This window comes from Aythya marila (assembly GCF_965140915.1).
Source record: "Aythya marila genome assembly, chromosome: 2".
NCBI lineage: Eukaryota > Metazoa > Chordata > Aves > Anseriformes > Anatidae > Aythya > Aythya marila.
Genome location: NC_139043.1, coordinates 30,575,074 through 30,820,857, shown reverse-complemented (window position 1 = coordinate 30,820,857; position 245,784 = coordinate 30,575,074). Strand labels below are relative to the sequence as shown.

The following is a 245,784-nucleotide window of genomic DNA, read 5'->3' as shown; positions in this document are numbered from 1 at the left end:
GCAGGTTGAAAGAGCAAGAAAGAAATGTGCATGTCATTGTGAGCATTCACTGAAGATCTGCAATGAGGAGCAATAGGACATCATAAAAGTTAAACATGATCAGGAGCTCTGAGTCTGTTCTCCAAATCCTTTCTACTGTAGGCTTGATCTTCCTTGCACATTAGCTGTTGTCATGATCATTTTAGTTTAAAATATTCAAGCAATGGGTAATTCATTTCTTTAAAGACTTCAGAGCATTTTATTGAATCCAGCAGTTACAGAATTTTGCTTTTGTTTTTCCGTTCTTTTTCAAATGTCTTTCTCATACAAAATTGCTTAGAATGTGAGCAGGATAGAGAAATAAGCCAATTGCTTGTGAATATTTGGTATTTTTAATTTGATGGCTGGATGGGAAAGTTTTTTTGAGTGGTGCTGGTGATTATCAAAGTTGAAAAAAAAAAAAAAGTGATCCACACTAAAAGTTTTTATTCTTGACTAGTTTTTCTCACTGCTAAGTGAAACATGGCTAAATTTCAAAATGAAAAAAAAATATATATATATAACAAAAAGTTGAAAAAAATCATCTTGAATTTTGAAATACTACCCATTTTGACAACAGAGACTTAGTCAAATTCTGTGTGACTCATTTAGCTAGTAAAGAGGTAAAAGAATATTATTAGCTTTCATATACTGTAGTTGCCAAAAGTACCTTTTCAGGCTTACAGAATCAATTGCAGTTGTCTTTCATATGCAGTTTAAGACTGAACCTGAAAAGTGTTTGGGCAAGTTTGAGGTGACGTTTCACAGAACAAATGGACGTGCTTTATTTACATTACCTAAAATGTCTTCCTAGCCTAAGGTGTGAGTGGCATCATGATTTGATCAGGATACTCACAATGGATAGGCAGCCAATATGTGTGATGAGGGCAAACATGAAATATAATAATCTCATTACCAGGAAGAAGTTTTTCCATTTGAGAAGTATGGATTTTTTTTTTCCCCCCATTTTCTTAGATTAGATGAATATGTTAGGATTTAAAAAACTGAGAGAAGGGAAAGAAATATGCAAATGAATTTAAAGTGTGAGGAGAATTTTTGATTAGATTTTTTTTTAGATAAATCTCAAACAGAACACTAATATTATGTGACATTATATTTTGGGGTGGAGGGGTGGAGGGAGTGGGGGGAAAAGGAGACTAACAAAACTGATCATGTTCCATGTTCTAAAAGCAGTTAAGACTTTGAATGTGGCTGTAAGGCGCTAACTGGATGTAGATTATTTAAAGACCTCCAGTGGCTTTAAACAACTGTTTTGTGGGCACACCATTGCAAAGTGCAATATGGTGTAGAGATTGCACACTGACAGAGCTTGAAGCTATAAAATCTAAGCACAGTGAGCTTTCTACCATGGTCTTGGAGGAATTTACTTACAAGCACAGCCTCACAGAAGTCCAGACATGCTTCTTCCAGATTTCAGCTAGCTCATGTTCAAGCCACACAGAGCAGCAATGAACCCTCTGCTCTTTAACACTGGTTTGTGGGTAGCAGGTCTGCTCAGGACTCATCAGTGCAGATGATCGGGCTTGTTCTGAACACTCCAATTACTCAAAAACTAGCTTATGGAAGCCTCTGGGATCAACCAGATGTTGCAACATATGATTTTGTATCAAAATTTTAGCATAATTTTATTGTTGAGAAAAATTATGGATAAAGACAAAACTTGAAGTTTTGTTTTATATTTAATGTTTTTTGTCTGCCTACGGACTAACTGAGGGTTCTTCTACCAATCTAGTCATACAGTATGGCTAAGAGTATACCATTTAACAGATGGACACAGTCAAACACTAAGATTGTGATTTCCCCAAGGTTGTGCAGGCACTTGGTGGCAGAACTAAGTGGTATGAAACCTAATTTGTTTTATATCTTTTCCTGATAACATAGATATAGATATATATTTATATATTTTTCTGATAATACAGATATATATATATATATTCCTGATAATATACATGTTTCTGATAGTACAGAGTGGCTAATCACATTTGTGTCTTATCCTTCATGAACTTCGTTATTTTGTCTACCGGAGCCCACTGCTCTTTGATGTTTTATTGTCAGCATATCACCAAGCCAGAGATAGACTATATACAAACACAGAAAATCTGACTGCAAAAAGAGAGTAATGTTTAACAGTTTAATTTTCAACATGTTCGATGATTGGAATTCTTTTTTTTTTTTTTTTTTTTTTTTCTCCCGCCTTGGAGATACAAGTCTATACAGTATTTGTAGGGTTTCCTTCTCTTCCTTTATGTCTGTTGACTTTTCATTTTGTCTTATTGTTTACTATGGCTTCATTGTTCTCAGGTTTATTTTGGCAATAGCTCTTCAAGAGGTGTGGTTAAAATAACACCATTGTGAGCTAGTATGATTTATTTAATCACATAATGGAAGTAGTTTGGGATTTCCGTTAAATACTTAATTAAATTTTAATTAAATACTTTTTCATTAAATACTTTTCCTAAACCTTTATTTATTTATTTATTTATTTATTTATTTATTTATTTATTTATTTTCATCAGATCCAAAATAGTCAAAAGCTTAAAGAGTGAATCTATACTTATGTCCTTCCACCACAGACCACATTTCAAGGTAGTTTATTTATCTGGCTTTCTTAAATGAAGACTCTGACAGTTGCAATAATATTATTTATACAAATAAAGAAAGAAACAAGGTTAGGACATGCACTCTTAATAGCTATGAGGAAACAGTTATATAAGGTAGGGACAAAAAGTCATCTTAAGCCTTCGCTTAGAATTTTCTGGCTTTAGTCAGTTTATGTCTCTTGTATTCAAGTCTATGTCACTTGTATTTAATAGCTTACATGCAGTATTTAGGATCAGCTGCAAGACTCGAGAAATTTGAAAGATTAATATTTAATCAATGGTGTACTGTAATTTAATATTATTATGCAACATTTTTGGATTGAAAGGAAGAATTCTGTACACAAACTGATGTTTATATTGACTCAAAAAAGATAATGTACCTGATAGCCTGTAATAACTGGTGGCATAGGGCTGATGAACATGATTGCCTCAGATTAATAAGAATTTACTAGAGCTCATTTGCTTTTATGTATTTCTATCAATTTTTATTTAAAACCCATAGATTTTTATGTACGTTACAGCTGAAAGCTTCGGTATAGGAGTCAATTTCAATGTAATTTAAGGCCTCTGGCAGTTAGTCAGGGCCTCCATACGGTATAATCTGACATATTATCACAGACACATTATATGCATTATCGCAGTCATCTGTACAAACTCCAAATGTATTAGAAGTTTCTGAATTCACAGTTATTCGTTATTTCTGCCCAAACTTTGCATGCAAGACATGTCCAATGCATGTTAGACATTGTCGTTTTCCTGGCATCTGAACTGTCACTAGTCCTATCTGTGGAAATCTAATGAAACATTGCTTCCATTCAGTTGGAAAAAAATCATCTGGGCATTAAACTTGGTTAGTATCAACAACTATAGAAGACCCTGCGAAGTGTTGGAAATGAAGAACTCATTAAATAATAGTCATAGTTGGAAGTAATAATAGTTCCTTTAGTTTTCAGTGCTTTTCTGTAGACAGACTCTCCAAAGAGAGTGTCTCCAAGGAGTCTGTCTACAGAAGAAGGGTAAATTTCAAAATATTTTTACTGGGAAAATTATAAGAGACTTAAATGATTTGTACTGGTCACCTTATGTCTCAACAAGCCTTTTGGGATTAGTTTCAGTGTCCTACAAATTGTGCTCTGAGAACTTCATAATTCTTCTCTCTCTGTCTGTCTCTGTCTCTCTCTTTTTTTGCCTGGCTTATTTGGTCCTTGACGGATTTCTGTGATGACTCCTGAGACCATGAATCCTTTTGTTGACAGACAATTCACACAAAAGAGCAAATACGCAGTTCTTCAAACCACACATGAAAAATATAGTTGAAATAAGATAGAAAAACATGATCCAGGACATTAAATAATAATAAAGACAGAATTAGTTCTGTTCAGAAGACTTGTTGCCTGGAGTAAAGCACACCCCTGTTCTTTCTATAAATGGTTTTGTATGTTTTTTTTTTTTTTTTTTTTTGTGCAGAAATATCATTACTATACACATTTTTTACCTACTAAGTTTAAATCTATTAAGGTTATGTACTTGAATTTAAATATTAAGTTGTGATGTCTAACAAAATGTAATTTTTAGTCTACACTCAAGAGAGAGACAAAATGTGACCATAAATACTTTCTGCTGTTTGTATTGTGTTTATAGATTTTGCAAATTTAATATCCATTATGAGGAACCTTGGAAAAAGTTATTTTACATTCATGAGCAACAAATTTCAGATACACCCATCCATCAAGTAAACTTCACAACAACTGATTTCATTAGGAATTTTCTTGTCTTATAATCACATGAAAATATTATATCTTTCATGTTGTAAGAGTGTGCGTGTTTGACCTATCTCAACTGCAAAACCATATGAAGCAACAAACATTGCCAATATCAATGAAAGCGGTTTAGTATTTAGAGACATATTCTTATCTGTAGTATCACTATATTGAATATAGAGACATTGTATATGCTACTTATTTTTGCTTATGGACTGAAGTTTTTTTAGAAATATGCTTATTCTGAATGCTTACTGCATTATTTGGCAAGAAAGTCACATGCACAGCTGAAAAAATACTGAAATGGGCATTTTCTCAAATTAAAAAATTGTCTTGAAAAGTGACCTTAGAAAATTTTTATGCAACCATCACAGAAATGCATTTAAGAGAGTAAAAACTAACAGGAGAGAAAAAAAATGTAATTAAGACCTATTGTAAATAATTTTGAATATGTATTTCTATGATTCTCATGCATATACCTATTTGGAATTGCAGAGAAATTCACAGGTTTTAAATTTATAACTGATAATAAATGCAGCATAGATTTGTTACTTTTCTAAGACTAGTATAAGGTATTTGATTCTGAAGACTGAATATTATGAAGAGTTCTCGGGATTCTTTTTATATAGAATATTTTTGCAAGAAAGAAGTAAAAACTCTTCCAATAAAGCAAAGGACCTCATCTAAAGCCTATAGATGGCAATGGAAAGATTACGATGGATTTCACAGGAATTTGGATTTAACCCAAAGTATACACAAAAGTTCATACAAATCAGTGGGCAGTCCAGGATTAAGACATTAGCCAATAATTTCCAAAGTGACTGTTGACTTTGTGCCTCCGTTATGACACACAGTATCCGGATTTCAATGAAGTTTTGAGTACACATTGGAAATTAGGACCACTTTATGGAAATGTGAGTTGAGGACCCCATATTACTAGCCAGTTAAGAAAATTTTGTTCTTGATTCTGACAAGAGTCATATAATGCTGGATTTCTATAGCTGGCAAGTCATCACATTATGTTATTAAATCATCGGTTTCATAACCAATATAGAAGAAACTTGCTATGCTGCTTTCCTTCTGCTATAATTTGTAGCATTAGTAGATAAGAAAAATAAAGCACATTATACGGAGGTAGGTTTGAACAGATGTTCTTGAATGTTGGAGGGGGGTGTGTGTGTAGGGGTGTTGAGGAAGGTAAAACTTTCCTTTCACTCAGATGTCTGTCTTGAATTTCTCACAGTTTTTGCAGACAGTTTGGCTTACTTCCAACATACATCGTTGCCTGTCTGGTATGAAAAATGCCATCTGTGCTGTATGGAAGTTCTTTCTTTAAAAGTGGCCTGCTAATTATTCTTCAGGCAGGTGTTACTAAAGTGAAGTCAGGTGTCAAGCATAGTATAACCTTTGAATTGCCTAAAATTGCCCAGTTGTCATGCTCTGTTCTTTCCCAAAAGAATAGAATATTGCAGAGAATTGAAATGTTGGTTGATACAGGACTGAGATGACTCATGCAGCAGTATATATTGTGGTGACACTCAAAAACTTAAAGGATGTGGGTTGAATGAAGCATATAAATTTTCCAAAACAAATATTCTTCTGATTCTTATAAGTTTATTTTCTGTTCCTTAACAGTTCCTATACTGCAGTCTTGAAAAATATTAAAAAGCCTGATACTCTCAGAAATTTCAGACAGGGTAAATGGTGGTAGAAAGTTTCCTTCTGTTTTTTAATAGACCGAGAGAACTGTTTTTTGAAAATACAGGGGAAGATGCCTGTACTATGTGAATGACACCCGCAAATTCTCACCTATATTCACTCTCCCAAATACTCACACTTTAAAGATTTTTGAAGACTAATAGGATGGTTAATGGGCCAGAATCAACACATGGGGGCTGCAGGCAGTCATTCAACTGATCCACAAGTCCCAGCTCCCAGGATAAGTACCGCTGCTGCCTCTCATTTACAATAGTTAGTCTGCTCCCCTGACTTCCTTACATGACATCAGCCCTCCCAACAGAAGATGAAAACTTACCACACTGAACCAGATGTTATAACACTTCTCTCTCTCCAGCAGATGAGTGTTGTTAGGAGGTAAGGGATTACGAGTATAAATGCAAGGCTTCCTCTTTTTCTATGAAGTTTTCAGAAGGTCTTTTGAATAAATGGTATTTTTACTCTTTCTGATCTGAGTGTTCAGAATGAATGACAGTGTTAGCAGTTTAAAAAATGAAGATGAGGAAAACACAAGTATATGTACTCTTTTTGACAGTAAGGCTTTGAATTGTTTGCTCTAACAGTGATGAAAGTAATCCCAATCCCACTTTTTCCCCAATTTTATGCAGAACTTTTGATAAAATATTTAGAATAAATCAATATTACATTGAGATAAAGAGCAGTCCCATAAGTAACTGCATATCTAGTGCTGTAGTATTTTTGATCAACCCTCAGACATCTGGAGGATTTTGAACTACCAGTCTTCTACTACGAAGAACAGTTTTACTTTCATAAGGACTTCCTCTTGTGTTTTCAATATCATGCATAGCCTCTGACTGACTTAGCATATTGTGATAATGAGATGTACACAAAGCACTGGCATGCAGCATTATTGAGATGATTTCCTTTTTGGCTCAGCCAGATTCCTGTTAAAAGTTATACAGACTCTTAAGAGACTAACAAAAGAAGAATTAAAGATCCAGCAATAGCACGAAGATAAGACTGATGAAGCTGGAGTTAGGATCTCCTGAAACTAAAAGCAGATTTCGTACAAATACATTTATTGAAATATACCAATGACATTTCATTAAACAACAAACCAAAGGAGGAAAATAACTAACTAACTAACTAAATAAATAAATAGATCTCTACTTGGCCCATGTTGCATACCATCAGAATCCCAGAATTTACACATTAGAATAAATTCTTCACCAAATTTGTAGAACAGAGGCTTAACTAAACACATTTTGGTTAGGGAAAAAAATAAATAAAGGGAAAACAAAGCTGAAAACTACACTGAAATTTCTCCTCCATTTTAACATGTTAATGGCTAAAATCCATTCAATACCTGTCCACATAATGGATTAAATGAGGATGAAGCCATGAGTTTATTATGAGTTTATGGTTGAGTCCATCCTACACTGGTCTTTTGAATGACTTTGTGAAAACAGCATTCAATATACTATTGAGATTATTATCTCAACATGCTATGCAGATATTGAGATATACTGAGATTTCTTTCCATTCTATCTAGAGACTATTGTCTCCTAACAAAGACATACAAGCACCTTCCAAGCACCACCAGTATAACAAAAATTTTGCACATTGAACAGTCCTTTGGGAATGTTTTGATGAGTCTGACAGAGTTCTGAGGGCCAAGGTGGAAGTAGTTTTTTCACAAATTTTGATGTGTAAAGGTTATGGTATCATCTAGACATTTAATTCAGCTTCTTAATCATGCTGAAAATTATAAGCAGCTTTACACAACCCATAAAAACCCATTGTCTCTACTTTTTCCCTATCACTGCTGTGCTGCTCTCTCTGAGGTGAAAATTTACAGCTGTTTAACAATTCAGAGAATGACAACAGAAGAAGAGAAGAAGTGGACATGAATAATGATGAATCTAGGCACAACTATAATTTTCTTACCGCTTTTATTACTGCAGTTACACAAACAGAATTTTAATCAGGATACTGGATTTCACTCCAGTTTTTTAGTTTCTCCTATATTGAAAGAAATCTATGTTGTAGACCTCTTTTTAAAAGTCAAAATATTTGGGAAAGCCAAATATGATTGCATTAATTACTTGTATGAAATACTTGTGTAATTTTTGTTAACAATAAATATTATGTGATATATTTTAAACATTATTTTTCATATATCAACAGAGCAATGGCAAACTAACCAGAGTATCATCAATAAAATCATGCTTGTGTATTATAACTATCTTGAATTAAAAGAAAGGATGACAATGAAAAAAAAAAAAAATCACCTCAGTTGCCACCTTGATCTTCTCCAGTTCATGTACAAGTCCTAATCTGGCATAAAAAATGGTATTTCATTTTACAAGTGAGGTTGCGATGCTCAAGACAATATGGCATTCTTGTTTTTAAGGAAATTACAGATTATTTTGTGTGTGTGTTTGTGAGTTACAAAGATCAGGTGAAGGCTTAGTGATATATCTGAGATAAATCGAATTGTTCTTCTGAATTTAATGAATCGGATTTACCAAAACTCTTCATAGCTCATATCTATTTCAACTATGACATACATAAGCAAAATTGAAATGTATGAACCAATATTAAGAGTGTTTTAAATTAGGATGCCACTTTCACATTTTGTTTCTTATTTAAATGAAGAAATTGATAAAATTTGGTGTTGCTTTCACTCTGTTGCAGTAGCTTTGGTATCTCACATAGGTGTGATTCAGAAAAACAAAACTAGGTCAATTACTTACATGAGCAATGGAACAATTCAGAGAATTGTTGCCCAAAATAGCCAAGGAAAATAATGTAGTGAGTGCTCCCCTCTTCATCTGGGAAAACAAAATGTTAGCTTCTCTAATGCCAGTTGGCATAAGGTCCAAGACATTTTTAGTAGGATAATGTCAGCACCACAAGATGTCTGTGGAGGGAATTAATGTAGGAATGTGCTTCACTGGAGCAGAACTATTGGATATGACAGATATCAACATTTTACACCCTATTTGCACACCTACTAGTTCAGAACTACAGACCAAATATCTCAGTCCAGATTCTAATTTCAGTTACAGTAATGTAGCACTGAAGTAAATACAGATCTGTATGCAATCACTACACCTAGTTTCTAGCAGAGGAAAAAAAAAAAAAAAAAAAAGAAAGAATCTGAATCCTCTAAGAAGCATTTCATTTACAATTTTCCAATTTTCCTTCCTCACTACTTTATGGTAAGAGTCTGTGTTTGCTCAGTTTGAAAGGTAAAAAAGCTTAAAAAATACTGAGATCTGAACTGAGACACAGAGCAACACATTGCATATTCCTTCAGCTTTGTGACAACACCTGGACTCCAAAGATGTACAATATTCTGTGAAATAGAGATTCTGGTTTTAATATTAACATTCTTCTCTAAATTCTGAAAAGTTGGTAGAGGAAAGTTGGTGTTTATTCTTGGTTTACCCACTTCCCATCCCATCTCTTCCTGTCACTGTTTTCCAAATCCAAAGTTTTGCCTCTCTCTGGTCCATAACAAAAGGCTAGTCACAGAAATGGCTCAAACAAGTCAACAGCAGTTTTACTGATTGAGAACCATGGTCTAAAAACTTTACAACTCAATACAGAGAGCTGTGAAGTCAGTGCATTTTTTTTTTTAAATTGATAAATACAAAATGATGCATTTTATAACTTATATTCCTGTATTCAGATGATCTATGCAGATTGTGCTAGATTTTGTAATCTTTTAAGAATGAGCATGCATTCCCCAGGTAGCTCATCAGTCTCTTAAAAACTAGAGATGATTCATGTCAAAATTATTGTGTTGATTCATTGCAAACCTATTCTAAGTAGACAGAACTGACCCAGATAGTTGCATCTGGAGTCTTGCAAATCTTTTTTTAATTTTCCACTATTTTGTCTCCCAGAATCTTGAAAAATTGCCACAAAACCCCCACAAGACACTCATTACCCCCCCAGACACTACACATACAAATCTTACTATTTTGATTGTTTTTTGGCTCAGATGTTAAACCAGTAAGAGATTCTGAACAGGTAAACAGCACAGAAAAGGAAAATTTACAGACATCTTGATCACAGCTGCTGTGTAAGTTACTTTGTAACACTGGAAGGATTCCCCACAACTAAATATCAGGGAATACATTCCATACTTATGACATACAAATTTGAAGCCTATTTCATTCCCTGAACATAAAAAGAGATTAGAAACATTCATGAATATATGGCGACCTAAATTTTGGAACTAGTATGAAGGAGAAAAAAATAGGTATTTCATAAGTGAATATTGTAGTGAATAGTCTTTTTTTCCCCTAAAGTGTATGAATAAATTAAATTTCTATTTATATTTACATTTGTATTCATGATATTAAAAGAGGACAAAAAAAGAAAAAAAAAAAAAAGCTTCTTTCCTATGGTAAAATGTGTCATATATTATTTGTAACTTGATTGATCATGCTCCAATATTTTATCAAATGACTTTTAGAGTTATTGTTGCATTTCATAACATATTAGAAATTCTAGGGCATGAAATGAGCTTCAAGCTTGCAAAATGAAAAACATTAAGAGATTAAAAACTTTAACAGACAGTACCAGTGCTTATCCATTACAGTAGTATTTAATTAACCTTATCATATGCTATTTTGTCTGGAGAATTTTATCTAAATTTCTGCTTTAAATACCCAATTGTCTAGAGAAGTGGGGATTCTATAGAGTTCTGCTTGGTTGGTCTATTTATTTATTTATTTTGGTGGCACTATTTTCCCTCTGCATTTTTTGCAGGTATTTTTTATTATTATTATTATTATTTATTGTCTCAATTTTAATACTTCTTCAGTCCAAATTTCAGTTTTTACTGTTAGATTGGTTATGAAGAGCACATTGGAAATGTTCCAGGTATTACACAACTAGTACTGCACAGCATTGCAATGACCTAGCATTGTAGGGCTAGGTCCCCGGTGCATGACAGATAAATTACCGGCAGTGCACTGGAGCAGATGAACAATGTTCACGTTTGGTTGGGCTGTGGGGAATATTTGGTGCTTCTTTCTGGGGGTGGCCTCATCCTCAGAGGTGATCTTTGGCAGAGGCACCTCGGCACTTGGTAAAGGAGCAGTGGGAGGAACAGTATGACTGTGTAGCATCAAAGATGACAAGAGGTGATGGACAGGGACCCTGGAGCATTTTCAGAAACAGCTGTGTTCTCTATGTAAAGAAGGAGTGTGAGTGAGTGGCTGGATGGGTGGTGGATTCCATGGATGGAGTCTGGAAGTTTGTGTTTTTGGGCAATAGGAAAAAGGCCACCAGATCTAAATTTATTGTATTTATGCAGTTTCTCAAAGTCAAGGCAAGGGAAAAACCTCTGCCATGGGAGAACATGAAGGAAGGTGAGCCAGAGCTGAGCATAGTGTGGTAGGAGACAGTGGCTGCACATTCCTTTCTGTGGGGGGCACCAGGGTGCCCATCTCCCACCAGGCTTGCTGTCGCTGGAAGCTTCTTGCAAGAGGCAACTTTACTAGAAGAAAATAAAAAGGGATTTCCATCTTTCTAAAGGTATTCTACTCCATTTCATAGCTAAGCACTTTATTATTTACTTTGTTGAAGCTCTTTAATTGCACTCAGCATTTATAACTCACTGTAGCTTATTTAAATAATTCATACACAGAAAAGAATCTCTCCCTCCAGAACTAGATATTTTTAGGGTAGAAATGAACAGAAACTATGTGATCATCCTCAGGAAAAGAAATTATACCATTTCTTACAATAAAGAAAAAAATGTTAAGGCCAAACAGTACTTGAACATCTCAAACTTTAGAATTTTACCCAGTGATTTTCTTATTAAGTACATCTTCTGTTGGTACTATAACGTATATAATGTGAAAAGTTGTCCAGTGTCATTTAAGATAATAATCCTTCTGCTGAAGTTTGAAGATTATATGTGCATAATCTTTGTAATTCTCTAGGACTGTTCCTTATGCTAAAAACATCAGTGTTTTGGCTAGTCTTTTTTGAATGGTGGCATTTTGCATGCTTTCACTTGAGAATGACCAAAATGATTTCTGCCTGCACACAAGCAGCAAAGTGTTAGTGTGTGCTATAATTCATGTGTTGAGATGTTTCATAATTTCAGATCCACCTGGTGTGGATACTCATACACTTCTAATTTAAAAACATGAAAGAGACTATTCTGGTTATAAAAAATAATCATATAATCATTTATAATCACTGGTCACATAATGTAAAGACCTACTAAATAAGTTGCAACATATCTGATCAAATGATCTTGATGTTCAAGATATCTACCCAGAATCTGAGTTTGTGTTCTATATAAGCTGATGTACTGTGTAGCAACTTGAATCTTGGTGTTCCTAATAAACTAAACTAGAATAAGATTTTCAGTAATAAAAGTGCAAGAAGTTGCATAGCAAAGCATGCCAAATAAAATTTGGAAACACCCACAACAGGTGGGTAGGCTGTTCTAAAGTTACTTGATAGGCGCCTTGAAGATGGAATTTATTTTTCCAGTAACTCCCATCCCATCCTCTCTCCCACCAAAAAAAAACAAAACACATTTCTCCTCAGAGGGAACAAAAGGTTAAAGTATTTCAAGACAAGAAAATGCCAGGGGAGAATAAAAAAAAAAAAAAAAAAAACTTTAAAATAAACTCCTGCCTTGTTTTTCAGACTGAGTACCCTGATGACTGCTTTCTGACTCACTAGGCAGCTGTGTCTGCATCAGAACTGGGCATAGGCAAGTCAGATGATGTGGGACTTAAAAGCAGTATTATGACTTAAAGCAACTTGTTGGAGCTACTTTAGTTTGCACAGAGATAAGCAGTCAAAGAAGTCAGTTTTGCGGAATGCCAATTACTGACCTAATTAAGAGTTCACCAGTTATGCAGATTGGTAGCTGATGGATGGGGCAGCCTAGGAGCACACCCATGGACAGATGTGCAGCCCAACAGCTCAGAAATTAAGGCTTGTGGACAGGATGAACAATCATTTAGGCCACATGCCTGTTTATTGAAATACCTTTCTAGAGAATTTAGACATGAGACACCAAGATCAGCTTGATTCTCGGAAGTTCCCAAGCTTTCCTAATCAGCCTTGACTGCCATGTTTTCCTGATCATCCTTTCCATGTGAATGTCTCTTGACTTCAGTCCAGAACAACTTAGGCCATTTTTAGCTTTTTGTTTTGCTGGGCTCACTTTTCTGCTGATGGAGCTTGTTAAAATGACTTGGTTCAGTTCTAGTGACCACCCCAGCTTACACAAGGAAAGCAGTGAGGATGCACAGTGTGCAGCTGGAAGTGGGGGAGGGCTGAAACCACTGCTTAGGCTCTCTTGGGAACTTCTTGCCATTACAGCACTGTTCAAGAAGGCTAACATGCAAACATATTAGAGGGTTTTCTGCTTGTGGTTGGCTCCCAAAAATCAGTCAGAATTTCAGGCTGAACCTCCCTCCCCATCTTCCTTGCAGTCAGCATGGCAACCACACCAGAGTTTTCTCTCTATATATTTTATTTTATTTTATTTTATTTTATTTTATTTTATTTTATTTTATTTTATTTTATTTTATTTTATTTTATTTTATTTTATTTTATTTTATTTTATTTTATTTTTATTTATTTATTTATTTATTTTTAGAGTAGAAACTAAAACAAACCAACTTTTAAAATACTTCTGTATTTCTGAAAAACTGAAAACTGAGTTTTTTCTTTGGTGATTGAAGACTAATAGAAATTCAGAGCACAAATGCCAAATCTCCTGCTGCTCACATTGTCCTAATAGGGTGGGCCACTACCTTCAGATCCTGTATTTCTCATCTTTCAGCCTCAGCTCTCTTTCTGTGTTGCAACAAATTCTGAAAAACTCTGGTCTGCAGGAGAGCCTTCCTCCTGCAATCACATCTTTCTCTCCTTCCCTACGGATGCTCCATACCCTAGTCACATGCGGAGCTAGAATATGGGGTATACCAGGGAATATTCTTCTTTCCTATCCAGCCAAAACCCATCCATAAACCACAGCATATAACATATATAGCAAATAAGTAAATAACAGAAAAAGCTTCCATCCTGCTAGAGACTGGCTTTCCAGAAAAAAAAAAAAAAAAGAAAAAAGAAAAAAGAAAAAAAAAAAAAAAAGAAAAAAGAAAAAAAAAAAAAAGGCAGTTACTGAAGTGGTGATATAAAGGAGGTGTCAACTGTTTGGATGTAGTTGCATGCTGACATATGATAGCCTGCTGAAGCCATATTTTTGGCAAATGCACAGGAGGCAGTGACTCCATGAGCTGTTCATCTGATCTAACAATTTGCTGCTGCTGAAATGAAGAAGTCCTGTTTCCACCTCATCCTCCCATTTCTGGTTTGTAACTGTGTGGTCCTGTCCTTTGTCTTCTGGGCTTTCATGCCAATTTCTGCATTCCCTGGACTCTCTCATGAGCCATTTATCTCACTAGAGCAGTAGTAAAGTATAACAAGTGTATGTATATATATATATATATATATATATATTTTTTTTTTTTTTTCTGGCTTCATTTCTTGCAATGTGAGTTTGTGAGGTAAATCAACTCATGTGAAATCCTGTCATTCTTGGTGCCAGGCAAAGGTAAGGAGTTGAGGAGTCCTGTTAGAAGCAGGGAGGGAAAAGGTAGTGCTGTCCATTTTCTAACAGAAAGTCAGCAGTTGGCAGTGGGGAACCACAGTCTAAGGTGCAAATTATTTCAATTATTATTATACTAGGGAACAGAGAAAGGAAAATAAGAAATTTTAAGAATGATAACAAAAATATTTTTTTATTCCAGAAGAGAAAATATTTTTTTATTCCAGATGAGATTTTTTTTTTCTCCAGAAGAGAAAGATAAAAGATATCAGGCACACCACTGTTTAAAATAAAATAAAAATTAGTAATAATAAAAAATCCTCAAGAATAGATGTTAATAACAAAGAAACACATAGGATGCAGTTGTAAGAATAGTATCACAGAAAGTTTCTCTGGCAGATCACCTGAAGGGTATATTACTTTCTCTGGCAACCTTTGAATAAATTGATTTTGCTAACAAATCACTGTGAATTGAGCAAATAATTATTATGCTCTTTGGTTAGCAGTCCTGTATAGAAGAAATCAAAACAACCTTGAAGTTTGTAGTGAGTAGTTAATTGTATGTTTTGGTGTTGATTAATATAGCACATCTCTGTCTTCAGGCTTTTGGAGTCAGTTATGCCGCTATTAAGACCTGCATATTAATATATATAGTTTATTTAATGTGAAGAAACAAAAACTGGAATAATTGTTTAAAAAAAAAACACTATCAAAACAGGTGTTATACAATACAAGGTTCATCACCGGCAAACATATTTGAAATATTTCATAATACCAGTTTTATAATAATTATGCTATTGCATCTTGGCATCCATTGCCAAGCTTGAATAAAGGTTCTGAATACTTAGATACATGAAAACAAACAAACAAACAAACAAACAAAAACCCTATTTAATCTACACAATATACTTACATAAAATGTTTCTATATTCAAAGTTATCACTACATAAATAGAGGTCTCTAAGCCCAGCTCAGTTCTGGATGTGATTCAGGTTGCTGTGAATGATTGCCAAGGCAGACTATATCGCCCATCCCAATTTCAACCTGCCCTAATTCCCTTTATGAGTTTATTATTTAGTGCTGGCTTAGTGCTCAGAGAGACACAAACAGGAAGTGTCTGGGCGTTCTCTGTTCATGAAGTGGGTGGGATGGAGTTCTTTAGAGAAAACAAAATACGATCCACCTACAGATCATGTTAGGCCAGCTCCCCAATTTCCTCTAAGTAGAACAGAGGCTTTTGTTGCCTTAGTTTCTGGAATGATCTACTAGTCAACAGCAGAATCCTAGTCTCCAGAGAGAACATCATCTCTGCATTTCTGGTGGCAGCACAAGATGGGAAATAAATGCTTTATTTATTTATTTATTTTCTGTTAAATATATTTATATATTTAAATGAAATATTTAAATGAAAAAAATGGTCTTTTGCTAAAAAGAGATTATGCAAGGTCACTGAACAGACGTTGTTTGTTAGAGGGTTAGGACTTCCACTCAGGCAACATTCCTGGATGTTTAATTTTCCATTCCTTTCTTAACAAAAAGAAGAGTGAGTACTGGAAACTGCATGCTAAATTTCAAAGCTTAAATAGAGAACATCAGCTACATTTGTACAGCCAGATTACTGACGTCTGTCTAAAACTCAGGCGTTCCAGATAGAATTTAAAATTTTTCTTCTCCTCACTAGAGGTGTAGCTATTGTAGTGCTATCTATTTTTCCTTGGACACAGAAGCTGGAAAGCACAACCCATCTGCTTCCTCTGTAAAGTATAATCAAATCCAAATAGCTTATTTTAGTTTTGAATATGTGAATTTCAGTGTGGTGATACTTGAGTGACAATTTACACTGAAATGGGGATCCAAAATAATTTTTAAGAAAGTGTTGAGTCCCAGAAAACTGTTGGATTATCTTTTTTTTCCTGGAAGGGTATAATATGAAACAGCAGTTCCATCTTACTTGAAATGTCTCACCTTTTGTAGCTGTGGACTCCCTGCCCTAGCAATTGTTCTTCACATCCCAGATAGTGATAACTGTTTTTTGTTTGTTTGCTTGTTTGTTTTGTTTTGCTTTGTTTCATTTTTGTTTGTTTGTTTGTTTGTTTGTTTGTTTTGGGGGGGGGGGGGGGCGGAGAGAGAGAGGGAGGAGGGGAGAGGAGGAAGTAACCGATTTTGGTCACTTTAGCTCTGTGGGCTGACAGGGGACCAAGACGAACATGAACACCAGAGCAAAGAGTGGCTCAACATGCTGCTGGGATGGTGCAAATGAGCATCTTGGTTCTGGGGAGGCCAAGCAGCCTGACTATGAGATTAATGTTGTAAAATTACCTAGGCTAACCTAAATGAAAGGAGTGAAGAGTTTTAGAACCCTGAAAATCTAAATAGAATGCTGTAGATCTGTGTGATGGTGGGTGAATTTAAAATTTTCATGTCAACGTACTGAGGTTTTAGATGTTAATAGCTAGAGTTCTACAAGAACCACAAATCACCATTAATCAACGTTGGAGTTGAGACCACTAAGCTGTACTTTAAAAAATTTTAATAAGTTTGTTAATCAATTTTACCTGTATTACAGTACTAGCATAAACAATACACATTAAGAGAATGCCAAAATACAGTTTATATTTCGTTTTCAAATACTCATGCTCTGTTCAGCTTAACATAAAATATTTCCAGTAAATTTATTTGTGTACTATTGTATTATGTTCTTCAAACTGCAGAATATTGTTTAAAACTAAACCTCAACTGTTCAAATTGCAACATGATTACAAACAGCAAATGTGCTTTACTTTAATTATTTTAATGCCAATTTCCACATATGTTTCTTCTCCTAAACAAAAATTTCAGCTCACATTACCTGTCATAGTTCCTTTCCAAAAATAAGGGTTGTTTCAAGGTATACATTTTTTCTTAGTTTAATAACTAGAAGGATTTTAAATGTGGCAAAATCTTTTACAACAGGATTTACAGTCCATTTCTTCTGCAAAGGTTTTAAGTGGAACTGAACATTTGAGAGGAAGGGGTCATTGGGACATCATGTTATTTTATTTCTGGCTCATCTATTTTATCAAAAAGCTTATTATTTGTCATAATGCCAATAATATCAAGGGTGATTGACAAACATTTGACAGGGAAATGCATTCTCCTGAGTTTTGGATCGATGGACTGAATGTACAAAGCCTCTTCTTATTTCTGTTTCTCTAAGTCATTTTCTACAGGACACTAACACACATTTGTTTTCACTGTTTGTTTATATTTCCCTAGTTTTTACTCCTTTCTAAAAGCAAACCTGATAGAGTCTGCCTTCAGCATAGTTATATTAATCTGAGCTATATAAAATTGAACTACAATAAACACTTCTTAAAGCTAAAAAATAAAAACATTGAACAGAAGGAGTGCTTGGCTGCCCCATGCAGCTGAACAAAGGAGCTGACGAGCACACCTCGCCTTGTTTCTCAAAAATATAAACATATTGATTTAAAATAAATAAATAAAACTGCATTTATGCAGGACTCAAAAACTGAACGATATTTTGTGGTGGAAAAGTTGAAAGGGGTATCTTGAGCTCTGCTGTTCAGGGATTTTGGAGGGTGAGAGGGAAAATGCAGTAGGTCGGTATGTGAAAAGTTGGCCATCCACTGAAACAATGATGAAAACGAACAATATTAGCGATAATTTAAAGATCTGCATAGCAGCACGGTCAAAGGACAAACGAGAAGCTTTTCCCGAAAGCAGGCTGCGAGACCCCCACCGCCAAGGGGAAGCGAAAATAGGGCTAAGGGCCAGAGCAGGCGCGGGCGCGGTGGCTCCGCGCTGCGGGCGCCGCTCCCAGCGCACCTGCGGAGGCCGCGCAGAGCCCAGCGGGCGGCCGGGGCGGGCGCAACGCGGCGCAGAGCAGCGGGGCCATGGGCAGCGCAGCGGGCGGCCCGCGGGCCACCACGCCGGGACAGCAGCTCCGCGCTCTTTTCTACGTGCTGCCACCCGGGGAGAGCTCCTTCCGAACGCTGGAGGAGGTGCCCGACTACGTAGAGAAGGTGAGAGCCCATTCCTCTCCTCTCTCCCCGCAACATCCATCCCTCCCCTCTGCTCACCCTGCGTGCAGCCACTGCCTGCCTCTCTTCAAAGGCTTGGGGAAGCGATGACTGCAGGAGAGCACCTCAAATAAGATTAAGTACTTTGTCATTCTGTCTCCCTTCACTCCTGGGCTTGCTGGCAGTGTAGCCAAGTATTCTATTAATGTATTCTAAGTGAAGGCTTGGATGCTTTCTCCTAATATCAGTTTTCAGAGGAGCACCTTACATCTGAAGGTTGGTGCTAACATTGTTCACATTGGCAGAGCTGAGTGATATAATGACAGCAAACTTAACTGAGTAAACCAGAAAGCATGATGCTGTGTTGGGCTATTCAGGCTAGGCTTCTACCTTGCAGATCTTCAAACAAGCAAGCAAGCAAGCTAAAAAAAAATAAAACACTAATAATTATATATATATATACACACACACACATATATTTAGAATCACTATTTAAAATAAATAAAAAAAAAATACACAAAGATTGTTTAAGATAATTAGAACAAATATTTGTTTTGGGACAGTGCAGACTCCTAAAGTTTCAAGGCAAGAGTACAGAGGTCAGGCATGAGAACTCCCTTGGCAGCAGCATATCTCTCCCTCCCCTCCTGCCCTACTGGCTTGTCCGCTTTCCAGGAGATACCTTTGCACCCTTCTGTCCTACCTATTGCACATATCTTGGTACATATCTCAAACTGCTGTGCAGTAGCTGCTATTGGGCTGTAATGGGGGTGTCATGGACTGTGCAGAGTGGTACAGCAGTGTCAGCAGCTTTCTGGGAATGTCAGTGTTCAGCAACCCATTAGTGATGGTGGTTATCAGCAAACACGGCCCTTTTGGATAGGGTAAGCAGACAGCTGCTGCAAATCCAACCTGTGTACACAAAATTTGGTCGATGGACTGGTCTCAGAGGCATTTTGCAACAAAGCTATAGCACAATGGTCAGGCAAGTCTGCCTAGAGCTTGGCAGTTTTGCCTAGTCAACTGATTGCTTCCTCCAGCTCTGTCTAGTGCTTATCCCAATCCCTTTTACTGTTCCCACATTTTCAGCTGAGTATCATTCAATTTCTTGCCAGCGCTGTTCCTTAACATCCCTGAACTTCCTTCTCCCATGCAGACCAGTGCAATATTCAGCTCAGACCTTGGCCTAACCTGTGACTGTTGATACAGGGCAGACAGCTATGAAAGTTTGCAGAAGGATTCCTGATACTTCTTTGCATTATAGAAGTGTCTGCAGGCTTCTGCCTTGTACAACTCCCTTGTGATAAGTTTGTAAGGGAATATGTACCTAGCAAAAGTTACGCTAAAAAAGTTTTTCAGGTATAATTGCTGTCTGATAGGTTAGCCTATTATCTTAGGCTTATAGCTTAGTCTAATTTGTGCACGGTATTCTTTGGTTGTAGTTATATTACTTCATTTTTTTTAGAAGCAGGGCAGTTCCTGGTCTCTGCACTCTGCTCTGTTGGCATAGCTGTATGTTAAGGCCCAAAGTCCTGTTCAAAACATGGTCTGATTGGTTACCAACGACCAGTAAGCAATGTTCTGCAGTGGGGCCCAGGGGGAAATCACCCTTCCAGCTAGACTCCAAAACTCTGGGAAAAGGGGTTCAAATCCTGGACCACAATCGTGGAATTCATTTTTATGCGAGCTTTTGTCAGGTAGACTTTGAAAACCTTTATTTTCCCTCAGTTGTAGAAAGAGAAGAGAAAGTACAAGTCATTTTTTTTTTTTTTCCTCCAGTTTAGAACCCAACTCTTATAATGCATACCAATGCTTACCTTGTCCTTTCACAAGGACTCAAAGTATATAAGAATATACTTTGCTTGCTCTGTTTCTTGGATTCTCTCGATGTTCTGCAGATGGGCAGAGGGAGTCCTTCTCTTTCTTTTTTTTTTTTTTTTGTGTGTGTGTGTGTGTGAACATAATTTCACTTCTTGTTACCTTCTGGAATTATCATTTATGTGCAGAAGAGACTTTAGTCTACTTTAGTAGACTGAAGTAGACTTTTAATCTACTGACTGTAGTCACTGTAGTCAGTCCCAGGAAGAGAGTACGCTGTTCCTTCCTCTGAAAGCCCCAAAATGGAAGCACTAAATTTAATAATTACTGTTTTTCTTTTCTGTTTACTCTCTGTTTTTTAGAGCCTAAAGATTAAGTTCACATTTACACTCAATCCACACTTCTAGGCTTTGCTTCTAAATAATGAGGCACAGAACTTGCTTATTTAATTCTATGTGAAAGCTGAGAATCTTATATTATGAGGACCTGGGACTTTAAGAAAACAAACTGTTTCAAGGCTTGTAATAAAATCATGAATTTATGCTGACTTTCAACTTAGTATTATTTTTTGCAACTGTATGAAATAGAAATTGATTTAAAATGGTCCTTTGCATTGTGTAAGAATTGGTTACTTGTAAGGGAAACCCTTTATTCAGCATTCAGAGTAAGACTTCCAAGTTATGGATCAGTTATTCACATAAACCACAAAAACTAGTGCAAATCCCCATTAGGCATTTCTGGTGATGGGTGAAAAGAAAGCAGCTGGTAACAGAGTAAAGCATTTGTAGATCAGAGGATATCAAAAGGGGCCAGCTTCCATCTCTGACCAGTGAGGTCAACAGTGACTATTGCTTAATTTTGTGGCACTTTGTTTGCAGGGACAATACTTGAAAACTTTTCCTGGATATGTAGGAGTTACCTATCCTCCTCATGTTCATTAAACATCTTAATTGTCATTTTAACTACTACCCCGCACACTTGTACCCGTCCGCCCTCCCTTACCCCCCCCCAAAAAAAAAACAAAAGAGACTAAAAACCAACTAACCATCCAAAAACCTAATGATTAGGCTACTTGAAACTTGTCTGCCTTACTGACTGCCTCATTTTTTCCTGTATTATTTCTGTTATCCTTCTGCTGTCTTACACTTCATCCCAAGATGATAAGTTGTTAGGGACAAGGAGTGCCTTTTCCTTCTGTTTTTATGGCATCTAACTCGATAATATCCTGATCTATGACAATAACTATTAGGTATTATGTTCACAGAAATAACATATACAAGTTCTGAGGCAGTTGATTTCTTTGATCTATTTTGGACACAGCATAATGTGGGTGCATGGAAGAGAGGTAGTAATATCTTAGGTACCAAGAGGTATGTCATAACACTTTCCTTTCTCAAACTCTTTGATAGGCAGGAGGTTAAGACTGTCTGAATGTTTCTGTATCCTCCTTGCTGTGACACTCCCTATTTGTGAGTCAAAAAGTGGTGTCAAATATTTGGCTGTCTCACAGCTTCACAGTGGGAAGAAAATATTTAATGAAGTCAATGGGAAAGAAGTTGTATTAGTATAAAGCCAAGTATTTTAACTATTTCAGAAGTTGCTAGGTAAAGTGAATCACCATGCAGTATACAGGAATTGTATATTTCCTGTATGTTATTTTCATTTCTTGAATAAAAGATCCCAGTTATTCTGCCCTGAGCCCTTTCAATTTGCAGTGCAGCTTCTGCTATTGCATGACTTTGAAATTTTCTATAGTCTGTGCTAGAGTTGGCTCTTAATTTTCTGGTAAAATCTTTCTTAGTGGTTCTCAATAAGACCATTTTTATCTCTGATGGATGTACAGGCATGGTTATATGGCTTGTTTAGTAATTTAGGAATCTTTTTAAATTATATCAACAAGAAAAAAAAAAAAAACAAACATCTTATCTACTTAGAAATTATTCAGTTAAAGCAAAACAAGGAACATTTATATTTTTTCTAGGATGCTTCAATGACCTCTAAGACAGTGCATTTTTTTTTTTATTGATTTCAAGTGTACAAAGATTTACCACACTGGTTTTGCTGGGTACTGTTTAGGATTTATCCATAAGCTTTCCTTTGTTTTTGAAACTTTTCTATCATCGGCTAATGTGTATCCCAAACAGGCCTTTACATACCTAAAGCACTGTTAAAGTTCAAGCTAGGCATCTAAATTAAAAAGTGCCATGTTGATATTAATCTCTGTTCATCTGTTATTGTAACCTAACCCTGAGCTGTTGCAGTTTATGAACTTTCATATTTCCTAGACACTATAAATCTCTCTCTGCTTGCATGGTTTGAATCATCCCATTCTTCTTCGACTGAGAAATCTGGTCTATATCCATCTTAGTCTCTTTGGTGTCCTAGCTTGGTAGGAATTCCCGGATCACATCTCACTTGGCAACAAAAATGAGCACCCTCCAAAATGCAATGGCATTTGCAGAAGCAACATGCTTCTTCCATTAAAAAAATGTGTAGGCAGGAGCAACCTCTCTCATACAGTGCAGTGTGGAAGGTTTCAGTATATGGATCTATATTTTTGCAGTGACCTGAATGGGACAGTGAAAAAAGTCTAAGGGGTACAGGGACCAGTCTAGCAGTGTGATGTCTCCCATATTGGTGAGTGGATAGTCTCACAGGTCTTGTACTTCTCTATCCCTTAAAAAACGCAGTGTGAATTTTATGCCTTAGTACCAGCAAAAAGGAGTTGTCTGAATGTCTCCAAGGTTACCTAAGCTTTTTCTGCAGAGCAAGGGAGGTGGTTTAAGGAATGTTCAAGTTCACAAAGATCTGAGGCAAATAAAATAGCTACTTCTTATATTCCTTGCTGCAGGCCTTCTGGTGGTGGTCTTGGTGTCTGATGTTCTGTCACTGTCTCATCAGTTTTTCCTCCCATAAACTGCAGGCACTATTAAACATAAATAAATAAATAAATAAATAAACGCTCTGCCAACTACTACTGTTCAATCTTACCCCCTCCACCTCCCTCCCCTCCCCCCTGCTGATGCTGATGAAAATTTGAGAACAGCTGTAGCAATCAGTCTGCACTGATGAAACATGGTGTTTTCACAATAATTTTTGCCAGTTCTACCCCACTAGTCACATCCATACCATTCTCTAATGGGTGCTGTTCTTGGGCATTTTCATCTTGTCCATTGATCTGGGACTCAGAATATACAGTGTGAGCTGAATCGTAGACTGGAACAGTGTTGTGGGTGAAAAATGTTTGTCTTGCGCAGTATTATAGTTTTCTTCAGAAAGGCAGTAAATGATTTGACAGCTAGTACAACCCAAAAGAAAAAAAAGGGAGCACCATTTCTACTTGATCTGGAAAGAATACAGGCCCACATTGGACTTTGTTTCATAGTTATTTCACATAATTCATGGGTTCTCTAGTTAAAATGCATATGGAAGAGATGTTGCTATCAGCAGCAAAAAGCATGGCAACAGATGTGTTAAGCAGAAAGTAACTCTAATGTATCTTTCAGATAATATTGTTGGATGCCAAATTCAGTGGCTGAACACTTTCAAACACTGCTTACATATTAAATTGAAAGCAGATTCTATTTTACCTTGGAGTTAGAGGAGTCCACAAATGTTGATGCCTTAACTGATTTATTTGAAAATAAGAAATGAGTTTGGAAAGGCTTTTGTGTTTTGTTTTGATGCCATTTAATAATTTATGTGCAGACAATAGAAAGTAATATGGGATGAAGTTAGTGCATTGTATTTATTCTGGTGGCATCTATGCCTTGGCGGCCTTGGTCGTTCTTGTTTATAGTGTCCATGAGGAGCTTTACTTTATTTATCAGGGTGCAATAGTAGGTAGAAAGATGCAAGTCAACCTGAGAAGTATCTGTCTGCATAAGCTGCTCTTTGAATCATGTTTGGAAGAACCTTAAAGATTATCTAGGTTCAATCTCCCTGCCAGGGTCAGTGACACATTACACTAGATCACTAAATCAGGTTTCCTAAAGCCCCATCCAACCTGGACTTGAACATTTGCAGGGATGGGGAATCCACACCTTCTCTGGGCAAACTGTTCCAGTGCCTCACCAGCCTCACAGTAAAGAATTTCTTCCTAAAGGAAACTGAAAAGGCAGATCTGATCCTACTTGTGTTGTGACTGCTTTTCTCCCATTTCTTTTTCAGAGTATTCCTTTCTTCATTGCTTTTATTGTGTTGGAGTTTGCCGTCAGCTGGGTTCAGAAGCATAAGCTGTCAGGTCGAATCAATGATGGCATAAGTTCTCTTTCTTTAGGTATCCTGTCTCGACTGCCAGAGTAAGTATATGTGTTATATTAGCTTAAGGTTGTTTGCTAGCCACTGAGAAGGAAGAAGAGAGAATTTAATGTATTTAAATTGTTAAATTATTGAAATTGTTATTGCTAACCCAAAGTGTTAGCAACAAAGCATCTAGATTTTACTTTGATAAATTAAGTTGCATAAATGTCTTTCTAATCTGTAAAACTAAATATGATACTTGCAGGATATTTTCCTGTTCCAATTATATTCATCCATATTTGATCTTGGCTGTCACCTTTAGTTGTTTCTGGGACTTCAGTTAACTGGTGTCTTAGATTATGTTAAAATCTGAGTTTTTTTATTAACCTGCAGAAAGGAGAGAAAAAGAAGTCCTTTATATTCATTAGCCTTTAAAGAAAAATTGCATGCATATAACCAAATAGAAATGTGAATAAACATGTGATTCAAAGCTCTTTGAACTCAGTCATGATCTTGCTTGAGTTCAGTGGACTTCTCAGAGGTTTTAATGCTCAAGAGAAATGTTGCAAACGTGATCATCTGTTTTTTTCTCTCCTGTATAGAGGTCATAAGATTAACCTGAATTACTTCATGGTGGATGGAGTTGTGTTTTAAAGAAATATAAATTATAGATTAATAAATATTTAATAGTAGGGAATCCAGCAAATTCTTTATATAAAAAGATCTAAGTGATTTTCAGAAGCTCTAAATGCTTCTAAGGAGTATTGTGTCTTAGATCTGCCTTTTCATAAGATGAGCTTCCAGATGATAGATTTTATCACATCTTTTCTGTTAAAAAGGGATTCAGTTTCTATTCCCAATGTATGAATTTACAGATTACCATTGTTGCATATAATCTATTCATTACATGAAGAAAAGTTTCAATTATTTGAATTTGACTATACAGTATATTTTCAAGTCTTTCAGTTATTCCCACAGTTCTTTTCTGAATCCTCTACAGTTTTTCAGCCTTCTTAATGTTGATGTCTCAAGTGCACTCCATATTTCAGAATTTGCTACATAAGTGCCAAGTAATGAAGTCATTTGTTCTCTATTTCTACTTGTTCCTCCGTTTATATATCCCAGGTCCATGTTAGTCCTTTGAGCCATCTTTCATCCCCAAATATGAATTTAAAATATAAATTATTTTTTTAATATAAAAAATAATTTTTAGATTGTGGCTTGCATTCCTCATTCATAGACAATATGTTCTTACATTTGGCCACACAGAAATATATGGGTAATGCATTTGATCATCCTGAATATTTTGAATCAGTGCAATGATGTCTTTCCTACTTACAGATCCCTAGTTTTTGTCATTGCAAATTTTACAAAGGTATTGCTAAAATACATTAAAAGAGCACAGAAACAAAAAATTATCCATACTGTCAAGTAGCGACCATTTTTTTCACACTTAAATTTTGAAATACATAAATCACCCAATTTGTAGTCTATTGATGTTTGAATTTGCACATTTAAAAAAAAAAATGTAATAAAGGAAAGTTTTGATAAGATCTATATACCTTTAATTTAGGTACAAAAAAAACTTGTGATTGGTCATCTTAGTTTTAACTAGTAACTGTCTTGAATGAAGTCATTTAGGGAGTTTGGCAGATAAATAATGTCACTTAGAGACACTCTCCCAAACCTCTGTATCTTGAAATAAGAGACAATAACTTTCAGAAATTATCTCGAACTTTTGAGAAATATTCAAAGTAACGTCTAAATGGAGAGTTGCATGAAGCTAGTTTTTGCAACTAGCGAGCAATCTATACTCAAACTATTTTGTACACATTTAATAAGATCCGTGAACATGATGTTGAAGGAGAAACATGCAATTTTGTGTTATATTTTAAGCCATAATAAATTATATAAAGTATTAGACTTGTATGCACTGAAACACACCACTAAAGAAAGTTTACTCTAGTTTTCACACAGCTAAAACTGAAATTATTCAAATATAATTTCTTCAAATTACAGAATTTTTCTAGACAGTCATATACTTCAGATTTACCATGCTGAATGCTTATTTTTCTTATCTCAAATATTCAGGACTGATGAAGTTAGGGGGACTGAGATATGTGTGATGGAAATTTGAATGGTTTTGTGAGGTCTTTTGGCTGTATTTTAAGAATACTAAAATGCTTCAGGGGCACTCATTCCTGGAACGAATGCTTGTTAAGAAAACTAATGTTGCATGTGTAGAACACAGCTTAGCAAGGTGCTGAGTACTTTTATTATTTTGGCACTCAGTACTCTGCTGCAGAATTTGGCTTGTAGGCTAAGCAGTTTTCTTTTGGATAAGAATTATTTTGTGAAGTTATCTTGAGTGAGTGAGCTAAATGATCCTTAAGGACATAAACTTTGTAGGATCAGGCAAATCGGCAGTACACTTACTCATTGATACACCAGCACAAGAAGTCTCTTCCAAGTCACTTGTACTGCTTTCCTGGCTGGAAACACAAGACCTTTCTCAGCAGTTCTATCCAAAAAAAAAACCAAAAAACAAACAAACAAACAAAAACAAACAAACAAAAAACAAAAAACAAAAAACAAAAAACTTTTACAAAGCTTTGAAATTTCTTACTGAATGTGAAAGAAACAGTTTACCCTTCTGTCTTCTGCTTCCATGGTGTGGTCAGAAAAAAAAGGGAGGGGGGAAACTGCACACACAATCCATTGCTAAGACTTTCACTTCAGTCTTTCCCTTTCAGGCAGAAAAAAAGGTAGGGAAAGCTGACAGAAACTGCTAAAACAATATTTCAGCAGAACCCACAGCATCAGGGGAAATAGTAGTGCAAATCATTAACAGCTGAAGGTTAGATTAACACACCATTGATTGTATCCTCTCCCAGGGACTAATTTTCATTTTCTCAACTAGCAGGAATGGTTTGCCACTTCCTTAAAAAATCTGTGGTTAAATCTAAAATGGTGGGCTTCAGTCTATTAGTTAGAATGAAGCTTCAGATGCATCATTGCAATGAGGTCTTTACATTGTATGGAAAAATTATTCTGCCTCTCAGTATGTTTTTCCATTTCACAGTCTGTATAACAAGTGCTGCATCTCTTGAGGGAAAACAATATTTATTCAGTGTTTCTTACTTCATTGTTGGAGAAAATGCAAATCATAAATTGTTGATATTCCTATGCCAAATATTAAAAATGTAGGTGCAAGAAGAAAAGTCTAATCAGAAAAGGCAATGTGGTTTGTTTTTAGGCTTATTAGACTCAACAGCATATAGAAAGTAGAATTGTTTTGTGTGTACATGTTACTTCTTGTAAAATAGCACATACATTTCTTAAATATATATATTTTTTTCCTTAACACATACTGTGCATTCCTTTGCATGTATGAATGCTAAATGTTATATGCAATGAAAAGCAGTTTGGGGGAAAGGGACACATTTGAATTACTAACCTTACTCCCTGCATCTTCAATGTTGGTGTTTAAAAAATTTCTGAGAACTTTTATTCTAAATAAATAACAAACTTCTCTAACAAACCATTGCCAGGAGACTTGAAATGCTGCTTTAAAAATATTCTCCCAAGAGAAAGTTTATTTTGGGTATAAATATCCACTATACAAGTATGTGCATTATTTCATATTGGCCCATTTCTTCTTTTAAAGCAGCAGAACATAAATCAAATCAAAAAGTGTTTGGGGGATAACTGAGGTAGGTACATTTTCAAACTAGTTGGGAAAGTCTCCATTCTTTATGGTCATGCTCAATTGCCAGTTTTTAGTGTTCAGCTCTGCAACACAGTCACACAGTGTGTGTGAGTTTATAAAGTGTATATATATATGTCTAACAGTTTTGTCAACAAATCTGCAATGAACTTTCCCATTTCTAAAGTGAACATTAATTTTTTTTCTGTATTAAATGTTTAGCTTTGTGAAACACAGGAGGCTGAATTTCTCCAAAGTGGTGTTGAGCATCAGAAAGGAATGAGAAAATGTTTTTTGGATAGTTCATGCTATTATGCACTTCAAAATTGCTCATCAGCAATAACTGAATCAAAGGAGGATAGAGTTTGTTTCTCCTGTAAACCAGTATGGTTCAATTCTGTATGTGACCTGGATTTTAAATAATTTTTCCGCAGAAGAAATACTGAAGAAGCAGTTTCACGTACATATTAGGCCAACACTGTGGCCAAATGAAGGACCCTTGCCTGATTTGTACTTCTGTTTGAATATTCTTGCCTCTGATCTTTCTCTCCCCTTTTGCTGGCATCAGCATTTGTGTTACCCTGTGCTGAAGTGGCCCAGGAAATACATCCAGCACCACCACGCCCTCCCCCCTCCCCCCATCATACTAACCTGGATCAGCTCTTACCATGGTTCACAAAATCTTGTACCAGAACAAAAAAATGAGCATGGAAAAAAAGCAGTCAGAGGTGCAGGATAACACTCAGTTCTTTTGTAATATTACAGAGTTATCCACATAAAATGTATGTAAAATTGCAGTCTGAAAACAGAAGCTTTCAGTCCTTAATAGTAGTAGTGTGCAGAACTGATTAAAATGCATTTGTTTCAAATTAGTGCAAGCAGTTCACAACCCCATAGAGCTGGCATTGTCTTTGACAAAACAAAATACTCACCTTCATGGATGCATCCATTTAAAGTATGTCCTGGCTTCCTGATAAATCTGCTAGTACTTCAGTACACTTATGAATGCAGAAAATTATAAGCTCGTAAATTAGTGACTGCATCTCTTAAAAGAAAATTTGATACTTGCAGTGTCTTGTAAATCATATTTCCACTTCAAGACTTATTAGCTAAATTTTTCTCTCCACATCTGCTTGAGTAAATCTTTGGACAGATGTTTACTTAGAGAATGGTCAGATGTGTTGCTTCTGATCCAGCTGCCCCCTCAGATCTGCCAACATAACTGCACATTTAATTGCTCCCTAACCTGGTCCTGACAAAGTGATCCAGCTAAAAGCAGAAACAAAAGCCCCCCAAGAACTATAAAAGAGGTGTTTAAGCTCAGCTGCATTCATTTTGACAGAGCAGGGTCAGGGAGCAGCTATGCATGCAATTATGCTGGCAGGTCTGATGGTTGGTAACCACCAGACTTTGGGCAGTGATGAGCAGATGGGGCCAAACTGGAAAGGTAATCACTTAACCTGGTTAAATTGCAAGTAAGGCTGCTGTGCCCCTACACCAACTGAACTTCTAGCTACTGCACTTCTGTCCTTTCTATGCTCATTTACATAGTCGTTCCTTTATCTTGTACTGGTTCATGTGTTTATCCGATCCTGTGCTAAGGTTCAGTTCAGTAATGTGCTATTTCAGTTCAGTAAGGTGCTATTTCATTTCAGTATAGAAGCAATAAGGTTTTTGCTTAAAGCAGAAACAGGCAGGCAAATGTGACTGGCAGCCAGCAGCTAGGCTGGCTTAGGCTCCACTGAAACTGCAGACACCAGCATGCCTGTAGCAGCTAGTTATGGCAATTTAGACACTACCTGTCATTAGATGTTTCCGTAAAATAGTATTTTAATAGGTGACAAGTGTGAAGAGATAGAATCAACTCATCACCCCATTCCTCCCACTCTTCAAATAGTGTTTTGTAGTTATATGTTTCATAAGAATATACTCCTGACTGCACTGTCCAATATACTCTGCTAATTGTTTCCATATTTTGCCAAAGGTCACAGCCCTCACAGCTCTGTCAGAAGAACAGGTTTAGCAATAAGTCACTAATTCTCCATAGGTAAAGCAGTCAGAGTAGGATAAACAGCTTCAGAAAGTGGGTAGTGCTGTGCACTGGAGCTGGCAATGCTTTCAGCAGGCAAACCTGACTCTGGAAGGGAATTCTCTAACTTAATTTAGTCAAGCTCGTGACAGGGACTGTCTGCATGAATGATCTTTGGTCTAATTCCCTTTTTTGTTGAGCTGTTCCATCATCAACGAATTGAGTGGGATCAAATCAGTAAAGGCTAGGTTAATTAATCCATGTAAGGGTTACTATCATCTTAGTGAATCAATTTAACACAGCTTTATAAAATCAGTATAAGCTACACTGTGCTTTGGACAAATTCAAATCTAGCTGTGCCCATAAAAGATGTTAAAGCTTCCTGCCTGCTCACTGACACCTCCCTGCTCCCCTGTTACTATCTCTCACCTTCTGTCAGTGGTGAGTCCTCCCCTGGCCATATCAGCAGCATTACCTTCAGGGCATTAAAATGCATAACTTTGCAGCCCTGGTTCATTTTGTTTGAAACGTGCTGGAAAGCACCTATGTGAGCAGCGCTGCTGGCACAACACAGGAGTACCAACTAGCAGCTGTGGACAGCCTGGCGTGTGTAGTGTGCTACTTTTTGGTGATGACTAAAGCAAGCTCTGAGCCAAAATTTAGAACTCTGGAGTTTCTAATGAAATGATGTAAAAGCTACCAAACATTAAAGAGCAGAATTTAGGAGACAGACTTGGGAGAGTCAGGATATTCTCAAACTAATTGACTGAAACAACTGGTAGTCCCTACTATAATGTTCAAGAGCTTGCCATGTTTCACACAAGCCTGTCAGAAAGCCAATTACTCTTTTAGGTTCTAACCTCTTACATTGAGACAGCTGTTTGCAGAATTCATATTTGTCTACATCTTCAGTGTTGCATTGTTACTTATTTTCTAGACGCTGGACCCAGTAAATGTCTCAGCGATTTTGTGAATCTTAGAGCCCAGTTTCACACCTGCTATGTCTCTAGAAACAGAAACAAGCTGTTAACATTTGTTCTCAGATACATTTGTGCTCTTATATGAAAGTACAGACTGTTAACTGAATTTACCCTTATTAAAAATATGTTATTTATTAAGTTCCATAATCAGAGGCTCACAAAATATACCAATTTCCAAAGCCCATTAAATGTTGCATATATTTTATTCTGTATTTCTGTATTATTCACTAAGATAAATGCATGAAAACTGATGAAATTTATTTTTTTTTTAAGCCCTCTAATTCTAAATTGTCTAGAGTATTCTTCTTACTAAAGTACTTATCTGCTAAAAGATATATTAAGTTTAAATCAGGATTCCACTAGATGGAGCACAGGGGTAGCATTTTTAAAGCTGGCCAATGTAGTTTGGTGGGATGATAGTTATGGAAATCAGGGAAAAATCTCTCTTTATGATTCTGTAAATCAGTGTTACAGAACAGAAGATAACAGACTTGTACCACTGCATATAAAATGGACAAAGGCAAACTATGTCTATAGAAGTTCAGAAGTATTACAGAAGTTGATCACTAGAAAATCTTACACAAATATTTCTTCTGATTCCATCATTTAATGTGCTATGATGTGTCACTGAAGCTATTTCACTATATTTTTACAGACTATTGGAACAGTCATCTGTTATCACTTTCTTTGTTCTAGATAATTTTAGAACAAAACAGGGTTGAATTGACCTCATAACTTCTGCTTATACATGACCTTTGAGAATATAATATGCTTTCTGCTAATCTAACTCAAACCTTAATGCAAATTTGCTGACTTCAGTGGAACAGTCACTATTCTGCAAGTAAGAGAGATCAAAATCAGATTCTTTATTGAAAAAATGCACTAAGTAAGCATTTGTATTACACTTGTATGTTGTTATTTATACAAATATTAAAAAGTCAGGTCTGTTCCCTCACAGAATGTTCTAGAATCTCCCAAGATTGTATATCCTGAATTTACTAGAACACAGTTTGCTGTTCAGTGTGCTGGGAAGGTATAAATATGTCTAAAGAAATGACACTTCCATTCTTATAAAGGTAGAAAAGTAAGCTACAATGACAGAAACTCAGCTGTACTGAAGGATTTAAACTAGTATTTGAAACCTTTTAAAGATAATTTGTAATTAAATTTACCATAGGAGTGCATATAAACTTAGGGCAAGAGGTATTACTACCATGGGTTTTATTACTAAAGGGAGTGGAACTTTTCATGAAAATATTTAAGGATTTAATCTCAGATTTTTGATTGATTGCTTCTTTATGTCTGAAAGAGCAAAGCTAAATGATGTGACATAATTGATATAGGCATGACTTTTTAAGAAGCATGACAATGACATTTATTCTTTTGCTTTCAAAGCCCGTTGTTTCATGTTTAATTCCACCCACTAACAGAAATTAATACTAGTCTCAAGTTGGAGGATAAAAAGTGAAGTGCAGCAGGAACAGGGCTGGTGAAGAAAAGGTCAGCTCTGTCAGATGAAATCTTATGTAATACTGCACCTAATACAGCTAGGGATACCAAACTCACCTCTATTTTATTTCTTTTTGCATTTATAGTTTTCTGTTTTTTTTTTTTTTTTTTTCTTCTTGAGGAAAAGTGGAAACTGCATTATTTAGACTAAAATACCAGAGAAGAAAGCCATACTGAGGAAGAGGAGAGGCTTTGATTCAGCTTTTGTGTCTGGTGGGAACATTTTCTCAAAATGTAGGTGCTATTTCCTGTAATCAAGGGCTTTCCAGAGTTTGATAATCATTTCCCAGCTGTATCATTTTGGTGAATTATTTTTTAGCCTTGGGTTATTTCATGACTGGTTTTGCATATTAAGAATAGGAGAGGATCGTATTCATCTTGATGATAGAAAGCAGGGAATAGAACTCCCACAGCTCTTTCTCCCCTTCCCTCTACCTTGTGGAAAGTTTGGCTTTGAGCTAAAGCGTGAAAAAAGCCTTGACTGCAGTATGTCAGGCGTATTTCAGCTCGATTTGTGTCAACCCTAATAAGTCAGCTGACAAGGTAATAAATTGGGTGTCTGTTCAAGACCTGGCACCTGTACAGGAAATAAAAAGGGATTTCAGTTGCAGGAAGGTTTGCTTTGTTTTGCAAATGGACATTTTCTCAAGGCTCCTCTACCTCCTTCCCCCTTCTTCTCTTTACTGAATTCTTGTTATCAAAATGTTTATTTCAATTGTGACTGGAGCTAGTTTTTCATCCTGAAAAGAAAGCTTTCTGAGTGTCATTGGAAATGGAAATCCTTATACTTTCCACTCTGAAACAAAGGCTTACAGAGCATTTAATTATTCATGTATCCTTCTGTTACGTATATGGCCTGAATAGTTTCCAATTACAGAGTAGAAACTGCCATTGTTCAACATTTTGAAACTTTACATTGATGTAGTATGCATCAGGCTGGGAAAAATGACTTTGTTTAACCCAGGGAAACAATGTATATGTAATATCTCACTATTTTTAATGATAATATAACCTTGTGACCGGGGTGTCTCAACGTGTTTCCTCCTGTGTCTGACCTCCAAGGATGCAAGTCTGTTACAGCTCCTGAGAGCTGACCTTTTGTAGGTCCAGCTGTAGAGTTGTGTTTTTAGCTCAGGGGACCCAGGATGAGTCCCAGTGTGATGCGAGGGAGTGTCTGCAGCAGTGACGAGCCTGAGTTGTTTCCCTGGGGTCTTCGCTTTCAACACACAACTCTTCCTCCATGCTCAGAGGAGAGACAGCACCTATTGTTCCCTGATCCTTTTCACTTTTGGAGACTGTCCTGGGGACCATGGAAGAGTTCCCCTGAAAATTAATTTCAGGTTCTAAGGTTGATCTGTGAGGTGGAGGAAGCAAAACAGGATCTGACATTCTTTGCAAGGGGTCAACTGTGTGTTCATCTAGTTGAGTTTTCTTCACCTTTTCCATCTTTCATTATTCCATTGGGATCTACTGTAAGTAGATCTTCATGTCCACATGGAGAGTTCATCTCCCAGAATTTCCTTCTTGGACTTTTTTAATTAGAGGAAGTGATAATCTGACCCGGTGGAAGGAGAAGGGGGAAATGGTTTATTTTAAATAGTATATCATATATAAATATATATCATATATAAATAATAAATCACCTTTAAGTAAAACATGTACAATTTTTAGACACAGCAAGATGAAAAGCCTCTCTCAGTCAAAACAGTTGCAAAAGTGCATTCTTTGCACATAGTAAGATTTTTTTTTTTTCAGCAGAAATATTCAAAATCCAAGATAAATCTATGTAATGTGTATAATAAGGCTTTCTATGCAGTATATGTGTTCTAGGATTCATTACTCCTTATGCAGAAGATTGGGCTAGATGACAAAAGTCCTACCTATCTGCTTCTGTCATATTTATGGTTAAAAACTTACTTTTAAATGAGGAAAAAGTTTTCTTAAGTTCTCTTCAGTGTTTTCAAGAAGTGAAAATGTAGCTTGAGGGAGAAAAAAGGGGCAATATAAACCTTTAAAACTCCAAGTGAACTTTCAGAATCTAATTGAATGCAAGCTCTGGACTTTCCTATCTATCACACTGTAAATTTTTTTAAAATACTTACCTAAGCAACTCTTCTTTCTCCAGCATTGCATAGTGATATGATGGATTACTCCAAATTAATTACAGTAATCAGCTAACATTATGTTCTGTAGAATTATGATTCAAGCATGAAGGAAAAAATAAGCAAATTCTGACTTCTACAGCAAATTATACATATAAAAATGTGTTGTGAGGTTAGCTCAAGTTTTACACTTTGGCCTTAGCTTGTGGAAAAAAAAATGAAAAGACTCTAGGGTGAAATACAAAAAGCTGATCAAAAATGGAGGAAATGTACCCGTTCACATATCTTTGGATGTACTGCAAAGGCATTATATGTTAATAAAAGCAAAAGAATAAAGTAAGAAAACAGTACCTAATAATAACTGATACTATATGTTGCAAAAGGTGTTTTAAATTTCCTGGTCATTGAAAAGATGTCAAGAAATGCCCATTTCTTTGTGTTTGAATAATATCAGCTCCCTTCTGACCTGTTGTGAAAGTGCTTGAGAATTTATACCAAACTTTACAGATGCCTCATGAGGTGAATTGCAAAAATCTGGTTGGACACATATAATCTTCTTTAAAAATATTTACAGAAAACAGCTCTTATGAAAATTAAACATGTTCCAGGTGTGTATGGCCCAACTTCTGGGCATAGCTCAGTTGTTTTTGAAGTGGCAGATACACCTGCCTTTGCAACTCAAGAGAAATTCTTCATCTGCCAGCTAACAAAATGAAACTGTGTTGGTTTTGTTGTGTTTTGTTTTTGTTGTCTGAGATAAACTGAGATGTTTGTAGTACATGTAGGAATGAGCTAGTTGCAGGTACGATGTGGTAGCTGTCTGTGGGGAAAACATTAGTTCTTGTCTTCCCAAGCAACAACTCCTTGTAAGGTTTCAGCTTCTTAAAATAATATGGTGGGTGTGGTAATGTTTTGCTTGTTGCCTAGTATTGGGAACTTGGAATTTTCAACTGACTTTGTTCCCCATTAATAGATAAACTATCATCACAGTCTCAAAATGTTTCCTTCTAATATCATTCAAAATACCATTATGGGAAAAAGTGCTAATGCTGGGATCATAAAAGTACTGAATGGATGTTTCTGCAAAAATATGGAGGTGACCAAAAAGTGAAGTGAGAGCATTGGGGATGGTTCATAAGCTGAAGCAGTGACATTTTCTGAGGTTCCTTCATGTTTCAGTGCAGCTACCCAAAAAAAGACAGTGCATGGCCAGATTATTTTCAGGGACATACAACACAATTCTCACAATTCTGCGTTACTAGTAGGTGTATCTGAATTTTTTCATGTGCGTGAAACAAGTTTTTGAAGGAGAAGGAGTATAATATCTCCTCCTTTAGTCTTGCAGGTTCAAGTATTTTGGGGGCTTTGCAGTAAACTAAATCACTGAAATCATCCGTATCAAAAATAATCAAGCTGAAAAAGGAGGTGGCAGGGGGGAAGGGCGTGGTGGTGAAACAAGAATTGGGAAGAAGCGTCACTGAATTAGAAATGAGCAGACATGGACAGACACATGGCATCCTGAATATGGGCTCCCATGCCTTCATTGTGACAGTCCTGGTATTAAATCCCACTGGATGCTGAACTCAGCTGACTAACCAGAGAAGAAACTATCCCTAAGAAATTGGAGAGGAGGAAGTCTCTCCCTTCAAGTGACACTGAGCTTAAACTGTAACAAATAACTTCTCGTACTCATCCTCAGTCCCATATCAAACTTCATCATATTTACAATATTATTTAAAAAGTATTTTACCTTACTTATTTTACACTACATTACGGTTAGTTTTTGAGAATGATTGCCACTAAACTTCACTTCTAACTTGCAAGTTAGTAAGGATGGGTTTTCTCTAGACCTGTGAGAACGGGAACACTGCACAGCACAGACTGTATAAGGGTTTCAGCATACGTAATGCAAAAATGCAGGTGGTGAGTGGCTGATCTTAAAATCTTCACTGCCCTGAAGCAATGGTACTACTGAAGTTAACAGTGAAGTTAACTTGACAAAGATTGTGGAACTTGGGCAGTGTTTATATGCTTTACAAAAAGACTCCCAATAGTAAATATACAGTAAAACAGTTCTGTAATTGCAGTTGACAAAATTATTGATAACACTCTTTGTCTCTCTATTTCAGTGTTTTATTCAGAAGTGTCGACTTAATTAGTTATATTTATGTATGGAATAACTACCGACTCTTTGAACTGCCCTGGGACTCACCATGGACATGGTATTTGACATTCCTGGGAGTGGACTTCGCATACTACTGGTTTCACCGCATAAGTCATGGTAAGAGTTAGAGTTTTTCCTGTATTAAAATACAAATGGTGTTAATTATTATTATTTATTATAATAATTATAATTGTTATTTATTTATGAATAAAGTGAGGTATTTATTTTCATTTCTATACTTAATCAACTTTAGGTGCTCTCTTTCCAAAGTTTAGCAGAGATTTACTTGTACTTTGAGTATGGAAAACAGTCTGTACATCGCACTTTTATGCAATAGATATAGTTTTGTGAAAAATAAAAAAATAATAATAATAAAAAGGAGTATCTCTTGGCTAGTAGCACCACAAAAGAAAAACAAGATGTATCACAGAAAAAAATTATAAATAAATGAAATTTATGATAAATAAATAAAATTTGTATGGCATAGTATCCTTTTGTGCCTGTATGGAAAATACAGCTTCATACAAAATGGAGGGGAATCAAAAGCAAGGTAGCCAAAATAATGACAGGACATCTGGCTAACTTCCTCTGCTTCTCTGTATATATATTTAACATTCAATTATTGTTTAACTGACAAATGAATGAAAGTGGTTCTGCACTTTATATATATAGATATAAACATACATACATTTTATACACACACATATATATGCACATATATTTATAAGTTTTTTAGCAATTCTGTCTGCAATTAATACTTGACTTAAAGGTGATCAGTCTTTCTTTTTTTTTTTTTTTTAAAGAAGTACATTACTTGCTCTTATATATGAAAATATAGATTTTAGAAAGGATTCAACTGTTACTTATTGTAAATGGATGTAAATTGTAAATGTAAATCGTGTGCCAGTTACTTCTGTTCATGTGTATTCTGAAGATGTAATAATATTGATCTGTCTGTTTATCCATTATATATTCCTCTTACTGACAACACATTTTTGCTATAGCCATTTGTATTCAGTGCACAGATGAAATAATGCTTTGTATCACTCCTAATTTTGGATCTGATCTAAAGTCTGTAGCAATGAAATAAGTATCTCTTTATTGTTTAAGAGACTTTGGATGGGGCTTCTCAAGGCAGCATGCCCATAGCCCACAGAAGCTGTGAAGTCTAGTAACAAAAGTTAATGTAATGCACTTTCAAAAAGGGAAAACATTTTGATGCCAGTAGGTCAGTGGTAAATGTGGAAGTGGGTGAGAAATGAGTGTGAGCTTCTGGGGGGAGGTAGGAAGGGTCCCTTCCGGGTGGGGAGAACAATACAGGGTGGGTACAGGGGGACAACAATGGTGTGAGGGGACGGGTCTCACAAGGGGACATGGTGGGAGGTGAGGAAGTTGGGGGGAGCTGGAACAATGTGCCGGGGGGACATCACAGCCGGGAGCTGGGAGCCCTGCGTGGGCGTGCGCGAGACTGGGAATATGCTTCAAGAACAATGACATTAACAGTGCTGGCAAGGCTGCAACTTTGGGCTGAGAACTGGACCAAGGTGGGAGGATATTCCTGTATTTTTAAGAAATAAATAAATAAATAAATACCTGAGAGTGTTAGAAAATCAGTAGCCTGGCTCTACTTTCACCAGATTCAGTGGTAAAATTCCCACTGCAAGAGAAAGGAGCAGGATCAGCAATTCTGAATTCACTCTCATCTGCTTTTCTATATTTTGAGAGGAACATTGGGACTGTGCGCTTTGAAATGAATCACTCTGGCCATTTTAGAATTAAAATCCAAAACAAGTCTCTTAGTATGTAGTGAAGTCGTGGAAACCACAAAACAAAATGTTGTCCATGTCTTAAAAAGGTCAGCACTGAACTGTTCTGTAAATGTTAATTTAGTCTTCTGGAGGTTGCAGAAATGTTTCTTGCTGTCAGGTCTGTGCTGCTCAGCAGGGAACTGATGCAACATTATAGAATAGCGCATAAAATGAAGGTTTTAGCTTAACTGACAGCCTTATTTCTGATCAAGCGATGAAATCTGTAACAGGGTAACACAGCTGCAAAAGTCAACTGCTTCAGAAGTTGGAAAGGAGAATTTGAATGGAGGAGATGCTTTTAAAATGCAAAGTGTAGTTTACTGGAAAATACCTCTGTGATTTGAGAAGTGGAGGCACTAGAACAATCTCTACTACAACTGGACAAACGAGAAAATAACAGGGCCTGGTGATTCAGGCTTGGATCCCAGAGCTAAGTTAAAAATTAATAGCATATGTATATCCCAGGAAATTCAAGCTGTGTGGACTTATGTGTGGGGATGTAAATAATAACACTAATTGTTTCAAACTGAAGAACTTAAATTCAGATGCATTTTCAGGCTGTTTATTAGTACTCAAAATAATTTTGTTACAAAGCATCGTCATTGTATAGCTTTTCCTATCTCTAAGCAATTATTGGATAACACAAACTCCTGTCTACTTACTATCTTATTTTTATGTTGTCCATCCAACAATTGGATTGTTTGTTCTTCTATTTGAAAGAATAGTCTGAAAGTATAAACTTCTTTCTGTAGTACTTCTTTCTACTGTAGTAGAAACCCTAATATACAGATTCAAGCTTTTACCCTGTGCTTGGGAATCTATCTTTTCCTCTTTGCTTCTATGTGTGTAATAGCTATTATCATAAACTGAAGTTATACAGCAACAAGAGGAAGTATTTTCAGGTGTGATCTCATTTTTTTAAAGGATAGAGTTATTCTAAGTATGTGCTTGTATTTTCCATTGTTTGCAGTAGCCACTAAAAAGTTAGAAAATAAAATGTTTCACCACTTATTCCAGCATTCTTCTGGGCCTGATCCAAAAGCCATGGCAGTCAATGGGAATGCTTAGTTAGACACTGTTTTTTTTCTTGGTGTTTTAATGAATTTATATATCACTGTAACTTTTCCTTTTGTTTCAATAAAAAAACACTGCTTACAGTGATACTACTGAAGAAAGTAAGCTGTAAAATATCAGGTCTTTTCTTTTCTTTTCTTTCTTTTCTTTTCTTTTCTTTTCTTTTCTTTTCTTTTCTTTTCTTTTCTTTTCTTTTCTTTTCTTTTCTTTTCTTTTTTCTTTTTTTCTTCTCTTCTCTTCTCTTCTCGGGGGGCGGGGGAGGGAGAAGGGGGCGAAGAGGATATGCGTGGGTTTAGGGAATTTTTAACAGATATTTTAATCTAGCATATATGGATCACTCCTCAAGCTTCCTCTCCAGGTGCAGAGTCCTTGCAGAGTTATTCCTGCTAAAAAGCAGGATTCTCTGGTCCCAGGGCAGTGCAGAGCCCTGGCTGTGGTGGAGCACACCCCTTCCCGAGCTCTGGCTTTGCCGGTACTCCTGTTGCAGACATATGACAGCGGCAGTAAGGAATTTAGAGGCTCTGTAAACTAATTTCTTCAGCAGCCACACCTTTTAATCAGGGAAGGAAATCTAGAGACTTCCAGATCCATGCAAAAAACAAGGGAGCTGTCACTAATGGATACGCTGCTGCTGAGCAGTGGATTTTGTGGTCAGTTTGGGGACCCTTCAGTTTTCAGGCCCTGGGAGAAGTTCTCTGGGTTTGGCAGGCAGCAGGTTCAGAGAGCCTGTCTCTTTTTAACAGCAAATTCCAACACCTCTTCTTTTGTTCTCCTTTACTGCTGGGGAATTTCCATTGCTTAAGTGTCCCTCCCCTCAGACAACCTGGGAGAAGTGAGTTTCCTTCAGCTGGGCCAACCTCAGCAGCAGCTGCATTGTTCTGCCAGGCCCTAGGCGGCCCGTGTCAGCCGTGCGCGCCCATTGTCCGCTGGCGGCTTCCAGCCGCCGTGAGGGATACGTGACAGGGTCCCTGTCAGCAACAGGCTGAGCCAATATCAGTTGATGCTTTGAGTTATGTGCAGAGCGTGTAAAATAGACCTCGGCTGATAAGTATATCCTAGCTGGATTCCCCAGCTGCTACATACAGTTTTGAGTTAACGGCCCGTCTCTTAATATTTCTCTGTTTATTTATGGTGGGTGAGAAATAAATTGGGCATATTCTGGAGAAACAGTCTTTGAGCTCTTCAGATTCCTCCAACCCACAGGACTGACCATTTGGCCAGCACTAGGTTCTGAAGGATCAGCAGACACAGGAGAAACTCTAAACGTTCATTTTGATTTTGCCCCTCAAAAGGCTGTGCCTGGGATCTGTAGCAAAATGTCTCAACTGAGGATGCTGAGGAGGATTTCTTTTTAAGATTTCCAAGAATCGGAAGCTTTAACTTTCAAAAATTCAGCAAGGCAGGAGATGAGAATGTGGATTTCCCTTAGCTTTATTTACACATGACTTACATAGCTTCTACCTCTCCCAGTAAACATCTTTACTTAGAGCCTCATAGAGAATTTTTTTTTCAGCAGCAGAACTGCCTGCAGAAGTTTCTGGCTATTCTTCCCTACACTACCCAGCCAGTTCTGAAAAACTTTCTGTAAGATACATGTACAATCACTGAAAAAATAGTTCATTAAAAAAAAAAAGGGGGGGGGGGGGGGGAGGAGGTGGGATATATTGGGTTTTTCTTTTAAACAATGAGAAGCAACAACTTGGTTCAGTCATCATGGGGTCAACTTAGCTATGGGGCAGGAACTGCCCAGTGGTCAAGGACAGACAGCATAAACCAGATTTGCTGGTGCAGAATCTGTGGGATAACTGGAGACTTTGGGAAGAGCAGAGAAGTATTTTCTGTGTCAGTAGTACAGAGACAGGTACCTCATCTCATCAGGAACCAGAGTGATCCACTTGTGGATAAATAAGAGCAGGCAACGTTCATGATTCATGCTGTCAAAATGATGGGAAGAGGTGAGAATAGAACCCATTCCTATTCTTTCAGTTAGTTATACACATAGCCTTCAGAAATAATACTAATATGTTAGCACATTGGACACTAGTGCAATGGTATGTTTGCTATTAAGTAAGAAGATGAGTTTGAACTTTCAAGCTTGTTAAAGGAAAAGACAGCAGGGCTTAAAATCTTTTCAGCATTTACATTTACCACTCATTTTTGGAGGGTATATTGGAATCATATGATCACACTATCTTTATTTATCGGATCCATTCCTGCCTTTGAAGTGCTCTTTTCCATCTGCATTTTATAATGTGCTTGTCTGAAGTCAGTATATCAGAATGGACTTGTTAAGTAGATTTTATATTAAGAATTGATAGTATATTGAAATAATTTTGGATTTAAAGAACTTTAGTTTTATGGCAAATTCATTATAGTAAAATGATGTCTGACTTTTGTTACTGGGAACATGGTCAGAAACACAAGGTTTTCTTTTCAGAAAAACCTGTATTCCCCTAGAAATGCAGTAAATGAGCATGTTCTTTTACATGTCAAAGGCTTCATTAGGGGGGACAAGGGAAAGGCTGGTTAGTGTTTTTTTAAGCTTGTTCTTGCATGTGGCAAAATGTCACTGTTTACCTGACTAGCAATTCAGAGTTACATTGATTACCCAGAATGAAACAAATTTAATTCCACCCCAATGAAAGATGAAAACAAAACAAAAACAAACAAACAAACAAAACATACAACAACCAAAAAAACACTTTGGGGAACTGTCAAGTGACTGAATGAAGTTCTGCTCTTTTTCTTGTCACAGCTTGTGCTGATTGCAAGGGGAATTGATACCCAGTGATTAAGATAAAAATATTCTCTTCTTGTGAATTTTAGAGAAAACACTTTTGGCCATTTTGGTAGTTGTTTTTTTTGGATTATTTAGACAGGCTTAGGAAAGAAAGATATTAAATTGCTGACTCTGCAAGCCTCACAGAAATAGCAAAAGCAATAGCTGGTTTTCATATTTTTTGTTGTCTTCTGATTGTTGCTAGTCTAATACCTGCAGACTGGATAACATGAATTAAAAATATAGAGTTCATGTGATTATGATTCATCCCCTGCCTTCCTACTCCACCGTAAATAAACTACATCATTTGTTATTTCTATATGCTTATTTTTGCAACCACATTTTTTACATTTCTTTTACTTCTCAGAAATAAGAGGTACTCCTTTACATAGCATTTTCAGAGTGAGTAATACATTTGTAGAAGACAGAGTCAATCAAACCAAATGATAACACTTCTTCTGCCAATTAAGTGTATATTTGGTTTAAGAAGGGTTCACCTGAAAAACCTTCAGCTGCAATCAAGCTTCCTGACATGTCGTGGTCTAAGGTCCTGTAAAATTACAGGAGCTTGCTTGTATTGTTTTCAGGTTGTTATTGTTCATAATAAGTTCCTGTTGTTTGAAAGACTGATTTCTCGTATATTGGCAAGAATAATGTCCTGATCTGGGGTGAAGTTAAATTTGTTGTGGCACATGCAGATATCAAAAGCTCCCTCCTGTTCTACTTTAAAAGTTGAGATAATAAGAGAAAAATTTCCATAATCTCTGTGAAATTTAGAAGATGGGAATGAGAGGAAATCTACTGGATTATTTTTGCTTAATTTTCATTTCTGAATATCCAGAAGAAGTTTACAGGTGAATAGATTTTCTAAGCATGCTATATGCCAGAGGTTATTAAGAGTGATGGTAATAACAAATACACTGACAGGTTGGACTGCAGAAGAAGTGATTGACTGCTGATTTTTGGCTCTTTAGAATATTGGCTGTGCTCCAGGGTGGAAGGTAGGACATGGATCATTGCTATAGATGAGGCATTAAATTTGTTTATCTGGGTTCAACATCTAATCCAAGAAGACATAAGCTGTTTGCTCTTGGATGATGAAAAGGTATCACTGAGAAAAGTTACAACACACTTGCCATGATTCTTGCATGTTTTCTGTAAACACATGGTAATTGCCTTTTTTTTTTTTTTTTTAATTTTTTGGCCACAGGATACTGGGAGAAATGGATCTCTATGGCTGTTATGAATTAGTCCTTGATCTGAAAATAAAAACAGGCTTTTTTGTTTTGTTTTGATGATATCAGACCATGTATCTTTTAATTTTAAATATAATGAAATATTTATTCATGAAAGTGTGAGCTGACTCTGTTATGACATAATTTTTATAGCAAAAATTCAGGTGGTAATTCCAGCTTCTCTCAGCATTGTTTATCTTTTCTCAAGCTTCCACCATCAAGAGATCTGGCAAGCTCCCCGGTACCAAATGAAAAAGAAACCATATTCCTCAATTTTCCTTGTTAGCCGTCTTTTCTTATGGCTGGGAAAGGGTCCAGCACAAAGTTAATACTGCTCTTAAGTATCACTGAAATCCTGCTTTGGGGATTTAGATAATACGTCAGCCTTGTCAAGGCTCTCTATATGGACATACATTAACAAGAAGTACCTATGGGTGTCTGGGGGGGGTGCAATCTCATTTTTTTCCTGTACTCAGAGCCTGGAGTTGTCCCTCAGTGCATAGATTTGTGAAAAAGCTCTGGATCTGCTTGCACAAAAGCAAGTTGGTAACATGCTTTTACAATAAAACACTAGAAAACGTAAAATAAATATCCTTAAATATTTAAACCACAGGGAAAGTCTCTGTGCTTTCTCACCTAAACTTTTCTTTAAGGTGGTAAAACCTAAAGTTTCTGAAGCTTGAAATGAATTCCAAGTCGTTTCACAAATGACTGTCTTCTGAGATCCTCAAGGAAATATGTACAATGTGTGGATTAAATGAGCAGTTGTAATGAAGAAACTGATATGTTGCACACATGGCTGTTGCGATTATGGTCATGCTCCTGACTATTAAATTAACCAGACAGAAGTGTCATTGAGCATGAATCCCTTAAAACAGTATATTTTAGGGTGAAGTGGGAGAAGAAAATTTACTATAAACTAGCACTGGTCGACCATTCAGAAAGACAGCTGAATTCACACATTCATAAACTTGGCTAGTGCTGCCCTCTAGTCTGTGCATGTACATTTGGAAAGGTGAAAAAAATCCCTTTCTGTTCTCAGAGTGGAGACACGAGGATGAAAGTATCTAACACTGTGTGGAGAAACAGCTTGTTTGACATAGTTTTCCAAGTGTGCTGCTGAAAACCAATGAAATGGTGCATAACGCTTTATGGTTCTGTAGTACCTTAAGAAATACAAATGTGAATTATCAAAGCTTTGAATCGAACCTTTTTGCAAGTAGTGATTGTGGGAAAAAAGAAAGTACTTCTGCAATAGTTTGTAGATTTTAATTTTGGGGTGTTTCACCTGGAAAAAAGTTTGAAATAGCTCTCTATACACTATTTGACCTCTCTGTTGTTACAGAACCACATGCAAGCAGGTAACTTCATTAGCTGAGGAGAGAAACTGTAAAAGAAGAGTGAATATAATTGTGAAATAAGTGTGAAATTGTGAAAATAAGTGAAATAAGTGAACCTGCTTTCCCCAAACTTCCAAACATACAGTTTTGCTTGCCTTAAACATTCAATATGTATTTTACATTAAAAACATATATTTAGAGTAAGTGAAAATGCACCAGATAAATATATTATTGTTTCCCTATATCTAATTTTAAGTCATGTTACTTATTTCAGTTAAAGACTTCTTACTAACCTAGACATAAACAAGTATGTACTTCCTATATTAGTTGCACACAAATCATTTTGCTTAGGCTCATCCAAACACCCTTTTTTTTCTTGTTGTTGTTGTTGTTGTTACCCTAAACCAGTTGCAATGACTGTGGAGAATTATCACAGAATTATCTAGGTTGGAAGAAACCTCACGATCATCGAGTCCAACCTCTGACCTAACACTAACAAGTCCTCCACTAAACCAGATCGCTAAGTTCAACATCTAAACATCTTTTAAAGACCTCCGGGGATGGTGACTCCACCACTTCTCTGTGCAGCCCATTCCAATACCTCACAACACTCCCAGTAAAGAAGTTCTTCCTAATATCCAACCTAAAACACCCCTGGTGCAACTTTAGCCCGTTCCCCCTCATCCTGTCACCAGGCACATGGGACAATAGACCAACCCACACCTCACTACAGCCTCCATTAATGTACTTGATAATTTCTGATACAGCGTCTTGCTGTATCACACTATATCACACTGTATCTTCTAGCACACTTGCTAGAAGGCTTTGTCCTGGATAGTCTAGGAGTGGCAAGGTTCATTTTTATGTCCCTTCTACGTTTTACTAATCTGCTGAAATCAGCAGATCGGCAATAAGAGGTATCAAATGTAAAAACATTTATTTTAATTTGTTATATGAAAATTTGATTGTAAGGAATTAGGTTTAGAGTAAAAGTACACATCATGTAATTATCAAACAGCATCAATGGTAAGTTTTTTTTTCAGTTAGATTTAAGGCAGAAGCATAATTCTAGAGAAATAAAAGGCATTGTTAGAACAGATGGCCCATTTTGATGCTTGTATTTTTCCTGTTACCAAAAAAAAAAAAAAATGTTTCTCCTGCTGTGCTTGTAAAAATGTTTGTCAGTCTGTATAGTTTTAGAATGGAGAAAGAAACATGTAGAATACTAACTCTCAGCATCCCCATTCTGAAGCTGCATTTTAGCTAATGGGTACTGTGAAGACCTGTAGTACTTTGCAATTTCAAATGGCTCTTTTGAAATGTCTTTAAAAACACTTTTCAAACTGTGCAGAACTTTGCTTTGGAGCATCCCTGTGTCGCTCTTCACCGTCTACCTGTGGGAGAAAGTAACTGGGGTGTGTAGGTGATTCTGTAGTTCATAGCTCAGAAACAGACCCTGCTTTCCTCTTGGTGCAATGAGCCACTCTGAAGGCTCTATCTGCTCCTTAGTGGGACATTGCTAAAAACATCCAGTATTAAGACCAGGGATATTCCAGAAATACCAGTATTTCCACTTGTTTCAAGAACATACGTTCTTTATGCAAAATTTTCTGTAGCTTAAGTAGTATGAATAGATATACATTGGAAAACATTTTACGCCTGTATATAGAGAGAAGTTTTTGATTATATATTGTCATGGCTGATGTGACTGACAAATATTTCCCAGCATGTGCAATCTGTTCTAGATCTTTTCAGAATTAACTACCAATAATAATAATAATAATAATAAAATTAAAAATTGGAATAATAATAAAAAAATTAAAAAATTGGACTTTCTATTGCTAATCAACAACCTTAGTTCTTGTTGACTGATGTGCACTCCTTACAAAGAATAAATGCTTGATTATTTGTAAATTTGTAAAGGGTGTCATTTTTTTTTCTTTTCTTTCTTCTTATTTATTTTACTATATGTAAAAATTCTGAAATGACTTTTTAAGCAGACTAAAACTGCATTACACCCTAACCCCCAAAAGGTAAGATGTTCTTTTCAGGAGCATCAATTACTCAGATTTCTAGAAGCTTGATGTGTGTAATAGTTCTTGCTTGATAAAAATCTGGTGAGGCCTTTACCATTTAAAATACTTTATCATACATTTCAGGATTTGCAGTTAAAATATGAAGTGTGTTTAGAACAGACAAACCATTAGTGTATTTGGACAATATCCTTTGGATGTATGTTTCCTTGGTTGTATCTTTATTGCCTTAATTAAAGTATTTAAACTTCCCAAAATGGTTTTTGAGTACAGAGGTAGCAATCTTTTCCACATCAAACACTATCTGAATTGATAGCACACTGGTGGATAACAACAACAACAACAAAAAAGGTAAATATAATTTTGCTTTTTTCTATTTTTAATAGCTAAAATTATCATTAAATCCTTTTTTTTTTTTCCTTGTTTCCTAACCAAAGATATTTAAACAACCTATACTACTGCTTAATTAGGTTCTCTCAAGAATCACCAATTCTTGGATAATCTAAACAAATTCATCAAGGTTAAATATGTTATAAGTAAAATTACCTGTTTTATCCTAAAATATAGATAAATAAAACAAAACAAAATGAAATAAAACAATACAAAATAAAATAAAATAATAATTAAAAACATTAATAATTATTAATATTAAATTATATATTAATAAATTATTATTATTATTATTATTAAAAACAAATCAAAACAAAAACTAGCCATACCCTAGATAGAACGCAAACATCCCATTGCAAGAAAGATTTCTACAATGTTCTCATATGAAAAACTGTATGAAAGACAGATACCCCAAATAAGTATCACTCAACTATGATATTCATAGTTGAGTTTTGCAAAGCACTTGGATTTTAATACTGAATGTTGGCCTCTGCTTTATTGTTGCTGGCAAACAAACGTTTTGAATAATCAAATTGTATTGTTCTGTTTGTGTGAGGAAATGTAAGTTTTTGCAGGGTCCTGAAGTGGACTAAGGTCTTGCTCTCTTGGTTCCATCACTGTTTTAACTTTATAGAATCTCTTAAGAAGCTTTTCTTCTGATATAGCACCATCATGCTCAGCCTTACTGACAAGGACATGTAAATGGCAGTCACTACATAGACTATCAGTAAATCTGGCTGGGGGTATTCTTTGCTTGAAACAATGCAGAACAACTAAGGCACTGGATCTTGTAAAAAATGTATGAGATTTTTTCCTTGTTACTTTTAGCTTTAATAAAATAAGGAGAATTCCTTAAAGTGAATGTATATCACAAGCATCACTGTCATTCTGATCATACCTCTCCATTTTATAGTTCTAAATTCAACAGTGTCAAAGGTATTGCTAAAATAAGACTCTTATGTTGTAATAACACTATTGCATGTGACAAGCTTTCATAAGGAATCATTTCAGAAATTAATGACATTTTTTTGGTGTTCTTCTTCAACTCTAAATATGTCTATTAAACTGTGACAATTATTTATTTATTTATTTATTTATTTTACAGCAGTATTGTGAGGAACGTATATGCTTTATATGCGCATCCTATATTTTACATGCTTTTATATTTTCCTTTAAATTATAGTCACTGTAATACATCCTTCTTATGGTGTTGGTTTGTTTTACTCTACTCTTTGGACAGTAAAGTGATCTATGGTGTTACAATTTTATTTATTTATTTATTTTTAAAGAACTGTATATGAGTAGTTTATTAACTAGGAGTGATATGAGGCTAGAATAAGAGACCTGTTAAAGCCGGCTCCCAAGTCTTCCCCACTTTTCAAATCTTCTGGTCTCTTATCAACACATTCTGAAGTGAAATTATTTTAATTTTTTATTACTGTTATAAATGTTGTTTTGTTACTTAATTATGTATTTTGTTTGTTGATTTAAAGTTGAAAAATGAATCTAAATGTATTAAGGAGAATACACAGTTAAGTATGTAAGCTTGTTATGTCATTAACAGTTTCCCTTGGCCATATGGGTAAAACAAATTCCAATCAGGCATATTTTCAACATTCTTATGGGGCTATTGGTAGTGTGCAACATGTATGCAATACATGTTAAATAAACTCATATGAAATGGTATAATTTTAAGAAGATATAATTTTTATGTTAACCACTACTTTAAAAGCACTTCAATTTCACTAAGCAGAGTTAAATTGGAAAGCAAGAAGCTGGTTCAAAGAAATAACAAAGGAAAAGTGAGTGAAACCTCAGGTAAAGAACAAACTTCAAAAAACTCACTGCCTAGTCCGAATTCTTTATTTTTTGTCCAAAAAATTTTACAAAGTAATTTCAGTCTGGACACTAGGATGATGATATGGAAAACTGGAAGTCAGATATAGATTTAAATTACTGAGTAGTAAGAAAAACTACAATTATTTAGGAAAGATAGCCTCTGAAATGATTGATCAACATTTTGTTATGTTAAATATGTGTGTTTGGTAATAGCATTTAAATGTCTTACAGTGGCTTTTTCATAGTTAAACTGCAAAGTGTTTTGCAAAGGAGATGACTTTCATTCTACCTCTGTAAGATGGGAGAAGGATGGAACAGGAAGACAATTTTCATAAAACAGCTTTTCTTTTTTTAGAAAATTGATATTCACATTTCCTGTTTTGTGACTATCCCAAACGTGAAAGGTTGATTGGAATAATATTTGCTATATAGTTTATTCACAAATTAATTCCTACCTGTCCCTTGAGTAGTTTCTTCTGGATTTTACTCTCTTCATTCTTTGTAAAATATAGAACACTTTTAAAGTCTGTTTTAAGATGTAGGAGATTTTGCATACATTGCAAATATGACTATGTAATAAATACAATTGCATATGTATGCTCCCTGTGGCTATAGACGTACATATACACAGAATAAAAGCTACAGTCAAAAGAATCCAGACTGCTTATTTTTATACTTACTGATATCCCAGGGAAAAAGGTAAAAAGCAGTTTATAAAACCTGGACAAAAGAAGGATGTAACTTTTTTTTGTACTCCCCTGGGTTGAATCTCAGCTGAAATAACTGACAGTTTTTGGACTTACCGAAGGAAATGATGAGTGAAGATAAATATCCAGATGTTTGCTGACCAGATGTATAAGATTACATTTTGGAAGGCATGAATACTCTACCTGTGTCTTCTGAGAAAGAGGTTGTAAACAGTAAACATTCTAAATTGTCTCTACAATCTGTGAAAAAAGGGATTAAAACTAAAACTTTTTTGTTCTGCTTTCAATGTAATTTCTTAAGAACAGATGCAGGTTGCACATGCAAATTTACATAGCAGACAAGTGGAATTTTTTCAAGAGTCATTATGTCTTCATGGCTAACTTAACACCCTTTGTGCATTGTTTTTAATTTAGGGGAGATGCAGCTTATGGAACTGTCTTAATTTTCCAGCAGTAGGAAATAGGTGTGTCCAGTCTTTGAAAGTTTCCTATTTTCTGTTCCCATGTTTCAAGCTGCCTATTTACGACTACAAAAATTTAAACCTTGACTTTTTCCCCTCTTTCCCCCACCTACGCTAAGTCTCTCCCTTTCCCACCTAACATACAGATCTGCTTCTTTTCAAATAAATTGTTGGAAGCGGCTGCCTGCTCATACAGCAGCACAGCTCATCTCAGCTTGTGCTTGCTCTCAAACTTGGGAAGAGGAAAGAAAAGTCTTGTTAAAGTCAAGTAAATAACTTAGCTGCTAGGCAGTAGGAAAAATATTGGATTTGATTGTGTATTATTCCCATATGGGTGAGATATATTTAAAATTGAAAAGGAAACCAGCTCCCTTAAAACTTAAAGGGACAGATTTTCAAAAATTGGCAGCCAATTTTCGCCTGTAATTGTACTTAATGTGAAAGGGATTTTCCTCTGCTGATGAGGGATAAGAGGGTCTTGCCACCGGACCAGCAGTAAAGCAGTGGAGGCCCCTTCCTCCAGAACGTTAGTGTTGTTACTGGCCATGTCTCTCCTTCTTAGGGCTAAAGACCTCCTATGGCCTGCAGGACTCTGGGGAAGTGGGTGAGGGCTGGAGCCTGTGTAGCAAGATGTGGTGCATGTGAATGAACTCATATCAGCTCCCCCCTCCTTTAGGAGTGCCAAAACAACCATGTAGAGAGTATAAAATCACCATGATTCTTCTCCAGGACAGGCAGTGTTGCAGCATGGTTCAACACCGCAAATTCCCTTAATTGGTATAGCTTGTAATTTTAAATGGAAACAGCCTTAAAGTTTTGTTTGATTATTCTGTTTATGTAGATTTGTTTGTGTTCTCATCCTGTCGGTGTGTAAACATTAGAAAACATAAAAACCATATAATTACAGAAGTCCAATATCTCTTTAGATAGAAACAAAAGACTTACAGAAATCCCTATCTCAAAGGCTGTCAAACTCCTTCTTTGCCAACTTGCTGATTTCTTCCCAGTTGTGTATACGAACAAAAAGGCTCTAGAGGATGACCTGAAGGTTGGCCTTTGGAAGCAAGTAGAAATAGACTGTTTCAATTTCAGTGTAATCCTCCTGATGCTGCTTTGAAATGTTGTGTACTCAGGTCAAGATGCTAAAAGACAGAACAATCTGTATGTATCACCAGACACAAAGCTCGGTGTCACAAGTCTTTACCTATAGAGAAGAAAGAAGCATGGTTGAGAAGAAAATGCAAGATAGTTACCACAAGGAAAAATTAATTGTAGAATTGGTATTATCCTGCTCCTATGAAGGTCTGGGGATCCTGGTCCTGGGAGCTCAACCCTGCTCCTGGGGCAGCTTCTTTTCTCCAGCAAGACAGAATAAAGTGCCAGGGAATAACCTCTTCAGCTACAGGTTGAGTAATGCACTTGGAAGTTGTCCCCACCTGGTGCTGTGGTCATGGCAGCATAGCATCTCCTGGGTGGGCAGGAGGCTGGACCCTTGTCACTTGCAGCTGTGGTTTCTTCATGCTGGTGGGGAGATGGGACAATAGAGAGAAAAAATACCTATTTCAGATTTGCTTATTAAACTATTTCTCAAACACATCTCAAGCCACGTGGTGGCTTATCGATCCATGTCTGTTGCCAGATGTTGCTATGTTACTGTGTCTCAACAACTTTATTGGCAGTACAGGCTTTGAAATAATTCTGAAATTATTTTTCCTTTGGCTTTGATTTCTGTGCCTGTAGGACACATTTACTTTTTTTTTTTCTTCTTTTTTTTTTTTTTTTTCCTGTGTCTAACAGGACTGAAGTAATTTTTGTCATAGTGAACAGGCTCACAGGTGAAGCACTAATGGAAATTTCACATATCACAAGAATAACTAAAGGGAGAAGTCAAATGGGCAGGCAAATATTCAGATAGGAAAATGTTATTGATCTGAGTGTGCAAGTGGGATATGGAAACACCACTGGGTGTGGGGGAGAACGAGAAGAGCATGAGGAGAACGAGATGGAGCAGAGGAATGTGACAGAAGACAGTAGGTGTTGGGGTGGTGCAGAGTCAGGACAAAATGAGGAGGACTGGTCTGAGGTTAATGTGAAATGAGAAAATTTATGATGGATTCATTAATGGCTACTGCATGGTATAGTGGAGAGATAAAGCCCTGTCCCATAAAGCCTGCAGAAATTTTGCTGTTAATTACAAAGTGAGAGTTTGCACCAGAAGTGAACGAAAATCCTCTTTTCATATCAGGCAAAAAGAAATACTGTTTTGTTTTTGTTTTTGTTTTTTGCATACTGCTAAAATGAAATTTTGCAATATGGTTTGGGCAGTCCTCTCGTGTGCTGAAAGCACTCTAGCCACTTGCTAACTTATGCTTCAAAATCTTATGATTGTCAAAAGAATCTAAGGGTTTTTCAATACATAGAACATAGAATAGTAGCTTTTATCAGAAGAGTTGGGTAAAATTGTCCTCTACTCTCTGTTATGAGGGAGAAGACAATGGCAAGTGGTGGAGGAACACATTTTTATGTAAGATTGTCACAAGAACACCTCTTTAGAAATATTTAAATTTTTTTCATTTGCTTACATTCAACAAATAGATGTATAAATATTTGTTAGTTACATCTTGATTTATATCTATTAGTCAAGTGATGGAAGCATCCCTTGAGAGGTGCGCTACTGAGTGTTAATATAATTGCTAAAAAGTTTCACGCATTTTTTAGGTGGGAATAATATCCAGTATGTAACGCATTTTCTGTGAGGTGATAGCACAACATTTTACACATTAATCAAAATAATTCACAGAGCTTACTTCATCTTCCACTCTAGAAGGATATAGTTACTACACAAATAACTTTAGGACAGGAAGTAAGAATAATACTGTAATTAACTGAAATTGCAGGGGAACTTAGGTAGTCAGAATGTAATTATGCAAGGCACAACTCAGTCAGGAAACAGGATTAACTTTCCTGTTCTTTTGAAAAATGCCAGATGATTGCTAATATTTATAAAAGGTTTTTACACATCAACTGAATGATGATGCCTGTGACAGAGAAGCTGCCTTTAAAATTATGCTAAACAGTTGGTTCCTCTCTGACTCAGTGATAAAGATGCTTCCTCCAGAAGCAGCTGTTAAATTTCCTTCTTGAAAGCTATATTTCCTTAAAGGTGACACATGCAAACATTGACTCAATCTTTATTAGTTTGTCAGGATTAATTTGATCACAGTTTATCCAAAGTAAAGTTAAATTGAAAATGACTTAATTAAAATAGTTTGTTTTAGAGGGGGAAAAAAAGTGCATATTCTATGTTATGTCAGACACAGGAAAGCTCAGCATGACAGATATTGCCTCAACAGTGAAATGGACACTTTCTCTAACTTCCAAAGTATTACAAGACCACTGCTAACTTTAGCAGATATTGTTTCTATAACCTATATCATTGCTGAAAACGTTTACTATGTGGCTCAGAAGTAACGTATTAAAGTCAGAACTAAACTGTGCCAGAAGAAAGAGAAAATAGGAGTAGCTACTAAGTATTGTTGATTTAAATCCATAGGCAGGGAATGATATTTAGTTCTGGGAGAAATTTGCCATATCTGTGATTTGCTCTAAAAAAAAAATAAATTTGGATTACTAATTAAAAACAAAGTATGGCAGTCCACAAGTCTGACACAAGTGAATGCTGTATTGACAACTGCTTTGAATGCTAAATATCAACAAGGTAAAAATAAGCCTCAGTATAGACCTAATGTACACTTCTGATTCCCATACACTATACACAGTAACTTCATTGCAAATCTGCCTGGTGTTATTTTTAGGCAAGTCATGAGTTTAACCTTAGATTATTTTATTTATTTATTATCTACTTTTGAACTTGTGTTTGCAATGCTTTTAAGTATTTTAAAATTAAGTTTCTGACTACTATTTTTTAAGTCAAAATTAACTTTTTCTTTTTTTCTTTTAAATTTCATGGCTATTATCCATAATGGTGAATAAGTCTATAAGTTCTTTGTTACCTGCTAGTTTGATTAACTACATTTATAATATGATGGCTATTAAAGGTCACTTTATAAAAAAGCACATAATGGGCTACTGATTACAGTTTAGTGTATGATATTATATATATATATATATATAAAAAGTATTTTGATCTGATACTTCAGGAATATTATTCTTAATACAAATTAAAATTGTTAATTTCGCATCTAATTTTCCTGCATTGGCTGAGTCTACAGGGTAAAATTACAAAAATCATATCCCCACTTTTGAGAGATTTTGAGAGATTTGTTCTGCTTTTGATATGTGTGTTTATATGGAAATAAGATTTCTGTAAGCAATGCTGTTTATATTAGATGTCTAACTGACATATTTTTATCTTTTTGATCAAATAGCATCCTGCACGTAAGAGCTGAAATGTGACAGTTCCATGCATTGCTTTAAGGAAAGCTAGCAGAAAGCTAACATCTGCCTTTTTGACTTCCCATAGCAGGGAGCGGATCAGTGAAGAGATAGAAAACTTTAATCCTTTGTACTCACTAAAGTATGTCTGACATCATGAACACAATTCTGTGGTATTTCTTATGGAAGACTTGCCAAGACTGTAAAGAAAATGTTTTTGCAGGGAGTCTTACTTTGTCTTGACATTTACGTGAGGACACAATTCTCCGTGAACCTTTCAGTCTTCCTCTGTCAGAGAATAATGAAAGGAACCTATTCATTGCAGTCTCTTGGTGTTTTTGTGGAAAAATAATAGTACAGTTGCACAGACCCACTCCTCTTCTGAAATATGAGTAAGACCTCGAACTAGAGCAATCTGTGCCCACTGCATATTTCTACCAGGATGCTGGACTGTTGCCATTGTTAATAATATTGAACCTAAAACCAGCAAATACAAATGAAAGAAACAGATAAAAATACTTATAAAAACCAATGCCAATAGTATAAATATACCAAAGATCATATTAGAAAAAAATATGTAGGATTTCTATTTATTATTACATTACGTTTTAAAATATTTACACTCAGAAATGGCCTTCTCTCATTTTGTAATTGTGGAATATTCCTTTGGGAGCAATGGCAGGATGTTTTCTGTTAACCTCATTTTTATTATTATTTTTTTTTTTGACTAGAAAAGGAAGGCCATTTCTAGCCATTTTTTTTTTTCCCTCTTGTAACTAGGTAATAAACTTGTATCTAAAAAAACACTTGCTAGAAAGTGCTGTTATCTGTTTAAAATTTACGGAAACACTGTATTTTAATGGTACAATAACTAATGCTCAATTATAGAGGAATTCCTCCGGAAGAACAAGTCATGACAGCAAGTGCCAAATAAATCTGCTGGTGTGACACGGATAGTAAAATTTCATAACAATAGTAATCTGAGGATTATATTTTCAAAGCAGATCATGTTGATAGTACTACAGCTGACCTGGCTACGTTTGATTTGGTGTGCATGTGAGGTATAACGCTACCAAACTACTCAGGATTGAACAGGGTGACTCTTGTTCATAAGGTGAAAAGTCATGAAGTTATAACCCAGATGAAATACATTTTCAATAAAGTAAATTGGACCAAGGTCACAAGAGTTCTCAGAAGCATGAGCCTTTCCAGAGTTTGGTTAAATTGTCACAACTTGAATGTCTCATAACAGGGGCACAACTGTCAAAATAAAAGAAAATACTTTTGTAAGGTCCTATAAAAATGCAAAATAATCAAAAAAAAAAAAGGAAGAGAGATAAAAAAGAAGAGAACCTTTTTCAAAACTAGAGTATTACCATATAGAATTAATATAAAAACTGAAACACCACAAGGAGTTTCCATGTAGGCATAAATTCTGTATAGAAGGGGAGTTGCAATTTCACACTGAACAAGATTTTTACCATGACTAGTGCTGGAGTTGACAAGGAAAGAGTAACATTTTTAGATTAAAAAATAAGCTCAGCTTCCATGTCCTTGTGGCATTCTGTTCAGTAACAATACTTTTTTTTTTTTTCCCCCCCAAATGATTCTTCAATCTTTTTTTTAAAAAAATGAATGTGTTCTCAGGTAAAATGCCAATGTTTATGCACTTATTTTTTGCCAATTCATTAAACAGAATAAGATATTATTCATAAGATGAAATATTTTTATTTTTACAGACATAATAAATTGTTATTATGTATTCTTTTATATAATTTTAAAATAACTTCTGTTGTTGAAAGTACAAAATCAAAACTAGCAACAATGTTTAATTCTCATGTTTTATTACCTGTTAGTATACTTGCTCTTATGATTTGAAAAAAATATATATTTTAAAACACTGTTGTGATTTAAGTCAATTTTTTTCAGATCACAAACATCCTGGTCAAAATATACAGCTGTCTTCTTTGAGTTGTATATTCTTCATTTATTCTGGAAATATATTAAAGAACTTAAATTTTCTTACAATTTGAGGCTTCCAATTAAATGAGACAGTCCTGTCAATTCAAAACATTTTAAAAGAAAGTTTAATTGTTTTTAGAACTAGAAGATTTACTTTTGGTTTATTTTTCATATTTATTTTTATTTATATATTTATTTGCAAAGAGGGTTTGCATTGTTTTTATTTAATGAGTGAATCAGAAATGTTAATGATCTAGTTGAAGCAACATGCTAAGATTTTGATATAATCATGATTTCAGCCATATAAATGTGCAGCATGCACAAAATAAGATTATTTTTCATTTTCAAGAAGCAGAAGAAATGAAGGAATAAGGACTTAGCACTTATTATTGAATATAAGTGACAATAAGAATCTTAAATAACAATAATACCTCAGAATTCACATATCATTTGCTTGCTGGAAGCATTAATTTTACTGTGCAGCACAGGGAGTAATTACTAAAGTAAATGGTTATTTTGCAGTGCCTTGAAAATTTTGATGAGATTGATTCTTTAAAAAATATGTAGAATATTTTTTTAATATAAAATTTAGATAAAGTTTAATCACATGTTCATTCTAAATACATAATCACTCTACAACAACACAGCAGCAAGTACCTAAACCTAGTTCTTAAAATTGTAGGTATCAAAATTAGTTTTCAATTATTTCATTATCTCATTTCAATTTCAAATGGATGTAAGTCTATCGAAACACCATCATTTAGAGAGGCAATCTCACAGAGCAGATATTTAAATATTTCTTCATTGGAAAGGATTGAAAATAGTGTCTACTGAAGAGTCTGTGGCATTAGTGGAGTAGGCTCCCTGACAGCATTAGGGATAAAGTGAAAAAAAAAAAAAATCCATCATTCAGAGTTCTCATCACTTTAGAAGATTAGGTGACCTAAGGAAAAGGTACAAACGTATCTGCAGTTGTCGTGGAGGAAGAAATAGGTATGGTAATGTATGAGTTGTGTATCTTAAGAAAAAGGTTCTACAATTTGACTTACTACTTTGGGCAGGAGACTGTGAACTGTTGCAAGGTAAGGACTGAGAATAGTTGCTGCTGTTGCTTGGTAAATTAGGGGGTCATTTATGTTGAAGCCTCCCATGGAAAAGGTCAGCGGAAATATTACTAGGGACGTGTTGAGGCTCTAGCACTTCCCTGATGGCTTAGAAGGGAGGGCCTTTCCCTTACTGCACTGTGACTTGTAATGTACTTTACATCCAGCCGTAATGGAGGAAGTATGGAAAAGTCATCTTTGCAGGAAAAAAAAAGTTTTTGAACCTGTGCACGTTTAATGGATGGCTATTTTTATATGTTTATAACATTACAAATATATGGAGTATTTTCTATTTTAGAATATTTACTTGAGACAAAAGAAACTACGAGGGGTGAGGCTGCTCAGGTAACAAAAGATATTGCTTCTTCTAAATGCATCTTTTAAATTGAGTCATACAACCACTGGATGGCAAACAACTTCTGATAGTCAATGTCCTGTTTGTATTGAAAACTTCAGAACGGCTTTGTGATTTTCAGTGTAGGTATAAACTTTTTCACCTGCTACTAAATTGTAACTATTAAGTTGTACATATAAAAATAAGTGTGGCTGAGGATCTTATTAGACAATATTCTTACAATTTGTATGCCATGTTCAATATATGTTTAATTGTATTTAATTATAAAATATAGAATATTTTTTAAAATTATGTTGATGATCCCCTCATCATGGAGACATTGGGTTGTCACTAGTTCTAGAACCAGCATCAGAGATTTCCATTTGCCAGCCCAAAGAGAATTATTAGCCACATTTTCAGGTCATACCTTAAACAGTCACGGACTTCTGAACCACTAGATTGCATACTTTTTAGCATGATAACCTGTGAGGGAGGCAGATCAGTTCATTGACCCAAAGAATAATCAATATAATTTTCCAACTTGTTGTGTGATCCTGAATCAATATGAGAATAAAACATAAAAGGAAAATGTATAGACTTGAGCATCATTTTCTGATATGTTTTTAAAAAGTTTGAATTTAAGGGGTGACAGTGTATTATTTTTCACGTCTGAATGGAAAAACATGAGGAATACTTTTTCCTCTGAGAGGACAAAGAACATTATCTCTTCCAGAATATCTGTGTTCTGTAGTAATTGCTCTTGTGAAATTAATTATCCGCTACTCAAGGGAACATACTTAATCGAGCTGGTTTATTTCTGATAGCCATGGAAACACAGAACTTATTGCCAACTCTAAGACCCTAACAAAAGAGAATCACTTTTTATTATTTTTTTCTGCCTTGGTTTGCAGTACCCCAAATAACTAGTTTCAAGATAGATTAGGTAATTCTACCCAGTCTGTAGTAACCAGCCACTTCAGAAAGGCTTCATGCTTGGTGGGTTTTATCTCATTTTCCTTTGAGTAGGAGTTAGTCAATCCATGCTATAATTGCTAATAATCTTTTTGTAAAGGTAAGCATGTTTCAAAAGGTATTCATTTTATGAATACCTTTTTCTATGTGTGAAATGCCTTAAAAGAGACAAAAATATCATTTTGTACAATATGAGTGTTATTTTACTACTGCCAGGTTCTGATTCAACAGCAACATATGTATATACTTTTGAATGAAAGATTTTTCCAGTTACTTAGTGTTCAAGATGGATTTATTATGAAACATTCAAGTGCCATTAATGTTTCTTGTTCTGTTTGAGCAAAATAATAGCTTTTGTGTAAACAATGTTCATTTAATTCATTTCATCACTCTTAAAATTGTGATGCTAATGGTTTATTTCATTGATCTACTCTCTCACTGGAAAAAAAAAAAAGCAAAAAAAAAAAAGACAAAAATTCTAATTTAAGACAGGTTAACCTCCACTCCTATATAAAGTAAATGGACATGGCAGTGACAAAACTGTCAGTCCTTCTACCTGTCTTATTAGACTTTAGAAGCAGTAGTCTTTAGTTTAATAAAGGCCCTGTCTTCCAGCTGGATTTGTGAAGGGAAATGCTCCCACACAGAGCTCATTGTAACTAATGCTACTTTTATGTGTGAATGCTATAACTATGCTTATGGCATTTGATACAGTGAATGAAATCTAATAGTTAAACTAGCCATCAGTATTTTATAAAAGTGAACAATTTAGCATACGATATCTCAATACCCTTCATATTATAAGCTTCTATTTATCATTTAAGTAATTTTCATTGTCTATCGCTTATGTTTTTTTTTAATGCTGTTGCTTTCCATATTCACTTTAAACCTTGATTTAAATTCCTTATGCCTTTTTGCAGTACATTACCAATAAATGCTTCTTGCACATTGTTCATTTTATAGCAGAGAATATTACTTTTTTATTGGTAATTGCACAGCAGATTACTATGTGGTGAAAAAAAATAAATCCATTCTTTTCCTAAGGCACAAAACCAAGTTCCTGTCTGTTTTGCGGATGTTAAAAATCCCATGACACTCAAAGAAGAAGAGTGGGAGTATTAACTCTCAGAAACCCTTGGCTGAGTATCCATGAAAAGAGTCTTTCTCCTCCCAGCACAGGGGACTAAGCTTGTTAGGAATGCTTACTGTGAAAGAAACACTTTATGTAATCTTAATAAATAAAACAAATTTAAGAGCATTTTCTTAAACGGGAGGGAAGGAATGGGACCTAGTTCAACTTTTTATGTTATTAAGAAATATACAGAGTAGGACAGATTATCTGATGATTTGTCCAAGCTTCTAAGCATGAACTGCTTTGGGGAAAATGACTGTAAAAATAATTTTCCCTACCTACTTTTAATATTTAATAACTGTGGGGGGAAAAAGTCATTTTTCTCTCTCTTCCAACAGATATATAGAATAAATAGACAAACCACCTGCACTGTAAAGGTCATAAGGGCCTTGAAAGTAACTTAACATGATGTAGAAGAATTATTTGAAATGACGAGAGATTGTCAGTCAGGGTGACCGCCCTAAGTAGTAGAGTAATATTAGTGACTGCCACATAAAAATAAAGGGTCTTCCACAATAATTTAGTATATTCAAAGTCTCTAGAGGGTCTCTTACATATTACAGACTTCACAGATTTCCAAACTTTTGCAAACATATAAGGTTATAAACCCTCTGGCTACAAAAAAAAAACAAGCCTTTAGAAACTCAGAGATTCTTTGAGTTGTGGGCTATCTCAGCCAACACCAGGCTGGCAGATAGCAGCATATAGGGCTACTGTGCCTAGCGGAACTGCTGGCTGCCCGTGCTAGAACCCAGGGCTTTGTGTTAAGACAAACAGGGAGAGCGGGTGCCAAGAGAGACAGCCCCGCAGAGCTGTGGATAGATGTTATTATTTTTAAGAAGAAGCTGTCTGGTGATATAACAGGGCTGACCTTGTTAGTGGAGGCTTCATAAATCTTTCTCAAGTGAAAGTTCTGGCCGCGCAGGTTGGAGGGCAGACAAAAGAATCAAAAGAGCCAGGATGTGAAGTCTCTGTACTGTACATGTGAGGGCTGCCTATGGGACTCTGCAATAATACAACAATAGCCAAGATTGCAAGGCACAGCTTCAGTTCACTGCCTGCTTTCAACTGCTTCTAATAACAGTTTTAATTTTAGATTCCTTATGGCCTTCTCCATAAATTCTTAAAGCCATAGAAATTTGCTAAAAATAAATACATTAATTAATTAAATGCTATTGAAAACACTTTTGAAAAAACTCTCTTAGTAGTATAGTAACTGTTCAAGATGATGATTAGAATAGAAAACAAAAAGATAGAGTGGCTAGAATATAAATGTTTGTTTTGTTTTGACTTTCCACATATTTGCTGTGCTGTGATGAAAAGAGCTTTATATAATATAATATTGGTCAAGCTACAGGAGACCATTTTCTGTTGTTATCATCTGGTAATTGTTTGAGTTGGATACTTTGCCGTACAGAACCTTCCCAAAGCTGGCTGAAGAAGCTTGCTGAAGAAGCTGACTCCTTACAGATGGGATGCTGCCAGTCTCGCGGTCCAGAATGAAACTGAAAAACCTTCTTTGTGGTTAATGTTTGCACCTGTTCAAACATGACATATATGTATGTGGGATATACATAGCCTGTCTTACTCCATCAGAGCTGAAGCCATGAGCATTGCTGTTTGCCAGATGTGTACTGTTGACACTACATATAGGATAGGCACTTTTCAAGTCCAAAAATCACAAGACTTATCTAGTTGAGCTAACTGGGTTTACAGTGTAATTTAGTTTTTCTTTGTGTTGTAGCAGTATCAGAGATCACGTAATCCCTAACTTGGGGTTGTACCTGAAACTTTTCTCTTATAGCTCTGTGCAGTTGTGTATAAACAGGTGGAAATTACATTTGTTACACTGGAATCCATATTTATTGTGTAAGAAGGAATTGAAGGACTAGGAAATGAAAGTATAATGTTTAGATAAGTATTCAGGACCAGCTTTAAGGCCATCTGAATTGAGTAGGGAGACTTTTTTTTTTTTTCCCTTGGAGCTGGGACAGGAGCAGGATGTATGTTGGTAGAGTTTATGTGCTGTAGTATTTCTAGGGCAAGTTTTCCTTTCTTTATTTGCTATTCTAACATTTCAGCATACCATCATTTCCCCAAGTGGAAAATTTACACGAGGTGAAACATAATGAAAACAAATGAGCAAGGCTTGATTGGCTTTGCAATTTACATGAAATGTTGGCAAGAGCTGTGATTAAGAGTTTAAATTCACACAGGCTTAATCAAAAAGAAATTAAAATCCTGTAAAAATTTTGCTCAAGATTCCCTTACAGAAACCAGAATTGTCAGCAAGAGCTAATTCTGTGTGTTTCTATCAAGACTGGGAGAAAGAAATAGAGCATAATGAGCAGTCAAAATGTAATTAATACATGTACATCAGTATACAACCAGAAAATGTGATAAACTATACTCGGTGTATAGCTGTGAGCTTGGGACAATGTTATCCAGTGGAAGACACAGGCTGATCTGGTTGGCAGGAAAAGATACCATCTTGTGGGTGCTGCTTTATCATTCATGTTAGAAATGAATGAGCACAAAACTAACAGTAGATAACGGGCAGTCTTAATGTCCCTCCAAGTAAATCTGTCCTGACATCTCCTCATATTATACCCCATGTTTTTTTTTTTTTGTTCAATAGTTCAGGAAATTCTTACTGGACGTGTTGGAAATTTTTAGGCAATATGTTATAATTAAACAAAATCAGAGTAGGTTATTCTCTGTATGACCAAATTATCATTCACATTATCCATCATCAGGTACACAAGTCCTGCATTGCAGTACAATTTAATGACATGCCAGGGAAGAAATTGAAAGGAAATCTAACAGGTTTTAAATGGAAGAAAAGAAATAGAATAGGAAGAATTTGAAAAGAGCTAATGCTTATTTGACAGAAAGATTATAAGTATTAAAGATTTAGCCAGTATCATTCTTTTACACAATCATTTGAAGCTTAAGAGATGGGAGAAATGTGGTTTTTAAAATGAAAGATAGCATATCAGGAAAAGGACTTCATTATTTCAGAAGTGAAGATTGAATTATTTATGCTAACTGTTAGTATTTTATTACTGTGGCCTGCACCACATATTTTATAGCAAATTTCATAAAGGTGTAGATAGGAAAAGAATTTGGCCCAATAATTCTCACTGTAGATGTAGTAGACACAGTGTAGACACAGTGTAGACACTCCTATTCTTTCCAGTCTTCACCAAAAGGAAAAAAAAAATCAATTGTTTCCAGTGTATGGATTTATATAGGTCAGTAAGAATCAAAATGTGCAAGGTCTGTATTCTTGTTAACTAAAGTTCACCATAACTTTTGAACCTGAGTGGAGATTTATTTTTTTTTAAGTGGAAAATAAAATCTAATAATTTCACTAGGAACATGTTCTGGGACAACTAATCATTTCCTTTCTGTGGGTGTGAGCCTTTAATGTGTTTGAAGCTATTTTGTATTTTGGCAAGTATTTCACAACTGTTATAAAATTTGAAATTTGCCAAACATATGATCCTGATGCACTCTGGGCAGACAACAGTTTATAACAAGTACGAGAAAATCACGGTGCTACAATTTGTTATGTGTATTGCTGCCATACTAGGAGATCCTTGTTTTAGCCAGCTACAGATCTTTTATATTATGGGGAGTGCAATCAATAAATTGTGTGCTAGTAACAACTGTATGTATCACATCATATTTCTGTATTTAGGGGCCCAGATCAGGGTAGAGGGTCCCCACATTTTATTATACTAAGCTGTACCTGTTCAGGTCTCAAAGACAGGTTAAGAAGAGTTGTTTTCCAGTTCATAGTAATTGCAACAACAACAACAAAAAATCACTTCCTTTTGCCAAAGGGAAACAAAGCAAGGCATTGAACAGAAAACTCCATTTACTAAACATTCCATCTTGCTCAGTGTCTGCGGCCTTACTAAGGAATTGCAAATAGTGCAGAATAAACAAACTACATTCTTTGTAAGAAATCTTCATGGGTAACTACTCAGATGATAGTTTGCAATAGTCCTTTAAAAGTAGCCAAAGATGCTTTTGACATAACGTCTTATACGCTTTAAGACGGAGCCTCAACTATCCAGATTTATTTAGCGGGAAAACATATTTACATTAAGTTCTGCTTTTTTTATATATATTTTTATTAACAAGAGATTCAGTGGACACCCCACTCCAGTTTTTATTGTGGGCTGTAGATATTGGAAATGAATGTGTATACTTTATATTTGGTTCTGTAAAATACATTGATACTGTAAATCCTGCAAAAATATTAGCATGGCCCACAGACAGCTTTCAAAACCACATTCATTCAGTAAATGTTCAGAGTACACCAGGTATGTCAAGTTGCACTTTGGCAACAAGTTTCTTGGAGATGCCCAATACTTTGTGATTTAAGTGATGAGATTGGAAGGAGGAACCATGACAAATGCAAAATAAAATGGCTTGTGATATATTTTTTTATCTGTTAGGTAGTCTGTATAAACTGTTGAATGAAGAAAGAGACCATCTTTACTTAATCAGAAATTGCTGGAGATTTAAATACTGTTGCACACAAGTAATTTTTTATGAAAACTGATTTGAGGGAGCCTGCATTTAATATAAAAAGCAGACTTATTTTCTGGTATCAGAGTGAGAACAGCACTATGATCTGTGATGACAACACGTGACATGTCCAGTGTCCTAGGATCCAGTAGTTGTTTTGCTTGGCCAGCGTCACACAGCAAATTCCACAGGATTTTGTCCCCCATTGACTGTGCTGGTGACAAGATCTGAAGTCAGTCAGCAGACAGAAAATCAACAGCTATTCAGCATATTGCTTGCATGTGCTTGACTCCACTGTTTTCTGTAAGGTTTATTAGCTGCTTTCATTATTTTTTGCAGTAAGCATTGCACTTTCTGATCCAGAACAAGTTTAGAAAGCTATAAAAGCTGATTTTGTGCTGCTTTTTTACAGTTTTCACTGTGTTTAAAAGTAGAAGCACATGACAGTTTATTGAGTTGCATTGATTTTAATGAGTTTTCAACAGCTCATCTCGCATTTATTTATTTATTTATTTATTTATTTATTACAAAAAGGTTGCAATTGCAATGTGAAATTTCCTCCCTAAAGCATCTCAGTTCAGATTACATCATAAAATGAGAGATTTTGTATTTCTTCTTTACTGACAAAAGTTGGCATACTCTGTTTTCCAGCATTTGAAAAAAGTGCTCTAACAAATACCCTTGTTTCTTGAAAAGAATTTCCAGTTACATGTACTAGAGCTTCTACATGCATACTTGTGAAAAGGATACAGAGAAATAGAGTTGAATGTTCACTCATAAGTAAAGCCTATTTCTATATGAGTTGTACAGTGGTACATATGCTAATGCATTTGTATGGTCCTCACAACATTGCCTCACAAGTGGCAATCCCCTTCCAAGATCCCCTTCCAAGAGTATATATTTTTTTCAAAGTACCTTTTTCAAACATGAGTAGAAGTATATATATATATATATGCATATATTTATAACTATATATGTGTATGTTTAAAATTTATATATTTAAAGATATCTTTCTTTTTTTATTATTATTTTTAAGGGAATTTCTTTATCTATTCTGTCCTTCTTATCAAATATGCTATTAGAAATTATATAATATTATATATAATATATATATATATATATTATATATATATTATATATATATTATATATATATATATTATATATTATATATATTATATATTATATATATTATATATTATATATAATATATAATATATATAATAATAAAATTATAATAATGATATAATTATATAATAATAAATTATATAATAATATATTTAATGGTTTAAATTTTAAACCATTTAATAGATGACTTTTTCTCCTATCACACTGATCCTTATTTTCATACATGTGTAAAAAGATGCTGTCAAAAGGGGCATATATGAGTGAATTACATCTAAGTTGTTTTCTCAGGAAACAGTGATTCATGAATGCCATTTGAAGATGACCTGACTTTTCAAAGGTGAAAAATGTCAAGACTTTTCTCACAGTTGAAGGCCCAAATGTTGGTTTTGTGCTGCATGTTTTCATACTATATGTATATCAGTAGCACAACGGTCTTTCAAAACCTACTTTTCCATGCAGGAATGGAAGAAGCCTTTTCCCTTAAGTACGTAGTGTACTTGGTGGGAAGCAGCAAATAAGCGCTGGGAGCTAACCCACTCCTCCCATTCACCTCCCCCCTCCCATCAAAAACAAAACTACATTTCTTTTTATTCCCTCTGCCATTGACTTAACATAAGAGCATTTTGTAAGAACACTTTTAGTTGATTTCTTCATATTTGGCTATAAGCAAGCCATAGGCCATTCAAGGGGAAAAGTGTGTATCTGCATGCAGAATTTTATGTGGGTAGGTTACCTTCTGACACTTTGTGCAGATGACAAATGAGCCAAGCTGTCATCAAAGGACAGACACATGCATGAATATATACACAAGGAATTAAAAATAAATACATAAATAAAATCAAAAATGAAGATAAAAATAAAACATATGAGAAAGCAGAGAGTGTTTTTAATATTCATATATTTACATGTCCCCCAAAATATATTTTTCATATTTTTCAGTCAAATTATGTATTGTGTAATCTGTCTTCCTCTCTTCTTTGTACCGGATCTTCAGAGGTGGTTCTAGTATTTTTTTGTTGGTCTTTAAGTGTGTGTAAGCAAAATGCTGATGTTTTGAGCAGTTTTTCAATGACAGTAAATTAAAAACCTGGTATGCTCTGGGAGGAAGTCTGGCTTCATGGTCCTACTCCTGACTGGACAGGACTCAGTGCAAAAGTCCCTGCACCTGCACAGCTGTTACTGCTTGTACTGCAACATCGCTTGCCATCATACCAAAGAGAACAGTTATCTATATCCAATGGGATGACTTAAGTGCTTCAAGCAGTAGCCTTTCAGATGATGAATAGTACTTTTCCATACAAAGTACAGATTTAGGACTGCAGGGAAATGTTAAAGCTTGAGAATGGCAGAATTTGACTATAGCTTGTTTGAAGATTACTTTTGCTTGTCTCCATTTCAGAACAGTGCCTGCCATTTTGGACATCAATACCTTTCCCTATACACTCAATGAGGGATAGAAGCACTCTCTGAACTTCATGTCTGACTTTTAGGTGTTTCTCACTGCGGTTCTGACTACATTTGTAAAACCGGGTCCAAATGACATGCTGGGAAAAACTGGGATTAAAAGGAAAACTAAACAGCTGACACAGCCAAGGATTACAGTCCCACTTCTTCTTTTACAGTGACAGACCAAAATTTATTTACTGAGTTGAGTTATCCTACTAGTGTAATTTACAAAACAAAGTTTTGGTGAGTGCCAGAGGGAGCAGTAGTGAGTGGTGGCTAGAGATACAGGAGGGAAAAGGGGAAGACCAGTTGAAAACTATAACCACAGTGGTTATAGTAAACGAGATGGGCTTTGCCATGGAGTCTGACTTCTTCCTTCCGCTCTGTTCCTCTTCCCACAGTGAGCAATTCCTCTCCATATCCCCAGGTGGAAACTGAAGCAGGATGAGTCCAGTGCAGCCAGGATAAGAGAAGGGGATTTCTGTAAATCCCCATACTTCCATCCATTGTGGCAGACGTTATTCAGCCCTGCCAAGGAAATCACTGAGTCTGCAGAGAGAGCCATAAGCTTTTCATAGCTGTGACAGTCAAGTACTGATGCTGGGTAGCTCTAGAAGAGGTGACATATCACTGCCTCCTTTCAGGTTGCAGTTTCACTGATTGCTGTGATTACTAAACATTTTTCACACAGTCACATTTGCTTTCTTATTATTTATTTATTTGAGTGAGAAAGAAGGAAGTTTTTGTTTGTTTGTTTGTTTTCTTTTCCACCAGAAAAAAATAAATAAATAAACACAGTAATGGTCCTGTTTTTCCATTAGAAACTTGCCACTGGGACTTAAATTCCCTAGCATCCTACCAGAGGGAAACAGAGAGAAGTCTGGAATAACAGCTCCATTGATAAATGGCAATTCTGATAGCATGTTGCTGTTTTTTCTTATCCTCAGTATGTTGCTACAAAGGTGTGATGATGTTTGACTATTTAAATTTCATGTGAAACTTCTGGATGAAGTGATTTTTAATACATCAGCTACATAAAAATGTGATAAACTCAAATTTCTCACCAGTCTTAAAATCCCTTTTAAATTAAAACTACTCTGAGCTAGAGTAGTCCACTACTTTTTTTAGGAGTTCATGTGAATCTATAATAAAATAACAGAGCATGATATCTGAGATAACAATTTGCACTAGATTACAAACACATAATTTTAATTCTGTAAGAGGCAGACTGAATCACAGAATCATCTAGGTTGGAAGAGACCTCCAAGATCACCTAGTCCAACCTCTGACCTAACACTAACAAGTCCCCCACTAAACCATATCACTAAGCTCTACATCTAAACATCTTTTAAAGACCTCCAGGGATGGTGACTCCACCACTTCCCTGGGCAGCCTATTCCAATGCCTCACAACCCTTTTGGTAAAGAAATTCTTCCTAATATCCAACCAAAACCTCCCCTGGTGCAACTTTAGCTTATTCCCCCTTGTCCTGACTGTTGAATTTTCATTTTGTCTAAACTAAAATTTTAAAAGTGGAAGTAATAGCCTCTGGTCATGCCCAGAAAACATTAACACATACTGGTAACTAGATACATTGTAAATGTTTAATTGTGTAAGATTATTTTGTACTTTACCTTTCAAAGTAACAGAAGTGTTTATTACGTTTGCTAGATATCTAAACTATTTGATGTAAAATTTAGCGTAACAGAATGTAGCAAATGAACTCATATAGGACCCAAGTGATGTGTAAGCAGCTGGAATTATTTCACATTTCCAATATATCATTAAAAATTAAAGGAACTCTGAAATTAATCTTGCTTTTAGCAGATCTTCCCCCCCCCAACCCCCCCCCACAGGTTGTGGTTAAAAAAAAAAAAAAAAAAAAAAGCTCTGATCAGTTAAACACAAGAAGTGTTTGTCCTTAAATTTCCAATATGTATTGTTAGTACATTCCTTCCCTTAGCATACGAGAAAAGCCTCCTCATAAACTTATAACATATACTTCTAGTGGCCCAGCGGGATAGAATAAATATATCTGCTTTTTGTTAGCAATGTATCTTCTGGCAGCTTGAAAAAATTAATAATATAAAGACACTCAGAAGGGAAATGAATATTTTATTTTATCTATTTGTTTCTAATTTAAAGTTGAAAAGGAAAGTGAAGATTTTTCTGTCTGTAATAAATTCAGATTTCCTAGAAGGACACATGGATTTTTTGCAGTTATCTTTCAATTTCGTATTCAATAACTTCCAAAACACAGTACATCATAAAATACTCTTTATATAAAACATAATAAAAATCTTTCCTTTACAACTAGGCATTTGTTATTTCTGAGTAGTCCAAAAGCAAAGACTCTCAAGTCTCAAGTCTCAAGAATATCTTTCTTCCTAGGAATATAGGAATATAGGGTGTCTGGTATAGCCATATGCAAACATTGGAAATTATTCTATTTCAAGCCTCTGCTTTTAAAACACTTTACTGTCTGCTCCTCAAGTCACAAAAGTAATGAATGTTGTTGGTGCTGACTGGTGGATTTTGGAGCCAGCCTATAATGACCTAGAAGACATAACTAGGGGTCAGACTAGAGAAATATTTCAAAAAGCTTTTTGAGCTATCCAGATTTGTGAAGAAGCTGACATTGTGTTTTCATATGTAAGTTAACTGAACTGGCCTTCACCAACTCCAGAACTGTGTCCATTTACCTTTCTTAGAGAGTGTCATCTGCTCAAAGCAAAATGAAATTTCAGTCCGTGTTCCCAGCAAGATGGCTATGTATAAAATTGTCGATCTGGGCTGATTTTACCAATCTGTGCTAGAAATCCAGAGAAATTTTTTGTCAGCCTCTTACATGCTTTTGTACTTCAGAATCTGCTGAGCTGGGGAGCTAAAAAAAAAAAAAATCCAGTTCTTTTAATTTTCTTGGGAGTCTGTATGCATCCTTGCAGAAGGGTTGGAGGACTTGACAATGAAATCCAACTACTCTGGAAGGGCATTTGAGGAACAGGCTACGAGGACAAGGCAGGCCTCCTTGGAACAGCAGGCCCAGGCATTGGAGCTCTTCCCTGCTCTTTCCATTGCCAACAGTATCTGTTTGGAGGAACCTGTGTTTCCAGAGTTTCTCCCCACTTGACCCCAGGTATAAACTCTTTTCCTGTTGCCTGATTAGCGGAAAGGCTGTAGCAGGAGGAAGAAAAAAAAAAAGATTCAAGCTTCATTCAACATGCAGTGAATTATCTGTGTCTTTGGGGAGGACAATGCATGCCCAACCCTATTTCCAGGGTGTTTCCAGCCACACCAAATACTTTCTAGAGAAGCCCCAGGAGCACATTACTTTGCAGGAACAGGATGTTATTATTTGCCAATGTGTGGATTTAGAGACTGATCACATCTGAAAATCTTGAGCTTGACCTTAGGTTACGTACGCACAATTCATATATGTAGCCACACAATATATACAAGTTCACGTTATCTATGTACATTTTGTTTGGTTTGCATTTAGCTATTTCAGGATAAGATAAGAAAGACAGCAATCTGCCATTGTAGCTATTTTTCTCTTACATGAAACTTAAAATTCTGGTAGTACTTTTTGATTAATTCTAGCTAAAGCAAATTTGGCAAATAAACTATTTTATTATTATTATTATTATTATTTTTAAAAGCAAACCCATAGAAACGTATTGAGAAAGGAAATTGTATCTGGCAAGTAAAAGCAGCCTGGATCACCATTCTTTACTTCACCACAACATACACCCACACAAACATTGAACTTAATTCCTAAGTTCCTGCTGGCTGCATTTCCAAAGATTCAAAATTATTCTAATAAAAGAAGTCATTGGCCAGCTTTTTCCTCTGAGTTCTGAACTAAATGGTGTGACCTATAGTTGCCAGCTTCCAAAATTAATGTGTGAATCATAATAAAAGACACTTTATTCTTGTTTATAATTTAAAAATATTGGTCTCTATATTTAGTTTGTTGTTGTTGTTTGATTGTTTGTTTTACATTATTCACAATTTCATTATTAAATGTGGGAAAAGTTCTTAGTGGGAAAAGGACACTGCAGGCCCATATGCAGATCCCCAATCCAGACTCCATATTGTTATTCTCCTATTGCCTCACATCTGGAATGTGTAACTTGTAAATTCAACCATTACAAGAATTATGGTTGAGCAAGTTTAAAAGTTTGCATTTGCTGAGTACAGGAGTAAGGTTGACCTTGATAAGTCTGCCTTTTCCTTGCCTTGCCTTGCCTTGCCTTGCCTTGCCTTGTCTTGCCTTCCCTTCCCTTTGAGGTCATAATGACCAAGTTATGCAAGATTATGGTTCTATTTTCAAGGCTGTTACTGTCAAGTACAGAATTGAGTATAGCCTGCTGTGTACTCCATCCTGTATGAGAAAAGAAATTGAAGACATGTAGGCTGACAGAATTCAAGCAGAAAAAAAAAAAAAAAAGAGTATGATCCCCTAACAAATATGAATAGGAACCGAGGAAGTATAAACTGAAAAGGTTTGATTCCATAACTATAACAATGGTGTTTATAAACAAGAAATATAATCAAGAAAAGTGAAAAGGAGAGGTAGATCTTTAAAGCTTTATGGCCTCCCTAATGCAAGAAGGTGAATAAATTATTACAGCTAGGATCTCCACAGCTACAGACTAATCTTTCTGTTAGCTGATGATGAATTTACATGAGTTATTGGGTTAAAAAAAATTGCAAGATTCCTGACTACTGCAGCTAGACTTATAACATGTGTTATGCACACTTCTTTCAGATGTGTGCAATGAAAGCATCATTCATGGAATGACTCCTAGACAGGAGTAAGCTATCCTGAAAGCTTAAGTCCTCCCACTCCCAAAATGATCAGATCAGTATGAGCAATGATTGAACCATCCTTTCTATTTGCTCCCATTACTGATCTGTAAGAGAACACTGTAAAATATGGGTGAACATAAGATTAGCATATGCTCATAATCTGAAAACATTGGATATTCAGGATAAAGATGTTCATAGTAAACAACGGCCTTTACTCGCGAACACTGTATCTTTTTCAAAATAATTTCAGCTTAATAACTATTCACTAAAGAAATGTGATATATTCCATTAACCTGGCTTTCACTTCCTTTCAATAGCTCAGTTTCCAATTTTTTCTTATCTTGCAAATTTGCTGATTTTCATACCTAATATAGGGTATCTTTATTATTCATATTCTTATTCTTATTCTTATTCTTATTATTATTATTATTACTATATATATAGAGAGAGAGATATTACTATATAGAGAGAGAGAGGCACAGAGAGAGATAGATGATTTAATGAGGACAGTATTAGCTGCGCAAAAAACTTGGCCAAAATGAAAGTCATTGCTCCTCTGGATGGTAAATGATTAAAAGTAAAGCAGGCACATATGCTTGGTGCAAGTTTGAAGTAATTTTATTTCCAGGTACTGAATCTGATACTTGGCATCTAAAGTAATTTGTAGTAATGGTAGGAAAGATAGTGAAATGAAAACATTTCCATTTTTACTAGGTTTCTTCTTCAGTACTTCCAGGCAGGCTGTTATCTTAGAAATCTAACACTGGTTTGTGCTCATAGAGAGATTGAATGCCATTAATATTATTGGTTATGCTTATCTAAATAACCAGTAAGTTGAAAAATAAATAAATAATAATAATCCTAAAAGACTTGGTACTTTTTATGTATTTAACAACACTTTCCTGATGCCAGAAATTAATTGCCTTACAGAACAAACAAAAATAACTAGAATTTATTGGATTAACTAGAATTTAAATTTTTTAAAAATATATATTTTATTTATAAATAAAATAACTAGATATAATAAAATAAAAATAAATATTAAATAATTAATAATATTAATAAAAATAAATAAAAATAAATATTTTATTTATAAATAAAATAACTAGAATTTAATGGATTGTTTTCCATTTCACAAATCTAGATCTGATAATACACTACCAATACACCAGTAATTTTCTATATCTATATATATAGACATGGATAAAGTGTTAAAGGTGACACACGGTGATATTTGAATATAAACTGTTTATTGTCAAGTATAAAACTTTATGACATAAAAGCAAAGACAATTTCAAAAATATAACAAAATTAATGAGAATTTTTGCTTTCTGTGCTCATTTTTCATGTTATGCTTGACAAAGTAGAAAAACACATTTCCAGAAACTGATTATATTAGGCTCTTCACTCATTGTGTCTACTTGTCTGTCCATCAAATGTCTTGTAAGTTCTAGCATTGGCTTGTGAGCAGTTTCACAGGTAGATGGAAATAACATTTACTTTTTCAGCACTTAGACTGATGATTTGAACCTGAGGGATGCACAGGGATCACAGCCCCATTCATAAGGAGGTGCTATACACATTTATAAGAGTGACAGCTAACACATACAACTACTTACTCAGTTCTTACTTCTTATTCCTTCTTTTTTATCAAAGAAAAATCTTCAGTCTCATTAGAAATAGCTTTAAACAATAAATTTCTGAACTTGTGATTTTGGGAAAAAAAATGCAAAAATCTAGCAAATATGACCCAGGTTCATTATATGTATTCTAAAATCATTAGGAAAAAAAATGTAGTTGCTTTTTACTCTTATTCATTTAACATAATGCCTTCCCTAACTTCTTAGGGACTGTTCTCCAAGGATGGATTAAAATGTCTAGAGGTGATGGATAAAAATCGGATATTGAATGATTTGATTTTTTTCTTTATTAATCATTTTCTCTTTAATTTTACTCTTATTTTAGTCTAATTTTGTTATAGTCACAATTTAAAATTAACAAATTCCAAGTCACTGCAACTAAATTGTCATTATTTTTCATCATTTAGAGAGAGACATGTAAAATTTTGCAGGGAAAACTGCCTCTCTTAAGTGTAATTCCTTTGTGGGAGTTATTTTGAAACTAAAATCCTAGTCAAGAGACCCATGTACATCAAAAAACAAACAAACAAAAAATATCTGGTCATTTTTTCTGCAACACTGACAGTTTTGGCTGACATTAAAATTATAAAAATACATTTAAAACCACAGCCCAAGATCTACCACTGGATTTTACTTGAAAATATAGCTTGAATAGATATTTCGTTTTTATTCATTTTATTCATTTTTTATTTAATACTTGAGTATCATCATCTATTGCTATAATTTAAAATGTTTATTATTATTATTATTGCAACTAAAAACAATAAGTGTTTCCTCATTTATGGTTAAGCTTGGTTTTGAGTTCAGGATACAAAATGGAAATGTCATGCTGAGGCTATTTCAGAGCTTTTGGGCCAATTTCTGTGTTGAGGAAAGAGTGTGGAAATATTTAACATAGGGTTTTAACTTTTTACAGCAAATTTTGCTTGTACAAAGCTTAATAAATACTAAACTTCATGAAATCAGTGGAACTGTGATACCATGATTTTCTCTGCGTTTTGGATTAATAAACAGTTGGGATAGCTATGTTTTATTTTATGAAGTGTCAGAATAATGTGAAACTCAAAAGATTGTCCTTTTCTTTGTTATCAGCAAATTTGTTATTAGCATTACTGGCTTACAACAGTTGTTTATGTGGTTAACAATAAATTGAATTTATTGGGCACAGGAAAATTTGAAATTTGAAGGATATATTTGTTATTTACTTTTACTATTAATTTTGCTGAGGTCATTGGCTTATGGAAAAGTGAATTCAGAATTTTAACTGTAAACAGTAATCTTTCCTTCCAATTTTTCTCCTTAAAACAAGAAAAAACCTTCCACTTTCTAATCCTAGTAAGAAATACTAAATATATACTAAATACTTAATGCTAAACAACTTTAAATGACAGTTTTTCTACAAACGAATTCCAATTCCAATCTGTTTTGTTTGTTTGTTTGTTTGTTTGTTTGTTTTCACAGAAAATATGTTTTAGAGGTTTTTTTGAAATTAAGAATTGAAATTAGCTTTTAGAATTACACTGATGAAATTCTTGGAAGCTGTGAGAACTGTCTATCAGTTAGGAGGACCTGTGTAGGGTTTAATTTATGGTTGTCAATCTCACAGGAAAAGAAATTGAAGTGGAAGACAGAGAACAAAATCCCATTGTTTTTTTTCCATGGATCTTTAAATACATCACTAGCATCTAGCAATCATTTTTTTCTCTAAAACTGAAATTGTATTCAGTAGAATATGATTAGGTGAAATTTTCAGAGTAGCAATAAAAGCAGCTGTTGGATCTCCAGCATAAGAAATATGATGCCTCTTATATATGTTAAGTCTGATTGAAGAACAGAGCTTTGGAAAGAGCTTAACAAAAATATTCAATAAAGTAAGTTAAGTAACGTTCAGGTAAGAGAAGAGTGAATTATTTTAAAAGTAATTATTGAAACCATCTTTGTTGTATGTGAGGAACACTTGTAAAGTCAATCACCTTTACATAAGTAGCTGTTATGTGTGCTGTCATCTTTGATACCTGACTCATTAAAAGATCCTTCTGAACCCACTATGGATCTTTCTTATGTACTTTCCAGAGAAAATCATATGTATAGGGTTGTGCCTTAATGTGCAGTATGGCCATGTCTGTGCAGATGCACAAAAACATCAGCCCAATATTTAGATTAATAAGTTAGGCTAACAGAATAAGTTTGCTTGTATGTTTGTATGGGAAACATCGTTTCATAAATTCTTTATTTCTTTGTCTGCCTTACCTTTTCAAACTTAGATGCTGCCATTTCTCTTTCAATGCCAAAAATGTTTGCATGTTGTGAAATCAGGTGATCATATTTAGTTGCCATAAAACAGGAACTGCCTCTTGAGTTTTGTTTTTAGTTGTCTAATCACTTAAAGCTCCACTGACTGCAATCGGCTTCTGAAGGGACCACCACTGATCCCCGCACTCCAGATCATCTCAATCCACCATCAAGCAGGTTGCTGGGAAATTATACAAATCCACAAACTTGTGGATTTGTGAGAATGACACACTGTCATTCTCCTTTGTTCACACCGTTACCTGACATTTTATTCTCCTTTGAGTCCAGCTGCCACCTCTCCCATCCCTGACTGCTTTGTTATCTTGATGTTCATCAGCTTTTTTCTTGAGATAATTCAATTTACTAATCCAGCATACTCCAAGAACAGGCATATTTATTGTTTTCATGGGTTTCAGATTCAGAGCTGTAAGAAATGTATTCTGAAACTACAGATAATATAGTTACCACCTCTGAGTCATCTCATCTAGTTAAAATGGTATATGTGTCAACTTTCACCACTTTTGTAGGAAGTTAAAGATTTTTTACCTCGACTTTGACATCCAGTGCCTTTTAATGTCTTTCATATGAAATGAGCAAAGAACAAGATTTCTATTGACAATTACTAAGTAGGACAAACTCACAACATATTACATTCTTGAGTTATTACATTTTTACTCAAGAAGCACTAATACTTAATTTTGTGATAAAGAATCATTTCATCTCTATAAATATGCACACAGTTTTTAAAATCATGATTTTTAAGTACGCTTTAGTACAACTTTTATTATAAGTCTGCACAGTTTGGCAGAATGATACCCATTGGTAGCTGGCTGCAGTGATTTATGTTAGCAAGATAATTTATACTTTGTATTTAATTATTAACAGCACTGTTAGTGCTTTTGACAGCTAGTCTTATTATAATCTCTGTTTTTTGATTATTATTATTATGATTTCTGTTTTTAACTCAAATTTTCACTGAAAGAAATGTGCTTATTTTAAACTAGCACTTTTTTTTTTAAATATATTGATATATTAAAATTGGTCATGATCTATTTTAGAAGTTAAGAGTACTTTTCACGAAAACTATAATTTGTCTATAACATTAAGTTAATTCTATCCCCTAACTACTAAACCAAGTCATTTAGTACTTTCCTTCCTAAAGAAACAAAGATATTTTGGACTTAGTAAGTAAATAGTTAAAGTGCATACTTTATGGAGTTATAAAATACAAGTTCTTAATATTAAAACTGTTAAAGTCTCCTTGGAATTTTAGTATTAACGATTTCTTTGTTCTTAAATTACATCCCCTAGCCTCTCTTCTTGGAGGATTTTCTTCATAGCTCCCTCAGCAGTACTGAGGCCACACATAGCAAATACATATTTGATGCTTATTTATAAAGGATTTGACCTATCCCTTCTGTTTTCCCCTTGCAACTTCTCCCTTATGACCTCATCATTTCATTCAGTCAAGCCCTGTAAAATTCTACTTGTTTGTGGAAAGTACTTTTAATGAGAGAATATGGTATAATTTCCTTCTTTTGTTTTTGGTCATTGTCCTCCCAGTTGATATGATAGGGTTGGTTGCACAGATGTATTTTGAACTGAAAATTTTTCATGACACTTGTGTAAGGCTGCCTTAATCATAATGGGCTTTCTCAGCCGTCCCTTGGCTATGATCTTTGACATCTTCACTCCCCTACTTCTAAAACCATTTCCTAATATAGAACCCAGCATATCTCATCCATGATAAATTGTAATTCTGGGTTGCAGCTGGAGATCTCATCAGATGTACAGTGTGTTCTGGGGCTCATTCATTAATCCAAAATAGTGACCACAGGCAAATCCCTATATGCATTTTCAAACTTCAAAAGTTTTGTTGTCCTGAAAACTGGCCTAGTAAAATAGGCTATGGGTAGGATCCATGTCTGTAGCCAGTCACTACTCCAGCTGAAATTAGATGTCAGAAATCAAGGAATGTAACCTTTACCTGTTTACCAATGTGTGACTCTACTGCAGAAGGGTTATCATTAGATAACACATAGCAACATACTTATTTAGAAATATAGAGTACAACATTTTTATGGACTCAAAATCTTATGTACATGTTGCTGTGCTCTGTTGGTTTTATATCTGTAAAACTTTATCTTCTAAAGAGCCATCCTGTTAAGAGCTTAAAATTCATGCTTTATGTCCTTGTGTATTGTCCTTAGTCTGTGTTTCTTATATTTTATGTGGTTTTGTACTGACTTGCTAGGTTAAAGAAACAATTTTGACAAGCAAAATGACAGTGAAAGGGCAGAGAAGTGGTCTTGTGCTTTGTCAAGATCGTTATTAGTCAGTAGAGGATGGTCAAGGATATAAAATAATACTTTTGACCATGCTTTGGCTACCATAATCATCACTTTGGGTCATAGCAAATTAATTCTAGATTCTAAATCTGATTCTAGACCAGAGTTTCCCTTGAGGATGTTGTTGAGGTAGGACAAGGCCATATCCAGGAAAATCAGCAGCACTGTTTGAACTGGAGCTGGCAGATTCCTCTTATAGTCCTGGAACAGTAGCTTGGCTATTTTAGAGATTAGGTTGAGGTCCAAGAATAAAACATTGGGCTTCACACTCAAAAAATTATGTTGTATAGATCTGGGGTAAATGACTGGGGAAAAAAAAAAAAAAAGGGAAAATTCAAGGTAGAGTAGCTATATCAGTATCTCAATAACAATTTCATTGATTTTTTCTGATATAACCTGATATTTTTCAGTAGGTTAGTTTTTCCTTTTGAACCATCAGCACTTTTTTTATTTCCTATCTAAAAAAAAAAAAAAAAATGTAGTATGCTTCTACGGGTAACATTTGTAATGCAAAAACTAGGAAAAATCTTCTGGATCTCTATGGTTGATGATCATCTTGATTCATCTGAAAATATAATGCAGATGATTATCATTCATGGTTCATTCTTTAAAATGCAAGAAGACCACCCCACCTGTAAGTTTCCCTGATGACCTGCTGCATGAGGTCAGAAACCTCATGAGGTTGGCATGTAAGCTCCCAAAACCTATCAGACACAAAAATCATGATATTCTTATAGAGTTCAAGTCCAAGAAAATTTATTAATGATTTCCAAAGAGTCCCATTGTTTCACAGACTTTATTATCTCCTATTGCTGTAGTCTGGCACTGCAGCTCAAGAGAAGACTGACAGGCTACTGTACGTACACAGTTGAGGCTGCAGCACTTGGCAGACTTAAGCCTTATCTGAAAAGCTGTTTGCAAAAGGGACTTTTTTCCTGATCGCAATTTGTATGTCCTTTTTGTCTGTTCTAGTTTGATAAAAACAGGTAGTGGTTTTAATGCTTAATTTATCAATCCTTAATTAAATGCTAAATTAACAATGTTTAATCTGTGTGAGTGTATAAGGCAAAATGCAGAAATAACATAATAAAGATCACTTTTCTGAGTTAGCATTTATATTTTTATTTTTATAATTAGCTGATAATTGTACAAATAGAAGGAATTATAGATAGATTTTTTTCTCTCTAAAATGGATTAAAATGAAGGCTGCAAAGCAATTAAAAAAAAAAAAAATAAAGAGAGAGAGAGACTGTTCATGAGAGACCAAATATCTTTAAAGAGTTAAAAAGAGTTTGCCTATGTTCCTATGTTCACAGCAAACCCACTCATAGATTTTGTTTAAACAGATTTTTCCCTTGGTTTGGAAGTGGAAAATCATGAGGTCTGAATACAATTTTATTTCTTCACTTGATTTCTCTACTGGAAGAGGAGAGATGAATTAATTGTGAACAGAGTGTTGTGGCCATGTTATTCATTTAGAGTTTTTGAGAATCCTGAAAAATGTGTTTGCTATGTACTTCCCATTTTGTGCATATTCATCTGTTGATCTAAAAGCTAATAGAATATTGATGCCTTTGCAAATATGTTAGAAGAGGTATAGAATAGACTGGAGTGGCTGATGGATGAAGTACTGTTTGTGCCTTTTTGATTCTTTTCACTTTTCAAGTGTCTCTTCCTTTCAAAATTCAGAATGATTTTAGATGAACATTTTGCTCTGCTGCATAAAAACATGGGGGGTATGGGGTGAGGTTTGTTAGTCCAGAATAAATATCTTAATTAAAATGTGCAAAGGCAGAATCAAATTTATATTAATGAACATCTGTTCAAATGTACATACATTACACTAACATAATATTTAGTCAAATGATCACATACTGATTATAGCTGTGGCTTTCAAGAAAAAATCACCCAAACTACCTCTCCATGTATTTTGCTGCATAATAATTTATTGCAACTGAATTTCTTTCATTTAATGTTTATTTTGTCATGCTGAAGTACTGAGATTGGATTAATTGATGTAATACATGGAAAAATATTAACGTGTTTCAGTTTTTCAGTGGTTTATACAAGTTCTACTGAGGCTGTACAATGTGTAAAATAAGAGAAATATTTATTAATCCCCATGATCCTGATTGAAAAAAACACTTGAATGCACAAATAATCACATCTTCATATGTGTCCCAAATTAACAAGACCCTTGAGATATAACTGCCCATCTGACTTTACTTGAAATGTGAGAATGGCAGAATACAGGGAAGGCTTCCAGTCTCCAAAGCTATGCCTCACCAGAACAGCAGATACATGTATAAACTAGAACCAGAAAACTCTCCTAATACAGATACTCAAAAACATTGAAAAGAAGCGGTTTGGAAAAAGATGTGAAAACTCATGTAGCCTGCCCACTGTGTTATACCAGGGTGGGGTGGTGTAGCCCAAGGAAATTTATAGTGACATCCCTGTGCAATTTTTTTTCTGTGTTTGTAGGAAGGTCTCCTTCTTTCCATCATCTCAGAGGCTTGGCTTTGACTATGTTCATTTATCCTGTCACTCCACTGCCTAGCCAGCTATGCTTAAATAAAATGTGCTATATACTGTCACGATAAATGTCAGAAACCAGCCCACCATCTATACCAGATGTCAGTGAAAATGCTTGCATCTCCTGCAGAACCAGGATCAAGAAAATGTGTGAAGTGCATTGTTAAAACTATTGCTGAAATATGATCTATACTGGGAGCTGTAGCTATTTTCAAACTTTTCCTCTGGTATTCCTCTGGAAGATTTGCAAGAAAATCAAGCAGCTATCAGTAAGTATGGATATTGCTACCTGAAGGAAGCTAACCTACCTGCTTTAATAAGCAAAGAATAAATATAGATAGTTTATACACTTTCATAGTTCCCTCAAAGACTCTCAACAGACATAAATCAGAATTTAGCGGTTTAACACGTGGCACCTGGAACGTCTGCAGAACTGAATCAAAGCTCAGACTAATCCACAAAGATGACATTTTAAATGTAAATATAAAGAAATGCAGAATAATTTATAAAGTTTTATAGGCATATGATAGGCACAGTTTACTCTGTTTTAAATTTTATGAACTATGACATCAAATTACAGTGAAGAGAGTTATTTTGGAAAGTAAAGATATGTGTGGATTGCTCTTGCATCCAGTCATAGTAATGTAAACCTTGTCACCCTGTACTATTTTAAAACATTTTCAGGGGATTATTAGATTTTTTACAGTATCAGAATATGCCTCACAACTAGCAAGGTTTGCTTTCTTTACAGTAACTTAGATACAATTTCATGCAAAAGCCATTCTCACCTTTGTTTTAAAATAATCTTTATTTTATATCTGGAAAATACTTGTACAGTTTTGAAATAAATTAATGCAAATCAGGAGTTTAGATGTTAAATTTATTCTCGCACCTGTGAAATGCCTTCCTGAAGTTAAATTTACAGACTCTGAACTGTGACCCATGTTAGATGAAGGAAAGATTTAGACATGGTTGGTGCAGTTGTCGATTAATGTGTCATGCAATCTGTCTGACTACAGGTTAGTCATGCACGTTATTTTTCCTTCAAAATTTCATCTTTTTTTTTTTTTTTTCAGAAAATATGGTTCAACTTTAGACTTTGATTTTATCTAGAATTTAGTCCTCTAGATTAAGTTTTTTGTTGTTCTTTGGTTTTGTTTGTTTGTTCGAGGGAGTGTGTGTGTGTGGGGGGGGGGGGGGGGGGTTAATTTAATTTTTATACGGTTTGCTACATAATTAGCGTTGTAAAAGACAAGATCTTATACCTCTTACACCTACCAATTTCTCCTCTGGGCAGGCAGCATTGTAAATTATTAAATAAAACTACAGACAGTGTCATGATAACTTTTAATGTGATGGTGAAGTGAGAGCATTGATCTTAGGTAATTTGAGTCAGAAAAATCTGAACAGGTAAACTATTTGTAACTTCTTTCAGCTGAATAGGAACATAAGTAATATTAGTAACAGAAAAAAAGGCCATCTGGTCCAGCTTGCCTGAGTTTGCTTGACTGGCTGATTATAATCTTAACCACCTGCTTTTCCATTGAGCCAGTCCTATCCTATTCCAGAAACAAATGTATCTGTCTTTTGTACACCTTTATAAATCTTTCCTTATAACTTTGATTATTCAGACCTTATGTGATCTTATAGCACAGGAGGTCCCAAAGTCTCAGAAGAGGCTGGGACTTTTATATCCTGGATGCTCAACAAATACACAGAAATAAATGTTCTGGTGAGGCCGCACCTCGAGTACTGTGTTCGGTTTTGGGCCCCTCGCTACAAGAAGGACATCGAGGTGCTTGAGCGGGTGCAGAGAAGGGCAACGAAGCTGGTGAGGGGCCTGGAGAACAAGTCCTACGAGGAGCGGCTGAGGGAGCTGGGCTTGTTCAGCCTGGAGAAGAGGAGGCTCAGGGGTGACCTTATCGCTCTCTATAGGTACCTCAAGGGAGGCTGTAGCGAGGTGGGGGTTGGTTTGTTCTTCCACGTGCCTGGTGACAGGACGAGGGGGAATGGGCTTAAGTTGCGCCAGGGAAGTTTTAGGTTGGATCTTAGGAAGAACTTCTTTACCGAAAGGGTTGTTAGACATTGGAACAGGCTGCCCAGGGAAGTGGTGGAGTCACCATCCCTGGAAGTCTTTAAAAGACGTTTAGATGTAGAGCTTAGGGATATGGTTTAGTGGGGACTGTTAGCGTTAGGTCAGAGGTTGGACTCGATGATCTTGAGGTCTCTTCCAACCTAGAAATTCTGTGATTCTGTGATTCTGTGATGTATGGGTTTGTAATCTACTTTCAGAGAAAGTATGTGGATGATTAGAAGAGGGATGTGATAAAATTAGGTGAATGTTTATGTGACAGTATGATTGGCTTGACGATTTACAAAATGCAAGTGTTTATTTTGCATTTAGGTTGAACAGGCACAAATACTATATATAATCTGTACCAATATCCTGCTAAGATATTTATTCTTTTATCCATTCTTTTTTCTGTGGTAGTAGAATGTTTCTTGTAATTTTCCTTGGGAACAAAGAGAGTTTTTAGGACTCTTCAGGTCTTTTTAGCAGTAGCAGAGGGAAGTTAACAGCAGCCTCATGAAGCTGCTGAGCCTCATATTTTCATCCTATAAACTAAGGAACAGAGATTACAGAATATTTACACAGATATTTATTGGTCTGCCCCTGTCTCTTAATTCTCCTGTCTTTTTACTGGATGTAACCGCTACCAAGGCAGAGGTTAAATAATTAGAAATATGATTTAAATGAGTTCAAATTAATTTGAACTAGGTTCTCCAAATTATAACACTTTGATTATCTGGGTCTCAATTTTCTGGTATAAACGCCTAGGAATTCCTCTGATGTTTTGGCAAGGGCTACTCTTAGCCTGGACTGACACAGTTGTGCTGTGTCTCCCTCTGGCCACTGGTTACTGTTCAGCTGCTCCTCTTGGCTGAGCAACTGAAAGAAAGACTTCATCTATTGCTGAGGCCTTCCACTTCAGAATGTAAGTTAGCACTGGGATGAATATGGGGTAATCATTTAATTTACAGGCTTTGAGAGCTCCCATGCTGGGTGTAGAGATAATGGGTACTGGCATACATATAAAATATCTTATGAAATTATACATAAATACTTGCTGTTTGATATGTCTTAACACACTGTAAAAATTTGTACTTACAAGTATGTTTTCCATAAAAAAATCAACACATTGCAGATAAAGAGAAAGATTCTCTGTTTCCCTTTCCTCCCCCGCTAACTGTGGGAGGAGATTGGCTGTGGAATAACAGAAGTTTTTTGGTAGACTAGAGTTACGTTTGGCACAATCTGCCTAAAGAGGCCAACAACACTCTTGTTTTGGGTCAGCTCGTTTGACTAGCTATGGATTTTAACCAGAGATCTCCAAACCACAAAGAACCTTCTATTTTTATATTTAAAATAAAATACCCTACATTTGCCAGATAATAATGACACTTTATAAAACAGAAGAGGCTATTTTTCTTAGGCAGGTCTGTTTCCTATATACAATTTTAGTAGTTGAGGTAAGTCTGCAATCTTGTGTCTTGCACTTCATAGCTATAATGCTTATTTTTGTGTGTTTGGAAAGAGTAAAGTACCTAAGATTCATCTTATGTTGAAGTTTTAATCTCAGGTTGTTTTATAGCTTAGAGCAAACACGTAAATGATAAAAAAATAATTACCTTACAGTGAGATACATTAAAATGTCATAATTAATCAGTTAAAAATCATTCTTTTCCATACTTGGTGTTTTCTGTCTCTGAAATCCCTTCCTTTCTGTTAGCTCTGCTACTAATTATCCAGACACTAGCTATAGGTCTTTGAAGTCAGAAAGCACAACATCGGTCAGAAGACATGTGGCTGCAAAAACCAGTGAGCGTGTAGAAAGAGTGCCTTTACAGGTCAAGTGCTATAGCTGTTCTTTGACAAATCAGTCTGAATTAGCATCAGAGGAGCCTGTTGGTATTCCTACTCCCCCACACCTCCATCTTCATCTGTTAGCTGCTGTTGTTGCCAACCCTCATGTTAAACTCTTAGGCCTGGAATCTGTGTCTGCATGCAATGTTGAAGCAGGTTTGGCCCCACAAACATTGCTACCAAAGCTTACAGCAAACACTGATATGCAATTAATAATTACTAGATGAAGTCTGGCAGAGGAGCTTCTCTTGCAAATTTTATTTCCTCTTTCCCCAAAATATTTATATAAAGAAATCCCTCTGACTCATGGTCAATGTCCAAAAGACAGCATCAGAAAGCATCAATTAAAAGACTTTCTTGAAGGCCAGTTTATGCCTTTTGCTAAATGTGTTTGATCATATTGCTGTTGCCCCAGGGATGGCTTCAACATAAATATAAATCTACATTTGTGTAGAACTAATCTAAGCATGTCTTAGTTCCCTGCTGAAAGGACAGGGCAAGGAGTGGTGGGAGAGAGAACCTTGAAGACTGCAGTCTGTTGTTAGAGGTGTCCTCTATATAGTCCTAGCTGGTAGATCTAGGGATGGGATGTAGAATATGAGCTATCACCTGGCTGGGTAGAATACTGAGTCAAGCTTGCGTGCCCCCTTTCTTTTTCACTTTTAAATTAAGGCTGTGTGCTTTAAGTTGCCTCTTTATGTAATCTGTCCCTTTATGTAATCTGTCTACATGGCTTCCATATCCTTCTTGTTCAAATGATAAATGGAAAAGTTTATTATTTATTAAAGTTTTATTATTTAAAATAAAAGTTTATTTTAAAACATAAAAGTTTATTGAAAAGTTTCAGCATGTTCAATAGTGCTCAGAACCAATCTGTTGTATGACAGATAACAATAAGTAGTTACTTGATGCACATAGAATATCTATGGTTAGTGATACACTTTTAGAAATGTGAGTGTAATGTAAGTATTGACAATGGTGATGCAAATGCAAATTTATTTTTGCACGTATCATATACACTGTAAATACGCAATGGATCTATCACTGTAAAATAAGCTCACAGTATTACAGAACTATATTAGTTCTTTTTATTTCAAAGAAAAAGAATGTGAGACACTCGTAAAACAATGTATAAGTATGGGTGGCCTAGATGCCTGAAATAGAGTATGAAGTGTCTCCAGTGGTCTTTTGTTTTGAACTGTATATTTGAACTTGCGTCAAAATCTGTTAAAGGTAATGAATGGTTTTAAACCAAAATCAGTAAGCTATGGATCGCACCAATAGAGAGAGCACAAAACATATAAGTATTGCCTGAAATGTATGTCTATTTTTTTCTATGGATTGTAAATTTGCAAACTGATGGGACCAAAGTTGAACATATATATATTTTTCCTAGTATATTTTAAAAGTTGATTTAAGGGATGTGGTGTGTCCTGGATGTTCCCCAGGCTTTCCTGATAGTCTTAGAAAACTTCAGTGGAATCCTTTGCAAATCTAATCTGCATTTCCACATATCTGTCATTCAGGATCTTGGTTAATAAATCATATGAAGTCTGCAGGAGAAAACTCGATAGAACTAATTCCTCGTTTACACGAGATAACTCCACTAATTTATCAGTGTTAATTCTTTCTGTATGTGACTTGGAAAAATGAAGAACAAAATAAATAAATACAGGAATCCAGCTACAAAGTGGAACTTACATGAAGGGCTCATGGATATTTCTTTTGAAAACTCTGTGCCTTTCAGTTTCGGGACTTTAATTCCTTCCAGTTCATCTTTTATTTTTCCCCCTTTTTTCCTCCCTTCCCCCCTCCTCCTCCCTTCCTATTTTTATACATTTCCCTAGCATTTTTGATTGTATTGTTCTGAGGGTCAAAAAGTGCTGAGTTAGTATCATTTATTGTTTTCTTCCTAATATTCTGCAGCTTTATGTTTCTTTAACGTATGCAAGCTCAGTTTTGAACATTGTGGGAAAAGGTTTCATTGGCATCCATTCTTGCCATTAAAGTGCTTCCCATCTGAATATTGCCTGCCAAAGTATGTGGTATCCTGCAGAGCAAGAGGATGAGGACATAGATTGCAATGAAGCTGAACAGTTTGCACTTCCTAACAGTGACACCAGACATCAATCTTGTGTAGAGACAGCCTAGAATACAGAAAAATAAGAACTCTTTTTAAAAAAAAAACTCTACCAAAAAAAAAGAGAATTAAATTATTTTCTTTTCTTTTGTTTTGTTTTTGTTTTTTTTTTTTTTCCATTTAATTCCAAAAGTTTTCTTCTAAGATTCTTCAAGATGAATATGTTTTCAAATTGCACAAGCTGACATTTCAGTGGCAGAGGCTTTTGGGGAAAAAAATAATATATATTATTTTTTTATATCCACACACATAAAGGATTTGGAGAAGGAAATTTATATATTGATAGGCTCTTTGAAGTAACTTTTTATTATTTACAGATTTTATTTAATTTAGTCTAATTTAGTTCTCTTTATCATCAAGCTAAGGAGCAGAGTGTTAATTTGGCCACAGCTAATGTGTTTCACACATTTATACTACAGTTTGACATCAGTATTCAGTAACACCAAGTTATATTATACAGTCTGGAAAGATTGCCAGTGCTGCAATCAGCCATATTTGGAGAAGACTGACTCAAGTCTGCAGCTTGTATGAAGTGGCATAGCTCTATGAAGTCTATTTGCACCAGCTGCTGAGGATCTTCTCCTTTACACAGGAAGTTGTTGCAGGTTTTTATTTTAATATATAAATCTAGTTTTACCAACAGAATGATTTATAGTTGGGCAATTAATGAGCCATATACTCCTCTTTGTAGTAAAAAAGGTGTGGAAAGAGCTAAGTGCTGCAAAAAGTTGCTACAGCAATGAACTGCAAAAGTTAATATATACCATGTCACTTAATCAGGAGGCTGTAGGGGTGTCAGGTGGGTAAATTTTGCTATAACCAGTAGGAATCCTCACTGAAGAAAAGGGTAACTGAAAAAATTGGGCTAACTAATAGACTTATGCTGGAAAATACATCATATGACTTAGGACTGTGTTCACAAACAGGATTTTTCGCTATGATTTAGGTATTCTTGAAGCTGCCATGGCACCATTTTTTTATTACTTCATATATTTTTTTCTAATTTGGAGCTGTTTTCAGACTATTACATCTAAAGAATCTCTTATGAAAGCCAGGACAGCCAGAAATCCAAACCTTTTACACCCAGGAACGCCTTGAAAGCAGCCCTGAGGAGAAGGACCTGAGGGTTCTTGATGAGAAGCTCAACTTGAGCTAGCAATGTGCACTTGCAGTTCAGAAAGCCAACTGTACCCTGGGCTGCATGAAAAGCAGTGTCGCCAACTGGCTGAGGGAGGTGATTCTCCCCCTCTGCTCTGTTCTCATGAGACCCCAGTTGGACAAGTGTGTTCAGCTCTGAGGCCCCCAGCACAAGAAGGACATGGTAGTATTAGAATGAGCCCAAAGGAGGGCCACAAAGTTGATCAAGGGGCTAAAGCATCTCTCCTACGAAGACAAACTGAGGGAGCTGGGGTGGTTCAGCCTGAAGAAAAGGCTCCAGGGAGACACTTTAGCGATTTTCCAAGAACTAAAGGGGGTCTATGGGAAATCTGGGGAGGGACTCTTTGTCAGGAAGTGTAGTGATAAGACAAGGGAGAATGGCTTTACACTAATAAAGCATAGATTTAGATTAGACATTAGGTAGGAAGAAGTTATTTATTCAGAAGGTGGTGAGGCACTGGAACAGGCTGCCCAAAGAAGCTGTGGATGCCTCATCCCTGGAAGTGTTCAAGGCCAGGTTGGATGGTGCTTTGAGCAACCCGGTGTCATGGTTCCACTTGAGTGGGCAGCCGAGCTCCACCGCAGCCGCTCTCTCACTTCCCCTCCTCAAAGAGGAACTGGGAGAAAATACAATGAAAAGGGCTCAAAGGTTGAGATAAGGACAAGAAGATCACACAGTAATTATTGTAATGGGCAAAACAGACTCAGCATAGGAAGATAGTAAGATTTATTGCTTATTACTAACAAGCTAGAGAAGTGAGAAACAAAAGAAACCAAAAGCACCTTCCCCCCATCCACCCTCTTCCACCTCCTCCCCCCGAACAGCGTGGGGGAATGGGGGTTATGGTCAGTCTACAGCGCTTCTTCTCTGCCGCTCCTTCTCGGCAACTCTCGTCCCCTGTGCTGTGGGGTCCCACCCACAGAATACAGTCCTTGATGAACTGATCTGACGTGGGCATCCTACAAGCAGCAGCTCTTCCAGAGCTGCTCCAGATACGGGTCCGTACCACGGGGTCCATCCCTCAGGAGCAAACTGCTCCAACTTGGGTCCCCCACAGGCAGCAGCTCCTGCCAGGTCACCTGCTCCTGCGTGGGCTCCTCTCCACAGGCTACAGGTCCGGCCCAGAATCTGCTCCAGCAGGGGTCTTCCACAGGCGGCAGCCTCCGTCAGTGCAGGGCCACCTGCTCCACCATGGTCTCCTCCATGGGCTGCAGCGTGGAACCCTGCTCCACCGTGGTACTCCATGGGCTGCAGGGGGACATCCTGCTTCACCATGGTCCTCACAACAGGCCGCAGGGGACTTCTGCTCCAGCACCTGGAGCACCTCTCCCCCTCCTTCTTCACTGACCTTGGCACCTGCAAGGCTGTTCTTCACTCCTCTCACTCTCCCAGCTGCTGTGTGGCGCAGCATTTTTTTTCCCTGCCTTAAATATGCTCTCACAGAGGCACAAAACAACACTGCTTATTGGCTCAGCTCTGGTCAGCAGTGGGGCCCTTACCAAACATGGGGCAGCTTCTAGATCCTTCTCACAGAAACCACCTCTATGGCCCCCTGCTACCAAAACCTTGCCACATAAACCCACTACACCCGGTCTGGTGGAAGGTGCCCCTGCCCATGCTAGGGGTTTGGAAATGGATGATCTTTAACGTCCCTTCCAACCCAAACCATTCTATGATTCTGTGATTCTATGAGAGATGAGTAATTGTGTAACAGCTGCTGCCATCAAGGTTTCTCATGGTCCAAATATACAGATCTTGAAACAGAGATTATCCAAAACACAGACAAACAAAACTTTGACTAGCCACAGAGCTCCTGCAAGCAAATAGAGAATTTGAACAATTGGCTCCAGAAAGGTGTGAGAAACAGGTTGTTCAGGCAAGTTGGTATAGAAGAACGTGTGTGAGACATAGCAGCATACTAAAAAATACTTGCCAAATGCTCAGTTATTTTCAAAGATTACACGTGCACACGTTGCTAAAGCTTCATTCATTCTTTGTATTTCTTAATTTTCTGAAAAATTTCTATTTGTCTTTGTGGTAGTGTCCAAATACAACATTAGCATGATAAAATTTCTTTGGGTCGTTTATCTTCTCCATATCTTTCCTCATGAAAGAATACACATTCATTTGTTATTAAAACTATGAGTGAAATCAGAGATGGAGTCAGTGTGAATTAACTTCTGAATTCTTACCTAATAAACTTTATTCTCTTGTGTTTTACCATGGCATGCATGGAGAGAAACTGTTCAGTTTCTAGAAACTATATGAAGAGCTTCTCACAGGCAATAGGTTAGGACTGACCTATTGCAATGAACTTATACATTAATGCAAACTAGAGTAAGAATATTACTTTGCAGGCAGCGTGATTCACACAGCTTAGCTTCTGATGGAATTATTCCTACTATAAGAGACAATGAGTCTGAGGAACTCTGTGGCTTTTTCTAGCCTTCCCAATGATATTCTATGCTTGTGAGCATGCCAAGAAATAGCACAGGGCACCTATGGGTTGGAAAGACCATTATTTTTGACCCAGCCAAGCTCGGCTTTTCTAACCATGTAGTACCTTTACAAATTCAGAAGTGTATGACAGTATAGTTCGCAATCCTCTTAGATTATTGCTATGAGGGTATATGATCTGGTCCATTGTTTGTTCTGGGTAGCATATGTAATACTTTGGCTTGTCTTGAGTCTTCCCACGTTTCCCTAGACCATTCTGCATCTTAAGTTTTTCAGATCTTATTGTGGATTTTTTGTGTGGGAGCAGTTTTGTGTTTTCAACTGGTATGGCAGCAGATCAAGCGGGAGGTTTTGGCTTGTGCACAGATTCTGGAGGCAGGTTTTGTAGAAGGTTGCTCCAGTTTTTGGCTTGTAAGCCATGGGAGCATATACCATGTATTACTCGATTGTAAGTTAGCCCACTCACTAAATATTTTGCTGACCACATACAGTAATTCAAGAGGGCTGAAAAACAGAGATAGTACTGAATAAAGCACAGAAAAAACAAACAAACAAACAAACAACAACAAAAAAAAACACCACCACACATCTTACATCACAGAAGAATCAGATGCTGAATTTCTATTGAAAATTCTTAATTACATTGGTGGATTGCAACTATGTATGTAGCGTGTCACATCGTAACATTACTTTCTGTTTGAGACTGCTTATTTGGTATTCCAAATGATTATCTATGCTGGAATTACCTGTGTAATAAAATATATTTCATTATAAAATGACCAAAGATGGTGCTGAGGCTGAAAAGGTGCTTCTGACTTGTTCCACTTATCCTCTTGAAACACAAACTCTGGTAGCAAAGGCTAACATAGTCTATTTTTCCTTTTATGCTAACTAGCAGCAGAACTCCTATTTTCTAATTGCTGAAAACTGGTCTGTGTCAGGCATACACACAGGTAGTGCTTTCCAATAAGAATGTGAAAAAGATTAAAGTCCAGAAAATTGTTTGAAGCTATACTGTGAATGATATCTAATTCATGACTCAATCCCAATTCTCCTTACAGGTAGTTTTTTGATTTCTGTGTGTGACTATCCCGAGAATGCAAATTACTAACATTTACTGTAGCCAAGGCCACAATGTAAGAAAAAGATCTTATTTAAAAAAAAAAAAAAAAAAAGGAAAAAAGAATTAGAAAGAAAGAAAGATGTGTGTTTCCCTGTATGTGCTCTTCTTTGTGTGTGGCATATATGTCTTCCAGATATTTCCTTGGATCTTATCCTGTTTTCTTTAAACCCATGCAGCTCTTTGCTTACATTAACATAACGGAGGGAATAATTTGTTCCTATAAGAATTAAATTTGTAATACAAAGGAAGTGGAGGCTTTTGGCAAATAACCTATCTTGCAACACTTACTGAACACTTAAATGAAAAACATCAAGCAAAGTTGGATCAGAAGAGCAAGAAAAGAAGGTCTACAGAATAAGCGTATAAAGATTTCTGTTTTCATGTGAGATAGAATGAATTTGAAGGTGACTTCTCAATTTTAATAAAGGCATTCACTCTGTGTCCCAGGACACAGTTCTTTAGCCAGCTTTTACAAAAAACAAACAAGCATTAATTGTATTTCCCAGTGACAAACCACTGGCTGTCTCAGTGTTTTTTCATCCAATGGAAATATAGAATCCAGCTGGGAAGGTGAATCTTTTAAAAAAAACACCTCCCTCTATGAGAATGGATTCTTTCAAAGGTTTCAGAAGCATCAATGGAACAAATCAATTAGAGCGGGGCAGGAAGGTAGTGAGTAATCACGCAGTTGTTTTTTGAGTAAGTGAAGCTAGAGTTCAGTGAAGAAATTAAGTAGCATTCCTTCCTCTCTATTTTACCTTTATTGGGAGAGTAAAAGGCATATAGAAGGACTGGAAGTTTCACTTTCTAGGCCAATATCCTCCACTTTCTGGAGAATAGACTCATGATATGACCCCTTAACTACCACTTGTAGGTGAATGCAAGACCGAGTACCTGCATTTGAGTATCAGCAGGTCACAGCTGCTCTAAGAAGCAGCAGTTGTCATGCTGGGGTTAGCAGGGGCCACACTGGGTGAGGGGTTTCTTGCCATTTGCTTGTTTTTGTGAAGTTCATCACAAAGTGTTAACCTGTGGCATAGGACAAGTAATATTCCTGTCTTAGTTTATACCCAGTTCAATTCAACACTGAATCTTGTAAGAGGTGTCAAGCATAGTCAAACTGAATGTTTTGTTTAATTTTAACTGGATGCTAAGGGGAAACTTTGCCCTGTTTGCTTAGCTACAATCAGTGTTGACTTAAAGAGAACAGAGACTATACGAGACTATATGGAAACATTCCTAAACTATCTGTTTGTTGGTAGGTGTTTCGTTTGTTTGTTTTTCTTCCCAGTTTATCTTATGTCCAGAATTTCAGATGTAAATAGGTTACAAAGAAATTACCAACCATCAGATCTTTACCATGTCAATTATTTTGAGGATTGTGAAAAATGGCTGTTTTCAATGACATGGCTCCTTGAAATTACAATGGGGTATTTTGGCAAATATATTTTCTCCAGTTGTTAATCAAAATGTAGTGGGATGTGGAAATCACTGAAAGCTGTGGAAATGAACAACAACAAAGGCTCATTTTGAACTTCCCACGTCATGTATTCTTAAAGAGAAATCTTATGTGTATGGTGACCAGTTTCTGTCACCACAAGGGAAATACTTCAGTGGTGAAATATGGCCCAGGTGTTGGATCTATCTTTTAGTCCCATTGAAAGGGATTTGATTAATGCCAAAACAGAAAATCTGAAGTAGAAAAAAAAAAATAAATAAATAAAGCTAAGTGGAATCATTCATACCACTGTGATACGGTTGTGATGGTGTGTGAAACTGAATTTTTATGTATTACTTGTAATGAGGAGGGAAGAAGGGGGGTGGAGGAAATGATAACATCTTCTCTTCAGCTTTTCCAAAAGGAAGAAAGATTAAAGTGGGACGGAAATTTAGTAGTCTCCTTCTGCATAATGAAGACCTATGTCTAATAGAAGATAAAGATGGCATTTTCATTTCAGGTAGTTCTGTGAAAAGTTATACAAATTATAACCTAGCACAGCAAGGGTCTCCTTTGATGGTATGGATTTTCTTGTGTTTTGTTGGATGGAAACCTGATGTGCTGTTTGGATACAGGGAAGAACAGAACAACATCTTACTACTGGAGTTAATTATTGCTTAATACATTGCTGTTATCATTGTGCAGAATCAGTGAATTTTTTCACTTGCTAGACAATATAAATCCTGAAATAATCAGCCTGTAATTTTACAAGAGAATGAATGGTACCATCTAAATAGAAGGAAAGAAAATTGATGCTAGAATGTTCTGGATGATGGACTGGTTATCATCTGGCCCTCAGTTTTTCTCTCTAGCTCTTCAAGTCTACACAGACTCATACATGCAATTACTAAAATCAGAGGGCTGAGAGTAGTTTGGAGATTTGTATCGTAACCATAAAGGAAAATAAAAAATTGTCTTTTGTACTATTATCATTAGTCTGATATATGAATTCTATTGATAAAAGAAAGAAAATGAGAGGCTGAGGGAACTGGATCAGAGAGTAGGAGGGGACCTAAAAGTAGCTTTGCAGCATAGATGAAACATCTTTTGTCAAGAAGATAGAGCCAGGCTTTTTGCAGAAGTGCATGGTGGGAAGACAAGAGACGATGGAGAAGAAAACAGGTTCTGGCTGTATGTAAGAAAAAAACTTTTCCTCAGTGAGGACAATCAGGAACAGGTTATGGAGAGAGTTTGTATGGTTTCTGTCTTCAGAGGTTTCCAAGACCCAGCTAACCCTCAGAAACCTCATAGTTGTTCTTGTTGTGAACAGGAGGTTAGACTAGATATCTCTTCTAGTCCTTTACAGCATGAATTCTATGATGTTAATTCTCCTGAATCAAAAATAGAGGTTTTGTGCTTATTTTTTTTTTTTATAATTTTGTATACTAATTATATTGACTTAGAAAACAGTCAAAATTTCATTAGAGCATTGTCTACATGACAATTCCATTGCCTACTTTTACTCCCGTGTCTTCACTTATGAATTTAAACTGGAGAGATATAAAAAAAACCTACTATAATACTTCCTGGTTTGTATGTGGATTTCTTAAAAAAAAAAAAAAAGTTTCAAAATTAGCTGTATCTCACTCTTGCTCTCCTTTTTGGTCATTATATAGTAACAAACATGAGAAAATGCACAAGACGGTCTTTTATAATTTCATTCTAATTCAAATAATGTTTTTCTTTTTATTTCAAGTAATCATTATTACATATGAATGAAAAAGTGAAAGCACAACCCTATTATAGACCCAAACTTTTCTGTTTCTGTTTTGGATAGTTAGTAAGCAATCAGATGTATTCTTTGATGAGTGCTTCGTCTGTTTCTTACATTTGTAGGAAGTAATGGCTATAATTATTTTTAATGTCCTAATGGTTACAGACTGAGTTTTGGGGTGATCCATTTCACGCTTATTTATTATGTTATTTTTCTGCTCAAATAAAAGTTATAGATAATCAGTTTCTTCCCATTAATACTGAGGACAAAAAGTATTTCTGATCATCAGCGCTGTTAGGTCAAGGAATTTAACATAGACTGTGCAACTGGTGTCAGCAAAAAGAGGATTAAGGAGAAGAATTTAATTCATTTAACTGTAGCAGAAGAAGTCAGAAATGGCCTAAGCAGTTAATTGCTTGTGACATAATTGTTTGTTTATGTCTCTAATATTCCTGTGGTACATTTTTGAATGATAGATCATTTAAGTTGACTGGCACATCTGAAAGATTAACATTATACCAATATTCAGTTACCTTGTTCCGTAACTTAGCTAGTGTAAGAGGCAGTTTAACTGAAAAATGAATGCTAATAAAGTGCCTGTTTAGTAATTCATTTTGAAAACCGTTTGACCTTAACTAGAATGAAAGTAGACTGTAAAAATCATCATAGATTCCCTTCCTTGAACTTTTCACAATGCTGAAAAATGACTGAGGGAAAGAAGCAAGATCCAGTTACTGTACCCTGTTTGTACAGCTGTACTTCATTGAGTGGAGGCTTGTGTTACACACAGTTTGTGATAGGAAGTAAATGCTTTTAAAACAACTAAGGAGACAGGTCTTTAACCTCCACCTTTTCAGATGCTTTATTCACTCATTTAGCTTCTGTCGAGGTCTTGGGAAACGTTTCAAATACAAATTATTATTGAGTACTGAAGCTCACCTGAATAATTCATCTCCTAGTGAGCTCATTAGAGAGAGAAGTTAAGATTTTTATATATATATATATATTATTTATTTATTTATTATTATAATTATTATTAGAGATAGAGATTACTAATTATTGATACAGAGAACATTTGCTGTTTCAGGGACAAATACGTTTAAAGGAAGAATTCTCAGACTGAATATTAAATGAGGTTTATGATAGATGAAGGTAGAGTTTTAATTCAGCAATGGTAATGATTTTCAAGGACTTAGAGGACATTCAGAAATGATGTTGTCATGTAGTCTGTAAAAAATCCATCAAAATTCATTGTATTTTAAAATTTTAATTTCTAACATAAGGCTTTTAACTCCTGTTACAAGACTGTTCAGTCATATTAAATGGTGAAGACATTTTAAGATTCTTTAAGGGGATTTTTTGGCAGTGCTTCAAATTACAAGAACATGTTAATCACCAGACCTAAACTGTTTGATGTAAGCTTGGCACTAGATAATTTCAGGCATTTACACACTATAAGGTCATTCTGTGAATTAATTTCAAATATCTGCCAAGGGCACTTCTCTAATTGCTCTGGTGTAAGAAGTCAGTGGCAATGGCAGCATGCAGTTGATGGTCAGCTAGATAACTTTTAATTTCTGTAATCAGCTGAGGCTGTGTACATTTCATCCTTTGAAATACCTTGAATTTAGTTTCATTATACCTTGAATTGACCTTGAATTTAGTTTCATTATAAATATATATTATATAAATATATATATACTGCTATATAATGCCAAAAAAACCCACATTATTTTGTCTTCATTAACCACCCATTTTCACATTTTGCTATAATTAACGTCTTCTTCATAGCTTGTAGCACTATATCTGATGGCCGTGAACATTCCTGGCTTTCATTTCTGTTGATAACCTCCCACTTAAGACTGGTCAGATATAATTATTTACTGCAATGAGGCCACTCCAATGAGGCACTTAAAGGGAAAATGCCTTCATTTAATTTAATCCAAAATTAGGATTTTGAAATATTCTTCTTCATTTTAGTACATCAGAGGTCTCATGACTTCATAACACAACTGAAATTAGTTTTACCCTTATTCCAGCAACTTTTTAGAACCACAACACAATAGAGTAACTGCTCTCCTTTAGCTGAATCTGGAGTTTCCAGCAGTTTTGAGCAAACAACCATTTGTTTTTCCATTTGTGGAAAAGCAGTGGGCAGGCAATAGTTGCGTTTCATGGTCTGGGGTACAAGTGGACTTGAAGATTTATGTGATTTTATGTGAAAACCATAAGCATAACAGCAGATATCAGTTAAGTTGTTTAAACAGTCAGCTGACATTTAACCCAGTCTAACCAAACTCATCACTGGACATTAGTTTTTACTTCCTGCTATACTATGTTATATTATGGTAAATTGTAAATTGGCATTGTATTATGGCAAAGAGTAAATTGGGGATTTAGTTCCTTTTAGCTTAAGGAAAAAAAAAAAAAAAGCCATAGGAAACAAATGTTGCTTTGTTCTCTGGTATATGCCTCATTAGAAATTATGTGTTTTGCAGAGGTTAACATACTGTGGGCAGCACACCAGGTACATCATAGTTCTGAAGATTACAATTTATTCACGGCTTTGAGACAATCTGTACTGCAGAAATACACCTCCTGGGTAAGTTGCACAAGATTTGAAAAACAACTTAATATCACCAAGATTTAGTAAAAGTGAAAATATTTCCCTTCAAATAAAAACATGTAAATTATTTTATACTTTAAACACTGAAAAGCACAGATGACTTTCAGATTCTTCAGTTTCATAAGCTTTAAAAGTACATTCATTAATGATTTTATAGCAAACTTGAAAAGTGATACACTGATTAATTTTAAGAAGGGTAATTTTAACTCTTTCATAAATTCATAACTTTCCAGGAAAAATGTGACTTTTTAAAAACATTATTTAGTTATTCATGCATCAGTGCAGGAGAAGATCAGAATATAGTATAACTACTCTAGAATATGTCCATGTAGCTGAAAGGAGCAGAGAAATAAGAAAAGATTGCTTTGGACGTGCAAACAGATTTATTTTTGTATCTGCTCATGTCATACATCAGCACTCCAGTAAGTCAAAGAAATATGCCGCCACTTTTATCTAGCTTTATTTCAGACAAAATGTATTGTAAATAATGATCTGTGTATGCATCAAATAGAAATTAAGATAAGTACTCATTTAAAGATTTAATTGAGAATACTATCCAGTTTTGGGCACAAGGTAACTGCTGCTTTTTATCAGCTGCTCTCTCATATTCTCTTATGACTGCTTTTTTAAACTCATTGTGGTTTCTTAGTGTTTTTTTTTTTTTTCATTTTTTTGGTTGTTTTTGAAGTATAAAAACTTCAAAATTCGAACTCTTAGGATTAAATTTCAGAAGTAATTTTAAATATATTTTTATAGATAGAAGATATATAAAAGCTGTCCTGCAGTGAGATATAATGGTGGAATAAACATACAGTCCTCTGTGAATCTCTATGACTAGCCTATGAGCAAATGACTCAAACCCAAGCGTGTGCACTCACAAAAATCCAAATCCAGTGTAGCTCCATTAACTTCAATGAAGTTTGGATTTATGTTCACATAACTGAGAATGGGTTTAGCCTGTTGTTCTTAGTTGTTTCAAGCATATAACATTAGATAAGTTTAAGCAGTAGGTTCCAAAAAAGAATTGAGCTTTTCTAGAACTTGTGAAAACTCTCTCTTAGTTTTGCTTCTTAAAATATTCTCTGTAAATTATTATTTTTATTCATAAAATAGTCATCTGATTTTAGTACCAGTGCTGCAGATTTAAATGGCCATTATGAACAATAGTCAAAGTATCTCTGTCACAGCCCCACTTTCTGTGTAAATACTGCCATGTTAAAGATTTAACTTTGAACATTTTACCCATTGGGACCATATGTACAAACGCTTAACAAAAACAATAATTCAAAAAAGACAGAAAGCCTGTGTGTGTACATATGGGTATGTTTATGAGTATTTTGTCTGCCTGAGTGGTTTTGAGGGTGATACCTCAGAGAGTACAAAATATTGAGGAAGGCCAAGGCATCTGGCCATCTTAGGTTCTAGAGACCATCCTCAGGACCACACTAGTACCACTTGTCAAATAATATATGTGTATTTAAAATTGATTGGTTTTGAACAAAGGGAAAACAACATAGAATCTATAATACTTTTGTGTGCAGTTTTTTTCTGCCAATATTTTATATTAACCAACACATTTTGTTAGTATAAATATGGGGATTTTCCTCTCCCCATAACTTTTGGAGAAAGAAAACTACTACACCTTTCAAAGCCTAAATGTGCACAAGCACTATTCCTGCTAATTCTTGCACTTTTTTTTTTTTTTTTTTGGACTGCCAGACTTGTCCAGAACCACATAGATGCTTCAAAGCTGAAACCCAGTGAAATCTTTAGTTATTCTCTGGGAATGATCTATGTCACTGAATCTGTACTGTTGAATGCAGCTTCAGATCCAGTTTTGTGGACGCTGTGAGAAAGTTGTGGTGGATGATGTGGGATTTTAAGACTGTTCTGTTGCCAGCTATGTATGTGTTTTAAGTTAAGGAGTATAAGATAAATAAATTAGAATATCAGTCTCTATGGGTTGTGCTTGTGCTGACTGAAAAGATTTGAAATGAAAAAGAGAAAAGTGTTCTTTAACTACAATCAGTGGTGTGAAATGTACTCTTGAAATTGGAACCAAATGTCTATTACTTCATGTCATTTGCACACAAAACATTTCCCTTTGTCCAGTAGAGGAGAGATGATGCAGACCTAGTGTTAGACCAAGAGATGGTTTTGAAGCCCATTTGGGGAGGAAGTAGATGGAAAGAATGTATATTCATTTTTAAGAGAACATCAGGATGCTAAGGTTGTATGCCTTTTTGCTATTGATGAAGCACCTAGTTGAAGTGTAATTGTGATAATAACTTGATAGTTTTAAACTGTACTAAGGTTTCAATTATGCTCTGTTGATTTTAATTCAGTGGAAATGTTTGTATATAAATTTCAAAAAGGTAATGGGTAACACTTTTTTCCAGCACAGAATCACAAATTTGACTTCTTTTCTATTGAGGAGTCTGACAGGTCTTGGATCTGTAAAGGATGCTTTTATTATATTTACCTTTATTTCCTGAAATAGGAAATAGTATACAAGGAAAAGTATACCCCAATGTGAGCTGCCATGGAGGCAGTTTTCCTGTGGATCCTCACTGTGCCCCACAACCCCTTTGCTTTGTGCTGATGGTGAGCCTGAAAGATCAACAGGTAGCCCCAGAGACACATCCTGGAGAGAGGTGGGCTCAGCACTGGATCTGTGCAGGAAACAGCCCTTCTGCTAAACCTCAGGATCTTCAGACTTTTCCCTTTCTTTCTTTGTGGAAGCATTCATAAGCTTTTGCTTACAAAAGAGAGACAGAAAAATAGGTCATGACCAATTCAGAGAGCATGTAATAATGTGGTGGACACACATCCTTCCAAAAGGGCCGATGCTTTAATTCTTGAGGCATAGTTGTGATGCAGCAGCCCCAGATATAAATTCCTCTCCACCCCGTCAGTAAGTGTCTTTCCCATCAGGTTATCAGTTACTGTGGCTGTGCCTCAATCTCTGTTGCTGAACCCACAAGTGCGAAAAGATCTATGAGTGTGATAAATATTTTTTCTTGAGTTTTGACCAGAAATTCCATCTTTGAGCCAGGAAATATTTTCTCCTACAGATTAGTGAAAGCTGGTATGTTCCCATGAAATGTTTTGATTTGGTGAATTGGCATTTCCAGTGAAAAAGTACTTAGGGATTTTTTTTTTTTTAACTGACATTGATCTTGTTGCAGTGGAACCATAAGTAGGAGACTTATTTTTTTATTTTTAATTTTTTAAGAGTAGTTTTCATTTCTCCCTACGGGTTCTGATTTTGTGAATGACCTTTCAAATCCTTTCTGTCCTTTTTTACGTTTCTATAAATACATCAACACAAAAAGGAGGACTAAGGAGAATCTCCATCCTTTGCTGGATGCGGGGGGAAACTTAGTTACAAGAGATGAGGAACAGGCGGAGGTGCTCAATGCCTTCTTTGCCTCAGTCTTTAGCGGCAATACCGGTTGTTCTCTGGATACTCAGTACCCTGAGCTGGTGGAAGGGGATGGGGAGCAGGATGTGGCCCTCACTATCCATGAAGAACTGGTTGGTGACCTGCAACGGCACTTGGATGTGCACAAGTCGATGGGGCCGGATGGGATCCACCCAAGGGTACTGAGAGAACTGGCAGAGGAGCTGGCCAAGCCACTGTCCATCATTTATCAGCAGTCCTGGCGATCGGGGGAGGTCCCAGTTGACTGGTGGCTAGCAAATGTGACACCCATCTACAAGAAGGGCCGGAGGGCAGACCCGGGAAACTATGGGCCTGTCAGTTTGACCTCAGTGCCAGGGAAGCTCATGGAGCAGATCCTCCTAAGAGTCATCACGCAGCACTTGCAGGGCAAGCAGGCGATCAGGCCCAGTCAGCATGGGTTTATGAAAGGCAGATCCTGCTCGACGAACCTGATCTCCTTCTATGACAAAGTGACATGCTGGGTGGACGAGGGAAAGGCTGTGGATGTGGTCTACCTTGACTTCAGCAAGGCTTTTGACACCGTCTCCCACAGCATTCTCCTCAAGAAACTGGCTGCTCTTGACTTGGACTGGCGCACGCTTCATTGGGTTAGAAACTGGCTGGATAGCCAGGCCCAAAGAGTCGTGGTGAATGGAGTCAAGTCCAGTTGGAGGCCAGTCACTAGTGGCATCCCCCAGGGCTCGGTGCTGGGGCCGGTCCTCTTTAATATCTTCATCGATGATCTGGACGAGGGCATTGAGTGCACCCTCAGTAAGTTCGCAGATGACACCAAGTTAGGTGCGTGTGTCAATCTGCTTAAGGGTAGGAAAGCTCTGCAGGAGGATCTGGATAGGCTGCACCGATGGGCTGAGGTCAACTGCATGAAGTTCAACAAGGCCAAGTGCCGGGTCCTGCACCTGGGGCACAATAACCCCAAGCAGAGCTACAGGCTGGGAGAGGAATGGTTGGAAAGCTGCCAGGCAGAGAAGGACCTGGGAGTGATGGTTTATAGTCGGCTGAATATGAGCCAGCAGTGTGCTCAGGTGGCCAAGAAGGCCAACGGCATCCTGGCTTGTATCAGAAACAGTGTGACCAGCAGGGCTAGGGAGGTGATCGTCCCCCTGTACTCAGCTCTGGTGAGGCCGCACCTCGAGTACTGTGTTCAGTTTTGGGCCCCTCGCTACAAGAAGGACATCGAGGTGCTTGAGCGGGTGCAGAGAAGGGCAACGAAGCTGGTGAGGGGCCTGGAGAACAAGTCCTACGAGGAGTGGCTGAGGGAGCTGGGCTTGTTCAGCCTGGAGAAGAGGAGGCTCAGGGGCGACCTTATCGCTCTTGGTAAGTACCTTAAAGGAGGCTGTAGTGAGGTGGGGGTTGGTCTGTTCTCCCACGTGCCTGGTGACAGGACGAGGGGGAATGGGCTTAAGTTGCACCAGGGGAGTTTTAGGTTAGATGTTAGGAAGAACTTCTTTACTGAAAGGGTTGTGAGGCATTGGAACAGGCTGCCCAGGGAAGTGGTGGAGTCACCATCCCTGGAAGTCTTCAAAAGACGTTTAGATGTAGAGCTTAGGGATATGGTTTAGTGGGGACTGTTAGCGTTAGGTCAGAGGTTGGACTCGATGATCTTGAGGTCTCTTCCAACCTAGAAATTCTGTGATTCTGTGATTCTGTGATTCTGTCCAAAATTAAGCTTACATTGCAAGGAAACATGAGGCAGTTAGGAAAGCATTCTCCCTTGTCAATCTGAAATTTACCTATACATTTATATAAAATTTTCCTCATCTCACAACTTAGGAGGTGGTAGCAGTACTTAGAAGTACTTTTAAGTAGTACTTCTAGTACTTATTGAATATGAACCTTCCTTTGCCTGAGTCACCTGTAAATACGGTCAAATTGCATATGTTAATTTTAGGGAAAAAGCATATAATTTTTAACTCTATTTTAAATCCAGCAACCAATTCCATGCATGATCTGAACACAATTTTGTTTTGTTTTGTTTTTTATTTTATTATTTTTATTTTTTATTTTTATTTTATTTTCAACTTCCTTTCCGTTCCTTTTGAAAATTTCCTAGTTTTATCATGTCATTAGACAGGTACAAGCAGTAATAAGAGAAAACTGCATTAGCTTTACCAGCCGTGTGTCCTACTTCTTCATTGGCTTCATTGCAAGATGACCTTTGAGAAAAACCATGCCAGCACCCTAGATGTTGTGAGACAAATATCTTCCAATCTTTTCTTTTTAGAGCTTCCCCCACTTTTAATAATTAAATACTAAGAGGGCTAAGGTTGGTGGCAGGAAGCCAAAGGATCTCAGACAAGAGACTGACTCTATGTCAGTGTTGAGGTTATTTCTTCTAAATTGTGGGAGATTTACAGAATCACAGAATCACACAGAATTTCTAGGTTGGAGGAGACCTCAAGATCATCGAGTCCAACCTCTGACCTAACGCTAACAGTCCCCACTAAACCATACCCCTAAGCTCTACATCTAAACGTCTTTTAAAGACTTCCAGGGATGGTGACTCCACCACTTCCCTGGGCAGCCTGTTCCAATGCCTCACAACCCTTTCAGTAAAGAAGTTCTTCCTAACATCTAACCTAAAACTCCCCTGGCGCAACTTAAGCCCATTCCCCCTCGTCCTGTCAACAGGCACGTGGGAGAACAGACCAACCCCCACCTCACTACAGCCTCCTTTGAGGTATCTGTAGAGAGCAATAAGGTCGCCCCTGAGCCTCCTTTTCTCCAGGCTGAACAAGCCCAGCTCCCTCAGCCGCTCCTCGTAGGACTTGTTCTCTTACACTGGATTTCTGTCTCAGATCATGGAGAATCATGTGTTTGAAAATAGTTCTTTTATTCGGTGCATAAGATCTGCATTACATATTTAACTAATACATACCTCTACTCCAAAATTTCATGCCTAAATGAAATTTCATGCCACCTTCGATGGCATTTACTAGCTCCCACCTTCAGTAAGAGCTGATATGAACTCTTGTGAGTTTAACTAGACCAAATGATTCTTAGGGATTGAATGTGAAAATTTCACATGAATATATTTTCTTTTTTTGTTGTTTGTTTCATAAATATTTCAGAAGTGCTTCAGTCTTCAAGGATCAGACTGATTAAAACAAGGTTTCTTTCCAGTGCTTTGGTCTTGTTCCAGTGTTGAAGCCAGCAGACCAAGCTGGGATTGGAGGGCCTTAGTACTCTTGACAGTGAGAAACTACTGTGGTGATTTTCTCCAGAGCATCAGTCACATCAAAGGGATGGGGATGCATTTGTTTCATAGCCCCAGCTTGATGTCTTACCTAATGGGTAGATCTCTTGACAAAAACTGTGGGAATATCATAATTAAATACTGTATAATACATGTACGTGCCATTTTTTTTTGCAGACCTATGCTAAAAGAATTTATGGCTCAGGAGGCCTGTCGTGGCTATCTTATTGCTTTCTCTGATATTCAAGGAGTTGATTTTGTGAGAAGGACAATAGGAATTTGAATCTGTACTTTAGGGAAGGATTAATTTCTCAGAGCAGCTGGTGTAACACAAGGTAAGGTAGAACAAAAAAAAAAAAAAAAAAAAAAAACCAACAAAACACCTTTGCTCTGATGAAAGAAGACTGACTTCTTAACATGTGAATGTCTTGTAAGTCTCATCCTATTGCTCAGCCAGTTAAGAAACTATTTGTGAAATTACTGGGACTCCACTCTGTAAGAAAACATTATGTTTCCTAAGGAGGTAATTTGCTGAAACTATTTTCATGCCAGCACATCTTTAGAACCCAGCAATATATCAGGGCATCAAGAGAGATGCTGTGAGGAAGTTAGGGTGAGAAATTATAATTAATTTTGAAAGTGGAGCAAAGTGCCTTACCCTCATGATGCTCATGGAGGGAGTTCAGATGGAAAGGCTATAATGCTATAAATTCCCACCTTGCTTATTCTGTGATAATTCTCCCCTTTAAGTAAAGCCTTCATGTCAAGGATACGTTGCTGCATGCTACATATAGTGCAAAGAATAAATGTCTCATCTCAGGATTTTTAAGTTCTTTTCTTGATTTTGCTGCTTGCTCTCTTTATGACTTTTGGTAAATCACTTTCACTGAAATTTGTCCCACCTGCTATTCCATGTCTAGCAGTAACATAATAATCAGTATGTACTCTATATAATGTCCACATTACAGAGGTTTTAGAAGATGAAATTAAATGATCTTATGCAGTGCTTTGAGCTCCTGAAATTGTACTTCATTATATCACCACAACTTTAGTGCGATAAATATAATGTATATTTTCTTTTTAATTTTTCAGATGTTCAACTTGCCAATGGCTCTTTTCATTCCACCATCAGTGTTTGCTGTTCATCTACAGTTTAATCTACTTTACCAGTTTTGGATACATACAGAGGTAAACTAGGTTTTTAAGCCATACCTAAACAGTTAGCCTGGAGCAGTGTCCTGGAAATCTACTAGCAGCTGATTTATTGTGTAAGAAAAATCTTTGTCTGAATTCTTTAAGGAGAAACATCTGTTCATTTTTATTCCTTTTGCTGAATATATATTGCTAAGTTTATAAGAAGCAATGAGGCCAGTTGGTCCCAATTAGATTAAAAATAATAATAATAATAACTGTAAGGAATCAGAACTTTTTAATATTTTAATACAATATTTTCCTGTCTTGCAGCTTATTAAATATTTCTGGCAGATACTGAAACTGATTTTATTTCTAAGATAAATATTTTAGAGAAAAATATCCAAGCTACAGTACTTCTTAAAGACCATTTAGAGTTAAAACTTAAGATATTGTTTCCTTTTTAATGCAAGTAGTTCTCAGATGAAAAATATTATTTAGTTATCTAATAGCTATTTGCTTATGACTGCACCTATTTATTTGTTTTGTGGGTATATAGGCAAAATGTATTTTACATACATATAGAGTTAATTACCCAGTGTAATTTGTAAGTAGTTTTCCATACTTCTCAGGTAGTTGGACAGCCTTTCATTCTCACTACAGTAGAGGTGTTTAAAGGTTTTGCATGTTATATGGCAGTAGCATGTATGTCAGTAGCCCCTGCTGGGCTGCAGGCTAATTACCTCTGCAACCCTCTTACTCCCTTGATTACTCTCACTACTCAGATGCTTTTTTCCCTCTGTAGTTTCATTATGCCATCTATAGGAATTTTATTTTGGAAAAACATATATATATTTTTATTTGCTATTTTTTTAAATAATGTTTTTATTTTCTCTTTTCTGTGTGCTTGCTTAACAAAAAAAAAAAAAAGAATAATAAAAAAAAAAAAAATAATAATAAAACTAAGATGTACTTAAAACTACTAAGTACTTACAGTGGCCCAATAACAAACTTCTACTGTTGGCATTACAGTTCTATTGGGCAAATTTCTAAAACCATTAATATGTGTCTCATATTAGAGGAAATTTTCATAGTGTATGTGCAAGTGTAAGTTTAGACCATAGTCTAAACAGGAATAAATTTCAGTCACAATAAAATGATAAGTACCCTTTACTACTAAATTATTGTATCAGTAGGAAAACAATGTATCTTTTATACTGATCCAATTGATCTAATCATAGATCTTTGTTTACAAAGGAGATATTCTTAATGTTGATATTGTTGAATTTGTAGTGCAAATGAAATCAACTGAAAAATGTTGAAGTTAGGCTTTAAGATCAAAACTGATGTCAAAACAGAAATAGGGTTACACCACTTATTAACATGTTTCCTGCTCTCAAGGACAAGGACCTAACAGACAAAAGAAGGGAAAGCAAGGGAAATAACAGCAGCTATTGTAGCCATGGAGGTTTATATTAGCCAGTATTTTTGATGAAGTTAAACTGATGTTTAACAATTACATTTTTTGTGTGTGTGTGTGTGTGTGATAACTGCTACAATTCAACTGTTTTAGAGGTTTGACATCTCTGATATTTTTTCAAATAGTCATTTTACTGAATTTTAACAGTATCTTACATTCTACTAAAACAAAAATCATTTATATAATTCCCAGTTCCATCATAGTTCCTCAACATAGCTCCTCAACAATGCGGGCCTGCCACATTATAGAAAATGTGATCCTGGTTCAGTGACTGCTGCTAAACCTTGATCTGAACACTACGAGATTCATCATCCCCAGCTGCTCTGGAAGCCTGTGCTGGCTGCTGATACAGTGTGGCACTTTGTGTCATTAGGGGGTCCAGTGGAGATGCCTTTCATCAGTCATATTCTGCCACTAGAAGATGTAATAGTTTTCTTAAATTGTTTTCCAAAATGCAAGAGGATTTGTTAACAAATGATCAATTTATCCTCAGATTTCTGTTACTACTTATCAGTATTCGTATTTCCTTAGGCAGAATTTGGGCCTATATTGACTAGTCAAGAATGTTTGGAAACCATAACTTCACTACTTTCAATTACACATCTTCGTCCTTCAGAAAAATAAAATCTAGTAAGATACAGTAAAAACGCTTTGTTCTATAGTAATCGATTTCTTTTTTTCATCACACTGAATGTCTTGTGCACAATTTAATGTTTTATGAAAGAAAAGATACATGATATTTAAATAATAGGAAACAAAAATTGTATGAAACTTCCTGAGGGAAGATATTTTATTTAAGTCTAGCTAGGTTTGAGTTTTTGCTGTTGTTGTTTAAAGAAATAACTCAAATTGAATTTAATAATTAAAAAGAATTATTGTGCTTTGCTGAACCTTTGTATGTCATGTTTCAGCCTAGAGCGAACATTCATAGCCAAAGTATGATCCCTTATATTTTCCCAAACTTTAACTTGTTGTTTCAAGGCACTGAAAGGGCTGCTGCCGGGAAAGTTAACATTCCAGCCAGACCCAGTACAACAATGTTCAGAGAAGTTTCCTGTATTAACGCTTTGGCCTTCTTCAATATTTATCGTGTCAATTTTTGTTCTTCTTTCCTATTAGAATATCAGGCATGGTCCATTTCATTTTAACTCAGGTAGCTCATATATTCCTTCATAGACAGTACACCGAATCACAAATATCAAAAGTACCTACTTTTTGTCTCAGACTTCCCTAGTTCCCGTATATTCGGTAAGCTGTTGACCTTTTATGTAAAATAGTACAGAATTCTAAACACTTTGAATAAGGATTATACTATACCATATTTTAATAGTAATAAAAGATCTTAAGCACCAAAATCAGAAGGGGCTATTGATACAGATAAAGAATTTCTATAATTATTAAATAAATGGTGGGTGTCCTAGACTGAAAACAGCTGTGTGACTTAAATAACTATGTACTTTCATTTAACTGTATTTTTTCTATCTGATTGAATAGAATTCAATAGATAGAATTTCTGCTATCTGATGTCCATCTCTTTTTTATTTGTTTCTTCATTGCTTCTCTGCATTATCACACTGTATATATGGCAATCTGAAATAATATCACAAATTTTCCAAAGATTTTTCTTTAAATCTCCGAATAACACTCAGGTATTGAAATAAATATATATAATATATAATATATAATATAATAGCTCATTTAAATGAGAAAGGAGAAAATAAATTAAAAAAAAAAGTTTTTTTTTTTTTTTTTTTTTAATTGTGGATAAAGATAGGATCCCAATAAATCAAGAGAAAACAATTTTTGGAATTTTGGTTCAATCCAATCCTATCATGTCAATGGAATGAGTCAGATGTTGCCTTAGATGGACTGGGAGAAATTTTTCTATGACTAGGCCATGCTCATCTAGACATCATCATGAGAGAAGTTTAAAAAAAAAAAAAAAAAAAAAAAGGCCTTTGGTCAAAAAACACTAAAAATCTAATTTTTCAAAAGCCACAAAATGTTTCAGGACTTTTACTGACAGACAGAAATACCCTATTTCAGTTTATTTTCACAGGTGATTCAGGTCTGTGGCTCATATTAAACTATATCCTTCCGTTATGCATTTATTACAACCAATAAGTTAGGTGCGTTTATAACCTGATAGACACCTATGAAAAACAGAAATTAGTTTCTGTTGGTTTAGCTGTAATTTTTATGAGATGTCAAATTGTATTTGGAAAATATCAACTGAATCAATCCCTGTTCATATTAATTGTGGCAGTAGATTATTCCTTGTCTGTGTGATCTTTGACACGCATTAGTTTCTGTTTAATTTTCTCATTTAGGAAAAAAATGAAATCTATGCCCTTTACCATACTCATAGAATTCAGGTTTCTTAAGGCATCTCTTTTCCCATGTTTGTCTTCCTTCCTTACCAAAGCAGAAAAAGTGCTACTGTAAACCAGGAGTAACATGGGTGAAAACAGACAAGAAAGGAGTAGGAAACATTTTGACACCTTATGGAGGCTGGCAAAAGAGAATTGAAATCACTACAGAGGCCAATATTTTATTTATTTTATTTTATTTTATTTTATTTTATTTTATTTTATTTTATTTTATTTTATTTTATTTTAATCAGAAGATTAGTTCAGTAAAGCTGATGCTTGTTGTGGAAGTATATGGTATTTGGCGTCTCCCTCCCTTTCAAAACCATGGGTCCTATTTCCAAATCACAAGAGGCGATTTAGTAGGACACTCCTGTGCTGCATGCAGGTTAGCTTCTTTAGCTTTGACTTCTGCTCTGTGTTCTTAAAAAAAAAAAAAAAAAAAAAAAAAGTGACATTGTGGAGGCTTCACTCTTTCATGAAAAGGAATCCTGTTTCTGGCACGAAGCCATCCACAGCCCATTGGCTGTCAGTACCAGGTGAGATATTGTGGCTCAGTCCTGAAGTCCCTACCTCAATCAACTCTTACCTAAGAAGACAGCCAGATTCAGAAACATCTATGCTTTTTGAAATGTAAGTAGTCGATAAGGAAATTAAACAAGATGATTAAAAAGGCAAGTAACATTAATAAAAATACATACAAGTTTATGTACTTGTTTTAAGAAGCAGTACACCTGTGATTACTATATCAATATCAAAAGCTTATCTTGAAAAAACATATCTTGAAAATCTAGAGGACATATATGTCTCTTAAAGCAAAAACTATTTAAGACAAAAGTCCAATGGGTGGCAGTTGAAAGTACCTAATATCTTTTGCACAATGTGATAAATAAGTGATAGCATTAGACAATAGATAAGATATTCAAGTGGACAAAAAGTAACAGTTTTAAATAGAGTTTACATTCCACATGAGGAAAACAATCTTTACTATGAGAGTGGTGATGCACTCCAACATGTTGCCCAGAGAAGCTGTGGATGCCCCATGATCCTTTATTGATCCTTTATTTTCTCCATATTTCATTATTCCATTTACTTATGCCAGCCTTTTCCACATTTTGTGCTTTGGTCTCATTGAAATAAACAAAAAAGGAATGCAGAAGAAAACATGTAAAAAAGGTTTATTTAAAATGTTTTCAATAGCTTAGCAGTTTAAAATGAATTTAGAAATCTGATCCTTAAAACTAAAAGGTATTTTCTTGACCAAAAAATAAGATTTTGATTTTAAAAAGCATTTTAACAAAATTTAGTTGACTGTAATGTGTACAAGTCTTTGTAATGGGAAAATAATTTTGTTTTTGTGGCTATTTTGTGGAGTAGGAGGAAGATTACTCCTGGCAAGTAAAAACATAAAATAAAAAAATAAAAAAATTCCCAAGGCCATAAGTTTGCTAAGGTGTATATTTGTCCCTAATTTAGTGTACAGTGAATAGTTCCTATAAGGTCCATGAGTAATGAGTTCAACTTAATGTGTAGAAGTTTTCTGAAAAAATAATGGTGTAGAAGTGCTATCGAATGGATCACAATGGAAACCAAATATGATTAACTAATTTAATTTACTGGACAAGATAAACATGTTTGGCTTTTTTGTTTGTTTGATTGATTTTTGTTGTTGTTTTGTTTGTTTGTTTTTGTTGCTGTTGCTTTGTTCTTAAATAGTAAAAGGTAAAATCAGTAATCTAATGCATTGAGTATAGTTGTGAAATTGTAGTCTCTTGAATTTTTCACTAGAAATTCATTTTTAATTAAAATAGCACATGTCAACCAAATCTTTCATTTTCTGTATGCTAACATGTGGGCTCATTTAGTGAAAGAACAATCTTATTTTCTTTAATTCAGTCACTTAATTCAGTGCACTAATTGCACTTTGATGTGCCCTTCAAATCATAAACACACACGTCTGTCCTATTCAGGTTACAAAGGATTAATATAAATTCACAAGCCATTCATAAGACTTTCGCAAAAAAATCTTAAAAAAAATCATAAAAAGATTGATCAGGGGTGAGATAGGCAGCCACAGTGGTGAGATTGATCAGGGGTGAGATAGGCAGCCACTCTCCTAGTCTGATATTTAAGATTATATCTGATAACAGAGTGACCCAGATGATTAATATGGGATTGCTAGAAACAGATCACATCATCTGATGTTCTACTGGCTTGTAATTTTCTCACTGTTATGAAGATACATTAAACTATTCTCAAATGAACAGGAAATGAGCCAATCACTGAGTTGCATAAAGAAAAAAAATGTTTTGCAAAAGAAAGTTGTAGTCTCTTTCCTGATAGATGACAGTTGTTTTATTTATTTATTTGTTTGCTTTTTATTAATATAAAGAAAATCATTGTTCATCTGCCACAAACTGAAAGTCAAGCATTTACTGTGGGAAGAAGGAAAGCAAATACATTAATAAATACTAGGGAGATAAAAATACTTTAAGGAAGACAGGGCCTTGGTAGGTCCAGATAGAATATGTACATGATACAGACAATAAAACTCAACCATGATTCTAAGAAGCAGATCTTACAACTTCAGTCCAGACATTCACAAGAGACCACAGTGCTCCTGTCCTGTCAAGTGTTGCCTGCACTTGAACACTATTTAATCACTGTTTATATAAAAAATATAGAGTCATGAGGCTTGGAGTTCTTGCCTTAGCACCTGTGACCTTAATGGTGATAAATGCCAACTTTACAACTTAGAAGCACCAGGGTGAACCTCCCAATTTAAACTAAATTTTAAAAGTACTCCTTAGACATTTTTTTTAACTGAGCCTATCTAGCAGTGCCCTGACATAAGTTTTTTATTCTTATCTAGCTTCTCTTTTAACTAAACTGCAGAATAAAGAGAGACTTAAAAATATCAAAGTCATTTAAATGAGCTTGCAAAGTACATTCAGCAGTTCACCATTCCGTGATCATTTTCATTCAAGAGCTATCTGTGCAGGGGAACTATTCTTTAACTAAACTGCAGAATAAAGAGAGACTTAAAAATATCAAAGTCATTTAAATGAGCTTGCAAAGTACATTCAGCAGTTCACCATTCCGTGATCATTTTCATTCAAGAGCTATCTGTGCAGGGGAACTATTCCCTTCCATTGCTGGAGAAGGGTCACTTGTGAGGCAAGAAATGAAAAGTTTATGGGACAAGAATATAAACAGGAACTTGACTTGTCATCCTATTTATTAAGTCCTTGAGTTTGAGTGCTGGCTTCTGGTCCTAGCACCAAAGATTCTTCTTGCAACAGACAGATATGAGTCGCAGTAGTGGGTCTGATTATTATTAATGTCCCTGCAGAAACCCTAAAACCAAAAATCATATTCAATAATTTTATTTAGATGACTCATGTCAGTTGTGTCTCTGGAGAATTATGAAGATGAAAGTAAAATGAGCTACTTAGAGATGCAGCTTATTTCAGTACTTTTTGAATACTGCAGAAAAAATTAAACAACCTACTTACCAAGTAAAGTCAATAAAATAATGAAAGAATACCACAATAACATGGACATACGTTAGAGAGATCAAGTCCTGTACAAACAAACAAACAAAAGATATTTAATTTTCCATCTCTTTAGCATTGTTTGCACATATTAACCTTGGGTTTTGCTCAGAGCTTGTCCTTATTGAGAGTCTATTTTAATCAGTTATGGCTTCAAAAGTAAAAGAAAATATGAAAGACATTTATTTATTAAAAACATAAGGTGTAGGATGCTGACTATACTTTTGTCTTTTTAAAGAGAAGGGTGAAAACAGCACTTGAATATATTTTGGTTTGTTTCAGGGCTGCCATATGATTTATTGCTTTCTGCCCCACCCCCAAAATTTCCAGCATGTATTTGTCAAGCTGATGAAAAATACTGAAATTGTATAGCAATTCTTCTCTTGGATTTTGTTTAAAATCCTTAACTTGATATATGACTGAAAGAGTGGCTTTCTCTGTGCTCTGCTATATGTAATGCTGCAATTAAAACAACCCATTAGTGATGGTTTTCTTTCATTTTAGTGGACAACCTGATTGAAACATCTTATATATCCTCATCTTTCCTACAAGAGCACTTCATTAGACATTTAAAAACAAACAAACAAACAAAAAAGTTGCATCCAGCAATTGGAAGTGTTAGCTGAAATACTCATCTCAGATGTAAATTTGATTCAAACCTTAACCTGTTTGAGGCATAAACCAATGAAAAGTGACAACAGTCACTGCCTTCAAGGTAATTTATTATAAATACATTTCTAAAGTTGATGTGTTTATTATATAAACATACCCTAAACTTGACTATACATTAAAACTAGGCTTTTACCTCCCATTCCTAAAATACAAATTTATCAGAAAATCGTCCCCCTATGAAACTCTTTATGATCCCAACAGGCCTGATTCCTTTAGCTTGTTTTATTTCCAAACTCTAAATATTGTTTTTTCGCTCCTCAGTGTGGAAATTTGGACACATCCATTTTACATGCTTACTGGAGTAGAAAACTGCCTAATCAGATAGGAAAACAGTTGGCAGTGTATAAATCAGGGTTTGCCGAAGATTTCAAAGTGTGAAACTGGGCAGATGAGCACATATCCTAGGAGTTCTGCCTTTCCCTAGCTTCCCTGTAGAGATTTCACATGGCAAATATGATCACGAGGGCCATCTGTATAAATATGTGTGTTGTCCTGAATTAACACAGCAGCTCTATTGAGGAATGTTATTAGGGTCTTATTTTTAAATTTCCCCACCAGACTGTCTGAAATATAGATTTATGTACTGAGAATAAAAATCTTATCTGGATTTTGATGAGGAAATAATTCTAATACCTATTTCACTACCAACTAGTCTAGCAAAAACCCCAAAGTTAAGTTCAGAGTGCTCCTTAGTGATGCTCAAGTGATGAATTTATCTTCTCCTGTCCTAGAGATCAGTTACACTACAATATTGAAAGTCATGCTCTGCTACAAATGGCTTTTCATATACTTAAAAAAAAAAAAAAAGTTTTTATTTAGCAGTGGTTTTACTGTAACATTGCCTACTCTACTCAGACGACATTCCTTCCTAACGTTCATGTTGAAAGAGAGTTAAGCAAAGATTCATGTTGCAGTGGTGACAGGAGGAGTTGTTACACAAGATGTAAAGTTTCCCTTGGATTTCATGTCATGATTTTTTCTCGTTATTTAAACAAGAACTACATTGAAGTGGTGCAGGTACCAGGCAATAAAGATTTCCCTTGGTGCTGACAAACTCTGAGACCGCAAATGGAGGCGCTTACATGCTGCAAGAGATATCGCATAATGTTCTTTTCCTTTATGTTAGGGATTGCTGTCACAAAGGAAACATCTTTATATAAGAACCACTACTATAGAAAAAAATATTTCTCATTATATATGAAGATCTCATTATATATGAAGATTTGACTTCCGACATTTTTTATGCAGTAATGTGTGGAAAAATTTCTAAGGCTGCAGATTTTATCCTGTCTTGTTTTTCAAACTACTCTTGGAATCGCTACAAGTGTTCTCATAATAATTCTGCTTTATTGTTTAGAAATACCTCAGTGCAATAATGTAGGAATATGTTGCCTGTTTGTTGTTTTTTTTTTGTTTTGTTTTGTTTTTTTTTTTTCCCCCAAGAAAAAGGAGGAATATGTTTTCAGTAGAGATCTTATAAGGCTTTTATGAGTGATTTACATAAGACACCTATCAGATTCACAGGTATTTTATCAAATCTATTTGTAAGGTTTTGTCATTTTTTATTTTCTATTTATTTATTTTTTGGCTATGGGATGTTAAAACATAAACAAATCAAACAGGAAAAGAGTTTTGCAGGAATGCTGCAGTTCATCTGTGGGTCACTGGCATACTAGCTGAGGTGCACATGATGTGTTAACTGAGAGGAAAAATTGGAGGCAGGGCTTGATTTAGAACACTAGGTGTCTGTATCTAGGAGACAAACACAAGCATAGCCCCTCTCTCCACCTCCCCCAGCCATATTAGTCAAAATACTGATAAAATCATACTTGGACAACAGTTGAGATACTTCAATTTCTAGGGCTATTGATAGTTATTTTTCTGTCTTCCTAAGATGTTGATATAGACAAGAGTATTTTATACTCACAAGTAGACTCCTTTTTCTTGCAATAGTATGAATAGGATTTGCAGTAAAGTCAATAGGGATATTGGGCGATGACATTTCCAATATATATATTTTTTTTTATTTTTGAAACTAGTTTCCGGTAAAATGATCTGAAACAAAGCTTTTATGTGGACTGTTGTTACACCACATTAAATCCTGTTATGAGTGAATCCCTACAAAGAGCAGTCCTTTCACTGTGATTTCAGTCCTTTTAGCCTCACATAACAGGGTCATAGAGTACAGAATCTTCCCTGGCAAAAATTGTCTTATTATCCTACCCTTCACAATTTACTCTGATGAAGGATCTGCTCTACGACTTTTACCTGTGGTAAGATGGTAGAAGATAGAAAAATTCAATGAAAATCAACAAAAATGATCTTCACATCGTGGTGCTGTAGGAGGCTTCAAAATCCACCTTTACAGAGGTGATATATTTCTCCTTGTTGGAATGAACTATGGCCCTTTGGAACCAGAAGTTTTTCAGTTATAACAGCTTTTTTCTTCTATTTTAGAAATGTTCAAAATATGTAGGAGTAAACTTACTGATAGCAAAGAAAATTTCTAGAAATAGCATCCTGTACCGTTTTAAATACCTGGTGGAAATGTATTTTTGATGTGTTTTAGCCAAAGTATTGATTTCTGTATTGCTAATTTCAACATGCTGGATCTTTTTTTGGTCAGGTACAGAGTACTGTGCCACCTCTGATCTTAAAAGTCATGTGGTCATCATTGTTATCTCAGGCAATATTTCTATCACCATGTGGCTAATATGTCGCTTAATGGAGGTAACCTTGCTGAACCAAAGTGGGCCCAGGCATCAATCACTCATGATGCTGAAGGGAAGATGTTTCAGGAGACTTAAAATTGTCACCACCCCCAGAAAAGACTGTATGGTGGGCTCTTCACTTTTAAGTGGATGAGATACATTTCATTTTCCAAAGAAAATGCTTTCTCTAGGATTAGCCAGAAGTATTCATTTAAAATTGTACTAAAACTCCTGAGATCCTCAGGGAAGCTCAAAATGTAAAGTTTAACTTTATCATACCTAAGTATTATATGGATTTTCAAAAGAATGACTTTTAATTTTAAAATACGAAATTAATCAGGTGGATATTGAATACTTCAAGGAAATTTTATTATAATTTACCTGTAGGCTAAAAGTGAAGACTGCTATCTCTTAGTGATTCTCTGCACTCCTGGCACAGATTTAGTTTATTTTTACCAAGCAAACATTGTTTAAATATTTAGCTAAAAATATACTGAAACCAAGTAGGTCAAAGTTAGGTGTAGTCTTAGAGATAAATCCTCGTTCTCTTAGGTGTTGGACTGTAGTTCATTCTAAGACATTCATCTCATTAAATTAATTTAGTGGTTACATCTCACATACTTTAAAACAGTGGGATTTTCTGCTTGAGAGAGGAGGAAAATTAAGCTAGCATGAATGATGAATTGTTTCTCACCTTTATGTGGTCTTTTAAAGCTTGAACTTATTTTGAGGGAGTACTGAGAAATAAAAATGGCCTTATTTATGTTGTCCTTGGCTTCTGATTAAAACAAAACAAAACAAACTTGTCCCAGTGTTCTGCTTTTCCAGCCAATGTGTGCAGGATTTTGAGACAGATGCTCCAGATGTTACAGTTCTCTCTGTCTGAAGAATCTTCTCATTTCTATACTCCTTTCTTTACAGAAATGTTCTGCTTAACCTGATAATTAGAAGTTACTTTTATGTTATGAAAGACAAATATAAACAAAATTGTTTATTAATTTAATTATTATATTTGCTTTATTCACAAAGATTTAAATTCATGTGATGAAATGTCCTGTGTCTACTTTTTGAGTTCAGATCTATTTTCACTTGCACAAGTGGAACTGAAAGTAGACAGAAATGGAACTGGTATCTTTTAGAACTTTTATCAGTAAATTTTATATGAATAAAATCTTTGTATTTTTAGTTATTTAAAAGAACAGGCCTACTCTCACGAGTAATGAGTGGCTGCCTATCTACTTAATGTGTTACCTGCCAATATTATCTCTATTTATGTATTACAGATCACTCATTTCTACAGAATGAGTATTAAATTTATAATTATTATTTATTAAGTGGTAGGTTCTGCTTTGTTTCCTAAGGTATGTAAGTATTTTATTATTTTATTTTATTTTATTTTATTTTATTTTATTTTATTTTATTTTATTTTATTTTATTTTATTTTATTTCTCTTTTAACTGTAAGACGTTATGGTCATAACCAGACGTGGCAAATAGATACCATTTTGTGATATATTCTGACCACAAACACATTTTACTCATCCAGTGATTGCATCTATTTTTGACTGATGGTTCTGTGTTTTGGATTAAGGAATAGTGGCTATGTCTGGTTATCCACACACTTCTATTGAGCTAACCAAAGCAAAAGATTTGAAGTTAATGCTAGCTTACCTCTGGCTCCATAATACAGGCAAATACCTTTTAGCACAAAACCCTGCTCATACAAACTTAACTCATCAGCATTTTATGACAATGCTTGAATCATTAGAGTGAGTTTATGGCAATCGATGTTTTCTGGTCTAAAAGGATCAAGGCTGGATTTCTGTCTGTTGAATCACTGACTTAGCTTGCAGGTTCACTATGAATTTATACTGGTCTCAGTTGCCGCTGCTTCTTACGCCTCTAGCTCATGTGAGTATTTGTGATCATATATTGGATCAGATTCAGGAACTGATCCAGTTAAACTAATTAAAAAAAAAAAAAAAAAAAAAAAAGTATCAGTTCCCTAATGAGGTTTGTTGTGCTGCTTCTGCTCGGGTAAAGGAAAGCTACTGACAAGTAATCAAAGGTACTGAAGGAAGAAGAAGTGGTTGTTTCTGGGTCAGTTCCAGCCATTTTGTGAGGCAGAGTGTTCACATCTTAAACAGTTACACTGGATCTTGAGCAGTGCCAATGGATATAGATAAATATTGTGAGTGAAGTGATTTGTGTAGAATCATGAACTAATAATAAAATATAAAAAGAAAATATGATGTTTGATCAAGAAAATATGTATATATTTTAACTTTTATTTAACTAGATTTCACTTTTTTTGTTGCTGAAAATTCTTCTAGCTCACACAGTGAAAAGGTTGAGGCAAAAAATTTGCATTCTTCTGAGGCAAGTCTCCCGAAGATAAACATCTTCTATACGCCTTTCATCCTCCTCTTTTCCCTCTTTCCTATTGATTTTATACAGTATTTTCAAACTTATATAAACATTAATTGTTTTCCAGGTTATCACCAATATTGGTCCTTTGGAGTGGATTCTTAACACTCCCAGTCATCACAGAGTTCATCATGGTAAGTGTTTTTTACATTTGAGATAAATTACTAAGCAGGAATTAAGCCTAGGTAACATGAGATAATTTGAAGATTTTGAACAAAGTAGTTAAACACTTGCAAATATGAGGAATGATAGAAAAATAGGTTGGAGGTTGGACTCGATGACCTTGAGGTCTCTTCCAACCTAGAAAATTCTGTGATTCTGTGATTCTGTGTGAAAAATATCTCAACTTCTCTGACTGCTAAAACATGATCATCTTGTTGATGAATAACAGATGCTCTTGCATTCAAATTCAAACACTAAATATGCAAAAATATGTTTTTCTTTTTGAAGTAGAGCTGTTTAATGTTTTAGTGGAATTTAGTTCCAACTGTCTGAATTTTTTAAAAATATCACTTCACACTTGTACATGACAGCTGATATGACTTTCCATCAATATTCAGAACCATTAAACACAGTACTAAACACCTAAATTTGATTAAAAATTCCAATGCATCATAAAAATGCCATGAACATAGCTGCGGAATAAGAGTGGGTTTCATAGATGCCATTAGCTCATTCAGTGTGCATAGATAACAAGGAGAAATGTAATAGTAGCATGGAAGAGTAAAATAATTTGAAACAGACTCAAATGCAGTCATATGTACAGAGGATGTTATTAATATTTATTATATCCTCCATGTAAAGTGTTTATGGCACTGTAGACTTTTTAAAAAGACTGTGGTGCTGTAAGTGTCTAATCCTTAAAATTTGCACAAGTACTGGTAATCCTGGAGGGAGACACTCTGCTCTTGTTTGCTCTGCTGTAAATCCAGACTAATCCTCTGAGCCTGATCCCGATCAGAGTTGAGCAGAATCACTCCAGAGCTGATCAAGTGTTGTACAGTTGTTCCAAACAAACTCCACAAAGTTGGGGGTATTTAAGCAGTGTAAGCAGTGAGGGTTTTCTTTTGGTAGGATGGCTCATATACAAATGCATTCTCTAGCAAAAAAGGATCATCCTGAATTTAATAATAAAGACAGGATCAGACACATGACATAGAACATGGACAGACGAAAGCCATTAATGAGATGATTGTGCATAAATATATCTGGTATATATTTGCTTAGGTATAAATGCTTAGGTATAAATTGATGAGGTGATTTTTTTGTTTGCTCTTCAATTTTCCTTTTCTAAATATATATTTTAGCTAAATTTACTTTCCAAATAAATCTATTTATTTCACAGAAATTTGGGATATGACACATTTGATCTGTGTATTTGAATCTGAGTAGAAAGAGATTACATGCCTAATAAGAAAAAAAAGACATTTTATAGACACATAAAAGGTAGCTAACCTACTACAACTTAAAACTAGACTAGAAGTCGATGCTAAGATTTCCATCCATATTTCAGTCACACATATTCTTATATATGGAATGACTTGCCAATGATTTTCATTACAGGCAGAAATCCTTACTGCATTGACAAAAATTATGGTGGCACACTCATTATCTGGGACAGGATATTTGGTAGGTAAAACAAACAAACAAAAATGTTCTTCCTTATCTTTAGTTAGTTTGTCAAACAAAAATAAGTATACTTTTAATTTGATTGTTGCTCTTTTTTTTTTTTTTTTTTTTTTCAGGAACATTTGAAGCAGAAGATGCTAAAGTTGTATATGGCTTAACACATCCAGTAAATTCATTTGAACCCATTCTGCTCCAGGTGCAGTTTGTATCACTTTGTATCACTGACTGGTATTTTCAACAGCCACTGATGTTCAAAAAAACTCTCTTAGGCACAATTGAGGTTAACTCTGCATTGCTGCACAAGTCAGTTAATCTATCTTCATTTATTAATTGTAATTATTTCATTACAAAAACCAAATATTTCCACTTGCTGCATTGAACATATATAGATCACGTAGAGCCATAATTGAAGTACAATACTGTAAAATTATTAACTAATTATGAGGGAGATGTAACAGGTCTGTGATTTACCCACTGAATGATGTCCATTTTGCCATGCACAAAGGAATATGCAGAGAAGCACAGATGGAAAATAAAAAAAAAAGTCTGTTGTTTATGTCTTCTCTAAATACTACTATTTCATAAATAGTCCCATGGTGTGATATCTTTACTATCTGTTTTTATCTGTATGGAATATTTCCTCTTCAAGATACTACAGAATGATTTGTGTTGACAGGATTATATATCATGGTTTCAACAAAAGCTGTAACACAGTTTGAATGCAGTTTAAAAATGAAGAAAAAAAAATCTTAGTATGATGTTTCTTGGTGGATTTCTTGGTCCAGGCTCCTCTTCAGCTGGGTAAAAATTCTCCATAAAAACCTCAGGGACTGAGGAATAAATAAGTCCCAATTTTCTTCATGGGGACTTTTCATACCCCATGAGGTATCTTAGTGAATGAGATTCTACCCAAAGTGGTGTCTGGGATGGAAGCTGGAAGGATGGCCACAGTCTGTGCAATTATATATGATCCAGACAAAATCTAAGGAATTTAGGAATCGAGAGTATATCATATATACTCTCATACTACTGGGACATCATATATGTCCCAGTAACAAAATTCTACTTTAAAACCACCATAAATAGAGCTATAAAAAATGCCATTAAATACAATGTATTGCTTACAAGAAAGTGAAATTTTCCTCTGAGCAGAAGTCATCTGTGAACCAAGGGCCTGATACAGCTCCTGCCTATTTCAGTCAGGTTTTCTGAACTTTTCTTTTTTAATTTATTCTCTTTACAGACTTTCAAAACTTTTTATTTGAAAGCTAAGAATGAGTAAAATATAACATTTTACTAAATTTTATTTTACTAACAATGAAAAATCACTTGCTCTTTTTTTTCAGTTACGTCCCTTGGCTCATATTTGGAACACATTTTGGGCCACACCTGGATTTTGCAATAAGCTTTCTGTCTTATTCAAAGGGCCAGGCTGGGGACCAGGCAAACCTAGACTTGGCCTTCCTGAGGAAATCCCAGTGGTAAATATAACATGCAGAGGCTCTCAGTTTTGTGTAATTTTCTTGGACCTCTTAATGCTAGTGGATCAATGTTAAAAACTCTACACATGCTATTTTAAATTAGCAAATTATCAGTGATAAGGCATAAGGGAAGATGAAATGGGAAAAGAAAATGAAGGAAATTAATGTTTTACTTTTTATTATTACTACTACTACTATTATTATTTTATTTTAAGGAAAAAACATATCTTCTAGTTTATCTTTTCATTATTCATTTCCTAAAGAGATTTCCAAAATAGTTCTACGGAGTAAGATAATTTATCTTTTTCTTTCTGCTGTGAACATACACGCACACATATTTAAATTCTGTTGCATGCTAGGTATTACATAAATTTGAAGGTAGATTATCTCTGGGCAATTATCTATGCCCCTTAACCCTTTTGTGTTTGTAATTATAAAGAATACTAAAGAATATCAGACTGGATTGTGTCAATGATGAAGGCTTTTCTTCATCATGATCTGCTTTGCTTTATACAGGTCACTGGAAAAGAAGTTCCATTCAACCCAAGAGTACCAGCTTACCTTAATTGCTATGCAGTAATGCATTTTGCAGTGATAATGGAGCTGTATATTGACCTCCTTGCTACTGTGACTGTAAGTAATTCATATCTGTAAATAATTCATATCTTTGAGTAATACCATTTCATGCTGACAGTAATATGTCTCATGACATATGTCTCATATTTAAATAATAAAGCATAATCTAAGTCCTCTAATAAAGAAACTCTAAGGCCTGTATCATACATGTATATTAACTATTATAAACATAAATTCTGTAAAAAGTCCAATAAAAATTACTAAATATATAATAATATGCATTAACATGTTAATTAAAATATTTAATAACTTTATTAACCATTTACAGATGCATGTGCTTAAGTTAAGCAATTCAATTAAAAATAATAAATGTTCTGTAGAAAAAGTATGTTTCTGCTTCAGGTTTTAGGACCTCATGCAAGGAAGAACATACATGTATCTCAGACTTGAAGCTATATAGGTCTTAAGATATCAAAGTTGGTCAAATTTATGGATTCCAATATTGTCCAAGCTTTAGAAGGAGGATTGTAAAGGTCTTGTGGTGCTTGCAGGTAGGAATCTTCAGCATGAGTTCAGAGTTAGTGGACCACTGCCTTGGGGCAAATTGCTCTTCCAGTATTGAATGTGCAACAGCATTGACAGAAGTGCAGAGAGAGGGAGATATTTCCCAGCATGGGTTTGGGATGACAGGATCTCTCTAGTAACACAACACGGTTACCCTATGTGTGGTCTCTGAAGGCCTTCTCCACCTACAAGAAGTGAGATATTAACACACCTTTCCAACTACCTTTTCATTCTTTCTTCCTTGAAAACTCTTTCTACTTTAGTAAAGGGATTTTTTTTTAGTTAACTAGCATAATTTGAATGCATAAACCTAGTATCCCTGAAATCAGTCAAAAGCCTACCAAAACCACCACAAAGTCAAGCATTTAATAAAATGTCGTTTGCCCTTCTTATATTCTTTCCAATTCCTCCTTGGTTAAGTAGCGGTCTTTTTGTCGTTTGTGTCACAGACATTGCAACAGGCCAGCAGCCAAGGCATTGAGGGCCCCCTGGGGTCGTCAGCCTCTGCCAGACCATGGACCTGCCTCATCCCTGCTTGCTTTCCCACTAATCTCTGGCCCCTGGCCAATGGCAATTACTGTCCCCTACCTACCTTGCTGGATTGTGACCTTTTCCTTGGCTCCATAGCCCAGCCCACTGGACTGCTGCTGGCCACTATGCCACTTGTGTGGGGAGCAGCTCCTCTTGCTGTGCCCTGATGCCTTGAATGACATGTCTGAATCTGTCCAAGTGGTGGATTTCTGGAAATAAGTCTATTTTGCATGTCTAAACATGTTCAAAGGATTCCAAAGTATTGCGAAGTTTTCAGAAGTCTTGTCTGAATGTTGAAGTTTCTGCCTCAGAAATGCTTACATCCCATTGCAAGAAGGGCAGTGAAAAGGGTCTTTGTGTGCAATAATGGAAGACATGGCAGCAGGCCACTTATTTATTTATTTATTTATTTATTTGCTTAATTGTTTATTTGTTTTGTATTGATGTGTTCTGAGTAGCACATCAAAGCAGTAGAACAATACTGGTTTTGAGAAATGTTTAAAAAGCATTTTATGTAGCATTCTGAAAGCTAACAAGATACAAAAGCTAACTCAGGAACTCTCTTCTGATTAACATTAAAATATTCTACACATCATGTTCATCTCTATAAAAGGTCACACCACAACTGCAAGGAATTTAAAGATTACTAAACCATCTGAAGTTTAGTTTATTCTGAGAAATTTCTGAAGACAGGAAATTAACCAAAGGTGAGCATTAATACCTCCCAAATAAAAAGGGTATACACTTAATTCCAGTAAATAAATCGAGAAAATAAATCGAGAAAAGCCTTTGCAAGATTTTCAGGATATGCTTCTAGAGTCCTGCATATGATCAGCAAGTCATGTTTTTCTAGGGATCAAATCAAGCGTTTTGTTGTTTACTTGTTTGTTTACTTTGTTGAAACTGCTTTTAATGGCAAGAACTAAGGAGTCTGTTCACAAGTTTTTTCATAATTTTTCTTTTCTCCTTTTGTATTTTTTGTGGTCTGACAAGGAAAAATGGATGGTCCAGATTATTTCTCTGCTGATAACTGCAGCTGTTTAAGAATGGTAATAAGGGAAGTTGAAAAATGCACCCGAAGCCCAGCTGATCATTAAATTCTTGCAATCACAGAGAGGAAAAGTATACATCCACCATGTATAAACTTATTGTAGCAAAACAACGAGAAAATTCTCTGCAGAAAACTGTGGGGAAATAAGGCAGTAAGGATAAGGAGAGCACAGGGGACTGGAAGCACCTCATCTCAGGACATAAACCATTGGCGTGGGTGTAGAAAAGTGCTGGTCCCAAGGCAGAGTTCCAGCATTGCTCTAGAGTACAGTGAGGAAGCTGTCATGAGAAGGAAGCTTGTGTATGAATAACTTGGCAAAAATCATTCTTCAATATCAGTTTTCCACTACACTGAATTATGAAATGTCTATGGATACAACTGGAACTTTCTGTCTGGCTATGAATTATGTCATAACTGTGGCATAGCTCCATAAATGGAGAAAGCTAACTGTTTTCCTCATTTTTAGGTATAAGTTCCATTTCATAATAGCCATAAGATGCAGCACACAGCTATTACATTTCTCAAGTGATTACAGTTGCTCAGTGTTTGGTCTCACGCCCTGTAGAAGTGTTAAGTTTCTCTATACGCAAAGAGCAACTGTATACCTGTAGTCTGAATGACCTACATTTTTAACAGAAAAAGAGCAAAACAAGAAAGAACAAATATATATTTTCCACAGGAGAGCATATACAGTGTTTATTTTCTATATAGCAATCTGTACTACATCCAGAGAATAAAAAAATACTTCTGAGCTCTGCACATCTAGATCTGATCCAAAGCTCATTGAAATAATGGGATTTGGATCAGTCCCAGAGAGAGTGCTAGGAGTGTAAAACTGCAGTACATTCAAAGCAAAAGTCTCATAGCTCCAGGACGGTATGTATCACATAAATCAAAGTGAAGTATACCTTAAACACTTTTTGCAGTGTCTTTTTTTATTGTTGATAGATACTATAACATTTACTGTGATTATAAAGCTATGAATATGAGAGCAGTTTCAATTAGACAAAAACTAGTAAGTGATAAGATAGGTCTCTTGAAAGTTGAGAACAAAATTAATATATCCAATCAATAGGACATGACCAAGCATCATGTAAGTAATATTGCTAAGAATTCAATTTTTTTAAGGAATTCTCAGTTAAAATAAAATGCATACAAAGACACCTAAGAACACAAGTTCCATAGCATTGTATTAACACGCATCATTTCAATGTTGAAAGTATCTGATTAGTGGAGGAGTTGTTAGTGTTAGGTCAGAGGTCGGACTAGATGATCTTGGAGGTCTCTTTCAACCTAGATGATTCTGTGATTCTGTGATATGACAGCAGGGCATCTGCTAAATTATGAAATGCCCTGACATCTTTTTCTGTTGAACCCCTGAAGACAACAGGCTGAGAAAATTATTAAATAATTTAATTTATTATTATTAACAGTCAATAATAATATATTAATTAATTAATTAAATTATTAATAATAATATTAACGACATTAATAACATTTATTGTTAAATGTTATTAATTAAATAATTTATTAAATTAATGTTATTTATTCTTCAGTAGGAATAACAATCTGAGTCCTTTGAAATATAAAAGTCATTTTGGAATCTTTCAATTTACATCTAAATGCACATTTGGACTGGCATATTTCCTTGGTTAAACAGATTTATTTTTTTTCTCTCTCTCTATTTATATATACGCTGTGATAATCTGTCAGTTTCAAGCAATGTAAACTTCTTCCCAAACTTCTATAACTCTTCTTCTTTTTTAAGGCTCCAAAATATTTTTTCGAGCTTTCAATGGAATAAAAATCCAACAAAAATATTTTTTTCTGTTTGATTACAGCCAATAACCACATTGTAAAGTTGTGGCTGACTCATAACTGGGGAACCTGCTGTGGTACAACAGGCTTCTCTGTTTATGCAAATACTCCAGTATATAAATATTCATTTATTTTATGTATATATCCATTCAAATAATGTTTAAGTGGGTTGAAAATGCTAGTACTAACAAAGGTGTAAAAAGCACATTCTTTTCTCAGTACAACTTGCAGCGTGTAGATTTATTATAAGATGTTTAGTTTAGTGATATAATCCACTGACTAATGTTGATTTTGGTAGAGTGATGCCTAGAAAATGGATGTCTCAGCTGCCAGCATCCAGTTCATAGGGTGATACAAATTTGAAAATAAATATGAGAATTGAGACAGTATGTAACTATATCACTGGAACTGTAAAGAGCAAGTTAGGAAAGCAAACATAAATAGATATTTACGCCACATGATTGGTTTGCTGTTTGCAAACTTGCACAAAATGTCTGTGTTTTGGTAAAAAATCCTTCAGGTGATGGCAGTTCTCTTTCTCCAACGGGTAAATCTGCAGACTAGATGGCAAGATATCTATTGCTGAAAATGCTGCCAGATCTGCTTTCTAGGGTCATCATTGGCGTAGAGCCAACTGAAGAACCAAATTCAAATACATCTCCAAAACTCTTGAGTATGAAGAAGTGTCATTATAACACTATCTTATCTCATCTCATCTCATCTCATCTCATCTCATCTCATCTCATCTCATCTCATCTCATCTCATCTCATCTCATCTCATCTCATCTCTATTATTTTATTTAGTTATTTTAAACATGAGTTGGTTGTTAATAGTTTAAGAATCTTGCCTGTTAGCCAAAAAAGATGGATAGTGATATGCTGGGAGAAGATTCATGGAGATTTTTGAACTCAACCCCAACTCACAAAACTGCAGTTGTTTCCAGATAGCTTTTCTGTATTTGCCACAATTTACCTACTCTTCCTACTCCCAAATGGCATTGTGGTGTATTTCACCACAAATTTCTTGGTAGTCCTTGACTAGGACACAAATGAACAAACATTTCACACTTTTTTTTTTTTTTCTTGCATGTGAATATGATACATGTATCTATAGTGAAGAGTAACTTACACCTTCTACCTTCACAGTTCCCAGTAAGGCTCCAGCCTTCAGAAGGCAAAGGACTTAGGAAGTCAAAGGCTGAATCACAGTACTAAGATTTTACATTGCTATGCATTTGTGTGAGTTTGATGAGATTGCAAATAACTGCAGGTTGCAATTTAGATTCCTTCAGTCTTTCACATTCTGAGACACAGATGGTATAGACCCATAAGAAAATTTATAAAAGGCTACTCTTCAAAATCTTGTGGTTCTGAAGTGAGTGTCTGAAAAGGAAGACAAACAGAAATTGACCTCAAAAAGAGAATCCATGTAATGTGATTGTACCTGGCTCTGGTAGCTCAAAATAATCAAAGAACCTCACATAGCATTTTAACCTAAAAGATAAAAGGTTGTTTATATGTGAATTTTATTTTCCTAAATCATGAGATTATTTCAGTTGTTTTTTCTGCTTCTATTACATTAAATTTCTTCTGCTATTCTGCTTCTAATACATTAAAATGTATTTCTGTTCCTTTTTTTTTTTTTTTTTCCCAGACACTGAGAAATTAATTAATCATGGAAATTAATCCATGTTTAAAACTTAATTTTGAATTTTTCATTTTGTCTCAATTTTTTAATCTGTATATTTTTTTCTTCTGTGATTTGGTAAATTTGGTGAGTCAAATGATAACTTCAAGCTGTAGTTTTTCACGTGTTAGAGAGACTGTTTGAGTAAATTTAGTTTGCATGTTCATGGTCCAAATTCTTGAATTCTCTCCTTTATTTCATTGTGGAGAGAAAGCTGCAATCTGAATTACTATATTACAGTGTCAATGTTATCAAGCTTATCAAGATCCATCAAAAATGAATACAAATCCATCAAAAATGAATAATAAAAATATTTATTGTTTCCTGAAAAGATGTTAATTCTGAGAGTCTCTTTTGTGTTTTTGTTATTCGTTTTCTTACTTTTTTAGAAATGGAAACTAAAATATCTTTTAGGGAAAAAAAAAAAAAAAAAAGAAGTTATGAGAGAAAACACCAGGAAAAATATGCCCACAATGTGTCTGTTTTGGAGAAGTGTTTCTATCACCCACTCAAATGCAAGACTCAATCTAGGAGAGTTTAGCCTGCTATACCTACTTTCACCTCTATACTTAATTTCTAGCTAATGGCAAGAAACAATCATTCAGTAAATGCAGTCTCCCACTGAGTACAGAGGAAGCTTAAATTAATAATATGGTTTTAGGCACTCCAGTTACATAAAGAAAGGTAGACTTAATCAGCTCCTCAGTTTTCTGAAATTGGAATAATAAGGAAACCCAGATGCCTAGGACTTAGCTGTTTGTCTAATGCTGGCCAACTCAGAAACAGTGGAAGGTCAGAAAAGTGTGAAAATATACAGATTTTTAAAACTGGAACTTGGAGACACTCGTATTCATTCACAACAGGTGCTGTTGGGTCCTTCCCTGAAGACAAACATTAACATTTATTTTTTTCAAAATCATTGTAGAGATCATTCCTTTTCTGCAAAGTGTGACTTTAAGCATATATTGTAAAGTAGCAACTACATGAACTCTTCAAAAATTACATGGCATCCTCAAAATTCGTATTTGATATTCAGTTTTCTTGTTACCTAAGGCTTTATGTTCCTTTCCTCGGAACAATGCTCTATCAGTCTAGGGACATTTTTAAGACAGTCTGTAGAAGCCAGTGCATTGCACTGGAAACACAAAGCAAAATCAGACACAGCTGGCCAGGACTAGTTTTTAAAAAAGGTGCAATTCTACAACTGAAAAGTGAGGACAATCTCTAAAGAGGAAAAAATCTTGAATTCCAGTCCCAGTTGCCTGGCAAATTCTTTTATCTGACAAGAAACAATCATTGAAAAACATAACAAAGCATTTCTACAAAATTTATGGGTGAGTTCCCTTATGCCTGTGCCAAATCATGTTTTTCTTTGCTTGCTTTACTTCTTGAATTTTTGTATGACCCAGTTTTTACAGGAAGCTGAATTGAGAGTTGAACTTACTGTGGCAAGATGATCAGTTTAAGAACTACTCTTTTTATTAAACTTAAATAGAGTCTGTGCTGTATTTTATAACAAAAATAATAAAAAAAATACTGTCCAAAAGTTTTGTCATTTCAACGCAAATTGCTTCATGTTGACAACTGAAAGTCTTTTAACCTTAGGAGAGCTGTAGAATTTTTGGATTCTAGAAACTGAAGTTTTCAAAAAGAGTACCTTTAATTTATTCTTTTACTGACATATTTTAAAACCTATATTGGGAATCTGAAATTGTATTCCAAACGATAAAAATGTTGATAAAAGTATAGACCCATCAGAGCATTTTGGCTTTCTTGATTTAAGCAAGAATTTCAAAACATAAGTGATATATTGAGTCTCCCCACGGTTCAATATGTAGTTCAATATCTTGTCTCCTGTGGTGACCAATAGCAGATGCCCAGGGTAAGAGTGTAAGAAAAGACTTTCTCCAAGTCTTCATCTAAGTAGACTACAATACATCAGTTTGAGATTTTGTAAGTTTATCATAAGGAAGGATGGAATGGACGGCAGTGGATCAATCCAGTAATTAATTTGATCTATCCTTGTATAAATCTGTGCAATAGAGTGATTTGTGAGAAGTGTGTTCTGGCTTGTAAACTACTGAGACTGCTGTTTAGTGTGCATGTTACTGGGATGTCGTTTTCTTTGTTCAGTTACCATTTGTTAAGGATATCCAAGTAGGTGCTTGTGATTCTTCTTTTAAACAGAACCCTACCCAGCTAGAGTGTATGGTTTGATGTTTTTTGCAAACATGGGCACTGTAAGTTCACACAGCTGTAAAACTTGAGATTATTCTCCTGTGGCCTCCCACACTCACAGATACTTTAGATACTTTAAAGGTAGGGGCCACCACTGAAGGAAAGTGGGCTTGTCACAGAGTGGAGTTTATTGAAATTAAGGCAGACATTCACAGATTTTTATTTTTTCAATTCCTGTAATCTTGAAGTACAAGATGTTGTTCGTAAAATTTATTGCTATTCAAACTAGAAAGGATTCTAGTATATAAAGGATTCTAGTATATAGTATATATAACTCAGCAAAATCTACTAGTTCTGTATTGTTGTTGTTGCTTCAGTGAAAAAAAAAAAAAAAAAGGCTTTTCAAAATAACTTAGATGTAAATGTTAAAGACATAAATCCTCATGCTGCTGTTTGTCCAAATGATAACACACATGTTAAAGTTTAAAAGTTTTAAGTCTGATTAAAGTCAATGGTATGAACTGAAGAGTTTTGCTGAACTGGGAAACAAGTGTTGAGTTTTCATGAAGGGACAATAACAATGTTGTTTCTTGTAATATCAGTGTTGTTTCTTGTTAAAATATGGTTATGTTGTCACATCATTTGAATTCTTAGTCTCACCATTTTTTTTTGTGTATGTTTGTTTGTTTGTTTTGTATTCATTGGGATTCATAGGTAGCAATTGTAAAGACGGTAATGTAAGATGAAGAAAAAGAAGAGGGCTGAGGTGGTTTTAACTTAGAGATATGATTGTTTTCTCTTGGACAAAGGCATAAGAGAATTAAATAACTTCAGGAAAACACATAGTACAGAAGGATATAAATTTATTATTTTGGACATAGTGGCAACTATAAAGGTGGTTACTGAAAATCTTTGTAAAATAAAACAAATTACCTCAAAAGTGAGTCAGTGGACATTAACATCACTGAGTGAGGAAGCTGAAACTGCTGTTCTATTAGGTTCAGTTTCTCTTTAGCAAATTAGTCTAAACTAATATTTTTCTACTTTTTTTTTTTTTTTTTTTAAGGTGTTATCACAGGGAACTATTCTGCTGAGAATTTGCTTTATCATTCTGTCCCTGACGTCTTTTGGATTTCTTATGGAGAACAGGCAAGAGACAGAAGTTTTTTTCTTCTTCTATTATTAAGCATTATTTGTTATTATATGGAAATCTCGAGTGTGTCAAAAATATATTGATAAAGAACTATAAATGTACTCTGACATATATTTCTCCTGGAAAGAGTCCAGTGGAGGGCCACAAAGATGATATGGGGCCTGGAGCATCTTCCCTATGAAGAAAGGCTGAGAGACCTGGGTCTGTTCAGCATGGAGAAGAGAAGACTGAGAGGGGATCTCCTCAGTGTATATAAATATCTGAGGGGTGGGGGACAGAAGGATGTAGCCAACCTCTTCTCAGTGGTTTGTGGGGATAGGACAAGTGGCAATGGCTGCAAGTTAGAACACAGGAAGTTCTGCACTGACATGCAAAATAACTTCTTCATGGTGAGGGTGATGGAGCATTGGAACAGGCTGCCTAGGGACGTTGTGGAGTCTCCTTCTCTGGAGATATTCAAGGCCTGTCTGGACGCCTACCTGGGCAGCCTGCTCTGAGGAACCTGCTTTGACAGGGGGGTTGGAGCCAATGATCTTTCGAGGTCCCTTCCAACCCCTACAGTTCTGTGATTCTGTGATATATGTTTCTACTTGTTGACTAGAAGATAACACAAATAACCAATAAGTAAAACTAGGAGTACTCCAATAGCAATTAATGGCCATATTTATATTGCAGCACTGGCTGCCCATGTGCTCAAATTTGCTAGCATTTGTTGGGTCATCATCTCTGGTTTTGAGATTCTTGCATGCCAAAATGGCTTGAAGACTGGCCCAAGGCTGTTTAAGCTCAGACATATTGTATGTGTCCCATGTAGCACACCATGGGTGGCAGATAGATAGGCTGACAGTATATGAAAAGTGCATGGTATAGCTAAGACTAGACTCAAACTCATGTAAGGGATAGACCTTAGTCTAAATCTTTGACTTTAGACTAAATTTAGTCATTATGGTTTCAAATCAAATTGGTGCTTAAGAAAAACAACAGCTCAGTGAGACATACACTATGGAAGTAGTCCATATAGGCACTGTGACCCTACAGAAAAGTAAATAACAATTTTCTACAGAGAAACTATTTGCCCTGCTAAAACAAAAATGTATATAGAACCTTCACCGTTGTGCCACTTCTACTTTTGCACCTACTATTCTTTCTATTTTATTTTCTCAGAAAGGAATACCTTTTGCTTGTATGTACTGAAAGTTTATTTCAGAATAGGTAAAAGTCTGTCAATATACCAGAGATCTGTATTAACAGCCTTAGCAAAGTGAATTAGTAGAAATTTACAGAAATAGACCTATGAAAAGATTCTGTGCTATTCAAGTAGCAGTTTTCAGAATTTTGCTGTTGTAATTTTTCAAAAGACATATTTACACTTGGGTGAGTTCACATATATTCTTTGCATATATGTATTCTCACAGCAAATTTTAGTGTTCTAGCGGAACATAAAATCCATATGCCAAAATATAAGGTTAAGAGAGGTGACTTGATGCAAGTGCAGGACATCACAGACTATTTCTACATTCTCTATTTCACTCAAGTTAATAAAGAAGAAAAGATAGAACACTAACATGAATTATTTCTTGTTCTTAGGCCCAAAGCAGGAATTCTGGAAATCATCCGCTGCTCAGTCTTCTTAAGTGTATACAAACTTGGCTACTTAAGGAATCAGCTTACTTTGTTGGACTGTGCATATGAAGTAAGACATTTATTTTGAAGTATACTGTACTATACTGATGATCCTATATTACTATTGTTATTACTTTTATGGCATCCTTGCCTATGGCAGAGGGGTTGGGACTAGATGATCTTTAAGGTCCCTTCCAATCTGAGCTATTCTATGATTCATTCTGTTTTAGGAAACAAAACAAAAACAAAAACAAAACAACAAAAAAAGATAACATTACATTTACATTTGGTTTCTTTATTTCCATTACTTTATTTGAATATAATACTTTTGTTTGTTTGTTTCTTAGTTACTTATTCCTTTCTGCCATTTACTTTTAAGAAAATTATTGTTTTTGCTACACCCCATGTACATTGAAAAAAAGTCAGAAAACTGTTTCTTTACATATCCTTGCAAAAATACCGAATTATTGCTATATGCTTTCACCAGAATATCAGAAGTGTATTTCTGAATTGGAATTAACTCACATTTCACTGGAACAAATCTGAAGAAATTTGGAGGCTGGAAAAGTTTCAAATACCAAATATATCACTCTGTACTTATACAGTACATCAGGAACAGACTTTTAGCCATTGACAAAGATAGGATACTGGATTAAATAGACCTTTTATCTTATTAGGTATGGTTATTTTTGTGTTCATAGGACATACTTTTATCCTGTTTGTGACTTTTGCTTTTTAATCTACACTGCTGGTAGTTTTTTGTTTTGTTTTGTTTTGTTTTTTGTTTGTTTGTTTTTTTGTTTTCCTCAGCAAAATTGGCAATTCCTCTTAAAACAATTCTTTTAATATAATCTGAGTTGGATAACACTTAATCATTATTATGATTCCGATCAGAATGACATTCCCAAGCTACTTACTGCTGGTCAGATGCAAAGTTGGTTCTCAACAATGTTATGAATCTTGCTAGACTAGTAGAACTGTTATCAGAAAGTTAATCTTTGGATTAAAACCAGAAAAATAAAATAAATAAAATAAATAATAAGGATCAAGAATCAGACCTGTTACTGGTGGAACTCAAAAGGATTCTCTTGACTTGCAAAATTTATAGCTGTTGATAACTTTTCTAATAGATTTCTGGTAGTCGTGCTGATTCTCCTGCTTTTCTCTGAGGTCAGGCAATAAGAGAATGGAAAAATACACTATACTTATGTAGGTCTTTTTTTTTCTTTTTTCTTCGGACAGGAAACAATAATTATTGGACAATATTTAAAGCCAGACAAATGCCACTAATCAAGAATGATTTTTTTCCCCAATATTGTTATTTTGTCAAAGCTTGGTGTGTAAATCAGAGTTCTTGAATTTCTCTGATAAGAGTCTGCCAGAACTCAGCAGATATTTTAAAGATTTTACTTGCTTAAATGTCTTATGGAAAATGTTTTTAGGATTTACTGACTAACAGATAGACTTGATGCAAAGACTTTTAATATTTGGCAATTAATTCTATCGTGCTAGCTCTGACTTTAGGTACTAAGGTATTCTAACTGAATTTGTGAAGAGTTATATGTCAAATTGTGGTTTCACCCGGCTGGCAGCTAAACACCACACAGCTCACCTAACTGAAACCCCTCCCTCTCTGAGATGGGGGAGAGAAACAGAAAAGTGAAGCCTGTGAGTTGAGATAAAGACAGATAGAGATTATTAAGACAGGAAAATAATAATATCAATAATAATAATAACAATAATGATGATAATAGTACTACTAATAATACTGTGTACAAAACAAGTGATGCACAATGTAATTGCTCACCACCAGCTGACCAATGCCCAGCCTAATCCTGAGCAGCTGGCTCCCCCACCCTGGCTAGCCAACCCTATATATCGTTTAGCATGATGTCAGATGGTATGGAATACCCCTTTGGTCAGTTGTCCTGGATCTGTCCCCTCCCAGCTCTTGCTGCACCCCCTGCATGCCCACTGGCAGAAGGAAGTGAGAAGCTGAAAAGTCCTTGGCTTGGTGTAAGCACTGCTCTGCAACAATTAAAACATCAAAATGTTATCAGCACTCCTAAAAGTCATTCAAAACATAATCCAAAACATAGCACCCTACCAGCTACTAGGAGGAAAATTAACTCTGTCCTAACTGAAACCAGGACATAAATATACCCTCTAAACTACCAAAAAATAAAAATAAAAAATAAATAAGTTGCATTTATTGCCTTGCTGAGTTGCATATGCATGAATAGCTCCCTTACTATGAAAGGAGTAGGAGCAAAATTTTCAGGTTGTTATTTCTATTGTTTGGAGGAAGCTAAATAGTTTCCTATTCTGTCATGAAGAAAATAAAATATTTCTTTTTCTGTTCTTTAGTTGTATCTGTCATTAAATTTTAACCTTTTTGCCCTCCCTATCTGTTCCCTCTTTCAGATGTACCTTCCTCTGATTTCTTGTGTATTTTTTCCTCTCCTTTATATTTGTACTTCTCTATGACTCTTTTTTTGGCACTTGTTTGGCACTGACTAGGTGGTTCATTTAAAATGAGAAACAGGAGAAACATGCTCACATTGTTTTGTTTGAAAACGCTTAATAAATAGGTGTCTTCCAAATCGTTTGCTCTTAATGCAACCAGAATAAATAATGCTTCTGAAGAATTCCAATATGTTAGTGCTAGAGAGTTGCATCTAATGTAATGGTAAGAAGCTTTAGTGATGTTTATGATGACATTAAAAAGTCTCCCATCTTAAATAATTGATTTACTGTCACCTGTTTTGCTCATGTACTGTCAATATATTATTCAATTTTTGAATTCAGGATAGGAAAGTTGCTATGGGCAGCTATGGGGTATAATGGTATCTACAAGAAAAGATTCTTGTAACAGTAGGGAAACTACTATAAAATTTTCAATTAATGTTGAAAAGTATTGAAATATTAATATTTTCAATTATTATTGATGTGATTGTTTTGATAGAAAGCATAATAAATGATTTATTTTTTTTTCCTGGAAATTATGTATAAAATTTGTCCTAAAAATTGTTTCTGTTTAACATTTATAGAGGTTATCTGCCCTTCATAATTAAACACAATAGTGTAGATAACTCTGAACATCTTGTGAGGTTCATAAAACAATTATTGCTGCATTTTTCCTGGTAATTTTTATCTGCTTGGTTTTCAATTTCCTTTGCTCTACTTCTTTTTCAAATCCAATTGCAATTTGTAAGAGGTATGGAATAAACCATTTATTTAATCTTTCTTTTCTTCCATCTATACATATTCCATCTTTACTACACATCCAAATTTAACTGACCTTAATCTTCTTAACATTACATTTTTAGTACTTATGGTCAGTAATATATTTAAATAATGTTCTTCTTACTTCATCATCCTTATTTGTTACCGAAAACTAATTCCTTCGTAATCCAATATTCATGGACAATAATAATGAATATAGGACACCACGTAAAAGAATTTGTGTTGACTTGTTTTTTTTTTGTTTTTTTTTTTTTTTAATATATATAAAATGTATTTTAGTACACTTAGAGATAAAGAAAAATAAACTGCAAAAGGCATGATGGCAGTACTCAGTGCGTCTAGAATTTAACAAATAATTCTGTCCCAGCATTCTTAAGTTAATCATGCACATCACAGCAGGAAAGTGCAGAAACATTTTTTCCATACGTTATGTTGAATTGTTACTGAAAAATTATGTGACTCCTGTTAGTACATATTGTTTTTCTTGTGACCTTCTTCTTCATAAACTTGCACTCCTCGTTAATATTTTATAACCACTAAATAAGATTTCAGAAGTAAATACTATTTTTAACTATTTTTTAACCATTAAAAAAGTGATTAAAACTTCAAATGATTGCCTGTTATGGGATTTGACGAAGGTGTGGTGTTGTAGTCATCTAAGTGGAGAGTTCCACAAAATTTAATGATACAAACAGCTAATTCCTAACTCATTCTTGCCCTGCTCCTAGTCCTGCAAATAGCTTTCTACCATTTTAATGAATTAGAGCAGCTCATAAACACATCTAACAATTATCAGAACTACAGCATGGGAGGAAGACCATCTGAGTTAAAACAAAAAAAGAAAATACAGAAATGGGAGAAAACTAGGAGAGAAGAGGAGATGAAAGAAGAAAGAAGCCTTTCTCATTTTGCCCTTAAATTAGCACAGGTGGCTGTGAAAAAAGCAGCCAACAACTGCAATCACATCAGGCAAAGCAGCTCCACCCTTTTGCTTCAGCCTCATCCAAACTACCCAGCTAACTGGGTCACCAGGCTTTTCTGATCAATGCAGCCAAAGGTTTATCTTCATGTTAGTCAGTAGATACAACTTTCTTCAGAGCAAGAAAGTTTTGTAATGCTAAGACCAATGGAAGGTGGAAGTAAAATGCAGCTAAAGATAGGTAAGAAAGAACTGTTGTTTTTGGTAAAGCTGTAATCTTTGTATGATTGTTTACTGTGTCCAAGCACTAATAAATATGATATTCCATGTTTTGAAATTATATATCAAATAATGTGATTACTAGTCTTGGTTCAATATGAAAACTATGTAGTTGTTTCTATTGTTAAAATATATAATTTTCATTACTATTATATTTGAATCCCTTCCAAGAGAGTTGTCTCTTGGTGTTCTTCCATTTTTTGCAAAAACAATGATTAGAAGATACTAGAGTTAGAAAAATAATTTTCTCTTCTAATGGGAGGTGGAACTCTGCATATTTGTCAGTATGTATTTTCAGTTCTTTGTGCTATATGTATTTCATATTGATAGTTATGCAAAAGGAGTAGGCTCTGTGTTCTTTTGCTTTGTTGTTATTTTTGGTTTGGTTTGGTTTGGTTTTTGAAAGACATGGTGTTTAAGGAACATGAGTTTGATGAACTTAGATCTTGTGAGAATTCTTTTTTTGGGTGGAGGTCACAGGATACCTTGGTGGAGAGAGATATTCTATTTGACTGGATATAGACAGCAAACGTCTATAATACGTCTATAAACGGCTAATGTGTTTTGGTTCAACAGTCTGTGCTGTAATATCCTATACTAGTTAGTTTTCTTTAGGCTGATTATTTCATGCCTGTGTAATGTGATGATCATGTGTGTTACTAATGCCAAATCTTTTTTAGCCAGACTGGGTCTGGGATCTCCTAACCACCTGGAGGTAGCAAAAAAACTGAATGCTTGTGCATTCAGTTATGTGACAGTTCAGCAGGCACAATATGTAAAAATAAATCCGTGATGATGGTACACCTCTTCAAAGAGTTTCCATCCAACTGCTCTGGTTTGGCATCAGCCAGCATATTCCATGAGCTGATTTTGGTCAAGCACTGACTGTTACTTGACAGTACTACTAATGAGGAGCAATGAGTAGAAACGGGAGTCATTGACATGTTGTTGGAACTCTTGTCTCGAATATTTTCACCAACTCATAGTGGCTGCAAGTCAGTACTGAGACTCTTAAGCTAAAGGACGAGGATCTAGGAGCTGGAGAACAATACAGATGTCTATTTTGACATTGTTTATCTTTTACATTTGTTTTGGCTAAGTCCTTTTATCTGAGAGCAAGTCTATTCATCCAGACCCATTGTACACTGCAGCTTCCTGGGCAGCCTGGCTATGAAAGCATCTGCAGTTATGTATTCACTTATGGTTAGGAAGGATAAAGATATAGGACAACTTTCACTGGGGAAAAGAGAGAAAAAGGGAGGATGCATACCTCTGTGATATTTTAAATGCAGTACTTGTTTTCCATTTCTCATAGGCATGTGTTGCGTGACAAATACAACCAACTGTGGAAGATATATAGAGTCTTGTGCTGCAGGGCGTAATTCAACCATTAACTAATGAAAACAGAAACGAACTTCTTTGTGGTCAAATTATTTATTTACTCCTCCAGAATATCTAAACTCTGTAGATGCAGCTGTTCTAAACATTTTTGGAGACAGTATTCTGTAGCAAACGGACTGCTCTGGTTTTCTGTGCAATTCTTGTATTCTTACAAGCATGTCAGCTAATTTGTCTGGATGAAATATATAATATCTCTTTATTAAAGAACTGATTTGCACTGTACTCTACATTCCACAGCAGTCCTTCTTAATGTGATATATTGCCATACAACTTACTTTTCCTTTCATCATACAAAGATTTGCTGTTACCTCACTTGTTTCTTAGTGTAATTTACTAGCGTCAGAATACTGACTTATGAGTACTGACTTAAAACAAACATTTACTCATAAGAACTTATTTCCACATCAACGATAGTTTTCTGCTCTGTAGCATTTTTCCTTGGTCGCTCATTATGATCATCTGTGCCACATTTCAAAGTGCAGCATATCCTATATTTGGTTTCCATTAAGGTGAAAGCTTCATGCCCTGTGCTATGATTTACGACCTCAGCATTTAGACAGTCTTAGTGCTCTAACTAGATTGGCTGGTGTATTTGAAATGTATTTTAGAAATGAAGCTGGGGATAGAAGGAAACTACTGCTTTATGATAAAAAGCCTTGTCAACACACATGGAATTAAATAAACACGAGTTGTAATCTGTATTTTCTATGTTAGACTCATTCAGAAAAGTCTGCTATACCACGCAGTGGACTGGACTTTTAATATTCCTGACAACTACCCTAAAGGGAATAATGTCCCTTAGAAAAAGTCACAGTAAAATCTGGCAGTAGATTAAGTTAGTTTCCATTTAGGTGTGACAGCAGAGTTGTTACTGATTTTAGATTTAGCCAGTTTGAGAGTCGGCTTCACCACCATCAACTACAGACTATGATGTATAGTTCCAGATGCTTTGGCCAATTGACCGTAAAATTGCTCCGCATTTCTGGCAGAGCAGCCAAGCTGGAGCTTTTAAAATCTCTACTCCCTGAGCTCAACACCCTCCCCCTCTGCTTAAAAGCTGCTCATTATTCTTCTTCTGCCCACTGATCTTAGCAAAAGAAAAACTTCTGGAATCAATTAGAAGTGTCTGCACTTGATGAGATTTGCACGTGAGTTTGGAATTGTGAGGCTTTGATAGTGTCAGCCAACAGCTGCAGTTTCAGGTGGTAAAATCGGGGAAGGAATTTTCCAGGGTTTATTTACAATCATAAAATAAAACAAAAATCAAGACAAGTTGGAAACCATCTAATGTGTCATTAAAATGAAGCCTGAATTGGGCTATATATTTTGTCTGAAAAAAAGTAAACCAGTTGTTTATTATCAGGATCTTTTCAATTATCTTGCAATTATTAGGCTGTATGGACTGGTTGTAATAAAATGCAAGCTATGGCCTGCTTGCTGTAGTTTTGACTATGAAAGAGGCATCTGCTATTACTTTTGTCACTTTAATTGCTTGACAAGACAGGAAGGTAGTCATACTTAATAGAAATCAGAAGTGTAGTCAAAGATGAAGCAAAGGTGCAAAAAATATACACATTCACATATACTGTCTGAAAATGTTACATTTCATTTTCAGCTACTGCTAAATAAGTAAATAGAAAGGTAATGTTCACATTGATAATTCTAGTTTATTTTATGACAATTCTGAGTCCAAAGCAGTTACGTATTGTCTTGTATCTTAATGCAACATTTACATTTCAAAGATAAGTCATGCCAAATGAAATTACTAATGTTCAGTTATACATCTGAGTGTCCTGAAGATGAAATTGTGCCATTTCATGCACATTGTCACTAATTTGCATTGCAGACTGGTTTGGCTCATAAGTCAAAGAATAATTTTTCTAAAAGCTAGGAATGCCACAAGCCCCATCAAACTGCATTCTTTTCTACATCATAATAACACATGGATTATAATAGAAATATTCTCCATAGCAGTGAATTGCTTCATTCGTATAAATCTATGGTGACAACTGAGTTACTCCACATGGGTCTATGTGTCTGTGCAATTATGACTCCAGTAGAACAGCACTTTTGTTGTTAATGCATAAACACATTTTTGTTTCATACCTGGATTTATCCTGTGGAGGTAGCACTATTAGGGGAAGCCATACTGTAATTATTATCTTTCTCACTTTAAAGAGAGATAAAAAATCAGCCTAAAAATAAGTGCTTTCATTGAGAGGTCTCTTGGAGGATTCCTTGTTTGTAGTATAGTCATCTGCGCATGCGCTGAGGCATCTTGGCATCGCTATTTTAGCAGTGCATAAACTAGAGTGAGAGGCAGGCATAGGGGTGGACCTTGCCTGCTTTGTATTCTGTAGGGGTGATGCAAATGCAGTCAGAGCAGGTTCATGTTATTTGATATAGCCAGTGTGATCAGTTTGTACTTTTTTACTTATTTTATGTTCAAAGTTGATTTAACATATAGCATAAGATAACAAGACAAAGTCAAAGGTAAGAGGACTGAGAGGCACTGGCTTACTTGCTGAGATTCTCCACTCATGCACATGCTGGGGGAGAGGCAGAAAATGCCTGAATCAGACTGTGTCCCCCCAGCTGTGCGGAGCACACTGGATAGAGGAGCCTCCTGGCCTCACCACGTATGGCCAGTGTGTATGTTGGCTCTGTGGCATAGCTGTTGTTAACCTATAGAACTCGCATGCATCAGTGAGTTTAGTAGGACTACCGAATGTGGAAAACTTCTTAGTAGACTTCTTGCCAAAATCAGATAGCCTGCCACCAAAACCACTGCAATTGGCAGGTTGGAACTGTCCTAACTGTGCCTGTGTTACCAAGACCATGAAGGCAGATGCCTTAGTTTGAATTTTATCCTCAACACAACATGCAGAATTAGCTTTTAGGAGATGACAGCTTTAATTAAGCCAGCTATTTTTGATGCAGAATAAATCTGTGTTTGGCAGATACAAAATGGCCACAAAGAACCAGACTAGTGTAAAAAGCATTTTGGATATTTTTATATCATGAGATTTAAATAGATAAAACCAAACTGTAGAAAAGACAGGCAAAGCAAGGCTACCCAAATTTGTGTGTCTTGTAGCAGAGGTGGAGGTACAAGTTTATTCCTCCTGAAAGTGTCCTATTTTACTTTGTAGGTAGGAGTAAATGGAACATGGCAGCTGTGAATATTTGGCATTTGGGGAATATAATGGCTGTGTGGGACCCACAGAATCAGACTGTAACGTAAGCTACAGGAGAGTCAAACACATGTTTTTAGGAACGAACAAATTAACTTAAAACATTCTATAGTACATTTTATTAAAATTGATTATTGGACTTTTATTTATTTACTCATTTTTTGCATAGTCCATTTTTGACAGTAGCTTTCAATGAAGAACAAAGGAGAAACAGCACAAATTGAGATTCTCTTTGTTAGTAACACCTGAAATAACCACTGAAAACTGGTTTGTGATGTTTGGGCTGTTGTATGCTGAATTCTACCTAGATAGTACTTATTAATCTATTGCTCACTTTATCTGTGCTGTATTTTATTTTTTATTACTGTCTTGTTTTATCATTCTTTTGTATGAATTATCTTTTCTGTGATGTTTAGAATAAGGGAATCTAGAAAGCAAAAATACTGTATTTATTACTGTATATATATTTCAATATTACACAAGTCAAAGAGAATGTCTTACAATTTCCTTTTCTTGCCAATGCTAAATAAAAATTGCCTGATGAAAGAAGATTAGCAACTGGTGTGTTTAACAACTGATTCCTGAATGCAGAACCTACAAAACACTTTGTATACTCAAAAGTTGGAAATAGGTATTATGGGGGGGAAAAAAAAGTACATACAAAGTTCTAGTTATTACTTGAAACTAAGGCAAAATAATACAGATCTCCCCTCCAACAGTGATCACGTCTGTCTTGACAGAATTGGTTTATCTTCATGTGAAGCCCATGAAATGCCCAGAATAAACTGTTTATTTTTCAGATTAGAAGCCAATACACAGTTGAAAAGGTCTGGTTTTGGTTTAACATTTTAGATTCTGTGGAGAAAAGGTTACTAAATTTTTTCCTTAGCTATTACCTGAATTCATTGCACATCTGTATATGACTACAAATCCAGATGTAGTTATTTCTCTTCTTGTTGACTTCATGTAAGTTGGCTACAAAAAAACAGTCAAATATTAGGTAAAAAGTGGTGGTTAAGCAGACTGTTAAGAAACAGAATCTGGCAGTTAACTGAATTGGTTTATATCTATGTATCCCCATACCTATCTTAACTTTCCTTTGTCTTCAAACAGTCTAGTTACAAAATTTGGGGGCAGATACCTGTCTTTCTGCATACATAAAAGGGCCTACTTCAATTATAGATCAGTAGTGAACAGAGCTGTCATCATCCTAGTTGAGTTCCTGATCATTTCTTTTCCCTGACTTTCAAATGAAGTCAAATTATCTTTTGTTTTTATTGTTTAATATTGTCTTTTTTTTAGTGTGTGTGTATGTGTGGGCTTCAACTGAGTACTTTTTAGCATAGTATGAGCCTAATTCTAATATCTTACTGAGTTGTCTTTGCTCATCTTTGCTCCTCATGACTGTATTGGTCTACAACAAGCCCATTCCAAATATCTCAAAAATACTATTGGAAGTGTTAATTAGCTTCTGGGATTATTTAGGCCTCATTAAAACACATCTCCAGACCATATAATGTGTCAAAAGCAGGAATTCAGCTGTCACAGACTTGTAAATGAGACAGAAAAATGTGTTACCAACATATCAGCAACTGAGATAACAGCTTCATAAATTCTAAAAATTAGGGGACAACTGAGTATAATTTGCCATGACCTCTGAACAGAAGTCTGGAAAGTGCAGTTGACTGATAACAATGGCATATGCTTTTAAATCTATCTAAACACTGAAAAAACATTTGAGACTTTCCTAAATGAAGGGGTCTGGTTTTCAACTTTTATTTCTGTCTTTATTCATTATCCCTTTAATTTCTTTTGATATTTTTTTCTTTCCAGGTGTGAAAAAGGAAAAGATAATAGAAGGAGGTGATTTAATGTTAAGACTTTCGTGGTTAGAGGAATTCGTTTGAAAAAACAAACAAACAAACTTGAAATATTAAGAGCAGAAAAACAAATCTTATTCATGAAATTTTCAAAAACAGCAATTCTAATGAGTTTTAGAAATTACGTATTTGTATCCTAGACCAAGTTTGCTGGTTACATCAGTTTTTATCGCCACCAGTAGCCACACAGTAGTGAACATGTTTTGTCCTATCAATTTGCTGAATATTCAAGTAGATCATTCCAGTAGAGTTATAAGTCTTTTCTGACCACACTGTCATAGCTCAATGTGCTCTGCCTCATTGACTCAGGTAGTAGAGAGAGCTGTAGGAAAACTTATTTTCTAGTTCACTAACCAAATCAAAATGGAACAAAACCTATAAAAGGATTAGAGGTCCACAAAAACTGGAAATCTTTTCACTACTTTTGCAAAATAGAAGACAAGCACAAACAAGTGGGAGGTTGGAGGGAATTATTAGAATATTTCTGTCTACTTAATACATTTTTATTTTGCTCTTCAATTGTTTTTGTTTTTGTTTTTTTTTTTCCCCCTATCATTACAACATAAGAATAGCCAAAATCCAAAAGGAATTGCTTGAAATAAAACCATCTCATTCAAACTTTTGTATTTAGTATAAAATCAAAAGTCTTCAACTTTCTCTAAGTTCATTAATAACAAAATCATACATTTAGAGAAATAAATTGAGTAGATTGTACCATCTCTACTTCCAAGAGTTAGAGAGAGAATAGTGAACGTTTTGTCTGAGTGACTACATGAGGACCTTGATGTTGAAAGTGAGAAGATTTCAGTTAGAGAGCCTGGATATTAAAAAAAATAAACTGTCTGGCAAAAGACTGGCAACTGTCAATTTTAACGCAGTTTTAACACAACCTAGAATTGGTAGAATATTAAGGCCTGGGATTTAGCTCTTTCACCCTGTTTGATTCTGTCTTGATACTTTGCTTACTGGAAGCTCAGTTGAAAAAAAAAAAAAAAACGTATTTCGGAAGTGAGAAATTTTCAGAAGAGGCTACAAGAAGATCTTAGGGGAAAAAAAAACCAAACATCTCTTACACAGTGTTACTCCGATTAAGAACAGCGATAGAACAAATACAGTTGGAGAGCCTTAATTTTTATATAAATTGATGTCATCCTAACTTCATTTTCAAGTATCTAATTGGACTATCTAAAGTGATAAATTTGCTAATTTCTGCCAAGTTCTTAGAAAAATCTCAGTCCCCTGCCCCTTCCAGTGAAGTAACACTGACAGCTCAACTGCTGGCTAGTGGAGAGTTAAGAACAGGGAAAACAGAATCATTAATGGATCCAGGTTTATTCTTTTGGCTTTGTAAACTCTGTGGCTTTCAGAACATATTAGTATCAAATAAAAATCTATAGCATTGGATTGCAAAACTAACAAAAAATAATAGCTGTGAAAGCAGCATGCAAACAAAACTCTCCATTTTCCTGGACAGTCCACATAAAATCTCCCGTTAGCTACTTTACCTCCTCTGCTGTTTTATTTTGATCTTTACATAGATGAAATTCTGTGGACTTTGTGATTTTATTTTGCTTTGTAATGTGCAGTAATACATACTGTTAAACCACACAAAAGCATATTGCAACTGTAAAATTTGCATGTGTTAGATTGCATGTATTTAGGCCTATATGTCAGTAATTTCAGAGAACCCATAATTCATTTGGCAGTGGAGATTCTGATTTGCAGAAGTGTTCATGTGCAGACAAATGTTTGCCTCCTGTTTTAGGCTGTCTTTAGAATACAAATAGTCTTGGAAAAAAATATAGTAGAAAGGCAACTGTTCTGTTAGTTTAGTTGTAAAGAACTGAAGCTATGCTTAATACAGACAAAGATGGATCTTTTGCCAAATGTCCATCTGTTTGAAGGAAAACTGCTAAGACAGGCCACACGTTTCCCTTCAGGCCAAGGTGCAGTCCTTTTTGAAAGGAGACTTAGAAATTGGTGGCCATAAAGTATACAGTCAAATGTAGCATTATTACTGCTGGGGGAGAGAAAAATAAAATCAAATAAAATGCATATTCAAATATTAGCCAGGTCAACAGCAGGATGAAAGGAAATGACAGTGGGAAGACTTGGTAGACCATCTCCATGCCATTCAGGGCACAGCTGGTCCAAAGAAGTTGCTTCTGTGATTCCATGCCTGCTATATTATAAAATTAATGTATTACAGGAAATGAGAGAAGAGCCTTGTGTTTAGAGAGCTTTACATGCATCCTTTGAGCCCAGCAGCCCTGATTTCTGAAGTATATAGTCATCACGTCTTTGCAGACAGATTATCTCTTTATAATTTGGAGACAAGGCTGAGGAACCATGGTTGGATATACTGTAGGCACGTGCTTATTATATTTCTCAGTGTTCGTGAGTTCCTGAATTGCTGTTTTAAGCTTTAATGTAGTTTTGGGTTGGTGTTTTTTCCCAAAGTACAGAGGAAATGTTGCTTTTGTTCTTATTAATTATCTTAAGTTTTCCCCCTTCAAATTTTTTGAAGTAGTCAAAACTGCAGTTTCGACTAATGTTGTATTTATGCTAGGTAAGAATGCTGTGTGACTTTTTACCATTTCCCTATTACAGTTAATGCAGTCCATCTTACTGAAACCAAAAAGCTATTGCCATATACCTCTTAAATTATTCTCAAGCTGCCAGCTGTGCCATTTGGCTTTGATCCTTTCTTTCATTGTAATTGTCATGCTGAAATATAAAACTAAAATATATGCTGCACCAAAATGCCACTTTTTCATATTTTGGAAGATACTCATCTTCTTGAGATTTCTGTAGATTGTACATGCTATTAATAGTCTTCTCTATGTGCTATTGCTGCCATCAAGTGTAATTATATAATTATGCATATGTAACTGCTCATGTACTGTACCTTTTAAGGAATGCCAGCTCTCTGGAGCTCATTCTCATACAGTGTTTTCATACCGCTTAGCTTAAAAATAATGCTTAGCATTACATGAAACACATGAAACACTTCATTGTTTTATTTTAATGGGAGCTAAAAAATTGAAAAATTCTGGTTGTATATGCACTTTGAAGTAAGTTGCTGAGTGGAAGAATAGATTGCTTTGTTATTAAATGAAATTTGGTAGTTCAGTGACTTGCTTTTCTGTTTCGGTTTGCTCTTACTGTTAAGATAACAGAGAAAAAATGTAGCATCATCAATGTAAATAAATACCCCCTTTAATACAAACAATTAGATTCTCACAAGTCACAAGTGTTATTGCATGCTCAGATAAACATCTCTAAAATATTTTCCTTGCCAATCAGGTTTAAAAAAAAATGCTTTCCAGGTACGATTTTTTTTTTCTCTCTGTTTCAAACCATTTAGAGGGAAAAGCACATTTCTGCTGTTAATTTTATGCTTTAGATATATTACTCTTACCATTCATATGTTTTTGACATTTGCTGTATTGAAGAGGTCCTGAAACATAGAATCATAGAATCATTAGTGTTGGAAAAGATCTCCAAGATCATCTGGTCCAACCATCACCCTAGTACCAATGGCAGTAAACCATGTCCCTAAGCACCACATCCAACCTTTCCTTAAACACCCCCAAGGATGGTGACACCACCACTTCCCTGGGCAACCCGTCCCAATCCTTGATTACTCTTTCTGAGAATGTCTCCTAATTTCCAACCTAAGCCTCCCCTGGCTGTTCCTTCTAATCCTATTACTAGCTATCCGTGATAAGAAGCCGGTCTCCAGCTCCCCACACTTTCCTTTCAGGTACTTGTAGAGAGCAGTAAGGTCTCCCCTGAGCCTTCCTTGTCTCCAGACTAAACAACCGCAGCTCCCTCAGCCACTTCTCACAGGACTTGTGTTCCAGGCCCTTCACCAGCTTCGCAGCCCTTCTATGGACATGCTCCAGGGCCTCGATGTCCTTCTTATACTGAGGGGTCCAAAATTGACCACAGTACTTAAGGTACGGCCTCACCAGAGGCCAGGAGTACAAGGGGATGATCACTTAATTCCTTCATCCAAATCATCAATAAATTGAAGATCTTGCTGCCCCTTCACTCTACAGTAGCAAATCAATATTTTAATGCACTGACGAAAGACTGGGCTGCAAGTGGCTATACTTCATCAATACTACCAGTATTTGCCAAAGGGAATAAGACTTATTTTTTTCAGGAGCATTCTGGGCAGGCATTAATGAAATATGGCAATTCTGTTTGCAAAAATGTTTATACTGGAGATATGAGAAGACAAGGGTTTGGATGAGTATCCTGTATGTGTGAATGAATAAGAGTGATTATCTTGGGTATATCATTTAGAATGAATCTGCACATCTGGATGTGGTGATCTCAGGAGAGATGGAAATCAAGATGGGCAGACAAACAGTGATGATATCTGTTTTATAGGGAAAGAAGGAGGCAAAACTTACTTGAAAGCAGAATATATAAATAATTTCAACTATATGTAACCTAATCTGACTATCAGACACAAATATCAGGAAGGCTACAATGTAGTTTGTAAGGCTTAGAAGGGAAGAGTCTTGGCAAAGAGTGGAATATGCATGGAAATGATAGAGTTTGTGTTGGAGGTAATATTATCTAGAGGATTAAAAAAGCAAAACAGGGACATAGCTTGCACAAAAAAAAGTGATGTATCTAAGCCACATATAATGGCAGAAAAAACTGTACCTACTGACCATAATGGTATGAAATGGACTTTTATAGATTTGTACAAGATCTAAACAATAGATATTTTGAATAAAAGAAAAAACAAATATATTTTATTTGAAGAAAAAATCCAGATATACAATAAATAGATTTCTTGCTGAGAATTTTTCTTGCTGAGAATATTCTTGCTGAGTTTGCTCAGTAATGTGACTTACTTATTTCAGTGCACGTGAAAATGAAATTTCCTGGCAACTGGAACCAAATGTGGTCCCTGATCATGCTGCAATAGATTGCTCTAATACCACAAACTATTGCTATTGTCAGAAATAATCAGTTGAGGATTTATGTGTGGCATAATTATTCTTCAGCCAGCACTGTCTCTGGAAAAGCCAGAATAAATTGAAGTAGTTGTGAGAATACAGTAAACAATGCTGATGACAAATTAATAGTCAGAAGATGTAGAGATCAGTGCTCAACAGGAGTTAAATCTTTGCTATTAGCTGTCCTGCCTGGTATACACTAGAATATATAGACGCTGACATGTATATAGAATACAAATATATGGTATATATAGTGTGGGCAAAACTTAATTACTTATCTCTCTACACACACGCTTATACACATACATGTACATAGAGGAGGGGAAAAACAGTGTCTCTATGAATGAATATATGAAAAATAAAGAAAGGTTTCAGGAGAGAGCTTAAAATGACTGTATTGCTAGTGAGACTTGAGGAAAATGGGAGTATTTCTGACTGGAAGAAGGGAGAAAATAAATTTAAGCTGTGTGAAAGGATGTAATAAAAAGGAAAGGAGAAAGCAGTATGGTTTGTCAGGTAAATGGGAAAATGTTATGGGAAAAACTATTGCTAAATTGTATTGCTATGGCATTTTTAGGAGTCAAACATCAATAGTTATTCACAGGATTGTTCTCACATAGTTCTAATAGGTGAAAACTGGTAAATGCAAGGTGAAAATTAAATCTACACAACATGCTTAAGGAGTTTCTTAACAGCAAATTTGGTATAGTTTTGAAAAAGAGCATTCTGAAGGAGTTTATCTGACTTCTTGATTTTCGAAGAGAATAGAAGTGTAAAAAGACTTATAGACAAACATTTATGGTGAAAGTAAATGTTACAATGTTACACACTGAAGTTTTTTTGTTGTTGTTGTTTTTTTTTTTTTTTTTTACTCCTCAAGGATCTATGCCTGGGTGAATGGTTCTAAAGTTTCACTGTGAACAAGTGTAGAGAGTGTGTGTATGTGTATGCATTAATTTAATATATGCATGTGCTTTCAGAAGTAGAAGACATCACACGTAGAATAGATTTCATAACTTAGATCTCAAAAGATCATAGAACCCAGCTGAAATCACAGAATGGTTTGGTGTGGAAGGGACCTTAAAGATCATCTAGTTTAAGTTAAAGATCATCTAGTCATCTAATCTCTCTCCCATGGGTAGGGACACATGCCACTAGACCATGTTGCCTAAAGTCACATCCATTCTGCCCTTGAACACTTCCAGGGATGGGGCTTCCACACCTTCTCTCGGCAACCTGTTCTAATGCCTCACCACCCTCATAGTAAATAATTTCTTCCTAATATCTAATCTAAATTATCTTCTTTTAGTTTAAAACCATTCTCCCTTGTCTTATGCCTACAATCCCTGACAAAGAGTCCCTCCCCAGCTTTTCTGCAGGCCCCCTTCAGGTACTGGAAGGCCGCAAAAAAGACTCCCTGGAGTCTTCTCTTCTCCAGGCTGAACAATTCCAGCTCCCTCAGCCTGTCTTCGTAGAAGAGGTGCTCCAGCCCTCTGATCATCTTTGTGGCCCTGCTCTGGACTCGTTTCTTGTTCTTCTTGTGCTGGGGGCCCCAGAGCTGAATGTACTACTGTAGGTGGGGTGACATGAGAGCAGAGCAGAGGGAGAGAATCCCTTCACTCAATCTGCTGGCCATGCTTCTTTTTATGCAGCCCAGGACATGGTTGGCAAGTGCATGTCCCGGCCCAGGTGCAGAACCTTGCACTTGAACCTCATAAGGTTTGCACAGGCCCACCTCTTAAGCTTGTCAAGGTCCCTCTGGATTATCTGGAATCTGATTTCTGGAACCTGAAATGATTATCTTCATGAAAAGTAGTGCAGCAGGAAGACTTTGAGATCATCATAATAAAACTTGCATGTGGTATTACTATTTTTAAATAGCCATAGTACTGACTTTGTCTGTTAGAGAAAAACATAACTTGGAAGTATTTGCATCTGACAGCGATCTATTTTAAGTAAAAGAGCAATATTGTTTAGCTGCTAGTGAGAAGTGTGAATATTGTGATTGGCTACTGCACCAAAACTAGCAGACAGGTAATATGTGGAGAGCAAATGAATTGCTACTGTGTAAGCTTAAAACTGTAGACGCAAAAGCTAAAATAATATTTACCTATACATGGTATAAAGAATCTTTATTGGCAACTGGTATTCACAGACTATTTGAAAGGTGGTATTGGCCAGACACAAGTTATTTGGCAGAGATCTTGGTAGTATATATTTACGGAGCCTGTCTGTATAAGGATGCTGGCAGGTTTACCCTGATTTCTATTCCAGGTGACAAATTTCTGTCCAAGCATTTGAGTGATCAAATATTTTCCACTGGAATCTGGGCACTGTAAAATTTCTGAAGCTGAGTAGAAAAATTGCAGGATTTGTTTAAACTATAATAGCCTCTGCATACCAGTGTGATGGCAAAATATTTCCACTTGGACAACACCAGGGTGAACTGTGCTGAATTGAATTAAACATTTTTCTGGAAGACTGATGGTATTTTGTTGCCACTTGTCAATGGCATCTTCTTTTAACCTACAAGTTGTGATCACTGTACTCTTCAGTTAATTTCTCAGTGAAAATTAAGCAACAGCAATGGAAAGTAGTGTTACACTAACTTTTTCTACTAAAGCAAAGAAATTGGTCCAAACCAGATGAAAGCTATACCATAACCACATTAGCTTATTTTTTTCCTATGCAAAGCCAATTAAGAAATAGAACAGTTTCCATTAGTTTATTTGTCTTTCCTGGAACAATTACAATTGCTAAACTATACAAATGTGGAGTCTCCCCTTGTGACAGGTTGTTTAAATTTATAACTTAAGCTAGCATTTCCATCTCCAATAAAAGCCAAACAGACATTTAATTATGGTGCGTGACATTTCTGACTAAAATAGAGCCAACAGAGCCTGTCAGACAGCCCTCATTGTTCATGAATTTTGAACAAATTGGGGATCTGTGAATTTATAGCCAGGTTTTTCTCTAGTATTGTTTAAAATAGCACACATGGAAAACACGCCATGGGTATGTTGTAATTCAGCTTTAATGATGTAACACTTGGTTTCAGTCAGTTGTTACTGCAATCCTCCAACACTGGTTTAGTGCTTCAGACATTGCATGTTCCTTAGCAATTATAGTCCAGCTTTCAATAATGGCTGTTGGCGGGATATCCACAAGTGAAGTCATAGCAATTTTGAAAAAGAGCTAATAAAAATACACCTGCCTTGTAGTGGAAAATGAGCCTTTAATATCTTTACTTTGAAGTTGAGAGAAGCCCATAGCATTAACTAACAGATACCAGTATTATGATGCAGTAATCCACTTCCCCAGGGGAAGTCAGGGATTGAAGTATGAAAGACTGGTATTTTCTAGTCACATATTTTTTAGTCACCATAACATCATAAAGCAAGAATGGGAATAACAAGGTGATAATAAAAACTGGAAAGGGGTGTTAGCTGTAAAGTTAGGAATATGCAAAGCAATCACAAGCTGTAATTCAGTGATGCTACAATTTAAGTGATATATAACGAGTCAGTTGTTAGTTCTAATAACAATTCCTTACTTAAATGCATTCAAATCCACTGTTGTTAGAATGGAATATGAAATGTTAGAATGAAATATGGAATATTAAAATATTAATAAAAAAGAATAAGTTTTTTTTTATGCTACTTCTCATCTTACTATTCTATTATGTTTCTGTTCTGGATCAGTTTAACTTTTGACGTTTTTCATAGCCACTGAGTATTGGCAGCCATTACTAAACCTGAGTTGATTTTCTTCACCAAAGGGTGGATTCATTTTGTCCTTTTGTTATTTTTTCTTTCATATTCTCTCCTGATATACTTCATATGCTTTGATGAACTTTTTCATTCTAGGAAGCACGTGTGGTTTTAGTCTTGTGGCACATATACTCAAGTTATGCATCTTTCTAAGGCAGAATATAATGTAGTAGCTACATACAATCTTAAACTTCTGTTTGGAAGAAGTGTAACAAAATATATTTTCAATAAAAATGGTGGGGAAAAAAAAATAAACCTCTTTAACTACTTCTAGAATAGGATCTTAGAGGATCCATTCCAGCCTATTGCTAAATTAGTGACTAAGCAAATGATATAATCTTTATGTCTTCAGTTTAACTGAATAAAAAGTGCATCCAAGAATAATACATATATAATAAGTATTATATGTACATTATATTGTATTTTGTATTATAATGTATTATATATGTACATTATATGTGTATTATATGTACACTATAATGCGTTTATTAGGTATGATTACTGTATTTGTAAAGAGCTTCTACAATTACACTATGAATGGCCTTAAAATTTTAAAGTTAAAATGTAGGAAGAAACACAGTTCCCTGTTTCTCTTCTGTATTCTACACAAAGCTCTACATTTGCCCTGTCACAGAGACAGCTTTGTTAGTCTTATTGTAGTGAACGCTCCTGAAGAAACTACAAGCCAGGAATGTATTGGAGCTCAGTTTAAGCTAGCTGTTTTCTAGCGTGATACATTACACAGCTATTTTGCAATCACTCTTGTTGCAATAAAGATCCAAACTGGGGGCAGGGTAGGAGTCATGAGTATTAATACAAATGGCCCTCTAATCATACCTGGAGGGGAAGAGAAAATAAGATAAGTGGTATGTTCGTAGCACAACAAGACTAATCTGGAAAAACAAACAAACAAACAGCAGAGCTACTTCCATACTAACAATTAGGTATAATATTTGAAAAGAAAAAAAAAAAAAAGAATTTATCTGAAACCCAAGGAAGTTCAGGAATCTGTAGAATATAAATGCAATTCAACCTGCAATCGCTGTGGTATTAGAGGCTCTCTTTCTTAAAATAATCAATATTTGATCTGTATACCTTCAGTTGCTTCTCAGCCTCATCCTCACCCCCACCTTCATAGTAGGGTCCTCTAAATGGAGAGGTTAAAGATAAAGGGCGCTTAACCCCATGCTGGCCTGATCAAACACTCTTCCCTGCTAATACAGGAAGCAACATTCATCAAAGGGATATCGCTTGAGTATGATCCTACAATGACATGCATACATGCTTAACTTCACATTAATGGGACTATTTAGGTGCATGAAGTTAAGCATGTGTTTTGAATCTTTGCTGTATTGTAGTCTATATTTTCTTTTCCACTAACCTGAGCCCTTACACAAGGCAGTTACCTTACTGGTCTGAAATGCTGAAAATTGTCTATAGAGAAGCTTTTATATGTCTGAATTCACTTACTTATCTCCTCTGCTCACCCTGTGTTTTTAACTTTATTATGTCTGCTGTTTCTATTTTTTTTAGGGTTAATAAAACATTTAAAAAAATATATATCATGTAACTCTTACAGACTTGTTACTTTTTCAGAGGAAGTATTTATGGAATTATTTTTCAAACAAAAATCCAAATAAGTATTAATATTAAAAAACTATTAAGAATGGTACAAACTTGTACTACTTTTATATACATTATATAGTTTTTATACTAGTTCTCACTCATAAGTCATTACCTTCATCTTAATATTGCCATAACATAACTGAAAGAACTATCTATTTAACTGATTTCTGTTGTATCATTTTGGGAGTAAGGAGGGGGCTGGAAAAGTTGCTCTTCAGCATTCAGTTTAGTAAAAAGAATGCAAGAAGAAATGCTATATCTGAGCAAAAAAATCATTAGACTCCAGAAATAGAAGGAAACATAGTAAGTTTTTCAGCTCCTACCATGTTCAATTTCATAGCAAAATTTAAGTGCACTTTGCATTCAGTGCTAGTCACTAAGATTTTGTTGTGCTGGGTAAATCAGGAAGTGATCCGTCACACTTCTTGCAAACTTCATAGTACTGTCACTCCGTATTTTACTGCTGTTCTTTTCTTTGTAGAATTCAAGTGTGTAATTTGCATCATTGCTCTGAAAGTAAATTGCTATCGAGTCTTGACACCTGCCAGCAGTGGTATTCATTTCAAGCTGTAAAACACTACTTTGAAATAAATTTGAGGAAACTCATTAAATGTTGTCAGCTGTATCATCCATACTAACAGAAAATAATGTAGTTAAATGTGTCTGGTTTCTATTTTCTATTCAAAAATGAACAAAGCTCCTTAAAACCTTTTTTTTTTTTTTTTTTTTTTTTTTTTTTCCCAATACTTTAAAAGTATTTTCTAAATCTAAATCCACTGATTTTTACCAGTTTTATGCACACATTAATTTCCCCATGTGTTATTATATCAGAAATATGTTCAGTTTCTGTTTTTATACTTAGGAAGTTCAACATCCAATTAAAGGATTAACTGGGCCAAATCTGACAAGAACTCTCAATTTGAAATTCCCCTAGACTCTGTTATTTCCAAAATTCAGATGTAAACTAAATTTAACCATACTAACGCAACACAGTGCTTAAAGTCAGCAGAACCTGGGCTTTGACCTGGCTGTTGCTGGTTAACTCCCAGTGATTTCAGAGGTGTGGAGTGTAAATATCCAATGAAATAATTTAGATCTAAGTGTAGGAATTGTATAAGTGCTTATGATTGCTTCTTTACTCATTTCTAACAGCAATCTCCCTTGCCTTGTGGAGTAGATTTATCTTCTCCACCTTTAGGTTCACGTTGTCTAAATAACTTTATTGAATCTGGATTGAGATGTGTCATACATCTTATTCATGGGGGTAATTTTCATTATTAAAACAAAGGTGTTTGTAATCATGTATAATCAGCAGATGATTTCAGCTGGGAAGTGTGTATAAATTAGCACTAATTTACTGTGGTGTTGATAGATTTATTTTTCAAAAGGTTGTAGGAAGAGCATGAGAGGAAGAAAACCACTCATGAGCTCAATGTGCTCTTCATACTTGTGTTCCTACAACCCAGGATCACCAAATCTACTTCAAGAAAATATTTTGATTTTTTTTTTTTTTTTTTTTCCCCGAAGGGAGCTAACTATGATGTAGTAATGTTTGCCAGATAACTGTGATCATACCACTTTTGTTCTTGAACCTCCACCAACTCCAGTCACATGGAGTTCAAACTTCTTGCATTAATAATCAGGTCCCTTAAAATTCTGTGTACCTCACTGCATGGAGTATCCCATTACCTCCTGTTTCATAAGGGAGTTCAATTTTGAGTCTATACCTGAGTGTTTGCATTTGAGTTCTTCTGTCCAGTCACTCCTTTCTTTCACTGAATTCATCTTTTAAATTATTACCTACTAATGCCGCCTTTAAATCCTTTCTCAGGATCTGCCTCATCCAGAAGCAGTGTGTAAAGGGCTAGACAAAAAGAAACCTATAGATGGCTGCTGGCCTAAGGTATATATTAAAAGCAAATCCAGAAATTTTCTCTAATCTGTAAATTTGTTTGTCATTATATGTTGTAAGCTCATGAGGAAAAAAAAAAAAAAAAGACAGTGTATGACTTTTTATAATACTTATTGAAACCCTTATTTTTGCTGCAGAGCTTGACTGTGACAAAATAGGAAAGTCTACCCAAAATGAATATATTAATACTCTTTGTTCTTGCCAAGTAGATGAATTTCAGATGAAGATGCATTAAAATTTTGTAAGGAGTAATCTGTGACCTCCATAACTAGTCCCTCTCACAGGTCATGCAGATGCTTTACTGTGGCTGAGAGGAAGTAGTGAAAGCAGGTAAAAAGTAGAAGATGTCCTGGAACTCCTCAGGGAATCATTCAAACAGCATTAGACAGGATTCATATAATCATTTAGGTTGGAAAAGACCTTCAAGATCGTCATATTTAAGCAGCAACCTGACCTACTGAGTCCTATCACTAATCATGTCCCTTAGTGCCAGATTATTGTTATAATGAAGTCTCTGAATTTCTGTTCTGTGAGAACAGAAAATGAAATTAGCAGAAGGGGAGCTGTTGGGAGGATGGAAGAATCATAGATAACGGTTTGGGGGCACAGGCCTTTCAAGTGGAGAATAGTGGCCTCAAGCAGAGGCATTAAGTCAGCATTCCCAGGCTGAAAAATCACCACCTGAGACAATTTCAAGCTTCCTGCCCTAATGGAGCAATCTGATGGAAATTTTGAGCAGGGAGTTGGACCATGATCTTATTTATAAGAACAGATTTTATAAAGAGGGAATAATGCAGCTGTATACATTTACTGAGTTTTCTTTAGAGAGAAATGTCACAGTACTATTGATATGCTTTGCAAGTTCCTCTACCCAGAACTATTAGGGTGTAAGCAGTTTGATTACGGAATGATAGGAACCAAATCTGCCTTGTGGTATGTCTAGACAAGTGTCTTAACTCCTGTGTGAATAACTACTAGACACATTAAGGAAAAGAAATTCTATACCTAAAATCTACTAGTTAATAGCCTAGTGATTAATCATTAGACAGATGGCAAAATAAGACACAAGAATTTTGCTACTGTTGGTAATTAACTGCGCTTACGACTTTGCATGTACACGTAACCTCAGGCACAGAATGATAGCCACTGAACTTGAAGCTGGGTCAAGTCCTTTTAAAGCATTACATTTTCTTGGCTCTCCATAGTAACCTATGGAAGATGTGAAATGATTCCATTCATTCTGGTTTTGAACTTACACCTCTTCCCAGTGCTGCAAACCCAAGGGAAAAAAATTCCTTTATTAAGTCTGAAGCCTAAGATTCCACTGCCTCAGCTACTAAGAGGATTTTAGAAAATGGACAACCCTGCCTACAAGAGGCTGAAGAGGGGAAAAATAGACAGTTTACAGGCCTAGGAGGATTAATAAATCTTCCCGTATTCCTTGAAATCCCATTGAACTAAATTTACAGTAAAGCCATGGAGACAAAGGTCTTATGCCTCTTGCTTTCCTGATCAAAGTGGAAAATAAATTTTTTTGGAGAGCAAATGATATTTTCCCCCTCTTATTTTATCTCTAAATAGCTATGCCATGGTTTGTTTAGTAGCTGGAAACTTCAGAACTTCAAGTTAACAAATAAATTTACCAAAGAAAATATTAAATTGATGACAATAGTTTTGAAATGCAATGGTTAGTATGTCTTACATATTGAAAGTACTTATTTCTGTGTTAATGTGGGAGAATATGGAAAATATTTCTGTAGTCAAAAAAAAAAAAGTACACTGTTTATGCTGGAAAAAAAAAAGTGAAAGAAAAGATGTAAAGAATTTCCTTCTACTTGGACCTTTTATCTGAGAACTGACATCATGATAATAGTATTGCAATGTTACTATTTAAAAAGAAATAATCTACCAAATGCAATGGACATATTGGCTGATATTTGGCAGATAAAAGAGAAAGGTAAAAGAGAAGGACAGAAAAGAATGGAAAATCAGTTGAGAGTAATTATTCAGGGCATGGGATGGGAGGGGATAAGAGTAGCCCTTTCGAAAATAATCTACAAGCTAGCAACAGTCTCAAGGCAGGTACAAAAGGGCAGGGGAAGGTGGAACAGACTAGCAAGGAAACAAGAAAAAAAAAGTATGAAAAAATTCCAGAGAGACAATTTTTATAGTCAACAGGAAATGAACAATAAAATCATAGCACTTCTGAGATGAGTTGAAAGGACAAAGTGTAGAGCCTAAAAAGGCAAACAAAGATAATACCTTCTCTTTGTGCAAGCAGCAGAATTCAAAGGGTAGTGAAGAAGTATTTCTGGATATAAAAGGGTGAGGGCAAAATTGATGTGTGTAGCTATGTGCCCATCTTTGCCAGTATGGCAGTAAAAATAGTGGTGTTTTATCTTGGAAAATGGGACCTTCTTTGAACTTACTGCATAGGTGTTATACTATCTGATGTTATCTTTTTGTGAATCATATAACCACTGTGTCACTGATGTGGCTGATGTTCATATCTGTGCTCAACTTGCACAGCCAGAAGTGACTGAATGAAAAGAGGTATGAAGAGAGCAGTAAGAACCTTTGTAAAGACTTCCTTTGCTGGGAAGTGTATCAGATGGAGTTCCATCAGGCTTTTTATTTTTTTTTTCCCTTCTTGTACTTTGCATATTTGTATATTACGTACAATAACGGTTTGACAATACTGTGAAATACATATATATTGCTTTCACAGAAAGACCTGTATATTTTTTCTTTTCTTCCTCCCCCCACCCCCCTCTCCACCCCCCATCTTCCCCAGAAAATCCTGAGTCAGATTATAGAAAGATGAGAATTTTCAAATGTGTTGATGACAAAAGACAGAATAGCAGATGTAGTTTCATTCCAAAAAGGTGAGGGGGAAAAAATATAAAAAAAAAGCATAGACATCTCTGTGATATATTGTTGACTATCATTTGTTGTAGTGGCATCTAATTTAAGTCATCACAGCCTTTTCCTGGAGCTGGCCCCAAGAGACATATAAACCTTTTCCTATCATGTCCCATTAGCATGTGCTAGTTATAAAAGGATATGGGAACCAAACTTGGATTAAAAATGAAATGAAGCTTAGATCTAATATAAAGGAAATGCCTCTAACTACTATAAGGCCCCTTCACAAGTCAAAGCCCCTCATTCCCAACCTCCAGTCTTTTATAGCCATTGGCTTATATCATTATTATAAACTGAATTTTATTTTTTAATTTAGTACATACTTTAATGACAGTTGTTTATAGAAAGCTTTTTTTTTTTTGTCAATAAGTTTTCTTGTTGTTGATAAATACTCTGTGAAGTTGTTCAAATGTTGCAACATAGTGTATACTCCAAACATTCATGCAGTTACCAAACTGAGATGTTCTTGCATCAAAGACTAAGAACAAATTAGGAAGCAAATTTTAGGATAAATTTCTGTTCAGGTTTGCTATATGATAAACTTTTCAGGGAACGTGCTATGTTTATTTTCATAAAACTTTACCTTAGGGATTTCAAACAGAAACATTTAGCTATTTTTTGCAATAAATTCTAGCAATTCAGTTGTATATATTCAATAAGATTATAAAATAAATCATGAGAATACATAATGCTAAATGTTATAGTAAAATACATTTATCAAACCACTAACATCTTCCCCTTCAGTTGAAGTGTGGTGAACCATTTGTTAAATAGTGAAGAAATGTTTTAAAAACCAAAGGTATGATGAGAAAGTCATTTATTTACTCCCTACTAGAATGAATACCCAGGAGCATTATCTATCATGAATAAAAATACACATTTGAGATGAATAGGTAAAACAAAAAAGAACAAAGATATAAACCTACAAATAAAATTAATGTCTGTGTTCCTATATGTATGTATGCGTAAGATGTATATGATAAAATATAGATATATATTTAACATGTATAGTGGCATACATGTATATACCAAAGAATGTAGCGTACAGTAAGTATCATAGAAAATGCATAAAAAATGAATTAGTATTTGTTTTCATAATGATGAACAAGATTATCAATCTTCCTTTCTCTTGCCTCTAGACTTTCAAGGTTGGATTGCCTATTAAAAATACAGAAACAGATGTGGTGTCAAAAATTACTAGCAGTTGCCGAGATATCAATTGATGTTTCTTGATATATTGGTTAGCATCGCAGGTTCAAAGTAAATGTTTGTAATTGCAACTGCTTTACCACATCATGATTAAGAAAATAAAATACTTGAACATGTAAGAATTAAGTATTACAGGGTCTTGCAAAAGAAACTGATTCCTTTGCTAAAAATTATAAATTTTGTCTACACTGGAATGTTCTGTAGTTTTCAGACATGCAAAATGTAAGGATTATCATAAATTAAAAAATAATACCTGAAGTAATATTTGGTACATCATTTGGTACTATTTAAAAATCAGTTCTGTTTGTGATTATTTTTTCCCCCCATCAAATTCTCACACTTTTGAATTTAAAAGGGCTGCTTTACAAAACTCTCAAGTTGTAGGGAATCCACAGCTGAGGCACAATTGCTAGCTCATTTGGCAATGAGAAATATCTGGTCATGTCGTTTATACATGGTATTATTACCAGGTTTCGTGATGGACCTTTGCTTTATTAATGCAGCTTGTAACACATTGCTTACATGGAAAGACAAATGAAGAAGTTCTAGACCGCTTACCATCAACTGAAGCTATTGTGTCATGTGGTGAACAAAATAAATAAAATAAAAAAAAGTGAAAGGATGTAGTTAATGACAAAATGTGGCTTTGGCCTTGGAACTTCTCATAAGATGCTGTAAAAACATGAATTAAAGATCTAAGAATGGTTATAGTCTAAATATAACAAACAGGAAAAAAATCCAATGATTTTCTACATACAAAGCAGAAAAAAAAAAAAAAAAAAAAAAAGAGGAAAAAAATGGAAAAGTTGGACTGAATTTCAGCCCAGACTGTGGGTTGTGTACTGGACTGTGGTTAGGAGGTCTCGCAGGACAGAAACGTACAAAAGATTACGAAAGTTCAAAAATGAACTAGAAAGAAAAATACATAGAAGGTTTTTGTACAGAGTCCATAGTTGGTTCAGGGCTTCCTTGAGTGGAAAGGACTTGTCAATTTAAGGGGTGTGATGCTAAATCTCATTTGAATTCATGTGCATAATATGTGACTCTTATTGTTATTTTTACCAAAATGCAGTTATGACGGAAGAAGTTCTAATGTAGATTTAGAGGACTGTAGGCTTTTTTTCGTTTGAACTCTAAATATTGGTCTTCTGTAAAACTTTCTTTCTGCTTTTATATGTTTGCAGTCAAGTATGGCATGGGTAATTCCTAGTAGATATCTGCTGGTAATACAGTAGTTTAAGTTTTGTGAAAAGTGCTGGTATTCAATGCAGATCAGCCATCAGTGATCACAATTAAACAGAAAGAAACAGGAAATTGCCATCTGATTCAGGAAACAAGCAAACTGATTTCTGTAGGAAACTGATTATTTAATTACACAGTAACGTATTATATAATTACACGTATTATTTAATTACACAGTAACGTAGCTCAAGTGGCAAATATGGATGGATGTGTCCATACTTCAGACAAAAATGTGAACTTTTGTGTACTACATTGTTCACAGTAAAGTGAACAATGAATATGAATATCTTATGCATGCCAGATTTCAAATATATAGGTTACTTATAAGAAGCTATCATATGGAATTGGAAGTTATGACATTGTTATTAGAAGGGTCCTTAGATTATTAGGTTATTGAAGTCTTTTCCTAAAGTCAAGAATGACAGCCATATAAAAGTAACTTCTGCAGGTTTGCACCTACTTAAGTGGTTATAACTACAGAAGTGCTGTTAAGCTGCAGATGGTTTAAGTAATAGTGACAGGAATGATTCCATGATTGCTGTCCAAAATCTTGATGCAACTGATCACCTTGTGACACTTTCTACATCCCTTGGACAGCTAAAAGCAAACAAATCCCAGGGAAAAGGCAAGGCAGGAAATTCTGCTGGCTTCCAGGGTCCCGCTGCTTCAGGGCAAGACAGAATTTAGGCACTTAGTATTTAGTAGTTTTGTCATAGGGGAACCTGGCAGTTTCAGCCTTGGCTGTCTTCCTTGGTCAAAAAGCATTAGAGGCACCACTGCATGCAGCAGATGAGAGGTAGGATCAGGAATATACGAATAACCCTGAGATTGCTCTCTAGCTTCACACTGTTTTCTGCATTAATTAAGAAATGAGCAGCAGTTTTAGCCAACTGCACCCCTAGGGATTCAATGACACCTAAAATTCATTTCAAATAGTAAACAACAATAACCACAACAAAAACATTCCCCCCCCCCCCCCTTCTATTACTTGCCTTTTTATGAGTCCTTGTAGACCAGGAACCTTCAGTTAAATATTATACCTGTTTAAAAAATCCATTGTTTGGCACCAAATGTAATTGGTTGTTTCTTTTCTGTAAAGGGTTAAAAAAATGAGGAAAAATACAGTTATGTGAAACAGTGTAATGCATGTTTTATTATCTTGGTGGAATATCATGCTAACATGTTGTGGTCACTGCTAACTTTGTTGGCAATGCTAACAGATTTGAGCTTCCTCAGGCAGCAGATGGCCTTTGCTCTTGTGGACAAATACTTTATTTATTGATGGCTTTTTGCAAACTGCAAACAATTCCTTCAGAAAAAAATAATAATAATAATAAAAAAGACTCTATATCAATGTGACATAGTTCTTTCAGCAGCAGTCCAACTTTTAATAAAATCTTTGAACAGATATTTAAAAAGGAAAACACTGTTTAGTGAAGATAATGAACTGCACTTCTGTGTGCATTCATGCCCTGTTTATCCTTCTACACACTCACCACAGAAACTCAGCTACCTCGTTTCCTTGCCAGTTGCAAATCTCTTTAGGCCTTGACTGTTGTTTCATTAGGTTCTCCTCATGTCCCATGCCCAGTTCTTTCCCTGCTTTACCAACAGCAATGCAATATACTGAGGAGATGGACCAGGTCTACCCTCCATATAATGCTGAAAAGACCATGACAGAGAGTTACATGTTCTTAGAAACAGGGTAAGTGCAATGAAGGGTTGAGGTTTGAAGGGTGCAGAGTGCCATGCAGAAGTGGTGGAATGGACACTGGACTGTGGAGCTGGATGAACTACTGAAAAAGACCACAGTCCTTCTGCTACCCCCATGGTCAATAACTCTTCCTGAGAGACATCCTGATTTATTCTAATCCAATCCAAAGACCTTCAGTGGTGGTGATTCCCCAGGGGCAATGTACTTCAATATTTAATTGTTCTTACAATTAAATATATATATGTGTGTGTGTATATACGTGTGTGTATATATATATATATATATATATATACATGTGTATATATATATATGTAAGCTTAATCATTCTTTCTATCTCTTGTCCTTTCTTATGTTGTTATTCTTTGATTGAATTCGTTTTTCAAACAACTCTGCTTGTTACACTTCATGTAAGTATTTTATGAAGTTTTATATACCTACACATATGTTTATTTGACCTTTTCCCATAGTATGTTTCCAATATTTCATTTGTATTCCATTATGTGTTTGGAATCAGGAAAAGTTTGTCATTTAGAGAACCTTAATATTCTTTTTCCATAATTAGGTGCTTTTTTTTGTTTGTTTTTGTTTTTTAAACTAACATCCTTAATGTGTTGTTGTTGTTGTTGTTTTTAAGGCACAAAAAACACTCCTTAATTGCTTTCCCCCTTAGATAATTTTTCCTTGATATCTTACTATTAAATTTCTAAGTTTTTTGAAAACAAACTTTTTATTTCTATCTTAGCCCTTCTTCTTACTCCAATCATCAAGTTATATTTTCATATTTTAATTGTGTTGCCCCCAGTAGTAGAACCAAGTAAAGAGAATCATTCCTTCTTATTGCCGTAACACTTTCTCTATCAATAAATCATGGAATAGTAAAAAAAAGTTTAATGGACAAGCTAGATCATGCTCATTCTTCTTTTCCCCCCAAAAGGTCACTGTAGTTTAAATCTTACATTATAAACAAGACCCATAGTATGGATTTTCCAGTTGCTAATAGTAAACATCATACTGAACAAAATAAGTAATTTAGCAGCAGAGATGTTGGATATAGTTTTCAATAATAATAGCTTGGTCTTGTCAGAGTCTTATAAGCGAAGTTGACTTGAAATACAAATGCAAGCTTTTATGAAGATTTGGTATCACATTGAGTATTTTTCTAGTTTCCTTGAGCAAAGGCAGCAGACTTTCATGTGTTCCAAATTTGTGCAGGTATTTTTTTTTTTACTTTAACCATAGGTTAAAAGTATAGAGTAAACTAACTAAAATATTATGCAGAGCAGCTCACCATCTGATATTGATCTTAATTTTGAATGTCATTTTTTAAGTAGTAAGGATTAAATCACATGAGAATCAACTAATTGGCATTATCAAGAAGTCTGTAAAAATAATTACTAAAGCAGAAGTCCTTAAGATTATGAAGCATTGGACTGCCTGGAACACAAGCAGCAGGCAGCAGAAATTCTATAAACCAGGAGTTTTGCCAAACCTTCTCAGGCTGAAGGCCAAATGATTTTATTTTTATTTTTTTTAACCCAGCCAGATTTTCCATATTGAACCAAGCAAATTGCAGCCCAAGGAGCCCTCACATGTGTACATTCACATTGCAAGTGAATGTCTGTCTTTTTTTTTAGGTGTCTGTATTAGAAACCAACAAAAATGTATGCTAATGGGCTGAAAAAAAAAAGTGAAAATGCTGGAACCGGTACTTGTACGACACAATTTATGAGGTGATGTGCATAATGTACAAACTGAGGTTTTGCTGCTGCAAAAGTTTACATACGTTATTAACATTATGTACATGAGTAATTCCTGAAGAATCAGATCCTACAAGTGTCCCTCAAGTCACTGTTAGCTGAACAGTTTTATGACTGCACGACTCAGCTTGCTTATCAAAAGGTATAGGAATAACTTCCTATAAGAAAATAAGTCTAAAACAACAAAAGTTTTTGTAAATTAGTTATAACATCCCTATAAGCATTTGTATTCATAATGCTGCAGAATAGTTACATCTAACTGCATGATTTATACTTTTTTATAATCATTATGCCAGCATTCCAAAATAACCCCTAAACCAATGTTTCATGATTTGTAGTAGCAGACTTGCAGTTGTCTCATAAAATCATCAAAATAGATTCTATGATTTGAGTTCTTACATCTATGTGAGAAGAGAGAAGTCATGCAGGAGCAGATACAAGAAAAGGGAAAAGGAAATTGTGTACATGGAGCATGACCTTAGAAAGTACATCACAATAGCTGAAATGAAAAATGGACAAAGACCTGACTGTTCCACTAATGCCACTGGGGCAGAGGTCACTCACATAGCAATGTCTAGGACAGTGCTCTCCAATTATAAGTGAGGAAGGAGGGAGGATGGGAAAATAAAGAAAATTGTTGCTAATGTGGTTGTAACCATCCCATTAAGAAGGAGCCCAAATAACCACAGATTTGATCAATTTCTACAACTGAATCTTTTTGAAAGCTTTTAATGTTTGTTTAAATAAAATTTGGAGTAAAGAAATATTATTTAAATGAAAACCAAACCTGATCCACCAAACATAAGCCAAGTTGTACAGAAACATAGCTGCTCTCTGCTGCAGCTGCTTCTGAAAGAAGAGAGAGAGAAGGGAGAAGAGAAGGGATTGGACATGTAACTAATGAGTGATGATTTATGTCATCGTGGAATATGATTCACAGTTTTGACTACAAAAAGGGTACAGATAGCTATGTACATTGGTCGCATTCAAATACCCAAGATATGTGAGTATAAGCACATCTACAAACATGATTTAAATGAAAATTTTCTTACCTGCTGAAAGAGGATGGGGGTACCTTGTGGGTGTATGGATCTGTCTGTTTGCTGTACAATTCTATCTTTGTTTAAGATAGAGCTGTACAGAATGATGAATAACACAGAAACACTTTTTTTTTTTTTTTTTGTCAGAATAGTATAGTTTGCTGTCCATATGTTCTTGGTAAAAAGCTGATTTCAAATACATGATTATGGAAACTTCATACCTAGAACTATGGTCCAACAGGTGCAGTGGATCAGGTTAAATGATTTTATTGCTCTTCTTTCAAGTAGAAAAAAAAAATTAACATCAGAGTCTCAGGGAGCAATAGTCTGTAAGACTCCTGCTGTGGCTTTATTTGAGAAATTCCTTCAGATATGTAACCTGACACTTAGGTATCTTTCCTATAGCTCCTGGAAAAAAAAAAAAAAAAAAAAAAAAAAAAAAAAAAAAAAAAAAAAAAAAAAAAAAAAACGAGAAAAACGAGAAAGTTTTGAACCAAGAGCCTTTGTAGATGAGTTCTCTAATATTTCTCTAATATTTCTCATGTTCATAATATTTATGAACATGAATAAAATTGTGAACGTGAATCTTGGCCTGGTTTGAAGCTGATGTGCATGGGCAAAGAGAAATAGTAATCAGGTTTTGGTCATAGTTCTGCATATTGCATTCAGGCTTTTCTACACACAGAAGTTGCAGCAGCTGAATTCATATTGCTCCAAAACTTGGTTTGGGCACATTTACTTCAGTTTAGGTAGGGCTTATTGCAATTTAGCAGAACCTTGTTGCCAGCTGGCATAAGCAATGCTGCAATAAGACTGATTTTCATTCATTGAAATAAGTACCTTTATAATGTTGCATCAAAGCAGGGCAGCTTTGGCAAAATACTGCTTATGGATGCATAGGGCATCAAACTCTCTTCCTCTCTCACTTATTTTCTTTTTTAATCTCAAGAGTGTTTTTATTGTTGATTTTGCTCTTTTTGTTTATTTGTTTCATTGTTTTCAGTGGTGTCTTTTCTCCCTTTCTTACAATTCATGTATTAAATTCTAGTGCCTTGTTAAGGAATGAATTCATGGACACACTGATACAATCTGTCTAGGCCTCCAGAACTTGTAAAAGTTTGGGTTATGCAGTAGCCATAGAAACTACATATGCATAACAGTAGAAACATATTTTTAACTGTTCACACACACACACACACACACAAAAAAAAAAAAAAAAAAAAAAAAAAAAAAAAAGCTGTCCATTTGCCATTTACTCTTCCTTTGGGATTGGTTTTGGAGATCATTCACCAGTTTCTAGAGGGCCCATGGTACTGCTGGACAATGTTCTTACCTTGCACAAGCTGTGACATGTCAACACGCACAGTGACTTCTCAGCAGCACTTGCGGATCTAATTTATGGTGAAATCTATTGGTTTGTGGAATTGTCTTTATGGATTAATTCATTGGGAGTTTTTAAAACATGTCTGCACAAGATACTGGGAAAAAAAAATAAAGATAATTCTATTGAAATTGTTCAACTTTATGACCAATAACATGATGGTGGTGCTGCTGCTAATCATGATTTTCTTTTAAAGCAAGCTGAGATAGAACAGAAGTACCCATAGGGCTTAGGATAACTCCCCATGTTAGTGGGACTAGGGACCAGCAGCATCTATGGCTGTAACTGTAGGATTAGGGACATACTCAGTTCTCTGGTTCCTTGGTGTCAGGCTGCAGAAAACCTGCGTGTGTGCAGTCTCACTCATAGAACTTGGCATGCAAGTTTTAATGAGGCTCAAATCCAGCAGGACCTTTGTCCATGTGACAGGCAAGTCCATCTTATGTGAAGAGCAGCTTCAGCACCACTCTTGGTAGCTGGTGTGAATGTTGCCAGGGACTGCATCTTGAGTTTTCTGTGCGCATCTCTGAAGCTCCTGGTCAAACCTACTTGCCCTGTAGACTGTGAATGTTCCAGGAGTTCATAAGTCAAGATATAAAGGATGTCTATTGGTATGCAGCGCAGACCTTTCACTCCCATGCCTGCATGCTCAGAGCAGTGCACTTGCAGCCACTGAAATAATATTTCCATTAACATACTAATTTTTACTGAATGAAGATAATTTTTAAAATTCAGACTGTATATGAGGCAGCTGTCTCAATACTCAACTATTGCCTCTATCAATAGATGTCATGCATGATTATCTTATAGATGTCAAGATTATTATCTTCCATATAAATCTTTCCCTTGCTTTCTGAATTGAAAATCACTGGAGGCTGGGAGGATGTTCCAGAAAGGTATCACCATATGCTTGTCTTGTGCTAATATTCTTATGTAGGCAATATTTTTTTGGCCACTGTTATAAATCGAATACAGGGCTAGATAAACCATTTGATTTTACTAAATAGTTCCTTCTTAATGTTCTTTATCTTAAGCAATGAGCAGAACCAAAAAAAAAAAAAATCTGGCAGTTGTCAAATAAATTCACTTCAATGTTACAAGTATTTTTATATCAATTTACATATATTGCTTGTTCATTATGTACTATTTTACTCAGTTAACGCACATACATGTCAAAGGTTCTATGTAGAGCACCCCTCCACCTCACAAAGAAGATGAGATGCCATGCTCTTTTGTTTCTTTCAAAAGTCTGCCCCATATTTTTCTTATCAAAGACTCTCAAGTCAATTCTAGACTTTTCTAATTTCTGAAAATAAATTCTGAATTCCCTTATTCTCAATGGAATATTGAGAAAATTCAATTCCTGTCTATACATGTTTGCTTAAAACTAAATAAATAATTTAAATATTCCTCTTAAAACTGTACTAGACAACCACATAGGACTGTTTTTTGAGATTTTAGATTTATTACCAATATTTGCTTTTACAATCTGCTCTAAGTTCTCAGTGACAGCTTATCTAGGTTGTAGATGTACTGTACCGTAGAGATACTGAACAGGATGCCTGCAACCTGGATTACTGGCTCAGTCCTGGCCCTTGACAAATATAATTGTATTTTTTTCTAATAAGCTTTTGTCAAGAGCAGGCTAGCCACTTTTGCTCAGAAAGGAACTAAACTAATAAACTCATTTAGATATGGGTTGCCCAGAATTACATACCATCTGAAACCTCTCTTCCCCATGTCCCAGATCCTGTGGAGCTGGGGGAAGTAGAAAAAAGGCATTCCCATGGCTGCATGCCACACTTTATAGCACTACCAATTCCAGCAGCATTTTTCATTTGTGCTGTTGCTCTATTCTTTCACAAGGAGACACCTCACAACCCAATTTTTTTCTTAGCCAATAAATCTGTTTCCTACCTAAATGTTCATATTAGTAAACCACTGTCTAAAGCAGGTTAAGGAAAACAAATTCTTATTTGTTCTTTCTCAGGACAGGCAGGTTTCACTTGGACAGACCTGGGGTAAGCTTGTCCTCTGCATTTTTCTGTTCTGGAAGGTATTCCAGATCCCCAACACTACTGTATATATAAACAATGTGAGGTGGCTAGATTTTGTTACTATTCAGTTACCTGACTGGTGTGCTTTCCCAGAGATGTGAAGATTTTTTAACATAAGGAGGAGACATTGTGACTACAGAAAAAGAAGGCCCAGGACAGAATCTAAGGAGAATACTTGCTTATTCATATTCTTCAAAGTCACTCATAGTGCTGAATTTAAACTATCGTCGTTGTCTTAGGGATCTTTTCAAAAATCATAATTTGAGTAGAACAGAGGATTTGAAGGACTTTTCTAGGTGAGGACTAGAGGAGACACCATAAGGACACTGAAAGACTGTTGATGTGAAGTTCTTAAATACAGGAGAGTTGTGGGCTCCAGACATCAAGTGGAGTCATGAAACAGTCTTTCTGTAGACTTCAACGGAAGGGTTAGAAGAAGGGTTTCTCATGTGGCATGCTTTTCCGATGGTTATAACATCAGAATTTGGTCATTTCTTTGTTTGATTTCAGTGCATGTGCTATTTCCTCAAGCCTAATAGCGTTATATATATATACACATACACACATGTGTATATATATATATATTCATCATAATTCCATCAGTTGTTTTTAAGTCTTTTTTGTGTGTGTGTGTGCGTGTGTGTGTGTTAAGAAGACATTTTTAGTTTAGTCTTTATAATAATTATGGAAAGAAACATATTACATTGAAGCACAAACTGAACTTTAGATTGAGCGTCTGTCCTGGTCCCTAAAGTTTTCTGTGCATTTCTAAACAGATTTGAGCCTATAAAATTCATACTGATAGCAATAGAAACATTTTCAATTTAAACAATTCTGAATGAAAATTCCACTTTGTTCATATCCCAAGTTCTATGGGGCAGATCTCTTACTTAACATTACATGTACTTGCAGTATAAAATTACTATTAGTGTGCTCAATAGTGGCCTGTCTTCCATATTTTTTTGGTAAAAAGTTTGTCTCAAAAGTAATGTGTTGTTTAAATGATGTGAAGCAATGCCAGACACCCAGAGATTTCAATGAAGTTATTATTTATTTGCTTACTTTAACTAATAAATGAGCCATTTGCATTCCAGGGTACTAGCTGAGTTCAGCAAAACAGTTCTGAAGTAGAAAGAGCCATGATATTTATCATTCTGAATGATAACAACTGGAAATTTCACTTTATTTTAGGAAGTTAATACTGTCATGTGCAAACCTCCTTATATACCTTGTATAATAAAATAACTGTCACTTCTGCATGTGGAATTAGGTATGTGGCAATTATATAAAAATGGACATTCTTCTGATTCTAAATGTGAAAAGCTGACCTTTTAAAAACACTTTAACAAGTTTTAGTGTTATCATAAATCTTAGCAATTCTTTAATGTTGCAGTTTTTTTGTTGCATACATTACATTAGTTTTTCTACGAGTCAACTTTTGTTACAGGGAAATTTGGGCCTGGGGCCAGGTAGAGCTTTGGAGAGCTTTTAAGTTTGAGAGCCTGTTTCACAGCTGGAAAGCTCCCCAAAGTGAAGTGATCCCAGAAGAATATGTTTCCCATTACCCAAATCTCTACCAAATCATGCCTTGTAGCTCTAAAATAATTAAGACTTTGGAAGCCCCAAGAGGTCTTTTTTGATCCATGAATGAAGTTACCCCAGGTTCAAATAACTAAAACCTGACTCCCTCTTAACCAATGAAACACAAAACCCGTCCATTTGTCAATGTAACATAAAGAGAATGCTCCAAAATGTCAAAGTCTTTACACTTTAATGGATTCAACCTCAGGATATGTCAAGAGTTTTGATTGCATTTGTTGGAGATCAGGCTGAGGTGTCTGTGCAAGTCCCTAGGGCGGAAGAGTTAACATTATATAATATACGGTGTAAAAAGACACATTGTTGTTTTGACATTTGAATAATGATGAACTTGTTAAAATCAGAAAAAAACTCAAAGTCCCTTGTGTTGCTGTTGCATTGCTACCTTCTTTTGTAGCAAAGAACACTGTAATTAATTTCAAGAGCAGGGGATCTGCTGTAAAATAGGAAGTACATGTTTTTTGGGAAAGGTAGCATACCGTGGTATTTTTGAGGCCTTTATATAGATATAGATATATAGATATATAGATATATTTTACTATTCAACTAAATTGATACAATGGCTATAGAAAATATCTTACAAAGAGAACACATTGAGGTATCAAGAAGTATTGATAAGAAAATTTTCCAGACTCATTGAAGAAAGAAATCGACTGGCAAGATTTTGCTGCAGAAATAACAGGATAGGGTTAATATGAAGTTTGGATACTTCTAAGAGAGGTTCAGAAAGAGAAATGGATGATATTCACAGGCTGTGATTCCTATAAGATGAAACTCATAGGAAACATGATATCAACATAACTTACTTTGCTTTTCTTTCAGTACTTATTAGAAAAATTCAGTGCTTTTTAAGTTTATTAGAACCTTTTGTGGGATGATGCAATGTCAGTGTACTTTCTAGTCTACTTTTAAAGACCAACCCCAAATAAGGGAAAAATTTGGAGGATGCTAACTTCGAGAAATTTATATTGTATTGTATTTGTTTAGTGATTTGCAGATAGTTGAAATAGAAAGTGGAATATGTAGTATGAAGGAACAACTAAAATCACTTGGGCCTCTGAGAATTTCAGTGTGCTCACAAATCAGACATCCATATAAATTTAATGATGCATATATGTAATTGCTGATGAAATTTTAATCTTTCAATTATTTGTACTTGCAAAATATCAGAACTAAAAGTGACCTTAACATGAAAATTTTGTTCTGAAGCCAGTCTATTAGAATTTCTGATGTGTTACAAGTGGTATTAATTTTTATACTTCCATATTATAATACAGCATAAACTTAGTAGTTTTCACTCAAAGAGCAAAACAAGTAAGCTTGTTCCTCAAATACCACAGAGGTATTTGTAGACTTTCCGTTTAGCACATGCTTGAGCTACCTACTGAATGAAGATACTGAAATAAATGTGGCTTAAAAAACATTTTACACTAAGATGGCCGGTGTGTCTTATTTCCATCTAGATGAAAGCTTAGAACCTCTTTTAGAAGAAGAGATGTGAACTGGTAGGGATTTTTTTTATTTATTTTTTTTATTTTTTTTTGCAAATGCAGTTATGTTCACCTCCTGAATTGCTGATGTTCTGTTAGTTGGCAGCAACTTCAGATATTGGCAACTGAAGGCTAGACTAGGCTGATGGCTAAAGGTTTTACAACCTCTAGTGGGATTATGCAGATCAGCTAAATACAAAATTGTCATTGAAAACTTCCTTTATGCTGAGAATACCCAGATTTCAACTGCTTTGCTTGCTCAGGCCTGCTGCAGTCTGAGCATGTGTAACTGTTGGAGACCAAGACCAACTTTCCATTTATACCATGGGGACCCCAATTCTAGTATACTTTTACAGAATGTGCTCATGACACTGATGGGTTCAAGATCCTCTCAAGATGCAGCAGCATCCTTTTTGTTATAGCACACACACTTGGTACTTCTCCTTCTCTCTGCAGGTAAGGTGCAATTCCTTTTTTTTTTTTTTTTTCTTCCTGTCTGCAGAGACAAATAAAACTTCCAGAGAAGTACCTGAATCAGCAGTTTATCTGTATTTTACCTAGTGAATGTCAATTTAATCTGAAGTTGCATAAACAGTAACAAGAGCTAGGACTAGAATTGAGATTTCTCAAGTTTGTGCTCTACAGAGTCATGTTCACCTTTTCAGGTAAAGGTTTCCTCTCATTTCTTGACTCTTTTATTCTATTCCTGTATAGACCTATAAATTCAACAGGAGGAATGAGAAAACATTTTCTTTTCCTCAGGATAGATTTTAGTATGGCAGTTGGACAGTTGGAGCATTAAAAGTAATGAATATGTGTGTGAACTCCCCTAAGCTGGGGACAAAATTGAAGTAATTTTCCTAAAAAGTTTATCAGTTGAGTTTATCATTTTGTTTTTTTGTTTGGTTTTTTTTTTTTTTTTTGGAGGCTGACTTTGTAAAAGGTTTTACAAACATCACTAACTGCTTCTCTCACTACATTTTAGAACAAGCTAATCTTCCTCAATACTTTAAGGCACCCAGTTGTTGGGCACCTCACTCACAACAGCCTTGAACACCTGGCTCTGGAGAAAGATTCCAGACTATAGATCATCAGTTAGCAACACAAGTATGCAATTGCACTTTGAATTCAAATGCTTACTCTTTGGAGAAAAAAAGGTATTTTTCTATGGAACTGTGGCTGCAGTTCCCTGTTGGGTGTCCTAGTTCCCTTGGACCTTCTTTTGAATATCTTTTTTTTTTCACCTCTACATCCATACCTCTTAAGGACCTGTGTAGAGTAAATGGCATCTGGGTTCCAATGTGTAAGCAGGCACTTTAGGCACTGTGGATCCAGCCTGGGGTTGCATTTGAACCTGTGACCCAAAGATGTAAAGATCCATGTTATATTTCCTGTCTTTTGAGTCATCCAACTCCACCAAACATATTCTTACTGTTACTAAAAATGTACAGCATATTGACTGCTGACAGGCTAGACTCTCTGTCTGATTGCTTCACCTATTACCAGGATTTGTACATCAGACCTGGCAGTATTATTCTTTTGTGCTTGGTCCTCTGTGCTTATATTTCAGGATTGAAGAAAAATGTTTCTATTAAAAAAAAAAAAAAAAAAAAAAAAAAGAGGCAATGTAATTAGATTTATTGTCATATTCTCTAATTTTTCTATTAGTCCTATGTAAAATTGCAGGCCAAATTTTCAGCTGGCGTGAGTTCATTTAATAAATTCCTTTCCTTCCACAGTTTCCTTAATAAATCATTCTTCTTGGATGTGAAAAAAGTGCATTGATTTGTGCTTTGAGATTGCATAGATTAAGTTTGACTTCAGCTTTTCATTTGTTGCATTAATCATATTTAGCAAAAGACCTGCACAGACAATATGTTATAAGGACTGGATATCAAATGTTCTGCTTCGTGCAGGTAGAAAGCTGCATTGTCAGGCCAGTGGAATGTTATTTTACTTTAATGTTACCATGTGAGAAAGCTGACAATTAAAATCTTTCATGTGATATTTTTTTTTTCAGGAACATTTTTATTCTATGCTGATATTAGAAAAAAAATATGCATCCAGCTATTGGCAAATAAGGAGTGTTTGCTTATTTTAAATAGGGGAAAAAAAAAAAAAAAAAAGAATGGGATGGATGGTTTCTGAATGAGAGTGATTAATCATGCTCTGCATGTGCTGGGTAAGAAGTACTTAATTTATCATGTGAAGAGTTATACAAATAATATGAAATGCTGATGACTAACATCACCAAATTAAAAGAGTAGGATTAATATTTTGGTACTTTCTTAATTATATGGGACAATATTTGTTTTTGTTTTAAATGCTATAATACCAGTTTTAAAAACTTATTAAGAGAAGTATTAGTCTGAGGAAGGAACAAGGAAGTGGCATGTTATTTGATTTCTTTCTAGAATACAAATGGTTTTGTTATACATACATTTATTTTATTTTTTCTCTTGTTTCTTTTTCTTCATCATCCATTCTGCCTTTCTTACCTGCCTGAACAAACACACTTTCACTTCCATAATCAATATTTCATTCTTCTGACTTTCAGCATCATTCGTATTCCTTGCATTCCTTTTCAGCAATGCACACTTGCTCAATCTTATAACAAAAACCATGTATTGTCGTTAGGCGGTAGAGGTCAGCACTAGTCTTGCGTCACAGGTCAAACAAGATCACTTACATTCTTTATCAGGGTCATTTCTTCTCCCTGGGTGGGATATGAACTTTTTTTTTTTCTTAGAGAGGAAACAGCACAGATGTTCAACACTCCTTGTTCAGAACTTCAGGATTGTATACCTTCATCTTGCATGTACGCTTCCAAAACAAGGGATGAATCACTCCTAACCAATCCTACTAATTCTGTTCAATATTCAGACACTAAAGTAACTGCAGAATGTATTTGTGTTGTATGTAAAAATTTAATTCTACATTTTTTAAGATAAATTTGAAGAGAGATCCAATATTTATAACTAATATTTATGAAATGCTCAAAGTGTTTGTTTCTGGAATTTCAGAGACATACATATTTTTTGGTTGCATATCACAGTAATATAATTTAAGCTAATATAATGAATATTTCTTATTTTTTAATAGAAAAGGAATGTTTATTCAAAATAGTAACATTTAAACGGAACAATTCTGAGTTAAAAATTTTTGCATCCTTTGTTATAATTTTTCTTATCTTAAAGTAATCCATTTAATCTTTTTTCTTTCTTTTTTTTTTTTTTTTTTTTTCAGCTGTAGAAAGGCAATGTTACAAGTATTTCTTATTCTTTTGTTTTATTGACCCTAAAGGATATAGGATATTAATTATGCTTTCACCACTGAGTATTCCTCTTTCATGGTTGAATGAGGTAACACACTGGAAGTTCTGTTACTAATCTTCTAATTCATGACTGATTATTTTATTTTATTTTTTTTTTGCCAGCATTTGTCAGCAACATCACACTTCTAGGTAAATTAATATTATAAACATTTCCTAGAAGATATGTCATTCTCTATTCTGTTTACTCAATAGCTATCTGTTTTGGTCCCAAAAGTTAGAATACAAAGCTTCCAGGGTAAAAAAAAACAAAATAAGCTTTTGAGAAGTTTCATCTAAGAAATGCATTTGTTTACATGTCTGATTCTTTCTTCCATTTTTGAAGAGTATAGTTTTTGTTAGTTTTCCTCAAAAAACAAAACAAAACAAAACAACAACAAACAAACAAACAAACAAAAAAAAATCGGTGTTCTTCACTATACTGTTCACTTGCTTCAGAAAGTAAGATTTACTATTTGTTTTGAGACATCATTACAGCTGATGAGCCTTAGGGGTTCTCTTGTGGGTGCTTATGTGATATAGCTCTGTCTGTGCTATAAAGTACTGCAGCACAATAGGAACTAATCTCTAGAGCACTGGTTGGTGCTGAGGATCTGAGTTTGCACTGTGCATGTTTTTGCTTTGAATGCAGACTGGTGGGTAGACTAAATGCCCAATAGCAGCTGGAGAGCATTGAGTGTCCTGACAGAAGGCATCTTCCAGTTGAGTTTCACCCCAGTTTTAACACTCTGGAGGTGCAATGTGAATCAAAGCTCAAGAAGTGAGGATGATCAGGAGATTTGCTTTTTTAGAGTATTGTTATGGTAAAACACTGCATCTTAGCATCCTCCTAAGTACAGAAAATAGTCAGTATTGATACCAACTGAGACCAGAGTTCACTTTTTTTGTTTGTTTGTTTGTTTGTTTTTCCCTGTTACAAGCATCCAACTGAGTTTGTCACATTACACTCTATTCACCTCCATGTTAGTTCGTCCCTTCTTGCAATCAGGCTCTGAGGAGCAGAGTTTTCTATTCTATTTTGAAGACCTTATCAAACAGACCAAGAGTTCTGGTTTAGGTTTTAACTGGGCCAGCATTTCATTCCTTACCTAGCTATTCACAGATAAAAGAAGGGGAAAAGGAGGGAAAATAAAAATAATAAAAAAAGATCAAGGGAATCTGGCATTACTTCTGGGAAACCATACTCGGTACAAATGATCCCAAGCCTTTGATATATTGACTCATAACAAGAAGAGTTAAAGTCAGTTTACTGATTTAACACCACCATCCAAGGTTATTAATGTTGGTGTTACAATAAAACCTAGATGCCTGTTAAGGCTCACCATAACATTACATCCCATAACATCCCATCATGCCAGAAGAATAGAAGAATCTATTTTCCACAGTCCAGGGATAGGACATAACTTAATGTCTAAGAAAGAGGGGAAAATTGTAAACCAAATTAAAATGGATGTAAATTATAATTATAAAAGATGCAGTACATCATAACTCATTGGCAAGTTTGAAGTGAATTGGCAAGGGTTGAAGTGAATAATGCTAGGCAAACAAGTATTCACGTGAACAAGTTCTTAAATTTGCTTTTGCTTTAAACAACCAAATAAAAAAAAAAAAGGTTTGTATATAGTATATTGGGTTATGTGCAAATATTTTCCATGTATAGTGTGTGTACATAATGTCTTATGACATCTGATATATATACAATATAAAAAATATATATAGCTTTGTATATACATCTTAGAACTGTCTTGCTGACATTGTCTTGATCAGTTTACCAATTCAGACAGTCATTATATTAAGTATTAGTTGTTCTTGTAAAACCTGCTGTTACTGAACAAAACAGTTTAGATTTATTCTGTATAACTTAACTATGATGTTCATGTCACAATAATATAACACACAATGCACTTACATGTTTCTTGTCAAAACGCTTGTGTATGGCATCTTTCATTTCTTAGTATTTCCATAACTTGACACAGAAGGTTACAAAGAAGTCAAATTTGCCCAGCAATAGGCAATTTTCTTTCAGCCTAGTATCTCACCTTAGTCACACGTAAGTGTAAGCCACCAACTTTGCATTTCTACTTTAAACCTTCCAACTTTTAAAAAAAAAATCCATAGGGTTTTGGGTTCCACATGCTTATCAATAGCCTCTAATTTATAAGATATTTACCTTCATAAACTATGCTTCCTAATATTTTAATGCATATACAACATTGTATATACATATATAAATAAGATTGGTTGAGAGGATTTAGTAAATGATAATTAGTGCTGGTGTTGATTGACAAATTGTTCTGTCTCACGAAAATCTAGATGCATGAATTTGTTAGTTTCTCTAGATGGAACAACTATGTGCAACTTCTGAGTGCAGAAAAATGAAATAGATATCTAGAGGAGCAGTAGACTTGTCATCACTCCACCCAACACTTGCATCACATTATAATCCTGAAAAAGCTTACTGCCCTATTTCCATTAATTTTGGTAACCTATTTTGGCTGCTGCATAGCCCAAACAGAGCAGAGTCCCAGCATTTAATTTTAAGATTTATGTGCTTTGAAAAAATTGTATAAGGCAAGAAATATTCTTTCACTTTTATGCTGCAGCTCAGATTTACATTTTTAGAGCTTCCATCAGCTTTGGCAAAATGATGGTTATTTTGATCCAACTTCTGAAGCTGGGAGTTAGGCCAAGACTATGGTAGTCAGAGATCTGTGAAAGCATGCTGCTGCTCTATTACCTGACACTTTTGGCCCTATTTTCAAGATTTTTATGCTCTTTTTTATTTTCTTGTGTGTATAGGACTCACATTTTCTTTTTCTCTAAGGTTGGAATCTGATACTATTTTTGCTTAGCATCTTTTGCACATCACTAAATGCATTATGAAGCAGTTCCCCAATCTCAACTTCACTGGGCCTGGGGATATGTCAACAAACAAGTGGTTGAGCTGGCTCTACTATGGACATTCCCGTCTCCTATGAGTATTTCATCTCAATTAATGAAACAACCCTGAACTTCTCCAAAATGATGATGTTTACAAGGAGTAGCCTTTGTTTCACCCCCATCAGTTTTCTGGGCACCTGAACATTGCTTCTGAGTGGAAAAAAACGTTTGTATAATTTGCAGACATACATTTGAGCATTAATAATACAGTTATAATCAATCAAATAGAAATGATCCAATTTTGTCACAAATAAAATGCACTGAACCTGTATCTGTGGGTGAAGTTTGTCAAAATACAACTAGCTTTGTTGAAGCTATCAAGTATGATGCATTGTGAAAACATATGTGCTAAGGGAGGTCTCTTATCTGCTGGTTTCTATACTTGCTCTGCAAACAATATATGCATTAAAATATCAAGATGGTGCAAATATAAATCTAAACTTTTAAATTTGCAGACTTGAGTTCCTATTTCAATTTATTTTTTTTTGAGGATTTCTCCCTAAGGTTGTATGCATGTAGCATTTCAGAAATGGTTTTGGAAACCAAACGAAGTCCATATACATACAGCTGAAGCACAGAAGGAGCTGTATTGCTTATTTCAGGTAGAGATATCTATAGAATTATAATGATAAAGTGGAGACAGGACTTGTTTTTACTCTTTCAATTAACTTGTGTTTAGCTTATTCTTTGAAATTAACTGAAATGAAAATATCATGAGGAGAAACTGTATCTGCAGGATAAGACACATACCTTTGCAAATTGAAGATCAGTAAGGCATTTTATGTACGTTTTTTCTCATGCAGAGAAAAAAAAAATTGAAAATTTGACAATTGGCCTTTAAGAATCTATGGCAGTCGTTAGGAAAATATCAATCAATCAATAAAAGGTCAATCAAAGCACACTGAATACAACAAATAAACTGTTACCCTAATTCTTGTGTTCCAAATGAAGTAGAATAAAAGGCAATGCTGCTAATTATAATTTGCCACATAGTTCTTACCAAAAAAAAAAAAAAGTAATTAATTGAAGAATTTGTGGAAATTTAGGATGCTGCTTCTTTGCTCTTTCTGATATAAAATTGAATCCCTGATATTTTAGCAGTGAACTTAGTACCAGTGGAATAATTTGAAAATTTAATATTTTTGAAGTTTAGCATTCTGTAAAAAAAAAGTCTTTTTGGGGGAGGTTATTTTTGTTTGAGATTTTGTGGTCTGAATTATCATCCACAAATTTTGTGTTTGGGAAGGTTTTCTCTTTTCTAGTGGATAGTTTTCTACCTTCAGAAAACTCACTACCTCCTACTTTGTTCCTCTTCCCTCACACTCCTATCAATGCCCTTTTTTAGTTAAAGAGAAAGGAAATTAGATGTACAGGGTGTAGGGAATTCTTGACCCACTTTGAAACAGAAGACATAAATCGAACTCAAATGACTTTGCCAATTTGTTGCAAATGTTTTCAGCTAATTCTCCAAGGCTTTTCCCTTGACACCAGGAGAACTTCCCACCTTTTTTAGGTTCACTCCATTGCAAGTGGCCTACATCACATGCGTATGCTTCAGCTTGACAGGTCACAGAAAGTATACGCTAGCCTTTCACCTCCAGTTGCCCCTCCACTCGACTTCCTCTAAGCAATATTGGCTTCTGCAGCTAAAAACTGCTTTTCACATATAATGAAATTCACAAGTGCATTGGAGGAAATGTGATTTTTTTTTTTTTTTTCTGCCCCCACAATTTCAATAGCAGTTTATTCCTTTAAAAGGCAAATTGCAGAAGGGAATAACTTTGAAAGCAAACTGGAAATATAAAGACAGGAAATGAGTCTGTGACTGTATAACTGAGTTCATAGTCCTTTTTCGGTATGAAACTGGGCTTTTAGAGTAGAAAAATCACCTACTTAACAAAACCATTCTCTGTTTCAGCGCTGCAGGAGCATGAAATAAACCCATGTTTCTTTCTAATACATCATTCAGTCTATCAAACTATTTCCAAATGACCGGAGTTCTAGCAGTGCAGCAGAAGGTCCCATACCTCTTCTGGGATGGTGGATTTTTTAATATAATCCTTTGAGTTTCCTTGTTCATTCTGGTTTTTAAAGATGCCTATAAAGCATTCCTTAATCTGAAGATGAGAAAAGTGCATATTGTTTCTTAAATCACGAACTGCAGACACACTAACTGCCTGCAGAAGTTCTTTTTTTGTTTTGTTTGTTTGTTTTGTAAGGAGGGTTTCTGCATTTTAATTCAGACATATTCTTCTGTGTAAGTCTCAAAGCATCTGTACATGCCCATTCTGAATTAATATTTGTTCAGAATCATCAGAATTGTCCCTAATCGCTGACTTACAGGACTATCATGTCCAGTGGCATTAATTTAGCACCTAAATCAGTTTCTTTCACGTCAGGAAAAAATTCTCGCCTACACTGTTTAGGTTAGCACACAACCACCATAAATTCCTACAGTTTCTCTATATTGACTCAGTCTCACAGATAAAAACATTAGTATGTTAGTAATCAATTGCTTTTTCTTTTTCCTCCCCACTATCTATAATCAAGATAAAAAGCTCCTAGTCACAAGACATAGAGGTAGTAAAACAGTTCTTTAGGATTTAGATTCATTTCACTAAAAAGAACTTTTCCTCTCAAACTTGCTTTTTTTTTTTTTTTTTTCTTGTTGAGAATATTCTGTTTGTTTGATTGTTTTTTAAGATGAGACTCATATCATAGTCCACTGCTCTCTCACAGTTTCTTGCTGTATTATGACAACTTTTTTCGAACTCAGAGGCCTGAGGAGAAAGAAATGTTGCAAATGCTGTTTCTGCTAAAGCTAAAAATAAATAAATAAATAATCCAGAGGACGACTGAATATTTAGGTTACCTGATGTTGCATTGCATGCATATCACAAAGTGAAAGTACTGCATAGGACATACACCTTGAAAGCAAGTAAAGGAAGGACAAAGGCTGATTTCATTGTGCATATGAAAGATTAGGGGTGGTTTGTGGCTAGGCTTTAAAAGAAGAAATGGCAGTGAATGAGAGGGAGATGATGATGATGATCCATTGAGTTCATGTGGCTGAGCCTAGCGACTGTGATGGGTTCTCCCCAGGTTCTGCATATTCTGCTTTCAGTAGAACTAATTTTGTACCTTTAGAACATACCCTTTTTTCTTAGAAGGCACCTCAGTGCTCTAAAAGGTACTTTATTGCTGTAGCCTAAAAGTGTCGTGACATTACTGTAAGGTATGTGAAGTGTAGGATGTGAATATAAAATGCAAGATGCCTTATGAGGTATTAAGTTGTTAATAAGAATACCCTGTATCTTAATCTTAGAAAAACTTATTATTTATTTATTTATTTATTTATTTATTTTTGGAGGTGGAGGAGTTAATCTTACAAGAGTCTATGATACAGAGAATGATAATAAGATTCTCGTGCCAGGCAGAGTAACAAAATGCACTGTGATTTCAAATCGTGACTACCTACTAACAAAGAAGGTACAGAAAAAAATATTGTATGGGAGAGAGTGTGGAGGAGTTAATCTTTTTTTTTTTTTTTTTTTTGTTACTTTTTTTTAACTGCTAAAGGTGACACTGCTGAGTCATATTATTCTAGATATCTGAAAATGGCAGATTGGAAAAGTATGAGATGTATTTGATTTGGCATTTAATTATGGTATAAAACCTGTGAAGCTATCATATTGCTTCCTCCTTTAAATTTACTCTTACAGGCAATTTTGTCTGTCTATCATGTTAGAATGTAGTGTTTTTTTCCTCTCTGTATAGGTCTTATAGGAACAGTATTTTAATTATTCTTATTGATGGGAACTTTGAGAAGCATTGTAATTGTCTTCATTGACAGCTGAATTATGTATTTTTAAAGGAAGACAGAATGGACTGGATGACATCTTAAACTTATTTAAATATAGTTCTTTATGTTGTGTTAGAGCAAAAATGCTTTCTTGAGTAAAATAGAATAGACTGAAAACAGCTTAAACTTATTTAAATATGATATCCTTTATTGTATATTATGGAGAGAGTTTCTTTTTTAAATTCTGAGCCAAATTCCACCATGTTACAGTCATACAGTTTATATTATTTCAGTGTCTTAAATGCAAAATAGAGCTTCTACAATACACTTTGCATTCAGATTTGAGTTACGCTAGCTACCTCCTCAGTACCCCTGAGTTACAGAAATTACCACTGCTTAAAATAAAATAGTCAATCTAAAACATTAAAACTTTTTAAAACATTAAACTTTTAATTGGTTTGCAAAAACTCAATCAACTCAAAGTTGACTAACATTTTTTCTTTATAAAGATGTTTGCTTATATTTGTTTCATTTTCAATAAATTATTGTGCGGAATTAAGCCTATGGTTTTTTTCTTACACCCTGATTTATTTTTTTTTCTCTGAAATGTACCTAAAAGATTTCAAATTAACTTCTAGGCAGATGATCGTGCATATGTGGTAAATTTTGGATGCTAGTGTAATTGTCACTGCTTCCTAAATGACTAGTTCTCTTTTCAATTTAAGAAAATATAATGTGTGGAAGGCATTATGCCTAACTTCAAGATATTTTTATCAGATGTCTAAATGCATTTAAATATGTTCATGTACACAATATCACCAGAAATATTTTCACAAATAGATTTAAGAATCAGACTGCTTTTCATGCAACTACATCCAGCTTCTGCATTAGAACAAAACTCTTCACTTCCCTAGGCCCTCGATCATGCTTAATGTTGTGAGGACAGCTGTCCATAAAGCTTAGGAGTTTGTGACCTGGGGAGGTGGCTAAAGTACTAACATTTCAGCTTTTAAATGTATACCAGTTAAGTTCAGATACAACATAAAGACAGTACAATAATCTCCAATGCTTTGTTTAAAGTGAGTAGCCTTTTTTAGCCACTCAGATCCAAAAGAGAGTTCAGAATTGAAAAAATTAAGGATAAGAAAGATTTTTCTTTGCTTTTATATCTTTAAGAAGAAAACCAGTCTCTACTGAGCAGCTTATGTCTCTCTCATCTCTGTCTACTTACCTGTTTTAATGAATGTTGTTTTTGTTTGTTTGTTTTGCTTTGATAGTTTTAAACATTTGTGTGCTTCTTTATGGAATCTGAACAACTCAGGCAGGGTATCTGAAGGTGTAAATGGCTTCAGGTGTTTGGCGTCTAGTTCCCATTATTGTCCATAAAAGGCAGAACTTTTATTTAAAAACATCAAAAAATGTTTAAAAGATTTTGTTTCTTTATGACCAGTTGTAATTGTTAAAAGTTCTCTGAGGCACTGGAGAAAAGTGCCCATGTCTTCTGTTCTTTTCCTCTCACTAAAGCATATTATTTCTGGCGGGACTATACCCTTAACTTCTAACTTGACCAACAAAACTCCCCAAGATAACTTGAGTTCAATCCTGGATCTGTTGCATAAACCTTCTTCAATAATATTATTCCATACCTATCTGCCTGCTGTTTCCTTCTGACCTTCCTGTTGCTGAAGTCTTTTCCCATCCTCAAGAAATATTCCAAAAATAAAAAATCCTGTACATCTCCCCAGACACAAATTATCTACTATGCCCCCGACTCTGTTCCCTCCCATCAGTATACTGGTCTCTCCACCCAACAGTGCTATGAACTCCCAGGCTTCAGGATATGTACTCAGTTTGTCTTGTTTACTTGGTTGTAAGGCAGGTAATTTATCACTATTAATATATATTATTAGTGAATAGCATTTTAATGGTAATATTTTCTATTGCATTTGTTTCCCTTGAAATAAGAATCATTATGCTTAACCTTGCTAAGGAAAATCAGTTATGTACTCTGGATTTTGGTTGCAATATTATATGTTGAAGGGCACCAGTAAGAAAATATCTATGTTGGGAGGTAAAAAGTAAGATGGGGAAAATAAAGAATCTATCTGATAATTAGGCTGGTATAATGAACTTCAGTACAACAGAGTAATTAACTTTTAAATGTTTACTGAAAATTGCTACTCTTTCGAACTTCACCAGCGCAAATAAAACATCATTGAAAAAATGTATTGAATCAATGGATCAATGCAAATGACTCAAGGCCACCTTCAAAACCTCAACCCTGTTAATGAAGATGTGGTGATCAAAGAGAAGGGAATGTGTCCAGCATGTCTTGAACTATATTATTTTTAACTGGCTGTACATATACCTTTTGAGAGCGGTTTATGGGACAGTGAAGTTACTGTGGCCCTGGGTGTTTCATAAATTACTTTTCAGGGCTGGGAAGTCCAAAGGTTAATGCAGGGAATTACGGTTATCTCTGAAATTCTTTAAACTATGAAAAATATCTATATTCTATATAAAGTTTGAGAGCTTTGTTAATGATATGACAAATCATGCTAAACAGATCTTTGCCTTCAAAAACAAAATCTGTTCTTATGAAGAAAATAATTATCTCAAGGATTAGAAATGAAGGAATATAGCCTGTGAGTATCCTCGTAATCATTTCAGGCAGGAACAGAATGTTTCAGATTAGGTAACTCTCTTCCTGCCAAAATCCCTTGCACCATAGTCTCTGTTAAGCAGATGAAAAAAAGTTGCTGGAACTCATTATTCTAGGAGAAGAATATTTTTATATTTCTTCACTTCAGTTGCTTACCTCAGCATACAATAATAAGAAATTCAGAAGAGTGTTCAGAAGCTGCTGTTCCTGGTCCCCTGTTACGTCTTTGAATTGTGTCATTAAGGAGGGTGGGACTGCAGACATGAGTCAGTTCAGGGCTTAGTCCAGTGGAACATAATAATTTTCACGAGAGAAAGGGAACTTTCTCTAGTTTGCTGGTCCTTCTGGTTACTTTTGTACATTCTGAATCTTTCATCTGCTTCAAGTTTTGCATGTGCTTATGTGCATGTAGTTGAATCTTAAAGAATTGCAGATGTATATATATTTCTGAGAATGACATGCTTATCATTCCTCTTTAAGTTAAATGGTCTTTCAGATACCCTTCAGATAGATATTTTTCTTCATGGAAAAGCTTTCTGCCTAGTGAGAGTATTTCTTCATTCAAGCTAGGTCATTGGTTAAGTAGGTTAAATTGTCTTAGAAATTTAGTAACTTAGAAAAGTTCTCTATATATGGTACCTTCTCTGTCTTAGAATGACTACCATTTTAATATGTTATAAAGACCTTTTTGAAATTTGAAGATGATTTTATTTTTCATAGTTAGAACTGAATGTTCTAAATCCTAAACCCTTTTATGCTTTCAGCTTTGGGAGCTAAAATGCCTTACCACTATCTTTAGTTATCAAGCTGTAAAAAACTTTAAAATTAAAATTTAAAATTTAAGAACCTGAGTAAAATAATATTAACGCTTAATATTAACATATTAACAATAATATAACAATAACAATCAATAACAATATAACAATATAACAATAACCATATAACATATTAATTATATTAATTATATAATATAAATAATAGCATAAAATCTAGACTTTAGGTTAATATTATTTTACTCAGGTTCTTAAAGTAGAAGTGACATGAAATTGCATGATGTTCACCATAAGTCACTGAGGCAGCTGTAAAGGAAGCTGAAGATGATGGCCACAAATATATTGGTGTAAGCATATCTGAGTTTCAGCAGGTAGATTAGTATTTATCATGTCCTCTTGTCCTCTATGCTTTTTGAGACAGAGACTCTGTAATCTGATCCTGAGTAAGAATAAAAGGAAGAGGGTTTTGAGCTATTTTTTTCTGAGATCACACTTTCTTTTCACCCAAGACCTCTTTGCCTTGGTACAAACAATTTCTTTCTGTGGAATTTTAAGGGATTTGCTGTTCCCAAGCATCAGCAATGTAGGAATGAGCATTGACTCAGGGATCTCCAGGTATACTGTGAAAGTTGATCAGTTTCTTTTTGATACTTCCACTGCTAATGGTATGGTCACTCTGCTTTCTATCTCTACCACTTTACTTCTCCAGATACAGGAGCCTTACATTTGATGCACTGGAGGATACACTCACTGGGAAGAATTTCTCTGTGCATCATGTTGACATTCCATATGTCAACATGTCACTTCTGGTGTAGATAATACTTATCTCAATAGTATGAGTACTAGAATTTTGTAACAAACACTCAAACTTTATATTTTTACACTTTTTTTTCTATAATATTGTGTTTTATTAGTATGAAAGGTGCATTCATGAAGAGCTAAAAATTAACATTGCATACAGAAAAAGATGAAGTGATTTAAATTACATTTAGTCTTCAACAGTGAATGATTTATTAGACAGAAAGTGAAATATCTTTCTTCAGAGCTGGAAGGTAAAGGACTGTCATGAATACTACTACTTGCAGTAGTCTAAAAGACATGAAAAGTTCTGATAGTCTTAATCTTAAACCTGAAAAGAGCTTGTCTATAATACCTATCATTAGTCAACATCATTTGAGACAATTTGTTGAGCTGCTGATTATGAGTTGGTAAATTTGAGTTTCTCTGTTTGCCAACAAGTCAACATAACACTGAGTTGACAGAAGAGTGAGTCAAGAGTTGAGTTTGAGTGAGTCAATGGGAGGAAAAATGACTTAAGTAAATTACAAGTAACAGCTTTCTAACAAACCTTCCTTCTGTTCTTTCATGTATTTATTTTATTTTATTTTATTTTATTTTACCTCTCCAGAACATCCTATGGTGTCAGATGGCAGATTTTATAGCACAACCAATCACAATTTGAGCTGTTCAGCAATTTCTAAGTGTCAGTAAAACAAAAGCACCAGCGGCTCTTTGCACAAAAAATGCAACCAGACTTTCTGAAACAAAGGCAGCCCTTGATTTTTCTTTCTGTAAATCCTAGTTACGCACTGAGTGAGAATGTGTGCTGCATATCCTTTGAGCACATCATGGAACTGGCAGCTGGGACATGGGCAGCTGTAAGTCTTTGTTAGCACTGACTCTGGTCTGCACCAGCACCAGTACCGCCAGCCCCAGCATGATTTAGAAAGTCTTGAAAGGCTCAGGTTACGAAGGCCTGTATCTAGTTACATCCACTCTGCATTATAGTAGTCAGTCTCTTGTTTTCTTATGGGCAGGATCATGACCCAGCATCTGCACAGTGCTAGCAGATTGTCCTGATATATATGTTAGTGGCCCAGTACTATCCTAAAGTAGCTGTGTGATTCTTGAAACACAATGTAGTACTGTGTTAGTGCGATTCTGTCCCTAGGAAACTATTGTCATTTTATGCTTTCTGCTATTTTATCCCTGGAATAAGGAGTGGACAAAAATCTGATCCTTTCTTTTAAACATTTTAATGGTATATTAGTACCCAGGCAGAATATAAATGTGCTAAAGAAAAGTGTTTTGTTTTTTTTTTTTTTTTTTTTAAAGTCATTCTGAAAAGTTCTTAATTTTTGTTGGGCATTTTTATATAATTTTGACTTATCTGAAACAATAGTATTAAGCTTCAATATTAAATGAAGCTAGCTATGCGATTGCAAGCTGCTGTCTTATTATTTAATAATAATCAACTAATTAAATTACCTTTCTTATGCGCATTATGTCACTCACTAAAATTCTGAGAGGAAAAATAACATTTTGAAATCTGAATAGACAGAAAGGGAAATGCCTTGTGTTGTTTTTTTCTTGTTTATTTTTTTGTTTTGCTTTTTTTTTTTTTTAAATGTTGTAATTCGTAATAATGGGGTGATGCATCACACCAAAGCAACTAATATTGAATTTGAACTGTTTTGGAAAATATGATTTAAAGATGTTCACACAAGACCACTGATTGGTGTTGGCAACCAGCTGTGCAAATCAGTGAATTGCTGCGTAAATACCAGCATTGTCAGTTGTTTATGTTCAAAAGTATGACCACAAAAACTAAACTAATAGATACCAGTAGAACAAATAGATATCCAAGGCATTAATTCTTGAAAACAGATAATTAAACAGTTTACTGAATGAATGGCTGGAGGACTTAATCCAGAGAAGTTGTAGGTTGGTATTTGCCAACGTTGTCTTTTCTTAACAGGACCTCTAGCAGTAAACCTGTATCACTGTGTAAGTTCCAGGGCAGGCTGTCCATTTTCTCTTTATTCAATTATATTTTTTAACACATGAAACAAATTTCTTACAGCAGATCCTAATCTCTTATCAATAAAAGAAATTAGTTTTGATTTCAGCTTCCAGAAAAAAGTATTATGTTATGATTTTCCTGTCAGCAAACACATTTTTAAGGGGGAGGGGAGAGTGCTCTAAAATTAGGCAAGAGAGAAGATGAAATCAAACGGAAATGCATTCCTCACAGGAGATAGGCTAGTCCTTCCCCTCCTCCCCCAGCCCCCCTCTTCCTAAGCAGTCATTAAAATCTGTTTCTGAAATCTTAACTTTATCAACTACAGATAGGAGAGTGAAGATATGTGTGGAGAAACTCTTTTTTTGAATGAGTTCCATTTTCCCATAACTCCAGTAGGGACACATGATAAAATTATCAATGAAACGTCCTAATTTGATCCTTAACCAAAGGGATGTTGTCCTATGAATCATCTGTGTTTGTGGGAGGCAACACTGAAGCTAACAGAGCAGGAATGGGCCCCAGATGTTTTCTGAGAAGCTGGTTGCACTGTAGTCTGTGTGTATTACCTAACGTAGGCGACCATATGGAAGAAAAGGTTGGAAACATCCCATTACAAGTCATATATCACTGAGCTGACAGCAAGGATTTCAGCTTGTTTTTATTTAAATCATGAAAGCAGCTGCTCAGCTGTCTGGCTGCATTAAATTTAACCCTTTTTCTAGCAAATGAAATTTGTTTTGTGAAATGGCAGACAAACTGCTGCCCTTGCAAAAAACAAACAAACAAATAAACAACAACAACAGAAAAAGGTTAGAGCATCCTGCAGTAACCCATGTGCAGGCAGCAGGACAGCACTAATAATGGCTACATCTGCTGCTGGGTGATCGCATAGCCACATAATACACCTGCACCTTATTAAACACCAGTAAACCCCTTTTTCTGGAAGGGTAACAGCAGAAATATATGTGCATTACATAAAGATAGTAACTTTTTTTTTTTAATTTTAATCTACTTATTGTTCAATGGATACACACCTTTATAATGAACTATTACTTTTTTTTTAGTTCTCTCATCATCTTCCATTTTCTATGTTATTTCTCCGTTATTTCTTCTTTTCTTAATTTTCCTTCCTTTTGTCTATTTGTCTTTTTATTTCCTGTTCATGCCATGTAGTCTCTCTTCTGTCTGCTTTCCTTTTTCCTTTTCTTCCTTTTTTCCCCCTTCCCATCATTCTCTCCTCTCTCTCTAGCCATCGTATAAGCTTTCCTCAGGGATCCTCCCAACTCTGCTTCTCTGTCCCTTTACTGTACGCTACTTTAAAAAAAAAAAAAAAAAAAGGTTGGTTGTGTCAGTAAGTAATAATCTCTGGCCTCCAAATCAATCCTTCACCACATCTGTCTCAAACAGCTTATTGGTTTGTTATTTTTTATCACTCTTTTGCTAAAGAGAGAGACTTTAACAGAATCCTGACAATTACAGTTAAGTAACAGACGTACAGTAAGTACAGACTTTAATTTCCTGTGTAGAAATCTGTAGAAGAAATATAAGGAGGATCCAGCATAATACTAAACCAGATTAATAGTTACAGCAAACTAAAGAATGATAAACTTGGTTTGTCTCTTACTGTTTCATGGGGGCTGTAATCTTTATTCCGTGCTACATCTCTCCTGCTCACCTCCATCGTCTGAATTTATTTATTTTTTTTTCTGTCAGAGCATGGACGTTTTCTTACTTTTTATTCTTCATGTTCTATATTGCATCCATCATCCGTTAAGACTACAGAATATTTGAGAAGAATTTCTTCTGCATCCATCAATCAGAGTCTTTGCTATAAAGAAATGGTATGCTTACACTGACAGTTAATTAGTTAAGTATTTGATACAAACTTTTACATCCAAATTAATTCTCTCTTCCTTAGACATAGTGGAAATATGGGGAGCTTGGCAGCACTCACTTCCAACTAGTGATCTGTCTCCCAAGAGAACTGGTGTAGATGCAACCTATGCGCTCCAATGCATGTACCAGGTTTTGGCCATAGTAACAGTATCTCTCCCTGTTAGTTTTGGAAAACAGGTAGGATCAAGAACCAAATATACTCCACTTTGGTTAAGAGCAACAGAAAGTGTCCTTACAGGCCTCTCACCAAGCCACAGGGAGGTTCTTCATGCACAGACACTATGAAAGGCAGCCAAAAAAATGCCCTCTTGCGGAAGAGGTAACTTCCACAGTAACACTCTGCTAGTAATTTCATGTGGTTTCTCCACATTTTGGAGATAAAGCTTTCTTGTTATTTTAATACCTTCGTGATTTCTCTTTTCTGAATTCCTGTCTCCCTTCCTTTGTCACAACTATTCTTCTGAAACTTTCAATGCTACCTAGAGTATGACATGTTTTCCTACTTATAACAGGTTGTCTGTTTTCTGCTGAAGACTTGTGTTCTGACTTTCCAAGATTTTGCTCTCTGTTTCATCTAGTTCACAGTCACCCACAGTATATAGCAAGAGGTCTAAATCCATGTTCAATAAGACTAATTTTTTCCTTCCAGATGTCTGGTATCACACTATGTACAAGTGTCCAGCTTAAGGTTAATAAGAGATTTCTTTATTCAGAGTAATACTCAAAATCACAGAATTGTGGAGGTTGGACCTCTGAAGGTCATCTAGTACAAACCCCTGCCAAACAGGATGACCTAAAGCGTATTGTGCAAGATGGCATCCAGGCAAGTTTTGAATGTCTTCAGAGAAGGAGACTCCACAGCCTTTCTGGGCAACTGGTTTCAGTGACTCCACCGCTACCTGTAGTTATCTCCTGGAGAATTCTGATGGAAAATTCTTCACTTGTACTGATCCTTCTCCTCCTCCTGAAACACTTTCTTCCCTATTTTAGCAGCCTTGTCTCAGAGTGTTGGGTAGCATATACTCCTTTCACAAATACAGCATGGCTTGGATCTGTGGGGTGACTGATCTGCCGTGATTCACAACTATATTCTTGACCAGCTAAGCTTGTTCAACCAAAATATGTCTGGAGTATTATGTTCTTTCACGGGACATATAGGAAAAGCCTTTTCTGAAATGCTTTGCTTTTTTGCAAATATGGCAATTTTGGTTAAAAAAAAAACAATAAAAAATTGTCTCTTGTTATCACATATTATTCTGTAACTTTTTGTGAAGTCCTTCTATTTGCATTACTTTTGAGTAAACATTTTGCTTTAGCTTTATGTAGGATTTGTCTTTACAGTCATGCAAAGTAGCATCCTTCTCAAATATGACATCTTACCTGAGTGTGTTCTGCAGCCCGTTTTTGAAGTTTCATTTTACCTAGAGATGCAAAATTCTTCAAATCACTGATGCTCTCGGATAGTGTGCTCACTTGTTCTAGGTTGTTACGTAAGTCTAAGGCCTCAGACTAAGAACTAGTTTCAAAAGGCAACCATTTGTCATTCTCCCATCGGGTTGTGTTTTTTTTTTGTTGTTGTTTTGGTTTTTTGTTTTTTGTTTTTTTCAGAGAACCAAGTTCTTCACTGAGTTTTTCTAGTTATTTTTCATTATGTTAGGTAGTTCCAGCTGGGCTGGAGACCTTAACTTCTCATTTTTACTTTCAGCAGCTTTCAAGGAGCTATGTCCTCTTTTCTTCAGTTTATTCAACATGCATAAACTGTAGTTAACTGCAAGATATTATCAGGCCTATATAATTAAGACAATTAATGTAATATAAATACTAATGTGGATAGTAATATAACAATTAGTAATCCAACAAGTACAAGAAAGGAGGCAGTGCAGAGGGAAGGGGAAGTGAGAAGGATATCTCCTATCTACATGGTTCACCACTAATCTGCTTGGCTAGCTAGATATGTCCAAGGTGCTCTTTGGAGTGTTTCAGTTCTCCCTCAGCCAGGGGCAGTAGGGAACCAGAAAGGGTCTCTTTCTGCAGTATGAGGCTGCTTGAACTCCCAGAGCCTTAACACAGAATCTCACCCAAGGAAATCGACCTGATTTTTCCATGAGGTCCTCCAGGTGGCAATGCAGACAAACTAACAGGTCAGAGCATGTTTAAAAATACAGAACTGAGAACATTTGAAAGTTTACATTACCAAAGTGGTCATTTTAGTTGTGTCTAATATAAAATGTTCATCATTCTGGCAGGGCTTCTAAGTTCATGTAAATGAGAATTGGGGGTAAAATGAGGGATAAATTTGATTTCTGCGATCCTATTAACATCATTATTTATTTCATAGCTAAGATTAGAAGGTTTTTAATTTTAAAACAAAATAATTACAGCTGAAACCACTAAAATTAATCACAGCTTATTTTTCATTATTGGTGCTTAACAAATACACACAACTGTGGAGAATTGCTATTTATCCCTTGTGGAATGCATGCAAAACATTGCTATTATGATTTTACATCATTTGTACTGATTTTATGAAGCTAAAGATATGTGTATAGTAACATATACATACAAGATACACATGTTTATGTACATATACACAAATGAGATGAAGATGCAAATTCTAAACGATTTAACAGTTTTAGCTGTCTGGAAATAAAAAGCAGCTAATATGTTCAGATGAGATTTCCAGACAATTAATTTCACTATGCTTGCATTTCACAAATGATTAGTTGGGTATCTAAAAAGTCTGACTAGTTGCAGGATTTTCAATATCCTCAGTCATAAACTGTTGCTCACCATTAAGCCAAAACTAAACTCTTAACAGTAGAATACCAGGATTTCCAACCTAAGATTCAGGAAAGACTTAAATAAGATTTTTCTTTATACTTGTTACAGAGAGGTTTCAACTGCAACCCAAAACAAAAACAAGTTTCAAGTGCCAACCTGCAGGAACTGACTTAAATAATGATTAGTTTATGTGATGATGTGAAAACTTTTTGCAGCATGCCACTCTCACATACTTTACAAAATACAGTACCCACTCTATAAAATGCCAAGCTGGCAAAATTGATTTGTCAGGGAAAGGAACTGTAAATGGAATTTAACCTTCCCAAAAGGACTTAATTACCAGATGCACCTATTTTAAGCTATCTGTAAATATTTTTTTTTCTTTTTTAGAAAAGAAAGTTCTCTGCAGTTTTATGAAATGATGTCTGATTTTCTAAAGATTTTTTTTTCAATATGATCCAACACCAGTTTGAACCGCAATATTGGTTTCTTATGTGAAAGGAACAAATTTCTCATTTTAAGTTGGCCATTCAGATGACTAGCATCAAGTCCCCACACAACTTTTCTGATTTTGAGATTTTTTTCTCATAAAATACAGGATTTAGGATTAATACCTGAAGTTTATTATATGCATTTTTTGTTGAAATGTTATACCTGTTTATGCAAATTACTATTATTTTATTTTATTTGTAGTTCTGTTATGCACTACTATTTTGTCTGTACAGAAAACTTAAAGGAAATGTTTCTAACACACACTTTTTTTGAAGGGTGTTTTTTTTTCTCCATTTGTCACTATGATATTGAGTGCTGCTTCAGCTAAGCATTCCACAAATAAACCAACACAGTAAATCTTTCGTGATGGATTACCAGGCCACACAATTATTTACAGAAACCATAAAAATACTCCAAAGGATAATTAATTAATTTATATGAATTAATAAATATAAAAATTAATGATGTGAATTACTATAATGCTATGTAACTTATAACCTGTTCCTCCCAGAAAATTCCAAAGCTACATTAGTCACTTACGACACTCTGGTGTGGAAAATATATTTCTGTTCTGTAATGTGTTGTTAGATTTTAGCCAGAGCATGAAGAGTAAAAGCTGGTTCTGACAATCAGGAATTTGAGTATCTGTGGTTCCACTCCGTGTGTGCTTCTTAGCATGTGACAATGGCTTTCCTGATATTTTTGTTCTATAACAGTTACAGATTCTGTGATTTGATTACAGATTAAAGTTTAGCAAAGCATTTGGGGAAAAAAATTTAGCTTGTGTTATGTTCCATACATTTGCCTGCACAAAATATTTATCTACATGGTTTCTTATCATTGTGGGAACTGAAACTGATGTTATAGAAACTTCGTCCAACCGTATGTTTCTAATACCAATATTCCCTGTAACTTCTGTAAATTTGTGTTTCAAATTGTGGAATTGATGTATGTAATGTATTTCTATTGTATGGATATTTATTTATAATGTTCTGTTTAGTTGTTTTTTCTCCAGGTCTTTAATGACATACCAATATAAAGAAATTTCCATATTCAAAGAGAACATGTCACTTGGTAAACTTCTTCCTAATATTCTTAGAATGGCTTGGGTTGGAAGTAACCTTAAAGACCACCTAGTTCCAACCCCTGTGCCACCCACCAGATCAGGTTGCCCAAGGCCTCATCCAACCTGGCCTTGAACACCTCCAGGGATGGGGACACCACACCTTTGCTGGGCAACCTGTTCTAGTGCCTCACTATACCTGAGTGAAGAATTTTTCTGAACTAAATCTTGCCTCTTTTAATTTAAAACAATTCCCCATTTTTCCACCCGTCTGTCAGTGTAACAGTCACTTTCCATCTTTTTTATAAGCCCCTTTTAAGTACTGAAAGGCTGCAATCAGGTTTCCCCAGAGCCACCTTTTCTTCAGGCTGAACAACCCCAGATCACTCAGCCTGTCTTCATAGGAAAGACCCTCCAACCCTCTGCACTTAATCCTACTGTCTATCTCACAGAAGATCACAGATCACAGAATTTCTAGGTTGGAAGAGACCTCAAGATCATCGAGTCCAACCTCTGACCTAACGCTATCTCATGGATAAAGATATCAGTTCTGGTCCCAGGATGGACCCCCTAAGAGACACCGCTCATCACTGGCCTCCACCTGGACATAGAGCCATTGACTGCAACTCTGGATGTGGCCATCCAGCCAATTCCTTACCCACTAGATGGTCCACCCTTTAAATCCATCTCTTTCTAATTTAGAGATAAGGATGTTGTGTGGGACTGCGTCAAAGGCCTTCCAGTTAGATAACATTGGACAGTCTTCCCTTGTCAACTGATGCAGTCACTCCATCATAGAAGGGCACCAAGCTGGCCAGGCATGATTTCCTCTTGGTGAAACCATGCTGGCTGTCTCGTATCATGTCCCTGTCTTGCATGTGACTTAACTTTGTTTCCAGGAGGATCTGTTCCGTGACCTTTCCAGGCCAGATGTGATGCTTACTGGTCTGTAGTTCTCAGGTCTTCCTTTCTACATGAAAAAAAAAAAAAAAAAAAAGTGATGTTTCACTTTTTCCAGTCATTAGGGACTTCACTTGACTGTCAGCACTTTTCAAATATGATGGAGAGTGGCTTGACAGCTACATCAGCCAGTTCCCTGGGATGCATGTCATCGGGCCCCATAGACTTGTTCAGTTTCATCAAGTGGCCTTGAACCTGCTCTTCACTTATAGTGGGAGGGACTTTGTTCTCCCAGCCCTCATCTACAGGTTCAGGGAAATGAGAGCCATGGGAAGCCTGACTGGAAGTGAAGACTGGGGCAAAGTGGTTGTTGAGTTTCTCAGCCTTCTCTATGTTTGCTGTTACCAGTCCTCTCTTCTTCTTTATCAGAAGGGGTACACACTCCTTGGCCTTTCTTTTCTGGCCAGTGTACCAACAGAATCCTTTCTTGTCAATCATCATATCCCTTACCAAATTCAGTTATATTTGCGCCTTGGCTTTCCTGATCCCATCCATACACATCCAGACAGCATCCCTGTACTCTTCCCAGGCCACATGTTCCTGCTTCCACTGCCTGTGCATTTCCTTCTTACATCTCAGTTTGACCAGCAGACTGAGCCATGCTTTCTGCCTTCCCTGCTTGATTTCTTACAAATGGGGATAGAGAGCTCTTAGCTCTTGTACTCTAAGAAAAGTCCAGCTGTCAGCTTTGATCATTATGAGTATATACATTTTAATACTATTTCCATATGCTAAAATCCATTTTGACCTTTTGCCCCATGATTTATTCTGATATGCTATTACCATGGGATGGTAATATGCTGTTACTATGTATTCATGGGATGCTGTCCAGGATGGGAATTGGGTGCACGAGAAGGAATGGGTTGTTATGTGAGAAAACCATTCGTGTGGTTCCTACTGCAGGTGGGATGCCAGGCCAAATGTTGCTATCAGCAGAGATTGAGGCAGACTGCTCTGGTTAAAAATGGAGTGACAAGATTGGAGAGGGGAGAACTGAAAACAGCAGTTTTTTTATTGTTTATTTTTATTGGTGGTGTAGTAGCAAGATGGTGAATACAACAATGAAAAAAGGTGAGTGGGGGTAAAAAAAGCAACCAACAAGAACAAAACAAAAAACATGGAGCTATAAAATAAGGAGCATTTTCTTCAGGAAAGCTGCAAGCATGAAGTTATGAGAGTTGTATTGCTGCTATGTTGTTATGAGGCAAGTGTTCACTGGGCTTTATATGTTTATTTGTGATGTGTCCCGAGAGCCTGTTTTTTTGTTCCTACTTTTGTAAGCTTAACATGGGATGTCTACAAACATAAAATCATAGATGCAGACAATGCTAGGATGCTGCTCCCATCTAGGCTTTAATGACGTAGAGTGGATTGCCTGTTTACAATGTCTTCAGAAATAGGAATTCAAATCTTGTTATATCTTTACGCCAAAGGTTGTTCCCAGTCAACAAAGCTGCAAATGTCTGATTATTTCAGCTGGAGAATCAGGGTGTTTGGATAACATTAAGCCTGTGCATGCTTTTACCTAGTTGTCACTAGCTATAAAAGTTGTATTTGACTTGATGCACCACATATTCTCAACTGAATTTGAGACAAGAGGCAGTCCTTGGGGTTGCTTGGAGACTGCCTTTCCAAAAATTTTCAAGCACTTTTTCAAACTTGTACAGGGTAGATGTCTAGAATACAATGGGATATCTTCATACAAGGTTAGACATAAGTTTAACATAGATATAATAGAAAATAGAGTTAATAATATGGTGCAGACATATCAACCATTTGTAATAAGGCAGGACTGATCTTTAGGAAAAGCAGAATTCATAAGTGTCACAAAAGTAATTATGCACTTCACTTGTAAAAGGGAAGCAACTGTGTATTTATTGAAGAAAATAGTGATTTAGCAAAGATTAATAATGAAGAAGAAAGATATTTTAGAAAGTTCTTATGGTAAACTCAGCATTAACAAGATTTGTGATGGCAAGGTCACTTAATTATTAACTGCGTAGACGACAGGTTCAGATTAAAAGTGTCCGGAAGACCCCTTACTTCACGAGTAATGAGGTACCTCATGAATGGAGTAGTCCCTTTTGCCATCCTAACTCCAAGGAGTCTAGATGTGACCAGATCCTATTCCAATCCCAGACTCAACATTTTATGCCTAAAGGATTATATCAAATCAATCCTTATCTTATCACTTAGCAAAGATTACAAAGTTTCAGCATGCTTAGCAAATTATTTGCAAAGTTTCAGCAAGCTAGTTATTGGTCACTTACCAAGTATCTGTCTCAGGTAAGGAATCTCTTGATGTCAAGAAGTAAACTTGAGAGGGGTCCATGCTCAAGGGGAAAATCCTGTCATGAAGCCCACTGCAGTACAGGAGAGCTCAGTGGGCTCTGGGCTGTCCCCTATACGGGCTAAGATGATTATTATCACATGTCATATTTGTATATCAGCCATGTTTGGTTGGTGCATGAGCCATTAGCCCTTGGATCTACCTTTCCCAAATCCACCTTGAGTCTGGTTCTGCTAAAACAACCGTATGCATTTATCATGGCTGCCATTGATGGTTATTCCCAAGCAAGGGGATGGGTGAAAGGTCAGGTTGGAGCAGGGCAGGAGGAGTACACCACCACAATAAGGAAATAGCCAAATAATTTTGATTAATAAATCTATTGTGAGGTCATTCTGGTCCCATAAAATTTGTGTATAACAGAAGAGTTGAAAATTGTTGAATAAATTATTTCTTCTGAAAATGAATCTAAACGTACCTCACAGAAACATAGCTAACTTTCATTGCAATCATAACAAATATCTTCAAATGCATTTTTTTTTCAAAGCAGAGAGAAGAAAACAGACTCTAATCCATAGTTATATTTTTTGGATCAATAAATTATTGTCCCCTACTCCTCATGTCTGTAATAAGCTCCAGCCAGATGAATCCTATGTGTAAACTTCAGTATGTTTTGACAGAATAATGATAATTACACACTTATCCTTATTTCCCATTTCCAGATACTCGACATACTACATGTTTTCTTCCTTTTCAATCAACCACACATTCTGCACAACTCTCTGATTATGTTTTTTACACCATCAGGTTGGAATATTTGATTTGTTCTTTAAATGAATATATCACAGTGAAACGCTTCATAAAGGGATTGTGGGACTGTGGAGATAAAATCATTAATATAGGTCTGATATAGTTTGCATAGTTTTCTCACCAGTTCTAGAGTAAAAATAAAAAATAATAAAAAAAATCATATATGTTAAAGATATATAAATGTTATATATATGTGTGCTATATATATAGAAATGTTATATATAAATGTTATTTCTTTATCTAATATTTTTCAGCTAGTCATACTACAGTACTGAATACAAATGCTTAGAGGAAGGCTCCCCTGGGAGCCAACCCTGTGCTCCATTTGCCCATTTGCATGGCTTATGGCCTGGTGAGCAAAGTTAAGCATGTTGATCCAGATCAGAATCAGCCCTGTGGCATGGTCCCACAGAAAGCTTACAGATAGAACAAACCTATCTGTTTAAAATTATCATTGTGTGGGCTTAGTAAATGAAAAACTCATGTTTATTTATTTAAAAGTACAGCATCTGTGTCCAAACTTCTTTTTCTCTGGATGCATTTACATAATACAGCAGCCTGTAATAAGCTTATTCATATATTCATCTATGGATAGATCATTCATTTATTTTTCTCTTATTAGTGGCAGATAGAGGTGCTTTTAAGTCACTTTTTAAATTATTTATTTTCTCCTTTATTCCAAAAATCAATTCTCTCTGATGGTGATATTATAATATCAGTCATAAATCCCTTTAGATACAGACTAATCTTCTTGTGGGATCTGACAATACTATCTTTAACAACTGGGAGGAGACTCAGATGCTACATTCCAAATTGTCTGTAATAGTCTCTCCTCAGGTCCTATTATCTGTCATCACTATGGATGTGCCTGTAAGTCTTCTATAAGATTATCCTGTTGCTAAGCTATTTTACTCATCTGGACATCATTTGTTTTATGATGCAATATTTGTTCTTATAGCAGAAAAAAATAAGTATATTTCTTTCAGACTTTCAGGGTTAATCCTGTATTTTTTATGTGAGTACTCCTTTAGACTTAAGTAAGATTACTTCTGTGAATAAAGGTTGCAAGATTAGATCATATGTCACATAGGTATGAATTCATTATAAATATGTCTATGCTTCTATAACCCTGTCCCCTTTCATTCTCCTGCTTTAATGATTTTTATCATAACACACTTATTTTCCATGTTTTCTGTATGATTCAGTAATTCAGTATGCTTGCTTTCAACAAAAATGGAAAGTAGTGTTTTTATAGTGCTGCTGAAAGCATGATTTGACTGATATATGCATAACTGCAAAAGACTTTTATTCTGACAGTGCTTGAAAGAAAAAATAATATGCTTTCAATAAAAATCGGAACAATTCATTACTAGTCAGGTGAAGGATAGAAAAATAATTCAAAGAGATAGCACAGCAAAAATATTACAAATAACTAAACTAAGACGAGAGATAAACATATATTATTGCCTAGGTTAGTTAGTTTTCAACAAAACCTCTTTGATCCTGAATAAACAACTGAAAAATATGACATTCTTGTTTAAATAGGTAGCAGTGCATTGACTCCTATTGTCACACAGGGACAATAGGGGAGAATAGGATTTTCTTTGTGTGTGTGTGTGTGTGTGTGTGTGTAAGCACCTGACATTTTGAAGACCTCTGTCATTTAGTTTGGAGGAAAAAAAAGGTTATTGCTCTCTTTTAAGGTGTTAGGTTATCAGATGCTGTGTTATAAAGGCTTGGACAAGAAAACAAAAAGACACTGATATATTTGGAAGTGCAATAAATGAGTTGCAAAGGAGAAAGAGAGACAGGGCAGACTAAAGTTAGTGATACAGGCAGCAAAATTCCCATAGCTCTTTCCTGTGTGAACAGTTTTGGGCAATGTTTGGCTCAAGTACAGTAACTTTTTTACTGAATTTGTGACTTTCTAACCAGCTCAGACTCACTGACTCCTTATAGTTTGGTCAGGTGAAACCACTTTCTTAGTCTTATTCTGTTCCTAGAATTCATACATGATCCATCTCGTGAAGTACATGCTCCATCTCTAAGGGGGGAGCAGCAGCCTGCATGGCTGATCAGTGAGATCACCACTTAGAGTAGATCTAAGTTCTTATCCTTATGGCTTAGAAATAGTGTATCTACCATGCTGGATTTGACTTCATTTTGACTTCATCAACTTTAAAGCTCCTTTGGTCTGAAGTAAGAGCTCAGAAAATCACTTAAAGAATACTTTGGAGGAAATTGTCAAACCAAAGGTATTTCTGTGTCTGGGAAATGCACTGGCTGAGAGAGCTGTTTAGCCATTAGTACAAGAACATAGTTTGATGTCTGAGTTGAAGAGTTTGCTGTCTGGATGGTGATCAAGTCAACAAAAGCATAAAAAAGTTGTTGGGACTGAATGTAAATGAAAAAGTATTGATGAGTAATGGGGAGGAGAGGGCAAACCCTTAGGAAGATTGGTCCATACCTGTTCAAGTAGCCTGCTGTGAATCTTTAAGCAAACATCATTCAGATGACTTACGGAAGAATGTCTTTTTGATTGTCTGATAAGAATTACCACTTTGACAGAGCTGTTCTTTCCCAGAGATTTTTTTCAGCTTTTTACAGAAAACATTGATCATCTGCTTGTTTCCACTGTTGACAGACATGTTTCTTCATTTCATAGACGTTGTGGCAGAAGGAGCAGGCACTCACTGAGCACTGCAGGTAGAAAACAGGTGCAGCCGTGCATGAGAATGACAAAGCTGTTCTTAAAAGCAAATGATCTGGTGAACTGTAAGCTTAACAGATAGTGATTGTGTTGATTCACTGTGCAGTGGCTAATCATTAAATCCAGGAACACATCTTGTTTATGTGCTGTTCTGCTCTTTAAGTATCAGCTAAAACTATATACTACTCCATTTGATGTAAATTAATTAACTGTGCTTTAATTGGGAGATTTATCCAGTTAAGAAACATGTAATACTTCAAAAGGTGGTACTTGGAGAAATGTTGAAGGGAGTCATTATAATGGCTACAAAACATATCTGCAACCTGTTCAGAAGAAAAGAATAGACATTTGACCTACTATATCTATGAAAAAGTCATTATTGACCATCAATATGTATGCACAAAAAAAAAAAAAGGATAATTACTAAACAGTTACTATATGTACATAACTATTTAATGTGATTTCAATTGAATGTATGAGGTAGGTGATGTTATATACAATCCTGGGCAAAAACATTTCAAAATGTAACTGCATATGTATTTTCTTTTTGACTTCAGAGAGTTACACTCAAGATAAATATCACCCAACAGTTCAAGATAAAATCTATATTATGGCATATTCAGCCTACAGTCTGAGGAAACTAATCTTTCTAGAAAATACATAGGATACATGTATTTTCTATGTAGCTTTGAATTTCCCTTTGTATATATATTTATATATATATATGTATATAATAAATATATATATAATACCCACTTCTAAGTAATGTCTTTTCAATAAAATACATCATCGCTTTCTTTTTTTTTTTCCCTTAAATAGTCTCTGCTTTAATAATTAAGGTCTTTATCCTGATCACTAAATTTGTGCTCAAGAGGGGGAGATGTAGTGCATGCTCTCACCTATTTCACAGTTTGAAATCCTCCCCACCCCTCCCCTCCAAACAAAAACAAAAACAACAAAAAAAGAAGCTTTTTGAACATTTTTATTGTTTAGGTAATCAGTACCTGTGCTGCCAGGGCTTATTGAAAGCAGCTGGATGCCTGCCTCTGTCCTCCCTCTTTCTTGAAACTGCTGCCAGAACAGGTAGTCAGAAACGGAAAGTAGAGAAATATTTGAGCATCTGTGCACTCTCTCTCTCAGGAAAACAGCTGTGGCTTCCATAGGAAGCACTCATTTTTTCCCATCAGCCAAGACTTTGGATACCCCTGCGTCCAGTTTTGGCACAGTGAGCCAAGTAGGATGCAGTTTATGGCTCAAAACTATGAGAGAATCTGTTCATCCCTGGCAGAACATTGAGAGAAATTCCCCAGGCTGCAAGCCACATGTGGGCCTCTGACCTTTTATTAGCACACCATGGGAGAGGTTAACAATTGTTGAGACTTCAGTCCTCCCTTTGACATACAAATAAAACAATACAAAGTAGCCTTTCCAAGACAGAATCATATTTAGGGCACAACATCCTTAATATAGGATTCAACATTCGGGGGGGGGGGGGGGGGGGGGGGGGGGGAGGAGCAAACAAATCATTAGATTAAGAAAATGATATATTTCTATAGAACTGAAGTCTGGATTGATATTTTTTCAACATTGTGCAATTGTTCATGATACAGTGACTTGAGACTTTTTTAAAACAACGTAATCATGAGATGGAAACAATTTCTCACACCATTTTTAGCTCTTCATGTGGTCAGCACCATGAGTTATGGAACTAAGATTGCTCAATAGCTGGAGCCATATAAAAATACACTCAATTATCTGATTTTTAAAGATACCCATTGTGTTTACTCAAGCACATAATTGTTGAGAAAAAAGTTACTATAGATTCAGAATTATTTATATAAAGCTTGTCACAGAAAAAAAATCATGAAGTGTCAAATCTATGTCTTTTTGATATGTCTTTATCCTCTCAGCATTACTCTAGTTCACTCATGAAACTGACTTAGTTTTTAGGAAGACAGAGACTGGAAACTACTTATTTGGAGGGAGATAGAAATATTGTCCCTGTTTTGCAGCTAAGAAGCTGTGAAGACTGAGTCTTGCTGTAAGATGTCTCATTGTGTCTGGATTACATTTTCAAAGAATGGAAACAGCATCCTAGGATTTCACTATAATACCTTGATTCTTTGAGAGTCTTAGAAGCAGATGATTTTCACTATGCAGTCCCATACTTTTAGTGCAGAGACTATGCTGTGTATAAAATAGGAATGAGCAAACTCATGCTTCTGCCACCAGTCTTTGCAGCTAATATTTGAAAAGCCAATGCAAGATGATTTCTAAATGCAATAATCCTGTGATCCTCTGATATGAAACAGGTTCAAACCTATCCAAAATCAGAAAGCAGATTTTTCTTTTCATCTCTTTATTAAGGCAACAATGACATCTGAAAATTAAATCAGTGAAGTCTTGCACAAGGTTGGTTATTGCAAAAAATGTTTACTAAGTAATGGTTGCTCTGTGCACTAAGCAGTCTCATCTTAACTGCTGTTGGCAAAGTAGATGGTCTTAGAAAATGTTCGTTTGAGATGAAGAGTTCCTTTATATTCATTGTGAATAAACAGAAATACTGGTGTGGCATGGAGTCTGCACTGAAAGAAGGATCAAGTACAGCTACACCATAGACATGCCTATCTTGTCATTTATATACTTTTTCACAGGTTCCTTACATAGCTGGTTCTAATGCTATTCCAGCTTTCCAGGCAGCAGGGCTTTATTTATTATGGAATGAAAACCTTAATTCAAAAAGATTTTTTTGTTTGTTTGTTTATATTACCTTGAGAAGTAGCTTATCTTTTCTTTCTGTATTACTCTTGTATATTTCAGAAGATTTTGCTTCTCCTGAGTATTATTTTATTTCAAAGATGCACAGTAGAATTTTTTCAGGCTTTCCTACAGGTCAGATGTTCTAAATGTTTTATCATTTTTGTCTTCTACTTCAGGACTACACCCAGTTTATCTAGGTTTTCCTTAAAGACTTCATCAGCTTTGAGTAGGCTGGAACAATTACTGTGTGTAACATGAAACACTCCTGTTAATATCTTCCACACTGATACTGGCATATTTTTGTATCAGCACTTTATGTTTGAGATGTTTTGTTTGTGAGCTGCTCCATATCTCAGCTGTTATTTTTTTTTCTGATGTGTTCTTGACTATCCATTATTTGTCATTCATATGTGTGCATATGGTTTCTTCTTCTTAATTATAGTACCTTTCATTTCTATTAAATTACACATTTGCTTCAGAAAGAAATAGAAAAAATAAAAAGGATATTTCCATAGCTTTTTTTTTTATGTTAGAAATGTTATATAAGGGCATATTTTTTTACTTAAATTCTGATACCTCTTTCATTTTGTGATATAATAATTGATTCATTGATTCTTCCTTTCTTGGAGATCTTTTCTTCCAGTCAGTTCTGTACCTTCTACATAGAAGTTTCATTTCTTGTATTCCCCTAGTTTTCCTACTGGAAAGTCATACAGATTTTCCTGCACAATAATCATCTCATTATTATTATTAATAGGCTAATTAAATAACATAACTGCAGTGGCTTGACATAATGAGTAGGAAGATCCTCTCTGCATTACTGTAGTGAATGACTTAGGCAATTTGAATATAGCTGTGGTTAATGTCAAGAACAGCAACTTTTACATTATCAAAAAAGTTTGTGAGATTTGGGAATGGAAATTTTCCAGACAAAAAATAGAAGCAACAAGCCAGAACACAAAAAGAGTGTGTTGTGAGTATGGCAAGAAAGTGACACACACTCAGAAGGAGAACTGGTTTTCCTTGTATGGTGATGGACAGAAGGCTGGACTGACTTCAGCACATTTCTCTTTTCCTTGGAACTTAAAAACTGTCACATCTTACTGTTTTTGGCCTCAAAAGATGGTTGGCCAGCAGAATGGGTGTGTTCTGTCTATCTTTAACTTGGACATGTATCTTCTGTGGCAAGATTTTTCCTTTAGGGTATCAATTAGTATTAATATATTTCCTTTGCTCAGAAGACCTTTTTTTTTTTTTTTTTTTTTTTTTTTTTAAATGAAGGCTGAGAACAGCCTTCTATGCTCTCCATTGTTTCAGTGAAGGGATTAATTTCTCCTTACAATGTATTGGCTTTCAGAACAGTCTTTGTCTCAAATGACTTTTTGCCTTGATCTCTCTGTCTTCCTTGAATACTTTTATTTTTTTCCAGTGTACTGGAAATCCCTTCTGCTTGTCACTCAATTTTTTTTATCCCTCTCTGCACATTTTTACTCCTTTCTTTCATATTTACCATTAGTCACAGTAGCCAGCTTTTCCCATCACTTCTTTTCAACATCTGCAGCAAAGTTTTCCCGTCAGTGATCTAATGTCTGTGGGCTGATTTCTTTCTTTTTTTTTTTTTTTTTTTTTTTTCCTTCTTCTTTTTTTTTTTTTTTTAGTTCCTTTTTTAAACAGCAGATATTCCTACTTCAGAGCTTATACCTAGTCATCTTTCTCTCAAGAACATATTTAGTATACTAATAGTCAGAGATCTCCCACTCTCCCACTTTGTAGCCACCTTTGTCAAAGCTCTAAGGTTTGATAGAGTGCTCTTGGGCTTGTTCACCACCACACCAAGACACTTACGCATGATATCTACACTCTGAAATGGCACCATCTGTATAGAAACATATAGTATTTTATTGCCTGCTAATGATGGAGAGATTAGACACAATCTTCCTGCAAGATCAAGATAGTGTTGTATTAAACTGACATAAAAATGAAGGGCTTGCACGGATTTAGTTATCTTTGTAGGTACTTATTAGGTGAATATTGCACAGCTAGGTGATCCAAATTTTGAAATGTTATGATTCCAAATTTTTTCTTCTATGTTCAAACTACAATCATTTTTTGTTGTAGCTGTAATTTTTCCGTATTTTCAAGTGAGGCTTAAAGGACAGGTCCATCCTGCATAGGGTCTTTCAAACTAATTTGCCTCATGTTTTAAGTAAAAAAAAAAGAAACAAAAACAAACAAACAAACAAAAAAACACTTTTGACTGAGGGATTAAGCAGTATGGTAACTAGCTTTTCTTAAACTTATGACTGTATAAAAACAATACCCTTACTCTTATCATGTACAGCAATATACATGTCCAGTCTTTCTTATATAGAGTATTGAATTTAAAAGCATTCAGTTCTTTAAGCCTAAAGAGAACAATTTAAAATTGATTAAATATAAGATAGTAAACTTCTGATTAAAGGAGAATGAGATTCATATTTCTTCAGTGAGGGAGGAAGAACTGCTCCTTACATATAATTAAGATAACCTTTTATAAAAGGAAATAGTTGTTTGCAGATATCTCTTTTACACTCCAACTTGTGTTTGAGCTCTAAATGATGCTGTGGGGTGTATTTAATTATGCCACAGCAGCTGACAGGCATAAAAGTAAATGAGATATTTCATCTCAATGGGTGTACTTCCTGTTTAAATCTTTTTAAAAAATAAACTCAACAACTTTTGCCAAACTGAGACGGGACTATCTCAAATAATTTGCTTCTGCAATGAACAGCTATTAATAAATCTTTCAATCTCATTTGGCCTATTGGCCTTCAAAACATTAAACCAGTATCTTTACAGATCGAGTTATTTCTAATATTTGTCTTAATTTTATGAAAGCTTAATTTGTTCATTTAAAATACAGTAATTAACAAAATTATTTCTATACCCGTTGTTTCTGATTTTTTTTTCTGGAAAAAAATGCTGAAAAAATCAGACTCAGAAAAAGGTGAAAGTCTGAATTGAGTTCTAAAACTGTTGATCTGTGAACTCTTTTTTTTTGGTACTGTATTGTTGAAAATATAAAAAGCATTATTTCACTAATTTTCCTTCTAGCGGTGATCCCTTCATCCTAGTCTAGTGTGATAAATCTAGGTAGTATTAGAACAGCAGAGACTGAGCAATTCTGCTGATGCTCATCACTCTTGTTCATCAGGATCAAGATATGGAGCTGGATGCTGACATGGCAGCAGCCAAGAGGGGTTCAGAGTATGTACTGGAGTTCCCTCAGTGATGGCACAGCGTCTGGACTCTAGCAAAAGTTTAGTTACTGGTAGAAGTTTCTAGCGTGAGCAGGGCTGTTAGTTGTCATGTTTTTGAAACTGAAGCTCACAGATTTGTATATCAGCACACAATTTTTAATTTAAAAACCTTGAAAACAAGAAATCTAACCACTACAAGTAGAATCAGAAAGCAAAAGCATAGAATTACAAAATGCAGTTTTCAGACGTTTTTAGGTGATATGTTTTTCATGTGATTTTGGTAGTTTTGGTTTTAGGAATATTATGAAGCCACTAGGTGTTCTGACATGTATCTGGACATAAAGATAGGACTAATAAGTAGATAGAGATGAGAATTAATTTATGATGAAGACTAGCAAACAGTGAAAGTAAGTTGTGGTTTGCCAGAATTAATCATTTGAAAAGTTAAATATGAAATAACAACATGATTGTACAATTGAATGGTTAGTGGCAATGTTGGGAACCCAGGGAATAACACTGTGAACTAGGATTATCCTTTTTTTTTTTTTTTTTTTTTTTTTTTCCCCTAGTAAAGCAATATAAAAGAATGCAAAACAGAAATTATAAAAGAATGCTATTCTTTTATAATAAGATGCTATTGCATCTTTTATGAGATTTTTAAGCTCAAAGGATGATCAAAAATGTATAATTACTATGGAAATTTTCTTAGAATTCATTTTAAAAAGCAGTGAAACACACTTGGTGCAGAAGTTGTTTTAAAATGTTTGTTGAACATCTAGAAAGATTTATTTTGCTTAACAGATTTCCTTAGAGAACAACTCAAAAAGTCTAAATGTTTTAGAATGATGTAGGAATTTATGGGTGGAATTAGGTAACTTATTGTGAGAAGTATTCTCAGATATTTCAGTAAAACATTTTGGCAATTTTTGTACTGAAGAGCATGCAGAGAGTTTATGTATATGTTAATGAATACAATGTTGATACCATCTCTGGCTTGCATTAGCTCAATGTAAGGTGAGGGTTTAATGATTATTAACATACTTTGAAGTTCTTATTCACGACTGACAGCAGAACTTCCTGGTTTTGGGGTTTTGTTTTGGTTTTGTCTCTTCAGGAATGAGATAAAGCCTTCTTAATCCTAGTGCATAGACTGTGGATTATTCTTTGACCCAAGGAAGGACTAGAATAGATAGCAATTCAGTGGGATACACATACAAATGTTTTGAGAGGCAGTGTGATGGTGGGATTCAAGATATCGTGCTGGATGCACATAAACTGCCTCAGGTCTAAATAGAATGCAGTAGCTCTGTGTGAAAATCCCCATGTGTTTAGCTGACGGATACAATTTACCAGCTCAGGTGCAGTGCCAGGTGCTGTGCCAGGAGAGTCTGTCAACCTGGTGCTGTGCTGAGAGACACTTAGCAGTTAGAATGTCCTTGCTAACTCAAGCATCTCTGCAGTGTATTTCATTTCATAGTGAGGATGTGCTCAGCTGTGAAAGCAACTGAAGAATATCCTTTCTTCGTATCTTTCTTTGTCTTTCCTGAGTATGTAACATAATCCTTTTCAGGGATGGGAGTTTTACGGCCTATGTTTTCAGGCATTATTATTTCAGGCTTTAGGGTCTCAAACCATATTTTAATAAAAGAAGAATGATTAAAACATTCAACGGAATAGACATGAGATGTATATATATGTATATATTGCTTCTCTACTATTTTCTCATCATCTGCTAATAATGAAGTATAAAACTAAAAAGGTAAATCATACTAGCAAGAAACCTGTCCATGAGTCCACTGCCAATATGCTTTTGTGGGGGTTGGAGATGGTTGGCTTAATCATGTGTGTGCTTGGAATTCTTTTGATACACACCCTGTTCTATGTCTGGGACATGTTGAATCTGAGACGTGTGCTGCACCAACAGTCTAAATGTGTATGATGAACCCTTGTGGAGAATTTCCTGACATCCTGCTACTTTTGCAGGAATCTTGAATGAATGCCATGAAGGCTGTGAAGCTACTGTAGATACCTTCTATCTATATTTCCCTCAAAAAAAAAAAAAAAAAAAAAAAAAAAAATTTGCTCCCAAACCCCAACATCTAGAAATAGTGAACCTCTTCCCCCACTTCCGAGACACATATTTTCCATCTCCTTTGTGTATTTCAGCACGGAAACAGTCTCAGATAGTCTAAAAATAATTCTTAATTTTCATTAAAATTATTTCTAGTGCCTTTGAAGAAGCCATGATTGTATTTGTAGATAAATAGAACCTTAGTCTTGTATAATTTTCAGTATCAGTTAAACAGTTAGCAATATCAGCTTGAGCGGGCTTATCATTTATCACATTTGCCAGTACCATGTACGTTTTTTGATGCTGTCAGTCAACCTAATGATGTGGATGTGATGATTTTCCTGACCTCTTTCCAGAGCTAGGAATAGTTTACCAAACACAGAGGTGTTCAGATAATTCAATTCCATTAACATTTCTGTTCATATGGCATGTACCCCCAATACAGTCAACTTGTTGAGCAGGTGCAGACAGGTGCAAACTGTCTCTGCAGTGAAATTTGAAGTGAACATGTCTGTGCAGAATCAGAGAAGTGCCAGAGACAAATTGAATGATTTAGGTTGGAAGGGGTCTCTGAGGTCTTGTGGTTAAAGCCTCTTGCCCTCCCAAATGCAAGGCTATCTTTGGACACTTGTCCGTATTTCTTGACTAATATCTAAAGTCTTCTATCTAGATGAAATCTGCAAGATAAAAATAAACAAACAAAAAACACTGTCAAGGCAACTCATCTGCAAAAGCCATTACAAAAGAGAAAATGGCAGAAAATAGCATTAGTGATCATCAGCAAAACTAGTCACATGGAAGTGGGTGCCTGAATTTAGATAATTATTTTAAAGTAGTTAAAAGGTAGGTATCTTTATTCTTGTGAATAGTATTATTTCTATTTCCGTCTGGAAACAGAACAACTGTATGAAGGGAGGTGATGTAAATATTTTAAAAAGGACTGCCCTCTTCCAGCAGCCTAAAGGACAGTCATTAATCTGTAGTTACTTGAAGAGGTAAAGGCAATAAGTGCTTGCATTAAGGTGGCAAAAAGTTTGCATTATGAGCTTAACTTTCCTGGATATACGCTTGTGAGAAATTCTGCATTCAAGCTTAACTGTTAGTTAAAACTAACTTTTAATTAGTTAATAGTGTTGCTGTTATGGAATAATATTTGTGGGGGAACTTCCCTTATTGTGAAAATAAAAGAATGTATACTATTTAATTCTATCTTTTTAGTTTCAAAACTGACTAAACTGGGAAACTGATATATAAATACTTTTTTCAAGAGGCAAATACTAGTGGATTTGGACAGTATGGGAAAGAGAATTTCTGTGACAATAATTTAGATAACTCTAAAGGGAAAACAAAGACCGCAGTTAGGATGCTGGAATGTTGAACTGGGAAATTCAAACTACCTGCATATAGGGTTCAGGATCTATGGTTTGTCAAGTGCATTAAAAAAAAAAAAAGTCCCAGATAGTTAAGGTTGTCTGGTGGAATGCTCTTCTGCTGCTTCCTGCTGCCCACACTCCCGTCTGCTCAAAATTCTGGCATGTGTTAGCTTGACTTTCCATTACTGACGTCATGTGATTGCAACATTTATTCAAGTGGTTCAAACCTCGCAACTCTAAATTATGTAGCAGCAATCAGAAGAAACAGAAATCCAACCTCCACAGCACGTTTTTGCTTGGTAGCTCCGTACAGCTGGCTCTGCTCACTATAGGTCAGCATTATAGCAGTAGAGCTGGCCAGAACTGCTGTCATGTGAGGAAGGATGGGGCCCCTTAAGTTTTTTCCCTGATGTTCCACTCCTCCACCCCCCTCTACCTTACAGAATTATATTTTCATGAATACATTACTTTCCATAGAGTACTGGCAGTCCTGACATTGATAGGCAGTGAATCAATACTTTTATAGAATCATGAAGCCAAACTATTTCTGCAGATCCAGTGTGCAGTATGTGGTTTTTCATTCTGGATATAAGAACTGCAGTTTGAAATATGCCCCTACAGGCACTGATTGCATATTTTAAGAAATTCACAATAAGGAATTTAATTAAAGAAGTTGCCTCACTCTATCTGTAAAACAAAAATTCACCCAAGATGTTTATTATTATTATTATTATTATTATAATAAACATAATTATATAAATATAAACATTATAATAATAATAATTATTATTATTATTATTATTATATAATTATTATTATTATTATTATTATTATTGGTTTCATTTTCAGTATTTAATAGCAATAACCATCTTTAGCTGAGGATATTTCCTGGGGCTTAATGGCCCATAGCTGTGCTTTTCCAGGTGATCATCATCTCCCAGCAGTCATTAATGCCCTACAAATGCCCTGTGCCTCAGTCATTAAATATTCTTAAACGTGCTTCTTCTGAAAAATGAAATACTTCTTCCAGGGATAGGAGTGATCTTTCTGAGGTGAGGAATGAAAGGACTCAGTAGTGGTTCAGAGAAGTACTAATTATGACAATTAGATAAGATCTGTTTCTAGAGATAGCACAACAAAGAATTTTTCTACAGTCAGAATATAGTATATGTAAGTCATTTTATCTAGGTGATAATTCACACAGATCCTAGTTACATAACAGACAAGTCAGAAATAGAGACAGTTATTTTTAATTGTTTTTCTCTACAGGGGCACCACAGTATAGAAATAAAGCATCTCACAAAACAAGGAGAGTATGTGCCTGAAGCACTACTTAAAAGTTTCTCCATTCAATACATGAAAAATTGAACCACACAGTGTTTTACTCAAGTTTTACAAGGTGCTTGCAGTAATATATGGAAAAATAAATGTTAAATCTTTCATACTGAAGGTCTGAAACTCTTATAAACAAGTCTTTTGGTGAGAGTTTTGTGAGTCTTTCTTAAAAATGAGACTGCAAATAAGCACTGACAGTGTCATCAGAAGTTTTAAAGACAGCATTTACTGCTTGGCCTACCCTTGGTCAAGTAGAATTAAAACCTTCAATTAGAATAGTTAAAAGGAATTTGTCTCGATCAAGATTGAATGGGAATTTATTTTGTGGAATTGTGTTTAGTTATGATTTTGTTTTACTTCCATCTCATGCTACTAAGTATGTACTGTACAGTTTACGTGAAGGCTGTACTTGTCCCATATAGGTTGTGAGGGGGATCAGATCTCATCCCATCACATTGCCATCAATGAATGCAGAATTAGTACCTTTTAGGTATTATGGTCATTTATTATTTATTTTGGACGTTCAGATCTCATGTACTTTGATGAATGTGGGTGAGCACAGTAGTAGATTTTTGGGCCATGCATTTTTGAATGTTGACTCTTAAATGATAATGTTAAAATTGGAGCTGTCCTAGTCAATACCTTTTGATTGCAGATAAACCTGAAAAAAAAAATTGTTATAACTTGATCCCCAAATTCCTTTGATTTTAAATTTATTCTGTTCCTACAAATAAATGAACAAACAAAACCAACAAACAAAAAAAAAATCACCTGGAGAAAAATATCCTCCAGGACAAATGGAATCACAGAATCATAGAAAGGCTTGGGTTGGAAGGGACCTCAAAGATCACGTAGTTCCAATGCCCCTGCCACCCAGTAGATCAGGTTGCCCAGGGCCTCATCCAACCTGGTCTTGAACACCTTCAGGGATGGGGGCATCCATACCTTCTCTGAGCAACCTGCTCCAGTGCCTCTGAATGAAGAAGTTCCTCCTAACATTTAACCTAAATCTTCCCTCTTTTGGTTTAAAACAGTTCCCCCTTGTCCTGCCATTATCTGCTCATGAAAAATGTTGCTCTCCATCTCTTTTATAAGCCGCTTTTAAGTATTGAAAAACTGCAATGAGATCTCCCCAGAGCCTTCTCCAGGCTGAATGTCTGCAGCTCTCTGTCATTCTTCATAGACGAGGCGCTCTGATCATTTTCATGGCCTTTCTCTGGACCCACTCTAATGGATCTACATCCTTCTTGTGCTGGCAGCCCCAGACCTAGATGCAGTACTCCAAGTGGGGCCTCACAAAGGCATAGTGGAGGGGACCAATGTTTTGCTTAATTTACATTTACTTCAGTAAAACAAGGTTATCATACTTTTTTAATTTTCTGAGTGAGAACTTTATTCCAAATGTGAAATTAAGAAGTTTCATTGAAAAACATTAAAATGAAACATTTCACATATATACATGCACACAAATGGTTTTTATCCTGTTATTTCTTGATTTTTTGCTTTTGTTTTGCTTTTTTTTTTAGACAAAACTTTTAACTGAATTAGATTCAGCCCTGCAAATATTTGTACTTATCCCAAAGTAATTTTGGGCAAACAAATTAACAATTATGATAAAAATAATAGATCTTCTATTAAAATTCATTGACTAACAAAAAGATGTATGGAGCCAAGGACAAGAAAAACAGTATTAAGTCTTTAAATTATTTCAAATCTACTTTATATCTTGACATAAATAGTAGGTTGGGTAATAAGTGCCTGTCTATAGTACTGCAGCCAGAACACTTCATTTGCCATATATTATTGTTGTGGTTTAACCTAGGAGCTAGGCACCATGCAACTGTTTGCTCACTCTCCCCACGTGGGGTGGGGGAGGGAATTGGAAAAGTAAAAGTGCAAGAACTTATGGGTTGGGATAAAGACAGTTTATTAGGTAAAACAAAAGCCATGCATGCAAGCAAAGAAAACCAAGGAATTCATTCACTGCTTCCCATTGACGGGCAGGTGTTCAGTCACTCCCAGGAAAGCAGGACTCGTCATGCATAATGGTTTCTTGGGAAGACAAATGCTATTGCTGAATGTTCCCCACTCCTTCCTCCTTCTTCACCACAGCTTTTATTGCTGAGCATGATGCTGTATGGTGTGGAATGTTGCTTTGATCAGCCTGGGTCATCTGTCCTGGTTGTGTCCTCTCCCAGCAACTTGTGCACTCCCAGCCTCCTCGCTAGCAAGGCAGCACAAGGAGAGTCCTTGTTTCTGTGTAAGCACTGCTCTGCAACAACTAAAAGCACTGGTGTATTACCACAACTGTTTTCATCAAAAATCCAAAACACAGCATTGTGTGAGCTGCTATGAAGAAAATTAACTCTATTCCAGCCAAAACCATAACAATATTTAAGACTACTTTGGATATTTGTATACTACTATGCAACTTGCAGTGTTAGCAGTCTTCAGGCATTACTTGAAAACAAACAAACAAACAAAACATTTTTGCATCTACCTCTTTCTACCACAGCTGGTGTTATTCCCTGTCTTATTATAAGTGACTCTGAGTACTCCAAATCCACACCCAATTACAGAATCACAGAATTTCAAGGTTGGAAGAGACCTCAAGATCATCGAGTCCAACCTCTGACCTAAATTACGAAATAGGAAAAGTTATGCAGACTTTGCAAGTTATCTTATTTTAGTACCATTAAGAAAGAACAAATTAAAACAAAAATGTACACAATAAAAGGTACTATAAGAAGAAAGCATATACTCCTGAAGTGAATTTATAAGTATGCCTAGAAAACTTGTGTAATTTTTCCTCTTGAGACTTCTGTGTTTTCATCCATTTGTGTTTACAGATAAATATTTTTAAAGTGTTATGCAATGTTTCTCATTTTAAATTCTGTATTGTAGGTCTTGTTTTCCCTCTGCATTGCATTCTGGGGAATCCAAGTTATGAAGCGGATCACTTCTTCCAAAGATAAACATGTCTGAAAGAACGGAACTAACATCACTTTAATTATGGATGCAGCACTTTGGAATAACCTTCTAAGTTCTTTGGAATTAATCACCTATGACTCTTACTGAATTGCAGTCATTTCACATATGATAAGAAAGGTTTGTGATTTTATATGAAGATTTGAAAGATTCATTGGGAAGTGCATTTATTTGGGGGTTTTAAAAATATTTAATTTACCCCCCAATTTAAATAAAATTTTCTTTCACAGCATATTTTTGCATTCAAGGGATCAAAAAGTCTTAGAAACCATATGAAACTAATGAAATTTTACAGTAATTTTATTAGTATTAAATCATATATGAAAAGTATTTTTCACAATAGGAATAATTAAAATCATGTTTTTAGCAACCTGATATAAAGTGACTGGCTGTCTCTCTGTTGAGCCTAAACATAAAAATATGTGAATGTCAGTTTTTCCATAATGATTGGAGTAGACTAGAATCTGTGTCATGCCCAATTTAGTGTTCATAACACACGGCTACATGAGGATAGTCAGGGCAAGAAAATGAATAAAAACAGCATGATAAAGTAACTCAGAGTAGTATGAATTGAAACATCTTCAGAAAAATTGGCTGATGTATGCATTGTATAATGCAGACTTTCAGTTTAGACTGAATTATTTAAGGACTACACCTGCAGTTGCCAGCTTTAGTCACTGATCAAGCCAGCACATGAGTATCCCATTGACAAATGTTACTCATGTGACAAAATATTTGCAAGGCTGGGCCCTTAATTCTGGTAATTTCCTGCAGAGTTGGTCTCAGGGGAGATGCACGTCTTTCAGGAGCTGCTGGAAAGATGGTTTCTACTAAGATAGGAAAATTAAATACAAATGGTAAAGGGAGTCTCCAAACAGCAGGACTGGCAAAAATACTGGAGCTGGGTTGTTTTTCTTTCCTCACACTGTTCCAACTTCTATTTGGCTCCAAAACTTTTAGAAGTGCTTAAAGTCAAGTAGCTAAAAAAAGTAGGCTGTCTTGCATGCCTCAAACTAGTAATAATACCTGAATTATTTTTTCCCATTCCATTTTCCTTTAGAATATTAATGGCATGCTAACAGTGTTCTCAGATGTAGCCATCCTATTTTTAATTAATCCTTATTTTCAGTCTTTAGCTGTAACAGATGCCATTATCTATATAATTGGATATTTCTAGTAAATAATCAGAAAGGCATTGATGTTGTATAAATGAAATAGATCCAACGTCTAGTGATAATATCAGCCTAATTTTATATAAATTCTTGCTTTAAAACCCAAGTTTTGAGTCACTCCACTTTTAGGTCAAGTGACTTCTGTCTATTGATTTGCATTTTGCTCAAAATACTTGAAATATTTAACCGAGAAAGTAAAGTGCTTGTTCGATTAGAGGTACTAATACCTGTAAAGTAAGGATCTTACCTTCCTAAACCAATGGTATGTATAAATACATGTATTTACTTGTAGATCTTCTTCACTTTGTATAATAAGATGAAAAAAAAAAAAAAAAGCCCTTGAAAGCCCTAGAAGAAATCAGATTTTAAATACTTGTTCAAAAGTTTAATTCAAACATTTACACATAACATGGTAGGCTTCCAGTGCCTTCTAATGGATAAATACAATTATATACATCTGGGTCTAATAGTGGAAGTATAATCTTCTGATTAACACACCACAAAACTTACTATCTCTTTGCTTGAATTTCCCCATTTGTGGAATGGGAGTGATAACGATACTGATCATGTCTCTCACCATAATCAAAGTACAACGTTTGGAATCTTTTCCTTACAAAATTATTATAGGATATTTAAGAAAATTCCAGAATATGATTCCAAACATAACAACATGATCAACTGACTGTTTAATTTATTCCATCAGTTAGTGTACATCTGCTTTCAAATTTTGTAATTATGATAGCAACATCACAGGAATATTTTGAGGTCAATTTAATATCATGACTGAGTACTATAATGAAGAATCATACTGAAAGTCAGTTTTCTTACCACAATAAATTATTCAAAGAGACAGGAACAGGATACTGAGTTAGCAACTTCTGCCTTTTAGTTGGTCAGCTAAGGTAAAGCTCTGTATGTCTCTGTATCACTTCCTGCAGTGTTACCATATATATTGAATATACAGAAAATCTGCATTTAAAATTCTGGTCTTTAAATTATAATAATGAGGATCTGAATTAAATTAATTATAAAGATATCCCAATGAATGCCATTTTTTACATGAAGTAATTAAAGTAATGTGATTTTAAAGGTAAATTCAGATTAAGATGTAAATATCGTATGCCTGTCAGTGTCCAAGAGGTATTTTGACAACGGCCTCATTGATATGCTTTAATACTTAATTAGTCTTGAGGAGGTCAGGCAGCTGGACTAGATGATCTTTGAAGGTCTCTTCCTAGACCTTAGAACAATCCTATTCTAATAGATCTATTCTACTACATAAAACACTTTTTTTGCTCTAGTTACTATCAGTTGCCTTCAAATAAATAAATGAAAATTACATAGATAAGCTAGTGACAAATACAAAAGGAACAGTAATTTAACTAATGTATTATTCCAGAGAATACAGTTGCGCTTTTGTGGGATCAATTCTAATATATGAAATATATAAAATACAGGTATGGAGTATAATCTAAATATATCATTGCTACAGCCTACTTAGGGAGACAGAGCACTACAGAAACTTTACTATCCTACCTTAAAAGTGTCTCATATCTCAGCTTGATGAGAATCTGGAAAAGAAACATTCCTCAGTTTGTTTGGCACCCCAATTTGGCCAAATTTTATGGGGGAATCTATCACTGGGAACATCTAACATGTTCTACATACATCTAACAGGACTACATACCTTATAAAAAATTGGTGATGAAGGCAACCTAGTAATTAAAACAGAGGCCCAATACATTTGCTCTTTTAAAGGTATTTCAAACCCCATCTTCCTACTTCCAATAACTGCTGCCATTGTGTATGTGTTATTTGAAAGCAAGGTGCATAAAAGAAACAGTGTTCTTCCCATTGCATACTCGACAACACCAGAGTCAGAGAGGGTGACTCCTCTGGTTGAAGACTCAAAGAGCCTTGTCCTCTAGTGGGTGTCCCAGACTCCTGTATTTTATAATAACATCTATCAGGTATGTACATGTATAAGCAAATCTGTGGCTGCAGAATAGAAGCAGGTGTTTGCCTTTCCCAGAGAAGAGAAAGTTTCATGGACAGGTTCACAAAACACTCGACTGCATTATTGAGGGAGCTGGGCTTGTTCAGCCTGGAGAAAAGGAGACTCAGGGGCGACCTTATTGCTCTCTACAGGTACCTCAAAGGAGGCTGTAGCGAGGTGGGGGTTGGTCTGTTCTCCCACGTGCCTGGTGACAGGACGAGGGGGAATGGGCTTAAGTTGCGCCAGGGAAGTTTTAGGTTGGATCTTAGGAAGAACTTCTTTACCGAAAGGGTTGTTAGACATTGGAACAGGCTGCCCAGGGAAGTGGTGGAGTCACCATCCCTGGAAGTCTTTAAAAGACGTTTAGATGTAGAGCTTAGGGATATGGTTTAGTGGGGACTGTTAGCGTTAGGTCAGAGGTTGGACTCGATGATCTTGAGGTCTCTTCCAACCTAGAGATTCTGTGATCATTCTCCTACTAACTACATGATAGGTAGCGATATCCCTGTCAAGTTGCTTATCATGATTTTTTAATAGAAACTATTTAATTTTTTTAGGCATCTAATACTGGTACTGAATCTAGTTATACCGTCTTTATAGACACAACATAGTTTGAAACAGTCATCTCAAAGGTTCTGTTTTTGAGTAATCAGGAGGATCTCTAGGCTAGGTGGTCGATGAATTAAATATGACATCATTATATATTACATACAGTTAATTGAATGAATTAAATGCCAACTACAAACAGTGCTTATCAACAGAATATATTAGTGGCATTTTGGTAATCCACCCTTCTACCCTCACATTTGTAAGATTTCATTGTTTATTTATTTGGTGTATGACCATGTTGTGAAGTTTGAACAATTGTATGGGGTCAAATCATAGAATCATTAAGGTTGGAAGAGACCTTCGAGATCATCGGGTCCAACCGTCATACTACTAGCAATGTCACCCTCTGAATAATGTTCCTAAGCACCAGGTCCAACCTTCCCTTGAACACCTCCAGGGAGGTGACTCCACCACTTCCCTGGGCAACTTGTTCCAATGCCTGACTATTCTTTCTGAGAAGAAATGTCTCCTAATTTCCAACCTAAACCTCCCCTGGTGCAACTTGAAGACATTCCCTCTAGTCCTATTGCTTGTTATCTGCAAGAAGATGCCAACCCCCAGCTCCCCACACCTTCCTTTCAGGTAGTTGTAGAGAGCAATGAGGTCTCCCCTGAGCCTTCCTCTTCTCCAGATTAAACAACCCCAACTCCCTCAGCCACTCTTCACAGGACTTGTGCTCCAGGCCCTTCACCAGCTTTGTAGCCCTTCTCTGGACTCATTCCAGGGCCTTGATGTCCTTCTTATACTGACTTATGTGAGGGTATTAGTGAATATATGTATTAGTGATATATATATATATATATATATATATTTAATTAACAGATTTTGGGCAAGTAACTTTTTGTTTTAGAGAGCCATTGTTGCATCTTTGGAAACAAATAACCTGCAGGCTAAAACCCTAGTATAAACCCCATGTCCAAGTGAGAAACTCCATAAATCACAATTGTAGTATTTGCAGTATTGCTCAAGACTTCCTTCTGGTTTTGTTTGTCATTAAACTCCCTGGTGGCACACATCTTTGGGAGAGAGCCATAGATAAACAGAGATGCTTTTTTCTTTTCTTTTTCCTTTTTTTTTCCCCTTCAGCAAGAGTGCTAAAAAGTGATTTCCCCTACTCTTTCCAGCTGTTGTAAGGTCACATCCGTATGCATGGAATATGCATGCACATCCCAAACTACATACAGAACAATATCAAGTTACTGAAAATTCAGAAGTAAGCAGCTGAATCCTGTATTCACTTGAGTTCTGACCCAGTGCCATTCAAGTCACCAAAAATCTTGCTGCTGACCTCAGGAAAAAAGAATGATGCAATATTCACTGCAACTCAAGCTTTAGTACAGTGCGTTAATTAAAAGCAGTGTAGTTGCACAATGACTTGTTCCTGTAAACTGCTAAGATGGTGTTCTTTGTGTTATGTTAAAATCAGAGCCCTTTGACTGATAAAGTGACAGAGGAAGTTACAGCTGCAATCTATACATACCAGATACTCGGGACTTGAATCCTTCTCTCTTGTCTTTCCTGTTTCCAGTTTTCACTGAAGTCTGTGGGAGTATGGACATTGTTACCTAAACCATTATCTAAAAGAAAGGAGATGATCAGATGGCTTATTCTGAAGTTTCCTCTTTACAGGCAAACAGATTTCTGTGATCGTTCAGGATTTAATGTTATGTGATTAGACACTAGTAGGCTGAGTTGCACTAAAGGGTAAGAGTTGTTCAGACTTTTCTTCTTTGCTCCTTGACTTCTGGTAAAAAGAGTTGTGGCTCAAACATGGAGTTCATCAAGGAAAGTAATAACTTTCAGAGAACACTCAAAGCATTGCTGCATCTTGCTGTGTTATGCAAACTGTGTTACCCATAGTGTTTCTTAAAACTCTGCCTCCTGGAATCTTGTAAATGTTGCTTTTATTTTATTTTATTTTATTTTATTTTATTTTATTTTATTTTATTTTATTTTATTTTATTTTATTTTAATTATTCACATTCATTAGCAAATATTTCTATCCATTGAAAACATGAGCCATAGAAGTTTCAAAATCTAAGATGCAAATAATAAGATTTTAATAGGTAGTATTTTAAAATATTTTCTCTTTTAAACCACCCTAGTAATTACATGAGGATTGACTAACGATTTTTAAACTCTTGGGACAGCTAATGCTGCATGGGAAAAAAACTATTGGTCTTTCCTTTTTCCATAAATCCTCTGGTTTTAGTATAAGAATATATAACGGCCATGAAGCAGAGTTTTCCCGGGTTTCCTGATTCACTGCTTGTGTTTGGCCTGTTTGGCTTGTGATTAGTTTGGGATTAACACAAAATCCAGTGCTACACCACAGAACAGGCTCTCTGAGGGTGAACTACACTCAGTAATTCTCTGCACATGCAGACCTAAGTCATAGTGTTACCTCTCCCTCTCAGCAGTTCTGGTCAAAGCAAACAAGAGACATATTATGGACTTCAGGGTTTTGTGTTTCTAAAAAAGGAAACGAGAAAACATAATGAGTTTGAAACTCAGATACAAACCGCAAGGTAAAGCAAATATAAGATATCTCACTTATTGGAGTAGCACTTCCATATTAATATCAAAGCCAATGGACTTGGCTTGGTTCTTTGTCGTTTTTGCCCCACCTATGAAAAACAGCAGAAAAATGTGGAAACAGTGAGTAAGAATGAACTGCTGAGCATCCTTGTGTTTATGGTTTGGCAAAGAAAAGTGATAACAAAATGAATCCTCTCCTCCCTCCCCTTTCTATATTTTTAATGCTTCCTCATTTGTTGTTCCAGTTTTTCTGCCTCTCTCTCTCATTTATTTATCATTGAAAAAAAAGTCTCCTGCTTTTTTTTATTATTTTTATTTTATTTTATCTTATTTTATTTTTTTTTACATTTAGAGGTACCTAAAAGTACTTTTCATTCCCACAGAGTGATATTTCTCACAAGTGAGAACCAAACATAGTTATCTAAAGATGATTACTTTCATAACTGTTCTTTACAGTCACCTTTATGTTCTAGTATTGAAGACACAAAATACATTGCTCATACATTGTTAATATTACATTAATTTATTTCATGTGTGTCTGCCTAGTTCCCTTGAATGGTCCATTATCTATTTCTACTCCTGTAGCAGCACAGCAGCACTGTCCTTTTCCCAGTTTCTACTCCTTTTCCTTTTTTTTTTTTTTTTTTTTTTTTTGTATTAATTCCTTCTAGCTACTTTCTGTCCCTTCAGTGATGTGCTTTAGCTTTCACTGTCTGTCTTTGCCTCAGGATGTGCTGCGGTAGTTTTTTATACACTATATCTTAGCCTGCAGATTTTACTATAGCAGAAAAAGGCAGCCCAGTAGCAATAATGTTTGATTTAAAAAAAAAAAAAAAAAAGATTAAATGAATAAAGAAGATCATGGAACATTTCAAACACTATGGAACTTGTGATGATTCCACTTCTTAGATTTTTCCATAAACCTTGAAGTACTTTATCAGCACATAAATTGCCATTATAGAAATATGTGCCAAGAAAAAAAAAAAAACACAAAGAACACAACAGTATGAAGACAATTGAACTACACTTTTTAGATCGAAAAATAACCTATTAACTTGACTGTGTGTGATCATGTCTTTTATTGGATGTCTATCTGAGTTGGAGTCATGAACCTTATATTTGAAGGTAATATTGTAACTTCTTTGCTTCAAGTACTAGCTTTTGTGATTTCAGATCTAACAGTCCTTTACCTTCTCTCCACTCATGACTCATGGCTGAGTCATTACCATTAATCGTTTTGAAAACACATATTTTATTTTTCTTTTAATCACAGAGCAAGAAAACACTTTGAAAAAGGGTAAAGTGTTACATAATGCAGCAGTGTAGGTAACAACATGCTTACTTTAGGAAAACACTAAATACTCTCAGTTCCCTATCCATTGCCACAAACTGGATTTCACAGTGATGTCTAACAGAGGGAAGCCTGGTGATCAGGGACTGGTGGAGGAAATGAAAGAGATGTTTCTGAGATTCTAACAGCAACATTTGCCATTGGAAGTCAGATAAGTCAGATCACCTTTGATTTTCTTTTATATAAAAAATTTCCCCTGAAATACAGCATTAGAGAGGAGTAATATCTTCATAGATAGTAATGAGATATATTCTTTTTTTTTTTTTCCTTGTCAGCAGTATTTCTGTCCTTCTAATGTCCTTCTTTAGCAAGGTGAAATTCAAACTTCAGATGGCCAGCAAAAAACCGAAGGACCATGTTTCCACTTGCAATTTTCTGATGGTTTTAACAATAGAGAGATTTCATACAGTCCTCATCCTTGGGTTCAGTGCCACCCGAGGAAAACAAGAACATGAAAATCAGCTGTCCAGCTTGGAGGATGCACCAGTCTTTTTTTTTTTTTTTTTTTTTTTCTATTCCTTCCTGCCTTTGAGCATTCATACAGGAGAGAAAGCTACTGACAATGAAGCACATACTGGGAATTAGACTGCAGTGTGTGTGTAAATGGCCTTTGTTAATGAAGAGCAAAGAACAATGGTTTGTGCAATGGAAGTAGAATTATTGCTCAATCATTTATTTATTCTAGGATTTCTTCATGCAAGGGAACCCTGTGTTAGGATTTAGTTAGCATAGTCCTAAGTATTATAGGACCATGGAAACTTCCTGTACAATACTAATAGCACCCTCTTTGTACCTCTTTGTGGAAGCCTGTAATATTTTCCCTGAGGAATCACAAACTCATACAATGTTACATGAAAAATAACTTATCTCTGAGTGTGGCTGAGAGGCATCTGAGCATTCACAGAGACGGTTCTTAACCATAGCAAGCAGCCTAAACAAGATAAGGTGTTCAGTCTCCCTTCTTCAGTGTTTTCAGCAGAGGAAGCTGAGGTGGACTTGGGCATTGAGAGTGGCAGAGTGAGGTAAAACACACAGGTTACAGCAGGCTCCTGTTGGGGCAGAAGACAGTCAAGCTGTGGCAGGAAATGTAATAGAAAGTTGGCAGTTCCTAGTCTACAGAAATGAATAGCACAAAGCCATTTTTATCTTTTTTTTTTTTTTTTTTTTAATTCAAAAGTACTTTAAAATAAAAAGTACACCATTTCACATGCCATCATTCTTTTTCTTCATCACCATGAGGCTGTCTGAACAAATCACCCAATTGATTTATTATTTATATCTATATTTTTATTTTTATTTTCTTTCATTCGGTTTCAAGAAGTTGGTTTAAGTTCTACATCACACTATACCTTAGGTAAGTATAAAGCACATGGATCTTCTAATACATACCAGGGATTTTTCTACCAAAAATTTAATCAAGAAGAAGAAATGGTATGCTGGTGGATTTGAGCATGTGTGATGTATTTGCAATGCATGACTTCATGGTCCTGTCAGATTCTTTTGCACTTATAAGATAAAGAGATTAGGCAAGATATAGCACTGGCCAATGAAACTGGTATAAACAATGTCCATTTAAAGTGCTTTATGAGTACGTTACCTACCATAATTCTCCTATTTAACAGAATGTGTGTGCAGGTTTGTGTACAGGGCTTGTAAGTCATCAGCAGTAATCACTTCTGGCTGATGCATGCAGAGGTAGAGTATTTAAAACAATCTTTTTATATATATATTTTTTTTTTTCAGAAAGAAAAAAATGTTAAAATAGTATTTTCTCTAGATACTGTTTCACAAATAGTATAGTTGTAGGCAGGGTAACAAAAAGTAACTGTTAAGTTTTATCAGTACATTGAAGAAATTCAGAGGTGACTTGCCATCAGATTTTAAGGGGAAACAGCATTGATAACCAATTGTATTGTTAATAAGAGCTAGAAAATATTGATCAATGTATTATTAATATTAGTAAAAGTAACTGAATGCTTCAAATGCAGTTGCACAGTTTGAACTCAGTAAAAATTGCCAAAAATGTGCACTGGGATATTTTTGTTTTTTCTGGAAGATTTTCTGGAACTTATGGAAAATGTAGTTATATAGTCTAAATATATTCTGTGGAAAATACTCAACTATAAGACCCATTTTCCTGTTAGGGAGATTTCAGAGCAACAGAATTATTAGTGCCTGAGACCTTGAGCATGTCTGGTTAGAAGACACATATTTGGTCTCTAAAATATGGAGATTTATGTCTGAATTCACATGAATAGGACATGTAAATACATTTTTGTGTTTTCCAGGAGGCATAGTCATATATTTTTTTGACTACTCTCTAGTATTTCTCGGTTATTACCTGCAAGTTATTACTGACTGCATATGCAGCAGACACAAAGGTTAAAAAGGTGCAAAATAGTAATATTACATGGATCACACTCTGTTCCTCTAAAAAGTAGCTTCTGACTAGAGAGAATTGAGAATTGAGCTAGAAATATATATATGTATATATGTCTTTAATTCTTTCTGCAACTTACTTGCTGGTTTGGAGAAAATATGTGTTGTTTCCCCTTCCCCTTCCCCTTCCCCTTCCCCTTCCCCTTCCCCTTCCCCTTCCCCTTCCCCTTCCCCTTCCCCTTCCCCTTCCCCTTCCCCTTCCCCTTCCCCTTCCCCTTCCCCTTCCCCTTCCCCTTCCCTTTCCCCTTCCCCTTCCCCTTCCCCTTCCCCTTTCCCTTCCCCTCCCCCTCCCCTCCTCTGTTCCTTTCCTTTCCTTTCCTTTCCTTTCCTTTCCTTTCCTTTCCTTTCCTTTCCTTTCCTTTCCTTTCCTTTCCTTTCCTTTCCTTTCCTTTCCTTTCCTTTCCTTTCCTTTCCTTTCCTTTCCTTTCCTTTCCTTTCCTTTCCTTTCCTTTCCTTTCCTTTCCTTTCCTTTCCTTTCCTTTCCTTTTCTCTTTTCTCTTTTCTCTTTTCTCTTTTCTCTTTTCTTCTCTTTTCTTCTCTTTTCTTCTCTTTTCTTCTCTTTTCTTCTCTTTTCTTCTCTTCTCTTTTCTTCTCTTTTCTTCTCTTTTCTTCTCTTTTCTTCTCTTTTCTTCTCTTTTCTTCTCTTGACTTTGCATTGCATGTCCTATCAACCTTTTTCCTCCTCAGCTTTTCAGAGCTACGGATGGAGCTATAAGCTATATAGAACTCTGTATTCCAAATGTTTGAGAAGATCTGATCAATAGAATACTGTTAATGATTTTTCTGTGCTGTGGCAATCAGTAATGGATGTTGCTGACTTTGACTTTTTGTCAATGGATGCTTTGAAAGGTGCCTTGCTTCCACAGGAAAACTACATAAATGGGGACAGTCAGATAAGCTGAGAACCCTAGCATCACAGTCCTGGGTATGGATTACCTATGCAAGATTTTCTTAAAAGTCAAGAAGTATTACGCTGTTCAATTTCTGTCTGTTTTCTGGCTGCTCATTTTACAAGATCTCTGGAGGCTGTCACCTAAGTAAACTGTGTAGGCACTGTGTGTGAGGGCCTGAGATCTACTTTGCTCTAATGAGCTGATGGAGAGAGTCTCACAGATAAGTTTTCTGCTGTTAGTAGCACATCAGAGAAGATTAATGACAGACAAAATAGAAACACCTTTAACAAGAAACAGCAGGTGAAAAACAAATGAAAAAGCACCTTGCTGTGTTTCATAAAATCTAATTCTAGATTATATGTGCTCAGGCGATGTCATTTCTGGAGGGAAGAAGCCCTGCTGGCTGGAGTGTGTGCGCTCATATTTAGTAATCTTCAGCAGGAGCTGATGTTTCTATCTTCAAGAGGTTCCCATTAGCGCAAAGCAAAGCTGGTCTTTGATCCACCACCACCGCCACTCTCCCCTGCCCCACCCCCCTTTTTTGTTAAGTAGATGAGAATGAAGCGGAAGCATGGCTCTACTCCTACAGTGATGTACTAAGAAAATCCTGATCCTTGGCTGATATAAATTGGATAGCTCTACTGACCTTTGTGTTTGGTTGGTTGTCCTTTTTGGCTTATTCAAATCATCCTAAGCTCATTAAGCTGTGGTTCAGCCAAACTCCCCGTAAGAAACGATTTAAAAGGTAAGTGAAGTGGCATATTTGAAGTTCTGTTGCTTAGGGCAGAATTTTATTGAAAAGATATTTGCATTAATATATAAAGGTTCTCTGGAGCAGAAGCCACATGTTTGTCACTAGCAGAGTATCTGAGTGTCCAAGTGTCTGAGTCTTTCAATTAATTCACAGATCCAGGATTCCAGATAAAGAACTTTCTAAAAAAGTAATGGACTCTTCTCTGGGCGAGTCATTTTCAACAAATTAATCAGCTGCTTTCGTCTCTTTGGTCCTTCAGCCAATTGCCTGTAAATATACTAGTAACATTTTGGACATATTTGTTACTCAGAATAACTCCCAACTGGAACAAGGTTCACAAGCAGAGCATACAGCGCCTTCAGACATGAACATGGGAGCTGTTTGCATTGGATACTGACATCTTGTGGTAGTTTTCTAGGGGATGGATGCTGCAGCATTTTTTGCAAAACTTACACCAGTGAAAATGGCCTACTACTTCATCAGAAAGGCATTTAACCAATGTGTCTACAAAGACTTTTTTTTAAAGTAATTTTTTTTTTTTGTTTTGTTTTAAGTAGCTTGATTTCCAGGTCAGTAGAACTAGTGCAGTCATCTCAACATTGTGTAGCAGAGCTGAAAGAGGTAACCATATAGGTTTTTGCTACACTATTCCAGTTTAAAAAGAGATTCAGAACAATGAACTGTTACCAATATTCATACACACAAAAAAAAAGTAGTTGTTGTGTTTGTTTTGTTTTGTTTTTCTTTTTCCCCAAGAATTTTAGGGTTTTGACAAAGAGTGCTAAGTATCTGTGTGTTCAGTACAAAAGTTGAAATATCTATGCAGCATGGGTAAATAACTCTGAAACTGTTTTACTCATAAGCTTTACTTATCTATTTTAAGGAACACCATCATATTTTGACATGTCATTCCAGAAGCAATCGAAAAGCTTCAAAGACAGCTTACCCCAGATATGATCCAAAGTAACAGGCAAAACCAGCACTTCTAAAAGACATGGCAGTAATGTACAAAATGGGTTAAAGAAAACACAGAACATTCATTGTAGTTGAATCAGGAAAGAGCAAAAAGCAAATGAGAAAGTGCATACTAACCCAGGCTCTCAGTAGGTTCAGTCTTTCATATTCTATGAAATCAGTAGATATTATTGATCTAATAGTGAGAGTTTAAAGAATGAAAAGACATGCAACTGTTTGGATGGCAGCTCTTCAATTCTACGTCTAGCTTAATTAATTTTGCTCTCATGCTGGTATTTGTAGCAGTCCAGGGAGTAAGTCTTTCCTTCTGCCTTTCTCTTTACATTACACAAACAGCTCTCTTTTATATTTTGATAGTGACATCTATTGGAGCTTTGAAGAATAGTCTTTTGGGGAAAAAAAAAAAAAAAATCCAAGGTTATATTAGTAAAACTAATTTTTTTGACAACTAAAAATTTCAGTTAAAACAAAAGCAGATACATATCTGTCATCAAAACATATACAGGAATGAAAATACCAGTGCAAAAAAGAATAAAAGGGGCAAGAGTTCACATTAGTTTTGAGGCAAAATTATGCCTCTTTCTCTTTGATGATGGGTGAGCTTAGAAACTCACCCAGCTGTCATGAACCAAAGCTGTAACTTCAAAGTTTCTTTCAGAAATACAGAATTTTATTGAATCATATACATGATTCAATATACATATACATGCACAACTTTGAAAGCATGGGAAAGACCAACTCTAATAGAGTGGGTACAATAGCAGTTAAGACAGTCAGCAAAGGTTTGGCAAGCAACTGAAGCCTGTGCTGTTCGGGAACAAAAACATCAACAGTATTTATAATGAAAACAGCTTGATTTTTTTCTAAGAAATCCATGTTCACAGCTCTGGATTATATTGTCAGTATGGGGCAAAGGTCTTAGACTTTTCCAGAGACATCACAATAGTACCAGTGGTCACTGATACAGTTCTGTTTTCAGAGTGAAAATGGATGTAATGTAAAACCATTGTGACCAATGTATTTACATTACAATAAATTAGTCAGTGTATTTACATTTTTAAAATGTACATGTACCGTGGGAACAGTCTAGAATGCTGTCCCTGGTGTCAATAGTAGGCAGTACTGCGTAACACTATTTCACAAAACCTCTGAGAGAAATTTGGAGATTCGTAATGTACAAGGAGATTATGTAGTGGCATGCAGTCACCAGGACAGCGTGTTTCCATACTGCTTACACCAGAGTGCACACCAGACAAACAGGCCTTATTTTCCTCAGACTATGCCTTTCCATGACATTGCATCCATATTGCTGAGAAGATCCTGATATTAAAGTTACGTGTTTATTTACTAGAGGTTGTGACTTTGGGGCCTTTTTCATCTTTTCCACAGCAACATGGTAAAGAATTTAACAATACTTCAAAGGATTAAAGAAGCAGCAGACTTTTCTGCTGTCTCAGATTACAGATTTTGTTGTTTTGTTTTGTTTTGTAGATGGTTTCCCTCTTCCCTTCCTTTCCCTCTCCTCCCTTCCCCTCTCCTCATATGAATTGATTTCAGTTAATTCTAATATTTAAAGGAAATTTATTTTCCCAAACAATTAAAGGTTTTTGTTATGTTTTCCTTCTTCCTGGTGTTGTTTCACATATCTTAGGATATGTTTTTGCTCTTATTTATCCTGGTGTTTCTTCAGTTGGTAGTTTCCCTGTGGTTTACACCTTATTGAATCCATTGTGATAATAAGTCAGTCAGGGAGCTAGTCCGGCAGAGATCCTACTATGAAATGAAGAGATGAAATGTGGTTTTACAGTAGCAAACATAATTGACTCAAATGATCTCAGTGCAAGAGTACTTGATGAAGCCTCAGGTTGACTATTTTCTGAACTGCATATTTTTCAAACCTCTGTATAAACCCTCTCTTATACCAAATAAAGCAACTGATAATATCTTCAGTTACTATTCTCATAGAAATAATATAATCATTTCTCCTGCTGCTGGGTGAGAAATGTTCAATTTTTACAGCCAGCATTATGTTCTCCACTCTTATTCAGCATTTACAGAGCCTGAGGGAGAAATAAAATGTTAATGACGTTGTAAAGACACTTTTTATAATGAAAATATATCCAAATTCATCTCACCTTTCATTTATTTAATAGGAATTCTATCATATAATTTGGTGTCTTAAAAGAGTCTGTAAAAGGACTGTACAGGAAAGTATCAAGTATTTTAGCCAGTATATTTTGACTTTTCTATACAAATGCTGCTAGAGAAGAATAACCCTGTGTTTTGGTACTGTATCCATTTGACTGCATAAGCAGTTTCAGTGACATCAGTTAATTGAGCAAATGATGCAGAATCACTTTTGACCATCTAGCAGTGCTTTCAAGATCATTGATTGTTAAAATGAATATGTGGTCAGAATACAAGAAGAAACAAACAGAAGCTTCTTTCTCTAAGTTTAAGCATTAAAGGAGAGATTTATTTAATTAAAATGAGACCTAACTCCCTAAAATCTGTGCTGTGCTGGAAACCCAGCAAATACATACCCAATATGTAGAGACACCACAGAGGACTTTTATATATGTGTTTTTGGTCTAGCCAGGTGATTTAATAAGAGTCTAAGCAGATTCTGAATAGAATCATAGAATCATAAACTCATTAAAGTTGGAAAAGACCTTCAAGATCATCTGGTCCAACCATCACCCTACTGCCAACGTCATCCACTAAACTATGTCCCTAAGCCTTTCAGTACTGTTCTTCTATCACACAGTTGGGTGCATTAAGCTCAGAAATGTTCCTGCCTGTACTTGTACAAAGCTGTGCTTTTAAGCTTCTTGGAACATCATGGAATAAGAGAATTCCTTGGGTTGGAAAAGACATTAAAGGTCATCTGCTTCCATAGGCAGGGATGCCATCCACTAGATCAGGCTGCCTAGGGCCCCATCCAGCCTGGCCTTGAACACTTCCAGGGATAGTGCATCCACAGCTTCTCTGGGCAACCTGTTCCAGTGCTTCACCACCCTGATAGCAAGTAATTTCTATCTAATCTAAACCTACCCACTTGGACTGGATTTACTTGGACAGGTGTTGGTAGCAAGGGAGCTAAGGTGGATGTGGCCTGGAGGAGGTTGCAGCTCATGTAGAGCCTCCACAGGAGCAGGCCCTGGACCGGAGCTGCAGCCCATGGAGAGGAGCCCACGCAGGAGCATAGGGTCTGGGGGAAGCTGCCACCCATGGGGGACCCGTGCTGGAGCAATTTGCTCCTGGGGGATGGACCTCATGTTATGGACCCATGTTGGAGCAGATCTTGAGGAGCTGCTGCCTGTGGGCAGCCCCCGCAGGCTCAGTTTGGGAAGGACAGCATCCTGTGGGAAGGACCCCACATGGAGCAGGGGTAGAGAGTGGCTGTAAAGGAATGGCAGATGAAAAGCATTATGGACTGATGACAACCCCCATCCCCCCTGTGCCTACTAGGGGGATGAGATCGGGGAGGAGGGTTTTTAGTTTGCTTTTAGTTTCTCACTGTTTTAGTTTGGTAGTGACAGGCAATAAATTATATTCATCTCCCTACATTGAATCTGTTTTGCCCAAGACAGTATCTGGTGAGTGAGTGATCTCCGTGTCCTTATTTCAAATGTTGAGTCCTTTTTCTTCATAGTTTCTCAGAATCACAGAATGGCTGAGGTTGGAAGGGATCTCTGAAGATCATCTAGTCCAACCCCTGTGCTGAGCAGGATCATCCAGAGTACATTGTGCAGGATGGCATCCAGATAGATTTTGAATATCTCCAGAGAAGGAGACTTCATGACCTCCCTGGGCAATCTGTACCAGTGCTCTCTCACCCTCACAGTAATGAAATGCCCCCTCATATTCAGCTGGAACTTCATGTACTTCAGTTTGTGCCTGTTGCCTCTCCTGTTGCTGGGAACAACTGAAAAGAGACTGCCTTCATCCTCTTGACACCCTCCCCTCAAATATTTATACACATTGATGAGGTCTCCTCTCAGTTTTCTCTTTTCCAGGCCCAGTTCTCTCAGCCTGTCCTCATATGACAGGTGCTACAGTCTTCTAATCACCTTTGTAGGCCTCCTCTGGAGTTGCTCCAGTAGTTCCATGTCCTCTGGAGTTGCTCCAGTAGTTCCATGTCCCTCTTGTACTGGGGAGCCCAGAACTGGACACAATACTCCAGGTGTGGCCTCACCAAGGTTGAGTGGGGGGGCGGGGGGAGGATCACCTTCCTTGACCTGCTGGCAACACTCTTTTGAATGCACCCCAGAATTCTCCCCCTCTTTGAGGACAGGGAGTGAGACAGTGGTTGTGACGGAGTTGCCTATCAGGGTAAAAACATCACACCTTTTTCAATGTAAAACCACTCCATCTTCTTCTGTCACTACACTCCCTGATAAAAAGTCCCTCCCCAGCTTTCCTGTAGGCCCTCTTTAGATACTGGAAGGCTACTATAAGGTCTCCCCGGTGTCTTCTCTTCTCTGAACAACCCCAGCTCTCTCAGCCTGTCTTCATAAGAGAGGTGCTCCAGCCCTCTGATCACCTTTGTTGCACTCCTCTGGACCTGCTCTAACATCGTGGCCTGAGAGCACATGGCAGAGAAATAATGCCAGTCTATCTTGTCTTGTTAAATCCACAGGTGTTATTCTCAGGTGTGGTGGACCTCAGCTCCATACAAAGTCACCTAGCTGCTTGTATTCCCAGTAATTTCCCAATTTCTCCAGTATTTTGGGCTGCAGGGATAGCATGTTAGCTTTCACACAGCAGATCAACTTTGATGCAATGTTTTAGAAAGACACTGCACTCAAAGTAATGATCCCTCCTAAACAGGTCCTACAACCAGAGCTGCTGCAGCCTGTCCTGTTTCAGTGCTTTTCTATCTTCATAGTACAGTCATTGAACAACTTAAACTGCCATTGTGAAAATATGGAATGGACTTTGTATTTAGTGATTTGGTTTTATATTTTTAAATCAAGGAAGCTTTATCTTGATGATCTCAGCTATACTCTTAAACTGTTTATGTCTCAGATAGGAGACAAAGAATGGTTAAAATGTCTTTAAAGAAAAAAAGAAAGAATTACCTGTAGTCTGCATTCTAGGGAAGAACATATATGCACAGGAAAACTGATGAATAATCATATACTAGAAGAAAATCTAAAAGGAATGGAAAAAATAACTTTGTCTAGGAAGTCAGACATGAGAAAGGATCGGTTGAGTTCAAAATGTTGAGTTCAGAAGTTGCAAAAGGACTGGAATAATAAATTCAAAAAGTATGTCTAGACATCCAAATGAATGCTTTGTTTAAATTTTAAAATAAAAATAAGATGTAGAACATAAAAGCAAAATGAGGATGGTTCATGAGTTTGAATATATGAAAAAGGAAATAACAACTTGGAAGCAAAAGTAAGAATGTTTAATGAGTTCACCTTTGGACACCTATTATTCTCTGTTCTAAAATAATGAAGGAATAAGGATGCTTTCAACACTGGAAAACAACAAACACTATATTTCTGTTAAATAAAAGGAGAATATGATTGAATTAATTTGATGCTCATTATCCTGACCTCAACAGAATTCAAAAGTGTTGAAAAAAAATTAAAAATGTGGAGGCTAAAGAGGAAGTAGAATAAAATGTGGCATGTGTAACCAAAGTGAGAATGTCAGGATAATTGCTACCATATCTACATGGAGTAACTGATTGCTTACACAAGAAAAACATAATACATCTCTACTATCAATACTATAACAAACAATTTTATATGATGTCACATAGGAAATTGTTAGCCAAACTGGGAGAGATTATGATAAATGCAGGAATTGCAAGGCATATAAAGAACCACACAAAATGGATGACTAAATACACAGCCTCAAGAAAAGCCTGCTGAAAGGAAATATGATTGTGTTCTGTAATATGATGTGACCATTGTGTCCTGTGAAATTGCAAGTAGAAAGGACATCAATAGGGGATGATAATTAACTTTTTTAATATTAAAATATTCAGGTAACATCAAATAAATTTGTAAACTTAGGTTCAGAAAGAAAATGGAGTGCTATTTCACTTGACATAACTGTGAAGTTTACTGCTACAAATTTTTATAAATAAAAAATAAGTAAAATTAATTTGGATTTATGGATGAATTTATGGAATAATAAAAAAAATCTATCATGGGCTATTCAACACAAAAATCTTGTACTTTCCCCAAGTACCTATGGTAGAAGGGAAACTTAGGTCTCAGCACACGTTCTGATCTTCTTAGGAACTGACAAAAAGAAAACCATGAGATAGTAGCAGAATTCTTCAGAATTCAGTCTTGGGGCTAATATTATTTAAGTTTTCTCTAACTACCTTGGCACACAATATTTGAGTGAACAAATGAAAATTAGCTGGTAAAGATGAAAGACAGACAGAAAAGGATGTAATCTGAACAAATAGAATAGCTGAAATTTAATAATATGAACTTTGATGCCATTCACTGAAGGATTAATGACAAAAATCTGCTGTTAACTCAAAACACAAATGATGAAGACCAGGGCTTGCTAGTCAGCTCCAGGGGTCTCTAAGGGGCTGTAGATGAGAAAGGACTTATTCAGGAAGGTATTAAGTCAGAAATTCCCTGTTCAGATTAAACAGCATTCATTCTATTTTTACTAGATGTTGATGAGATCCTGTCCATAATACCATAATACTATGTACACTTCAAATCATCTATACTCAGAAGAAGACAACAAGGCTATTCTGAGACTACAAAATGATTCGTCTCTCAAGCAAAGTGAAAACTAAGATACGATTGTATATCCATATCTGTAGATTCTGTGGTAGCTGCAATTAACAGACTCTAATTATTCTTGTTCAGACTGGGGATGCAGGAAACGTTGCTTTCAGGCCAGTGTACCTGGTTCTCTGCTCCATAGAGACAGAGGACAGAAGAAGAGGAGAAAGCCATATCTTGTGCTGGTATGTGGTAAGGACATGACTGAGAGGCACACAAGTACAATGGATAAAGCAGTCATTGATAAATCTAGAATGAAAATTAGAATGTATAGGTTTGAGAATTGCTTACTAGTATAATTAGTTGCCTGTAAGTTCATGTAAGAGTTCATTTTTCTTCTAGTCCAGAACAGAGCATTTTCAGCATTTTGTGCCATTTTACAATATAAATTGAGAGAAAAAAATGAATTAACGTACTTACTTTCTCATCAGTTCTTGAAAGCAGAAAATCAGAATCATTCAGCTGAGCAAATGCTACTTGGACTGGGTATCACTCAGTGCAGAAAACTTGAAGGTCTTATTCCGTATTTGAAGCAAACCAAAATGAGAGAGAACAGGAATTTTGAACTCAATTGTGTGTACGTTGGACAGGAGCACTGATGGAGGCAGTATCACTAAAGATAAAGGTGGGGTGAAATTAAAATTTCAGTTTTGGGGTCTCTCTTGACTTCCACGGTAGCTGCTACTAGGAAGTAGCTATTAGCATGTATTTATTGTTTTTGAGTCGTTACATGATTACATGGGAAATAGCGTTTCTAAATTAAATGCTTCAGTGTTGTCACTTGTATACGTATATATGAAATATGACCTTGATATTCAAAAAATTTTTTGCAGATGGAATTTGGTGTTCTCAGCAATGAGATACTACTGAAGGATGATATACCCATATATACCAAATACAAGTGTTTCTGGCATCCTCACACCTACCATGCTCATAACTGTTTTATTCTCTGATAAGTTTGTATTTAACTGAGGCTTTGCCTTGAGTACTTAGAACTTGTGATAGTATAGCAGAATTATTCTGCTAATGTCACAGACTGTGGGCTTTATTTATGTGGTGTAATGCTTTATATATAATTCCTCAATTGATTTATGTTGATACACTTACTGTGGTGCATTCTTTTCACAAACATATCAAATTGTGCTTTCTAAACTGAAATCAGAAAACTTGCTTGCCAGTATGATTTACTGTTTCCTTTTTTTTTTTTTTTTCCTGCAGTGTGGGCTAGATGAATTATTTAGTTTTCGGGAAATATTAAATAGTAACTCATTATATTCTGTAACTGTTCTATGTTTTGTTTAAATATTTCAGAATAACATTATTTACAAACATCAGACTTTTTGTCATTTGTTTAAGAAAGACACCAACAAAGATGTTTCATTGAAGAAGAAATTGAAATTTATTTTAATCCATATTAATTTAGGAAAAACTTTGCTAGTTTTCCTTTTCTTTCCCTTCTCTTTGCTTATATGGCTCTAAGGTATGTGATATTTGCAATTCATGCAGTGTTTCTTACTATAAAGAAACTGAATAACCTATTCTTATTCTTGTCACTCTATTTTATTTTATTTACTGTTTTGATCACCTTCAAGATGTTGTTTGATGTTGCATTAATCCATTTGCTTATTACTATTACAGTATTTCATGGATTTCTGTTGTTGCTAAGCTGCTAGATAAATGAATCAAATGACCTTAGCAATATCTCTCTGTTGATAGTGCTGTTGTTTTTCCTTCCCATTTCTTTCTTAAAATTGTAAAAAACAAAACGTCTATAGCACTACACTTGGGCACTTGTTCCTAATTGGGACTATTAATGAGCTAGGTGAAGGAACTTGGATAAACTGAGAACAGCTGGGGAACCTGTTGTCCTCAATAAAAAGATTGCTTTTGGCCAAAGGTAAATGTGGTGGCGGTGGCTTGGGTATATGCTTTTTCTCTTCTAGGCTTTTTACCAGTCTAATAAGAAAAAATATATTTATTCTACTCTGTAGGTAGGTATTATATGCTATAGTAGCAGTATTAATAGAGGACAATTTTGCCTTTTATTTTTGTTGTTGTTATGTAAGCAAAATGATTTTGCTGTTTCTAGTGGTGTGGAATTTTGTTTATTTTTTGTGTTTGAGTGAGCTAGAGCTAATGATCCTGTAGCTTGCTTAGAGGTTTTTTCTTGGTTTTTAATGGACTTTTTTTTTTTTTTTTTTTTTTCTCCTTTCTTCTGCGTTTTTCCCTCTATTTGCTCTGTTCTCAGACCCTTCTTCTTACGCAACGTTGAGAGAGGCTTAAAGATATGGTGCTTTTTTTTTCTTTTCTTAGAAATACTTGTTTTACTTTCTTAAAAATAAATTTTTCGTATATCTTGTACAAAGAGTATTTATTTTTCATTCTGAGGTCTTATACTCTCAAGAACTATCTTTAGAATTTTGATGTAGCCTGCAACTAAATGCAAACTTACAGAGGGGGTATTACTAGAAAGCCACAGATAGTCTTTAGCAAGATTCATATGAATGACTGTGGACATTATTGCCACTGATTGCGGACTAAGGTCCATTTGTTGGAATATGCATCCAGGCTTACTGTGTTATGACTGTTATTTTATCTGCACCTTTACCCCTTTAGAGTAGACTGTGTTTTGTTACTGTCATCTAAGAGTATGTATATGAATGATAACAAAAACAGAACTTGTAACTCTCTGTCTGTATATTAATTCAGTATAGCTTAAGTTGTCTCATCTGGACCTTATTTTTACTGAAGAGTGTCATTTTTATTACTTTAAATGAATACTCATTTAATTTGCTATCTCACCTCTGAGCCTGTTTTGTTAATGTCAGTATTATACTCACATTCCTCTGAGTCTTAAATACTCCCCTTATTTTAGTATCATTTGCAAATTTAATGATCTGACTTATTATAGCTTTATCTAGACCAATGAATAAAATATGAAAACCTGCTGGTGTTAATCTACAACCCTGTGGGACTTTGCTTCTTAGCAGCTGCCTGTTTTCCTTCTAATCTGCTGTCTTTCTGAGTAATGATTGGTATGTTAGTACTGCTGATCCCTGAAGGCAGACAACTGCATCAGATGTGAAGTTCACTGAAGTTATTACAGTTCTGTAGGAAAAAGAAGGTCCTTCCCCCATAAACTTAAGGTCAAGGACTGGGAAGAGATTTCAGAAAACTGACCCTCAGATGTGAACAGAGGGTCACAAGTGCTTGACATTGGAGAAGAGTTTGAAGCCTATTTTTAACAAGAGCTTACTCCACTCACATGGAAAATGTTTTAATGATAACAATAATCCATCATTCTGAATTTCCTCTGAACCTTTTTAAAAATCCAGCTATATCAAGTCTGTTGGTTTATCTAGGCTGATAATGTTTTTTAGAAGTAACCAGATTTCTCTAACATGATTTACTTTTTCTATATCCACGATGACTCATAATTATTAAATTGTGCTTATACAATTATATCCTTTAAATTGATCTAGAAATGTAACATCTCTTTCTTAAAGACCAGACTCTGAGGCACAAAGCTTCCTTGGTTTCTCCTTGCAGATAAAAAAAAAAAAAAAAAAAAAAAGTGCTAAAAGGATTCATTAGAGGATTAGGTGAGAGTCTGACAGCTCTGGAGAAGAGGTTTGAAATTTGGTATGAGAGGGGATTTCTCTTTTTAATTTATTTTTTTAACTAGAGTAGGGGGAAAGTGATATTTGTGGAGTTGGACCAGAATGGTACATCTGAGAATCAGTTTGATTTGAGAGTCCGGGAACACAGAAGGAATTGCATGAAGACTTCAAACTTGAGAAAGGAAAAGATCAGCCATCGGCACTGAGGGCTGGGAAGCCTGGACCAGCTCCCATGTTGGTGGGCAGGAAGGGAAGCCTGGGTGTTAATTTACAAAAGGCAAAGTCTTATTATTTTTCTAGAACTATAAGCTTGTGTTCTTTTATATCCTTCTTAGACATAAAAGTCTTGTAAGGCTTTTGTGTTGTATTTATAGTTGCTTTTGTGTTGGTTCAGATGTATTTAAAAAACAACAACAACAACAAAAAAACTATTTTCTTGGCTGTGGGGAGGAATCAGATTTGCTGATTTCATGTTCTATTCCTGTTTGCTCTCTGATGTGGTCTGAAAGATGTGGTGTGAAGTCCTAGCAGCCAAAAGTTTTAGTGATGGTGTTGGAAATTGCCAATATTATACAGTGTTTATCTGCTGCAGTAAGGGTGATAGGTGGAAACCTTTTAAAGGAAGAAGGAGGAACTTGGGCTGTGTAAATCTAACATGGTCACAGTTGCAGTTGTGGGCTTCCCTATGGGCCTTTCACAGAAGCAGCTTGATGAAATAGACATACTGTGTACCTGGCAGAAAAAATAGAATTAATTTTGAGGGTGGTTTTAATAGTGGTATCCAAGTGCTACACAGCCTTGTTAGTGAGCCAGTAGCTGCAGTATTTTCTTTGCAGGTACCTATGGAACCCCCCTCCTTCCTCGTTTTATATCCTCCATCTTGTGGGATGACAGCAGGGGAAGGAAAGTAGGCGTTAAATCCTTGTTTTTATATCTTGCACCTTGCAGCCTGAGAACTTACAGTTCTATCTGTATTTGTGCCTGTCTGTGGGTGAACTCTAAGGGAAAGGTGGAGGAGAGAACAATTTTACAAAGCTGGAAAACTACTGTTCAATAGCCTTTAGTCATCTGCAGAACCTTTTGCCAGCCGATATACCTTATTAACAGCACAGGCCAGGCATTTATAGAGCCATTGCTTCCAGAGTTTCTTTCAGAGACAAGCTGTTCATACTCTGCAGGAATGCAGTACTTGGTGAAGGAGGCTGAGCAATTGTTATTGAGGCAGCAGTGTGACCTCATATCCTGCTGCTAACAGAGGCATAACAGCAATGGAAGATTAATTCTCTATTTCTTTCCCCAGAGTGTGACAATGTTTTAGGTTCAGGTTTAAATCAAAGAAAGAGACAGAAACTTCAACTATGTTTTTACTGTTCCCCTTATTAGGTTGAGAAACCATTATTCTGTTAAGTCAGATGATACATAATCATGTTCAATCTTATATTTTCATAAACATTTTTAAGTTGCAATGGGGTAAAAGTACATGAGTCCTTATTTTAAGAAAAGGAAAAAAGAAAAATTGGTTCTAGTATTTCATTTCTTTAACTATACATGCACAGTAGGTATTAATGCTTCCTCATTAGAAAATATGATACTGTTCTCATAATTCCTTTATCCTGCCTTTGGAAAGATGATCAAGATTAAAATCCTGAGATGTGGATGAAAGGAGTACATAATACTCTTCTTGCATTTGAAAAATACCCTAGTTTCTGTTGGTAGGCTCTGTGGTAGTTTTACACTGCTGGGCAGCAGAACTCTACCACAACCACTCTCTCACTTCCACTCCTCAAAGGAAAAGGGGTATGAAAATATGATGGGAAGGGCTCAAGGGTTGGGATAAGAACAGGGCAAACACTCAAGAATTAATATCTTGGGCAAAACAGACTCAATGTAGGTAAATTAATATAATTTGGTATATTAATATAATAATAATTAATATAACTTGCCTATCATTACCAAACTAGAACAGTGAGAAACTAAAGGCAAGTGAACCTCTCCCTTCTCCCACCTTGTCTCCCCAATAGGCACAGGGGGGTTGGGGTTGTGGTCAGTCAGTGCTTTCTGATCTACCACTCCTTCACAGTCACTCTGCCCATGCTCCATGTGAGGTCCCTCACACAGGATGCCATCCTTCCCAAACTGAGCCTTCGGGGGCTGCTCACAGGCAGCAGCTCCTCAAGATCTGCTCCCATGTGGCTCTGTACCATGGGATCCATCCATCAGGAGCAAACTGCTCCAGCATGGGCCTCACATGGGCGGCAGCAGCTCCCCCCAGGCCCCCTGCTCCTGCATGGGCTCCCCTTCATGGGCTGCAGCTCCGGCCTGGGGCCTGCTCCTGTTGGGGCTCTCCATGGGCTGCAACCTCCTCCAGGCCACATCCACCTGCTCCACTGGGGGCTCCTTCATGGGCTGCCGCATGGAGATCTGCTTCATGTGGGGGCTCCTCCATGGTCTGCAGGGGGATAGCCTGCTCTACCAGGTGCCTCTCCATAGGTGGCAGGGGAACTTTTGCTGCGTTCCTGGAGCACCTCCTGCTACACTGAGCTGGGCTGGTTCTCATGCCTCACTCTCCCAGCTGCTGTTGTCCAGAAATTTTCTTTCAATTTCTTGCTCTCATAGAGACTTAAACAACCTTGCTTATTGGCTTGGCTCTGGCCAGCGACAGGTCGCTTTAGAGCTGGCTGAAACTGGCCCTTATCTAACATGGGGCAGCTTGTGGATTCTTCTCACAGAAGCCACGCCTGAAGCCCCCCACTACCAAAACCTTGTTATGTGAATCCACTGCAGGGCTCCAAGATAGTCCAGATTTGATGTTGTTGAAGCTGATAGATATAAAAATTGTGGTTTCAGAAACAATAAGGCAAAACTTGTGATTTGACTCATTTGGTCTGTACAAGTGAATGTACTATTGGCTGTGCACCAGAAAAAGGGCAGTGGTACCAAAAATTCTAGTGTTGTTTTTTTATGAAGGAGACAAGTTTTTAGAGAGGATAGTTTATTTTTCACTGTGGAGCTCCATACATGATAGAGCTGTACTGTAGAAGTAGCCATGCTCCTGAGCCTTCAGTCATGAATGACTGTGCCAGAAAATATGGGGAGATGTTTCCAAAGCACTTCAGGCAACAATGAAACAATGTTCAAACAACAAATTGATTTAATTTTAATTTTACTCTTTAAAAGTACAAGGCAGGAACAGCGATGCTCTGCTGCTGAGATAAGAATTCTTTATTCTCAGTAAATAAAGTTGCAAAACTTTTGAGACTGTTTTCCTTATCTCATCTGCTGTAATGGTCTTCTGCAAATTGGTTCAGAGTTCTGAAATGAAGTACTTCATACTATGCATTCTTGTTTAAATCTTCTGTTAGTCATTTTTTTGGATGGTTACCAGAGGGCAGAGGTAGACCAGGCAACTTTCTTGAGGATTGACACTAAAACCCAAAACTTTTCTTTCCACTGTCAAAGAATAATACTGCAGTTCATCCTCTGCTTTCTTTAGAAAAATAAATAATAAAAAAAAATACAAACAACTTTTGATGACTTCATGCAAGTTCTTTGTTTTTTTTAATGTTAATTATTTGTTATTAAAATTGTTGGTTACTCTAGGAAAAAAGAAAGGGTGGGGTACGGTTGTACCTAGTTATAACCAGTAGACGAAAGTGGCAGCTTATATGAACTAGCTTAAAAGCAGTTATTCTTCTATGATAAGTAGTCATTTGAGGCCTACCTTTTTCTCCCACTCCTCATTTCCTTATTTAATGGGGATTGCATCCATTAGTGCAATTGATGTGCATCATTAAGGTGATACCTTACATGCGTTCCTCAGGTTTATGAGGTCACTTCAGTTTTGTGGTTGTAAGCAACATCTTAATAAATGTTCCTTTTTACAAATGGCCTTAGTTCTTAGTGAGAAATTCATATCAAATGATTACTTACAGCCTAAACTTGCTGTACAATGGTTCTCATAATCAACCTCTTATATAGCTGTTATTAACCCTTGGCAGTTTGGAACAATAGGATGTTTCACAAAATAAATTTGGATGGTATAGTTAGCATAATTTATTATTTTAGTTTTAAAACAAATTCAAAAACTACTCATGTTGACATTTGCTTTCTCCTGTCAAACAGAAGTGAGAGCACAATTCTTGCAAACAGAATGCTTGGTTCAACATGGTTCAGAAAACAAAACTTATGACCTGTCTTCTGGTTGAACCTATGATGGTGACTTTCTAACTTAAGGTTATTGGTTTTATTTCCTGAAACTCCAACAGGTAGAAAGCAAATTCCAGCTACAGAAGAAATTCTCAAAAATTAGAGCTATGTTATGTTTGGCTGTGTGTTTTCTTTTGTCCCATTTTGTGCAGGCATTGGACTTGTGAGGGACCTTTCAGTTTGACATACTACAGATATCTGTAGACATACAGATATCCACAGATACCTTTCAGCCTATTTATCTCTTCCTGTGCAGTTCTTAAAGTATTTTATTTTCTTTAATTAGAAACTGTTTCTCTAGTATTTAGAATAAGTAGTTTTAGATGGGGTAGGTCAAAACTTTATTTGGAGGAAGAGCTGACTTAACTGCTATATTTGTGCATCTGAAATAATGGTTTCAAGTGCAACTGATAAGGAGCTGGATAATACGCTAGCAAGCAGGATGTCTGTAGTCCATCAAGAACTAAATGAGATCTATATAAAGCAGCAGTATAATTGTAAAATCAAGATGCATAGACTGGAGAAGATCCAAAAATAACAAAGTTGTTATAAATGGAGCATGTGGTTCTGATGAAAGACTGGAACTTCACTTGTGTATTTAGCATATAGGTAAAGCAGATAAACCAAATCAATTCTTAGTAGTTGCCTAATAATATTCAGTAAAAATAATAATAATAAAAACAATCAGTCAACATGTAAGGAAATTATTCTTTCCATATGAAATTGTTGTGGCTTTGATACTTCATATTCATACTGCTGAAGTGATAGATCTTTGTGGTGTTTGGACCCAATGTATGAGGTTACGTTTATTGCTTGGTATGTTGTCTGAAATAGGAAACCATCTGATAACAGCCCATGCTGTAAGGCTGGCTGAATGACTATGGTCTCTGGTACAGAAAAATTTTCTCTACTCATTAAATCACTGGAGTGTTTTGGGTGCAAACACTGGAAGAGGCAAACCCAAGAGAAGTAGCCAAGGTGGAGCACCTGTCCTGAGACTAGTTACATGTTCCAGGATATCATGGCCTTGGCTAATTAATTATTCCATAAATATACCAAGCTTTACCACAGAAGGGATTCAGAAGCTACCACACAAAATAGTTCTTCAGAAACTAATGCCTATTAAGGGTTCTGGTGTCTCTGATCTACTGAATTGTCCCTTTCACAACAGTGAGAGATATGTCTTCAAACAATTGTTCTTGACCAGATGCTTGTCTTCTAGTGCCTTAGATCCATCATCTTAGTTGTTCAATTATCAAAGGGCAGCTGGAAGGCAGTTTTGGAGTGTGGGTTAAAAACAAAAAAGTTCCAGTTTTAAAATCATAGAGTTGTATGAGATGTTTTTTAGGCAATAAGAAAAGTACCAAGTCTTGCAACATTGTGATATCTGCACTTAGCAACATGAAAGGTATCAACTCTTCAGATAAATTATTACCATCAAAACCTCATTGCTCCTACGTGAAGATAAAGAAAGGATTGTTTTGTATTGTATAAACATATGCAGAGGGAAAAAAAAAAAGGAAAGCATAGATTCTAGGTGAGTACTATCCATTCCTTAAAGACTTCTAAATGAAGGTTTAGTTTGTCCTTTTAGATAACCTTAATAGTAACTACTATTCTGAATGATTTGCTCTTCAATTACCAAAATATATATAATTCCAGAAATAGAGGCAATTAACCTAGAAGATTAGGTATGAAAGTTATTTTTTTAAACTCTTTCTCTAGTATATAGAAACCACTTTTAGCCCTGAGAAAATATTTTATTAATCATGTATTTGATGCTTTATGTCTCCTTTAGTAGGAGTCTTAATGCTTAGCATTTTGAGGAGAGGAGGTGGTTCAGAGAAGTCCTAATTAAAGCCCATTTTATGACTTTAAAGCATGAAAAATAGCTATATTGATTCATTAGATATAGAAAATGATTGTAGGATTATCATTCTGTCCAGGCATAAGCTTTCTTAGAGCAGCTTCACTCCTTATCCTCTCTCCAGAGAGAGGAGAGTCCTCTTGCATGCGAACTGCCTTGAGAGGGAATCAAAAAGATTAAAATTCAGAAGTATCCTTTGACTTACTATTTTTAGGGCCTTTAATCTGTATTGTAACTCTTTTAGTTAAGAGAACTGTAGAAAGGCAAGATCTATTCAGGAAGCATCAGAGCTGCAGTCCTCATGGGACAAAACACAGCAGTTTTTCTGCTGCTAAAATAAACCCAGTTAAAATAAACTTTTTTCTTTAGTTAGCGTTTTT

The 245,784-nt window shown here is 35.6% G+C and overlaps 1 protein-coding gene across 1 annotated transcript; it reads left to right on the top strand.

The window, feature by feature from the left end:
• The first annotated feature begins 18,444 nt into the window (after positions 1–18,444).
• On the top strand, positions 18,445–218,582 carry AGMO (alkylglycerol monooxygenase). Its single transcript, XM_082754196.1, has 13 exons — positions 18,445–18,727; positions 24,713–24,843; positions 37,240–37,391; positions 98,095–98,198; positions 105,974–106,069; positions 119,292–119,358; positions 120,788–120,853; positions 120,970–121,049; positions 122,200–122,334; positions 122,851–122,967; positions 131,806–131,888; positions 133,480–133,585; positions 216,128–218,582. The coding sequence occupies exons 1-13, from the start codon at positions 18,599–18,601 to the stop codon at positions 216,206–216,208; spliced, it is 1,347 nt and encodes a 448-aa protein (XP_082610322.1). The 5' UTR covers positions 18,445–18,598; the 3' UTR covers positions 216,209–218,582.
• The last annotated feature ends 27,202 nt before the right edge of the window (positions 218,583–245,784 follow it).

Excerpts from the sequence above, each read along its gene's own strand:
- AGMO (XM_082754196.1), top strand. The coding sequence starts at position 18,599 with ATGGGCAGCGCAGCGGGCGGCCCGCGGGCCACCACGCCGGGACAGCAG. Across the intron at positions 106,070-119,291 it reads AGTTTTGGATACATACAGAG|GTTATCACCAATATTGGTCC; the intron begins GTAAACTAGGTT and ends ATTGTTTTCCAG. Across the intron at positions 133,586-216,127 it reads TGTTGGACTGTGCATATGAA|GTCTTGTTTTCCCTCTGCAT; the intron begins GTAAGACATTTA and ends TCTGTATTGTAG.